The sequence below is a fragment of the Orcinus orca genome, chromosome 10 (assembly GCF_937001465.1).
Source record: "Orcinus orca chromosome 10, mOrcOrc1.1, whole genome shotgun sequence".
NCBI lineage: Eukaryota > Metazoa > Chordata > Mammalia > Artiodactyla > Delphinidae > Orcinus > Orcinus orca.
Window position 1 is genome coordinate 71,810,009 of NC_064568.1, and position 288,358 is coordinate 72,098,366.

A 288,358-nucleotide genomic window follows, 5' to 3' on the forward strand; every position below is an offset into this window, starting at 1 on the left:
TTCCAGAACTGTGAGAAATCAATTCTTAACGCCTATGCCACCCGGTCTACGGTATTTTGTTACATCAGCCACGGCAGACGAAGACAGTTCTCATTGTCTGCTGAAGTGACTGTCCCTGAAGATATACTGATAATGGCTGGTTATTACCCCTCACAGGGACATTTGAATTCTAGGGTCTAAACTAAGCCCCCTAGGAGTGAAGTGCTCACGGTGGGCCTTTGAGCCACATGGCTGTCAGTGGGCAGGGATGTATTTAAGGGAGAAGGGAGATGCTGCCACCTCCTGAGACAGCTTCCCGCCCTCACCAGACTGCAAACAACACTCTCCTCCACCCATGCCTGAAGATGGTCTTGGCTCTAGGTTCTGAGGCCCTGCTCTCTGGGAAGGAGACTGATCCTTCCAGATGCAAGGGTATTAAAGTCCCTGAGGTGGGAGTTTACCATCCCTGGAGCCTCCTTCTGGCTATAAAATTAGACCTGCCTATTTCAGAGAGCCAGCTGGCAGGTGGGAGGAGTAGGGAGTGGGCTCTGACCCCTCCAGGGATGCCTGGCTTAGAGACAATAAGGGAAGTCATCTAGTGTCTTCTACACGTTTCCTTCCCCACAGTTTCTGCTTTAGTATTTTGGGAGGAAAAAAAAGCATTCTGGTGATGAAAGTGGGCCCTGCTAGAACAACATGGCTGCCCTTGGAGGGAATGGATCCCTGGGGAACCCAGGGTCTCCCAAGCTCCACGGGGCTTCCTGGAGGCTGAGCCTCTTCAGTCCCTTGTTCATTTGGCAGCTCCCATGGGTGCCCCAGCGTGTAAGCCGTGGGGAGACATAGATGTACAGCAAAACACCCGCACTCCTGCCAGGAGCCCACAGCCTGCTGTAGGACTCAGGCTTCCAGACAAATCATTACCAAAGGGTGTGAGAAGTCCTGCAGGAGAAATGATGGAACTATGGTGCCGGGGGTATGCACAGGAGGGGAAGAAAGTCCTCCTGACCCCTCAGGAAGGGCTCCCAAAAGGAGGTCATGGGTCAGAGTGCAAAGGCAGAGGATGGTCTGGGAACAGCTGAGGGGCATGGGATGGGTTAGACACCCAGGCAGGGGCAAGGTCCTCGGGGGCCTGTGGGTAGCACTGAGTGGTTCAGATCTTATCCAAAGTAGGTGTTGGAACTATAAGATTTTCAGCAAAGGCAGGAGGTAACTTTCCCAGCGAAGAAAAGCACGTGCTCACCTGAAACCTGGGCTCTCCCAGGAAGGAGCATCCGGGGTCTGAGCCCTTGGACCCTCCTCCCTGGAGCCTGGCTGACGCTGCTAGCCAGGGCCTTGCATGTCCAGCCCAACCCTTGACTGTGTTCCGTGCGGGTTGGCCCACCTGTGCTACCATGACTACATCCCTTCCAGTCATCCTGGAAACCTCCAGTGCAGCTTGTCCAGTCATGGCTCAGGTATGGGGGTTCTTTTGTGATCTTAACACATGGGAGTCCAGGAGTAGGTGAATCTTGAAAGAAGAAATCATTAATTCACCTTGAGAAACTAGCAGAGCTCCCTGCTCCCGACCAGGCTGGGGGTTGGACCAGAACTGGGTCCTGGGAGGGGGCAGAGGTGGAAAACAAGAGGCTGAAGGGTCCCAGCCCTGACTATACCCAGTCAGGCTCTGGAACAAGGCATTCGTGTTCTTCCTTCTCTCCTAAGAATGTCTACATGAAAATATACTTACACAATAGAGCCCAGGCCACACTCAACGTGACTCTCAACCAATGGAACAGGCTGCTGCCTTCCCTGCTCCACGTGAAGGGACCCTGACCTCCCAATAATCCTGCAAACAAATGACCTTGATTTTCACTCCATTACCAGGGCTAATCTGTCAACTCCCGCCTGACTCGCACAGGAAACAGGCTCATTCATTATGGATGGTGTGTGTACTTTGCTGAGTCCTCCTGAGGAATCCGTTATGTGGTGTGTAGTGACACTTTCCTAAGCAAAGGGCAGGGCTGAGACGTGTCTCCCAGGAAAGCGTCAGGTCCAAAGGGCAAAGGGCTAAAGCATAAAGTGATGCCTCTCGCCCCCCTACCCCTACCCAGCAGGCAGCTCTGCGCCCTTCAATCGCTCCTCCACTTGCCGATCCTGTGATGAGCTCAAGGCCACAGCATCATCTCCCTGGGCAGCTCCATGCCCATTTTGTCCTCAGCCCCTCTTGGTTTACAGAGGGGAAGACAGGGAGTCTCAGGGAGGGAGCTTAGATTAGTTCTTCCAGGGCAGCCGTTCTCAACCTTCAGGGCACATCAGAGTCCCCTGGAGGGCTGGGAAAAACTCAGATTGCTGGGCCCCACCCCAGAGCTTCTGTTCGGCAGGTCTGGGTGGGCCTGAGAATCTCCTTTCTAACAGGCTTCCATGTAATGTTGGTGCCGATGCTGGCCTGAGGTCCACACTTTGAAAACCGCTGCTCTAGCTCCTTCCCTGGCACCTTCCTCACAGGTGATGCTGGAAACACTACGTGTGCTTCTTCCTCTCAGTTGCCTTCTTCCAGTCACCACTCTCTACTATTTTATTTTCTTGTCTGTCTGCCTTCCCAGACTGTCCGTCCCTAGAGAGCAGGATCTGTGTCTTAACTACCTGTGGATTCCCAGGAAAAATACTTAGCAGGACTCAAACTGCTTGGAGAGCAGTGGATCTCTCTCCGGGAAGAAGTGGCATTGGGGTGGGATGGGTCCCAAGAGGCACTATTACTTTTTCATCGTATTTACTGCTATACTGTCTGGATTTTTGAAAAGGAGAACAATTTATGTATTATTGTGTGATTAAAAAACTGTGTCAAGAGAATGAGAAGACAAGCCACAGACTGGGAGAAAATAATTATAAAAGACACATCTGATAAAAGACTGCTTCCACAATGTACAAAGAACTCTTAGAACTCAAAAATAAGCAAACAACCCAACTAAACAATGGGCCAAAGACCTTAATAGATGTCTCACCAAAGAAGATATACAGATGGCAAATAAAAATGAAAATATGCTCCGCCTTATATGTCATCAAGGACATACAAATTAAAACAACAAGATACTACTGCACACCTCTTAGGATGGTCCAAATCCAGAGTACTGACAATACTGAATGCTGGAGAGGATGTGGAGCAACAGGAGCTCTCCTTCACGGCTGGTGGGAATGCAAAATGGTACGGCCTCTTTGGAAGACAGCTTGGTAGTTTCTTACAAAACTAAACCTACTCCAACCATACAATGCAGCCATTGTGCTCCTTGGTATTTACCCACAAGAACTGAAAACTTATGTCCGCATAAAAGTCTGCACATGAATGTTTCTAGCTGCTTTATTCATAATTGATGTCCTTCAGTAGCAACCAAGATGTCCTTCAGAAGGTGAATGGATAAGTAAACTGGTACATCTAGACAATGAAATATTATTCAAGGCTAAAGAGAAATGAGCTCTCAAGTCATGAAAAGACATGGAGGAGCCTTAAATGCGTATCACTAAGTGAAAGACGCCAATCTGAAAAGGCTCCCTCCCGTATGATTCCAACTTTATGACATTCTGGAAAAGGCAAAACTATGGACATAATAAAAAGATCAGTGGTTGCCAGGGAGTTAGAGGGGAGGGAGGGATGAATAGGTAGAGCACAGAGGATTTTTAGGGCAGTGAAAATGCTCTGTGTGATTCCATAATGATGGACACGTGTCATCATACATTTGTCCAAACCCATAGAATGTACAACACCAAGCGAGAACCCTAAGATAAACCATGACGTTAGGTGATAATGACGTGTCAGTGTAAGTTCATTGGTTGCAACAAATGCATGACTCAGGTGGGCGATCTTGGTAATGGGGAGGCTGTGCACATGGAGGAGTGGGTATGTGGTAAATCTCCCGTACCTTCCCTTCAATTTGGCTGTGAACCTAAAACTGTTCTTAAAAAATTAAGTTTTTTAAAAAAAGAATGGATAAAGGACCATTTCTTTGACTGAAGCATCCTCTCTAAAGATACTAAAGGTACTAAAGGTACTATCCCACACCCCCACTGAGTCCTAAAATGTATTTAGCTAATAGCATCACTTAGCACCAGGTGCTGCTGAAAGAGTTGTAAACACACAGACTTATTTAGTCCTCAGAACAACCACGTGAGGCGGGTACTACTTATTAGCCCTCTTTCCCATGTAGGGGAACTAAGGTACAGGGATGTTAGGTACCTTATTCAAGGTCACTTGTCTACTTAGCAGTGGGGCTGACATTCACCCGCTGGTAGACTAGCTCTGGGATTGCGTCTTGACCTCTAGGAGGGCTGTATCACTTAAGTTATGAACACCTTGAGGACGGTCAGAAGATGGAGTCGTATTTATTTACACCTAACCCACTTTCTTCTAAAGAATATTTGAGGGAACTACTACCTGATTTTTTATCCAGAGCTTACACTGCCTAGAAATGCTTGCTACCATATATATATATATATATATATATATATATATATATACACACACACACACAAAACTATATACATATACAAAACTATATTTGTGCTAGAAACACAATACAGAAACACGAGCTAAGCACGTGTGCTCACTCCCCACCGAAAAAAGTCATCAAAGTAGATGTGATCGGTGGCTTCTGAGATTTCTTGCTCATACTGGCTTCTCACTGGTTACTGGCAGGCACACAGCATGAAGTGCCGAAAGGAGAGGAAACATCTATGGGGGGTGGGGACCAACCTTAAATACAGAACATTTTCTTCATTAGCCTGACTTTTTTCTGTGCATTGGGAAAACAGCTGCATGATTTGATTGGCTGGCCCCGCTCTCAGAACCCCTGAGTTCCTTGTCAGTGGAGCCTGAAGCTTCCGGACTGGAGGGCAGTTCAGAAGCTCCTCATCTGAGCAGCTCAGGCCCCACCCAGCCTGACTGAGTCAGCATCTTCGGGGGCTGTGGAGGGGAGGAGTCTGGCTTTTCTCTCTCTTTTTTTAAATGCCCTGCAGGTGATCCCAATGTGCAGCTGGGGCTGAGAGCCACCTGGAAGGTCCCCTGCAATTTTAAAGTTCTGATTCTCACTCTAAAATCCCTTGATTTTAAAAAAATATTTTGTGTTCTTATCCCTGTCCCACAGCCCCAGAGTCCTGGCCTTTCTGGGGGACGGTGCTGGGTTCGTTTAGAATTTAATCACCTCCTTGGAAGCGGAGCCCAGCTCCCCAGGGGGCTGCTTGTTCACCTCCGGTGAGGCCAGTGGATTTATTGATGGTTTCTGATTTTATTTATTTCCCCGCCTCAGAGATGTTCTTCTGCATGCAGAGAACTCGGGCTGTCTGCTGCCTGCACCGCCAGGGCCACTGTGAGCTAGACCAGATGGATGGCAGAGTTTGCCCAGCCCACTGGCTGAGAAGTTGGTTGCCTTCCTGGGGGTGATCTATGTGATGCGGCAAGGCCCTGCCTGCACCCGAACGTCTTCCCCACGAGATTTCCCAGCACAGGGCTTCGGGATGGATGGGACAACACAGGCCTTGCCTGCAGGAAGTGCCTGGAAAATTCTGTTCTAACTTGGAGGGTTCGGCTCTGCCTATTTATCCCTTTGCTTCGGCACCAGCCCAGGATGGCATCAGTCGGAGCTTGTTCTAATGCACGTTTACTCCCCTGCCCTACCTTCTATTGCCTGGGACCCGTTTGGAGGACACAGTCTTTGGGAGGGCAAAGGTCTATGCTGGAGACCACAAAGAGGGGATAGGCCCATCATTTGTCCTTGATTTCTATTTTTCATGCTATCTCATTTAACACCCACTCCCTTCCCTCCCCTGCCCCCAACCTAGCCAGGTTCCTGCCAAGTAGATGGAGTATAAGTCAGGATCTAAACAGGAAAACAAATAAATTCAAGTACGCAATGGAGGGAATATAACACAGGCGCCTGGTCACGCAGATATTGGAGGAGTCAGCCAAATAGGGCACCAAAGTAACTTAGAAATTAGCAACCTTGAGAAGCCACTGCCAGTTCTCAGGTTGGAGACAGAGAGAGAGAGAGAGAGAGAGAGAGAGAGAGGGAGAGGGAGAGGGAGAGAGAGAGAGGGAGAGGGAGAGGGAGAGAGGGAGAGGGGGTGCTGGCAAAGCCTGGGAGCTGGAGCCACCGGGACAGCTGGGACCAGATGGCCTTTAGAGCCAGAGCTGGGCCATAGCTGCCCCAGGCAGGGAGAGAGGGACCCAGACCTGGCTGCTTCCTTCCTGATCCTGTGCTCCCTGCTGGGGAGATGAAACTCAGCTGACTCAGAGTCTGCGGAAGGCAGATGAAGGGCAGGGAGAGGACAGAGGACAACAGGCGCGAGACCAACACAGTGGGATCGCCAGACCACCCTGTACCGGCTGAGAGACCACTTAGCCAAGACCCCGCGGCTAGTTCGGGTTTGGGCCAAGGCCTACGCTGACGGCCGCAAGGCTGGGACCCCATCGTGGGCCTTCCCTGGGTGGGACATAGCAGGCCTCTGGCTCCGGCCCTCTTCTTTAGGACCAACCAAGACCTGCTTTGAAGGCAGGTGGCTGACGAGAAAGGGTTGGCTGTGGTGATGCTGACTCACTGAGCTTCTCTTTCTGGGCTCCGGCCACGTGAGTCCCTGCGGGAGAGACAACGCTGTGTGTTCGCCGGTCTGTGTCCTCTGTCTGAGCACTCCTCTGTCTGAGCCAGGCTGTGTCTCCCAGGCTCCCCTGCACCTAAGCTGGGGCCACGTGACCAGAAGCAGCCAATGGCGTGTGGGCAGGAGCCTTGTGGGTCTCTTCCAATCCAAGGCACTTAAAAGCAGGTGTGAGGTTCCCGGTTCTTCTCTTTCTGCCACAGTCACCTGGAAGCTGGCACGTATTGAACACGACACCACAAGACAGAAGCAGCCGTGATGCCTGTAGAGAGGATGGCTGCCCCAGGGAGTCACACAACCTTCAATGGAATGTGTGTGTGAGAAAATCTTTATTGCATTAAGATACTGAGATTTCGAGGGGTTTTTGTTTGTTTTCTGATTTTTTTTTTTAAGCCACAGCATACTTGACATTACTGCAATACAGTTGCTATATGCTATAACAAGTCCTCCCATTATATCAGGCCCCCTCTTACATGCTGCTGCAGGCTTTCCACAAGGGCAGCCCTGGTTCCGTTTCAGTGGTCCTCGTTGAGACTCTGGTCTCCACGGAGGCCAGGGACTGCCTTAGGCATGACATTATCCTCGAGCTAGCAGAGTGGCTGGTGCAAAGGGGAAAAGCAGCTGTAGACTAAATGGATAAGTGAATAAAAAATGAATAAAAGCAAGACCAGAACTAGAACTTGCCTTACACTGGAGCACTAGAAGGAAAACACTCAGTTGAAGGGAGCCAGGATATAACTCAGGAGAAGCTGGATGGATTAGAAAAACAATCCATTCAGGACAGGTGAAATACAAGGCAAGGCTTTCAGAAGTTACGCCCAAGCCCCGGCGATCCAGGAGGAGGCAAGAAGAAAACCCAAGGGGGCCCAGGATCGCAGGGGACCACAAGCCTGATAATATCTTCAGTGAAGGGCCAGCCTCCACCACTGGGACAGGGCCCAGGAAGGAGGAAGCAGCACATGCAAGACAGGGTGCGATCATCCCACTGCACTTGGCCTTCTCCCGGCATCTTATTTTAGCTTCACATTTAAGAAGGATTCGGAGGTTCTGGAGGGGAGCCAGAGCCAATAGGAGAGATGATGGAAAGTTGGGGAAAAAATAGAACTTGTAGGAAAAGCCTAGAGGGTGGGTGGGAGTTAAGTGGGGCTGGGGGAGGAAGGCGGAGGTTAATGGGCACCTCTCTAGCTCAGGGGGGCAGAACTAGGGGACCTGGTTTCATAAAGCAAGAAAGACTCAAGTTAGACTTCAGTCGGCGAACCTCAGTGAAAAGGGAGTGATACGTTGGAGGACGTGGTTGGGCTTCTGGTGAAGTCATCACCTCCCTTGGCGAGCCCTCTTCTCAGTTTGCCTCCGTGGGCCCCTCCCTGGTCCCATAAAGGGCCAGGCACAAAGGACGACCGGGAAACGTGAGGTCCTAGAGGAAAGACGAGAGAGGTCTGATAATACCACTGGTGTCACATGACAAGAAAGAAGAGGAGACTGACCAGCGCCTGCCTACTCTGGTTTATGGATCTGAGGCAGGGGGCTGGACCAGATGACTTCTGTGGGTTTGGAAACTCCTCACATGGCGTGGAGAAAGAGCATTGTTTCAGCAGTTTGGTACTTGACACTTTCCGCCTGGCTTTTATCCTGCATGGCTATGGCCCTAGGAAATGTCTTATATCTGTTGGAGCAGATCACATATTGTAACTAACCATAGCCCTGGGACAGGCTTTAGAGAAAGGGTCACGGAGAAGTGAGGAAGCCCCACGTATCCCTGGATGTCAGGACTGGAAGGGTGCTGGGAGGAGCAAGGAGCTTTCGAACATGATTTTCCTGCAAGAGAAAACGGATCCAGTTCCCCTAGCTGAAGGGCCTCTCTGTTCTTCTCAGGCCTACGGCAACGTCAGAGCAGGAGACACTCAGTCCCTCTCCCAGCAACGCACCGGTGGGATCTTTGCTCCATCTTCCTGCCCTCAGCACTGCCCTGAGGCATCTCCACGTGGCTGCCTCTTTCTCTCCACAGGGGGAGAGTCTCTGGGCTTCCTCTTGCTTTGCTAATGCTTTTAAGCCAAACCACAGGCCCTATTTGGGTCTATGGAGGCAGAAAGGGCTAATACAACGACCCCCCTCCCCCCACTCACTTACTTGCTCCTAGGGACCGTCATTGGTCTTACCGAGAGCCCCAGTCCCACCTGACCCCTACCCTTTCCCCTGCCCTAATGCTGCAGCCGCCCCTGCACATGGCCACAAGAGGGCACCATGCCATCACCACCCTAGCAATCTGGCCCCCTCCTATTCCCCCTTCCTTAGAGGACAGAAGGATTCACATTGGCACAACTAGGAAATATCAGGATATTCTAAGGGGCTTTAATCAAAAGGTGTAAACGGCTGAAAGATAGATCAAAATACGTGCCGGGCCCTGTGCCAGATGCCAGGGATTAAAAAGGGAATGAGACCCACACCTGCCCACTTCTCAGTCCTAAAAAGGAAACAAACAAGGATACTAATTACTATGCAGACGGGTAGCCTAGGGAGATACAGAAATGTAGCCTTTTGAGGGAACACCTAAGAGGGCCCCCTGCCCACCCCCAGCTGCAGCAGGGGGCTCAGGGAAGATTCCTGGAGGAGCCAAGTCTTGAAGGGTATGCAAGAAGTAGCCTGGTGAAGGAGGGGAGGGCAGCCCAGGGAGCCGGGACAGCATGGGCAGAGGCTCAGAGGCATGAAAGTTTTCATACTGGCCTGTAGGGTAATTAGAGCTATGCCATAGTCTGTGCAACACGATCTGTTCCTTTCCTCGCTAGGCAGAGGAAACACCAACTGTGTTGAGCTTAGTGGGGTTCCCAGACCCTTCTCTTCCTCCTGGGGCCGGGGAGTGGTGTCACTCTGTCCTCACTGGTGCTCGGGATGCTGACCTCCTGGTTTAGGTATTATTATCATGTTCAGTTTGCTGAAAATGTAGGAACCTGCCCAAGTCTGACAGCTAGTGAGTGACAAGGCAAAACTCTCATCCAGCCCTTCTAGAAGACCCTAGATCCTATGGTCTGTGCTGGCCAGAAGAAGGGACAGTGCCAAATGTTCTCTCTCCACAGTGGCCTATAAGGATGGCCATTTGTAAGCAGATATTTTTTTTAAATGGGTGTTTTCTGACTATAAAAGTAATGCATGCTCATTTTTTAAAAAATCAAACAATATAGAAATTCACAATATTGACAGTAAAAGCCCCCCCCAATCCCTCCTCTCCCTCCCCAAGATAACTACTGCTTGGGGTATATTTTCTTCTAGACTTTTGCATGAGTTTGCAAATATATATTATTGTCCATTTTTAATGGAATTAAAATTAACAAAATAATTGTTTCTGCAATTTGCTTTCTTCACTTAACCGTCAGTCTTGGACAACTTTTCATACCCGTACACACTGCCCCATAAAGCAGGGGCTCTTGTGGTCCCCACTTATCGCTGAGGAAGACGGGCTCAGGGAAGGTTGGTTGCCCCAGGCACACAGCCCACAAGAGACAGGGTTGTCAGCACCCCAGGATCCAGGCGTCCAGCGGGGACTTGCCCACAGCTACACCTGCCCACTCACCACTTTTCTCCCAGCAGCCTCAGCACCATCGTCAGCTGCTGGGAATTTTTAGGAATGGATTTCTGTGTCATTTGCAATAGATCAGGAATATCCCAGCGAGACAGATTGCCTGAGCTTTTTGGGTGGTTTTCTGTGAGCTGATAAAGTCCTGCCAGTTGAAAATCAAGAGTCATCCCTCATGTATATCGATGATTCCTTCCTTCAGGAAGACAGCTTTCAGGCAGGAGATGGAGGTGGAGCGCAGCAGTGCAGACCTGCTGACCCAACAGCCTCCTGAAATAGCCCTACATCCGGACCTGAGGAGGCGTGAGTCGTGGGGATTCAACTGGGAGCATCCCTTAGCCTCTCGCTACTCAACGTGTGGTCCCAGCTTCCCAGGGCACTAGTTAGAAATGCAGAATCTCAGGCCTCACCGCAGACCTGCTGAATCAGAACCTGCAATTTAACAAGATCCCAAAAGGACTCCTCTGCAGAGCAAAGTATGAGTAGCATGGCTTTGGCAGTGTTCTGGAGCCTGTAAAGCCAGCCCGTGGCTTCTTTTCTAGACGTTTCGTTGATGTGCTCAGTATTAGAAACTTAATAAGAGCTAGCAGTTACAGGGAAGCGTCTACGTGCCAGGCAACACTGCAAGGGTTTTACTTGTATTAACTCATTTAATCCTCACAAGGACACTGCGCAATGAGGTACCATGACTATACTGACCTTACAAGGAAGAAACTGAAGTGCAGAGAAGTTTCCTAACTTGCCTGAGGTCACATGCTAACATGTAGGTGAGCTGGGCCTCCAAGCCAGGCCCCCAGGATCTCAACCACTACACCCCACTGCCGGGAGGAAGGTGAGCCCGTCTGACTCCTCGAAGCTGTTCTGACGGGCGCCTCCTAAGCAGCATTTCCCAGCACTTGCCAACACATCTTGTTCTATCCCTTACTGCCTTCCACCCCCTCAAACACTGACCACCTAAGGGAAACCAGGACGCTCAGCACTGGTGTCATCACGGCCTTCGCAGCGATGCTGGGACCAAGAAGTAATGACAGCACATCACGTTCACAAAACCCTTTGTCCTCCCAAGCACCGAGTGAGAGGAGACAGGTGTCATCTTCTCCATCAGACAGGTGGGCCAAGGAAGTCAGAGACACCAGGTGACTGACTTAGCCAAGGTCACACAAAGCTAAGATGCAGCTGGGCCTCCTGCCTGCCTGAGCACGTTCCTTTCATCTCCCCAGGCTGCCTGCTTTGCTAGAAGACTCCATCCCAGTCCCCCCACCCTGAAGGCAGCCCACATCTCCTCTCCGTGCTTCCACAGCTCTGTGGGGAAACCTGGTCCCTAATGCAGCCACAACCTCTCTCCCAGGCTGCCTCCTGCCTGAAGCAACTATAAATCACGGCCTTTTCCCTTCATTCAGACCTGATGTTTAATTCATCGCTCTTCTGGTGGCTTTAATGTAGAACATTTATTCAGCGGAATAGCTTTGTTTTCCCTCCCAAGCTTTGCTCTGTTTAGAATACCGTTTCCATTGCAGGGGGTGGGGCTTGCTAGTAGCCAGCTCCCAGGATGTCCCTCCTCCCCTTCCTCAAGAATGGCCCAGCTCTGCCTTCTGTGGCGACCCACCCTGGGGCTGAGTCAGCCTCTGTGCCTGTTGAGGAGTCCAGACTTTCCTGTCTTTCATGTCTTTCCTGACATTTCAGAATGTCACCTGACATTTTCAATTTGTCCCCTCTCTCCCAGGCCATGTGCCTGACCTAATGAGCTGCCTCGCTCCCTGTGTCCTGTCTCCCAAACCCCACAGCTGGGGAACTTAGCTCCTGAGGTTTGGGCCTGCCTCAGGCCCAGGGCACAGAAGTTGGAGAGTCCTGGTGGGCAGCACGGCTATCATGTCACATGCTTGGAGCTCCTACCTCATGCCATTGACCACATCTTCCGCTTCCCCCAGTTTAGACAATTCTAGAAACTTGGGTTCCTGTCCTTAGATGCTTATGCCAGGACCCCACCTCCCGGATGGTAATTTCTATCGTCCAGGATATCAGCATATTTAAAGTCAAGAGAAAATGGCAAAGACTGCTAAGTGTCTACAAAATACCCATTTCCCCCCTCTTTTGTAGCAACAAATCCCTTAGTTGAGTACAGGGCTTAAAACTCAGCTTACATATAAAACTGTACTCCCATCCTCCCTAGTAGTCACGTATGTCCATATGACTAGATTCTGACTAATGAAATCTAAGTAGAAGTGTTGTGTGGGTCTTCTGTGAAGCCTTCCTAAAAAAGAGAAGGCACAATTTTCTTAATTCTTTTTCTCTTACTTACTAGTTGGAATACGGATGCAAAGGCTGGAGCTCTAGCAGACGTTTTGGACCATGAGGTGGCACTCACATACAGAGTATAGGAGAAACACCAACTGGAAGGAGCCCAGGTCCCTGACACTGAAGATCCTCCCTGTTTGTGTGGTTGGCTCATCTATGAATTTCTTTTACAATATCAATAAGCTTTTGTCTTGTTTTAGCTACTATTATTTTATATCTTTCAGATATAGGTAGTTGAATTGATTCCTAATTGATGAAGATACAGCCATTTACCTGTTTCTTTTTTTTTTTTTTTTTTGCGGTATGCGGGCCTCTCACTGTTGCGGCCTCTCCCGTTGCGGAGCACAGGCTCCGGATGCACAGGCTCAGCGGCCATGGCTCACGGGCCCAGCCGCTCCGCGGCATGTGGGATCTTCCCAGACTGGGGCACGAACCCGTGTCCCCTGCATCGGCAGGCCGACTCTTAACCACTGCGCCACCAGGGAAGCCCTTACCTGTTTCTTGATCTGGGTGATGGGAACTGCTTGCCTGCCAGGCCCACTGCCTGAACCAGTTTCTGATACGACACTGATGGATGTGATATCTGATACGAATGAAGGACAAGAGAGACACAGTGGAAGGGAAAAGGGGTCTGGGACACAATGAAGAGTGTGTGGATATAATTCAGTCTGCTCACTTTACAGATGAGAAGACTGAGTTTCAAAGAGAATGAATCATTAGTCCACAGTCACAGACTCTGCCACCACTTAGAGACAGCTTGGAAAACATCAGAGAAAAGCTGACATGATTTCCAATCTTGCCATGGGCTGGTCCTGACTCGAAGAATCAGAGCTTGCCTTGGCAAAGCTCCGTTCCTTTCTTCTTCTCTTGTGAGGCGCATTTATGTATAAAGCACCAGACTTCTCCTTATTACCACACAAAGCAGATGCAGAGGACAGAGTCAATCCTCTCTGGGGCGAAGCTGCTTGGTAGGAGGCGAGCTGCTCCCACCTTGCCTGAGGCTGGAGGAGGGTACTTTCTGTTTTTCCACACCAAGCTTCCCAGCCTGTCCGTAGAGGGTGATGGTGAAGCACAGGCTGGGAGACCAGGCTGCTCTGGTTCGAGTCCTGGCTGTACCACTTACGGAATGCACAACCTTGGGAAAATTGCTTAACCTCTCTGTGCCTCAGTTTCCTCACCTATAAAAGAGGTGATAGTTTATACCTGCCTCATAAGGTTACTGTAAAGATTGTGTTAGTCAGTAAGAACCCAGAATAAGGGTTAGTTATTACTATGGTCCATGAATTCCAGATTAAATTCCTCTTGCAGGAGAGACTCTGACATGGTCAACATTTTGCCATTTTGCTCACTTGTCACATTATCATATGATCACTGATGGTTCTTCGATGGCAGGCGGCAACTGTCTTATTAGTCTTTGTTCCTCTGTATTTAGGATGGTATCTGGCAAGTGGAAGATACTCCACTAAGAATGTGTTGAATAGACCTTAGTGGAGCTAAGTTATTTCCTCATTTTTCAGATGAGCTTCTCTTCCATTCTCTCTCCTTCTCCCTCTGTCTCCCTCTGTCTCTCTCTTTGGCTTTCTTTCTGTCTCTGTCTGTCTGTCTCTCTGTCATTCATTCCACCATCCTTCTCTTTCCATCTCGTACACTCTCTCTTGCTCTTTCTTTCTTTATCAGCCTTTCCTGCTCCAGCCTTCCAACTGGCACTGGCACCCTTTTCCTGGGCTTCCCGCCCCAAAGTGCACCCTCTTCCTGCTCCAAACTCCCACAGAGGCTCAGTCTTGTTGTGAAGAGCCTGCCCACTCTCAGCCGTGCGGACACCCAGGCGTCAGGGCTGGATGGGACCCCGCTGCCCCCTCTCTGTTCCAACCTCCTCACTTTTCAGATGAGGACACCAAGGTCCAGAGAACAGAGGACACTGTCTCACGGTCACACGGCCAGTTTGTCCCAGAGCTGGGAATTGAACCCGGGCTTCCCGACTCCCTGCCCAATGTTCTTTTCCCTGTGGCATCCCCAGAGGCAGACTGGTGGACATGCAGTGGGAGACCATGGGGTGTTTGTTGAATGAATAAATGAATGAATGAATGAATGAATTGTATCAGGAGGGAAGGGTTGCTCCAACATCACCACTTCTGGTTTCTCTGGAGACCCTCGTGACCTCTGGCTCCTGCCCCACCAACATAAGAACAGAGGGCGGTGGGGAGGAAGGCTGACCCCTTGTGTCCAGGGGTCCCCAGACAAGGTCTTGTCTCCACCGCTCACGTGGGCAAGGTCACCTCTCCTCCACCCCGTTCTCTCCTCTACTGGCTCCCATGTGCATAAAGGCTGTTTGCATTGTTCTCTCTGGAGTGCTCTTTAGGGGTCCCAGTCCCTTCTCTGAGATTAAGTCTCGTGCCAGGAGTCGTGGACCTGCCCTTTTCTCTGGGGCTCGCTGTCTGCTCAGGGCCACCTGTTCTGGCCTCAGCACTGCCGACAGAAACCAAGTGACTCCTGTTGGAACCCTGTAGCTTGTAGCTGTGGCTCCGCCTGTTTGTTTTTTACTGCAAAGGTGGCACCCCTTTTCCTCTCAAGGAGAAGGGAGGATGGTTGACTGGACACTCCTTCCCCCAAAGCCCAGCCTGGGGCCCTCCCTGCAGGCCCAGCCCGCTCCCTCACGTCCTCCTTGCCTGCACCTCCCCTGCGTTTCCTGAATGCTACCTGGTGCTGCAGTTCCTCCTTTAACTGTTCTTGTCTTAATTCCATCCCCTGCAATCGGAGCCTGAATAATGAGTTATTTTATAGGAAGATGGATATGGGTATTAGGGCATCATTTAGTTTGCCATTACAACAGTCGACTTTGGTTACATGCTCAGCTGTGAAGGGGAAATGGGCCAGAATGCTGGAGCTTTCTAAAGCATGGTGCTTGTGGGTGGGAGGAGGGGGCACTGGGCTGAGAGGCCAGAGGGCATGGAAGTCTGTCTAGCTTTAGCCCATATTCTTTATTCTTAGAATATGAGGCTGGGGAAGAAACTGTAGGACTGAAAAGGGATGGAACCCTTTTTGGAAGGGTAGGAAAGATCAGGGTTTTGAGGCCAGACATGCCAAGAGTGGGAAGGTATTTGTTAAACAACTGAGTGAAGGACCCCAAATTAAAGAACGTTTCAGACTCGTCAATATTTCAAGACAACAGAGTGGCTGATATCCCTACCCACCATGACACCTACTAGACCCAGTGCAGGACTTACAGTGCCTTCCCTTTCGGATCTCCAAGTCTGATGGGGGAGACATAGCATCTCCCCTCAGGGAGCTCCCAGTCTGATGGAGGAGGGAGATTCTCTTTCACGTCACCTACGCAGGGTGGTGGTGGGGGGAACTTCCCCACCTCCCACCCATCTCTCAGTGTCCCCTCATCCTCTATTTCCCTCTTGTCACTTCTCACAACCAAGCAGTGCCCTTTTCTTTATTTTATTTTGACTCACTTGCCTGTCTCCTCTTCAGCTAGAGCAAAGGCCCCATGAGGGCAGAACCGGCATAGGAGCCCCCGGCACGGGCAGAGAACACTGAGTGTGGAGTTGGCAGGCTTGAGGCTTGCCCTTTGGAGAAGTCATCACACGCCTCTGAAGTTCACTGTCCTCGACTGTTTCATGAGCCTTTCGTGCTGTAACGTTTGTGACAATGCGGTTTCCTGCACAGGTTGCCTGAGTGCTGTTATTAGTAACATCATTCATCAGTGTGGCGGCAATCTCAAAACCTGTCTATGACCAATGAGCCCATGGGCCTCGAGGGGAACCAAGGGAAGCCTATCCCGTCAGGAGGCTCAGATCAGCCATCACTGAACAAAGCAATCCCTTTTGACTCTGGTCACAGAGGGGCCATCCTCTGGCCCTCAGAGGACCTCAAGTATCTCAGGGACCTGTGTGCTTCCAGTATGGCCCATTGGGGAGAGAACCAGAAGACCAGGGGATGATTTGCCTGAAGCATTTGGGTACCAGTAACAGCAGAAGTTGAACAGGCTTTAGCTGCATTACCAAAGCTATTAAAGTTAAAAACCACTAAACAACCACAGCTGCTTCCCGTCATCCACCCCACAGCCGTCCAGAACAAAACCAACAAGAACGTGTTAGAAGAAAGCAGACACTGAGGTTTATTAATACCTTGTGTTTGTCCAGAGCTTTAAAAGCAAGCCCCTGGGCCTTGAGAACACCTCCCACCAGGCACCGTTCAGCAGCACTGCGGGTCCCTCCCCTCACACCTCCAGCCCAGAAACTTCAAGGTCTGAAGTTCATTTTTCAGACCCATTATCAGAGAACATTTCTGAGCACAGCTGTAACACAGGGGGATGGTGGGTGAGGGATGCTTTGACATGGGTGGTCCATGGGTCACAGTTGAAGACCCTGGGGGCAGGCAGAGCAGCCAGAGAGAGGGGAGCACGGTGGGAGCTGGGATTTGGGAATCCTCTACGTGGGAGCAGAGGCACTGACTATGAATCCTGGGGCCAGAAGTAAGCCAACAGCATTGGTCTGCAAATAACCTTCATCCTGCAATTGTTGGCAGGCTCTACAAACAGAGGGAGGTTCTGCAAACAGTACAAGTGTGTTAAATAGCTTCAGACTCCCTAAACAGCAGCTTGCTCTATACACAGAGAATGGTGCAGTCATCAGGGACCTAGTGAGCAGACAGTCACAGGATTTATACCCCAGGTGTAAAGCCACAAACCAAAAGACCATCTGCTGGTGCAAGTAGGAGAGAGAGTAGGGGTCAGTTTCAGTGTTTCAATGAGGTTGTCATAAACAAGGTGGTCTGAAGACCTGAGCCTTTTATATTGCTCTGTGGGGCACTCACTGACCGCACCCTGGAAGGATCTGGTGGGGGGCAATGTTCCAATTCTTCTCCACGGCTTCACTTTGGTCCACAGCATAACATGGCGCCTCATGGGGAATCTGGGCATCTGGCTGTGGCAGGCTTGGACCATGCATTATTAAGAGGGTTGCTGGGTTCCTTGCAGAAGGCAGAGGCTGGTGGCAATCGCATCGTGGCATTGTTGAGTCCTTCTGGTTTACAGTCCATTTGCACATCCATTATTTATGACGGTGGAGTGGCTGTGAACGAGCTGAGACTCAATTAAGATAACGTTCTCCTGCACAGAAGCAGCGGTTAATGCTGAGAAGTTATTCCAACTCACCCTCTACACTGCACAGAGCCAGGGATACAAGAGACCAAGGGAGGCTCAGAGACAGAGAGACAGAAGCAGAGACAGAGAGATGGAAAGAGAAAGAGGAAGGCAGACACACCCTGAGTCAAGAGTGGGAGCCTCTCCTCACAGCCCGTCTTGGCCCTTATCCCCCGGCCTCTACACCGGAATCCCTGCTCCCTGTCCTGGAGGAGACGGACCAGGTCTCCTGGAGTTGAATCTCCCAGGGTCCACTGTTCCCCTCTCTTCCTTCCCTTAAACTGTCCACCCTACATTGTCGGGTTCCCCAGCATATGGGAGAGTTTGGTACGTCCCCTGAGGACTGTGATACGTCTCCTGTAAGGAGAAGGGGATGCCAATTCGACCTGCTGTGCCGTCTGCCCTAGAATTCACGGAGCCGGACCACAGGAGAGGCAGGTGAGGCCAGCAGGGCTCCCGGGAAAGGATGGTGGGCGAGGGAAGAGGAGGAGAGGTTGGGGGTCAAGGTGGAGAGAACGTAGGTGGTGGACAAGTGGCTAAGAGAGGTGGGGGAGCGGGAAGGGAGAAAGGGAAGAAAGGGGAGGGAGAAAGGGGGGGCTGGTGTGGGATACGTGCAGGGGAGGCTACAGAGACCGAGGTAAGAGGGGACAGGGAGACAGTGGAGGCGGGGGTGGGAGAGGCAGGGAGGGGCCTCATCAGGCATGTGTTTCAGGGCAGGGAGAGCCCGTGATGGGTAATTATGGTGCTTCACTGAGAGGCCACCAAGGGAACTCTGTCCACTGGGACCCTGAGTTGAGCATGTGGAGGGGAATGGCAGCCACGTTCCCTGAAAGTCCTGGGTCCTACATCCCTGCTCAGCTCCCTGATGAGGGCAAAGGCCTGGCTGAGCACCTGGGGGAGCAGCTCTGTGGGCAGCAGGCACAGCTGCATCCACCAGAGAGTCTGGACCTGGGAGCTGGGAAGGCGTCTTCTGGTGGGACCGAGTCCTGTCTGAGGGAGGCAGCTGGCGGCCCAGTGCCCCGGCTCCTGCTCTAGGTACTACGGCATCTCTGTCCCGATCACTTCCCCTTCCGTTCATTTCCAGATGGGCAGCCCTGCAGGTTGCCCTGCAGAGTTCCGCTGAGTCCTGGTCACAGTCACCCACTTCCTCCTGCTCGGACTGTGCTGCCTTCCTGTCAACACACAGTTTCACTGTCATCACCACCATTACTTTTTAGCTTGTAAGCTTGAGGGCAGGAGCTATATGTCGCCCAGCGCTGTGCATGCACGTGTGTACACACACACCCTCACACACTATTGACACAGACCTCAGACCTACTCCAGGGAGTGCTGTACCAGTCCGGGAGTTTGCAAATCTACTCTGGTTAGTTTAAGCAGAAAAAGAAGATATCAAATCTTTGGGGGAGCCAGACTCAGACTCTGGGGGAAGCCACACAGTCAGGAATGGTGCCCAACCCACCCCTTGGCTATGCTCTCACCAAGACCCCACAGCTGCACGATTGGGCACAGGTATTATGGTGCTGATTCAAGGTGCTGGGTCCTGGACCTCCACCATTGCTTCCCCCAAAGCCAGATGGCTCTGCCTCGGCTCTGACCAGGAAACAGCCACTGTGTGGCACCTGTACCTGCATGCTTCTCTCAAGCCGGAGCCTCCTGCAGGGGCGTCCCTTTGGCAGGGTCCAGGTCCACGCCTGTGTCCTGGATGTCGCAGAGGCTGGGAAGAAAGTCTGGTTTCTCACCCCGAGAGGTAGGACTCCCAGAGTGGGAAATTCCCAAACAGGGCAAGGGTGTTCAAGAGCTGTGGGTGACCAGAAAGCATGCCGAAGTCCTCAAGTGGTGCTGAGGGGTGGCTGAGTGCAGGAGTGGAGAGCAGCAGTGAGCAGAGCGACCACTCACTGAATTAATCCCCGACATGTATTCCGGTGTTCAGCGCATGGAGGGCCAAAGGAGTACAGCACACACGCTTCCTGCACTCAGGAAGGTACTGCCCTGGGGAACAGATGTGAACGTGTCCCATCATCCGTCACCGTGGAAGGTATGTGAAGGTATCGCAGGGGAGCTGAGGCACCTGTGATCAGACAGTCAGTAAGGATGAAGTGGCCGAATCCAGGCACGGCAGAGCCCTGCTGGGAAGCAGGGAAGATGGACCCTTGACGTCTTTCCACCTGTAGCTCACCTGCCTGGGAGCTGTCCAGTCGAGCTGGAGAAGGGCTAATGGATGGGAATGGCAGGGGTGTCCCTTCCCCAGGTGTGTTTGCTGGTGAAACAGGTACCAAGGTGAGGGAGAAGAATCGGACCTGAAGGCATGGAGCAGGGCAGTCTGGCTGTGCACACGTCACATTGCCAACCTGCTCTCAGGATACTCCTGCCCATCAGCTGCCTGTGTTCCCTCCCTGCCTAGCTTGGTGCAGGGCCATAAAGACAAGAACACTCCCCGCTGGCCTCCCCAGAGGTGGAAGATACTTGTGCTGGGATTTCAAGCACCTAATAGGGACCGGGGATTGGAGGGCATGGGACCCCTTGCCTTGCACCAGGGGGTCATTCATTCTACCCAGGCGTCACCCAGGTGGTGGGAGATGTCTTCTGCCCACTCCCCCATGTCTGTACCCCAGACCCTTCACAACGCATCAGCAGGCAACTTCCCGTCATGAATTGCTCCCCATTTCCTTTTATTTTTGGGGCTTTCAGCTAAAGGGATCTGTGAGAAGCAGGCAGGTTCATGGGCCTAATAGGGCCGGAGGCATCTCTAACCAGACAGGGAGTGTGTGTCTGGATTTGTCGCCCGACAGGTACAGATGTTGGAGGCTCTCATCCATGAGACGGAATCACTCCTGGGGATTGAGAAGCTCAGACGGCTCAGTCAGAGGCAGGCTGCGCATCTCAAATGGGGGATGGAGGCTGCTGGCAGAGCCCCTCCAACAGACCAAGGTCAGTAGGCCCAGCACTTCATAAACGGAGTTATGGAAGCTCTGCCTCGCAGCTGAGAATTTCTAAGGATGCCTCCTCTTCTAAGAATTTCTAAGGATGCGTTTCTCATCACCTCCTTCCTATCACCAAGGAGTCCTTCCCAGGTAAAGGTAAAAGGATGAACAAAATCTCTGAGGTATGACACCCAGGGTGAAAACCCAGCTCCACTGCCTGCTTGCTGAGTGACTTGGGCCAGTCACTTACCTGCCCCAGGTCTCCGTTAACTGTCTTGCATGTGGGCCTGCTGTGAGCAGCCAGTGGCTTCTCCGTGTGGTCGTCCAATCTTCTGCACTTCTGCAGCGCTTTATTCCTACTTCTGTCAGGTGATGTCGTGGTAAGAAACCCTGGCCTGTACTCGTTAGCTGGGTGGCACTGGGTCAATTACTTAACCTCTCTGAGACCAGTTAGTTGTCTAAAATGGAGGTGGTGACAGTACCAGTTGGTCGGACTGTTGAGAGGGTTAACACCTGGGAAGCCCTAGGACAGGCTGGTGCCCCATGAGCCCTTGGGAAACGCTGCTGGTTGTTTTGCCGGTGGCAGTGGTGTAGGAGTCTTCCAGTACCCATTCCAAGAGTTAGATGATTCCAACTTGTTCATCTTGCCTCTCCTGTCAGCCTGGGAACTGGCCAGGGGCCTGGAGTGTATGCAGCCTGGATCCTGGTGAGTAGGGGGACGTTCCATGAATCCACCTTTGATGAATCAGTGAAAGGGCCGCTGCCACATGAAGATAACGTGTCACCCCAGTGCCGTGCAGAGCGAGCAAGCCCCTGTGGCTTCCTGTCCACTGTGACTCCTCCTCTCCGATTCTCAGTTTTCCCATCTGTGATGTGGGGATAATTGGCTTGAATAATGTCTCTGAGGCATCCAGCACCATCCTGGCTCATGGTGGGGGCTTCAAAAATGGTGGCTGGAAGCCGTCCCATGAGACCCACCCTGGAAAAATGGTGACGCTTCCCAAGAACCTCCCACCTTCCCCCGCCCTGGCCCACCTCTCCCTTCTGCTGCCTGCTCGAGTCCAGGTCAGTGCCCCAGGCTCCAAAATGCGCCCAGCCCATCCCCAACCCCCAAGAGCCCTAGTCAACTGGTTACTGGAGGATGGCTGTGAAAAAACTAGTTCCCACGAGGTGTAATTCATGGGAATTAGGTTCTCCCTTTCCCAGGGCCACCTGCATTTACAAGAAGTTTGGAAATGGCATCATTCATGAGGTAGCAAGCAGGTAAAGTAAAGGTTTAGAGTAGTAAGTTGGATAACAGGGAGTGATGGGATCCAGAAAGAATTAGCACAGCATTCACATTCAAAATCGTGAAACACTATGTTGGCCAAAGCAAGCACCTGGTTATGGGTCCCCAATTTGCCACCTGTGGCTGCAGTGGTGATCCCGGCTGAGGATGGAGCACGAATGGGGTAGCAGCAAGTACCCCCTCTGCCTTCAGACCAACCCAGGGCGGCTCTCAGTCTCCTCAACCAGTGAAGAAAGTCTCTCCTCCCTTCTCCTCTCAAAGGGAGCCCGAGAGAGGCCCGTGTCCCTCATGCCACTGGGAAGGCCCTCCTCCGTGGCCACCTCCCTGCAGCACAAGCTGGGGTCGATCTTGTCCTTTCCATGTTTAGAAAACGTTGGGACCTAAATGTCAGCAGATGATATCGGAGCAGCATGACAGTTACCAGCTTAAACTGAAAGGAGGGAGGAAAAGCCCACCCAGCACCCATCAAGCCCGGCCAGAGTGGGGAGCAGAGCCCTGTGCTTCCACGTTAACCCTTCACCTGCCCCGCACTGGGGAGGGGGTATCTGGGGACAGGGAAGTGGTGTGCTCGGACGTGGGGCTGGGAGTCACTTGACTCCCTGGGGGCAGCTGCAGCCTCCTCTTCGCCTTGGGTGCAGGCCTCGGTGGGGCAGGCGTGCCAGGCCAGGGGCCTGCCCCCACCCCCGAGCCGCCTGAGCCCCTGCAGCACCTCCTCCTTCCTGGCTGGCCTGCTTCTGGGCTTCCCGGAGGTGGGGAGATGGTGGAGGTGAGCCCTGCAGGGCCAGCGCAGCCTGGGCAACTCCCAGGAAATGTTCCTGCCACGCGTTCGGCCTTCTTGAGGGGGGCTGCTCGCTGGGCGTTACATCCTCTCCAGATGTCCTGGAACTGTCTCCGCAGCCTGCCCCAGCTCGGCCCTCAGGCTCCGGGTAAGCTGTGGTCTGGATTTGCTTCCCCGTTCCTTTCAACCCTCTGGAGGAGGGAAGGACCCTTGGTCTCTGAACAAGGGCAGTGCTAGGTTGTCTTTGAAAGGATCTGCTGGGATTTCTACCATCTTTCCTCCAGCGTCCACAGCAGTTGGGTCACTGAGTCCAGCTGCTGGTCCCCCCGGGCCATGCCAAGAGCCTCTGCTGCTGTTTCTCCATACACCTGCAACTTCTTCTCCACGACGTCACATGCTCGTGACGTCAGCCCATCCATCCCCACCCCACACCCAGCTCCTTGAGCCCAGGTCCCCTTAACCCCAACCTAGGTCCCTGGGCCCTCTTGGGGCTCCCTTGACATGGACCCAAATCCAAAGGCAGACTGTCCCTGGAGAGCACTGGGCTGGGAGTCAGAGTTCAGAAAGCCTGGGCTTTAGCTGTCCACACATCGTGTGCCTTCTCCGAGCCTCAGTCTCAGAATAAATTTATCCTTTACGTCCTGACTGGCTGTGAGACTCTGAGATTTCTAAATATTGTTTTTATAAACAGAGTAGACTTGGCCATACACACACATGCACACACATGCAAGATCCCCAGGGAGCTGGGCACAACTTTGCTGGGTCAACACAGAGGCACTGGCCAACTCCACCCAGAAAGGGGTGGGGGACAAGAGGTGCTGGGGAAGGAGGTGCGGCTGAAGAGAAGGTGGGCAGAAAGCCAGGAACTGCCTCCAGTTAACAACCCATCCCCCCCACCTGACGACACATCCCCCACCTGGCAACCCATCCCCCTCTGACAACCCATCCCCCCACCAATCCATCCCCCCACCTGATAACCCACCCCCCGACAACCCATCCCCCCACCTGATAACCCATCTGCCCACCAATCCATTCCCCTACCTGACAACACATCCCCTTAACCAAGGCCTGTGGTTTGAGGGCCTCTAGGCCAAGACTGGGTTAAGAAAACCTGCTGAGGGCAGGCTGGAGGGAGGGCAGAGGAAGCTGGCAGTGGGGGGAGATTCAGAGCAGGTAAGAGCAGGAGTAAAGAACTTCACCCACATAGTAGGAAATTCTGAGCTGGGCCAGACCTGGGGGCTCAGGGCCCTGCTCCCCTGCCATTGCCACCTTGGCACCAGCCTCAACTAGACCTCCCAGAGCAGCGGCTGCCACAGCCATGCCGATGACCTTGAGGCCGCACGTCCAGCTTAATCCACATCAGCGTCAGAGTGAAGGTCTCACTGTCACCCGGGGATATTTATAACCTGCCTGCCAGGCCCCAGTACCTGGAGGCTGCCTGGAAACTAGGCCACAGGAGCCACAGAGGAGGCAGGCTCTGCCCCTGCCCCAGCTTCGGAAGGCTCCCAGGAAGTGGGGCCCAAGTTAGGGGACAGAGGAGAGAGAGCCTCTCTGCCCAGCTAGAAAACTCGCCCCACCTACTGGGTGAGTGGAGTTTCCAGAAAGGGCTTCCCGTGTCCATAATAAGCTTGCATCTAGGCTGAGTCTCCCACCCACTCCTAACAAGCAGCCCATTAACAAATGACCCAGCTGTGTGCATCCTCCCGGTGATCAAATCACCCAAGGGCTCCCAGTGCTTGGGGGCAAAGCCTTCACCCACGCCACCTCCCCACCCGCTCCATGTGGAGGGGTCATGGGGTCACTAAGGACGCAGATGGCCTGGGGTCCAGTGCGGGCTCCACTGATCTCTGTGTAACCTTGAGTAACCTCATGTGAAACTTTCTGGGTCTCAGTTTTCTCATCTGTAAAATGGGCTCAACAGTGAGGCTTCCATGAATAAAATGCTCAGGATGCTGTCTGGCACATAGTAAGCACTCAGTGTGTGCTAGCTTGTATAGAAAGGCTTACTGATTAGGAGAAGAGCCTCCAGACCAAGGCTACTTGGGTTTAAATCCTGATGCTGTCACTCACTGGCTGAATGTCCTTGTACCCATTACTTAACCTCACTGGGCCTCAGTTTCTTCCTCCCTAAAATGGGAAGAATAGTACCTACTTCATGGGGTCATTGTGAGGATTAAATGAGTTAACATGGAAAGCTCTGAGAATGGTGCCTGGAACATAGCAGGTGTTCAGTTAGTATTAGCTCCATGATGATGATGATTCTGGCAAGATTTTCTTCCAGCCAGGCTCCCTCTCTTCTTCCTGCCCCTGTACTTAGCTGGCACAGCTGCCCTCCCTATTCACCCTCTCCTTCCTCTTCTTTCCCAGTTCAAGTTCTGCACTTCTTTCAAACCCCACCTCCTCCATGCAGCCCTCCCTGACCACTTTGGTGGACTCTGCACTGCCTCCCTTCTCTGATCCCCTAGGTCTGACCCCGGCCACCCCACATTATTCCTCTGAGTAAATCTACTCTGTGGGCCCTGAGGCAGGGGCTCTGCCTGGCCCACCTCTCCTACCCACCTTGGTGCACAGAGCCCAGCCTCGTGCTGGGTGAGCAGCAGTGAAACCAAAGCTTTCCTAAGTCAGACTTGTCCTGTCTGTTCCATGTAGGCATCTAGCTGGGGGACAGTGCGTCCTAGGCCCCAACACACACACACACACACACACACACACACACACACACACACACACACACACTTACGCCCTGTAAGGTGGAATCGAGTTGTTTCCCGAGAAATAATCCCCATTCCCACTAATGACAACGAACGTGCATCTCCCCCAAGCCCAGGCATTCTCTGGAGTTTTCAGTCCTCCCCAACCCTGGGAGATGGGGCACACCCAAGAGCCTAGGTGCGACTCTTGGCAGGGTGACATCTGACAGCACGAGGGGGCACCAAGGCAGGACACCCCAAGAAGCAGGGCCCAGCATGGGGGAGGGGGGCGATGTGGGAGGCTGAGGCACTGCAGTCCCTTCCTGAGGAGGAAAAGGGCACCAGAATGTCATTGTTTTCTCTCCCTTGAAGGCCTGACAGACAGCAGTCAGCCTTTCTGACCCTGAGGCTGTTCACACTTGCTGTCTCCAGGCTACACTCAGCCCCAGGGACATCAGAGGGCTCTGTTGACCAGCTTCCCCTCCCCCCCTCCCCCTGGCTGGGCTCCCAGGAGCTGCCTGTCTCCCTAGGACCTGTCACAATGGAGGGCTGTCCCCCCCCGGCCCCTCCCCTGCCTCTCCCAGTGATCACTTCTCCTGGGGTGCGCCCTGGACAGAGGCAACCTCGCTCATCGCACAGGGGCCACCTTTGGCGGGGGCCCCTCCTTTTCCTATGAGCCGGGGCACAGGGAAGAAGGGGGCTCAGCAGGGCAGGGAGGGAGTGCTGCCGTTGGACTCATTATTCTCTGGGCGACAGAGGGCCGCTGTCGCCAGCCTGAGTGCTCAGCCCTTTCTAGCCTCCATGTCAACCTGCCCCAGAATAGGTGAGGATGGGAAGAGGCCCTCCTGCAGCCCCCTCGGTGGAACCCCGAGCCTGTCTGCTTGGCCCTCACGCCTCTCCCTTGCTCTAGTCTAAGACGGCCTGAAAACGGTCTCACACTAGTATCTGTGATCTATGAATGAGAGCTGGAAATTAACCCCCTCCACTTTGTAAGTTATCCCCAAGGATAATACCTTCCCAAAGGAAGGTCTGTCTAACGGAGGGAGCCCGGGCCAGGGGAGAGGGGGACGAGAGAAGCCTTGTACATCCAGCCAAGCGTTGGTCTGTGTACTCCAGCCCCATGCAAAGGTAAATCCGGGCCCTTCTTCCCCAACAGCAGGGGGTTATGAGCAGTAATACTATTGGGTATTTACAGAGCACATCACAGCTAAAAGATGCCTTCCAACACGCTCCATCAATTTGCTACCCTTCTGCACTACAAGACAGCAATCCTCTTCCACATGGGAGGGTACTGGACCTCAGAGCGGCTGGTCCAAGCCTCAGCATGGAAGGATGTATCAGATGCCCCTGGTGCGCCACCCAGATCTCCTTCACCTGTCAGGCACCTGCCCTAAGCTGCTGCAGTGATGGCTGCTAATGGCTTACAATGTGCCCTTGTCCAGCAGGTTGTCCTTAGCCAACAGGAGACACTTCCCTGGGAGACAGCCAGGAGGAGGTTAAGGCCTCCATCACAGGCCCCCGCCCTGGGAACAGTCCTTGGCTAATGACGCTGGGTAGGGACTAAAGGCAGCCCCCTTGTCTCAAGGTGGGACAACTCCACATGCCATCCGGCTCCAGAGCTCCTCGTGGGTCAAGCCGCGGCTTAGCCTCACCTGAAGTGACTTCTTGGCCCAGATTCTTCTCCTGCTCCCCTCACTCCTTCACAGCTTCTCCTGAGAGCACTCCCTCAACAAATCACACAGACTCGGGGATCCCAAAGAAGACCCCTCTTCTGGGGAACCAGAAGGGCTAGAACACAGGGCTTCTGATCTGAAATCTTCACGCTCTTAAGATAGTTCCTGGGGTGTTTGTTGTAGTGAGAACCTAGCTTTCTCCAGGATCTGTCTCCCTCTCCTCCCAGAGGAGAAGCAGGTTCTTACCACTTTCCCCTGAACCTGAGCCCCGGCCCCGCCCACAGCCCACAGCCTTTCCCCCTCCCTGCCCCCAGGCTGCCTCAGCCAACACCAGCCATCTAGCGTCCTCCTGGGCCTCCAGGATCGCCACCCAGTGGCCTGACTTGTTAAGCAGCACAGATGGCAATTAACTGCATGATACGAAAATATCCAGCCCTAATTATTTCAGGGATGAGGCCAGGGACCATAAATAAATGATGAAGAGGCTTTCCAGAGTCTCCTCAGCTGGCCCCTGCTCTAGCTTGCGGAAGGCTGGGGAGCAAGGGGGACGCTTCTCTGCACAGAGTTCAGCGGTGTGGGGTGGTGAGACAAGGGGCCATGCGGAGGGAGGCGGCGTGAATTTACCAGGGGAAGTCAGGCCACTCTTCCAGGCACGGAAATACACAACCGTTAGGGCCACTGTGCTGGTCTTGCGGACAAACAGGAAGCAAACAGCAGTGGCTCCCTGGATGTCCTCTGATGAATAATTGATTGTAGAATGCAATCTGGTGAACGAATTCCAGGAGGATCCCCAGTCACCCCCTTCTCCCACATCTGCCTCTTCCCTGTCCCATGCCAGGCTAAGGCAGGTTTTTCATGTTTCCCAAATGATTAAGTTCCCTTTGTGCCTCGCCCCGAGGTGGCCACCCTATGGGTATGCCCCTGGGGAGTCGCAGTCAGACGCCAGGAAGGATAGGCTGCAAGCTCAGATAGAGATCTGAGCCACTCAAGGGCTGCCCTTTGCTGGAACAGTGTGTCTTTTTCCAGCAACATATCACAACAAAGCCGTGGAGAGAAAGAAACAATTTGCATTCATGGATCCTTTTATGTGCCAGAGTGAATGCCAACGCGCACACACGCACAAAGGCACACACACACACCCAGGGACATACACACACAGACACATTTGAACAGATGGGGCTCCCATACTTTGAAAGCCTGAATATGAACATTGGTATTTATGGAGGGAGAGCTATTTACTTCACAAGAGGTTTTGCAACAGGGCTGCTTTAAACAGTAAAGCAACCAAACCACATTGAATAGAATTTGATTTACAAAAATTTGACTTACCTGCACATTTTCAGAAGCCCGTGCGTTGTAGGGGTGCGAATGTGTGTTTGTACATAAGTGGAACTTGTCAGGGCCTCTGGTCATCTAGTTGGGGAAGGGGCAGGCACTTCTGATGACCGGCTACGCACCGAGCCGGGTCCACACACCAGTTCCTCCTCCACCTCCAGCTGGAGAGGAAAACAAACCCTGACCCACGGCTCATCTTCAAAGAGGTTCCCCCACTGACCCCACCCCAGTGGTTGAGCCTCCCATGAGTGTTCTGAGGGGGGCAGCTAGAAAAGAGCTTATTGACTGTCTCTACCAACCCCCTCATTTATTTTCTTTCTTTCTTTTTTTTTTTTTTTTTGCAGTACGCGGGCCTCTCACTGTTGTGGCCTCTCCCGTTGCGGAGCACAGGCTCCGGACGCACAGGCTCAGCGGCCATGGCTCACGGGCCCAGCCGCTCTGCAGCATGTGGGATCCTCCCGGACCGGGGCACGAACCCGTGCCCCCTGCATCGGCAGGTGGACCCTCAACCACGGCACCACCAGGGAAGCCCTAACCCCCTCATTTGACAGATGAAAAAAATGAGGCAGTGGCCTGTCGCAAGCCCAGTGCCCACCTGACCTTGGGCCTTTAATGCCGTTATCCCAGCCATCTCCACAGTACCTGGTGAGGCCAAAAGCAATAAAGAAGGCTCCTGGGAAGTAGCCTTGCTGTCCAGTCTCCTCCAGGCTTGGGCCAGCCCCCTCACTTCTCTGCCCTCCTCCCCTCCCTGCTCCAGGTGACAGATGTGTCCTCTGAGTGTGAGCCAGCCTATGACACTCCCTTGATGAGATTAAAACTCACTCCCTGGGTAAAAACCTTACCTTTTTATTAAGACCTCACCCTTCAGAACCAGCTCCTGTGTCAACTGCTTACTGCGGGTCCCTTGTTCTGACTTCCCGTCCCTGGGTGTCCAGTCCCTCTAAGGGGAACCAGACTGTTCTGGTTCCCCTTAGAGGGACTGGACACCCAGGGACGGGAAGTCAGAACAAGGAGTAAGATTCAGTTCTCTCCTAATTTCCAGTCCAGAACTTGTCCCAGCAGAGAAACACACACGCCTCTTAAGATCTAAGCCCCTTGTCTGTAATAACAACGAGGCTGATCATAAGAGCAAACGCTTATTAAAAAGGAATAGCTGACACGTATGCACATGGCGCCTACGTGCCCGGCAGCGTTCTAAGCTCTTTACACATGTTAACTTATTTGATCATCACAACAACTCAGAAGGAAGTTCTGTCATTACCTCCCCAGAGACCCAGAGTGGTTAAGTAATTTGCTCAAGGTCACACAGCTCGTAAGCAGCCCAGGAGGGAACTGGGCCCAGGAAATGTGACTGCAGAGTCCAAGATCTCACTTCTTGAACCCTTCAGACCCGGCCCTTGCTGACATCTCTGACCTCAGATCCTACCATCCCTCCTCACCCCAGCCCTGCTACTGCTGTCCAGCTACAAACACACCATGTTCATTCCCACATAGGGCTTCTGTCTTTGCTGTCCCTTTGCCTGAAATGCTTGGCCTTCAGGCTTTCATGTCTCCTGGGACAGGCTCAGCCCGGTGACACTATCTGAAGCTGCCACCCCACCCCCCTTACCCGTCACTTACTACACATAGATGTGCTGTATTTCCTTTAGCATTTCTCACTACCTGACACGGTCTTACTTCTTGGTTTACTGTTTCTGCCACTGAGATGTAAAGTCCACAGACACAGTGACCTGGCCCTCTACTTCACCACGGTGCACCCTGCACCTGGACCAGCTTGGCCTGGCACGTAGCGGGTGCACACTGCTGCGGACTAGAGTGTGCCCACGAAGGCGTCCACGTGAGGCGCGGCCCACAGATGGCCGTGTGTGTGAGACAGTGCTCTGCAGTGTAGCACCAGCTAGAAGTGGTGAGACCAGCTTAACGTAAACGGGCTTTCTGGCAGCCGATGCTAAGAAACAGAATGCCTGAGGACTGATCTCCAATTACCCGGCCTGGAAGAAGGCAGAACAGGAAAGAGAACCCCTGTGTTAGAGCCCAAGCATCTCCACCACCCGGCCCAGGCCTTTTGTTGGTTGCCTGGAGAAATGGAAGACTTGGTTAAAAGGTGCGAGGAACTGGCCCCTCCAGAGTCCTTTGAAGGGGTGGGGACAGGAGCTGCGGTGGTCCAGTCGCTCTAGTTACTGAGTTGAGCTTCTAAATATAGCCGGGCCAGGCGTTGGGCCCTGAGGAGGAAGGTCTGAGATCAGATAGGATGGAAGGGGCACCCCTCCCCCCAGCTCCCTGCCCCCCACCTGACCACTCCCTGCCCAGGAGCAGTCTGGGGGGAGGGGATGCCATCTCTACTCTGACAAGGAGATAGGGGGAGAGAGGCCAGCAGGGACCTAAGCTTATGAATGTTCTGACCCAGGGCCTGACCCAAGCTGGGGCATTCTATTCTGGACAACAGGTGTTTGGGAAACGTAGGATCACACACCCGTGTGTGGTCTATGGAGGTACCGCCAAACTCAGGCGGATGTGACCCTTGCTCTGTGGCACTCGGGCCTTGCCAACTTCAGCACTGCTCCAAGCCCTCGTCTGTGTGTGTGGTGATTCATACAGTAGGAGAATACCCAACCCCCGTCTACCGTATGGCTGAAGGCCAGTACGTTAAATACGATGCCTTCCCAGAATGGAGGCGTGGATATGGAGGGGGGAGAAAACTCCAAAGCCACCATGAGTGGCATGAGGCAGGAGTAGTCCTCATTGGCCTGGCAGAAAGCCAAAGCCTCTGCTTCCGCAGAGAATGTCCCAGGAGTCCTGTACTGAATGGGAAGGGCTGGGCACAGCTCTCCACAGCAGGGGGCTTGCAGAGCCCAGGGACATTTAGCAAGCCCAGGTGTGCACCTCTGTACCCACCCTGCCCGTGGTGCCAACATGCCCCATGTCCTTGTCTTTCGGTCACTCTGGCCTCTGGGGGTCCTGGTGTCCCTTCCCCCCACGTGATGTTCCCCCCGGACTGTCAGGGAGCCAGGAAGCCTTGGCTGGAAGTAGGTAGCTGGTTGCAGGGACGGTGCAGAGGGCGCCCAGTCTCGTGGCCCAAGATTCTCCCTATCAGAGCGTCAGCATCAATCATCCTGCCCCACACCCACCAGCAAGGGACCTCGTCTATAAAAGGGGACAATAACGCCCTCTTCAGAGAGCTGTTATGAAGGCAAAATGAGAAAGGACAGTGAGGCACCCAGCACAGTGTGTCAATCCAAACAACAAAGAGGCATGTGGGCATCCACCGTGACTCTCTTCTCTGGACTCTCTTTGGAGAGTGTAAGTTGGCCTTTCCCATGAGAAGATGTGGTCAAAGTTTGTTATTGCTTTCTACCATCTTGAACTGCCCAAGACAACTGTCTTCTCCACTCCTACCTCCAGTGGAACTCCCACCACCCCCCGGGCACTCCCCATGCTGGTACCAGCTGCCCCACAGGCCAGGGCTCAGTTGATCAGTGGACATTGGAACTGGGTGCCCTCTCCCTTAACCCCACTGGTTTACGCAGGGCCGGGGGAGCTGGCAAGGAGCCTCCTCCAGGGACCTCCTTCCACTGCCCTCGGCTATTGCCCAAGGCTCCACCTTGGGTCTCCCTACCCAGGCAGGGGATGTGCTGTTTGCAGGCCCGCCCCAAAGCCTCTCTTGAGCCCCTTCTCCTTTCTCAGGTGAGGGTTCTCAGGACTGCTCAGAAGGCAAGACTGGGATGTGAGCTGGAATCCTAGTATGAGGAAAACATGGCCCCTCCCATCATCCCTGCTCCCCGCCTCCCCTCCCTGACCACGGCTCCGCTCTGCCCCTCCACTTACATCCGAGTGAAATCAAGTCTTCACATGGCCAGGTCTCTGCTCCTCGGCCACGTGTCCTGGAGCACCAGTCTGCCTCGAAGCCGACTCCAGGACGTCTGCTTCACCCACGGCCGAGGGGCCCCACCATCACCCAGGCTCCAACAGAGTCCCTCTTGCATCAGGCTGGGATGAACAGGTTCCTTTAAGAGAGTGTTTTATACCTCATTCTTTACTGTTTGAGGTGGTGCATGGAGCGATGAAGTTAGGACAAGAGTCTACCCTTACCTTCTATCCCAACAGGTGGACTGAGTTCGGGAAAGAAGAGAGATGAGAATTACAGGGAAAGGCCCTGGTCCCCGGCTGCCTCACTACCCACTACTCGAGGGACCCCCCCCCTCGAGTAGTGATCACTTCCTGTGGCCTCAACAGCTCTAGAGCAGAGCCCGCATCGCTTGGAGGAGTGGGACCACCTTCCTGCGTGTGGTTACGTTTTGTGGAGGGTGTTCTGTTAACATGAAGGAATGGGCTCCCCACCGGTGCCAGGTACTGGGCAAGGCTGGGGGCAGGGTGGGGCAGTGTTCTTCACCGGTGTGGTTTCTTGGTGATCGCTAAGGAACAACTGTGTGAGACGATGACTCCCAGGTGACAGATGAATGTGGCAGCAGTGCTGACCACATCTGGGGAGACGTGATCCACAGGGAATCAGGGCCCTGTGCTTGTGAGGTGTACTCTGGAGTGATATCAGGAGCTCTTTGGGGACTTTTAGTTGATACTGGGACAGGGGGGCCCATTTCCTCCTGGGTCTGGGGGAGTGGGCCACCATCTCCACCCCCTGTGCCCATCTGCCCTTTTGTCCTTCCCTTCGTGGGGTGAGAGCATGGCAAACACCACAGAAAGTGTTCCAGTCCAGTTCCTCACCCAGAGCCGGTTTTCTTGTTCAGATGGTGATGACAGGCCACCCTGGGTGCCGAATCTGTCTGCGCTCAGGGTCCAAGAGGACAAGAGAATGGATCTGGTTGGCCAGGGCTGCCTGAGGGGGGTCGGCACAGACCTCCTCTCCCGGTCCCTGGGTGGATTCTGAAATTCAACATGCCCATCGTTAGTCAGGATGGTGTCAGTACTCCTTGGCACAAATATGGATCAGAGAATTCTAATATCAGGTAAGGGAGACTAAGCTGGATGGCCTCGGAGGCACTTAGCGTGCCAGTCCAGTGATTCTAGAACCCAGTATACCCAATATTGTCATTGATATGATGTAACTGATCACAGTGTGTTCATGGTACATATTATAAATATGATGGAGGTTGTTAGCCTTCCATTTCTCCAGTTCTGGGTGTTATGGATTTAACTACTCAGTGCTTCTCAGTTTATAAATGCACAGCTGCCTGAGCTCGATCTTCCTCTGAGGCCAATTTACCAATTAAAGAACTGAGGCTGAAAACTAAAGGCTCCCCGCCTTACTCATGAAGAGACGGGAGTCCCCTCACTGTTCTCTCCTGCCCACTGTCCTTTGGCCCACTGTCTGCTCCTCCCACAAGCCCACAGGACCACGTCCCCCCAAACTTTAATGCCAGAGTTTGCTCCCTCAGGCCTCCTCTTCCTCAGAAACAACCATCAGTCTTAACTGACTCCTGGTTGGACTCAGAGCAACTCTCTTCCCCTTCGAAGGCCTCAGTCGCTTTCTCTGATAAGTGAGGCACGCGGGTCTGCAGACCTCGAAGAGTGCCATGAATCCTCAGCTGAGAGCCACCTTGCACCAGGCAGTCCTCTGGCCAGTCCATCCTTTCCCAGGCCGGGCATTCCTGATACAAGGGGACCAGAGAGGGCTGCATGAGAAGCACACCTGTCCTTGTCAACCAGAGACGGTTCCTTAGGGAGACTTGTGAAGACCTCATGGGCCCGGGCCTAAGTGCTTTCACATCTCACCACAAGGGGCAGAGCATCTTGTACTCAGCAAGTCACTGAATGAGAATTGTTCTGATTTCTAGGCTCCTGCACAGGGCTGCTGGCCTCTGTCTTCTTAAAGTTCACGGCCCAGGTGTTAGGAGTCAGGACTTTAGGAATTAAGGAACTGTCTAGGTTTCATATCAATTCCAACACAGGAAAATGTGTTTATTGAAGGCTTCCTCAGCCCTGTCACTCCCCAGGACTGTGACCTTGGACATAGAGGTTTGTTTAACCTCTCTGTGCCTCAGTTTGCTCATCTGGAACATGGATATCCTACCCCACGTCACGGGCTTACTGAGGGTTAACTGGCAGAGCACATGTGCAAAGAAGCACAAGCTTCTCCCTTCTCTACTCACAAAGCCCTTTCTGCATTGTTAAGAACTTTCCTTTTCACGGAGCCTCAGAACAGTCAAGGAAGGTCAGCAGGGGCCCCACCTCTTGGGCTTCTGTCTTTCATCACAGATGCCAGGGCTTGGCCCATCCAAGTGCCCCGGGAGGCTAGACCTTGGCGTTCCTCCTCTGCTCCCCTTTCCCTGACCTCCAGCTTAGCCCCACTCCCCATACGCAGGAGTCACAGCCGACCCAGGGATCGTGACGGTTTTTAAAAGACCGGTGGCTCATTATTTCCTCCCTCTGCACTTTGGTCCCGTGGGCTGGGGTCAGCTCATTTGAGGTCAGGACCTGGGTTGGGGTGATGGGTAGAGCTCCGCCACAGAATATTTATAGCGGAGTCTGGAGCCAGGCTTCTTAACTTGTCCCAGATGTGACAGCTGTTGTGTCCCCAAGAACATGTGTATCTCCACACCCACCGATCCAGGTTAAAAACTGACAGGTAAGAGCGATAGGTATCAGGAGCCCTGAGGTGCCCAACAGGGGGGACACAGCCCCCGAAGCAGGAAGAAAGAGCACCCTGAGGCCAGAGCACAGGCTCCCCTTCCTCAGAGGGCTGGCCGCTGCCTTTGTATGTTGACAGACACATTGGCTGCCACTCCCACTCCTGCCACGGACTCCCTAGTGGCTGGGACATGAGCATGGAGAAAAAAGGAAAAATCGGGGTGCCTCCCCATGTTCTGAGTTTTAGGAGTCCCCTCTTTCACTGGTCTAACCAGAACCAGGGGGTCTCTTCTGCATCTCTCTCTCTGTGTCTCTGCACCTAGCACTCACTTCTGGGTTTCAGGCTGTGCTGAGTTCTGCTCAGGGGAGGCCCAAGGGAAAAACAGGCTCAATTCACCCCCAGTTCAGTGGTACTTGGAATCCTGGTGCCTCTTACCCCCCAATTCACTTGCTGGTACTTACTGTTCAGAGACTTCAAATAGCTGTTCCGTACACCCTGCTCAGGTTTTATAGTCAGTGGGAGACAGAGGCTGCCATGGGTTTACTGCATCTCTCCTGGAACTGGAACACAGTAAGATTTTAAAGCCCCACCAAGCTATAAAACACCTGGTCCTTCTCCTCTCTCCAGGAAGAAGGAGACAAGTCCTGGCTGACTGTCACATTGTCCTCCATCCCCATATGAAAACACAATCACACCTATTCACTTATTCATTCCTCTCACAGATATTTCTTGAGCACCGGTTCTGTGCTGGGCCACTTCTAGACACCGAGAATTCAGCAATTAAGAGACAGACAAAGCCACTGTCAGGCAAGGCAGTCAGAATATAAACAAATAATTAAATATATCCTGTGTAGGCGATAAGTACTATTGTGAAAAATAAAAGAAGGTAAAAGGATGGGAATGCTTCTTTACAAAGGGTGGACAGGCAGAGCCTCTTTGAATAGGTAATGAAATCTAAGGAGAAAGTAGAAAAAAGTGAGTTCTCTAAATATCTGAGACAGAAGTATTCCAGGAAGAAGAAACTGTCAGGGCCCTTTGAAGACAGAGAAAGCACGTCCGTTCGGCAGGCCTGAGGAACAGCAAGGGGGCCTGTGTAAGCGGGGAGCACAGGGCAAGGAGGGACGCTGTTGAGGATGAGGTCAGAGGTTGGTGGGGGGTGGGGCAGATCACATGTAACCATGTAGGTCATTGTTAGGACGCTGGGGAACAGGGAGTTTGACACGGAGAAGTGGCATTGCCTGACTTCTAATTTAAAAGGATGGGACTTCCCTGGTGGTCCAGTGGTTAAGACTCCGCCTTCCAATGCAGGGGGTGCAGGTTTGATCCCTGGTGGGGGAGCTAAGATCCCACATGCCTCACGACCAAAAAACCAAACCATGAAACAGAAGCAATATTGTAACAAATTCAATAAAGACTTTAAAAATGGTCCACATAAAAAAAAGGTCTTTAAAATTTTTTTTTAAAGGATCAGTTGACTGCTCTTTTGAGAATAGACTTGGGCAGGAGAGTGGGGGGCCAAGAGGGAAGCAGAGGAATCATCTAGAAGACCACGAAATAATTCAGGAGAGAGAACACCGTGGATTGGTCCAGGGCGATTCAGATGGAGGAAGTTAGAAATGGTTGGGTTCTTAATATATTGATATGTTGAAGGTAGCGTGGACAAGAGCTACTGACAGTGAGCGTCCAGATGGAGAGAGAAGATGAACGGTCAACTTGGCGTTGCTCTGGAGACCGTTTGGCAATCACCCTGCTGACCCAGGAATCTCCGGCTCAACGTCCCTGACATGATATTCAGCCACTTAATGCACACTCCTGGGGAGAGAGGATCCACCACCTCACACAACGGCCTCACGCAGTGCTTGAAAGTTCTTTCTTTTTTTTTTTTTTTTTGCGGTACTCGGGGCCTCTCACTGTTGTGGCCACTCCCGTTGCAGAGAACTGGCTCCAGACGCGCAGGCTCAGCAGCCATGGCTCACGGGACCAGCCGCTCCGCGGCATGTGGGATCTTCCCGGACTGGGGCACGAACCCGTGTCCCCTGCATCGGCAGGCGGACTCTCAACCACTGCGCCACCAGGGAAGCCTGAAAGTTCTTTCTTATACTCAAAGGCTACATCTGTGCTTTCTCTCACTGCTCCTAAAGCAATATAGGGCAGGTCTCCAACACCTCCCTCACACAGTCCTCCAGATTGTCTGATTTCTCTCTCGGTTCGCATCCCCCATCAATGCCATTTTCAGTTGCTCTGGACATGAACACATTCCAGAAGGAAGTAGCTCTGGGTGCTCCACTTCCTTCCTCGGTAGAAGGGCCAGGGACTGATTGTTCTCTGAGGTCCTTCTAGAACATCATTCACAGATTATGGTAAATGATTTGCATTCAGACCACAAATTTAAATTTGGCAAATTCACTCAACCCTTACCCTTTTTCAGGTGGGAGAAATTAGAGAGTTAGCTTAGATCTTGCTTCTTACCACTGAGAAAGCCAAAGCCATTAGAAGAGCATCTCCTTAGGTACCACCTGTCAGCATCCATGTCCACACCCCCTGCTTTCCTTCCCATTACAAAAATGGACTATCTGTGCTCCTATCTAAATTCAGCCCCTCCACTTTACTGCTATATTCCACCCCTTCTCTCATGTTCAAGAACACTGGTGACCTGAGAGTTGGAGGGAACAATGGAATAGAACTAATATTTTTAAAATAAAATTTAAGAATCCTTTATAGAAATAAAAGAAAGCCTAAATTTATGTAAGAGCTAACCATGTGTCTGGGAAAATTGAGAATGATCAACTCAGAGACACAGCCTAAAAAATGATTAGACTTTAAAGACAAAGAAATCATACTCAAGGACTCCAGGCACAATACTCGTAATACCTACAAGAGTATGAAAATTATATTGGCATCAGGATATTTAAGAACAACCTGCAAAGCAAGGCAAGAATGGAACGTTATTTTCAGGTAACCAAAAGAAAGGAAACAAATTGTGAGCCAAGGACTTTATATGCAACAAAGCCATCATCTAATTACCAAGACTATAGAAAAATAAATTATATACACAACGAGTAGGGCTTCCCTGGTGGCGCAGTGGTTGAGAGTTCGCCTGCCGATGCAGGGGACGCGGGTTCGGGCCCCGGGCTGGGAAGATCCCACATGCCGCGGAGCAGCTGGGCCCGTGAGCCATGGCCGCTGAGCCTGTGCATCTGGAGCCTGTGCTCCGCGATGAGAGAGGCCACAACAGTGAGAGGCCTGCGTACCACAAAAAAAAAAGAAAAAGAGTAAAAGAATCTGTGCAAATGAGCCCTTCATGGATAACCTGCTAGAGGATGAATTCTATCCAATCAAGAGATGATGGGGGAAACTTTGGCAAAAGAATGATGGAGGATGTAATGTATTTAAAGTGTATTTATTTATTATTATTATTTTATTTTGCGGAGGTTCCTTAAAAAACTACAAATAGAACTACCATACGACCCAGCCATCCCACTACTGGGCATATACCCTGATTATACATTTTATATGGTTTGAAATTTAGAATCATGTTAATATTTCACATATTCAAAGAATAAAATGGAATCAACATGAGGGAAAAGATACTTACATCATCTCTAAGTATCTGCCAACAAATTACTTACTAATTCCAAAAGAAAAAAGTAACAACTTTACAATGGTGAAATCTGGCTTAAAAACATTTTGATGAAGTGATGAACATTAGCCTAACCAACAATGAGACAAACCAACATCATGGCCCCCTATTATTTCACTGACAAGGACAAGATTCACTTAGAGTTTTTGCCAAGGATGCACTAGCTGAATCCAATCTACGTGTAATACAATACAAAAGAAGAGGGAACTGTTCCAGATTAAAGAGACATGACAACTAAATGCAGAATGATGCTGAACTGAATTCTGGGCTGGAAAACATAATTGGTACAAAGGACGCTACCTGAATAATAGAAGAAATTAGAATATAAATAGAATATAAATTGATTAAATACTAGTATTGTATAGATGTTAACTTTCCTGATTGTTAATGATACCGAGCTCATAGGACAGAATTTCCTTCTACTTAGAAAAAAAATAACTATGGAAGAGTAAACAGGCATGATGAAATGTAAATTACTAGTAAATGAGAGAGAGAGAGAGAGAGAATGATAAAGCAAATACAGTAAAATGTTAACCATGAATAGATCTAAGTAAGCAAATATAGGAATTCATGTACTATTCTTGGAACTTTTCTATAAATTGGCAACTAAAACAAAATAAATGTTAAAAAATTGTATTCACACCTCTCCTATAGCAGCCCTTATACCCATTAAGTACCCCAATTTCTATATTCCATAACACTTAAGTTCTAATATCAAATATATAGTATGTTTATCATGAATCTCCCTCCATAAAAATACGAGTTCTCAGGGACAGGAACATTTGCAATTTTGTACAACGAGGTAATCCTGTTTCTAGAACTGTACCTAGCATTTCGTAGATGTAACATAGATATTCTTCAGTGAATGAATAAATGTATAATTGGTTAAAATAGGCTCTAGGGTCACATGAGTCAAATCCTTGCTCTTAGTGTTCCTTGATACAACATGGGCAAGTTACTGAACCTCTCAGGAGCTTAGCTCCTAATAAGTATTTACTTCAATACTTATTGAGGAGAGTGACATGAGGATATGAGGAGAATGACATCCGCAAAAATTGTGCAGTAGGAACAAACTCCAAAAGTTTGTTCTCCACAAAAGCAATAAATAAACTGGCAAAAACTGTGAGAATCAACTTTTTTCAGAACTCTGGAATCGAATCAAAATTTACCACAAGCAGAGAAATGATTAAATGATTAAGAAAAAAAAAACAGATGAGTCTAGATAAGAGAGCTTTGTGACATTTTAACTTACCCTGATACCATCTCCCACTTCCCAGCTTGCAGTGGCATGAAGACAACAGCTGGCATTCCTAGTATGTACCTGGAACCAGAGGGAGCAGAACAGACTTTATTCTCAAACAAATGTAGTTTTTTTCTGACCTGTCTGGTGGCTCCTTGAAGAACCCTCTCAAATGGCTTGCTTTACTTCACCTCACTCAGAACATTCCCAGGGTGGAAGCAGCTACCCAGGGAAAATTTGTTCAAAACATTTAAAGGCAAATATATTAGCTTTTGCTTCCTGAGACCGGGAATAACGGTTGGGGAAAACAATAGACTAACCTAAAAGTTTGGGAGGAAAGGCTGGGAAATGAGATGATTTGGGGAATAAGGATTTTGAAATGCAGTCACATATTTCTGGGAATCTAGAAGGCCATGCACCTATTCAGGGCTGGGCGTATGCTAAGAAAAGACCTGAGAAGGCCCTAGGTTCTTACCTCTGGCTGAATCCAGGCTCTGTAGGAGCAGGGAGTGAAGGCTTAGGGGGAGTTGTAGTCTGCTTAGCTGAGTGCTGGAATGCATGTCCCAACACACACACACATACACACGCACATGCACACACAGAGTCCATCTGCAAAGACTTGAGGAATTTTTTCTTTTAGTTCTAAGAGCATAAGGAAACTTCTCTTGAACCACTAACTGAGCATTAATCTAACAGAACAGACTTTAATGACCACACATAACAAAGGATACAAACTTTCCAAAACTAGTTCAGAAAAGTCAAAGAACAAGGGACACGCAAATCAAAACCACAGTGAGATGCCATTCACACCTACTAAGATGGCTATAATTTTTTTTTAATAAAAGTAAAAAGTGTTGATGAAGGTGTAGAGAAACTGGAACTCTCATATATTGCTGGTAAGAATGCAAAATGGTACATCAATTCCATGTTGGCAGTTCCTCAAAAAGTTAACTATAGACTTATCATATGACCCAGCAGTTCCACTCCTAGATATATATCCGAGCGAGAACTGAAAACAGATACTCAAACAAAAAAACACGTGTACACAAATGTTTATAGCAGAATTATTCATAACCGAAAGGTGGAAACAATCCAAATGTCCACCAACATGAATGGATAAAGAAAATATGGTATATATGTGCAGTGGAATATTATTTAGCCTTAAAAAGAATGAAGTACTGATACGTGCTACAACATCGATAAACCCTGAAAACATTAGGCTATAAGAAGCCAGACACAAAAGGTTATATACTGTGTGATTCCACTTACATAGAACGTCTAGAATAGGCAAGTCATCAAAGCAGAAACCTGATTAGTGGTTGCCAGAGGCAAAGGGGAGGGGAGAATGGGGATTAACTGCTTAATGTGTATGGGACTCCCCGGGTTGTAGGAATGGTGTGTGACAAAATGTTCTGGAATACTGGTAATGGTTGCACAACGTTGTGAAGCCAACTGAATCGTACTTTTAAAAATGGTTAAAGTGATAAACTTTATGTTATGTGAATTCTATTTCAATTTTTTTTTTTAATGGGATCTCAGTTCCCCCACCACGGATTGAACTCCGGCCTCTGCAGTGAAAGCTGCAAATCCTAACCACTAGACCACCAGGGAACTCCCTATTTCCATATTTAAAGAAGTAACATGGGATGCTCAAATACAATGATGGATTTTGAACTTTTCAGGACTGACTCTTTCAAAATAAGTGCCCAGTGAATATTCACACATGGGCCTCCTCCAACTGGCCTCTAAGACATTTTCTTATTCTCATTGGTCAGGGGCATCCTCATCTGCTCAGCAACCCTCTCCCATTGGCTGGATCCTTCAACCCTCTCCCATTGGCTGGATCCTCGATGCCAAGGCTCTGAGTGAGAACCCGGGTCCCCCAGGTTCTGTGGCAGGGACACAAGGAAGCATGGGATAATGGTAAACCGTCCTAGAAGGGTCTGGGTCCCCAAGGGCTGGCTGAGACTGGGTAAAGCTTCCTCTATAGTGAGAGGCCTTTGGTTGGTGGGAAAAGGTCGGAAGTTGTCATTAGGGGGCTCTGAATTGCAGCTCAGCCCCTAACTCCTATGAGGCCTCAAGCTATTCACACCTCTCCTGTAGCTCCTATAGCTGGACGGTGCTTTTCTCTGAGGTAAAATGGAAGTGAGGACTCTGGGATCACAGGCATCACATTATCAATGTGGTTTGATGTTCTGCTAAATATAAAGCGAGGGCCACAGCCCTCAGAGGCCAGACTGCAGCCTATCTACATTCTGGACGGTCTACGGGCTCCCATGCCCTCCCACACCCCCAACTCCTACTCACAGTGCTTGGCCCATCCAAGACTCAGAGGTTCCCTAGAAGCCCCCAAACTCCACGGAGTCCAGGCGGCCTCTCCCCCTACTCCTGCCTTGGGACTGCTGGTGTAGGACCAGTCGAAGGCTCTGAAACGTTCTAGAAGGCGCGAGGCCATCCTCCGCTTCCCCCTTACACACCGCAGGGGTGGGGCAGACGGAGGAGGGCCTCTGATTGGAGGAGGCTTGGTGGGAGGGTGGCTTGATGGGCGTGGCCAACGGCTGGAGGAGAAGCAGTTGAGAGCAGTTAATTTCGGGAAGCGCCCTGCGCATTTTTCCTGAGGTGGCGCTGACTTAGTTGAGGAACAGGCTTTTGGGGATTCCCCCCTCCAGGAAGATCAGAACTGCTATAAGGACGCAGGAAAACCCTTGAGGCCCAGGACGTGGAGAACTGGGCACACTCTCCCTCAACCCAGGTTGGTCGCAGAAGTTGCGGCCGGAGGGTCCCCTGGGACCACAGCCCTGCCGTCCTTGGGGCCTGGTGCTCCTGTCCCGCCAGGAGATGGGCGGTGGTTGGCAGGGCCCCGAAGCCCCTCCCAAGCCCCCTCCCCCTGGCCTCTGGCCTCACCAGAACGTTTCTCTGCTCTTTTCTCCGTTTACCTCTTATTGCCTCTCTCATGGAGGAAGGATTCCAGTCTCCCATCCCAAGGAGGAGAGCCACCTGAATGCCATGAAAGACACTGGGACTCCGGGGACAAGTACGTGCCTGGCAGAGTGACCTCCCAGCCCATTCCTGTGTGCCCTGCTCTGCGCTCTGCCGGCTTCTACCAGGCCTCTCCTTCTGGGTCTGAGGGTATTTTTCCTGGCTTTTAGTCTCATTTCTCAACTCCCTTTCTGCTGTGACTTGTGAAGGGTTGGGGTGGACAAACTGGAGACCTGGGGGGTCAGGGATCTCAGTTTCGAGTCCAAAGACGTCCCTCTAAGCTCTGGGTGATCATGGGAAATACGCTAACCCCTTCACGGGTATGTGCTCTCACATGGAATGTGACAAAATCATAATGCTAATTCCGAGTCTTGGTGAGAATGGGAGTGATTTATGTGAATGTCTTTTGAAAATGGATGTGCTACAAATTACTTATTGTGATTTTAACTCTGTTCTTCCCACTCCCCGCCACCCAGCTGCTGCCTTTCTAGGTACCGAGTTTCTTCTGATTGCCTTTTTACTTCCACAGGATGGGTCAATCAAGCCATAACAAAGAGCATGGAGGCAGCCCTTTTGTCCACCCCGCCATCTTCTAGGAACTGGGAAGCACCCTTCAGGAGTCTCCGCTCCAGTGGACCTTCCCAGGCTCCTTCCTTCCCAGCCTTTGCTGTGGCATTAGCCATCTGGAAAAGGAGCTGCTAGTAGGACCCTGACTTTTGTTCCTGGCGCCACTCCCACCCCTTCCCCTCCTGATATCCAGTACTCTACCTTCAGGGAGGAGACGTGAATTTCAGGCAGCAGGAAAAAAACCGAGCCTTCAGGGTTATGGTTCCCTCCGAGGCCAAGGTTCCCATGACCGTCAGTAGAGAGGGCTGGCTGGGCTGGGCCCCTTCCCTTCCTCACTCTTCTTTTCCCTTTTTGTCCAAGAGCTCCGCTCTGACCCCAAGGCTTTTCCATTTACCATCAACATGGAAACTTGACTCTTCACACAAGTATATTCTTCCTCGTTTGTGCATTACGTTGTTCCTCAAAACTGCCCTTCCACGCAGGAGGCCTGTAGGGCTCAAGGGGCCTGGTCAGTCAGCTAGGCCCCCCTTTAGGGCCTCTCAAACCACAGGTCGAGTGGAAAAGTTTAATAAAGGCTGCATGTCCTTCTTGACCACTGGCTTGTGGTCAGTGTGCTGATTTGGAAGTGAAGACTCAGGGATCCTTTCTATCCTTCCCACCCAAACCAGGTGGATGGTGTTTGTGCCGCTGGGAAATGCAAAGAGGGGCAGGTGGGAGGGCTGTTCGGGTGGGCACCCCTGGCCCTCCCACCTCCCCTTTTGAGTGAAGCTCGTCACTGTCTCATCTCGGGACCTGGCCCCAGCTGGTTTACAGACACCTGGCAGAGTGCGCCGAGCATTTGCGTCGTAATAGGGCAGGAACTAAAGGAACAAATTTATCCACCAGAATGTCAGGTCACGGGGAAGGTTGTAGGAGCAGGTAAACAGTGATTCACACTGAGGTCCTGGAATTTGATTAGTTACTATTTTTATAACTTTGCTCTTTTAGTCCTTGATTGAGGATAAAGGGGGAATTGGAACAGATCACACAGGTGGGAGGGCATGGAGGGGGTTGCGTCCTCATTAGAGTGGGAACAGGGGAGTGCAGGTATGCGTCATCGGCCTGTGCTGTGTACCTGAGAGGTGTGGGCAACTTTCCTGGATCCCACAGTTGGGAGTGCAAGTCCCAGAACACAAAACATCGGCTTATTGGGGCCTCAGAGGTTGCCCGGTGCCCCTGCCCCTCTCCCCTACCTGTTTTCCCTGTGTGCCATGGAGACCAGAGCTGATTTGGCAAGAGAACAGACATCCCTCAGACTCCCCATCTGGGGCCCTGGTTCTGTTCTCTTCTACCCCAGTGGTGACCACAGAATATTCTGGGAGTTGTCTTCTGTTGTGACTCTGGGGGCCTTCTAAGGAGCAGTAATGGTGGAGTCTGTACAAACCTGGAGCTCATTGACACACAGGGCACGTGTTCTTCATCTATTCTCTTCCTTGGTGGACTTCGGAATTAAAGGTATAGACCCATTTATAATCATGATACCACCTGGCAGGGATATTGGTGCATGGAGGAGGGCTTATTTGGAGACCTCTGATCTCTCCAGCCCTAAGACTCTGGGCCTGATATGCGTATAATAATCACTAATGTCCTGGAATTTATGACAGTGTTATCATTGATCCGTGTCATTACTCATCATGAATTGGTGACTTCTCGAACCCTATGGGTTATTTGTACTGCGTAGAGCTCTGTGATTTACAAACACAAAAATCGTTGGAGGTAGAGAGGTACTACGCTATTTTACAGATGAGGATACTGAAACGGGAAAAAGACCCAACTCCCTTGAGCGAGGGGGTATGCAGTGCACTTGCCTTGCTGTTGCTATATGACTCCCCCCCTGTCTCCAACCCTCACACTTTGGAAAGCGAAAACAAAAAAGAACAGGCATCTGGGGATTATTTAACGCTCAGTTTGTCAGGACAAAGTTTAAGGACTCTTAGGAGGCACTGGGACAGGCACAGAGAAGTCACTAGATATTTGCTCAGTCTGTTTCTCCATGTCTTCTGCTTTTCAATGTTACATTTGTTCTTAACTCTCATGGCTCACCTTCCAGAGAATCTGCTGAAATTCTAATGTCCTTTGCTGTTCCATAGGTTACCTTGGGGCAACTCCAGTTTTCGAGTGATTACCTAGCCCTCCCCCTAACTAGTTGTATGACTCGGCAGCAAGTCATTAACACCTGTCTGCGTGTCTGTTTTCTCAGTGAGAAAATGGGTGATCTAACCCATTTATGAGGTGCTTACTATACTGTTTGCTAAATAAGACTAGTTCCCTCTCTCCTGCTTGGACAGTCCTTGGTATTCTGTCAAGAGCTTGCCTATTTATGGTGTATCACAACCAAAAGGAAAGAGTCCCAAGTCCTCCCTCCCGTAGCTGGTTCAAGACCAACCCAGATACCATAAAACTTTCTGAAAGACTTCCATCCTTCTGTGCAACAGCACCCCCCCCGCAACCCAGAGACTGGGTGTGACAGGTCAGTGCACCTGGAACAATCTGAAAGGCCTGGGGCTCACTGCCTTCCATCATTCTCCGCTCATTTAGTCTCCAGCCATCCCCTCGTGGAGACCTGGAAGGGACAAGCGGACTTGATGGTGGGGCCGTGCCCCAATGCCTACAGTATTCATGGAGAAGCCAGCCCTTCCTTCCTTCACTAGGCCTCGAAATGCAGGTGTAGACATAGCCACGATTTTCCAATGTGCTTCTCTCTTCCTACACGGGGTCAAGAGTCTTTGCCGGACTAGTTCCTTTGAGGAATTAGAGCCTCAGAGCATACAGCACAGTCACTCGAATCCTGAAAACGACCTCAACTCCCGGATAGCCTTCTGGCTTCACTAGGTAGAGGGCCCTCCAGGACACTCCATGTGGAGCCCGAGCCCTGTCCTCTGCTCCTTCCCCCTTTTCTAGATGTGGACGGCACATGGGCTGGATCCACACCTCGGACCTGCACAGCTGTGTCCTCCCAACAGCTCTTCTGGTCCTGCCCCTCATCCCTGCCCTACTCGACCTTGCCTGGACCCGTCTCACGCCCCTTCTTTTTTGCTTAGCCCCCAGTGGGCAATGGTGTCTTACCCCTGTCCCAGCTGGACTGGCCCTGGAGGGCTGAGAGAGCCTCATGTCCACAGAGGATCCCTGGCAGAGCTGCCCTTCTCAGCCCTATCTCTCAACTTTCCAGGGTCCTATAGCCTTTGTCTGCCTCTCCAAGACCTGCTTGTGGGGCTGCTGTCTTTCCTACCTCTGGCTGCCTTCCTACCTATTGTGGCAGCCAGCACTGTAACGGCTGAGTGTCAGTGGTGTGGCATGAAGAGAACTCCAGTTGTGGGGTCAGAAGATACAAAGTTTGAGACCCACTTCTGCTTTATAAGCTCTATAAGAACTTGGGGGAAAATGGACAACTTTCATCGTCAATTTGGAAAATCTATAAAGCGGGGAAAGCAGTAATGTGTAAATTGGAGTCTTTAGGTAAGGAATGGAAGGAATGATAATCCGTGTGAAGGAATTTATTTGTAACAGTGAGAGGCCGTACAGTCTAACTCTGCTGCTGACCGTGTATCTTAAATGTCTCCAGTTATGTTTCATCCCTCACGATGCTGCAGACATGTTGGAGGTAGGGAAGGAGACTTGGTTGACCACCCCTGGAACTGGATGCTCTTGCCTGGGCCCACTCCGTCTTGTTCTTTACTCCAAACCGAAGATGGGGGGGTTCAGGCAAGAGGATCTTGCTTTTTCACGCCTGGCGCAAAGCCGCGCTTTCCAGAAATCTTAGGGAGGTGGAAGGCCCTAGAGCTCAAGAGAAAAGTCCCAGCCTCTGCTTCCCTAACAAGTCAGGGCTGAACTAAGCTACAGCTGTTTGCAGGATTCCTCAGCAGGTAGAACCTCATCAGAACGCTTAAAAGTGTGAAGATCAAGAATTTGGTCCTTTGATTGCCGTTGAGGCCCTCCCCACCTCCTCCCAGACCTCTGGGGTGATCCACAGTTGTCTCCATTTACTCTCGACATGGAAGCCAAGCTCTTGGTGTGTGGGGGTCACATAATCCCCAGCATCTTGTCCTGCTGCCCTTCCTGAAGCACCTGTGCACCATCAGCTCTCCCAAGGGGCCTGTCCAGCTATGCACACTCTAGCCAGCCCCCTCTGACCTCCAGAGGGAGTGAAATATTTCTCTAACGTTCTTTCGTCATTCAAGTTGGGACTAATGTGCTGCTTCAGAAGTAAAATCCCAACTGGGAGCCAATCTTAATCTTCCCTCCTCAGGCAGGTGGATGTCGTTTGTGCTACAGGAGACCTGGATGTTAAGGAGAGGCTGCCTGGGGTCATCCCATCACCCCTCAGAAAGTGCTCACCGCCTGACTCAAGTGGGGACCCTCTGGCCCACTCTACGTCCTTGAACAGAGCCGGCCTCTCCCTGGATGGCTTACCTGGCACCTGGCAGAGTCTTCCCATGGGTATTTACATTGTAGAAGGGAAAAAGTCTTTTAACCCAAAGGAATAAAGAAAAGCCAATGGGAGATTTTTAGTGGCAGCATTTGTGTCATTCCAGAGCCCTGGCTGTTAGATTTTCGTCACTATGCCAGATGTGAGACAAGGGTGAAGTGTGAGCAGGGATAGGGGAACTGATGAGTGAGGGAACCCAGGGGAGAGGTCTGGAATCTTCCAGGTCCTTCTAGCTCCTGGGACAGTGGATCTCAGAACACAAAGGAGTATCGGGCTGCAGAGGTTACCATGTGCTTTCTGCCCCTTTCCTCCCTCCCTCCTTTTCTCAATGTCATGACCAGCGTTGACTCAACAGGGGAACAGCCCCTCCGCAGATGTTCCCAGGCAGGGCCCTGGCTCTGTACCTGGTTTCCTACCTACCTGTGGTTTGGCCACAGCAGTCTCTGAAAGCTGCTTTCTCTCTGGGCTCTGGATTTCACGTGAAGGCAGGAATAATGGTTCTGCAAGGGCCCACCAGGAATACGGAAACATAACCATCCGGCACTGATCTGATTGGAGTACAGGGAGCCACAGCCTGCCTGGGTAAATTCTGAAATTCCTCCTGCACGATCTTGCCTGTAGTAAGATTAATAACAGTTTTCATGGATATTGAACAGGGGATTCTAATACCCGCTGAGGGAGGCTAGAGCGGATGACCTCTAATAGCTCTGTGAGTCCTGGGATTCGGTGAACTTGAGATACCTATTATCACTAATATGCTGTAATTTATAATAATGTTTTCAATGATGCATACCATTAATAATAATGACTTTTATCACTGCCTTTTCCAACCTGATGTGTGATCTATATAACTAAATGGTAACTCCTCAGGCGTACTTACTGAAGTTGATGCTTACCATCAATACTTTACAGGAAAGGAAACTCAGGCCAAGAAATAGGCTCTGAACCCAGCTCCTCCCACTGGATGGCCCCTCCCCACCAGGAGCAACTGCACCTGCCTTGGGCTACTCAGGACCCTCCAGTTCTTTGCAACTTCCCCTCCTGCCCTCCTCCAGGCCTGCTTTGTTGTCTCATCCCCCCTCCCACCCACCTCAGAAGCTCCTGGGCAGCTAGAATTGTCTCCTTCTGTCCCTGCTTGTCCACTACAGGATTCCAGTCCTGGCTGGGCCCGTCTGACCCAAAGCCAGTCACTTCGCCATGCTGGTCCCTTTGGAGATTAAAATCTAGTGAATTCTTCCAGCCAGAGGTGCCACATGGGCTTCTGGCCAATCCATCCACCCATCTGTCTCCTCCCGGATAGTGGGTTCTTCAGAGCTATAGGTTATCTTAAAACGAGTGAAAACAGGCCATCTTTGTAAAACCAGAGATCTAGAAACCAGCTAATGTCCCTGCCCCTCGGAAGTGTGTAAGGCCCTCCAGTGCATGCCCAGTGTCCTTCACTTTTATTTTGATTTCTCTCGATACCGGGCACAGTGCAGGGCACACAGTAGGTCAGCAAATGCATGCTGAAAACATACAGCAATGATTTCTCCAACTCTCTCACTTTCTCTGCTGGACTGTTTTCTCACATTCAAGGTTTATATACCAGGACTCAGGCCTTTGACCTGAAACCCAGCAAGCTCTGCATTTCTAATGGTCTGTGCAGTTCTGTTAGTAACTTCAGTGTAAATCAATTATTGAGTGTTTACCCAGCTCTGCCACTCACTAGCTGTGTGACCTTGGGCAAGTTATTTAACCCCTCTCTACCTTAGCTTCCCCAGTGGGGATGATAATGATACCCACTTGATTGAATTATTTTGATGATAAAGTGAAATGATCTATAGCAAGCTCTTAGAATAGTGCATGGCACATAGGAAACTCAATGAACAGCTGTTATCAATTAAATTTTGCAGTTCAACATCCACTCGGAAAATGCCAACCTTGTGTCAACCTAATGAAGGGATAAGAACTTTCTCATAATTAGTCAGGGTAGGTAAGGCAACGAGGCCATCCTTGGTAGACAGGCAGAATCATATCCTTGAGAGATTCCCCAAAAGAATGTGTGGGAAAAAGTATGACAGAGAACCCAGGAGGGGAACCTTCAAGATTACTGGATGTAAATGAGGGCTTAATTCTCTTCTTCTCGGTAATATTCCTTCTCAAATGGTGAGCAAGATACTTGCTTGTTACCAGGACATGCCAAGTCAGTGACTGAGGGGACAGGTGTGGGGCTCTGAGGTTTTGTCTCATGAGAAAGTGGGAATGGTCTCAGGAAGGTCAGCTGACAGAGGTAACCACGGTTTGGGGAACAGGGGACATCTGGAGATAGCACTGGCCGTTCAAAGGAAAGAAAACTCACCCTTGCAAAACATATAAATGCTGGAGTCCTTGCTGGGTGTGCCAGGGAGCACCAATGAACACATGTTACAGAGGAGGTGGCAGAAGAAGAGGGGGTATGATAATCATCACCTAAGCAGATGGGCAGCCCGGACGGAGGGGCCCAGGGCTGTGGGAGGCTGGTCAGTAGGCTGACTGGCTGTGGACCAGATGGGCTTGGGGATCCCATGGAGATGGGTGTAATGCCAGGTTCACCCCCTCATCAGTAGGGAACCAAGTGGGTAACTGTGGGAGACACTGACATCTCAGAAAGGGGCTGGATAGTGAGATCTTCCTTGCTGCAGCCCCAGAGAGACTCCAGTACAAAATGGTGGAGAGAATGCTGGCTCTGAGTCACTTGGACTACATTTGACTGTTGGCTAAAGGGATCAGATCAGTTATCCCAACAAAAACAAGAAAATAACCAGACAAGAGCTTGCAATCTGGGCCCATTTCCCCGGAGTCAGCGAGCAGAAGAAAGATGCCAAACGTCCCAAATGAGGACATGGCTGTTGCACCTGTGGGAAGATGCTAAATGGCCAGGATGGGGACCACAGGATAGCTGCAGAGGTAAAGCTCAGCTCCCCTCCTTGGTCTGTCGGGAAGCATATCAATTTCCCCCTGCCAGAGGCTGCAGGAAAGGGAAGCCTGCGAGCCTGTAAACATTCACTGGCTGTGAGTTGGGGGACCTGGAATAAGATAATGCAATAAGCTGAGAAAATAAGATCTTTGGTTTAAAGGCTGAAAGCACAAGTAGATATTTTTAAACGGGGAAGGGGGCAGTGTTCCTCTGAGATGTTTGCAGAGCAACCTGGATGGGTCTGATTCTATTACGCAAAAGTAGAAGCCTCAGGTGTTTACCTGTGAGAAGCCTTCTTGTCACAACGAACTTTTCCTGCTGCCAACTGCATCACACAGAACGTCGCTGGGTTTGGGATCTGGGTGTGCTGTATAAAATTGTGTGTTCAGGTTTTGACTGCTGCCTGCCAACAGTCTTTTTTTTGAATAAGTGTGTCTAATTTACCAGCAGCCGTTTGCAAACCCCCATGGCTGCAAGAACAGAGGAAACCCCACCCAGTTTGCTGAAGCCCTGAGACCTTTACTGCAGACACACTGAGAACAGAGAACAGAAGACACGGAAGTACTCAGGCTGTACTTATGAAAAGTCTATACCCACAGACTCTGGGAGAAAAGTTACTACCCATTTGGGAAGGGGGACATCTGAGACAGTGACCTTCCTCTTACCTGGTTAGAAATGATATCCCTTATAAAAAAAAAAAAGCGAGTCTAAGTTATTTTGGAATTTCAATGCTGTAATCATGGCAAAATGAAAAAAATCTACTTTGAGGGGAATCTGAGGGATGTGTCATTATCAAGAACTTGGGGAGAGGGGGTCGAACACTTGCCAGAAACTCAGTCATTCAGCCAGGCTCAGAGTGTATCAGCTACCTCTCTTCTGTGAGAGATCAGAGAGCTAAAGGCTTCTCTCTGTCAGGAAAGAGGATCTGGGTAGGCAAGCATCTCTCCTGATAGGGACAAAAGTTTTGAATTAGGAAGAGGCGAGAAGATGGGTTTGGGCATTAGAGTGAGCTGGTGTGAGGTTTTCTGTCTTAAGGGTACAAAGTTATAGGTTTTCAGGGCAGAGGGGGCCAGATGAGGCTGGAGGTTGGAAAGCTATTAAACAAGGGACCTCTAGCGGTCACCAGGCCAGGAGAAGGGATGATCAGGGGAATTTTCCTGGGATGGGAATGTGTTACAAGCCAAAAAAGGGCCAGAAAGGCTCGTGCAGGGTCAGAAGAAACCACTTAACCAAGGGGCCCTTGCCTGGAGTCAACACTCTGAGAATTTTAGCAGACCTTTGGGCCAAACCCAGGGTTTCCAGATCAGGCTATAAATTTGAGTACTTCAGTCACTGTAAAATATAGTCTGTAACGAATGAGTTGAAGAGAGGAAGAAAGGATAGGGGAGGCCGTGTGATGTCACGTGAAGAGCTAAGGCTTGCAGCCGTGTGTGACCTTGGGCAAGTTACTTAACCCCTCCGAGCCTCAGCCCCTTCATTTGTAAAACTGGCATAATAATAGTTACCTTGAGAGACTGCAGTGAGGATTCAGCGAGACATGCATGTGAAGCAGCAACACAGGACCTGGAACCATTAGCTTCCTTCCCCTTCCAGAAGCTGTGCTTGCAAGTCAGTGGTTGTGTGTGTAGAGCTGCACTGTACCAGCCCCATGCGGCTCTCAAGCACTTTAAAGGCAGCTAGTCTGAACTGAGATATGCCATGTGAAACACACATCAGATTCCCAACACTTTGCACAAAAAAAAGAGTAAAATATCTTATTAATCATTTTATAGTGATTATACGTTGAAATGAAAATATTTTTATATATTGGGTTAAATAAACTATATTGTTAAATTAATTTCACCTGTTTCTTTATACTTGATTTAATGGGCTACTAGAAAATTTAAAATTACAGTGAGGTTCACACTTTATTCCTCTTGGACAGTGCTGAGCTAGACACTAGAGGAAGATAGGGTCAGGAAGCTGTGTTCCAGAAGCTCATTTGTTTCTCTACCGTGGGTCCGTGCTTTAGTTTGTTGTCCTGGTTCCCCGGTAAAAGAACCTTTTGAAAAAATGCCACCTTGGGCTCAAAGTGGGTGGAAGGTACTCGGGCTCCCCTAGTGGCTACGTGCGGTAGTGGCCATCCAGGGAAAAGGAGGCAGGGCTGGAAGGCGAGGGGATGGAGGGATCAGGTTGTAGCCGGGGATGGACTATTCCTTCTCAGCCTGGAGCTTAATTCCAGACCCTCTACTGACCTTTACTCCAGGAGGCCGGCCCCATTCCCTCTTATTTCAGAAGGCTCCCATCTTATACGTGAACTTGGCAGGAAGCAGGCTCTCACTAGGCGGTAGCAAACACAGGTGTAAGGGAAGATGCCACCTCAAAGCCACCTTCAGAAAACCACAGCGTTTCCAGAGAAATAAACAACAGACATTCACAGACACAGGAATGTTCTTTTTTCGCTCTCTCCCAAGAAGTGTGATCCGTTGTTGTTTTTAAAACTGTACATTTTACTGTACATTTTTTTTTAGCAAAAGAGAAGATTGGCATTTGTATTCTGCCCACAGGGATGTCACTTTCCAAAACTCCAAGTCAGAAACCTGACAAACACAAGCGTGAGTACATACCATGTCACGACAGAGCTCGTAGCCGCTGATGAGGACAGAGAGTTGATCCCCCCCTTCCGATGTCCACCACTTTCCCTCTGGGCATCTGAACCCAAAGGCAAAAAGAGAGGTGGTACTTGGGGTCACTTCCTCAACGGCTACATTTAGAAAGGCTTAGTGAGAAAGTGCAGAGGGAAAAAAGAGTGGAGGAAAATGGGTCCGAGAAAGAGGGAGGATGGGAGAAAGCATGTGCTCTGGCACCGGGGCTGAAAGTCAGCTTGTGGTCTCAGGAAGAGACTGGCCTGGCCTGTTAATGGCCTGGTCTGTTTAATGTCCTGGTCAGGACCAGAAAGGGACTGGGGGAGGCAGAGAGGCACCAGAAGAAAAAGAATGAAGACAGGAGAGTAGAGGGAAGGTGAGGAGAGAAAGGAGGACGGGGAGGAAGGACGAAGGCATGGGATTTGGAGGCTCCTGGGAGGAGCCAGAAGGCAGTCCTGCATAGACAGCTCCCCGCCCTCTCCCCGTGTGTTCTGGGCGGGGTTGGGGGCCACCAGCTCAGCTCCAGGTCTGAGCCCATTAGAACGTTTCAGCCCCAAATGGACTCACCTGTATGCTTTGTAGGCTGTGTAGTGAGCAAGTGGCAGAAGGAGGGAGAACAAGAGACAGAGGCTAGAGATCTATGGCAGATGCTCGGGAGAGGGAAGAATGAGGTGGAGAGAGGTAGTGCGTTGACAATGAGGAGAGACCTGGAACAGACAGGGACCAGGAGAGACAGAGATGCGGGGAAAGACCTTCAGATGCTTCCAAAGCCTTTTCTCCCCCGCCACGTCTCGTCTGCCCCCTCTGGCCACTGTCTGGGAACGTAGGGGTCAATTCCTAGATGGAGAGGAGCCCGTGTGTCCCTCCCATCGCCATCCTGACATTTCCATGATGGATCCTCCTCATGGAAGGCATCCCCCGTGTCCCCATGTCCCACCCTGAGCCACCTTCTTCAGGAACAAACAAGGGACAGACTTTGGACATAGAAACACCCTAGCTACAGTGAAGACAGGGTAATGGATTTCAAGCACCACCCCCAGGAGGTAAGTGGCCTTGGGCCCTGCCCTGACTTGGTCACTAATGCACTATGTGACCTTGGGCAAGTCCTTTAGACCCTTGGGGGACGGGAAGAGAGGGTTAAGGATGAGATGATCGCAAACACCTCTTCAAGCTTCAGAGCCCTACAATTCATTTAGTCATGAAGGTCCTTAGTCCTTCGAGCTGGAAGGGAATTGGAGACTTCGTATGATCGCATTCGTTTACGAATTAGGAGCCCGAGGTCCAAAGAGAGAAAGGGTCTTGCCCACTGTGTTTAGCTGGTTGTTCGGTGGTGGCTCTGGAACCCAAACTCAGAGCTTTGGACCCCGTGTCCAGTGCTCCTCTGCCACCCCACTCTGCTCTCCTTAATTAAGAGAAGCCCTCTTGCCCCCCCCCCCATGTCCATGGGGACTCCCTGTGCCAGCTTCCCCCAAAAGAGGCAAAAATCCCAAAGCAACTCCAAAAGTTAACATCCCTTATGTCCTTGTGTCTCATAAAAACCCTTCTCCCTCTCCCGCACGTAGAGTCCCGGAAGTTACCCTTCTAGTTTAAGCTGATGTGATGGGTGTTTGAGAAGCAAAGGAAGCTGAGCCAGGGATGGGGGAGGTCACTTATCCCTCCCAAGTGTGGGGACTCTTGGGAATAATGAGGCGTCTGGGCAGGGGACTCCAGTCTTCCCCCAAACAAATGTGCAGCCCAAATCATTCCCTGCTCTTCTATTGGCAATGATCGCCCACCACCAGGGCTGCTTTCGTGTGTAGAGTAAACTCTCCGTTATCCGTGTCACTGAAGAGAAGGAGTCGGGGAAGTGGAAGAAATAAATTAAGAAATAAAAACAACACCGGAACCATCAGCAATGCAAAGCCGCTTGCTTATAGGCTACATTTGTGATTAGAAAGGCAGGAGCCCCGCCTTTCCAAACACTCAGGGCTTAGTCTGACATTTGAGCCATCGAGTCTGCTTTCCCTGAGCACAGCCTGATGGGCGGTGGGGGACGGGCCTGGGAAGGTGGTGTGTGTGGTGTGGTGGGGAGGGGAGGCCGTTGACAGGGAGACAAAACTGTCCCTGGATGTAAACATCACCATGGAAACGCCACAAAGACTTGTGGGTAAAGATGCTTTCCTCTTCTCTCACCCTGACAGGGTGGGAGGGAGGATGCCCACCCGCCCACCCAGGCCTACACCGTGCTCTCCATCACCCACTCGGAGCTGCCAAAAGTTCCCCGGGCCCCCGCCAGGTCACTCTCCTCAAAGGGCAAGAGCATGCCGTTGACAGAGAGACTGCGTTTTGTCCAGATGTTCGAGACCCTCCGAGGGGGGCTGTAGCCACCAGGGGCGACCCCTCCCGCAGCCGCAGCTGCAAAGTCCCCCATGTCGAATGAGTGGCTGCGTTTGGCCTTGCCCTCCAGGGGCAAAGGGAGCAGGCTCCTGGCCCGGGCCGCAGGCGGCCCCAGCAGTGGCTCTCGGTCCGAGGGGTGGCCCCTGGCCGATGTCCCAGACCCTCTCCCGCCTGGAGTCCTGGAGTCCAGCAGCTCCTCCTTTCTCTGACTTTTGAGGTCCAAGGAGGCGAAGGCCCCCATCAGGCGATCAAGGTTGGGCTTGGGGCGGGGGGCGGGGGGTGGGAGCCTCCAGGGGCCCCGTCCCAGCCCTGCAGCCTCCCCGAAGCCCAGGGAACTGGAGGAAGAGGAGTCGCTGCCTCGGGCCAGGCCAGCGCTGAAGTCCATGAGCTCGTGGCCCACCACCACCTTGGGTGGCCCGGGTGCGGGGGCCCCGCTGGGTGCGCTGCCCAGCGCGGGGGGCTGGGCCCCATTGGTCTGCGAGTGCATGTTGCTGACGGTGGCCGCCGGCTTCCCGGCGCCCTCCTGGTTGCAGACCTTGTAGCGCACCATGAGGATGACGATGAAGACCAGCAGCGTGGCCACGATGATGCCACCGATGACGAGGATCATGGTGCCACCCAGGATCTGGCTGTGCATGGACTGGCACTGTGGGTAGTCGGCCTTGGTGAAGAACTGGGCACAGCCCACGATGTTGGTGGCCGTGAGCGTGGTGGCCGTGTCATCCCACATGGCCAGCACGCACAGGTCGTAGCCAGTCCCTGACACCAGGTTGTTGACCACGAAGGCCTTGTTGGAGGCTGGGATCATCCTGTGGGGGGTGGGTGGGCATAGAGGGGGAGGGATGGTGAGGGACAGTAGGGTGATGGGGGGACAGAGGAGAAGTAGAAAAAAGAGAGAGGGTGACAGAGACAGGAGAGATGGAGAGGGAGAGGGAGCCACAGATGCAAGGACACAGAATGAGGCAGAGCAGAAGAGGGTGACAGGTGGAGAGACAGGAAAAGGGAGAGACGGGGAGACAGAGGGGAGGGGGAGGAGGGGGACCCAGGTGAGAGAACAGAGACAGGTTGGGGTGGAAAGGGAAACGAGAGAGAAAGATTCCGGGGTGGAGGGTGGAAGTGCCAGAAGCAGGTACACAGAGAAAGACACCGGCGATCAGTTGCAGGGAACAACCCAGAAGATGTGGAAATAAAAGAAGGGAATGAGATGGGGGATAGTTGATGGTAGAGACAGTGGAAATTGGTTAGCGATGGAGGTTCAGGGAAGAAAGGGGAGAGATTCAGCAGAGAGGAGAGAGGAAGCACACGGGGAGGGGCAGAGGGAGGGACAGGAGAGGCAGAGAGATTAAAGGTGTGAAGAAGCAAAAACTGAACAAAAGGGACTCCCCACCTCCCCACTTCTGCCTTGTCTGCTGCAAATGGTCCCTGGGTCTCTGGACAGTGGGGTTGAGAGTAAGGCCGGCCCTGGCCCCTCAGCACCCTCCCAGAGGCCGTGTCCACCCCTTGTCTGTCCTGCGAGATTCCTCAGCACTGACAGCCTTGTTCTGAGCCTGGAGCTGTACTGAGTCACAGACAAGGTCCTGCCCTCAGGGACCAACTCCACCCTCATCTCCACATGGCTTTCTCGTGCCTCGGGAGGGAGAACGCTCGCTGGTGCAGACTGGGGTCTAAGCAGAAGAAAACTGGAGGTGGAAAGAGGGGGTGTTGCGTGGAGGGGAAGGGCACGGTGCAATGTTGAAGAATGGTGGGCAACTGTTTCTCAGAAGGAGGGGCCGGGTCCTCCATCACTGCCATAGCAGGCCAGGCGCATCCAAAGACACCTGGGAAAGGGTATCACTGGTTGGGGAGGCCTTGACTGGCCTCTCACCTTAAGGGAGGGTCTGAGGGGGCAGCAGTCTCCCCTCACTGGGGCCCATCCACCATAGCCTGGGCCCCTTCTGCCTGGACCTTCAGGAAGCGTGGATACAAACTGTGACCTCTAAGGCCTTTGTGCAAGTATCATGCCTTCTGGTGGGGGTCCCTAGAAATGACACCTGTCTCACCCCATAAACACTCCTGCAGAAATACCTCGGCCTGAAGGTGCCACATCTCTCTCTGCAGCCTTCCCCACCTCCCTCCACTCTCAAAGAGCCCTCCGTTTTCCTGTCCCCTACTAATCCAGGGCTCCATCTATACTTGCCAACCCCTCACACCTAGAGCCAGGCAGCTTAATTGAGATCTCAAATATGAAATACTGGAGCCTGAACACTTCCACCTGGGAACCGCGCACGGAGGCTGGGACTGACAGGCAGGTATTGACAACCCGTCAGTGGGCAGCCCTGGAGGCTGCTGCCTCCCTGCTCACTCTTGGCCCACACAGCTGCTGGGGAAGCCACATGGAAGAAATTGAGTACTCTGCCCCCATCCCCATCCCCAACCCATAGCTACAGTGCATGGGGCAGAAGAGGCGGGTGGAGGAGGTCGGAGCCCAGATCCAGCATGCGTCCTGCAAGCCAGCCCTTTAGGTCTATCTATCTCACCTGGGCATCATGGTAATGCTGTGTCCTCATGTCACAAAGGAGGAATGGCCAAGGCTCAGAGAGGCTGAGTGATTTGCCTCAGGTCACACGGCTGGGACTGCCACGATGAGGCAGTTGGGGCTTTAACACTAGCTTCTAGATCCACAGTCTGGTCTTATGCTTTTCCACAAACTCGGACGTTTTTCTTCATCTCAGTGAAAACTGCACCTCCCGCCCCGGGCCTGTGGCAGGTCAGCCACCCCCTTCCCTGGAGCAATATTCAGAGCCCACTGAGGCTCAGTTCTGCTGGGCCAACTGCTGTGCAGAGCCCAGGGCTACACGGGCCCACTTCCTCCCCCCTCAGGGAAGTGATGTGAGTTGGAGGGGCAGGAGCTGTGCACACACAGAACGGTGACAATAGTAGAGCAAACACTTAATGGCAAGTGTGTGCCAGGCTCTATTTTTGGTGTCCTACTTCTATCAACTCACTTAGCCCTACGGCAACTCTCTGAGGCAGCCACTGTCGTGACCCTTGTTCTGCAGAGGTATTAAGCAGATGTAACATGGCAGAGCCGGCATTCAATCCCAGGCAGTCTGGCTCCCGTCCACTCTGACCCACCTTGTTCCGCCACCTCTCTGGGTCGTGAGCGATGGAAGAGCATATCCATGGAGGAGGGGATGGGCTGGCTGCTTTATTGAACACTTGGTATGTGACAAGGGTTTCCACATTCAATATTGCATTTAAACTTCACCACAATTCCAGGACACAGGAGATGGACTCCGAGCCCAGAAATCATCTCAGTGTTTAGCCATCTTATCCTGGGAAGCAGACCCCACTACTACTACTTCTAACAGTTTAACACTAGCAAACAAATCTACAGCTGATTTCTACAGCTGATAACAGAGGTTTAAGAAGAAATCACACGGGAGCATACTGGTTATTCTGCTATTGGCTCTCAGGTCTGTCTTCCCTTTCACCTGCCCTCCCACGGACAACAAGGAACTACATTTCCCAGTCTCCCTTGCCTGTTCCCAGGCTCCTTTGCCTCCCAGATAGAGCTGGCCACTGGAGGCCCCAGAGGAAGACTGGAGGGTGGGAGGAGGGGAGAAGCCAGGTATTTCTACCTTTTTCTGCTTTAAGTGGTGTCTCCCTCTCAGCTCCTGAGCCTCCTCTGTGATCCCAGCTCCAGGGGCTCTACCTCCTGCCAGACAGACCTGGATCTTAGGCTCTGATGAAACCGTCTTCTCCATTACCTCCATCCTTGGGCGGGGTGGGTGGTGGCAGTGGCTTCCTGCTGTAGCTAATCTCTGTGATGCTGACCCCTCAACAATCCCATCACCTGTAACCCAACCCCAGTACTGCATTCCCTCTTCTATCTAGCGTGTTCTTTGTTTTATTTTCTCCTTACAGAATCCTAGGTGACACAAGGACATCTAATTTACACGACAAGAAGGAAAAACTTGTTTTTTCCTTGCACTTTGGGAAAAAACTCTCATTACTTGATGTCAGCAGTAGCACATCTTACCTAGTAGAACCCCAGCTGGAGGAAGCACTTTGCCACCTTCTCGGAATCATTCATCACTCCCCAAATCTACCACCTGACGCCTTTGCGTAGAGCAGCCCCTCGTCCTAGAAACCACTTATCTTTCTCCACATGGTGACCTCATCCTTCGAGGCCTGACTCAACGTCACCTCTGACCCAACCTCTGCTGTCTGCTCCCACAGCCCCCCTGCCTTCCTCTGCTAGAGGCCCTTCTCAGTGGATGCCTGTGTCTCCCCGGAAGAAATGGGCCGTGTCTTCACCTTTGTATCTCTGTTGCCAGTCATCATATCTGGCCCTGCGTCTCTGCTGAGTAAATATTTACCCTATAGTTGAGCAGTGAATGAAAGACTGCTTTGTTAAATACTAAGGCCTGTACAAATGTCAGGGATTCTTAGTTAAATATGACAGCTGGTGACCCTTAGACACTGCCTGGTCCTGAGGATGTCTCGGGAGAGGCGTTTCTACATCTTTGAAGTACACCCCTGACGATCTTGATGGACTTGCATGTAGATATGTGTTGGGGTGTGTGAGTGCAGATGAATGTGTGTGCATGTGTGAGAAACGATGTGTGGGGGGCATGTCTATCATTTGAGAGCCGGCTGCATGGGTATTTGTGAACATGTGTGTGTGTGTGTGTGTGTAGGTGTTCACTTATATATAGTACACAAAGGTTCTAGTTCCAGACAATGTTGGTCACTGCTTTGTCCCTCTTCCACCCAGCCCCCCAGAGGCTCCACATGTCCCCTAACACTTCTGAGGGGACATCCCATGTAACCTCTCCCAGAGACACTTGCAGACCAAGTTTGCTCTTTCCTGACTGCTGCCATTAAAGCTACTATTTGGGGCATCTGGGAACGGAGATGGGAGAGGTTCTTAGAGTCTCCCCCTGAGCCTCAGGGCAAAGCCTATGAGCTGACCACCAAAGTCTACTGTCCCCCTTTCGTGGGCTCAGTCCAGACCACATTCCCCGGCCAACTGTGCACTTAGTGGTGTCCAGGTGGCGAGTTCTGGCCAATGGAATATGGTGGCAGCAGTGTGTGCACCTCTGCGCCAGGCCTTACAAGAGGGGAGTACTTGCCCAACTCGCCTTCCCCTCTGCTGGCTGGACCCTGGGTGCAGTGACCAGCCTTGGCCAGGCAGATGACAACAAGGCCCACCCGAGGGATGCTGGAGACCGGGTGCCTGAGTCTCCACGTGAGGAAGGCCTCCTGATGAAGCCGGTAAACCGCCCTGGACTCTCAGGAGAGCGAGAAATCAAATTCTGCCGTGTTTGAGCCTTTATGCATTTGCATCCATTTGCTGTAGTAGTTGGCCTCTCCTAGCTAATCCAGGCCCCTGCAGATACGATGAGGTGAACTTGAGGAGTCTGTTATGTGCAGGTGTGACAGAGAAAAAGAGGGCGCGAGTGTGTGTGTGGGTGACTGAAGAGGTGCGTGTGTCTTTGTGTAAGAGGGAGAAGTCGGTGCTGGCGTCTACACAAGAAATGCGATTCTTGCCTTCCTGGACTTGTCAGCAAACGGCACCTCTTTTACCTCCAGCTTCCATCCCCCTCAGCTCCCAGCATCACCACTTTTAGGTGCTTTCCTCCTCCCCTCCCCCATCGATGAGGCACCGGCTGCCTGCTGAGCCCCAGCACTAATTTGGAGACACCATGTCAAGCTGCCCTCACTCCACTTCCCTGGCTCTGCACCCTCATTACTGGCTCTTCACAGAATCACCAGCCTGCCAACCTCTCTGGCCGGCCATGACATCTCAGGGCACATGAAAGGGACTCATTAAACCAAGGCAAGCATCCTGGCTCCCCAGCCTCTCCCTCTAGCTGCCAGCCCCAAAGGGGCCTGTTTGCTTTCCTGCACAACTGCAAGGGAGCAGAGGAGACATGGCTGGTTCTATCTAGCGTACGCTTCATTGAGTACGTACTATAAGCCTGGCACTTGACAGGCTGGGTCTCTGATTCTGCACACTGACTCTATGAGGTAGGAATAGTTATCCCCACACTACAGATGAAGAAACTGAGGCTCAGGCAGATCGGTCACCTGCTCAAGGTCACACAGCTGGAAGGCGGCTGAGCCAGCGTTGTTAGCCAGGGCTGCCAGGCCACCAAGCATGGTCTTCCCTATACTGTATTACCGTGAACTGAATTGAGCAGAATCAGATGGTAGCAGGAAGCAAGTCTTAGAGTCAGGGTAACTAACTGACAGCAATTAAAAACCAAAAACAGAAACATATATTACTACAAAGGCAGCTAACATTTATTGAACACACTATATGTCAAGCAGTGTTCTGAGTACTCTACCTGTATTAACTAATTTAATCCTCACAGCAACTCTATGAGGGAGGTACTATTATTATCCCCATTTTACAGAAGAAGAAATCAAGGCTCAGAGAAGTTAAGTGATTTGCCCAAGGTCTCATGGAGAGAACGTTTGTGCCTAGCCAAGATTTGAAGCCAGCACTGTCACATTATTTCAATAAATGCTCTTGATAACCCTGGGAAGTACCTTTTGGAATTATGCTCCCCATTTGAGAGACAGGTATAAACTGAATTACCCCCTATAGCTAATTAGGGGTAGAGATGAGAGTCTCATGAGGGTTGTTTTGCTACTTCTGAATGCTCATGGGAAGTCTGAAGGAAGTGAGGGAGCTATGTGGATGTCTGTGGGCAGTTTTCCCACAGAGGGAGCTGCCAGTGCAATGGCCCTGAGGCAGGAGCCATGAGGAGGCCGGTGTGACAGAAAAAGAGTGAGGGAAAGGGAGAGTGGTAGCAAATGAGGTCACCAAGGTAGCAGCCAGGAGCCAGGTTCCAGAGGCCTTGCAAACACATTGTGTCTTGTGTGCCAGCGCTGAGGATTTGCTGGGTGCCAGTTTTGAGAAGGATTCTGAGGCTGTGTTCAGACTCAGTGGGACACAGTGCTATGGGTCTGGAAGAATCTGTTTTATATTGGTTGCTTCTAGTCTCAGGATCAGCGAGCCATTAGAGAGGAGTACTGGAAACACCGGTACAAGTGGTAGAATCCCCTCTTCTGGTTTCGGTGCCGGACGCTGGCCTTCCCTGAATGCACGGCCCTGAGTGATAACAGGGGAAGGCGCAGGGCTGCTCTTTAGAGCAGGATTACCATAGAGCTGGCGTGACTCAGTGAGGGCTCCGAGAATTAGGAGCCTCCCGTTAACTTCTGAGACAGGCCAGGGGCCGGGGGCCAGGCTCTGTCGCTGCCCTACTGCCTGTGCCCCTGCTGAGAACATGGGGCTCCCCTGGCTGCCCTGAGACACTCTGTCTTATTGGCAATGGCTTTGCCCCATCAGCAAGTAAAGGAGGCACATTCAACATGACTGAGATTCTGAGGCAGGGAACCCCAATATCCATTCCCACAGCCCTCAGAACAGCAGGCAGGTGGGGATCAAAACTCTTGGTTGCATTGGCCTCTGGATGAACTCTCTTGCTCCCCTCCCCTCACCTCTCCTCTACAAGCAGCCAGAGGGATCCTGTTAAAACCCTGATCAGACCAAGTCCTTCCTCTGCTCAATGCCCCCAGTGAGGCCTGTCCCACGTAGTCAAAGTCCTGACGTGGCCCCCAGACCCCTTGTGACCTGCCTCTCACCCCTCCAAGTTCCTCTCCTCCTACTTACCCTGTTCACTCTGCACCAGTCACCTGGCCTCCCTGCTGTTCCTCAGGGTGTTGCCAAGGGTGCTCCTGCCACAGGGCCTTTGCACCGCCTGTTGCCCTTGCCTGGATGCTCTTTCTCCAGATGTCCATATGCTCTCTGCCTCACCTCTTTCAATTCTGCTCCAATGTCACCTCCTCTGACTGTCCCGTTTAACATTGAGGGCTTCCCCCATCTTTACCTTGAGCCCCCAGCCCCTTACTCTGCTCCATCTTTTCCCATTACACTTTTATTGCCTGACAGACACTATCATTTGCTTATTTACTAGGCCTCCTGTTAATCCTCTCTCTCTCTCCTTCCACTCCTGAGAGCAGGCTTTTTTGTCTGCTTTGTTCCCTGACGTTTCCCCAGCCTCTAGAACAACACTCGGCACATAGTAGGCCCTCAAAAATATTCTGTAGGGCAGGTGAATGAAATGAATGTTCTGTACCGGCACTGTCCAATACAGTAGCCATACATGGCCTTTTAAACTGAACTTCGAACTAATTAAATATAAATGAAATTAAAAACTCAGTTCCTCAGTCACGTTAGGCACACTTCAAGGGCTCAGTAGTCACATGTGGCCAGCGGCTGCCACACTGGACAGCGCAGCTGGGCGGCAGCCCACCGTCTCCGAGTTCTACTGGCCGTGGCTCCTGTTATGCCCTCTGGCAGGTGGTAGGAATCCTGCCATTTCCTATGTGAGTCCTGGCGCCCCAAACAGATGGGCCAGGCTGGGGAGGCTTGTCCAGCTCCAGGACAGCTCCCGCACCAGGACAATTGGTCTTGAAGGCTTCAGTCCGGGCCTCTGCACTCTCTGTCTCCCCAGGTGTTCTCTCCACGACGCTGGACAGCTTCATCCCTTCTTTTTGGTTCTTCCAGCTTCCCTCGACTCCTGGGGCCTCCAAGTTCAGTGGGGTCTCTCTGGGGCTCCCCCAGGCCTGACTCAAGCTCGTCTGCCCCCCAGGAGTGCTCTGACTCTCCACCTCCCACTCAGCCTGTGGTCCAGCCCCTTCCCAAGACTCTGTCCCGTGGCAGTACCACCTCCCTTTACCCACGGTCCACAGGCTGGGCCAGCCCTGGGCCAAATGGAGCCTTTGGGCCCCTCTGGTCCTCCACTGCTATACCCTGTTCCTGCTTTTCTACTTCGCATCTACTAGTTACCCTTGTACTTCTGTTGTGTAAGTCTCTATTAAGAAAACTCCCTGATAAATCCAGTCACCATGATGAATGTCACCCCTCTCAGGAACAGTGACCATTAGAAAGAGAGGCGGCAGAGGGCAGTGGTGAGGAGCACAGTCTCGAGCTAGACTGCTAGGGTCAAACGCTGGTTCTGCCTCTTCCTAGCAGTAATCACTTACTGTGGGCCATTCCTTTACCTGTCTGTGCCGTAGTTTCCTAGAAATATCCTATTTCTGGAAAAAATGGGGCATTTATAATCTCTGCTCTGTAGGGTTATTATGAGGTTTGAATGAGTCATGACTCATAAGGAACCCGGGTCAGTGTCTGGCCCACAGTAAACTCCACTGGAGGGTTTGTTATATAAAGGGGGAGTGAAGCTGAACTAAAAGTAATGTATCTCGGATAGTGGAAATCCAGGCCTCGAGGGTTTGTGGCTGGCAAATCTCATGCAAGCTAGACCCTGGGAGATGTGTGCAGCTCCTGGATCCTGGCTGGGCTGATAGGAGACATCGTGGCTTCGACATTCACAGCAGCAGGACATGCTCCCCCCTGCGTGTGGCTCCAAAAGTCTTTTTCAGAAGAAATGTGGTGACAATGTTAGTCCAGCCCTGGCTGAGTGAATGAAGGGATTACTGGAAAGTCAACCAAAGTGAGCCAAGCCCCAGCAGGCTGCCTCTTCACTCATCTCCCCAGAGTAAGTTCCATCCTGTTCCATGGTGCTCCTTCACCAATGGGATAAAGCCGGGAGTGAGAGTGTGAGCCTGGGACTGGACCACCAGGGTTCAAAGCCCAGTGCCATCGCTTACCGGCTGTGTGACCTTGGGCAAGCCACTTAACCTCTCTGTAATGGGGGACAGATGATAGGGCCTCCCTCACAGAGTTGCTCTGAGGACGAAATGAGTCAGTGCCTGTAATTTAAACCATGCCTGGTCCATCGCGAGCTTAGCATATGTAGTGATTCTGACTGAGGGAGTCATCTGGCCCCAACAAGGATGGAGATGAATCCCACAGCATGAGGTTAGATTAAATATGGGCTAGTGAGGCAGGTACACAGCCCAGCTCAGGGGCCAGCCAGCTGAGCTCTGGCGGTCTGTCTCTTCTGCTGGCCTCAGCCTGCCCTCCAGCCTAGCACTTCTCTGGCTGACCCACCAAGATGATGCTGGCTCTTTCTAGTTCCCCCTGTGCCATCTCCACTCACAGACCACAGGAAAGCCGGGTTGAGGGGGCCCATCGACCCCCTGGCTGTCAGCGCTCCACTCACACACTTCCAAGGACATGCCAGGCAGCCCCCCATCCCCCAGCTTCGCGCATCTCTGAGCTGCTCAGAATCCCTGCTCACGTTGCTATGGTCTGACAGCTGCTGCTTGGTCCCACCGGCCCCAACTCAACCCCATAGAGACACCCGGGACAAGATGTTTCTTTCTTGAACACATTTCAGCGCTTCCCAAATTGTGCACCAGCTCCCTCACGCCCCCCCCCCCTTGAGTTTCCACTTCTCCAGAGCGAACATTTCCATTCCTTCCCACCATCTTTTCGGGACACGCTCTCCAGCTTGCCTCGCAGCTGCTCCTCACTGATCACACGCCAATCTGTCTTTGGCCCTCCTCTGAGTGTATGGGGGCGGTGGGCAGGGTCTGAACCGGAGGACAGAGTCACGTTCCCCCAACCAGACGTCCTGCTTCTCCTGAGGCCCCCCACCCAAGACAACACGGAACTTTCTGGAAGCTGCATCGCCTCAGTGGCTCACACTGAGCAGGTGGCTAATGGAAACACCCTGTGATTTCCCCAGAGCTGCAGTTAAGCCACGTTGCTCCCATTCTGTCCCCTAAAGTAAGGTTTCTACCATCATAGGCTGAGCCGACCCAGGCGAGGTCCCCTCCCCTCATCAGGCCTTTTTCTCTCTCTGTATATCTTTATCTCTCTCTCTGTTTCTCCTCATCCAAGTTTCTATGGATGTGGAACTTTTTCCTGCATCTAATTGTCCTTAGCTCCCAACCCCCAAGGATTGGGTGGGCACATCACAGGAAAAAAAAAAAAAAAATGTGGGCTCTGGGATCTGACAGAAATCTCTCTTCGAAGGCTGGTTCTGCCCCTGACCAACGGTGTGACTCGGGGTCAGTTTTTCCTCTCTCTGAACCCAATTTGCTCATGTATGAAATGGGACTAGCGGTCCCAACCTCCTGTGCTGAATGCGAGACATTAAGTGTGCTGGGGAAAACATGACTGCCCTCTCCTCTCCCTTCCCAGGGCCATTCAGTACTCCTGTGACGACGATGATGGCCACGATCTTGCCATTTATCTCCTCAAGGATCTGAGAAAAGCTTGCTCAATAACAATTCATCACTTACAGAAGAAACGCAGAAGGTGTCAGACCAATTATACCTCGTTGTAAACACAGGAGTGAACAAAATGAAGATTCCCCACCAGCCGCCTCCAAACGCACTAGAACCACCGGCAGACGCCCAATCAGTACCATCCAGTGATGTACCTGATCAGACAACTCTGCCCGGTTAGCAGATCCATAGTTTCCCAGGGGCACCACGCAGGGGCAAAGTCACCTGTGGCACCGACTCCTTAAAACGGCTATGATGGTGCCCACTTCAGCTGCACATATACTCAAATTGGAATGATGTAGAAGAGATTAGTATGGTCCTTGCACAAGGATGACATGCAAATTCGTGAAGCGTTCCATGTTTTTATGAAATTCTGACCCACGTTACAGCTTGGATGAATGTTGAGGCCATTATGCTAAGTGAAATAAGCCGGAAGCAAAAGGACAACTATTGTGTGTTTCCCCTTATATGAGGTACCAGAGTGGTCAAATTCATAGACTGAAAGTAGAAGAGTGTTTGCCACGGGGAGGAGGAAATGAGGAGTTAGTATCGGATAGGTACAGAGTTTCAGTTGCGATGATGAAAAAGTGGTGAAGATGGATGGTGGCGACGGTTGCACACAAATGTGAATATACTTATGGCCCCTGCACTGTACACTTAAAAATGGTTAAAATGGTAAATTTTATGTTATGTCTCTTTTAGCACGACAACAAAGTGGCCAAAAAGATGCTATCACAGAGCAAATGCTGCCAGGTGGGCAGGAAGAGGAGAGTTCGTTGGTGTCATTTGTCACTTCAGTGTGGCTGATGCACACTCAGGTGCAGTCACCCCCGGCAGGACCTTGTGGTTCTGTGGTTGCCAGGCTTGGTTGGCCCAGTCAGGTCTGGGGAGGGCACAGGGTGGGGCAGAGTGGCCCCCTGGCCATCCGCTTGCTCTTTTATATCTGTCCTGTTGTTGGAGAACAAGGCAGCTTCAGAGCAGAACTTGGCACACACCAAATGCACGCAAAGAGGTTGCAGAAGATAAAGCATGGTGGTTCCCAGCATACGCTGTGCTGTCAGCTGGATCTGGGTTCAAGTCTCACTCTGCCACTGACTGACTAGTTGTGTGACCTGAGGCAGATTATCTAACCCTCTCTGTTTTAGTTACATAGAATGCTAGTACCTACTTTGCAGGAATAGTGTCAGGATTAAATGAGGTAAAATGTGTCAAATATTTGGCATGACTCCTGGCAATAAATCAGGGAACAGCAAACACAAGGTTTTGTTTGAATGACAATGGTGACGTCAGTGATGACCCTTGATAGAAAAGCTCAAGATGAAATGAAGTCCTCAGTCATCTCATGGATGGGTTTTGGGGCCCTGCCTTTTCCCCCAGTTCTAATCCCCTCCCTCTGTCAGATCAGAAGCTCCTTGAAGAAGGCAACTTTATCACCCCCCAGGTAAGTTTGTACTATGGTGTAAAAAGCTTACTGACTGTGCAATGTAGGTAAGTCACTTCATATCTCTGAGCCTCACTCAGTTTTCTTGCCTGCAAAATGGGTTAATAGTATTGATCCTACGGCATCTTGTGAAACTTAAATACAGTGATACTTGTTCAGTACTGAGTATAGTGCATAGGCTATATTTGTGCAATAAAAAGCGGCCATCAGTAGAAACGAACACAACATTTTAAGTCGACTATACGCCAATAAAAATTTTTTAAAAATAGCAGTAATCAGTATTACCTTTAGTAACTTGGCAATAAGTGATTCTCTGTGCTGTTTCTTTCTTTTTTTTTTTTTTTTTTTTTTTTGCGGTATGCGGGCCTCTCACTGTTGTGGCCTCCCCTGTTGCGGAGCACAGGCTCCGGACCCACAGGCTCAGCGGCCATGGCTCACGGGCCCAGCCGCTCCGTGACATGTGGGATCTTCCCGGACCGGGGCACAAACCCGTGTCCCCTGCATCGGCAGGCGGACTCCCAACCACTGCGCCACCAGGGAAGTCCTGTGCTGTTTCTTAAATAAACCTCAGAATTTATTGAAAAACAAAAGCAGCCATGATGACACTTGGATTAGGTGTCTGAAGATCAAGTTCAAATGCTAGCCCTGAGAGCTGCTAGCTGAGGGATCTTGAACCAGGAGATCGTTGGGAAAACCTACCAAGCTCCTTGGCTGCACTTAGTAAAGTGCTCACAAAGCTGAGGTGTCATTTTTTATAATGGGGACCCTCAGAACCCCTGCATGAATGAGTGACTGAGAAACTGACAGGCACCTCCCTGAGGGCTTCTCCAAGCTGCAAGCCTGGAGGCTGGACTCCACGACTAAGAGGCCTGCCCGACTTCCAGCTCGCTAAGCTGCAGCGCCGGAGTGCCTGCTGCCTCACCCCGAGGAGAGACGCCCTTTCCAGCTGGTGGTCTGGAGGAGCCCGCTTAGCACTTCTCCAGCCTGTGTTTCTGCTGATCCGGCCCTAGACACCTCCGCCTCTAACAAGCAGGCTGGCCGGGATGGGACGAATCAGGTCAGGAGAGAAACAACCTCTGAAGTGAGATCTCATTGGGCAGTGGGGAGGTCACTGTCCAGTCAAGTGGATGGAGGAGCAGAGCTGTCCCCACCCACCAAATAGTCTCAAGTTCAGCTGGATGGACAAGGCTCTAACCCTGACTCTCTCATGGAATTGCTGTGTGACCTTGGGCAAGTCACTTTCCTCCTCTGTGCTTCAATGTCCAATTCTGACATTCTAGAATTCCAAAGAATATCACCAGGAGAGGGGTGACAGGAGCAAGGGAGAGGCAGGAGGAAGGAAGGCAAGGCACAGTCATCAAAGAGCTGTGGGAGTTCGGGCACCAGGTCCCCAATTCTGAGCACACGTGGGATTTGGCAACAGAGTGACCGGGGTTCTGGGCTTAAATCCTGACTCATAACTTATGGGCTGCATAATCTTTACCCCAGTACTTAACTTCCCAGAACTTCAGTCTTGTTTGTAAAAGCAGTCTGCCAACCTAATTTGCAGAGTCATATGAGGATTAGAAGTAAAGTATGGAAAGCACTGGCATACGATATATACTCAATAGACCATATATGTATCTAGTGAATGCTTACCTACTTTATCATCTATCATCTATCTATCATCTGTCCATATCTATCTATCTATCTATCCATCTATCTATCGTCATAGTTTTTATAGAGAATGCTAACACCATCCAACCCACCCATCTCCCAGAAGGACCTCTGGCAGTGGCGAAGGTGAACTATCTGGGGGGAATGGTGGGTTGCCTGGGGGTTGGCCCTTTGTGCTGAGTGGGAAGGTAAGCTTCACTGTGGAATTCCTTCATTTGTCACGAGTTTCCAGGTGAGGCTGGCCTGGCCTAGAGGGGCAGCATCCTGGTTTTAACTGGGAATAACTCAAAGCAGTATTGTTGCCCTCCCCCTCCCCCTCCCCTCCGCAAGCCTGGAGCAGCAGCTCCTGTGGGGACAATGAGCCCCTAAATGTGTTTCAAGGCCCCTGGAGGATGGCCCTGTGGGTGTGTGATCTTAGTATGGAAGTAATCACGTGAGCAAATCTAATGTGAGTAAATCACAGACTTCCATCTGTAACTTTCTGGTGGTCTCCCCAGCACTGTATATTGGGGTGCATGGGTCTGAGGCTCCAGAAATTGGTTTGCTTCCCTCCCTCTTCTGGTCCAGGCTGGGAGGGGTGTCGCTGGGCTGCAGAGGGGGCAAAAGGCGGGTGAGCGGCCTGCCCCTCTCCCACCCACACAGGCGGGATGGAGGCTGGAGCCCTGTGTGTGTGTCCGCTGACTGGTGTGTATGTGTGTAGGTGTGTTGTGTGTGTGTGTGTGTGTGTGTGTCTACTGACCAGACTAGAAGCATCAATGGTGTGTGAGTAGATGAGAGGAGGGTGTTGGCTTGAGGCTGTGAGCCTCTGTGAGCATTTAAAGGAGGTGAGCATTTGAATGAGTCAGAGCCTGGAGAAAACACCCTCCAGGGGCCCGCAAGGCTCCTCGTGGTCTGGCCCCACTACCTCCCTGCCCCGTCTCCTGGACTCTGCCCCTAGCTCTCTCCCGCTGCTGCAGCCACCCTGGCCCCCGTTGCTCCTCAGACATGCTCCAGCCTTGAGGCCTCGCCCTGGCTGGTCCCTCTGCCTGAAATGCCCTTCCCGCAGACCTGTTTGGCTCACCTCCTTCAAGTCTCGGTCCTGACTCACCTTCTCAGTGAGGCCCACCGGGCCACCCTATTTAATATTGCAATTTGCCCACCCCCTGGGTAAGACAGAGCTCCTTACCCTGCTCTGCAGGTTCCTTTTTGCGTAACACTGATTTTCTCCCCTCACCTCTATGATTTGCCCATATATCACGCTTGTTGCCCGTTTCCCCCTCGAGGACGAGGATCTCCAGGTGTTCTGTTCGCTGATGCGTCCCGAGCACCCAGAACAGTAGCATTTATTTGACGGCATATTTGCCTCTAGTTTCTCATCTGTAACACGGGGACAATAAGAGAAGCTATCCACTTCAGAGAGTTGTTGGGCAGACTAAACGAATGACTACCTAAGAGCACCGAGAACAGTGCTCGGCACACAGCTTAATACACGTTAGCTGTTGTTGTCACACTCCGTCACTGCTTGGGAGGTGGGATTGAGTGAGTGAGCCATGTGAGGGATCCAGCACACCGGCCGTCACCCAGGGGCGAAGGTGCTTCCTAAACGCTTCTCGCTTCACTCTCACCCCACCCCTTAAAAATTCCCAGGAAGGGAAATTCCCTGACCTCTTCCAGTCATGGAGCCCGTACTTTTGGGCCCTCTTTGGGTTAGGAAGTTAGTTATCAGTAAATTTACTATCTGTTCGGGTTTTGTTGCTGTTGTTTGTTTTTTATCAAAGGAAGAAGCAAGCAAGAACCCAGCCTGCCCCACCCTGGGCTGCATAGCTCCCAGGTCCTATAGGTAGTTAATAGCATGTGACTAACAAGCACATCCTTTGTTGGGTGTGATAGCAGCTTGGACTACGCGGCACCTGAGCCCAGGAGTCGGGTGCCCAGATTCTTCTCCCAGCTCTGCAACCCCCGATAGGCTGGATGACTGGGGCACGTCCCAACCCCAATCTGAGTCTCTGCTCTTCCCTGGTAAGGGGTTGGGATTAGACCATTGCTAAAGTCTTTCCAGACTCATCTGTTCATCCGATTTTTATGGAGCACCTGTTACGTGCCAGTGCTGCTAGAGGGGATACAGCAGTGAGCAGAGGACACAAGTCCTTGTCCCGTGAAGTTGACGTTCTGGGCGGGGGGAGGGTGAACAGTAAATAATTAACACAATTGGTAAATCATGTACTATGTTAGAAAGTGGAGTGTGCTATGGGCAAGAGAAAAAGCATAGCAGATTAAGAGAAGGTGAAAGGGTTTGGGCGTGGGGAGGGCAGACTCAGCTCCATGTGGGCTGGTCAGGGATAATCTCCTTTAGCGGTGACATCTGAGGTGAAGGACATCTTACATTCCAGGAACCTACGAATCTCTGTGATTCTCTATTCCGTTCGGGGTCCCCTGGAGTCCCCATCTCTTATTTTCTCTCCTTCTCTGAGCACACTGAGCCCCAGCTTGCCCAGTGGGTGACGGGGCCAGAAGACAGGTCAGCCAAGTCCCCAGCGGTGGTGAGTGATCTATCACCGTCTTTATTCACATTCCAATATTTCACGGCTCCTGTGGCTCTGATGGAATCAATATGACCTTTTATTCTTCACCTCGCTTAAGGCTCAAGGTCAACAGCCCAGCTGCGATCTATCGGCTGCTCCCTCCACTGGCTGTCTGTGAGCCAGGGAGCCCCATGGCTGCCAGAGATTCATGGCGCCACCTCCCAGCCCCACGCTCCGCCTGCCCCCAGGCGCTGGGCCTGGGCCTTGCCTGGCTGAGGAAGCAGCAGCCACGGTGGCTCAGGGGACCATGGCTTATTGAGAGCAGAGACCAAGCCATAAACCTCCCCCCTCTCCCCTGAGCACTGCCCATCACTAAGGTTGAACCCATGACCCGGGTTTCATTTCAGTCCTGGGAGGGGGCAGCCACGGGAAGGCCAAGCAGCCACGGTTCAAAGGGCAAGTCATACATTAGAACGCCAAGGGCACGGCCATCAGTTTTCTTAGCATGGAGAAGGGACGAAAAGGCATCGGCCTGCCTGCCTCAGATGGAACCCTCCAGGCCCTTCCGGCAGCCGAGGCCCCTGCTTTCAGAGAAGCCTGGTTTTGCCTGTCAGACACCACCAGCACTCCTGGAGGTTCTTCCACTTGTCTGACGGAGACCCATCCCTGCAGCACCCGCCTCTTTCCTCTCGTTTCCTCCTTATGTGTGGGTGGTGGGTGGGAAGGGATGGTCTGGTTCATACTTCCCCTGCTTCCTCATGGTAGTCTGAGTGACACGGGCTGCTGGTCTGGGTTCACTAATAGATTAGGTGGCTGGGAAGGGGTGGCTAGACAGTCTAGAAAGGAAACGCAGTCACTGGCCTGTATTTTGAACACACCACCTGTGACCCTAAGATACCATCTTGCTCCTCTCCATCCTAACTCATGTCCTGGGAGGAAAAGGAGGGGTCAGGAGCTCTCTGGAGCACAGCCAACCTGGGTTTGAATTCTGGCTCTGCCACTTCCAAGCTGGGAGAACTTGGGCAGCTTACTTACCCTCTCTGATCCCAGAGATTCCTACCCTGCAAAGCACCCATAATAGTCCCAGCTGTCTCCCAGGGGTGGTGCACATGCTCGATGCGGGGTGGGGGGGGTGGGGGGGAAGCACAGAGGAAGCACTCAAATGCTAAATGTGTATTAGCAAGGCCTCGAGGTGCAGGCTCTAGAGCCAGTCCACCTGGGTTCAAATCCCAGGTGGGACACCTTGGGTAAGCTTCTTAACCTCTTCGGGCCTCAGTTTTCTCATCAGGATAATAACATCTCATGGGGATGTTGCAGGAATTAAATGGGCCAATAAATGGAAAGCACTTAGAAGAGCACCTGGCACGTAATCATTTCTCAGAAAGGTCGGCTCCTATTATCATCACCATGACTGGAGGAGAAACCATCTGCGATCACTTGGCACTTTTGACCTAAGCCCCATCAACTGGTTTTGGGATTTATAATCCACCAACCTCCAACCAAGCTTATAAAGGGCCTTGCAACATAAAAACATATATAAAACGAGACGAGTAAATTTTTAAAATGCTTTATGGCAGATCATGAGACGGCAAGAAGGCTTGAACTAGGGGACCCCAGGATGCTTGCTGTGATGGCCAAACAGTAACCTCACTTACAACCCCCGCATACCCACCAGGTTGCCACACAGTGCTGGGCCACTTCATCCTGGGAAGAGCCTCGGGAGGAGGGGGCGTGATGGCCTCAGAACATGTGAGGGCCACCCTTTCAGTGTGGGACTTGGACCAGAGGAGGCCAGTGGGGCTGAGGCAGCCTTCAGATGAGGGGCACCCCCGGCCCAGTCCACTTTGCTCTGGTCAGGCCACATCCAGCATACTGCCCACTGCTGGATCCCACACACGCAGAGGGATGGCACAACCTGGTACACATCTGAGGCAAGAGACCAGGAGATGTGCCACAGGACCCACCCCAGGTCCCTTCCTGCTCCAGGGACAGACATGACAGCCCTTTACCTGTAATCCCTCCCACGTCTCTTCACTGATCGCCCTCCTACTTGACCTTCTGGGTCACCTCCAGGAAGCCTTCCCTGACCGCCCCAGGCTCTCATAGGCTCACACAGCTTATCATACCTGTAGTATCTGAATCAGTGACTACACAAGTACCTAGTCCTTTAATGCCTGTCTCCCTGGGAAATGTGAGCTGCAGGAGGGCAGGGGTGTCCCATTCTCAGCTGTCTTCCCCGTGAGTGGCCCAGACCCAGCATCATAAATACCTCTTGAATGACTAAAAGTAAAAGGTGAAAATGGACGGTGGCAGGGAGGGAAGATGTTGCATCTGAAAAAAATAGCACTAGGTGAACCATGAGAATTATCTGCAAAAATTAAATAGACATATTATGGAAGAAGAATGAGTTTTATTCCTGATGAGAATGAAGACAGAATCTACGGCTAGGAGGTAGAGGGAGATGGAGTTTGGGGCCTGTAAAAAAAACTTCTTAGCTTAAAGGCACCCAGCAGTGGTCTGGCCTCTTGAATAAAAAAGAGGGCAGGTTCCTGGGTCTGGAAGTTATCCCCACGTGGGGCCAGTCAGCATCCCAAGGAGGTGGTAGGCGTGGGGGTGGTCAGTAGGAAGGGTGGTGGGCATCATAAGGATTCATGAACAAAGGAGAGAGCTGGCCTGGATGACTTTGAACTGCCCCCTTTTCACACTGGACTTTTTTCAGTCTATGAGAGTAGCAAGAACTAGGCCCATTTTAAAGATAGAACAACAGAGTCACAGGAGAGTTTTAACAAATGAACAGCTGAATTGGTCCCCAGACCTTGGCTTTTCCTCCCTCTCCCTGAGCTCTCTCAAGCCCTCGGCAATGTGTCCACACAAGGGAACTAGGCTTTGAGGATGCCTGATGACCCCTTCCTGACCCCCTCTCCCTCCTCCTGTTAGAGCCTCCACTGTGCCCTCCATCATGTCTGCATCCTCTGTTGGCCAGTCCCAGAGGAAACCACTTGAGTATCTCCCATGGCAAATGCAAAGAAACACATCTCTAATGGTGGGATTTCAGATCTTCTGATCTTTTGTGAAGGCAGTATTTTTGGATGGGATTCTATTCCTAGGCCCACTCTAGGCAGGACGAGGGAGACTGGAGTTTGGGTCTGGACCTGGGCAATCCTTTCCCGACCTCAGGAAGGTAGGCTCCACCCACTCACTTCTTCTGCAGGACAGAAGCTTCTTTCCAGCCCCCCTACCTGAGGGCAAGGACTGCTGAACACCAGCCTAGCCAACCTGAGAATTTTCAAAGCCTCCCTGTTCCACGCAGACCTTCTTTAGATCGATAGTCAAAGCTTGGCGGAAAAGCAGCCTTGGGAACCAGCCCTTGGCACTGGCTCATAGACGGTGGCATTCTGACGGGTGGTAAAAATATCTCTCTGGTGTTCAGTGCCAGCTGCCGCCACCATCTCAGCTTCTAAGATCCTGTCTCCATGCCCAGGACCTCAGCAACCTCCGCACCTGTCCACACACACACCCCAGGAGACAGAACACAGGTCACCCAGCCCCTGACCACTGGCCACCCTCACACCCACAAATGCCACCCCAATTGTTGCAGCCAGGCACCAGCAGAAAAGGCCCTTAAGAGCCACCAGAGAGGGAGATGTATTCTCAGAAATACTGCAGCACATTCCTAATGAGCTAATTAAACAAGAACATAAATAATTACTCCCTATCAGAGTGAGAGGACTTGGGGGGAGGGGGGGTGATGACTGAGGAGCTGGGACAGTGATGGGTGAGCTGTGATGCTCTGGAGGGGGAGATGGGAAACTCCTGTCCACTGTGGCTGTGGGTTGGGCCTCAGGGAGGTCCCCGGGCCAGGGAGATGGAGACCCAAGGAGTCTGCCAGAAACATCATCACAAAATGCTGCTCTGTTCCCTACCTGAGTGTTTCCTGCTCACTCACGTGCCCACGCCCTGACCTCCCTCCACCGTCATAACAAGCCCAAACGGGAGATTTTGGTGGAAGGGGTCGTTCCCCCCATTTTATGGATGTTGACATTAAGGATCAGGAGGGTCTCAAGACATTGCTAAGACCCCTGAAACCGTCCCCTACCTGGTCTCCCTGCTTCCACCCCTGCCCCGAGAGTCTCTTTTCCACTCAGCTGCCAGAACCTTCTTCCTTAGTCACATCATGCCCCTCTCCAGTGTTCAACCACCCAATGGCTCCCATCCCATTCCAGATAAAGTCCAAGGCCTCGCCATGGCCTACGAGGCCCTACATGGTGCAGCCCCATCCAGTTCTCTAACCTCATTCACTGTCACCCTTCCTCCAGACTCCCTGGAGTCTTGCTGCGTCTCCAGCGTCCTACCCTAAGGGCCTTCGCACTTGCTGCTTCCCCTGCATGGCTCTTCCTCTCACTCCATTCAGGTCTCTGTTCCAAGTTCACTCTTTAGAGAGGCCACCTCTGACCACCCATGTAAAACAGCGGCTCCCCAGTCTCTGTCTCCTTACACTACTTATTTTTCTTCCTAGTGCACATTTAAATTTTTTCCTCCATAAGAATGGAAGCTCCTTGTAGAAAGCACTTTGCCTATCTTGTTCTAACCCTATGGTCTTGACTAGATTCTACCCCAAAGCAGACACAAAATAAGTATTTACTGATTGAATAAATAAAAGTCTAGATACCAAAAGTCGAAGTGTGGTTTGTGCCTAGACTATCCAGTTCCAAATCCAGAGTTTTTCCACCACAGGTCATTTCTCCCCTCAGAACTTGACCATGGTTCCCCACTGCCAACAGGAGAAATCTTGAAGTCAGGAACAGAGCACTGGCTACAAACTCCAGCTCTGCCACCTCCAAGCTGGGGAACCTTGTAAGTCCTGTCACCTCCCTATGGCTCAGGGTCTTCAACTGTCAAATGGCAATGTCATACCTCACAGGGTTAATGTACCAAATAAGAGAATAACTTACACAGCACATCTTTAAAACCATACCTAGAATGTAGTAAGGGCTCAGTAAATATAGCTATTGTGTGTGACACTCAAGGCCACCCTCTGTCTGCCCTCTTCCATCCTCTCTGAACAAACGTCTTATTATTTCCCTAGACCAGAGGGTCTCAAAGAGTGGCCCCCAGGTGGACAGCTCAGCATCACTGCGAGAATGCATTAGAACTGCAGATTCTCCGACCCCACTCCAGACCAAATGAGTCAGAAGCTCAGGGGGGCTGGGCCCTGTATCAGTGTGCTAACAAGTCTGCCAGGTGATTCTGATGCGTGCTCAAGTCTGAGAACCACTGCACTAGAGACAGCCTTTTCACCAGGTAAGCCAGATGTGGTAGACTGAGCTGTTGGACCTGGTTCTTCACTTCTCTTTAATAAGATAAAACCTCCACAGCCTTGCCGTGGCCTGACAGTGGGTGATATGCAGGCCCTGCTTGGCCTTGTAACTTGCTTTGGCCCATGGGATTTAGCAGATGTAATGCCAGCAGAGGCTTGACATTTGCTTCTTCACCTGCCCACTTGCACTTCTGCTATCACCATGAGAAGAACATACTCTGGGGGCCACTACACCCTACCTGGGCTCCAGAACGAGATACACAGAGAAGATCTAAACCAGACCCAGAGCCTGGAGCCCAACCCAGCTGAGACCAGGTGAACTCCAACCAACCTGCAGACCCACAAGTAAGAAGATTCAATAGGTTGTATGTCACGTAGATTTTGAACTTGGTTGTCACGCAGCACTATCCTGGTGACACTGACTAATATACTGGGGCTCTCAGGGGTCCTTGACCAGGCCTGATCATTCCTGCCTCGGCCTCTTTATTGCTTCCACCTAAAAGAGCTAACCCCTCCCCTCTTCCTTCCAAATCCCACCTACTCCCCCGGACACAGCTTATACCTCACTCCACCTGCTCCCAGAAGCTCTGCCCCATCCAGCCACAGAATACACCCCTCCCAACCCAGGCATGTGAATGCACTTCCATTAGCTCATGAAAAAGCTCAAGTGTATCAAGTTCACCAAGCAAATTCATTTACATTTTCACCTTTTGGGTGGCTAATTACTAAGCTGGAATGCCCCTTAACTTAGTATCATCACTAACTAATTACCTGGTTAGAAGGTTAAGGGTCTTATAGTTCCGTGTGATGTTTAATTTCTGAACAAGTACCTTCCTGACGATGCAACAGTAGTTAGTTCCCACCCACAGCATCAGCCCTGCAGCCACAGCACAAGTGGGAGCCCGTCTTTGGAGCCCACCCCAGCTAGAAATAGCTCTCCTTTGTAAATAGTTAATGAGCTTGTTCATGCGTGTTGCGTGTCTCCATTGCCCTGCTTTCACCTTGGGCTGGCACATCACAGTCTGTGGTTTTGTGTGATTCTGCGGGCTCACCACCCCCCACCACCTCTGAGGCTCTGAAGATGATGGGCATTAATCTGACTTCATGTTTGGAACCCTTCTGTCACCTACGGGGTGCCCACTCTCGTCACACACACACATGCCGGACCACAGGCCTAATTGGCAAGGACTCAGACATCCCTCTTGGCTTCTCTCTCTGTCTCAGTGTCTCTAGAGATGAGCAAAGAGCACTCACAGAGTGGCAGAAAATCAGCCCAGATCACCTTCCTTCCCAGGCTGGCCTCAGCTAAACTACACACTGGCTACTGGCTCCCGGGATTTTGTGGGCAGGTGCCAAGAGACGTGGATGACACAGACGCTTTCGCCCATATGGCTCTGTGGCGGTTGCACTCCTGCCCAACACCCATCCTCTTCTAACTCCCCTGCAGAGCCCTGATTTTATTTGGGAAAGCAACATACCTGAGCAAATGACCAACTTTCTCGGGCTCTGACGTGGTCTGAGGAAATACAATGAGATGGAAGCAGGAGTCATCGGGTGGGACTTCTGGGGGACTCTTTAAAGGGGCTGACTCATCCAGAAGGTTGGTACCTGTCTCAGTTGGGCTTTCCCGGGAGCAGACTCTACGATGAAGATTTGAGTGCCAGTAGTTTATTTGGGAGGTGGGCCCAGGATTCTCTAGAATGGGGAAGAAAGGCCAAACAGGCTGTTTCGCTAAGCAACGTACCCTTGTGAGCAGTCTGGGCTCAGTACTACTGGGACCCTCTGGGAGACAGCACAGAACATGCCTCAGCTGTCCTTCTTCTTTCCCCCTGGGGGAGGAAGCTGGGGTATTAATCCTCCAACTCCCTCTGGCATAGGGTGGGGCTGCTCCTGGGGACGTCAACTCTCCTGCACTTCAGCTGCCCTCCCAGTGGGCTGGGCACACCTGAGGAAGTCCCAGAGGGAAGGGTCAGTGAGCCACATGTTGAAGACGGCAACTGACCTAAGAAGGAGCTTCAGTCCCTGAGGTCCATGGAACTCCCATACCAGCCCTGAGCTATATCCCTCTGGAATTCCATTACATGACAGAAACAAACCCCCAATTTTGTCAAACCACTACAGTCAGATCTTCGCTACAAGAAGCACTTCACACTATCTGAAGATGCTCTTCACGTCTTACATCTTTTATCATTTCACAACATCCTTGTGAGTTATTATCACCCCATTCCGCAGATGAGAAGCTTGAGGCTCAGAGAAGGAAAGGGAGGGGGATAAGAGACCCGTCTGGAGCCCTGGATTCCATCCTCCTGGTGTTAATCACTAAGCCTCAGCTGAGGGGTAAGAAAAATGACTCCAGCAACTAAAATGCACAGGATGCTTTTGTTTCCTAAATGTTTCACATACTTTATCTCTTTGGAGATAACCCCATTTGAAGGGGTTTGTATTTCAATGTTATAGACGAAGCAAAGTCTCAGAGTGGTGAGATGACCAGGGCAAGGTAGAGCTGGATGGGAAGCCAGGTCTCCTGACTTCTTCCCTCACCAGAAGTTCAGAGACCAAACCCCAGCTGTGGGATTTACAGCAGCTCTGCCCACCAGTACTGCCCATTCCCTAGGTACGACGGCCCAATGCTGAACACACATCAGAGTCGCCGGGGGAGCTTTAACAACACGGATGCCTGGACCCCACCCCAAGCTGACTCAGGATCCCTTGGAGAGAGGATACAGCTCCCCATGGATTCCGGTGCACAGCTAGGCTTGGGGAACGCTGGGGTGGTGAGAAACCTCAGGCTCCAGGTCAGAACGCCTGGGTTTCACACTTCCCCCACCCACAGTTCTCCTGGAGCTGTTACGAGGCTGAAAGGAGCTGGCTGCTGTGAACGTGTTTGGGGGAAATTCTAGTTGTCAGGTGAGTGTTTGTGTTTGGTGTCATTCTGATGGCTGCCACCACCAGCATGATCCCCAAGTCCCAGACACTCCTCAAGCCTAACCCCTCCCTCTGTAAACCTTCTTTGGTAATTTCCTGGTGAGAAATAAGTAATATCCCCACCCGCACCCCCAAACCAACCAAATGTATATAAAATTAACAAGGAACTGGTTCTCTGGTTCTCACTTGCTAGAGGGGGAAAAGCCACATTCCAAAAGAAAAGTAGACTGGATGCACAATTCTACTCCCTTTACTCCTGCTAATTATTTCTCCCTTCGAAGATGTCTTCAGACAGAACTTTTTGAGAATAAAGAGTGAATGACAAGTAGAGAATTTAGTCACTTCTGAACAGATGCCCTGAAGGTTTTTGAATCTGAGTGGAGTCATCTTCTTGAGCAGAGCAGGAGGGGCAGGATGATAAAATGGTGATATGATTTGAGATGCTCTTGGAAGGCACCCCTGAAAAATGTCTCTCCTATGCACAAACTTGCTGTGGGTTTTGAAATTCCACCATTAGAGATTCACTCCTTTGGGTCTTTCAGAGTTTCCAATTGAACTGCGAAGATTTCTGAAAGGCGTGACACCTTATACTTTGATCTTTTAAAACTCTATCAGATTGTTTTCCTAATTTACAGTTCTCTTAGAGTAAGGTTTTGAAGAATGGAGCCACAAGAAGAAGCCTGGAGAACAGGGACAAAAAGAGGGGGCTAAGAAAGGAAAGTGGACAGGCTCCTAATAACAATAAGTAATGACATGTATCCTGTACTTCACAGTTGACTATGAAAGATGCACTTTCAAATAGGTGATCTCATTCAGTTCATGCCACTGTCTATATAACATATGCAGAAAGGAATCTCTGTTCCCATTTTACAGACAAGAAAACAGAGACTGACAGCGACGCAGTGTTTTGCCCATGATCCCAAGACTAGCAAATGGTAGAGTTAGGGTGCAAACTCAGGTTCTAGAAGTGCTAGCTGCCTCTTTGTCTTCTGTATATTACTGGCAGTGCATTGTGCCTAGTTTTAAAAAAACTACATTTCCCAGCCCCCCTTGCAGACATGTGTGGCCATAAGAGATATAAGCAGAAGTTATTGGGTAGAGTTTCAGAGAACCTCTTCCCCTTTGCCCTCTGGCTCTTCTGCTTTTTATCTTTCCTGCTGTATAGAAAGGAGATGTGAAAGCTAGAGTGCCGGCAGCCATTTTGCACCATGAGGGAACCTTAAGGACAGAAACTGTGTGCTGAGGATGGCAGATCAGAGAGGTAGGAGCTGGGCCCTTGGTGGCCATGCTTCCCAGAAACCCAGGCTAAACTCTCTTCCACTGGACTTCTCTTACACAAGAGACATAAACCCTTATGAACTTAAATCTCATTAGGTTAAGTTTTCTATCCATCCTAATTGCCACGGCTAGGCCTTAGAAATGTGGGGAAAGCAACTAAAGCTGGAAGAGAAAATCTCAGCAGACTCCCAGTGGGTTACCCCATCCTTCCGAGAAAAAGAAGTTATAGTTGGTGCCCCCCAGCCCAAGTCTCCAGCCTTAAGGAAAACTCCTTGAGGTATCAGTGAGATGTGCCCCACAGCATGGTACCTGGCATTGGATGTAGGACACCACATTTCTAGTCTTTGCTTTGTGGAACCTTGGGAAATCCACTCAATTCATTAAAGACTTAGTTTCACCATCTATAAAATGGGTATAATATTTGTCCTGTCCATCTCCACTTGTGGACATCAGATTTCTATTGTCAAGCAATGTAAAAGAAATTTGGAAAAATATAAAACCCAAGGCAGGCTGATCTGGCTCTGACCAGGGAGTTGCCAGGGATCTTTCTACCCCACACACCCCAATTTCCTCCTTCACACCTTTTTTTCCTCTGCCTGTCAGGGTTCAATCCACTGTTTCAGGAGAAGCTGAGATGTCAAAGAAGCAGCTGAGTCAAAGAAACTTCCCCCTGCACAGGTGTCAGGTTTTGCATATGGCATGACCCTTCCTTTAGGGAGCACCTGTCCCTAGCAGTTTCTTCCCATATCCACAAGATCCCAGGTTCATCAGTAAATTTCCCTCCACCCCAAGGTGGGGAGGGCTACATTTTCATGGGGTAGGGGGGACCAACTGAGGTGTTGATTCATAAGATCCTGATGGGGTAGAAACTGGCTGAATCTGCCATTTTATTTTTTCCCCAGAGGGGAAACAGAGCAACAGTTAAAAAAAAAAAAAAAAAACAATGCCCCAACCCCAGCCCTGCAAAACTCTGTGGGGTGGTTCAGTCTCCCCCAAGGTGGGGAGTATGTCTGACAATCATGGAAGAATATGGCATGGAAAGGGGGGTCTGAAGATAATTGGGGGTCGGGGCATGGAATGGTTACTATCTTCTACCACCTTCAGGCCTCTTGCCTCATAACCCCTCACTTTTTCTACACAGAATTGATGACAACAGACTAAGCTGCACAAAGACAAGGCTGCATCCTGGCTAATTCCACAGTGTGCTATAGAAGTATGCTGGCTGTTCCCCTGGCCCTCCTGGGGACTGTTCCAACATCATGCCTGGAGGCAAGTGTTTGTGAATGTCATTTGGGCTGCTAATGACATGCAGGGCACTTAACTTACCATGTCACACGGGGGATGAAGCAGAGCTGGGATGGGCTTCTGCTTTCTCATGCACGAGGGGAGGCCCCCTTCTTTCTGACTCCCCTCTCGCCATCCTTCCTCTTCCCCTCAATGACTCCTCCCCACCTCCCTGACACTGCCCCCATTAATGCCAGCCACTTCCTGAAAGGGCAGGCCCTGGGGCAGACAGATGCGGGAGCTGGCCCTCCCCAGTCACACGGGAAACAGGCCAGGCCCCACTTGTGGACTGTACGTGTCCAGCATGACCCAGGGCTGCCGGCAGGGCTCAGCCGTGTGTACTCAGGGAAGGCAAATGGCTTGGGAAGTCAGCAAAAACCATTAGATAATTAGGGAGCTAATTATCTGATTAAAAAAAATAAAAGCGAGACACTATTTCATAGCCAAATTCAAATCCTGAGTTATCCATGGCTTGGAATTAGCCATGCCTCTGCTCCCCCTTCCTGGTATATAGAATGGAACCTGATGTTTCAGACACAGCTCACAGCCCCCAGGGCTTCTGTAGGCCCATGGTGTTGGTCAATGGTGACCTGTCAATGACGTGTCCAATCTGGCTGGACAACTGAGCCCCCACCAAGGTCCCTGTCTGTGGCCTCAGGCCTCAGGGCTTAAACCCCTATGAGACAGGGCACCCTAATCCTGGGAGGCAAGATGCCATGTGGCCCCAACTGGCAAAGGCAGGTGGATTTAGCAAGTGTGGTAACCATATTATCTTGATCATGGGATAATAAGAAAACAGAGCCATAGACTATCAGGGTAGGCTCACTTAAGTCAAATGTTACAGTTAGGCTGACCACTCAGCATCCCTGGCATGGAGTTAGCCGGGTTCTGCTTGAACCCTTCTGGTACGGGCAGCTCACTACTTTATGGCAGCCCTTGCTTATTCTGCTGTTGGGCAGCTCTGATGTTCATTTCCATTCTGTTCAGTTCACCAGGTGTTGACTCAATAGCTGTTGTGGGCCAGGACTTACTAGGAGCTAGGGATCCACAGATGAGTAGGTATGAATAGCACATGCTAGAGAGGAAGAAAGACACAAGCCAAATCATTTTGCAGCCAGATGGAGAGCAATGAGAGAGGTAGGTACAGACGCTGCTATTGGAAATTTTTTATTGTAATGGGTCAGTGCCTGCTTTCGTGTGTGTGTGTGTGTGTGTGTGTATGTGTGTGTGTGTGTGTGTTCCTCTCTCCTACTCATACATTCTTTGAATAAATTAAGGGATATATGACTCCTTTCCCAAATCCTGTCATCTCCAAGGTAACCTCTGCCCATCTCACAAGATTCTAGAATCCCATTCTCATCAACGGATCTCTGGATATATTGCCATTGGTAAAGATAATCTCTTGAGACTTTGTCATCCTGTATTAAACGTGTTACAGTTCCACTCCGACCAGCTTGAATGATTCAGTGATTAAAATCGTAACCTCCCATGATCTGAGCACTTCACCTCTGTTAACACAACCCAAAACTACAGGAGTCTTTTGGCAGCTCCATCACCTTGCGGCCATGATGTCCTTGAGATCAGCTAAAACTCTGAGCCGATGCCACACAAAATTCCAGTCAACCCAGATGTGCCTCACCTTGAACTCATGCAGTTGAGTTTTTGAACCGAAAGAGAATACATATTTTCTGTGTCATTATCCATGTCAATAAGAAAACATACTGAGCAGTACAGAATGGGGGCAGGTATGGGCACAAGGCAGGGGCTTTCTCCCATGCTCACATCAATTTGTTAAGCAATCTGATTACTTGACCAGTTACAAGTCCACTTCACCAGTTCACACGTCTCCATTTTGGCCCAAACACAGGGTAAGATTTTTGTCGTGTCCTTTACAATTGTGATGTGTTCTGTTTATGGCAGTGAATCACAGCCATAGAAACTCCTAGGATGTTTTCCAACAGCATCTATCACCCCAGAGGTCCTGGCCCACTTCCCCCTTGGAGATGCATAGGGGTGAGGGTCTCGTGGAGAATCCTGTGTCAGGAGGGATGTCACTGAGGAGGGCTGCCCTCGTGAATGACAAGGAGGCAGATTGAAAGAACTACTGGGTCACAAACTAGTGAATATAACAAAAAAGAAACAGACTCACAGATATAGAGAACAAACTAGTGGTTACCAGTGGGTGGGAGGGGCAAGATTGGGGTAGGAGATTAAGAAGTACAAACCATTATGTTTAAAACAAGCTACAATGATATATTGTACAACACAGGGAACATAGCCAGTATTTTGTAGAAACTATAAATGGAATATAACCTTTAAAAATTGTGAATCAGGGCTTCCCCGGTGGCGCAGTGGTTAAGAATCCGCCTGCCAATGCAGGGGACACGGGTTCGAGCCCTGGTCCTGGAAGATCCCACATGCCGCGGAGCAACTGAGCCCATGTGCCACAACTACTGAGCCTGCGCTCTAGAGCCCGTGAGCCACAACTACTGAGCCCATGTGCCACAACTACTGAAGCCCGTGTGCCTAGAGCCCGTGCTCCACAACAAGAGAAGCCACCGCAATGAGAAGCCCGTGCACCGCAACAAAGAGTAGCCCCCGCTCGCCGCAACTAGAGAAAGCCCACGCACAGCAGAGAAGACCCAACGCAGCCAAAAATAAATAAATAAAATAAATTTATTAAAAAGAAAAGTTGTGAATCACTACGTTGTACACCTGTAAATTATGTAATATTGTACATCAACTATACTTCAATTAAAAAAAAAAGAAAGAAATACTGGGTCATAGTGTCCCCTGAAGACAGCTGAATACTTGGGCAGGATTTGTCCCCTGGGAACCCATGCTGGGTCCCGGCAATCAGCATTCTTCGCCAAGGGCTTATAGCCATCTGTTGAGCAATTCTGCCCAGCCTAGCATCCTATGCTCTATGGGGTCTAGTCTTCAAAAGGAGACTATCCACCCTTTTCCCATCTTGGGCACTTCTCTTTCCCTCCATGCTGTCTCAGGCCTACCCCCATGGGCTTGGGAAACTCAGCTAGTGTCCTCTAGTCCTGGGATGTGACCCTGTGGGTACGTGTGATGTGTCTCTGTTGGCCTTGGTTTCCTCCTTGAGTATTGGTCTTGCCTTTCCCATGTTGCCTGGATTCCAGTTCTGTCTCTGCTACTTTCCATGTAACACCTTGGGCGAGTTTCTTATATGGGAAGTGGAATAACAATAGTTCTCACCTCCTGGGGTTTTGAGAAAACTCAATGAGTTAGTACCCATAGGGCCCTCAGAATAGCACCCGGTTCAAGTAAGCTCTCAGCGCAGATGTGTACCATTATTGCTGGCCCTGTTCTTGCCGGGGAAGGTGGAGGCCAATTGGAAACTGTGCAGCTTTCCCTGTGGCTCTTGTGTAGTCCTCCTGCAGCCTCCTTCCTAACCAGCACATTTGTCCTTCCTGCTGTGAACATGGATTAAGAGCCCTGCCCTCTGTACAGTGTGTGCTCCTCTCTAATATTCATCTTTGGATAGAAGCCTTTCTGCCCCTCTTTTGTACACATCCCTGTTGAAGGGATGTTGAAGGCGCAGCGTGTCCCAGAGCCACTGTGCAGCCCACTGGTGTCTCTTCTTTCTTATGGGGACAGTTTGCTTTCTAAAAATCCACTGTATCCTTCTTGGAGTCTCCCATTTGTCCTAACAGCCAGCTTCACTGTTAGGGTGAGGGCAGCACAGCCATGGTGGCTAAGTCTAGGCACTGAAACCAGAGGCCTGTGTTCAGATCAGTCCTGCCTCGTTCTGGCTGCACAACCTTGGGAGAGTTTTAATTCTCTTGGTCTTTTATATGTCTTGGTATGTCCAGGAGATTTAAATGAGATATTTACTTCTTGGAAAGCTACATTGAAACCCACAGTAAGCTGGCAATAATGTTGTCTGGTGATTGCTGTTACTATTATCGGGCTACAGACTCACGCTGTCCTTTTTCTCTAAATTTTGGAAATCCAACTTCTTAAAGACTGAATTGCATATCTAACCATACTCTTCCCGTTTCTCGCCCAGGATGGCAGACAAGATAATGGTCTCAACACTCACCATTACTGTTACTACAACCATCACTACTGCTAATAACAATAATAATAATAATTTGTATTCCTTGAACACTTACTATTACGTGCCTGCATTGTTTGGAGAGCTTTCTGTGCTGCTTCTCTTCTAATCTTCAAGACCACAATAAGGGGAAATCTGCATTGTTATCTGCATTTTTTCCCTAAGATTTCTGATGTTTCCATTTACTTCATTTTATTGCACGTTGCTTTATTGCACTTTGCAAATATTGTTTTTTACAAATTGAAGATTTGGGGCAATGCTGCATTTAGGAATTCTATAGGGGATATTTTTCTAACAGCATTTGCTCACTTCATATCTGTGTCACATTTTGGTAATTCTCGCAAAATTTCAAACATTTTCATTATTGTTATATTTGTTATGGTGTCTGTGATCAGTGATCTTTGACATTACTACTATGACCCACTGAAGGCTCAGATGATGGTTGGCATTTTTTAGCAATAAAGTATTTTTTAATTAAAGTTTGTACTTTTTTTAGACATAATGCTGTTATACACAATAGACTACACTATAGTGTAAGCATGACGTTTATATGCACTGGGAAACCAAAAATAATCATGTGACTCACTTTATTGCAATATTCACTTTATTGGCGTGGTCTGGAACCCAACCCAAAATATCTCTGAGGTGTGCCTATATTTCTACCTATAAAGCTAGTGTCTCCAGGATCTCAATCACCAAATAAAAGCACTTTGAATTCAGCTCTGAGTGACTTCAGAAGTATACCTCCGATCCCTCCCGTGGCCCTCGGAGGGTTTCTGAGACCCCCAGGGAGGGGTACCATCTTGGCAACCTTGGCTTGCTGCCACCTTGATGCCAGTATCTCCCCCTCACAAACTGCATGTCCCTTCATCCTGCGCCTTTGCAAACCTCAGAGCTGGTAGCTTTTTGCCTTTACACTTTATATCAAAGTCGAAACCATATAATAAATTCACAAGTGAAGAAATATACTTATTTTCAAAAGGTCAACCTCACAAGGTATCAAAGAAATGCAAATTAAAGCAAGGTCCATTTTTCACCTATGAGATTGGCAAAAATGAAAGTAATTATATATTCTGTAATTGGCAAAGGTGCAGTCAAAATGGGCACTGTCACCTTCCACCGGTGAGAGGATAAATAAATGTTTATATGCAATGTATAAAGGTTATAATTTACCCGTGAAACCAGTGATTCAACCCTTAAGAAAATATGCTAAGGAAATCACTGAAGTTGCACAAATGTATTTATGTACAAAGATACATCCATTGCTGCATTACTTTTTTTTCTTTGCTGCATTACTTTTAATATTGAAAACTGGAAACAACCTAAATGTCCAACAATAGAAGACTGATTAAATAAATTACGGTATAGCCAAATGAAAAGTACTTTAATACCAGGGGATCTAAGCAAGCTACAATGTTGAGTGGAAAGAATTAAGAAACAAAAGGACACACTAGATTGATCATAAGTATTATTTTGAACTGAAATAAAACTTAGAGGCCAAATGCTCCTGGTGAATTTTGAGTGGTGGGATTACAGGTCATTTTTTTCTCTCTCTTTATCATTTTGTCTATGTTCCAAATTTTCTACAAAGACTATTACTTTTATAAGTAGGAAAAATATATATGCAGATTGTTTAATTTCATATATATATGAATACATAACATATATTGTTTAATTTCATATATATATGTATATATATATACATATGACATGCATATACTTCAGTTAAGTTCTAATGTTGTTTTCTCTACATCCTGAGAATGAAGCTGTTCTACAGACAAGCTACACATATGACGCCAGGTAAGGGAAGTTCCTTGGCTCCTGCAGCTTCCATGGTGTACCCACCCTCCATCTCATGGACTCCGTTTGGTGAATAAATGCCTTCCTTTCCCCACAGCTTCCCATCCAGAGACCGATTCATCAACTGAGAAAGTCAGAGTTGGAAGAAACCTCATTGACAGATCAAGGTTCTTGACCTCTCTTGTACCATGGACGCTTCAACTGTCTGGTGAAGTATATGGGATCCCCTCTCAGAATAACCATTTTTATTGCATACAATAAAACACACAGGATTTCAAAAGAAACCATGCATTCCTTGAGCTGTAAGATTCTAGGCCATGTCTGTCATGTTCAACACAAGCTGAGGCTGGCCAAGAAGGAAACACACCTGTGGTCAGCCCCCGACCCTTTGGCCTGGACCCATCATCTGTGGGCACCTCCCTCCCTCCGAAAAACGTAGGCAATTCTGTTGCAGCTTTTCAGTCTTAATCTCCCTTTCTATCAGCCTAGGAAATGGCCCTTTGATTATCACAGAAGGAGATGAACATCAGTGTCTCCATTTCCAGATGAGGAGACTGACACCCAGAGTGGTCAGGATAGGTGGGCAGGATGGCCCCACCTCTAATATTCAGTAGGCTCACATGACCTGCTCTGGTTAATCAGAGCTCATCCAGGGCTTCTGAGAGACCAAATGGGACATGAACGCTCTTCTCCTTCTAGGGCTGCCTAGAGGAAAGAGGTTGTCTGAGGGTGAAGCCAAACCAGAAGAGAAATGAAACTTAGGGAAGCTAAGAAATTGAGAATGCAGGATGTTTGTGGGGCCTTTGATCTACCCTGAGGCAGGTCCCCAAGTTTTCAATTACATGAGCCAACGCATTACCTCTCCCTTTTTCTTTTTTTCAGCCAGTTTGAATTGAGTTCAATTACCTGCTGACCAAGTCAGGTGCAGATTATCCCCATTTTACAGATGAGGACAACTGAGGCAAGGCAAGAGAGTTAAATGACTACCAAGTGGCAGAGTGATGATCTGAATTTTACACCTCCTGACCTTAACCGTGACTGCCTACAAGTCCAGGTGAAGGTCAGGTTCATCCCTCCTTGAAGGAGTCAGATTCTTTGGCCAAGAGTTCTGCTCATTGTTATTGTATGCCCTCCATCTGAGGCTCAAAACAGAAAGTTCTGAGGCTCACAGCCACGAGCCCACCTACCACAGTCTCGGCCCTGGGAGGTACGGTCCTCCGACATACACCTCTCTTTGGGCTGCCCATGTGGGGTCCCGTCTTCTTAAACTTGTAGGTAATGTTCATTCTACTTCCTCTCACCTGCACAAATGGCGCAGTTTGTCCCCAGAATCCCACAGCCACCTCTGGGGAGGTGGGGCATAGGTGGGAACAGCTCAAAACCCTCCCCATCATTTCCTCCTGGCCCAGCCAGACACCTCCCTGTGTTGCCACAGTCCCGGGCTCACCTGTAAATCAGTACCTCATCGTCGGAGCAGTTGTACTGCAGCTGGTACATCTTCACCCGGGGGGCGGACTTGCTGACCGACCACTTGACCAGGGCCGAGGTGGTGGTCACATCGGACACCAGCACAGCCCGTTCCGGGGGGCTTTTGGGAGGCTCCCCGCCCCCACTACCTCCACCTCCCCGGCTGGTCTTGCTGGAGCCAGTGATGTCCGAGAGGCGGGACTTGGGGGACGCTGTGCGGCCGGTGCTATTGCTGAGGTGTGGCAGCTGGACAATGGAGACCTCCACTGTGGCCGTGGCCTCCCCAGCGGCGTTGGCAGCGATGCAGGTGAAGGCACCGCTGTCCTGAGACGTGGTGATGAGGATGTCCAGGGTGCCATTGTCATACACGGCAGTCCTGGAGGAGTTCCCCACCAGGCGGTCATCGGGGGCCACCCAGTGGATGAGGGGGCTGGGGTCCCCGATGGCCTTGCACTTGAGTGTGGCCGCCTGGCCCTCCAGGACCAGCAGCTTGTGCGTGTGCTGGGTGATGAGAGGCGGTTCGCACACAAACTCCTCCTCACGCACGTGCCAGAAGTAGCGGCCCTTGAGGCCCCCCGGGGAGCCACAAGTCTCCAGGTCATCGTCCCGCTCGAGCCTCCGCAGCCAGAGAAGCTCGCAGTTACAATGCAGTGGGTTTCCCCCAAAACTAAAGGACAGGGGTGGAGCGAAGGGCGTGGCCGTCAGGGCGGAGGCCTGGGAGTGGGCGAAGATGGGGTCCGGGGGCAGCTTCTGCAGCCGGTTGGAGGTGAGGTCCAGGCGGGCCAGTTTCTGCAGGTCGGTGAAGGTGCCCTCGGTGATGTGGTCCAGCAGGTTGTGGTCCAGGCTCAGCTGGTGCAGGTTGACCATGCGCCTCACGGAGCCCCAGGGCAGGCCGTGGAGGTTGTTGTAGGAGAGGTCCAGATCCTCCAGCGTCAGCAGGAAGTCCTCGAAGGCCTCGTCTGCGATGCCTCCCAGCTGGTTGTTGTTCACAATGAGGTGCTGCAGGTTGACCAGGCCCCGCAGCGTGTCCTCCCCGAGGCTGGGCAGCCGGTTGCTGTCGAGGTGCAGGGAGCGCAGGCTCTCGAGGTCCAGGAAGGAGAAGGGCTGGATGTGGCTGATGGTGTTCCTGGACAATGTCAGGTCCACCAGCCCCGTCATGTTGGCGAAGTCCTGGCGGCCGATGTGGATGATAAAGTTGCCGCCCAGACGCAGCTCCACCGTCCGCCGGTCGATGTCAGGGGGTACGAAGAGCAGCCCCTTGGAGGGGCACAGGGTCCCCAGTGACTCAGACAGGTTCTGGCAGACACAGTACTTGGGGCAGGCGTCGACCACAGTAAACGCCATGACAAACGCCAGCAGGCCACCAAGCAGGGTCTCCATGGTCTGGTCACTCAGGCCACGGCGCCTGGAAGGGAGGGACACAAGGTCAGGGTCAGGAGGCAACTTCCTAAAGCCCAGGCCCAGAGCTTCCTCCCTCACACCCACCCCCGCCTTGGGGAGCAGTAGAGTAGCATCTGCTCACGCAGGTGTAATCTCTTCAACCAGTCCCTCCAATACAATTCCACTTTTTCCTTTCTCCTTAGCTCTTATCACCTTGGAACAGACTATTTAATTACTTATTAATTATGTTTCTGGAATATTTTCTATCTCCCTCACTAGAATGTCAGTTCCATGAGGGCAGGTACTTTTGTCTATTTTGTTAATTGCTATAACCTGCACATCTAGCACAGTGCCTGGAACATAGTAGATGCTCAATAAATATTTGTTGGATGGATGCATGGATGGATAATTCCATACCAGTGGTTCGTCGAATAATCATTGGATTTGAAAAGTGTTTTATGGCTGGATTTTGAAGTGGTTTTGCCTTCTTAATTGGATTAGGCTCAGCATGAAATCAAATTGGACCAGCATTCCCTAAGAACAAGAACATGGACAAGGAGAGAGCTGTCAGAGAGCTGTCAGAGAGCTGGGAGATGCCAGTGTTAATGGGGATCTGGCTTTGGGTAAGTTCTTCACCATGGAGAATCCACATAGTGGGTGAATCTCTGGGAGTTCAGGGAGGTGAAGAAGGGGGTGGGGTGGGAAGCCAAGGCATGGACCTCTTCTGAGCACTTAGTATGTGCTGGGTCCCCTGCCCAGACCTTCATATACATCACCTCATCTGGGCTTCAGGAACACACTTCATGGGGAAGGGCTTATCTGTGTATATAGATGAGGACTTGTCCATGGCCTAAGAGCCTTCTTCAGGTCCTTATGCAAAAGTCACCTTCTCACCAAGGCCCTACCCTCTGTGCACATCCCTCTTCCTTGCCCTGCATTTTCTCCTTGGAATTGATCACTATCTAAATTACTATATGTTTCACCTAAGTGTCTTGTTATTGTTTGTGTTCTGCACTGGCAAAAAGGCCCCAAACGGTTGGGACTTGTTTTTATTCACCACTGAATAAAAGGCCTATAGCACTGCCTGTTGCATAGTAGCTGCCTTTGTGAGAATGACTATCCAGGGAAGGAAGGAACAGGGCTTTGGATCAGGTCTTTGAATCTCCAAATCCTACAGTTTCATCATTATTCCATGTGGCTCTATTTATGTAGTACTAAGAACATCAACTGAGCTGGACTTTTGGAAAATCATTGCACGCTGGCCGTGTAGCATCACGCAGACCAACAGCTCTCGATTTGCCTTCTAGGAGTGCTAATTAGGGTTCTGCAAGGAAGGCTCCTAAGGCCACTGCATTGGGAAGCACAGCCCACTCTCGCTCACCCTTTCAAAAGCTCTCGCTGCACTAGCAAGTTCGTAGAAGTGTTGAGAAATTCTGTGGCAGTAAAGAAATATGAATTAATGTTTAATCCTGCACTGCTCCTTTTTTTAAGCTAAATATACTCCTATTTTTTTTGCATAACAACTATTAATGCCTTGAGGAAGTAGAGCTCTATTGCTCCCAGTTTAAGGAGCACAGATGCAGACAAAACAACCAGCTGATAAAAAAAGATACATAGTAAATTTAAAAACCTATTCCAATCAGATATGACTTTATTGTGAAGATTTGAGTTCCATCACTGTGTCTCTTTAAGGGTAAATCTCCGACCTGAAACCCCTCAGGGTGAGATTTACTCTGCATTTTATCTGTAGTGAGTGTTATTCCTGAACAGCACTGTCCGATAGAAACATAATACGAGCCACGAATATAATTTTAAATTACATATTAAATTACATTTAAATTACACGGCCATATTAAAAAAGTGAAAAGAAACAAGTGAAATCAATTTTGATCATGTATTTTACTTAACCCACTATATCCAAAATATTATTTCAACATGTAATCAATACAGTTATGAATGAGATGTTCAACATTCTTTTATTTGTACTAAGTCTTCAAAATCCAAGTGTATTTAACACTTAGAGCACATTTCAAATGCTCAATAGCCTTATGTGACTATAGGCTTCCACAATGGACGGCACCGTTAGAGCAGGTGTTAGCCAACTGTAGCCCAAGGGCCAAATCCAGCCTGCCACCTGTATTTGTAAATAAAGCTTTATTAGAACATGGCCATGCTCATGTTTGCATACGGTCTATGTCTTTTTTCATGCTACAATGGTGGAAGTAAGTAGTTGCAGCAGACAGAATATGGCCAGCAAAAGCCTAAAATATTTGCTGTCTTGCCCTTTACAGAAAAAGTTTGCTACCTCTGTTCCAGAGGATTTTCTTTTCTTTACATCTTCTTCATTATGGTCACCCTCATTAAAAGCCTTTGTCAACGTGCCTATTTCCATGCAGCTCTGCTCTGAGCTCCCATGAGCAAAAGCCCACCCTTCCAGTCCCTGCTTTTGCCCATCTCCTCCTTGAGGGGTACCAGCCTGCCCTGACCCAGGTCCCACCAGGCACGTCCATCCCAGAGGTGTCTACATGTGGAAGCTTTTGTGCCACCTTCTCCATGCCCAAATGCATGGCCTTCTAGGTCCATACTTAGCTGGGTCCTGATAAAGCAAACAGGAATCTTTTCCATCTGCCTTGACCCTCTTACGTTTAGCACAAGGACAAGTCTTTGCAAGAGCTGGTTCTGCCCATTTTTCCACTTTCTTTCTCACGACTCTTTCTTCCTTTGTTCTTCTTGCTTCAACTACACTCAACCGCTCTCACTTATAATTGCCAGGCTTGATCTTCCTCCGGGACTTCTTCCAAGCCCTGCTCTCTTCCCGGCTTCTCCCCCACCTCCACTCCTGCCTGCCCAAGCTCCTAGCCCACCTCCAGGCTCAGCTTAAATGTCACCTGCTCCAGGAAGCCTGTCCAAAACCTAGACCAAAACAGACGTTCCTGCTGTGGACCCCTTAGCAGCCTATACTCGTCCTACGTATTGCTCACCACACTTATACAATTCCTTAATCACTTACATATCTGTCTCCCTAGGCTGGAAACTCCACAAGGCAGGGAATTTATCTACCCTGTCCACCCAGCACCCAGTACCACACCCGACGTGTGGTAAGTGCCCAATCAGTATCGAATGAGTGAATGAATAAAATGTGGTGCTGGGCCAAGGGAGCTTCTGGCATTGTCACTGAGGTTCTGAGTTCTGTATCAGCTCTGCCCAGGGCTCACTTGGCTAATCAGCTGAGAAAACCATCTTCGTGGAGTGGCCTGGTCACGCAGAAGCTTCAGAAGTATCTTCTGCCAGCCATCCGTGTGCTTTCAAGCGTATGGTTCATTGTGGTCAGGGAGGTCAGAGGTCTCTGGCCCCTTCTTCTGCTCAAGGAGAGGTGAGTGGTATCTCCTACACCCACTGGGGACACAGGGATAGCCACACCCAAGGAGGTCCCTTGCTAGTTAAGCTGCAGGTGGCTGTGTGCACACGTGCCTGTGTCCATGTGCATGTGTATGTTTATGGGGTTCTGAAAGCCTCTGGCCCCTTGAGAAGGGCATCCTCCTCATGAGCTCTTGTCAGTAGACACCGCAGTTTCTAAGGCTCAGCAGCACTTTCCAACATCTTCCCATCGCTGCACACACAGGAAATGGTAATAATCATTGTCAAGTGCATCTGAGTCCAGAGCCGAGGCTGTTGGTGGCCTGTGGGGGTATCTTCCACTGTCCCTCCAGATCCTCTTTCTCCTCCCTCTCTGACCCTGCCCTGTGTCCTGGAAGGCTGACCAGCATGGGCGGCATCAGTGAGATATGGACTGACTGCCCTGTCCTACGGCATCCTTGGGCCTTTCCGTCCCTGCCTGTGTCGCCTGCCCTCCAGCAGAGAGCGACGGCAGTGGCAGCAAGCAGGAATGATCCGGACACTTTGGGATGCACTCCCTGCATGGGGCTCATGGTTTCAAACAGTTTTGCCCCTGTAAATTATGCTATGCTAAACAAACCACATTTTAAAAAAGAGTTTGTTGAGGATTAACAAACATCTAATGAATTCAAATCTGTGACATAATAGAGCTGGGTAAATATATTTTAAGTAATCAGCATGGAAGCTTACTGACAGAGAAGTGACTATTGAATCTTAATTAAAATTGTATTCTGAGAACCGTCACTTATTACTCTTACAGCCAACAAAAGGCAGCTTAAACCCCAAGTTGGGAGGGAGGTGAGGGGAACGGGGTAGATAACAGGCAACTAGCGCACACCTGGGGGGGTGGGGAGGATCCCTCTTTTGAGCGGAGATTTGAACAAATGCTAGAAGGAGCAACCCAGGTCCCTCTAAGCATCTTGGAATGGTGTAGGTGGTGGAGGGGACCACGGAGAGGTGGCGGATTAGGAGTAGAAGGCCGGTATCAGGAACAAAGAAGCAGATGAAAGCAGGCAGGAGGGGCCAAAGCTGAGAGAGGTGCGTGGGGATCAGAAGCGAGGCTATGAAATGGATGCTGGTATCAAATGTCAGAATCAGCCTTCATGGGAGGAATCCATCCGCAAAGGAGCAGAAGCTTGTCTGCTCAGAATGTCTATGAGCCAGGACTGGGGGGAGGGGAGGGGCGAGGCAGGGAAGTTGCCAGAGGGACCAGGCGATGAGCTGGAGAGGAAGAGAAACAGTCTCCCCTGGCCCTGCAGTGCCTGAGAGAATCAGCATGTCTCTGGGAGTTTGCCCAGGGTAGGAACAGTCCTCCTCCCTTCCTCCCTAGGTTTCTGGACGCGGTTTTCACAACAACTCTGCAAGGTGAGCGCTGCCACTAGTCCATTAAGATGCTCCGGTGTAATTGCAAAGAGGCGTCCGCACCGGGCGTCTGGAGTCCTCCTTAGCTGAACAGCCTTGTGCAGTGAGCAACCTGATCTACCGTACCTCATGGCCTGAGTATTGCTACCCCTGTTTTAACCACCAGGAAGTGAGGTTCAAAGAGACTTGGACCTGCCCAAACTCTCCCATCTCCCCTGAGAAGAATCATGATTTGAACTCAGGATAGTCTGGCTCCAGGCCGCCCTGAGAGTAGCAGAGGCCCCTCTAGAGGCTTCCTTGGGCCTGGTGTACGTAGAAACCGGCTGCCTCTACCATGAGATTGCTTAGTAACCTGCAACAACCCAGCTGTTCAACTAAATTTGGGCACTTGTGTTTCCTGCTTGGGGATGGGCCTGGAAGGAACGCTGCTGGTGTTCTCAGAAGCTGAGGCCTAATTGGCTCAGAAAGACCCACCCGCCAGGCCCGATGGTAGTGAGTCACACACATACACACGCACGCACGCACGCACACAATTAAATATACTGGCAATGAATATAGAGTTGTGGAACTAGGCTGGTGGTTTGTAATCAGAATCTCCAGATGGGATTTTATATTTAAAACCAAAGGAAAAACAGAACGATGAGGACAGAAAGGGGAAAACTAAGGGACACGGCAGACATGGCAGCACAAAAGGAAAGTTCCTGTTCCTTCACTTGATGTGGAGACCACAGACTTTCCTCGCCCTTTCCCCAGCCCCTGGCCCTGCCTTCCTGCCAGAACCACCTCGAGCTGCTCCAGACAGAAGAGGCAGCATTTAGCAGATGGCTGGCACGATATATGTGATATCTCTCCACCCCATTTCCATTTAAAAGATACCTTAGCAACCAGCCGAGGAGCCACCCGCCCCTGGAGCCTGCAAATCAAGTAAGAGGCCTGTCTCTGCTTCAGGTGAAAAGAGCCCCTCCAGGGTGCTCCAGGCCGACAGGAAAGTGTGAATTAATAAGAGGGGGAGGGGCTCGTATCTGCCGGGAGAGGCAGCCGCCTGCGTCTTCTTTCCAGACTTGCCCTCTCAGAGTACATCGCACCACTCAAGGCGAGACCTGAAGGGACCTGCACGGGAGTCAGGGGACCAGAAAAGGACGCTTGATTTCCAGACATGGGTTTCCTGAAGGGGCTGCTTCTCTGATCTAGGAGTTGTCAGGTGGCGACCCTGCCTCTAGCGCGGTGCGTGGTTCCGGTTTGAGGCTTCCAGCCCCTGTCCTTGCCGCATCGCCAGCACCTCCACCTCTCAGGCCCTTAGGAAGTAACAGTCTGGGGCTTCTTCTAAGGGTAAGAGAAATGAGTTAGCATCAGAGAACTGTTATTCTCCATCCCCCTCCCTGATGCTGCTTTGCACAGGAATCCTTCTAGAATCTCGAGAAAGAGGGGATGGGGGCAAGTTCAACGAATGTGTTGGAGAGGGAGAGAGCTCCTGACCTCCGAGAGCTCCCAGTCTGATGGGGGAGGCCTAGCTTTTGACCACAGGCAGCTTCTATGTCGATGCTGGAGTCACAGACTCTAGTTTGAAGGGAGAGGGAGAGAAGGAGAGAGAGACTGAGAGGCAGAGACAGAGAAAGCCAGAAAGCTGGCCTTGGAAGCTCTTAGCTCCGTGGCTGCAGAAAGACACCCACACGGGATGGGCAAAAACATTCCCTGTGCTGTCCCCAGGCAAAGCCGGGGAGACAGAGGCCACAACCCAAATCCTGGGACTTCTTCATAAACTAGCTACAAAGCCTGGTCTTAGATAGCAGAGGTAACAGGAAAGAAAAGGGAAACGAAGTCTAGAACATGCAAGGGCAGAATGAGCCCACTTAGGCTCTGTTTAAACTTCTATTGTGCAAGGTAAGCAGCTCTTCTCATAAGTAAGTTGCTAAGCTCAGAACTGCTTCCTGTCTGCTCTCAGTGACAGCACGATGCCTCCGTGTTAGCGCATCCACGATAGCTTTGATTCTGTTGCAGTGTAGTTACGTGTTTCCCTGTTTTCTACCCTATTCACCCGGGAACCCCTTCTTGGTATTTTGTTCAGCTCTGAATCCCCGGTAGCAAGCCCAGTACTCAGCACAGAGCAGGCACCAGGGACATGTTTGATGACAGAATGAATGACCGAATGAATGACCGAGAGCTGCAGCATGAAGAGCCGTACACCTTGGCCCCTGCGACCCCGCACACGCCTTCCTACGGCAGGAGCGTGCGCGCCCCCGTCCGGGGCAGGCCAGGCGGGCTGGCGCATTCGCGCCCCGGAGAACAGCCCCCCAGCCGAGGCCAGTGAGGGGGGTGGAAGCTGAGGACCTCAGCTTCCTCCTGGTTGGGCGGACCGACTCCGAAGCACGTTCTGCACCGTCTCCTACGGGTCCCCAGTGAGGCCGGGCCGCAGTGGCCCTTCGCAGTCACCTGCTTCTAACGCGCCCTGTTACTGGCTGCCTCCCCTCCCCTCGTCCCCTCCCATCCCTCTTCCTCTACCCGGGTGGCCTGCGATCACGGGCCAAACAAGCCACTTGCGCTCAAATCCGTGTTTCAAGCCCGCTTCTGGGGAATGCAGCCCAGGGCACACTTCTTACAACTCTCCCGCTATAAGGTACCCGGCGAGCCTGGGCCGTTGTGCAAACGTCAGATACGTGGGCATCAGAAATGATGGGAAAGCCATGCACGTTCTCGTCGATGACCAACGCAAACAGGCCACTTACGGAAGGAAAGAGACCTTCGCCCCCGCACACATGGTAGGTATCGAGAGCTGCCTGGAAAATGGCTTCTACCCAGCACGTGCGAGCCGGCGCGTGGACGCGCGTTCGCGTGTGGATGGCGTGGAGCACGGGCGCAGAGGCGTGTGTGCGCGGGGGCGGGCGCCCGGCCGCACGTGCCGGAGGCGCCTCCGTGGGTGCGCGAGCGGCGCCCCCCGGACGGAGGCGACGACTGAGGGAAGCCGCGGGTCTGGTGAATGGCGGGCTGTGTGGGTGAAGCAGGGCCTGGCTGTGCGTGAGGCGGCCCGTGAGGGGCGGGTGTGTGCGGGAGGGGCGGCCAGCGGATCTGTTCAGCTTTGACGGGAACAAGTGCTGTTTCGTGGCTGCGTTGTCAACCGCAAGCGCGCGCATCTCCATGGCCGCCTGGGATCTGTCCCCGCTTGGGGGACACAGACAGCCTGCGGGGCCGGCGGCTCTCAGCGTCGCTTCAGGCCGCTCCATCCGGCCCTCAGCTGAGGGCGTGTGAGGGCTCAGCTTTCACACAGAGAGGCCTCGGCTTTGATTCAGTCATGACTCTCAGGACTTTTCTCTGCAGTAACCCCGGGCCCGTTTCGAGCATCTTTTAGATTCTATCACCTGCGGCCTCAAGCGAGCGAGGCTCCGGCTCTGGGCACCTGGGCGGGGCACCGCCTTCTTACCTCAGAGGTGGAATGCGGGGAACGTGGATACCCAGGGATGCGTCTGCGGCCCACTCGGCCTTTCCGGTCCTTTCTCCCTCTGCCAGGGTCTTCCCCAGCAGATTCACAGCCGAGGACCCGTCTTCGCCATTTCAGCCCCTTCATGTTCGCCTGCTCTAAACCAAGGGCACCCGCCACCAAGCAGCCCGGCCTCTCTCTGGCCCCCACGCCCAAGGGAGCAAGAGGAGTGCGTGGTCCCCCCTAGGACCCTGGTGACGAAGGGAGAAGCGGCGTGGATAACTCAAAGCGGCAGAGAATCCAAAGCCCATTTCCATTCGGCCGGGAATGTTCACTCTGTGATTTACTCTCCTCATTACGTTTGGCGCAGGCTAAAATTAAAATTGGCTTTTCTTCTTCAAGCCAGCCAGGCTACGGGCTAGGCAATGGCTGGAGAGCACTGAAGTTTAGTCCGGCTAGACAAATTAATTCTGGGTTAACATCTGAGGAGGATATCACACTTGAAGGTCAATAGAGGTAGGGGTTGGAGCTCCCTCAGCAGACTGGGACTCCCTGAGGGCGGGGCCGTGACTCCCCTCAGACCTGGGCTCCCTGAGGCAGGGCCGTGACTCCCCTCAGACTGGGGCTCGCTGAGGCCGGGGCTGTGTCTCCCGCAGACTGGGGCTCCCTGAGGGCGGGGCCGCGTCTCCGCTCAGACCTGGGCTCCCTGGGGGTGGGGCCGTGTCTCCCCTCAGACCTGGGCTCCCTGAGGGCGGGGCCGTGCTCCCCTCAGACTTGGGCTCCCTGAGGGCGGGGCCGCGTCTCCCCTCAGACCGGGGCTCCCTGGGGGCGGGGCCGTGTCTCCCCTCAGACCTGGGCTCCCTGAGGCAGGGCCGTGACTCCCCTTAGACCTGGGCTCCCTGAGGGCGGGGCTGCGTCTCCCCCTCAGACCTGGGCTCCCTGAGGGCGGGGCCGCGTCTCCCCTCGCTGCCTGAGGGCGGGGCCGCGTCTCCCCTCGCTGCCTGAGGGCGGGGCCGCGTCTCCCCTCACACCGGGGCTCCCTGAGGGCGGGGCCGTGGCTAGCATCTGCCCACAGTTCTTCCTCTGGGATCTGAGGCTAATATCAGCAGTGTCCTGCTCCTCACAGACCCCTCTCCTTACCCCACCCTGGCAATCCCAGGTGAGGGCCAGGCCTCCCTGAAGCAGCCCTTCCCCACAAGTCCACAGCTGGGCCTCAGCAGGGGCGGCCCCCAGCGTCGTATCACTGAAGCTCACAGGCTGCTCTGAGCAGGGTGACGTCTCGTTGCACAGGCCTGTGGTTATTACCCTTCCCTGTTGTTATGCATCTGGCGCCACGTCAAGCGTGGCATATTTAATCTTGGACTCCTAGTAACACCTCTGATTATTAAAAGAAAAAGAATTTAGACAATCAGATTGGCTTGATGGGAGTTTATCTGCCTGTTTGTGGGTGGCGGGGAGGGCGCTTCTGCAGTGGGGGACACAGTCACAGACAAAGATTCCCATGTTGCACCTGCAAGGTCAGGTCTTCCTTTGGCCTTGAAACAGAATCCTCATCACCTGTTGGCCAACCTAGACTTGCAAGGTGACACGAAAGCAAGAAGGCTTTTCAGTCGGGGCTGCCTTTGATGTTTTATAGAGTTCCCACAAATTCCCTCAGTAGACGTACGTCATGCGAAAACGTCACACTAGGGAAAAGGCCTATCTGTGGGGTCCTGTGACGCGCTGTCCCGTGTCCCATGCCCCGGCTGAGCAGCACCGAAGGGCCAGGAGGGGTGGTGAGGCAGGGCTGCCCAGCCCCTCGGGGGTGGGGTGCAGGGTGCCAGGCCTGATGCCCGCTCTACGCCCGGGCAAACTCCTCCTCATAGACCAGCTCTAGCTCCAGCGCCCCAGGCTCCCTCCCACTTTGTAAAAAGTATCTTCCTGTGTCCTCCCAATTCTGGACGGAAGGGACAGAGAAACGTCACGAGTCGGGGAGGAACAGATGAAAGAACTGAAGGGATACCTGAAGGGAGTTTAGTGAAGGAAGTTTAGACTATTTACAGAAGTGTGGGCAGGGTTAGGGGAACCCAAGAGGGGTGATGTGGCCGCCAGGGGCTGGCAACAGAGGGAGGCTTTTCAAACCTTTTCATCCCTAGGCCTGAAGGGTTGAAGGCAGAGGGCAGCTCCCAGGATGCACGCAGTGTTACAGACGCGGGAGCGGGATAGGGGTGGACACAACCCGCTGACCAACTACAGCCTGGGAGGGAGCTGGCCAAGGAGACGGTCCCCTCTCTCTCATCCCGCCTCTCACCTCCTCCCGGGCCTCCCAGTCGCCAAACCCAGGAAGCTAGAGGACAAAGGAGCCTGCAGGAAGTGGTCCACACAGGCCAGCCTCCCAGGGCACAGGCAGGGCAGATAAAGGTGGAGAGTGCACCTGCAGGAGCAGCTGGACAGTAATCTGCACACAGAGAGCAGCCTTCTCTCTTGTCAACTTTCCCGGTGAGTTGTTGGGTAATAAAACCACTTGTAGGGCTTCCCTGGTGGCGCAGCGGTTAAGAGTCCGCCTGCCGATGCAGGGGACGCGGGTTCGTGCCCCGGTCCGGGAAGATCCCACATGCCGCGGGGCGGCTGGGCCCGTGAGCCATGGCCGCTGGGCCTGTGCGTCCGGAGCCTGTGCTCCGCAACGGGAGAGGCCGCAACAGTGAGAGGCCCGCGTACCGCCAAAAAAAAAACCCCAAAACAAACAAAAAAACAACCACTTGTAAGTGTAAGAACAGGGAGGAAAAAGAAGGAAGAGGAGAGAGAGGAGAGAGAGATGAATCCACTGGAAACAATAAACCCCACAGAATCAAGGGCAGTAAATATGAATTCAATTTGCTTTTGCCATTTACACAGCCCAGTCTTCAGTAAGCACTGACAGGCTGATCAGATAAAAGTCTCCATTGCCACCAGGACGGCACATTTAAATTTTTATTACAAACATCAGGCTCCATTACCCTGGGATTTGCTCTCTGCATTCCTAATGTGGTCCTTCTTCATGTTGGAATGGGAGCGCCCTGGCTCCCAGGGACTGACTAACACAGCAGGAAGAGCCTGGTGTAGGAGTTCTGTGACCTGGGTCCCATCCTGGCCCTGCCCATGGCCTCAGCAAGCCACCTCTCCTCTGTGAAGCCTCACCTTCAGTCTCTCTTCTTTTCCCAGACTTGACCAAAGCACTGCCGTAGGCACAGCTGCCCCTGTCTGGTAATGCCTTCTTCCACCTGAACTAACTGGGGACCTGGGATGAGAGGGTCTTGAGAAAGTGTGTCCTTAAACCTATATTTTTCTGTGAACTTCTCAGAAGGCCAAAGACTTGAATTTGGCTTCAAGAATTCTTACTCTTTAGCCCTTGAAATGTAGATGACGTCATTATCGTCATCATCGTCTATCACCATCTAACGGTGAACATTTGCTGAGTGTTAATTTCATGCCCATCGTTTCATGGTTTAACCCTCTCATCCTCCCACCCACCCTATGGGTGTGGTGATTATCCCTATTTTACAGATGAGGCAAGGGAGGCTCAGAAAGGTGTTTAGGTGACTTGCCCAGAGTCCCCCTCCTAGTCAGTGACCGCTGGTCCCTCTGGGCTGTCCGAGTGTTTTGTCAATATTGTCAGTCTCAGGACCCTAGCGCTCACCTAGCTCTCCAGGAGAGCCAATCGACAACATGTACAGGGGCTGTAGCCAACCAGTAGGCAGAGTCACTTTATTATCAAACATTCAATGGAGAGAGAATGGGGAGCTCACCCTAGAATTTCGGGGTGAGGTTCTCTGCCCTGATGTGTCAAAGGTCAGAGTGCTCCCAGAGTTAAAGCACAAGCAGGTGAGAGATCAGGGGGCTGGTTGCTCCTGAGTGGTGCCCTTCACACTGGTCCCAGTGGGGGACTGTGAATCGCTTTGCGACTTGCACCATCACTTGGCCTCAGGATTCAGGGGGGTTGCCGACTTGGAGGAAGGGACTCACACCTTCCTGCTATGAATGGGAAAAGCAAATCAGTGCTTAGTCGAGGCAGTGAGTTTTATGTTTCTCCTGCAACCCCCAGGGTTTAGTCCCAGCAAGCAAGTGCTCCCCTTGAGACCCTAACTCCACCAGCCTCAGGTAGGGTGAAAAAAATCATTCTGATAATCAGGAGATCAGAGTGAAGTTAAAGCTGAGAGGAAGCCGCCCCTGCCACAGTGTGGCCACAGCTGTCTACATCTCTCCTACCACCCTCGGTTGCCTCCAACGTACATGGGAAGGGAGTTTGGGAGCAAGGCGATCTCTGGATCCTCTTCCAGACGTAACCTTTCCTAATCCTATTCTTGCTGCCACACTTTCAAAGATCAAATAAACGGTTAAAATATTAATCAATGGTTAAAATATGAATAGCTGATTAGGTTGAGAATTCTGCACTGCTTAACCAAGGAACAGGGTCCCTAATGAAATCTTAGGCCTTATCCCGTGATTTGTGGGAATGGTGTTAGGAGAGACTGCAAGGCTGGGAGAGTCTAATTGTTTCTCCTAATTCACATCACGTAACTGACTCCTGCCTTTTGACATAAAGCAGAGCCAGAAAGGACGAATGCCTCTGGCTTAAGTTCCCACACAGAGACAAGGAGATTGGATGGAGGCCCACTAGACGAGTGAAGGAGGACTCAGTCTACTTTGCTAAAGGAAGGAAACAGAGCAACTTCCTGCTGTTGTTGAGTGGAGGACTAGTGGAGAAGTCAGGTTGGAGAGGTAGGTGGGCAGTCAAATCAGCCAGCCCTTCCTTGACGCCCAGCGTTGTGCACTTCCTCCATGGTGTGACAGTATAGAGTCCCCTGGTTGTCCGCTGATATCCATTCTCCCCTTTTCCCCAGTAAGAAGTCCCAAGTGTTATTTGGCCACAAAGCCATGCAGAATAAAGACTACATTTCCCAGCCTCCCTTGTACCTAGGTGTGGTCATATGACTAAGTTTTAGCCAATGGGCTATAAATAAAACACTAGTATGTGATACCTTAGAGGTGTCCTTTAAGAAAGGATGCACCCTTCTTTGCCCCTCCCTCTTTCCTAAGAACTGGAATGTTGATGCATGGACAGAACTTACACAGCTATCTTGGTCCACAAACTGGTAGCCATGTGTTTGAGGATACAAAGTGACAAAACAGAAGGAACCTGGGCACCTGGTGATCATAGCACCACCATATAGTCCTGGAATCCCTGAAGTTTTTGTTTTTGTTTTAATTATAACTTAAAAAAAATAGTTTAAGACTCATAAGATGTTTCAAAAATAGTAAGAATTCCCATAGACTCTTCACCCCACTTTCCCCCGTGATAACATCTCATATACCTAAAGTACATTATCAAAGCAGGAACTTGACATTGTTACAATGCTGTTCACTTGAATATAGACCTTATTGCCTGTACTTTCTACATGAGAGAGAAAAAAAGTCTTTCTCATTTAGGTTACTTTGTTTTGTTTTTTAACACTCACAATGAAATCAATTTCTGATATAATTTCCAAAAAGTATAAGGTGGCATCCAAGCTCCATCCCTGAGAAAGGTACATGGCAGGCAGGAGCTGGCCCAGATGCAGGGAACAACCAGACAACCTTCAGGGCAATGTGGAGAAGTCCTTTGGAACAGTGAGAGGCATAGGACTATCGAGCCATCTTTCCCTTTGATGGTGCTGGTGAAAGGACTCTCATCCTCGACCTCCTTGCTCTACCACTGGCCCTGGCAGGCATCCCTGCCCTCATGCCTAACTCTGTGCTCACCCTTCTCTTGCTGGACCCACCTCCACACCCACCTCTTACCTACGCAGAGCTCTGCATCCCCTTGCTAATTCAGGAAGACCTGAGATGCTCATTAGTGTTGCTGGATCCTGGCCCTTCAAAGTCACATGTTAGTAGGACAGGGGAACGAAGGCGGGTGACATTTGTTGGTATTTTCAACTCGGGTGAAAACAAACAAATTGAACTGGAGTTAAATGTCAAAGAATCCTGAGACTGCTGCATGGGAAGAAGGGAGGAACGTCTCCTCTCGGGGACAGCCTTCTCCGTATCCCTGAGCGGGTGCATGTGGGAGATGCAACTGTGTTTGAAGCCTGCAAGGAAGGCCAAGTGGGCCGTGTTTGTCAATGTCCAGCTTCATCCTACTGCAGGCAGGCTGGTTAGACATGTAGGCAGTCCCCAAGGGAGGACACGCATTCATCACCCATCCGTGTATCCAGAAAACATATACTGAGAACTGGCTACATAGAGAAAGCTCTACAATAGGTGCTGAGGGGCAACCAAAGATGAAACAAATATGGCTGGTCCCCACCTCCCAGGAACAGGTCTCCCGTAGAGAGGACAGAAGGCGTATAAACATATAGCGTAAGAAGAAAATGGTCATCATCGTTAAGGGTACAATGTTCTCAGACGAAGAAGAAGGAAGGAGAACCAGGGATGAAGTTGAGGCTTTGCCATGAGGCCTGCAAGATGGACAACATTTAGACGTGCACAGATGTGGGATGAAGGTGGCATTCGACTCAAAGAGATCACCGAGGCATCTCCACCCACATTACTATTAGCTTTACTATCATTGTTCCCCCCCAAACTGGAAGGAAGTACACCTGTGGAGCTGGACACATGTGATGTAACCCAGCAGCACAGGAAGGGTTTCTGGGGTCTATGAACTTATTGGAATCGTGTGCTGAATTTTGTGTGGTCAAGCATTTTTCTGGCAGGAGTGTCCACAGCCTCCATCAGACTCTAGAAGGTAGAGGTTATTTGCCCCCAAATTGGACCCCTATTCTAGAAGCTGGCAAGAAGCCCTTGCTGGATGTCAAACCATTACTTGTCTGAATGAATACACTCCATGGAGACAGGCTGGAGATTTCTAGATGCGGCTCTTCCTGCACAAGCTCTAATTCCTGAGACCTGATTTGGAGAGACTAAACCATCCCCAGCCCCAGCTTGAGTGGGTGGGGCAGGAGGTAGAGAAAGGGCGTTGGTGGCGGTCAGTTGGGCAAGCTCTTTCCCAGGGAAGCAGCAACCTCTGCTTATGCCCAGCCCTGCACTGATTGAATTATCAGCCCTTTCACTTAATGAGCATCTCTCTAGGCTGGCCATGAGACCTGTGTTCGGGAGAGCAGACATTTCATTAGCAGAATTCAGTGGCACTGTGTTGATCTCGGTTTCCTGACAATTATAAGAAGGAACCAGAGGGCCAAGTGGCATCCTTCTGTGAGCCTTGCCTTGTTCAAAACATGCAAGCTCTCTTCCACTCCCTAGTCTCACGTGTAGCTCTGTGTGACCAGAGGAGGCAAGAAGCCCCTTCTAAAAGACCCCAAAGTACAAGAGGAAGGCCTTGTGGGGATGAGCCCTTGGGCCTGGACCACTTTGGCTGCAGAGAGATGATTACAGATTAGGAATGAGGAAGAACGCCACAGGCTGCTGGTGGACAATCTTCCAGGAACCATCACTCCTTCATCTTGCTTCCAAGGATATCTCTTTCAATGCAAATGACATTATGGATACTCCAGGTCACCACTGGGATTACCATTATCTTCCTTTCCACACGAGGAGAAACAGAGGCACAGGAAAGAGGACAGGGGCACTGGTGGAAGACTCTGGGAGGACTTCTACAGTGTTCAATCTTACCTCCGCAGTGAAAGTCTTCCAGGAACAATGGGTGAGGCACATACCAGATTTGCTGTGTAATGCGACAATGCAGGTGGGAGTTTCTCTAGGTCAGCCCGCTTCACATCCATGGTATCAGCTGGCCTCAAGGCCAGAGTCATGGCTGGTCAACATCACAAGTCCAAGGCCACGCAATCCTGGGTCCACCATGCCATCAGTCTGCTCCTGTGATACCCTTAGCATCCCAAGCGGACAATGATCCAGAATTAACCACATGAGCTGTCAAAGCCACAACAGCCAGTGGTGTCACCAGTAAGGATTATAATGTCACTGTCCACATTGGTGAGTTCTGAGCCCAGGTGGACTCTTACCCCAGGGCATGCTGAGTGTGGGAGAGAGGAGTGCCCTTCGGTCTACGGGTCTGTGGTGTGTGAGCACAGCCCTTCCTAAATTCTCTACATCAAAACCTAGAAGAACTGAGGGACTAGACCCATCTGACTGTTCCATCAGGTCCAGAAGACCTTACAGATGGTGACAGGGCTCTGAGAGGAGCCACACAGATCCACTAACAGGAGAAAGATGACTGATGACATCAGCAAGTTTCCCTGAAGACAACTGTGTGAACAAATGGAATTTTCCTTCTCCCCCACACCTCCTTATCACATGGGAAGGGAAACACACATAGAGAGAGGGAGGGAGGGAGTGCGAGAGAAAGATGGAGAGAAAGGGAAGGAAGAAGGGAGGAAGGAAGGGAAGAGGGAGGGAAGGAGAGCGGAAGAGGGGGCAGAGAGGGAGAGAATATAAATGAATACATGGAACTTTGGAAACAGACACACCAGCCCCCTAGGGCAAGATGCTGGGTTGTAGCGTAAGTTACTTATGCAGAATAAGAGTGACCTGTTGCCAAGTGTAGGAGATGAAGCAGTAGGTGGTTTCTTCCCCATGGGGGGTGTTCTATGGCCCTGCTCCACTCTGATCACCACTTCAGGTGGAGGCCCCAGCTCGCTCCAGTAAGCAATCAGCAGTGCTTCCCTATGTGTGTCCTGTAAGGAACTCTTACCCTGGGAAAGTCACTGATTGTGTCAAGAGGCTGGAGGGAAAAGGAAGAAGGGAAAAGGAGAGTTGGAGAGTGAGGATGTGGCAATGCTTTTGTGGAGAAAGGGGGATGTGATTGGCTGGCACTGATATTCTCATCGATATCCCACTGTGGAGGATGGATGAAGGAAGTCTCAGCTTTCTCTAGCTTTAAGGATTTAAGAGGGAAGCATCCTCCAAGGAGCATCACCCCAACACTCCGACAGCCACCACCCTTAGCAAAACCACTCCCACCATAACTCCCCCAATGGTGGAAGCCTCCCCCCACCGCTCCCCCCCCCAGACATTCACAGACACACACACAACTCCCTTTGAGTTGGCTTTGATGTCCAGATGTTTCTTCCCTCTGGGTTCAAAACTCCTTCCTTTTTCCCCAAAGGCATTTCCCCAAGGGAAGTGTGGTCAGGACTGGAAGGAAGTCCAGGAAGGTTGCAGGAAGTTGCAGGAAGGTTTGGAGTTTTACTCACAGATCCCTTGCAGGGTCTCTGATTTGCTGGGTGCATGCTTTGTGCCCAGGATCAGAAAGTCACTCATACCGACTATCCTTTACAGCAAACTAATTTCAAGGTTCTCACAGATATGCCAAAGCTCAAAGTCAACAGGCATGTAAAAGTCCAGCCCCATCCATCATGCATTGGGTTCAAACATCTACCAGCCTCTCCCTGATTCAGGTTAACCCTCAGTCCCCATGAGCTTTTGTGCTGGACAATCTCTCTGCTCCATCTCATCCTGTTAGAAGTGACCCCGTTCAGCTGGGATACTCGAGACCAAGAGGATGGACTGCCACATCCAGTGGGCAGGTAAAATGTCAGACCTTCATTACGTTAAAACTCCCTCAGGACTTCCCTGGAGGTCCAGTGGTTAAGACTTTGCCTACCAATGCAGGGGGTGCAGGTTCGATCCCTGGTTAGGGAGCTAAGATCCCACATGCCTAGTGGCCAAAAAACAAAAACGTAAAACAGAAGCAATATTGTAACAAAATTCAATAAAGACTTTAAAAATGGTCCACATCAAAAAAATCTTTAAAACAAAAACTCCCTCAATGTCTAATATACTCAACCTTATTCATAATTAAGGAAATGCAAATGAAAACATCTCAATATTTTTTATTGACAGGGTGGTAAAGACTGTGAATACCCAGTGCTGGTGGGGCTATAGGCAAACAAGTACAACAAAATACTGTTGGGGTAGTGAGGAGAGGGCGTGCAAATTAGGAAGATGCTTTGGCAATACATATAGAAATTCCAATTGCATCCACTAGTCCACATCTAGGAAGTTAATTCTACACAGATACTTGCCCATATGCACAAAGAAGTAGGTACGAGGATTTCATTACAGCATTGTCTACAATAGACAAAGACTGTATATAATTTAAGTATTCACCTGTAGCACATCCATATTTGAAATGCTGAGTTGCCAAAACCTAATGTATCGTCAGATCCTATATGTACCCCCCAAAAGGACACACACTCTATCTATCTATCTATCTATCTCTCATCTATCTTTGAGTTATAAGCCAGACAATATTTGGAAGAACACAGAAAAATTGTGGTTTCTCTGGGAACTGTACCTGGAAATCTGGGCCATGAAAAAGACTTTCATTTCACCATTCACACTTTTTTACTGTTTCCATTCTTTATTGAAAGGCACTACCTCTATAATAAAAAAGTAGTTATAAATACCTTAAATAAATGAAAATGTCTTGATCTCCCCTCCTCGTCCCCGTATTCCTACCGTTCCTGCCTTTGAGCCATTTCTCCCACTTGGACCACAGCAGGAGCTCTCTGTTGCCCTTGTTCTCATTCCTCTATGAGTGGTTGCCTCTGCGTCACCGCGGGATTCGTGTGTGTCACCCTATCAAACACACCATGATCTCCTGGCCTCACCTGGCTCCCAGATCATTAGCCACTTGCCCCATCTCAGTGGCCGCCATGGCAGAACACTTCCATGAAGACAAGCGTGTCCTGGAACAAGACGCCACATTCCAAGGCATGGGATCTGGTTTCTACAGCAGCTCCCCAAAGGGGCCGGTGGAAACAGGAGACAGGAGAAAGCCAGGCAGCTAGCTTCCTCTATTGCCTTTTCCCTCCAAAGTATGGATTCTCCACACAGCCTGTCCCGAGAATTTTTGCTCAACTGAGCAGGTTCATCTGATGCTTCCTTGTGGCTTGTTGTGAAGCAGTGGCCATCGCAATGGCAGTGACCCATCACCATGCCGTGCCTCCCATCCTTCCCTGCCTTCCTCCCCTTCTCCCTCACTCTCACTGCCCTGGGACTGTACCTCCCAAATAAGCATCAGTATTTAATCTCCACCCCAGGATCTCATTTCTAGGAACCCCAGGCTAAGATAACCATGCTGACAATTACTTGTTTCTAGGTCTCTTTGTATCTTTCAAATTTAGGGTACAAAAGGAGACTCAACCTTTATGAGACTAGAATTCACTTGATCTGAGACCTCTTGGATACCGTGGTAGGTAGCATTCCAAGATGGCCTCTAAGAGGCCACCTCTTGTAGAATCCCTTCCCTTTGAGAGTGAGGAAGTGGGATGTGGGGACTTGTGAATATGATGGCATATTACTCCTGTGATTACGTTACATTATATGACAGAAAAGTTTTGTGGATGTTACTACAGAAGGTCCCTCATCAACTGACTTGGAGTTAATCAAAAGGGAGATTATCCTGCATGGGCCTGACTTAATCAGGTGAGCCCTTCAAAGGGACTCAGCCCTTCCTAAGATCAGAGAGATTTCTCCTGCTGCCCTGGAAGGTGCAAACTACCATGGTGTGGAAGCGTCATGTGGCAGGGAACAGTGGGCAGCCTCTAGAAGCTAAGGGAGGCCCCCAGTTGACAACCAAAAAGAGAGCAGGGGCCTCAGTTCTATAACCACAGGGAACTGAATTCTGCCGGCAATCTGAACGAGCTTAGGAGTGGATATCTCCCTAGCTGAGCCTCCAGGTAAGAATGCCTTGATTTCAGCTACGTGAGACCCTGAGCAGAGGACCTACAGACACAGCGAGGCAATACATCTGTGTTGTTTAAGCCACAACATCTGTGGTCATTTGTTATGCAGCGATATAAAACTAATACAGATACCCAGAAGTGTGGTTTCACTTCCGACTAAAAGGAAGAGGCAGCTAACTGCACAGGCGGCCAGAGGAGAAAGACACTGCGCCAGAGGGAAGCGGACTGAGGAAAGAGAGCCTGAGAGAAACCGGATCCAGGCATGCCAATGAGATTTGTTTCCTAAGCCAGAAATAGCCACATTCCGCAGCCACTCTGGGTACTTATAATTGCTGTTATCTTTGTATCTTCTGCTCTCACGTAGGGGAATAAAATAACAATAATGATGTTGATGATTGTGATGATGACGGTGATGAGGGTAATGATGGTGGTGATGATGACAATAGCACAGTGGTAACCCCTTAGTTTGCACAGCCCTTTCTAGTTAACAAAACTGGTATATTTGTTTGCATGTTTGATTCTCCAAGATCCCCGGAGAGAATATTTTCATCTCTATTTTACAAATGAAGAAAATGAAAACAGAGATTGGAAGCCTCTCCATGGTTACACAGTTATTAAACGGCTGTCCAGGACCCAAGGCTCATGGCTCCCTCCCAGAAAGGAGAAGAATGAAGAAAGAGCAGCTGTGTTCCTTGGGTCGAGGCCACACGAACAAGCCTCAAAGGCAGCCCTACTCATACTTACTTAGAGGAATTTCGGCACCTGGGAAAAATGGCACCAGAGTCCCTCTCAGCCTATACGTGCTTTTCTCTAACCAGTAACGGGTTGACCATATAGCTCTTTGGCATTTTACTCAGCGAGAGATTAGGCTGGTCATCATCCCTCCCCTCCAGGCATCCCACACTCTCCCCTCTGCACCTCCTCCCCTTTCCTCTTTCTCCTCCCCCTCCTCCCCTACCTGTTCTTACTCCCAGACTCTGCCCACTAAGAATACCATGGCCATATGGAGGTATGAATGAATAATGTTGGCTGTACGTGCCTGTCTGCAAGCCAAGAGAAAGTGTGCATTTTAAGAGGGTTTTCCCACAGCCCTAACCCAAAAAAAGGGATTGTAATTATGTGGATTTGAGGCCTGGAAGTATAAGTAAGCTGCCTAATTTGCAAGAAAGCTCAGCATCTACAAGGAGTTTCTGGGTATGGGATTAGCATTTCCTCCCCCAGATGACTATCTTATCAGTCACAAAGGTAATTATTTGCAACTATTTGTTGTTATTCCCAGGGAAGAGTAAGTGGAGCTGCCTTATTGTCAGACTAGGGTTACATCAGAAATGAGAAAACTCTTAAAAAAGCTTAAGGGGCCATTATTTGCCATGGGATCTTGAGCAAAACAATTGTGGTCACTATGTCTAGTGTTCGCCAACACCCACCTCTCCCCGCTTCCAGACAACCCTCCTCGACCCGGCCCCCTTGCAGGTCTGTGAGCTCTGGGACCACGTCTGGCTCATGAAATGTAAGCAGACTGTGTGTCGTCATCAGACATGATTCTAGTCTCTCTCTCGCCCTACCATGAGGACCAAGGGGGTTACATGGTCCAGATGATGAAGCTACAAGAAGACGGAGACGTCATCAGCCTGGATCTCTGAGAACCACGTGGAGGACAGTCGCCCTGAAGAGTCACTCAGGCACCTTTTACTTCATGTGGGTGAGAGGTAAACCTTCGTTGTGTTCAGGTACTGAGATTGGGGCTGCTTGTTATTAAAGCATAACTAGATTATCCTGACGAATATATCACATAACTTCACTGAGCCTGTCTTCTCTTTGATGATGTGGAGAAAACCTGCCAGGCTTCATCCTAGGGTAGCCACGAGGAACAGATGAAACCACGGACAACTGCTTTGCAAACGTGAGTCGATGTCAGGACAGGTCAGAGAACGGCCAGTTCACCAGAATGGAGGTTTTGTTGATACTTGGTGCTGTTCTTTCACGTAGCCAGGGGTGGCCCTGGTGCAGGAGGCGGGGAGGGCTGGGTGGTGGACATGCTCGTGAAATGAGGTACTGCTTAAGAGCAGCAGAAGCCCAGAGGGCCCAGGAAACAGCTACACACATTCCTTTTAGTGCTCAGTTCCACAGCTGTCCACTGCTATCTGCATAATTGGGTTCTAAGTCCTAGCTCCATTGGGAGCTGATGGTCCGGAGCAACATGAAATAACTCTCAGCTGCCTCTATTTCCTCAACAGTCAGAGAAGAAACACTAAGCACTCTGATTCCTTATGCTAACAGACCCCATCCCTTCCCCAGGGCTCCACTGGGCACAAAGTAGCAGCCAGAGAGTACTTCCCAGGCCCTCCTAGGGTTGGGTGTGACAGTGTGATCTTGTGTTTTCCAAAGAAAGCATGCAGAAGCGATGAGTGCAACTCCTGCATCCCTTGTCTTAAACAAGAGCCTTTATACTCAGCTTCTCTTTCCAGTTCCCACATGTTGGAAAGCAAATGTGCCAGCCACACAGCTCCAACCATGCAGGTGAACACAACGCCCAGGGGAGAGCTGAGGCACAAGACAAAAGGAACCTGGGTCTGAACGCTCTGTCAATCACAGTGGCCCCACCAGCCTGAACCAGCTAGACTGTTATGTGAGAGTAAAACATACCTTCATCTTTTTTAAGCCACTCTCTCAGGACTCTGTTATAGCAACTTCACATTTATACTAACTGATACGCTGGATAAAAAGAGGCTGCAGCGAACGTTTTGGTTTATTCCACACATGCTTTCCAAGAACCCATAGGACCAACTGCAACAAAAGCAATCTTTCTTATTTATAAGACTGGCTAAAGATCGCTTCCTCCCTAAGAAGAAAAGCCAGGTCCTTCTCCTAGGCAGGCAGGTTGGGGGCTCTGAAGGGTCTAGCAATCTATTACCCCCACCATCTAACACTCCTCACTTTCCCCAATAATCCAAGGAAATTGTCTCTCCAGCTTGGCGGCCACATTCTCAACAAAGTGGACAAACTCTATGATGGGACTGGCATAGGAATAAAGTCTTAGACCAGAGGAGCTGCCATGGAAGGGGATGACAGGTCCCCCTGGTATCCCTGCACAGGGGGTGTTGGAATAGAGTAAGAGTCTTGGGTAGCCTGTGAGTAATGTATAACTCCCTTGTGAATTGCAGTGAAATTGCAAACACTGTCTTTTTATGTAAATAGAGATATTTCAAGTACAGATACAAACATTCGCCCTTTGCCCTGAACGTCCCTTAATCCATAGCCCACCCTTTCCTGCTTCTTAATTGCCTCCACCTCCTCTCTGCAGGTCCTATCTTATCAGTCTTTTAGGGCCCAGAACAAATGCCACCTCTTCCCCTCGGAAAACCTGCATGCTGTCCACACCCAGATCAATCGCTCCCTTCTCCAATCAGCTAAAGCATTTTTATCTGTGCTTCCTTGGGGACACCTGGAACTTTGTACCTTGTAGATGGGTTGGTGAAGATGCATAATGAAGGCTTGTGGAGTAGCTGGAGAGAGGATCTTTTAATGAGAACATCTAATGTCTGTCTCCTGCTTTCTGCGAGGGGATATGATCTTACTTGATTCTTATGTCAACCCTAGAGGCAGGTACTATTGTTACCTCCACTTTAAGGACAAGGAAACTGCAGCGCCACGAGATTAAGGAACGCATGGTCACCCAGCTAACAACTGGTGGAGAAGAGATTTCAAGCCAGGAAGCTAGCTGCAGTGGAGAGCTGACTGTTATGATCACTGCACAACGCTGCCCTCTTTCATGAGAGGGGAAAGCGGGTACCCAAGAAGCTGGCACAGTGGAAATATCCATACCAGAGGAGGTGGCTGCAGACAGGAACAGGCACCCCTGTGTCCAGATGCCCCCTGGGCTTATGTGTGGAGAGCCATCACATGACAGCAGGCTTGAGCTTTGAGTTACTCAGCTGAGACTGCGAAACAATTCTGTCAATTAAGTCAAACATCTGGTCAATGCAGCAAAAAATCAGTCACCAGGGGTCTGGCCACAGACCCAGGGCTCCTTCCAGGCAGTAGATTCTTCCCCAGGCTCCAGATGACGGAAGTGAGGCTTCCCTAATTCCCAGACCTTAATTTGCATGTTCCCCTTTGATTGGCTGGGAAGATTCATACCTAATGCAGCCCTTAGGACATCATGTGAGCAAAGGAGGGACAAATCCTGTGGGCTCTAAAAAGGGCTTCAGAATGGAAAGCCAAATTCAGCGCAGATCCAAAAAGCACATTCCCAAGCCGGGTGGTAAATTCTGTACTGCCTGCTGTAGAAAAATGCAAATTGCCATAATAAATGCTGATTATCCCAATTACCTCTAATTGTCTGGCTTGTGTACCAAGAGCATTACCATAGGAGAGGCTGATAAGGGAGACCGTGTATTTAGCAGAATACCCTATCCTGGGAGTTGGGTTACAAATGAAGTAGGTGAACTGGGCAAGGAGGCCCCCTCTGTGGTCCCTGGGAGGGATGTCACAGAAAGACACGAGGGCTTCACAGCTGCTTGGGGACAGCACTGACGCAGTGACATCTTTATGCAATGGTCATTACATGCTATTTTAAAAATTGGCCGTGTGCTGGAGAGATAAGGGCAGAGAATATATGCTTGTTCTCCATGCCTCCCTCCTTCTGGCCAGCTGGGTCTGCGGAACACCTGGGGGGGAGGGGAGGCTATTGGATGGAACATGACATTATTTTCCATCATTGTAATGTAACATTTGATTCATCCATTTATTTAATCAACCAGCCGGGACAAGCATACGCTATATACCAAGCATCTGGAAACACAGAATTTTAGAGCCAAAAGTGACGTTAGAAATTATGCCCACTGAGTATACAACAATCGTATCAGGTGATTCATTCCTTCCAGTAGCAAATAATTTACAGATTCTACCACGTGCCAAGCACTGTTCTAGGCTCTGAGGACACAGCAATGAATAAATGAGATGAAACAAAAACAACAACAACAGAGGAGAGACAGAGAATAAATGAGATAAACAAATAAAATAAAGAGCATACTAGAAGGTGGTAAGTGCTGAGGAAAAGCAAGCAGGAGAGAGGATGGAGATTACTGATGACCGGGCTTGAGGTTGAAATTTAACGTAATTAGGGTGACATGAAAAAGATGACATAAAAACCTTAAATGGTAGTAGCAATGATAGACTGGCCCTGCCTCTAAAAACCACATGCTTTTAGTCAATATCTGAATAAACTAGAGAGAATTTGATACAAGGCAGAAAAATGTGGTCACCAGTTATCGACAAGTGCATTAGCTAAGGTCTTACGTGTAATTATGTAGGCTCATTCTTTATTAGCTTAGGTAAGATCACAAGGCTTGCTGGGACCTCTTAATTCTGTTACAGCATCGATTAAACTGGGCAAATGCAAAATGCGTGATTTGCATGCACCCTTGTGGAGTTAAAACCTTTCCGTTTACTGATCGAGCAATAATTACTATAAGGAACACCTCAGCTAAACCAAGAAATGATTTAATTTGCCAATGAAGAGAAAAACAGGGCCTCAGCAAGGAATCTTCACTCTGTCTTGGTCCCAGGACAGAAGCTTGGTATAGGCTCAGACTGATGGGGGAGGCCCTGAAGATGGCTGGATTATGAAGGAAACAATCCAGGTGCCTCCATAGGCTCTTGCCCGATTCTAGGTACAACCACTGGGCTTTGGCTGAAGATGTCTCCTTCAGAGATACGTGGACCTCATTCCAGGACACCCCACAGGTGCCCTCAGTACTCGATTCCCAGCCTTCCTGCCCTAAGCCCTCTCTGTCTGGAAGAAGCCCTGCCACCACATGACTCTTTTCCTTCTTCCATCCCAAGCTTTTTTACTGGCATCCTTGTAAAGCAATTCCAACTCATCAATGGGGCCACAATGAATACAACCGCAGGGATACCTCACAAGTGATAGCACTCGACAGTTTATAAAGTTTCTGCGTCTGTTACTTCATCGAATCTTTACAAGAGTCCTAAATCTCTGTTTATGGATGAGGGCACCAAGGAAGGGTCCAAGGTAACAAAGAATGGAAGCCAGGACAGTCTGGCCACAATACACATGTTCACCTTTACCTCATCATGAACAGTTGCCTCCAGGGTCCACTGTGCCCTTCTTTTGTGGCTGGGCATATGGCTTCCAGAAAGAAGACAACATTTCCAAGCTCTTCTTGCAACTAGGTGTGGCCACAGGACTAAGTTCTGGCCAAAGATATGTAAGGGGCAGAGGTATATGCGACTTACAAGAAGTGTCCTTACAGGCAGTTGTGATATACTCGTATTAGAATATAATTTGGTTTTCATCCTAGTCCTGGCACAGAGCTCCTAAAACCCTTTGTAACTTCCTGTGATGAGAGCCATAAAGGTATCCTTTGCTACATTAATGGTGATTTTTGGAAAACACCTAAGGGTAGGGGCTGGTTGCTAGGGGAGTGAACCATTTAGTTAGAGGGTTGGAACTTTCAGTTCCACCCTCCTGACCTCCTGGGAGGGGAGAGAGGCTGAATCAATCATCGATCGCCAAATATTAATCATTCATGCGTCTATGACGAATCCTCATTAAAAATGGTTTGAAGTACTTCTGGGGTGGTGAACACCTGGAGGTGCCAGGAGAGTGGCACACCTGGGCAGGGCATGGATGCTCTCTGCCCCTTCCCACATGCCTTGCCCTGTGCATCTCTTCCAACTGACTGTTCCTGTGTTATATCTTTTCTGTAACAAACCAGTGAGCTAGTAAGTAAAATGTCTCAGTTCTGTGAGCTGCTCTAGCAAATTAATCAAACCCAAGGAGAGGGTCATGGGGAACCTCTGATCTATAGTCAGTTACTCAGAAGCACAGAAGACAAACTGGACTTGCAACTGATGTCTGAAGGGGGGGGTGGGCAGTCTTGTGGGACTGAGTCTTTAACCTGTAGGATCTGACACTGTCTCCAGGTAGATCACATCAGAATTGAGTTGAGCTCTAGGACACACAGCTGGTCTTGGAGAACTGCTTGGTGGAGTGGGGAAACAACACACATGGGAATTAGTGTCAGAATCAGAGAGGGTTTTGACCCTTCCCTCTTCTCCTTCCTGCTGCCTGGAATGTAGATGTGGTGGCTGGAGTTGCACTGGCCATCTTGGACCAGGACGTGAGTTTGGAAATGGAGGCTATAGCCATCAGGGCAACAAGATGGAAGGAGGTCAGACTGCCTAGCTGGGCTTTTATGTAAAATGGAATAAACTTTTGTTGTCCAATTTGGATTTTCTATAAGTCAAAGTCATACTTCATCCTAAATAATATTTTATCTACAAAAAGAGCTGGCCTTGGAATACTAACATATGTCTTTCTACCTCTGTAACCAGAATCCTAATTTGGATGCTCTTCTTCTCTCCCCGGGACCACTGCAATAACTCTTCACTCATCTCCCCTGCTTCCAGTCCCACTACCTCAAACCCATTTTCCACACCAGGTACAGAGGGACCTACCAAGTATGCTCATCTGACTACACCCCTTCCTGCCTCAAAACCTTCAATGGCTTCCCATTTGCTGCAAGATGGTGTTCAAACCTCTTCTTGAGGGGCCTAATGCCCCACGACCACGCCCCCGAGCTCTACAGAGGAATTCTCACAGTTCCCTGCACCGTGTTTTAAGCCAGGCTACTTACTCCACTCCATCCTCCCCGCATGTATCACACCATTGCTTGCCCTGGTGTATTTGCTCGTGCCATCTCCTCCGTCGGGAACAGTGCCCTGCCCCTGTGGTCTGGCCATCTCCTAAATGTCCTTCAGTGTGAACTCAGGCTTTAGCACTGCAGGATGCCTTCTCTGATCTACTTTTTATCCCCCCTCCAGACCATGTAAACTTCCAGCTCATGTCCCTATGCTACACTGACCACATTGCAATATAATCATCTCCTATGTGTCTCTCCCCTCCACTATATTGTGAAACCTTCTATAGCAGGGGTCCGCAACCCCCGGGCCACCAACCGGTAGCGGTCCTCTGCCTATTAGGAACGGGTCGCACAGCAGGAGGTGAGCATCAGGTGAGTGAGCGAAGCTTCATCTGCCACTCCCCATCGCTCCCCATCGCTTGCATTACTGCCTGAACCATCCCCTGCCCCTCATGTCCGTGGAAAAATTGTCTTCCATGAAACAAACATTTTGGTCCCTGGTGCCAAAAATGTTGGGGACCACTGTTCTAGAGTAAGTTCTGGTGTCAATTTCATCATTCTCTCACTGGGACCTGGTAAAGACCTGGCCAAACCAGACATTCACATTATTGATGAAGAAATAGATGAATTAATTGTAGCAGACTCTGTTGGTAAGTGGCCCATATCTCCTCAGGGCTCACCATTCCCATGCATGCAGATGGCTTCACACTCCAAGCATCTGTGACTCTATCTAAAGGCTTTCTCTGGCCATAGGAGCTCACTGGGCTAGGGAAGACAGGCCAGAAATGCTGAGAAATTACTTCCCCCTGCAACCAATCTTGAATGGGAAATGGTGGATAAATACCCTGGCTTTCTCACCCCTTGGGTGGGACAACTCTGAAGTGTGACCTATACGATTTCCTTTGGTAGGCAGAATAATGGCCCCTCAAAGATGTCCATATCCTAACCCTGTGAATATGTTAGGTTATGTGGCAAAGGGGAATTAAGATTGCAGATGTAATTAAGGTGGCTAATCAGCTGACCTTAAAATAGAAATAATCCTGGAATATCCTGGTGGCCCCAATGTAATCAAAATGGCCCTTAACTGTGGAAGAGGGAGGCAGAAGAGGGCAGAGTGATGCAATGTGAAAAAAACCTGCTATGGCTGCCTCTGAAGGATGAGGCCATAAGCCAATGAATGTGGGCAGCCTCTAGAAGCTGCAAAGGGCAAAGAAGTGGATTCTGCCCTCGAGCCTCCAGAAAGGCGGCATTGCCAATACCTTAATTTCAGCTGTGTCTGACCAGTTGTGGACTTCTGAACTATAGAACTATAAGATAATAAATTTGTTCTTTTAAGCCACTAAGTTTGTGGTATTTGTTACAGCAGCAACAGGAAACTAATGCACTCCTAGAGGTCCCCAGTGAGACTGAGTCCCAGTTGTTAAAATCAGTAATTTGCTCATTAACACACCCTGTATCGGCTTCCTGCCCTTCCTCTTCTCATTTCCCTACTTCTCTACTCATGCTTCCTGAGTTCACCCCCAAATATTCTACTTACCCTCAAATCCTCACCTGGGTTTGCTTCTAAGGGGACCCAACATAAGATATTAATTAATTGGAAGAACTAGTGTTACTTGACCAAAAAGGCCTGGGCTCTCCTGACCCAGGATTTGACCCAGATCTGATACCTAACAGCTTTAGGAATTCTGGGCCAATTAAGTTCCCAGGATGATCAAATTTGTGGGAATTTGGAGAGTTAAGAGACATCCCGCAGTTACCAGGGATCAGGGGAAGCCCAGCAGTGGCTCAAAGGGAGAGGTGTGCTGGATGGGATGGAACAGAGGGGAGGGAGGGCAGGTGGAGCAGAAGTGGGCTCAGAAGGGCCACCCAGAGAAGGGTGGCAGTGACCTCCCACTCATCCCCTGCTTCCCTCAGAAAGGTGCCCATGGGAAATAAGAAGCTTTAACCTGAAGAAAAGTCTGGGGAGGACAGACTGGAGAACAGGGTGGTGGTGGAGAAGCGCACTGCTCTAAAGGCCCTACCAGGGGTGTACCAGGGCTCTTACCCAGTGTACAGAAAGGAGGGGAAAATGATGCAGCAGGAGAAGTCAGACTCCAGCTAACTGTCTCTCTTTAGCCACCAAGCACGTGGGATAGAGGGATGTTCTTTGCAGAGAATCCAGGAGATAGAATAAATGGGATGACCTTTGCAGGCCCATTCAAATCTGAAGTTTAGAGCTTTTATGACCTTAAGACAAGATAACAAGATCACCCCAGGGAGCAGGCAATAGCCGGAGACGGGGAAGAGGGGGAGAACCTATAAATGCACTGAGCAGAGATCTTCCCGGTGCAACTACTGCCTCCGCTAGAAGGGCCAGAAGGAGGAAACAGAGCTCTTCCCTGGAGAGCTCCCAGTCTGAGGGCAGAGACTCAGCCCTATCTTCAAGGAGACCCTGATATAATGGGGGTGGGGGGAGGAGATAGGGCACCCACCTGAAAGATACCCGCTGGCCACACATCCAACGAAACCCTGGATGAGTGGGTGTCTTCACCATGAGGTGATATGGACAGAGAGGAGAGGACCCCACTCAAGAATCTACCGGGATCGCTCCTTCTGGAGGGCAAGCCACAGGGTCTTAGGCTGGGCACAGCATGACATTTATAGGGAGAATGTACTCTGACCCACTTCTGCTTCTCTACCCCTACTCAGATCACCCCAGGCAAGCCACTCCTCTCTCTACCTTAATTTTCTCATCTGCAAAATGAAGACAGTGTATGTTTTACTTATCTCAGTATTTGGAAATTTGAATGAGGTGATGTTGATGATGATGACGATGATGATGTGTATGGTCCAAAAATAAGGCCCTCTCCCCTTCCCTTCTGCCCCCTGCCCCGCCTAGGTCCCTGGTGTCCTTTCTTTGATATCAGTCGGTGAGCAGAGGGGAAGAGCTTCCTCTAGATCCCATCTTGGGGCAGGCCCAGCTGCCCACGATCCCAGAGGCTGGACTCAGTGTCTGGGGGACATGGTGAGTGACTCCTCGCAAAGTTCAGTGATGCCACAGGGATTTTTTTAGGTGAGTTATCTCCAGAGTGGGAGGTGAGAAGAGAAAACAAGGTGGTCTCAGAGATGTCTCACACTGCTCAAGGACATCTCAGGGGCAGGAGGCAGGGGCCCGGCTCTGCTCTCTGGAAGCACACAGGGAACGTGTGCCCTCTCTCCTGCACAATGGCAAGGAGACAGCTCTGACAGCAGGAGCTTCTGATGGGAAAAAAGCCACCCCAGCCTCAGGGATGGACCAGTCTGATGGGGGGAGATACAGCCTCTGTCTTCAGGGGACTGCCAGTCAAAGGAGGAAAACCACCTCCGATTTCAGGAAGATCTATCAGATGAAAGACACCTGAAACTCAGGATGCCCTAGTCTGAGAGGGGAGACAGACCTGACTTATGACATCTCCCATCACGATGGAGGAGGCACAGTCCCTGCCGCAGGTGGCCCCAATCTAATGAGACAGCCTCTGCTTTAGGAATCTCCAAATCTGACGCAGGACACTCAGCCCCTGACCTCAAAGCCCCAAACCCTGGCCTGAGGGAACTCCTAGTGAGAGGATTAGAACACACTTAGAGCGCATCTGTCACAAGCCAGTGCAAATGTCACCATGTGGAAAGGGATAGAATGGGCTCATTAGGGAATGATTTCCCTGAATCGGATGTGCGCGGGGCTGCCTTGCAAACCCCTCCACCCATCCAACCCCAAGCCTCGCTCATGACTTTCTTCAGTGGACCACAGGCCCTGCTGACCTAGAATGGGAGGTTTAGCGTCTATTCCAAAAAACATCGTCATTACTTCTATCCGTGTTTAGTGAGCACTTGTTCTCAGCCAGGCAGGGCTTCAGAGACGAACTTTTTCAATCTGGTCTCTGCCTTCCAGCAATTCCCACCCACTGTCAGAAACAGACAAGGGAACAAGTCTTCCTCCCACTGCCCTTCCTCCCTACCCCAAGCAACTAGAGATCCCACAATGCCCTGTTTACATGTCCCAACCTCACCAGCTGTCGGGCTTGCTTTGGCCGTCTCTGTGACCTGTTCCTGGCACGGAGTTCAGCCCCAAAGTTGGTGTTCAACAATTACTGGCTGCATTTAACACACAGCAAGGCAGGTATCAATACACTACTTTCTACACTTTTCTATATGCTTGAAACTATCATAATTTAAGAAAAAAAATGATAAGAAAGACATATAATAAAACTACACAGAAAGGAGAGCGAAGGGAAATGGCCAGCATTCAGAGTGATGGGAGATTCAGATTCGGAGGGATCTGGGGGTGTGGGATGCAGGGACCGGGCCCAGATGTAAGTTATGGTCAAGCTGTTTCTTTGGTGGTGAGTTAGTGCATACTCTCCATTACTAAAGAAAACTAACTCAATAGTCAGATAAAAGTGGTTCATAGAAAACCAGGGAGACATGAGACTCAACTTCAGGTCTGGGCACCTGAAGTCCAAAGAGGAAAAAACTACAGAGTGAAAACCATACTAAGAGGAGAGTGGACAGAGCGCTGAGGAAGCAGGAGGGGGCTGATCTGTGCCTGTTGGGTTGGGGGGTGGGGCGGGAGCACATGGCACAGGAAAGCTACACCCCCGGCTCCCGTCCCGCCTCTCCTTCTAACTAGAATCCTCTCATCTCTTCTCTTCTTTGGCTTCATCTCTAAACTGGAAATAACAACAGCCCTTTCTTCCTTCCTGGCCAGTTTTGAAATGCACTGAGGTGACACGTGTAGGGGACATCGAGAAGGGGCAGGAGCTCACCCGAGATGACCATGAAAGTGGGTTGAATGGTCTACCCTCCCCCGAAAGATAAGCCTACCTCCTAACTCCCGGAACCTTGAGTGCCGCCTTGTTTGGGAAAAAGGTCTTTGAAGATGTAATTCAGTAAAGGTGATGAGGTCATCCTGGACCCCAAATCCAATGACAAGTGTCCTTCTAAGAGACAGTAGAGGAGATAAAAAGACATAGCAAAGAAGGCCATGTGAAGACAGAGGCAGAGACTGGAATGTTCCTGCCACAGCCAAGGGACACCCGGAGCCACCAGAAGCCAAAAGAGGGAGGAAGGATTGTCCGCCAGAGCCACTGGAGGGAGCACCCCACCACAGCCCTCATTTCAGACCTGTGGCCTCCAGAACTGAGAGAGAATACCTTCCCGTTGTTTTAAGCCGCCCGGTTTGCGGTCATTTGTTACAGCAACCAGAGGAAACGAATACAGCCATCACCACTGGTGTTCATGCTGTTTTTTTTTTTTTTTGCGGTACGCGGGCCTCTCACTGCTGTGGCCTCTCCCGTTGCGGAGCACAGGCCTCGGACACGCAGGCTCAGCGGCCATGGCCCACGGGCCCAGCCGCTCCGCGGCATGTGGGATCCTCCCGGACCGGGGCACGAACCCGCGTCCCCTGCATCGGCAGGCGGACTCTCAACCACTGCGCCACCAGGGAAGCCCCATGCTGTTTATTCTCCGTGAATCCACCCCGTCTCCAATCCATTCCCTTCCCCCTCTGACCCCTGGGTCTGGTCCCAACCAACTGCGTTTCTCAGACTTCCCTTTCCTCTGGCTTCCTTGGGTTCGGTCACCGGCGGGTACCAACAGGAGACTGGAGAGTGAGGTGTGGTGTTTCTTCCACCACCCTGCCATGGCGCTGGCTTCGTGGCCGTTCTGGCAGTGGCTGTGTCCTAAGGCTACGGCTCTTGTGGGACAGTCCCTCTCCCCGGCTACAGCTCTCAGTGTTCCCTGTGTTCCCTCCCCTTGCTCTGCAGTCCCCAGGGCTGGTAACCGTTTGTTCCCTGCCTTGTATTGCCGGGAGTGTACCAGCCCTGGTGGGCCCGCTGCCCTGCCCACACCTCTGTAAACCGTCCCTTCACTTAGCCCTCTGGTTAACGCTGGGAGTTAGTCATCCTTGCAGCTGGGTCCCTGCCAGCCGGTGTCCATCTGCCTGGGGCAGAGGGACAGACTTGTAACCTCAGAGCCAGCCCCTTCCGTTTGAATTCTCACTGGCAGAGGTTTCTCTCTAAACAATCACACTGGGGGACAATGGGGCCCTTGGCACCTGAAGCATGTGCCTGGGCCTCAGTGTTCTCACCTGTCATACATCCCCATCTTCCCTGTGGAAGCCCACCTAGGACTTCCCTGCCCCAGCCGCCTTAGTCCCCTGAGGCATGCCCATTTGGGAAAGGGGCGATCATGGGGTGGGTGTGCATCGAAGAAACACAGCACCCCTCCCCGCTGCGCCCCCCATGCAACAGAAACCAACAGTGAAATTGTGCCAAGTGTTTTCCACGTATCCAGTGAGTTAAGAGGCTGTTTGGGGGCTTCCCTGGCGGTCCAGTGGTTAAGACTCCGTGCTCCCACTGCAGGGGGCGTGGGTTCAATCCCTGGTCGGGGAACTAAGAACTCACATGCCTCACAGTGTGGCCACAAAAAATAAATAAATAAATAAAGAGGCTGTTTCTTGCCTGCTCTTAGAGGAATTCCCTGAGAGAGGGAGAGAGAGAGAGAAATTTGGAAGACTGAGCAGCCTGTGTGATGACCCCCAACCCCATCCCATCTCCCCCCATCTCAGGATCTGCAGCCTCCTCCTGCTTTGGCCCTCACATCACCTCCCGTTGCTCTGACTGTTCAGCTCTGACATAGGGGACCTCCAGGCCTGGGCCCCACTTCAGGGACCACCAGGAGGGGGGCGGAACATGAGAGGCAGGAGACAGGACAGGGGGTGGGGCACGCGCCCCGGGTACCACTTGGAGTGTCAGAGCTGGAGATAACATCAGAGCCACCTGATGAGCAGGTCACACCCAGAGTGTCCCTAAGCCTGAGGACAGCGGGCTGAGAAGAATGTGGGCAAACCAGAGCGTGTCCAGCAGAACCGGGCCTGACAAGTGATGGGTGTGGGAGCTGATGGCCAAAAAGGAGGAAGAGCTGAGGGGCCAGGGGACCCTGCTTGTGCAATCCGAGTCTGCAGGGGAAGGCATGGGGCTGGCCTGCAAGTATCCGAGGGCTATCAGGCCAAAGGGATGGACTTCTCAGTGGCTCTAGAACTTCAGCCAGCGCAGGAAGGGACAGCGAGGCAAGTTTGGGGCTCAACAACCCAATGAAGTTTCCCAAAACTCAAACTCCTGGGAGATGGGTCTGGCCTCCTGGCAAAGTAACAAGCAGCCCAGCATTGAATGTGTTCAAACTGGACTGTCGTGATTCAGGGATGCTGCCATGGGGACCTCTGTAAAGGATGTTAGTCTGACTGCTAAAATCTCTTCCTGATACACCTGAGCTGCCCCGTGGAGGTGGCATGGTGTGGAGTCCAGAGGATAGGCTGGAGGCAGCTGGCCCCGATTCAAATCCCTGCTCTGTTCTTAGCAGCCATGTGGCCCGGGGCAGCTCACTAAAGCTCCCTGCTGTAGAAGGGGCATAAAAGTAACAGCACCCCCTTCACAGGACTGCTGATTCATCCTGTATCACATCGAGATGCCCTCTGTGAGATAGCTTGTCACGCACCCACAGCCAGAACAGACTTGCCCGTAGGAAGAAGGTGAACAGGGGACCCCATGCCTGCAAGCAAGGCTGGCAAGAGGGTGCCCGAGTGCCCAGAAGCAGTGAGGCCCACTTATTCACAGTAATTTAGTGAACCTTATGTCCCCAAGTATCCCACATCTGGTGGCATGGTCACAGGGACCCAATAACCCGTCCAAACGCATGCATCCCCACACACATAGGGGTCTTGATGATAAGCTCCCTGTGTGTGCACAAAGGATAAAGACAACGTGGTTATAAAAAAAGCTTGGATCTCCCCCACCTCCCCCCTGCCCTCCCCACCCCCATCTCTGCTCTCCATCTTCCCTCCCCCCTCCCCCCGCCCCTTCAGTTTCTCTCATTTCCTCTCCTCCCAGAGCTGGACAGGTGTCTCTAGGTCAAAACAACTGATCGATTTCACCAAGTCAGGGACCTAGCAGGCAGGGCTTTGTGAAAGCCAGGAATCTGGGAACTTATTCTCACAATGAGAGAGCAACCACTGCCTGCCCTGACTTTTCACTTGTTTGCCAGCTGCCTTGGCATCTGAAGACTGTTCCCCACAGCAGCAACTCAGGGAGGACTTGAGGGCATGGGGAGCGGGGCAGGGGGGTACTGTGGTCTTTTTTAGTCCAGTAAGGATTCCCAGGGGTCCTGCCAAATGACCTTGGGAGATGGTCGGCTGAGTACCCCCTCTGTCCCCATAACGCTCCAGATTTCCCTGCTCTGAACCCGTAGCCTCATTCCAGAAAGCCTGGCAGCGCAACGCATCTCCCTCCTCCTGATGCGGACGTTGGTACGAATCCCTCAAGAAACTGCATCCTGTGGCTCCAGGGAGGTCCTAGGAGGAGCCCTGGATGCGTCATGACTCCGAGCATCACTGAAGACAGCGATATTGTATTTTCCCCCCTGGCCTCTCCTCTGCCTGTGGCTGTCATCCCCACCTTCAGTTACCTTGGTGGACTGACAGCCCAGAACCACATCATTCATTCCCCAAACCTCATTTTCATTGACTCTCAACTTCCTACGACTGTGATTCTCCTTGGCCTGGAATCTCCTGTCTCTTTCCACCCTGGTGTTCACACCCTTCACTCACGCTGGGCAGCATCCCCCCAGCAGTTCTTAAGCACCTGTTTCTCAGGCTGTTATGGAAACAGGTCTCATTGGGTAAGATGCTGGGGCAGAGGCCCTCCTGTGCCATCAGAGGAACACAACGCGTGCCTGGCCCATCCCTGCCCCTCTGCGTCTGGCTCCCGCTGTCTCCCCAAGGCCAGCTCACACCTTGTCTTCCCAGTTCCATGTCTCCAGTCTAGCTTCGTTCTCCTCAAAAAAGGTGGCCTCCTGGGCCCAGCCCAGCTCCAAGGCTCTGCTCTCTGCCACGTGTTGGCCAGGAGTGATGGTTCTAAAGTGACAGGCACCCCCAGCTGCCAGCCCTTGACAAGAAGTCCTGTTAAGCATCCCAGGTAACACTATGCCTCCCCTCAGCTTCAATGTCAAGTCTCCGGGAAGCTCCTGACAAGGAGACACGTCTGTCAGACTAGAAAGCACCTCTGCTTCAAAGGCACAAAAGCCTGAGCTTAAACCCCAGCCTGGCCATCTGCTCAGCTGGGTTAGGGGAGTGGCATAACCCACCTGGGCTTCCATTTCCTCACCTGAGCCATGGGGAGATGACAGATAGTGGCCGAGACTTGCTGAGTCCCGGGCATGGTTTCAGAGGTGTTATATATGGCTGATTCATCGAATCCTCCTGACAGCCCCAAAGTTGGGCATTGCTGTTATCACCCCCATTTAATTAATGAGGAGACTGAGGCACCAGGCGGTTAAATCACCTGCCCAAGTGATTATATGACTATAAAGCGGTCCCTCAGACCCACTGTGGCCTTAATCAATACCACACACATGTCTTTCTCGCTCGTTGGGATGCAACACCCAGATACTCCCTGGCACACAGCAGGCACTCAATAAATGCAAGATGGTCTTATGGTTGTTGGTAATCTAGACATGGGGGCTTCAGGCAGGCCAGTGGGACGGGATCGGTGTAATGAGGGAGACTGGAAAAGGGAGAGCAGGGCACATGCAGGTAAATCATGACTCTTCTGCACTAGTTTCCTGGGGCGGCCTTAACAAATGGCCACAAACTGGGTGTTTTAAAACAGAAATTGATTCTCTCTCAGTTCCGGAGACCGGAAGTCTGCAATCAACGTGTCGGCAGCACCCTGCACCCTCTGAAGGCTCCTGGGAAGAATCCTACCTTGTCTCTGCCAGCTTCTGGGAGCTCCTCAAAATCCTTGGCCTTCCTTAGCTGTGGCTGCGTCGCTCCAGTCTCTGCCTGTCTTCACGTGGAGGTCTTCTCTGTGCCCCTTTGTGTCGTATGAAGCGTGGTGAGATGATGCCTTTCTTGTCTCTTATGAGGGCGCCCATCTGAGGACTAGGGCCCACCTTAATCCAGGATGATTTCATTTCAAGATACTGATCATCTCTGAGGTCCTGGGTGCACTTATTTTTGGCGGGCCACTATTCAATCCACTACGCATTCTTCATATTCTTTACGTAGAGAAGGTGATGCTAGAAGACCCTGTGCTCTCCTGGATCTTGGAGGGAGATGAGTATTGACCCCCATCAACCACTGAGACAGGATGGCGGCTAGTGGGGACAGCCAGGGCTGCACCCACTCTCATGGTTGCTGGAGACTGGGGTTGCCACTTGCATCCCATACACAGAGGAGGGGCCGCCAGAGGTCGGCAGAACCCCCAGAGTTTGCCAGAAGACAGGGACTGGGCTGGGCTGCGCTGGGCTGGGGATCCCAGCACCTGCTCTGAGACTGTAAGACTGCATTTGACTGACTGCTGTAGCTGTACTGCTCTGAGAGGTCAGCTGGACCAAAAGAGCATCACAGGGAAGAGACCAGGATATGAGCCCAGCGGGTCCCCGGAGGGAAAGTGGAGAAGAAGGATTTGGGGATTCCACTCAGTATCAGAGACAAGCACTGACTGCCTGCCCGCAGTGCTGACTCTGGCATGACGCAGAGCTGTGTGCAGGGGATGAGGGGTAGGGATGGACAGAGCCGGGTCCCAGGCCTTGGGGCTCGCGGGCTGCCACAAGGGGGCGAAGAGCGGGCACAGATGGGGTACACAGAGAGCTCTGTAGGTTGTGCAGAGAAAGGGTATCATCAGCACTGACAACCGAGTGGTTCTCTTTGTTTCAGTGGGAAGATTTGATGGTACGTGTAGGGAATGGGGATAGTGAGGCCGAGAGAGGGGCCCTTGATCCCTTCCCCAAGTGCCAAAACTAAGGCTGTCCTCAGAGACGCTTTTTAAAAAGCGGTTTCACGCCTCTTATTTCAAGTCTTCACTCCTGCGGCCCCTTCCATCCTGTCGCACATTCCAGGGGCACTTTTTTCTGTGGGTCCCAGGTCGATGGCACCCCCGGGAGGGTGCTGCCTGTGAGATGGGTCTATTGCTCCTGGGTTACAGAAGGGAAAACTGAGCTTCAAAGAGGATTGGTGATTTGCCCCAGAACACACAGCTTATCAAAGGCAGGGCTCGAGGGCTTCCCTGGTGGCGCAGTGGTTGGGAGTCCGCCTGCCGATGTAGGGGACGCGGGTTCGTGCCCCGGTCCAGGAAGATCCCACATGCCGCGGAGCGGCTGGGCCCGTGAGCCATGGCCGCTGAGCCTGCGCGTTCGGAGCCTGTGCTCCGCAGCGGGAGAGGCCACAACAGTGAGAGGCCTGCGTACCACAAAATAAATAAATAAATAAATAAATAAATAATAAAAAAAATAAAATGTAGGGCTCAGAAGAGGATCTAGGGATGTAGAATTCCAGCCAAGCAGGCTGCCCCAAGGCAGCATTGTGACCTTTCTGAACCCTAGGCATGTTTGCCTTCCTGGGCTCCTTCCTTCACAAAAAGATATTAAAAATTATATTTTATGATTGCATTGGTATGACGAGGAATATAATCCAGACTTGATTAAACATTAAAATATTTTCTTCTTTCCTAAATTTGAGAATGGGTCTAATCGGCCCAACATGGCTTCTGGGACCACTTACTGCCCTGTCCCAGCCTGGCCTGATGTGGCTCCACCCAGGCCACCTCCCTGGACCTCAATCACGGGGGCTTCCCTGCCCCATCCATACCTCAGGCCATGTCAGGGGCTGGATCATCAAACATGCAAGCCTTTACCCCCCCCCCATAGCTACTGCAGTCCCCTGAGATATTACCTGCCTCCTGTGCGCTGTACATTTCTCCAGACTCACCTCCTCCAAGCAGCCTTCCTTGATAACCCAAACCTATTAGGAGCCCCCACTAGGAATTCTCTTTGTATGGAACCATCTTGAAATTCCCTTTGAACTTTGTGTCTCCCAGCCTCACTGTAAGTATTAAGGGTGGACCCATGTTCTCCTGTGGGAACCACCCCCCAGCTACACCAGCAAAGCCTGGTACAGAGGTGGGCACACAGGGAGCCCCATGAACAGGAGCAGCCCCTGGGCCAGATGTGCCGAAGTACTTGCTGTTTCCCATTCCCTACTGGGGAATGTTGCTACCTCCCCTGCTTTCCACCTGGCAAACTTGTATACATCCTTCAAAGCCTCAACTCAAGTCTCCTGCCTCCAGAAGCCCTCCTTTACCTTCCCAGAGAGAATCCATTTCTCCCCTTTCCCACTCTCCCTCGTTTCCAGTGCATAACCCACTAGAGGACAGATCGTACCACTCCCTCGTCATCCTTTATGGGGCTGTTTTCCCACCACTCTGGGGCTCTCCTGAGAGCAGGGCTCAGCCCAGGCCTCAGGAGTCGTCGGTGACCTGATGGATGTTTTCCACCCTGGCCCCAGCCCATGATCAGTGGGAAGCAGAGTCAGGACAGCATCCTGTTTCCAGCCTACCTGGGCTGGACCCCGAGGAATGTCTCAGGTCTGGAGGCCAAAAGACCTAGACATCTGGTTCCCCAAAATCTCTTCCCATCTTCTTCATTAATTAAAATCACCTTCAACTCTTGATCATTAGGGAATGGATTATCTAGGTCATATCTACAGTTCTCAGCCCTGGTTGCACATCAGACGTATGTGAAGCTTTTATAAAATTCCAATGCCTGGGCTTCCAGCAGATCAATTGCATCAAAAATCCCGGTAATGGAACCCACCCAGCATCAGTGTTTTTGGTATTTTTTAAGACTTTTCAGGTGATTCCAATTATCAGTGGGTTGAATAGCACTCATCTTGCTGGTGGATTTTCTCATCAAAAGGGTCCCGTTCTGTTCTTACAATGTCTATCTTTTGGCTCATATCCTAAACCAAGGGGATCTGCTTGAAGGCTGGCTGGGAAGAGTTTACGCTGGACAGTGTGCTTCGGCTGCCTGCCTTCAACACGGTTTTCTCCATTGGCTGTGGTCCAGAGAGGTTGAGCGTCTTTCACAAGGTCACTCAGCTAGAGGATGGCACAGCTGAGTTGATAAGTAGGTCCTTTCAACAAATGATTCAGTGGTGAGCCTGGCAGAAGGACTCTCACTAGGGGACCAGTGAGTCTTGGGGATGGTGTGCAGCGTGCCTTTTCCCAGCACCCGCGCTGCAGAGGTGCTCCTGCACCGTCTCCCTGGGTAACATCTCCCCAGCCTCTAAGTGGCCAGTTTTGGGCACGTCCTGTCATGTCCTCCCAGTAAACAGACCCCCAAGCTGTAGCTGCACACTCTTCGTTCCCCATCCCCTCCGGAGCACTTGCTCTAAGAGGCCCAGGAGATGACACCCACACCCCACTTTGGGGACCCGACGCTTCTCTCCAAGCCCAGGAAGGAGAGATGTTTAATTTCTCAGACAATGCCACAAGAAGTAGTTTACATGCACATGGAATGTAACAGACGCAGCAAACCGTGAATATCGTAAACCTGTGTGCGGCTTCTCCTCCTCCACATGACAATTAAAGAGATAGCTTGGGTCACACATGCGAAGCAGCAGCATCAGGGCAGGAAGCCACAGGCATAAGCTGACACGAGGGGACAAAGTGTCCTGCCCGCTGCCATGCTAGGCTCCAGGCTAGGGTCCACCCTGCCCCCTCCTCTTCCTCCTGGGTGGAGGGACAGGGTGTCCTGGTACCCTGTACACCCTTCCTTCTCCTGTCCCTGATCCGAGACATGAGTGGGGGGGCTGAACCCATACTTTGTGGTTCCTCATACTCCTACTTGGTCCACAGAATAACCCTAGGAGGCAAATGCTATTATTGGCCAGTTTTATAGGCAAAAAGTAATAAATCGTATTGTCACCATTATCACCACGATCGAGGTTAACATTTGTGCATATTTACTGTTTGCCAAGCTCTATGTCCTTTACCCATATCAATTCATTTAATCCTTGCAAAAGTCCTATGAGTAGGTACAATTATTATCCTTATTTTACAGATGGGAGAAACAGAGGAACAGAGAGGTTGAGTAACTTGCCAATGGTCACACAGCTAGAAAGCAGAAGTGAGGAAATAATCTAATCATCTGTTGAGTGAGAACAACGGAAATTCAGGAGCAAATGATATAGACACAGCCCCATCTCTCACAGTTTGGGCAAATCAACTTGCTGAGTATCCCTCGACTGGACAGCATGGGGCCAGGACTTGAACTAGGAGCTCTGGTTCTCTGAATTCAGTATACTTTCTGCTTGCCCAAGCTCTCAGCCTTTTCTAATGCACGCGTGTGTGTATGTGTGGTGTATGTGGTGTGTATGTGTATGTGTGTACATGCACCTGTGCAGTATGTGAGAGGCCAGATCTGAAGTTTATTTTATATGGATACACTTAATTAAGAACCAGTCAGTGTTTTTGGCTCTCCTTCTGATCATAGAGTAGGTCTCAACAAATACACTGATGAGTTAGACTGCATCAAATCCAGCACCATCCCCTTCCCCGAGCATCTACAGACTGGAGATGTAGAAATATTACATTCCAAGAAGTCGGTAGAGACAAACAGTTGAAGGGCAGACTCTAGAATTTTGCCTGGCTCAAGACCAAGTTCCTACACGGACCAGCTGGGAAACCTCCGGCAAACTGCTTACCTTCTCTGGGCCTCAGCTTTCTCATTGTAAAGGGGGATGAGGATGGTTCCCCCCCTCCCAGGATTAGATACATACAAAGTACTTAGAACAATGCCAAGCATGAGCACTCAGTAAATTACAGCTATCATCGTCATCATCGCCATCATTACACTTAATAGCACATGTGTCTCTATCTTTGTGCTAAAGCGCACTTGAGAAGATTCTCTTTCCTCAAGCTGACAAGTGGTAAAAACCCAGAGAAGGGGGGTCAGGCTTCACACTCTTGAGCTGACAGTGGCTACAGTGTCAAGGGGCGCTGGGCCTGCAAGACAGGACACACGGGTTCTCTCGTCCCAGCTCTGACATCACACAAGGCACTTCCCCACACTTGCGCCTCAGTTTTCTCACTGGCAAAATGGGAAGTGTACTAAGTAACTTTTAAAGATCCCCTCCAGCTCTCACTCTGTGGAATTTCTAGGAGCTCTCTCCTGACTCCTTCCTGCTATGAGCATCTGGTGCTGCCACCCAGGATTCTGAGAGGCACCCTGGGTTGGGGGGACATAAATCTGAGTATGTGTTGTTAAAATCATACAGAGCAAGGTCCTCGATTCACAGGTAAGGAAGCTGAGACGCACAGCAGGAACCCAGCCAAGTTAGTGGCAGGCCCGGCCCCGGGTAGGGGCTGCTGGCTCTCTGTCCTCGCCACAGAGCCCCCCTAGAAAGCCCTGGGCGCCTGGGAGGATGAAGAATGTGCCAGAATCCCACTTTTGTGAAGGGCAGAGCCAGAATGCCAACTCAAGTGCATCTGGTTCCATAGTCCTTTCCTCCACTAGGTGAGGCCCTGCCAGCCCTAAGAATCTGTGCTGCTGTGAAATTAGTCTGGGAAAATAGTTTGAGCGTAAAACCTGTGAATTTTTTTTAAAGGCCTGCTTCTAGGAAAGCCTCATGGACTCTTGAAAATCGACGTTTGGGTAGAGACACGCATCTCCTCCCCTTTTGCAGGTCCATATACGGAAGCCTCAGGGGCTAGTAGAAAGGATAAAAGTAAACACTAGATTACTGCTTACTGTGTACCGGCCTTTGTTTTAAGAGCTTTGCATATATGAACTCATTTACTTTTTTTTTTTTTCCTAGAATTCCAGACTGATGTTTATTTTCCCTTAAGACTTTACATACAATTCCAATGTGTGTGTTTGGGGTACTTTTGGAGTATAATTGCCTTTACAATGTTGTGTTAATTTCTGCTGTACAATGAAGTGAACCGGCTATACGTTGGCTCGCCTATATCCCCTCCCCCTTGGGCCTCCCGGCCCCACCGCATCCCACCCATCTAGGTCGTCACAGAGCACAGAGCTGGGCTTCCTGTACTTTATATCATGTTCCCGCTAGCTATCTATTTTACGCACGGTAGTGTATATATGTCAGTCCTAATCTCCCAATTCATCCCCCCTCCCCTTCCCCCACTGTGTCCACCTGCCTGTTCTCTACATCTATGTCTCTACTCCTGCCCTGAAAATAGGTTCATCTGTACCATTTCTCTAGGTTCCACATACATGCGTTAATATACGATATTTGTTTTTCTCTTTCTGACTTACTTCACTCTGTACGACAGACTATAGGTCCATCCACATCTCTACAAATGACCCAATTTCGTTCCTTTTTGTGGCTGAGTAATATTCCATTGTCTATATGTACCACATCTTCTTCATCCATTCATCTGTGGTTGGACATTTAGGTTGCTTCCATGTCCTGGATGTTGTAAATAGTGCTTTTAACAGCACCAGATTAGCAGTATGATCTCTGTTTTTCAGATGAGGAAATGGAGGCCTGAAAAGTGATTTCACACAGCCAGATACTGGGAAAGCTGGGATTCGGTCCCTCTTGTCTTGTGGGTGATCAGTTCTAATCACCATCTAGGCTGCCTGTAAGTCAGGGATCACGTCCTAGGGCCTGAACATCTTAGAGCTGAGTGTTCGTAGATTTGAAACCTAACTCTTTGACCAGGTCACAGTGTGGCCTTGAGTGAATCCATGACCTCTGGGCCCTCACGTTCCACCCCTGGAAATAAGGATAAGACAGTCCACCCTGCAGAGTTGTGATTGGGAATTATTGATAATGTATATCACCAAGTCTCAGAAGGGGCCTAGTGGGACATAAACACTCACCAACTGTCATCATTTGTGGTTTATAGGAATATCAGACTGCTGACTGGGCACTTACTGCAAAGCCTAATTACTCTGAAATTCATAGTAACTGAGATGGAGCTTAAAAGAACGTCACCTATACATCTGGAGAGAAGGTTAAAAAAAAGTTCTGCGGAAAACATCCATAAAGAACTTTCTAGAGCACGTTTGTGTTATTGGCAACTGCCATGCTAATTTGAGTGAGTCACCAATAGCTAACAGGCCCCTGATAAGTGTCTAGGTCTGTTCAAGCTTGGGTTTGGAAGGGAGGAAACTACTTATTGAAAAGCAGTATCTGATTCAGACGCTTGTCAATGCAGACAGGTCCTCTCCGAGGATCAAAATCAGCTTGTTTTGGGTTTCCTTATTTTTCTTGCTTAGAATTCTAGAAATGGCAGGGATGGCAAGCAGCTTGGAGAAACTGAGGTCCAGGGAATCTGGGTGCAGAGCCAGGCCCAGGGTAACTAGAGAAGCAGGCCTGAGAAGAGGGGGCTCTGCTCTTCTACCTTCCACATACCTGGGGAGTAGGCTGGGGGCTCCCTGGGCCCAGGTCTGAGAGGTCCCTATGCCCGGGGGCAGGAGATGGGGGTGGCTAGGAGCTCAGTCCCACAACCCAGCCATTCAAAGCCTCAGTTCCACAGCCCAAAGGCTGAAGACTACAGACACCCTGCAGCACCAGGCCAGACCCATGACACTCTTCTAAGTGTTTTACTTACACTAACTCATTGAGTCCTTCCAACAACCCAGTGAGGTGGATATTATCATTGTCTCTGCTTCACAGTGGGGAAACTGAGGCACCGCAGTTAACCAGCTTGCCCAAGCAGCTAGAAGGGACACTGGGGCTGTGGAGCCAGGCAGTATGACTCTGGGGTCTGAACTTTTATTCCCTGTGCCTCTCGGATGCATGTCAAGCGCCGTGTAGATGAAGGACATACTTTTAGGCAGGAATGGGGAGAACAGGACAGGGCAAATCTAGGTTTCTGAAATTCCTTCTTTCTAGTGGGCCCAAGTCTGAAGAGGGTTACTCTGTGGGTCACTTGGCCAGACCCGGATGACAAGCCCCATGGAGTCCCCAGTTCTCAAAACAGCATCTGGGAGGCAGATTTAGCCGGACCAGCATCAGGAGAGGATGGCAAGGCCTGGGGTGCTGAGGCCCACATGCAGGACCCTTTCTCAGGGATCAAATCACATTCTCTCCTCAGAGGGATCTTACCGCTGACACTCACCCACCCACCTGCTCAGCCTTCTCCAGCGCTCCCCAAGGTCCCCACTTCTCCTCCTGCCGAAGGATGCGAAGACAGCAAATAAAATCTCCAAACTTGTTGTCTTTTTTCTTTTTCAAAGATGTCGCCTGTCTGTGGTTGCCATGGTGACACCTGCCGGCTTCTCTGAAGTCAGGGCTCAGCTCCCTCCAACGGCCTCCCCTACTGAACCCCCCTTTTGCCCCCGCTCACCCTGCCCACTTCTGCCCTCAGGCAGAGGGTCCCCAGGCCCAGCCTCCTATTCCTCCTGGCCAGGCTGGCTCAGATGCCACGGGTGGAGTGGGAGATGGCTCAGGCTGGGGTGGAGAGGACTTCAGAAGAACCAAGTGCACAGGCAGGTAAGTGACAGTGATGAGCTCCCGGGTGGCAGAGGCCTGCCAGGGACGCCCAGACATGACTGAGCTGCCCGAGGGGCCGGGTGCACTCCGCTGCCAGCTCCCTGTCCCTGCCGCAGCCTCTGTGCCCTCTGTTCCCCCGGCCTTTCCTCTGTCCTTTGGGCTCTCTCGTCTTCCACCAAAGCCCAGATGGCTCCAGCGTAGTCAAGAAGAAAGAACCTGTGAAAACTGATTGGCTTGATCCCAGCCAAGGTATTTCGCCTCTCAGAGCCTCATTTTCTCCATCCACAAAGGGTGGTTAAGATGTACCTTAAGGGTTGCTGTGGGGCGTAAATGAGAAATGTGTGCAAATCCCAGAGACACAACAGATGCTACGGCAATGCTCCTTCCCTCCTCTGCTTCCCGCTGTTTCCATCCCTCCCGCCCCTGCCCCTGCATCTTCTGTCTCCATGAACCCACTTTGCTTTTCGCTCTTCTCCATTGCCCTCCTTGCTCTGCCTCCTCTCCACCACTTCCTCCCCAGGCGTTATAGCTAATGCAGTCAGCTTCCAGCCTGGAGGTCATCCATTCTTCCTGGGGTCATAGGGCTTCTTGGGGAAGGTGGGGGTGGGAGATGCTCAGCCTCCAGAAGGGACAGCCTTGACCTCTGATGGGAAGCCAGTGAGAACACAAGAACAATAACGGTGGACACCGTGTATCGAGCACTCACAATGTGCCAGACTCTATTTGAGGAGTTTTCCATGAATCAGCTCATGTAATTGTCACACCGCCCTATGTGCGCTTACTATTGCCATCCCCACTTCATGCCTAGAGAAAACAAGCAGTGGCAGGAAACGAGGAAGGAGCTGCAATTCTACAGTGCAGGACACGAGAGGGAAGAAGGAAGAGGGGATCCGGCAGCTCAGAGGCACAAGCAGCATCTTCTTGCCCTTCCTTTTGTCAGGTCGAAGTTAGGTCCTGCCATTATATCAGATACTCCCAAGGAGCATCTGAATCCCTGAAAGTATCCTTGGCTCAAGTTCAAGGTCACCCACAGAGTCTATCCCACCACCCTCCTCCAGAGCCTGTCAGCGTGCCCCACGCAGAGAGCGTGGCCATCTCCGTCCACTCTCCCGCCAGGAGCGAGGCCATCTCTGCATGCACAGCGGGCAGAATTCTCAGTCTCCTTTGGCAAAACCTTTACCATCCTGCCAGCCCGTGGCAGCTCTGTAGGGCCGGGGGCCGGCTACCTGCTGCTCACCACCTCTTCTCAGCAGCGAGGCTGCGCCAGCTGCCTCCCCACTGTCAAGGAAATGATCTCATTCCAGGAGCAAGGCAGGCAGACAGCAGGCCCTGACAGGGACAGAGTGTGGTGACAGGTCGAGAAACAGGGCTGGCTGAGAGCTCTCATCTCCGGAGGCCTCTGTCCAGTTACTGCTCATCACTTTTTTCTTAGCTTTCTGGCTATTGGCCACTTCTAATTCCCACCTGCTCCACTGCAGGCCCAAACTGGGGAGGGAGAGCTCTCCTTGCCAGATCCTCTCCCCCACCTTCTGAGTCCCAGCCGCCTCTCGAGACGGCTGGGCCAGAGCTGCACACAATTAAATGCACACACTGACCACCTGGGGTCTCCAGAAAAGAGCAGATCTTGATTCAGAAGCTCCAGGTGGGGTCTGAGATGCTGTATTTCTATCTGTCTGGAAATTACTTGGGAGTGGTGAGGGCCTAGATGACTCAGGATTGCATCCTAAGAGCAGACTTTGAGAGCCAAGGGTCTAGGGCTCCCCAGAGCCTCACATGGCCCTCCCAGGGCCTTCTTCTGGGATCTCTCCTTCAGGAAATAGACATCACACAATTGTTCTTAGCTGCCGCCTACCAGTCATACAGGCCTGCCCATGAGCAACTTCAAACCAAGACCATGAGCTCTGAGCCATGGAGTGCAACACCTCTGAGCGACAAAGTGTGACACCTGGTCCCTTCCTTGGAGGAATGCTGTCCTTAGACCCCTCCAACCCTCACACATTGACAAGCACGGCCAAGGGAGAGCTGTGCAGAAGGGCCCTGCCGTCTACACTCACTCCACAGTCTGATCCCATAGAAGACGGCAAAGTTCAGGAGACGTGAGAAAGCTCAGGCAAGACACGGTGCAAGTCCAGATGTCGTCTCAGCTAGCAGAAAAGCCCCCAGATGGAGATCGGAGAGTCACCGTCAAACACGCACAGAAGAGGCTAAGAATAGGCAAGAACCCCACATCTTTCCGTATCGCACTCCAACCTTGGGCAGGAAAGATCATCATCAACTTACTTCCTCTTGGGTTCACTCTTCTAGCTATAAAAGGGGTATTTCTCAGACAGGTCATTTCTAGAAAAGATCTCATGCCTCAGCCCAAGAGGGTCTGTGTGCATTCAGACGCAGGAGGATGAACCAGGTGACATTTCAAGGTCACTGCCAAGTTGGAGGAATCTATGAACTCCCTACCAACTGCTGGGCATCACGGAGAGAAAAAGCCCCTTCCCTACTGCAGTTTGTGGTTTGGGATTTGATTAAATCTCGAGATTAATTTTTCCCAGTGACAGGGTGGCCAGCCTGGAAGCCATAATCCCTTCAGTAGTTCAACATGTTTATGAGGGTGAGAGGAAGCTTAATGCTGCAGTTAAAACGCTAAGCTGAGTAATCAGTTCATTAGGAATTTACTCAGTATGTTTGCTGTCTGCAGCTGGGCCTCCTCCCCTAGACAGAGATAAATCCGCAGACAATGCAGATGGTGACAAGATACACTCTTCCAGCATCGACATCCATGCTCGCCATGCCCCGACCCAGAGGAGAAGTTTCTGGCCCAGCGCCCTGCAAGGTCGTGGACCAGGCCAGGCTGCTGACCAATGCTGGGGAGACCTCTTGATGTGGAGTACACCCAGGGGCTGGACTTCCAAACCCCAACAGAATACAGGGTGAATCAGGCCAGCTGCAGCCCAAGGACTCTTGGTAATCATGGGCCGATGAGCCCAAGTGTCTTGGTTTAAGTTCCCCCGGGAGACCCTGAGACAAGGATTCGAGGGCACGTAGTTTACTTGGGAGGTGGTCCCTGAAAACACTGGGAGGGTTGCCGGGGAAATGAGATGGAGAACAGAAGGCAGTCAAAGAAAGTGTGTTATCAAACATGTTACAAGGGTAAGCAATGGAGCTCAGTCCCCCTGGGATCTCTGGGCAACTCAGAGGACCCAAGTCAGAGTTCTCCCTGCTGCGGGGTGAGGGTGCTGGGATAGGAGTGCCCAAAAGTCAGTGTTTGAGAACAGCTCTAGCAGTGAAATCCCCTAGACACTTGACGGGCAGAGCGTGCTCCAGCAGCCAGAGAAGGCCCTTATGCCAAAGATGCAGGTGGAGGCGGCGGGAGCTGGTGTGAACAGAGATGTTGGGGTCGGTGGGGTGGATTGTGCCGGCTACACAGACAGTGAGTAGAACCCACTGAGGGTAGGACTATAACCCCCACAAGAGTAATCTTAGAAGAGACTGGGGACCCATGGACTAAAGAGTTTCACTTTCTGACCCTGTAAGAAGAACTGGATGCATCTCTATAAACGGCAGGACCCCTGAGCCCCAAAGCACAGGGGCTCCTTGGGGAATTAGCAGGTAGCGAGCCCTTGTGGTGGATTGATTCGGGCTTACAGAGGGGGTCCCCCGGGATGGCGGGAGGGCATCTCAGAGGCACTGTTCCTGGGGTAGAAATGGGCAGGAAGTTGGAAGATGTGCTGGGCTCTTCTCTGAGGGGAGAATGGCCAACAGAGGCACCCTGCCGTTAGGACAGTGAGTCTCATTTGAAATTTTAATTTATCATCTGGAAGAAGGAGTACACAGTGAGAGCTAGAGATCTGCAAATGGCACTAAGTTTTTTGGGGGAAGTGAAATGTCAAGCCAATGGGGATACACTACAGAATCCCACAAGGGTGTGTGTGAGTGGGCGGAAAAGCGACAGATGAGCTTCGGTGTGGGCAAGTGTAAGATAGTGTATTTAAAGACCAATATCTCAAATTCTACAGGACTTCCTTCTGAGACGATGCACACTATGGTGGTTTTATTTTAGGAAGAGTAAGGAGGGGCAGGAGAATTGACATTTAAGGAGTGGCTATTAGGTGCCAGGTAAATAAGACACATCGGTCTTACTGAATTTTCTGCATGCAGAGTGAAGTATGATTCAGAGCGGGGCAAAGCAAGTTTGCCCAAGGCCACATAGCTGGGAAGGGCTGGGACTGGGAATCTGATTCAATCTTTGTTCTTTCTGGCCTGTTCCCTAAGGACACGAGCCCACTATGTGAAGTGGCCTGAGGACCACCAGGGTGCAGCCACGATAGGAAGACCCTGGAAAAGGATGCCACACGCTCCTGGTTTCCCCTTCCTCTCTGGCCTGTCCTGCTCGGTCTCTTGCTGGCTGTTTCAGCAAAACACTGAAGTGCTCCAGGCCCTTCCTGGCCCTTTCTTTTCCTTCTTCCTTTTCCCTTGGGGAAATATCATTGTATGCTGATGAGTCCCCCTGAGTCCCCACCTTGAGCTCTAGACTCACAATTTGACTCTCAGGACATCTCCACTGGGGTGTCTGACAGGCATCTCAGACCTAACAGGGCCACAGACAAGCTCTTCCTGCTTCCCCTGGAGCCCACCGTTCCTGCAGCCTACCTCATCTCAGGAAACGGCAACCCCGTGGAGCCTGTCCCTCCATCTGGGCACCATGAACGTATCCCAAGAAAGTCAACAGAAAGGAGGGGAGGTAGGCAGATCACTGTGAAAGCTGCAGGACCTCTTACTTTTGGAAAGATGGAGGTGAGAGGATGGCTGGGAGCCCAAGGAACCAAGACATAGATGGTGAGAAGTCACCGGGTTTTACCAGCAAATCCAAGGGTGGTGGATTAGGGGATGGCTAGGATTAGAGACTCTCCTCAGAAATGTGGAAAGATACATGATAGGAGCAAACCAAAGGAAGCCCCCAGGCCCACCGTCCACTGCCATGCTGGGAGCCCTACTCTGCGCTCCCAACTCCCTGCTTCTCTGACCTCGGCTCCTCTCTCCCCTCAACCTACCTGCACTACTTCTTTACGCCCGTCCCCCGGGCTACAAGCCAATGGGAGCCGCCCACCTTCTGCACCCCTCACCCCACAGCAGCAGCTCTGATGTGAGCATCAATGCCAGCCTGGAATGGCCTGGAGCGGAGGGTGGTGCACGGTTAAGGGCTCTGCAGAGCAGGCCCCAGGCCCCCAGTCACAGCAGTTGTCCCCAGTTCCTCCCCAGCCGGGGATCAAGAAGCAGAGGGAATGGCTCCTCTTGTTGTTGGAAGGATGAAACCAAATGATAAAAAGCCGTACAGTCACTGGATTGGAAAATGAGAAAGCAGAATACACAGGCTCCTGGGAGGGAAATAGGTCTTCCCGCTCTTTGAACAGGAATAAACAGGGAGAGCGCCTGTCAGGAGGGGATGTACACCAGGAAATAGATGGCTTGGTCCTGTCAGGAGCCCCTAAGGAGAGGTTTCCAGGGAGCCTAAACCTTCTCTCCTGCCCAGACTTTCTTCCTCCTGGACCATCAGGCAGCAGGGGCCCACTGTGCTGGCCGCTGGCCTGTCCCCTCCCCATCCACACCTGTCCTCCATTCCGTCTGCCTTGCTCCTCCCTGACACCTCTGCCAGGACATCCTCTCCTCCACTGAAACAAACCCACCTCTCCTCTAAGCTTCAATTCCTGTAGAAGTCTTCCTCACCTCTCTCTTCGCAGACCCGCTGAGTCACAGCCATACAACAGACAAACCCTCCACCTTTCCCCACACACCCTGGGCACCCGCCCACCACTCTATCCCTTGACTGAGCCATTTGCCCAGCCTCCCATGGCCCTTAGAGTATAACTGATGTTGCGATGTCTCCTCCTCCAGGAAGCCCTCCCTGATCGCTACAACAATCAGGTAGATTTAATGCCTCCTCCCTGTACCCACTGCACATTGGGGTAGTTCTAGTTATGGCACAAGTCCCCAGGTCTGGTCGGAAGGTGCATCACTCCTGGTATGAAGGAGCCTCGCCTTCTCTGCCTCCTTGAGGGCAGGTCCACTCTGTATCCCCCCCCACCCCAGGGCTTCAGGGTGGTGGGTTAGGGATGACTAGGATTAGGGATCACCCTGCAAAGTGTGAAATGTTAGGAGCAAACCCAAGGAGGGGAACTGACTCAGCCATACAAAAAGCACCTGCTGGAGGAGCGCTGAATTAGTTATGGTCACTTTTATTTTGTCCTCAAGGTGTTGGGGTAAACGCTACACACAGCATGGAGCACACAGCCTGATGTAAACTTGCACTTTGTACAGATACAAGCAGGACCCAAGCCCTAACCGCCCCCCACACAGACATGCCTCACAGCACAGCCAGAGACAGACACCCCACACAACCTGCCTCCACCCCACTGCCCTCTTTGGGCCCTGCTGGTCCACTTTATTGTACTTGAAAACCACTGACGATCTCCTGCCAAAATGAAGCCTTAATACAACAAGGCAGTGGAGCAAACCCCTTTCCTCAGGACTCCAGTCAAATAATCTCCACACTGCAGAGCTGGAAGGGGGTCTGGAATAAGCTTGCCCAACCTCTTAACTTCGCAGATGTGGAAACTGAGGCCCAGAGCGGGGCCGTGCCTGTCTGAGATGGCTCAGCTGGGGTGGCATCAGCGGGTCTGCATTGTGTCCCCGGCTCTGCCACTCCTTAGCTGCGCCATCTCAGACAGGCACTGCCTGGGACCCATGGACCCCTCTTCACTCGTGTAACAATGCTTACTGGGTGCCCATCTCAGAATGTGCCTGGACGGCAGGGAAGGAGAAGGATGTGCCCAGCCCTTGTCAAGGCCAACACCTTGTGGAAGAGAGAAGATTCTCTCCCCAGCAGTGCCTAGAAAGAATACCAGGTGGGCCTCTGGTGTCCCAGGCCCTGACCCTACTCTGCCACTATTTTGCTGTGTGACTTTGGGTAAGCAACTTACCCTCTCTGAGTCTCTCTTCTCCTCTCTGGAAAATCCAGGGTTTAGACCCTGTGGTCTGAGGTCCCTTCCAGCCAGGCCACTAATTCTCTTGCATCAGAGAAGGAGGAGGACAATTAGGGCAGGATTTCTCACAGGAGCCCCCACCTGAGTCCCAAAGGTGGGTGAAGCTGGGAGGTGAGGTTCCCCCCACCCCCCCTTGTCTGTTCTAGACCCTCCTCTTCTTCCTGCTGGTGAGACAGTGGGGAGACGGATGAGGGCTGCCCCGCGGAGGCAATGAGCAGACGTGGGAGGAGGGACTCACGTGACACTTAGAGCTGGAGAAACACTCCTCCCCCCTTCTCCTCGCCTCCTGTTGAGGTAAATGCCTTCCCTCAGGGGTCTGTCCTCTGCCTGATTTAGGGAAAAATAACAATGAAAAGGTGCAAAATAGAGACCAGAGAGAGCGCCAGCCCACCAGCTCCTCCCTCGCGTCTGTCATTCTGTCTCCATTCACTTCCTCTCTCTGACTCACCCATCCTGCCCACTCCATACATATGCCTGGGGCCCCGCTCCAGTCCCCACTTGTACCCCCATCTGCTCCTCCTGCACGCCGCCCTCCGAGCCCGCTTCCCCACGGTCTCTCCAGATCTCCTCTCCCATCCCGCCTGCCACTCCGTCTGCCAGGACTTCCCAGACAAGCTGTGGATCGGCCCGCTGGACTTTATGCCAGCCCCTTGGTCCCGGATGGCGTGGGCCGCAGAGGAAGGGCCACTGCTTGCCCCAAGCCTGGACAGGGAGGTCAGCCAGCTCCAGAGGGAAGGAGGGCCCAGCGTCTGCTGCTTCCGGCAAGCCTGCAGGGGACGTCAGGCCCTGGCGGAAGCAAACATCTTGTCGGGGCTCCACGGAGGCCTGGGAGGAAATGGGCCCAATTAATCCACATTTTCCTCTCCAGATTGGAGTACAAGTGGGAAGATAGAAGAATTAACCTTTTCAAAAATGTAATTTCATAAAATCATCTTGCTTGGAACAGACTCTCTCGTTATTACTATTATTTATCGTCCGTGCCCCAGGCCACCGCCGGCGTGGAGGGACGGAGGAGGGGCAGAGCGGCCGCAGCTGCCCCGTGGAGAGAGGAGCGCCTGCCTGGTCTACAAACCCAGACTCAGGGTTCAATCACAGACACCCCTGGAGTCCCCATGCTCCCACAGGTCACTGGCGGCTCCTCTTAGAAGTGCCCCTCATTGGGCCTGAGTCCCAAGTCACTCTCAAGACAGTCACATGAAAAAATTGCTACTGTGGCCCCTCTCAGCCTGCCGACCCCTGTCCACACTGCCTGCTCCCCGCTGTCCTTCTGGAGCTCGCCCTTGCTGGTGCTGTGGGGTCCCTCAGCAGCCACCCCTCAGGTCAGCCCTGCCAGGACAGGGACACCAGAGGATCCCACTGCCGGAGACCTGCTCCCTGGCTCGGAGAACAGGTGTTAGGCCCTGTCTGCCGCCCACCTGCCTGCCCTGGCATCCTGCCTGACCTCCCACCCTCCCTGGCTGCCATCTCGCTCAGCCTTAAGTGATGCCTCACGGCCTTGACTCCTTCAGAGTCTGTGGCTCTCACCTGTAAAATGGGCAGGCAGGAGGGACAGGAAGGAGACCAATGCGGCCATAGGGTGGTGAGAGGGGAGAGGAGTAGCAACAGTGTCAGCACAGGATCACATAGGGCCTTGTGGGCCATTGGAACGACTTTGGCTTTTACTCTGACTGAACTGGGGAACCATGGCAGGATCTGGAGCAGGGGAGGGCATGATCTGCCTTACGTGGTCAAAGATTGCTGCTCACCGTTTCTCTGGGGCCTCGTCTATTCAATCTGGTCTAGTCCGTCCCCAAAATATCCCCTCTCCCTCCCTGGGACCCCATGGACTCCTCTTCACTCATTTAACAGTGTTCACTGGGGGCCCATCTCAGAGTGTGCTTAGAAGGCAGGGAAGGAGAAGGATGTGCCCAGCCCTTGTCAAGGCCAACACCTTGTGGAAGAGAGAAGATTCCCTCCCCAGCAGTGCCTAGAAAGAATACCAGGTGGGCCTCTGGTGTCCCAGGCCCTGACCCTACTCTGCCACTATTTTGCTGTGTGACTTTGGGTAAGCAACTTACCCTCTCTGAGTCTCTATTTTCCTCTCTGGAAAATCCAGGGTTCCAACCCTGTGGTTTGAAGTCCCTTCCAGCCAGGCCACTAATTCTCCTGGATCAGAGAAGGAGGACGACAATTAGGGCAGGATTTCTCACAGGAGCCCCCACCTGAGTCTCAAAGGTGGGTGAAGCTGGGAGGTGAGGTCCCCCCCCGGCCTTGTCTGTTCTAGAGCCTCCTCTCCTTCCTGCTCAGCTGCCCACCCCCAGTCCGCAGCTCCCCTCTGCTCCATCGGTCCCGGCCCAGCTCCCCTCCCAGCCCCATCTCTGGCACTGAGCAGGAAGCACGTGGAAGCTGCCAGGACAAATCAGATCAGCGTGAGCAACAATTTAACAGAAGATGGATCTAGCGTGTGTGTGCGGTTTTTAAATAGAGGTTCCTTGCAGCCAGTTGTTTCACTCCGAATGAAAACAATTGATTATCTTCAGAGCCACTTACTGAGGCTTATCGGCCTTGATACAACCAGCCTGGGGTTTCCAGGGGCCCAGCGCGGCTCACCCGCCCTCAGGTAAGAGTCTGTTCCCAGGGAGGGGGTGACCATCACAGCATGGCAGCCAGGGCCTCCTCCTCTGCTGGGAGGGGCTGGATGGGCCTGGACAGTGAGGTCAGCCTCCCTGCAGACCTAGACCCAGACACAGCTCTACAGGGCAGTGAGGCATTTAGAGCAGGGAGGCCCACAACTCAACTGTGCCCTTGTGGGTGGAGAAGCAGGAGAGGGGCCACAGGGCCACCCCTCCCAGCTCACTGCTGAGCCAGCCCCTTGTCCTGGGATATGGGTGGCAGGGAAGCCCAGTTCCAGCCTTGGGGGCTTCCAGTCCACTGCCCGTGTGCAAGGTAGACAGTAACAGTAAATACGTACATTCTAAGAGGTCAGGGCGTAGTATGTGCTTCCGGGAACAGAGAGCAGGTTATAGGCTGGGAGGGGAAAGAGGAATGAGGCCTGGGGACAGTCAGGGAAGTCCTCTCTTAGGAGGGGACATGTGAGGGAGCTGGGTCTTGCTGACATTGAGGGAAGGGCTTCAGGGCACAGGGGACACCCTAAGGTCCTCTGTGCACTGGGCCTGAACTAAGGCCAGGGTCACGGGAAAGAGTGCCCCCTGCTCCTGGACTCCCGCCAGGGCCTTCTGCATGTTTCTCTGGTGGGTGCTCTGCTGTATTTGGAGTCCTGACTTGTACCCTGACTCATTTGGGGCACAGACACTATTTCCTACATCCGAGGCTGGGTGGGTCGACTGTGCCTGGACAGATGGCTCAAAATCATGAAGCGATGCCCAGCTGGACTTGAGTACTGCCCTCGGCCTCGAGTACTGCCCTCGGCCTCCATGTCCCTCATGACATACGGGGCTGGACATGCTCCCTGATATACAGTTCCTATCCAGCACCTCACTTACCAGTAAGCCCCATGGGACCTATGGAAAGCCCCTGTGCTCTCCAGCGTCTCTGAAAGCCCTCCACCTTTGTCTCTTCCCCTCCTCCAGACCCTCCTCCATCTCTTGGGGTCTGGTTTCTGTCCCACTGCCTTGCTGCTGGCTTCCACCTCTCAGCCACGCTGATGTCTAACTTGGTCAGTCCACTCAGCTGGGTCCCGACTTCACCCATGTCCAGCCAAGGTTCTAAGAGGCCAGAAGTGGTCAAGTCCCAGGTTGCAGTTAATCTCTGGACCCTGATCTGGGCCCCCAAGGGCAGACCCTGTAGCTGGGTGAGTCCCTCAGCCATCCCAGCCTGGCTTTCACCTAAGCCTAGCCTCCTACTGTGATAGGACAGTGTTGTCCTATAGTTCTGGAAAAGGCCAGACAAAATGAAATGGACCTCTCTAGGGACAGGCTAGGGAGCTTCCTGCTAGTGCTGTTGTCAGTCTTGTGTTTACAGCACAGACTGTTTAGGAACCTCAGGGAAAAACAACACAGAATAGGAAAACAGGTTTGGAGTAGTTATGGAACCCAGGTCCAGTGGGAGACGGGAAGCCTGGACTCCATTCTTGCCTCCGTTCCTAACTACCAGGGTGACCTTGGATAACGCTCGTTCCTCAAACGAAACATCAGCGGCATTGGATTAAATCAGTGGTTTTCTAACCGTGTGCCCTGGAAGGTTCCATGGAGCCCGCCCAAAGGCCCCTCAGAGTGGAGATGGGAATAAGGGGCTCAGTTTCCCCCACCCCCTTCCCAATAGTAGATATGCTTTTACTTCTCCTAGTTGTTTCAAGCTGCCTCAAAATGCTTCCTGTAAACAAGAGTTGAGAGTTTGACAAATTGTTTTAAAACCGCTTCACTAGATGACTTTGAAATTCCAAGAATTAAGGATTAGTCATCAGTTGATGACCTCAGCACTTAGCTCTCCGTCTCTCTCCTTCCCTCTCCACCACCGTTCCTGCCGTCATTCTCGACGCCTTTAGTATCCCTCAGATGATCTGTTCCACACCCTGGCCTCTCGGTTCATTGACCACCCTGCTCCCCCCGCCCCCGGTACCAAAGATCTTTTCCTGCCCTTTCCACACACATGGTCACACTCTAGACCTCATCATCACCAATAACTCCCTCACTCTTGAATGCCTGACTTCAAGGATCCCCTGTCTAACTTTGTCCCCTGTAATACTCCACGACCCCTGCGCTGACAATACTCCCACCTACTGAGACCTCCCAATCCATCATCACTCAGCCCAGATTTCAGCCCCCAAACCATCCCCTTCCTAGCACTCTTGATGTCCTTGGCCCCCCCCCCCCTCCTTCATACTCATCTGGAGAAACCCCTACCCTAGCTTGTTCCCGCACCATCCACTTGTTCAGCACCTGCACCCCATCGTTCAACTGTTCTCTAGGAATTCTCTCTATAGAACATTGAACTCTGCCACATAACGTTTCTATACTTTCCTAGTAAATGTACTTTCCAACTCTCCAAGAAAATTATTTCAAAAATTTCTCTCATCTCTCAAATGATCATCTCTGCTTGACCCCCCTCTCCAGATGATGGCTTTGATGTGTACTTCACAGAGAAATCAATGACATCAAAGACCTGTCTCTTCTTGCTACCCATACATCACCCACCTGCCTACATCTGTCCTCACATTCCCTGCTTCCCGTTTTGTTAAAATGAAAAAATATATATCCCATTGATTTCTAGGACCAAGCCCTCCACCTATGAACAGGATCCCATCTGGTTTCATCTTCTCAAAGATTCTCCTGCAATGATACCCTCTGTCCCCTGCATCAGCACTGTCTCTATTTAGATCAACCCAGTCAACAACCGTGTCTCACTAGTTCGCATCTTTAAAGAAAAAAATCATTCCCTTGACTCCACATTGCTTTTTAGCCCCTCTATTTCCTTGTCCTGTTCCCCACCCCCAGATAAAGGTTTACTCGCTAACTGTCCCCACTGCTTCACCCCCACTTCTCAACTTGGGCTTTCAATCCCACATCTCCATGGAAGAGGCTTTGGTCAAGGTCACCAATGACTTCCCAATGTCACAAAGCCAACAGCCTATCCTCTGTTTTCTCCTTACCCCATCTCTCCTTGGCATTTGATGACCCCATCCCATCTTCCCTTGCTTTACCCCCAAACTCACACGTTGCAACTTCTCAGTCTTCTCTGCCAGCTCCCAAGCCTCTAGTCATCATATTGCCCCAACTCCGTCCTTCAGCCCTCTTCTCTCCTAAGTCTACACTCTCTTCCCATGTCATCATATCCAGTTGTACAACTTCCAACACCTTCTATTTGATGAAGACTCTTGAAATTTTACCTCCAGCCTAGACCTTTCCCCTGGAATCTGCCAGAATTGCACATCCTGCTACTAACTTGCCATCTCCACTTGGATGTCTATGTGGCAACTTGAACAAAAACAGAACAGTAAACTCCCTCTTCCCACTCCAAACCTGCCCCCCTCAGAGACTTCCCCATCTCTAAAATGCCCCACCATACACTCACCTAGCTTCTCTTGATTCCCCCTTCCCTTACACCTGATATCCCATCCATCACTGGATCTTGTTGGTGGAACTTCCAAAATGTATCCTGAATCTGATCCTTTCTTACCACCTCCACTGCTGCTTCCTGGACCAAGTCACCATCATCTCTCGCCTGGATCACTACATTTCTCCTCTAATTTATCTCCATCCTGTAGTTCTGGCCCACCTCCAATCTGTCCTCCACAGAGCAGCTGGAAGGATCTATCTAAACCAGAATCAGGTCAGGTCAGCCCACTGTTTGAAAACCTTTCAGACGTTCCTGCTATACAGGAGATAAAAGCCACGGACCTCACTGCAGCCTACCGGGCCCTGTGTGGTCCGGCTCCTGCCTACCCCTGCAGCCGCATCTTCCCCCAGCCCTGCTCTTGGACAGGAAGCTGCAGACTCCCTGGCTGCAGCTCAACCCAGTCTTGAGATCTTTACACTTATCCCTTCTGCTCGGATCCTTCTCCCCACCCCAGTCTTCACACACCCTCTCCTCATTATTCAGATCTCATTTCATGCGCCACCTCCTCTGAGAGGCCACCCCTGATCACCCTGGTCACAGGGCCCCAACCCCAAGCCCACTGTACTGCCACTCTCCCTTACACTAACCTATTTTATCTTGTTCAGAGGTACTCAAAAGCATCTTACTGATGAGTTTGTGTGTGACTCTCTGCTTCCTCCCTCTGGAATATAAGATCCTTGAGGGCGGGGATTCCATCTATGTGGTTCCTGGCTCTAATCCCAGTACCTAAGAAGCCTCTGGCACACAGTAGGTGCTTACTAATTGACCTAATAGCCCCAGATCTTCAATTCCTTGCTGAATGTCCTTAAAACACCAGCCAATCACTCTGTGCCTTCTCAATTTATAACGTAAGAGTTCTATACACCTGATGTGCCTCCAGGGGCTGGTATAAGGTTATTGGACATGACAGAGCTTTACAATCTGTGAGGCACCACGCAAAGGCCTCAGTCCCCTACCCGACTCGGCAGAAAGGGGCTTGCCACAGAGAAGAGTTTATAGCACCCCAAAGTGAGACCCCTCTGGGCCCAAGCCCACCTGCCTGTCTAGCTCAGAAGTCTGTGCTTTTGTTTTCACCTTTGCTTCTGTTCCTTGTCCCAGCCTGAGAGCCCCCTCGGCAGTTCCTCTGGATGTCCCTAACCAGATGAGCAGACCGCTCCCCAGTTCCCACCTACTGAGGACCTTAGCACCTCTCTGTTCCAGCATCTCCTCCAAGCCCGCTGGACTGTACCTGCTGTCCTCATCAATCCCTGATCGTCCCCAGCACTTTCCTGGTCTTTCCTGTCCCGCCCCCGACCCAGACACCTGCTTTCAAACCTGTCTGGTGGCTTTATTTTCTCCCTTTCCGGGAGTCACTCGTTACCACATTAGCATTTGTGAAGTCCTTTGTGCTACACAGAATGCACAGTGAAACAGAAAAGAATGCACTTACACTAGGACAAGGAAGGGGAGAGAAGAGGGAGCTGAGCGTCTGACAATGCCTCAGTTTCCACGTCTACGTGGAGGAGACTGCAGAGCAGATGCCCTAGATTTTCTGTAACACACTCCCACCTCCACCCTGCCTTCCTCAGGATTGATGCATGGCCTTTGCAGAGAAGGCCTTGGGCTCCCCAGGAAGCTAGGATGATCAAAAAAAAAAAAAAAAAAAAAACAAGATCGGGACAGCAACAGTGGGCACACAGGGAATTCTTGGAAGGCTAGAGAAATGTCACCTCGCCAGTCTTGGACCACAACAGCCATTTATCATCCTTACTGTTGGGGGTGAATCCTGAGACGGAGCTGACCTTGAGGAAGGAGATAATCGCTTATCGGAGTGTCCACCGGGGTGCCGAGGTACCAGGGGCCTGGGAGGGTGTGGTGGAGACCGGAGGAGCAAAGGCAAGGGGGACAAAGTCCAGACTGTCCAGAGGGGACACAGACCAGATGACAGTGTGTGTACAGAGCTGAGTCCACACTAAAGACTCCTCCAGAGCGTCAGGGAAGCCTGGAGAGACTGAACAGGGAAACAAAGTGTAAATGGGAGAAAAGAAAGAGCTGGAAGCGCGGTCACGGCCAGAGGTAAGTAACGAGTGTCTGTGCTGAGCAGTCCAGTTTCCTGCCGTCAGGTCCTTCATCACAATTGAATCTAAGCTGCATTTGTGGCTGAAGGGTCTACAGTTAAGATCTGAATCCAGACACGCGAAGGGCCGTGGGCAAAGAGGCCAGAGCCTGTGAGAGAGGAGCCTGACATATTTGTAAAGATATTTCTAGATATTTCTCTGGTGTTTCTGCTTCTAGTCACCATGTCGCTATCTACACTTACGTCTTTTCCCATAACAAACAAGCATGTACACTTGCTCCCAGATGCAGATCCGTCCCACCCGGATACTCCCAGGCACCTCGATATCCAAAGATACTCATTCTCACACATCTCTTTCGCTCATCGGCCAACTGAGAACCCCACACAGACATGCAGATGCACACAGCACTGCGGTATTGCTGGACATAGCACAGCACTGGGGTGTGTCGGTGAATGGAGCCGACCAAGATCCCTGTCCTTGGGGAGGTGACTTTCTGGGGCACCATCCACAGAGATGCACAGACATATCCCCTCGAACCCTGCACGCGGACTATTCACATACATGTAGGTGCTCAAAGCTACTCCAAACAAACATGTATTGAGTACCTGCTTCGTTCCAGGACGCATGCTTGGCGCTGAAGAGATACAGGTGGGCAAAACCAATATGGTACCCGCCCTCATGACACTCCCAGAAAGGCATACTCACAAACACGGGCCCAGCAACTTCACACGGACCCTGCACGCACGCACGTATGTGCACACACGCATGGTTCTTGGTGACTTTAAATACAAATCCAGAGTCAAGGCATTTTTAGGATGCCCCGGGAGGCAGCTCACTTAGAATGAGGAGTGGGGCCCTTGCACGTCCAAAGTCAGATCAGTAAATCGTCCATTCCTCTCCCTGGCTGTGTGTTCCTGTCCTCCAACCTCACGTCATCTTCTCCGCTTCTCCCTCTCACGTGCCTGAAATGATAGCACCAGGGGCTGCCTGCAGCCTTGAGCTCTCCCTTTGCTGCTCAAGACGTCTCTCAGCCTCACCGTCAGGACAGGAGCCGAGCGCGGGCCCAGAGGCCGGGGGTTTTTGCTGAGATGTTGCATTACAACACAGTCTGCTCCTTCCAGACATTTTTTTTTTTTTGCTTCTGCTTTTGCTTTTAAAGAATCAGAAATAACTTGGCAGTAAAAATGTGCTCTGGGCTGAAAGCTGACTCCCAGGGTCAGAGCCCAGGAGAAGATTTCTGCTACAAAGTTTCAAGGAAAATAGCAGGCGCTCAGCAGTTTTTATTTTCCAAGGCATAGAGAGAAAATAGAATCGGAGTGGATTCAGGGCTTTGCGGGGCTCCTCTCCGGGTTGCAGCGTACGTGTGGTCTCTCTTGATCCGCCTGCTGGAGAGAGCGGCCACAGAAAGAGTAAGCAGAGAGATGGTCGGAAAGCTGGGTCTGCAGCCAGTTTCACCTGAGATCAGTGACCCGCTGGCCCCATCGTGGGTCCGGGGCGGTGGATTCGGAGCCACTGACCCAGATTTTGTTCCCAGCTCTGCCTTCTCATAGCTGTACGATCAAGACCTTTTTTAAACCTCTCTGTGCCTCAGGGCTTTTGTGAGGATGATAATGATGAAGTGTATCTTGTAGAATAGTTTAATGTATGATACGTAGCCTTGTTTAACCCTCACTATGGGAACAGTCTGCGTGTAGGGGTGCAGAGGAGGCCCCGGTGAGCCCTCAGAGGATGTCGGCTCTTGTCGTCCCCCCATTCTCATCCTTATCCCTTCTCTCCAGACTGTGGCATCTAGCTCCCAGCCTTTGGGTTGGATGGAGGGTGGAGCCCTCCCCTCCTGGGGCCTAGAGGCCACTGCTGAGCTGACTGTTCTGCTTGCCACCGCATCCTCTCTGCAGACTTCCTCACCCAGCTTTGTGCTCCAGGACCCTGGCCTCTATAGACTGTGTCCCCCAGACCCCTTTCCCTCTATTTCCACTTGGGCTTGGCCAATGAGAGGATAGGAGGAGAGCGAGGCTGGATACTTCTACTCACACTCTCTCTGGCTTCAGCCCCTCACTTCAGTTTCCTCTCCTGATCACGTCCAGCTGGGGGTAGGTAACTAAAGGCCTCCTATCACTGCTAGTCTTTGGGTGCCTGACATCCTTGTTGATCTGTCAAGTCTGCCCACACCTTTGTGAAAAATCCCTTCCTTAAATACTTTGAAGGAGAGTGAAATCAGCAATGTACAAGGAGGAAACCATGGCTGCACACAAGGGTTTTCACACAAGGATGTTCATCACAGTGTTGTTTATAATGACAAAAAAAATGGAAGGAGCTTAGAGGTCCAAGCATCAGGCATCGAGTGAATAATCCAGACAGTGCACTGGACTGCAGCTATTGAGAACAATGAGTGCAAAAGTATTCACCAACACTGGGGAATAATCACTACACCTCTCAGGAAAACAGTAGGCCACCAATGGACAGCCTGATAGCAACAAAAATAGTCTCTACAGGTTTGGAAAGAGAATGTATGTGAAGGACATATACAAAAATATCAACTGCGTTACCCTTGAAAATGTGAATTATGGGCAGTGGTGTTTTTTTTTCCTTTGTACTTTTCTGTGAGGGTTTTTGCCTTTTCTGCACTGAGCAAAAATTACTCTACTGACTAGAAGTTACTAATAATATAGGCGCAACTATTTTTTTTTGGTGCAACTATTAGAAATGATATTTTAAAAAACATTTAGAGTCACGGGAAAATAAACATCATAAAATGTTAAGTGAAAAAAGCAAAATCTCACACACACACACACACTAGACATTAAACCAGGGTCCCAAACCTTACTCAGGACTACAGTTGCTGTCCCTACACACTGCCCTCCTGACCTGGTTGGGGGAGCCCCTCACTGACCGCCAAAGGGATTTCACACTGTACTGTTTCCAGGGTATGTGACATCATGGTGGCCCAGGGTGGAGGGGGAGGATGTACGTGCAGAAAATGCCCCTGGATCTTTGAGGACAGTCCCAGAGCTCTCTGGTGGCTGCAGTGAAGCGGCCAGCAGGCTCCTTCTGCAAGGGACGGGAGTCTCTCCTTCTTCAGGCATGTCTGTGGTTGTTTATAACCTATCAGCAGAGCCTCCCAGGGCTCTGTGGGGCAGGGGGCAGGGCAAGGGCTGGTCAGTGAGCTCCCTGACAACATGAGAAAATAGCCTCACGGTGAGTCTAATCACCACTTTCCACAAGGAATTTCACCGCGTGTGCTCATTTGCCTTTTAATCATCCTCTGAATATGCATTTTCACGTTATACCCTAATGGCACCTACGGAATCATTAGGATCTGTTGGGACCTTAATCCATGGCTTTGGAAGTCTCTAAATATGTAATTTCGCTCCATGACGCGGGTTTCTAAAAGTCCACAAATAACCATTTGCATGATAAAGTCACAACTCCAAAGTCAATTACCGCTATGTCTGGAGAGAATTTATTTCCTTTTTGAAAATTAAAATGTGAAACCAGGAAGTTGCCACACAAAAGCCTCCCCTCGCCTGGGTGGGAAGAAGGAAGAGAACGTAGCACGCCCTGGGGTCCTGATTGACAGGGTGCTGTTATGGAATCACTGGGCTAGCGGCCTGGGCTGGTGGCCTCCAGGGTGGCCCTCAGTGGGGCTGGCTGTGGGTTTCATCTTGCACAGGGATCATTCATCTTCCCCGCCCCCCGCCCGCCCCGTCTTAACTTCATGCATCCTAACGAGGATTAGGGGTCCCAGCTGTGACTCTCCAGGGAGCCCCAAGACACATAGATATGTGAGGGGGCCCAAGTGACCCAGACCTTAAAGGGTGTAGCCAAACGGCCACTGGAGCAAATGGCCCCAAGTCATTCCCCATGTCAACATCCAGGATCCTGCGTGCTGGGCCTGAGCTCTGAGGGGCCCCCTACGAAGGGTCCACATCCTTCCAGGGGCCTGGATGCTGCTTAGAACTGTGTCCATTTCTACAACACCAGGGCCACAGGGAACCTTGGAGGGCATCCTGTGCAGAGACGGGATGAAGGTAAGATGCCTGACTCAAGGTCACACACGTATTCGGCTGCAGAATGGGCTTGGAAACCCAGCCTCCTCTCTCCGAGGATAAGATTGTTCCATGGACACTGTCGGTCCACCACGGTTTTATCCAGCCAATTGCCAAGTAGAATAAAAGCCATCCAGATCCATTTTTGTTCTCTTTTCACACAGGTATTTACACCGGAACTTGAACTGAAGGCAGAGTTCTGACCAGAATGAATCTGCTGGCTGTCTGAAGCATGAATGGAACCATTTTTTAAAAAAAAAAGATACCCCCAGAAACAGTGTGCACTGGAGCCTAAACCTGCAGCCCCTATATTCTAAAATTATGAGGCTAAGACAAGAGGAGAGGCCAGAGCTGTTCTTCAGGCTTAGCGGGCATTTCATTCAGTTGGTGTTCGGGATTGCAAGCAAGGTGTGCCTGGTCTCTGGGAAGGTACCTGCACGCTAGCGGACCCCCAGGCCAGTTCCTAAATGTCCTGCAAAAAAGACAGCTTGCAGCGAATGGTTGAGTCATGCTGTCCCAGCCCTACTAGAAGATGCCTCTTCTGAGATGTCACTGACCCCAAAGCTGGGGTCAGCCATGCCTCCCTTTGAGAAGGAGACCAGGTTGGGGCAGTGAGGAGTCTTTGATCCGGAAATCAGAGTGCTTGCCCCCCACACTCCCAGCGACAGGCCCCAAGAATTTGGGAGACTCACTTCTACTCTCTCAGCCTCAGCTGTCTCAGATGCCAGATAGGACCAACTGTCCCTACTCTGCCTGGTGCGGATGTAAATCTGAAAGGAAAAGACCACAGAACTTTTAAGTTTTATACTTTGAAGGGGTACATTGTTTTCCAAGTATAAAACACTCAACAGATAAGGTACCACTATTAATTTAGAAAGGCTGGCATCGACAAGACAGTCGATGGTCCCTAAACGGTAATGATTCGTGTCGGCTCCCTGTGTTGGAGGGACACCCTGATGCCTGGATTTGGAGTCAGTAGCCAGGGTTTGATGCCTGCTTGGTTCGGCTCAGCAGCTCTGCTAGACCCAAAGAGCATGGACTCATCCCACACACGGTAGGCTCTTAATAATTGCTTCCCAATGTGTCCAACGATTCCCTGAGTCAGACTCACATTACTTGGTTTAGTTCATTATCTAAAGAGGGATTTCTCCACCCCCCTGTCTTCTGTACCCTAATGTAACATGGATGAGATTTTGATGACTACCGTTTACTGAGTACTTGCTCTGTGTCAGACGCGTACTAAACCCTGAGCACACGGTATCTCCTTTAATCTTCACGGTGGCTTGCTGAGACTGGCTCCACCTTAGAGAAGGTAAGTGACACAGCCAGCTGGGGGAGGGGTCCTCAAAGAGTTCCCGCTCTTGGCCTTAACACCAAACGGCCTCTCTTAGGGATGAGCCGTTTCTTGAGACCCTCTAAACCTTAGTTTTCTCATCTGAAAATCGGGCAGAACGATGCTTCTCACTTATTGCTCTGAAGAGGAAATGAGGACTTACAGGAGAAAGTACCCCACCCGGTGGCTGGCACGTTGCACCTGCCGAGGAACGCTGGGGCCATCTTGTTTTGTTCTGACTTGTCTTTTTGGTCTTGCCTCTACTGGATGCTTAATGATCTACTCAGGAAACGCGCAGGCCCTGAAAACTTCCAGATTCTATCTGCATCTGATTAAACCTCGAGCCACAACTCAGAGCCAGGCAGGCTGATTCTGATGCCATGACGACAGTAAGGCGAATAAGGGCCTTTTACAAGCCAGACACCTGATGGCTATCATACCAGCGTTCAAGGTGGGAGCCTTTCTCCCCACTGGAAAGATGAGGAAGCTGGGGTGCGGATCAGGCCACTCAACTGCAGGACAGAGCCTCAGGAGGTGGGTCGAGTTGGTGCCCAAACCTGGCTCTGTCCCTTCCGCAGCTGTCACCTGGGGCTAGCTTCCCACCCTCTGAGTCCCCATTTCCTCCTAGTCTTGGATCCGATAATGCGTGCGCAGTGCTGGCACTCTATAAATGTTAACAGCTATTGTTTCTCCTGCCCAAGGACGCACCACAGGGGAAGGGGTGGCGCCAGGCTTGGGTCTTCCGCCCCGCCGTCCTGCCCCGCCCCACTCGAGGGCCCCCTCTCTGCTGCCCCACAGCCTCCTACTTTTAGCTGCACCATCAGCCGTGCACCCTCTCCCTTTGCAGCTAGTACATGCGGTAGGAATGGAGGTTTCTGGAGGGGTCTGACCTATGGTGTGGGAGGGGGATCCACTCCAGAGGACCCGGGTATTTTTCCTGTGCCCGAGAGGCTCTGCTCGCCCCACCAAGCCTCCAGCAGCAGGAGCTTAAATCCCTACCTCACCACGAACTAGTGGGCAACCTTGAGCAAGCTGCTTTACTCCTCTGTGCCTCAGTTTCCTCTCTGGAAAACACGCTTTATAAGGGCACCTAGCTTCTGGGGTTGGCCTGAGGAGTAAAGGGCTTAATGTATGTAAGGCATTTAAAGCCGTACTTGGCATGAAGTTAGTGCCCCACAAATGCTCAAAGATGACGCTATAATAGGAGGAGTAATGGCAGAAGCACCGTGCTCCAGACCCTAAAGTCTGGACTCTCCCCATTCACCACACCGTCTCGGCACCAGCCTGAGAGCTAGCACACGGTAGCTCCCAGCTCCGGCTCTGCTAGTGACCCGAGCATGATCTGGGATAGGCCACGGCTCCTCTCCGGACCTCAGTTCCCACAGCCGCGAAATGATGGGTGATCAAGATGATTTCCAGTCTCCTTCCACCCCAGGACTTTGAAATGCCCTCCTTCTAAGGACCACGGCAACCAGTGTGCCACATTCTCCCTCCACCTGCAGGGTCTGCACTGGAGGCGTGTAGAGGGTTATTCACTCACTCATTCAGTCAACAAACATTTTAGAGCGCCTACCACAGGCAAAGCAGGCTCTCTGCTCTTGAATGACACAGACAGGAACGTTACACCCACAGAACTTCCTTCCCAGCTCTGATGGAACATCCCCCTTCCTTTCTAAGAATAATCTTGCTCTCTTAATAAGCGTGAGTTTCTGTCCCTCCTCTCCCAGGCGGGACTGCCCACTAGAAAGAGCACAGGCTTTGTGTCCAGCAAGCCTGAGTTGACGGTCACCCTCCACACGAGGTAGCTCAGGGACACTGGGCCAGAGTGTGGGTCATGACCTATTTGTGCGTCATAAACTCAGTGTAGGGGGTTGTGTCTGGCATTAAAACATAATGAAAGAGCAGAGGGAGGAATAAAATGGCACAGAGAATAAAGCGTGCTACACGGAGTAGGCGGTGAGTGTACATGTGAGATGTGAATTGCACGCATTACCGTGGGACGTGGTCAAAGAAGTTTGGAAGCCGCATACCTAGAGCACATGTTTTGACTTCCCAGCCCTCAGTTTCCTTATCTAGCAGGAAGGGATTTTATGAAGATAAAATGAGAATAGCATCAAGCCAGGCGAAGCTGGAGATCCCAACGGTTGCCAGGAGCCCCCCGTCTCTGTCCTGACACATGAGCCTCAGTCCTCGAGAAGCTGAGTCACCCGTCCTACCCCTGCCCCCAAACCCTCTCCCCTCAGGTGATCAACAAACCAGTCAGAAGATAAGAATATGCATATCAATTCTGCAAACATTTGCAATCCCCCGTCAGTAAGTTAAGAAGTGCTTACGGATCCCACGAACATTTATTGAGCAACTGCACCACACCAGGCCTCGGGCTGGGTGCTGAGACACAATGATGAGAAGACAGGCCACTGCCGCAGGGAGTTCAGAGTCTAGCATGAGAAGCCAATAATAAACCCACAGACAATGCCCAGAATGCCAGGCAGCTCAACGTGCTGGAGGAAATGAAAGCAAGGTCAAGGGCAGACAGAGATTCTCTTTCAGATTTGGCAGCCGCGCTGATGGTCTGTTCATGCCCGGCCTGGTGGCAGGCAGAGCTCGGGAGTAAGTGTATGACGATGACAAGGCTCTCAGCTCCAAGGAGCATCAGGAAGATGAGATTCACACAGCAGAAATAGGGGAAAGCCTTCCAAACACCTAGGTTAACACTGGACGGGATGGGGCCAACTACAGATCAGAGAAGGCCAGCCCACGTGCAGCCAGGATTCCCTTTTTGCAAGAAGGAAGGGCGGAGCTAATTAATATAAGTGAGCGTGAGGCGACTGGGCATCCCAGGGCACGGGAGAAGAGGTGAGACCGGGGGGAGATGGGCAAAGGGGACCTGGTGCAGGAGGGCACAGAGAGCAGAGTCATCGTGCCCACTAGTGGGGACGATAAGAGGAGACCTTGAAGAAAACACGAACGTCAGATGGCGTTTACTCTTGTGCCAGTAATAATAACAGCAACATTTGGGGGGTACGTACCATGTGCCAGGGACTGTGCTAAGAATTTTTCACGTGTTAGCTAATTTAATCCTCACGACCTTTGAAGCAGACATTACAACATTTCATCAAATCTAAGACTATTTAGATTAGAAAGTGGACTGTTAATTTTGGTATCCCCAAAAAAGAAATCTCGCTGCTATTTAAACTTTGACATGTCATGGATTGTAGGAGGTGTTCCAGTTTCAAAGATGTTAAAATAAAGATCTTAGCCTTGATGGAATGTGGCCTTGTTAACCACAGGAAGTAGGGGCGGCGGGACGGTTGGTAACTTGACCCGAGTTATACAACTCATAAGGGGCGAGGGGACTCGAACCCAGGCCATGCAGCTTGCGTCCTGCCCCGAGCCTCCTTCCTGTCTGTGAGATGCTAGGGCAGCAGGGAGGTGCTGCGGGGTTTCAAGAAAAGGAATGATGGGTGTTCCAGGAAGCACATGGGGCAGATGGGAGAGGAAGAGGCCACTGAGAGAGTGACTGTGAGAACCAGGCGTGGGGCAGTGGTGATGCGGCCAGCTCCTGGCAGAGGAGAAGGGGGATGAGGGGATGCAAGGACGGCTGATACCGTGATCCAAGGTTTTAATACGATGATCCTTTCTAGCCAGAGGCAGGGGTTTCTATAAAGGAGAAATACAAGTGTATAGGTTTCAAATAATTATAACTGTCACGGGCAGGAAGGAAGGACAAGTGGAGACAGAGAGAAAGGAGGAGGAATGAAGGGAAAAGAAGGGCAAGGGAGGGACGAGGAGGGTGGCTACACAGGAGATGGGCAGAGTGGGTGGGTGAGGGGCCTTTAAGAGTCACTTTGGAACCCCTGAGTCAACTGGACCCTAAAGGGAAGAGGACCCTGGCTGATGTCAGACTTCTAGACCCTTAGGAGCCACATCGTCAAGGCACAGGGCTCCCCCACCCCTCCCAGCGTCCTGTGAGCACTGACCGAAGTCTCCAGTCCCCTGTCAGCAGACGTGATCTCTCCTGTCTACTTTTCTTTCAGGAAGATTGGGAAGATTAGAACAAACTCTCTGGCTCCTGCAAAACCCAAGACCTCGAGCCTTCCTCCTCTTATGCCCAGGTGGGCACTTAACCTCCTGCCGCCCCCATTTCCTGTGGACAGCAGTGCCACATTTCATCAATCCTGAGATGTTTATTTTAACATCTCTGAAATTGGAATGCATCTTACAATCAATGTCATGTCCAAGTTTAATCAGCAGCGACGTGACTTTCTTAGTCATACGAAAAATAACAGTCCTTCTTCTAATCAAAGGAGTCTTAGATTCCATGAAATACTGTCGTGTCTCCTTCAATATCTTGGACACACCTGGTGGCAGAGACTGTCTGCACCCCCAGGCCGGGTCCCTACTCCTGGTTCTGGGCCCAGTTCAGCCCTGTTGGATTCTCCCCCTTGGTGCACTGAAAATGCACAGAACAGACCCTGGATCCCTCCTGAGACCTCATCATTGCTCCACAGCTTCCTGGATCCACTTTCCGAGCCACACTGGGACAGGAAAGACCCACCTGGCGTATGCCAGGACCCCACCCTTTACGCAGAGCCCATAGGGAGAGAAAATTCCTGCAGTTTTCTGCCCAGGAAGAAGTCAACTGTAGCAGCATGCTCACGGGGTGGGACGACAGTCAGCCAGGGAGACGAGAGAGAAACAAAGAGAGGCCCTGGGCTGAACAAGGTCAGGGCTCACAAGATCCAGTCCCCTGTCTCCCAGCTCAGCCCGGAGGAGAGCTGGCTTCTCTGTTTATAAGAATCAAGACTGATGCTTATAACAGCCACTGTTCAGCATGTCAGTAGTGGCAGGGACTTATTAACTGCTGGGATGCAGCGGCGGGGCTCAAAGCAGGTGCCCCGGAGAAGCCAGGGAGCTGGGCAAATATTTGTTTGCAAGCCCGAGTATTGTATAACAACCGCGCATTGAAGTGATTAAGGCAGAACAGCTGAGGAAGTGCTTACCATATCCTGTCATTTAACAAATATTTCTGAGCATCTGCTACGTGCGAGGCCCTGTGGATGGAGAACAGTCTGGACAGTGATCCATGACTCCTGAAGCCAATATCCTGGAGGTGAGAGATAGATCACAAATGATAAACGAAACAAATAAGGTAATGGCACAGTCTGTGCAAAGGTGATAAGAGTCAAGGAGGGAAATAAAGTGGGGGAGGGGAATAGATCACTCTGGGGGCAGGGGCTGTGGTTTTAAGAATGATCAGGAAGGCCTCATTAGCTGGTGACAAGATCAAGGAAAACTTCCCCAAAGTGATGGCTGGGCTGAGTCTCGAGACATGAACAGGAGCTCACCAAGCAGACGGGGGTTAGAGGGAAGACCCTCCCAACAGAGGGCGCAGTATGTGCAAAGGCCTGGGAGTCTGCAAGCTCAGAGCCAGAGCCACCCTGAGGAGTTACCGGGAGTAGAGGGCCTGGCCAGAGAGGATACGGGAGAGGTAAACAGTGACCAGGTCATGAGGGTCCAGGATTCCAGGCTAAGATAGTCTGAGCATCGCCCAACAGGCTTGGGGAAACTTGAGGATCTGAAGCTGAGAAGTGATGCAGTCCTGTGTCCTGTTTTTAATAGGATTTGACGAGAATGGGGTATGAAAAAGCTCTGGAAAGATGCCAAATGGCATTCCCAAAGAACGTTCCGCAGGGCACTCACACAAGTCCTAAGAACTCTACATGAAAGAAAGGGTTTCATGATCCATAGTGTTTTGGCAAAAACAAACAAACAAAATATATAGAAACATTTATATTTATATATACCACGTTCCTTTTTTGGAAGATCACAGTGCTGATTTGGATTGTAAAGGATCGGAGAAGGTCTGCAGTCAATAAACTTTCAACCTTGTCAATTCCAGCATTTTCAAACTAACTTGACCACACAACTCCTTTTCATCTGTCTCTCCCCACACCATCATAATACCCATGAACCTCCTGGAGAACCAGCAGACTGGGGCAAATGCTGTCAAACAGTTCCCATTTCTCAGAGCATGTGTGTTTCCTCATGTAGTCCGCCCCCATCCTGCCCCTGGCTGAAGGTCCCATTTCTAGAACTCTTCAATGGCAGCCCCACTCTGGTGGCCATCCGGGCAGCCTCCAGCCTGCTCGCCTGCAGCAGATGAACCCAGCAGTCATGGTCACTCTCTACAGAGATAGCATAGTCCAAAACAGCAGATAATCCCAAAGCCATTTATTTTTGGCATGCTTAAGTGAGTTTATTTTTACTTCAGCCTTACCTTCCTAATTTGGCCTCCCTCAGACACATGCTAAAACGAGCTTGCTTTTTTGGAACACACACTGAGTGAAGAGGGGGAGGGGACCCAGGGAGATGCTTGGGGAAGCCACTGGGGAATTTCATACACATTGAGCGAGTGTCTCCTTCCTCACCTGCCTGTTGAAAAGACCTCCAGATTGGAAACTGTGTGCTGATCTGGTCTCTGCAAACACCAGCTCCAGGGAAAAAAAAAAAGAGCAGAACATGTGGTTCAGTGAGATTTGTTGCAAAAAGCACTAGTTGAGGGTGGTGGGGCAGGGGTGTGGGTCTCACTCAATGAGATCTGAAGCTCCGTGCTGCAGACATCACGCTGCCCTGACCTTGCCCTTGCCACAGTGCCCAACTGCATCTTTCTCCCTGAGGGCTTCTCTTGTACCAAAGCCAATTAGCCTGCCCACATGGTAGGCCCAGAGTGCCAGGGAATTAACACTCCCCATCCCCAATGCAAGAGGTCCTCAACCAATGCCTGCTGGAGTAGGGTATAAATACCCCAGCTCACTCACCACCCAGCTGGTGCAACTCTGAGGCTTATGTTTTTGCTGGATTCCTGGATTCCCCAGCAGGATTAAGCTGCAGTTGGCACCAGGGGTAAGTGACTTAAAAACCCACCCCTTCTTGTATGTATTCCCTACCCTGTCTCGCCATCCTCCACCCTCACCACCCATCAGTGTTTCCTGAGCCAACCTCCCAAATAAACTGCTTACACGCAGATCCTTGTCTCAGGGTCTGCTTCTGGGGAACGCGAACTAAGAAACCCAGCTCTTCCTGGCAGGGGTAGCTGGATGCAGCCTGGTGTGAGTCTGGTTTTCCCAAGCATCGGAGGAGATGCATGGCCTTGCTCCATCCACTTCTTCTGAGGGTTCTGGAGGTCCCCACAGATGCTGTATAATCCTGAGCCCTTGTCAGTATTTGCACCAAAATCATGTATACCAAGTCAGGCCTGGAAGGGTCACCAAACAGGGACCAAAATATTCACAGAGAAACAGGAACGAGGGTGCTTGGTGAACAAAAGGATGCGGTTTTCTTCCATCTGGAGGCACAGGGGAAGCTCGGCACACACGACGCTGTGGGACGGCGAGAAGGGGTCACACGATTTAACGGGTGGAAATCACTGGCTGATGCCACTTGTTTTCCTAATTAGGAAATTACCCACTAAAGGGCTTCTTCCCCAGCATCTGCCTACCATCTTGCTGATACGTGCCGGTCCAGGCCTCCCTGACCTCTCCCACCCACAGCTGTCTCTCACACACCCTCCATGCTGGTCATAGGCTGTTCCCACTCAAATCTCCAGGTTCCTGGAAGACTAAGGGGTGGCCAGGAGAGGAACAGTCACTCCCGAGCGGCCAGGGACGGGTGAGACCCCAGTCTGAGCTTTGGGAAGACAACTCTATCCCTCTGGGTCTCGTCATTGAGGAAAGGGCAGGGAAAGGGCGCTTTCGTGCTCTTCTGTGATGGGCTCTTCGCTCCTTCCTCAGCTATTTGTAATTGTGCAGCCGCTGCACACCAGGCCCTATTCTGGGCACTCGGGGTATACACTGTGAATAAGCCAGAAAGAAGTGTCTGCTTGCACAGGGCTTATATTCTAGCTCTAGAAATCATCACTTGCTGGGAAGGACAGCCCGCCTGTGACAAAAGGACTTGGTCACCCAGGTGTTCTGATAAGAGAACTGGCCCCACTCCTCTCGTCCCCCTCCCTCCAGACCCCCTGACTACCGAGTGCCCAAAGTCCCAACCTAAACCTATTCAATTGAATTGACAGGTGGTCTCCAAGACCTCGGTAGCAGGTAGAAGGACCATTTTATCCCCACCTTGTGATGTAGGGGGAATGAAGGTTTGGTTCTGAGGTAGAGGACCCAGATCCTTCAAGACACGGAAATCTCAGGATGGGGAGGCCAATGCCTCCTGAAGTACCCACCTTCCCACTGACCCCAATCTCAGATTCTTAAGCCAAAGCTCACACTGTCCCATCTGAGTTTCAGTCGGGGCAGAGTGTCGGGCCCCGCTCTCTGCTGCAGACCCTGGACGTGGGCAGAGAAGGTTCTTGAACTCCCTTCTACCCGAAGGGCCAGCTCTCCACGTGGATCTCCCTGCTCATCTTGGGCACCATTATCCCAACCAGGATCCCCTGCCACGGATGCCTCCCCACCACCTGTGCAGGTGCGCTTGAAAGAAGGAGGCTCGTTCAACATCACTCTGTGCAAAGCCTAAGTAGGGGGTCAGTACGCGCCTTCCCCTCGCACACACACATCCAGCAGCAGTACACACACAATGGCACAGTGTCACAGGGCTGGGGAGAATGGTTTATGGGATTCGCTGTACTTGGGGATTCTCCCTGCTCCATCAGTGCACACAGTTGTGTGATAACAACAGAAATTGCCTCACTCAATCGAGTGCCGAGAGGAGAGCAAGGGTGGATCAGGCTGGTCCTTCCCCCACCTCCCACCCCCTCTGTGCCAACTCTTCATCTCCCAGCTGATCCCTTTCCAAGTAGAAGTGGGTGGTGAAATACAAAGAGCCCTGCCTGGGCATCAGGCAACCTGGTTTCTAGTTCCAATCCTGTCTTCGCTGTGTGACTTGGGTTAATGCCTCACCCTCTCTGGGCCTCGGTTTCTTCAACAGTCAAATGACAGAACTGGACTAGATGGCAACAGGAACAATCGTGAACAGTTAGTGTGTGCTATGAACTCAGTCTTGTGCTAAGCATTTTCATGTAGTCCCTTATTTGATCCTGTGCTGATCTTATTTTTTCCCCTGCTCTCTCTTCAGTGCCTGGCACATAGTTGATGACCAATAAATACTTGTTTATTTGATGAATTCTTCCCATACCTCTATGAAGCAAGTGTTATTATAATCCCACTTTCCAGAGGGAGAAACTGATGCCCAGCAAATTAAGTAACTTGCCAAGCTCACTTTCCTATTCTTCTGGCCTCTCTAGGTGATCTACTGAGTGCAGACGTCAAATGGGGGCAGACACCTGGCCCAATACAACCCGAGCCCACTCTAGGGTAAGCACTTAGTAAATGCTCAATGAAAGGCAGTGGGCATCATTTTCTAAAGTCTTTCACTGACAACCCCACAGTACTTAGAACAGTGCCTGACACACAGTAGGTGCTTAATAAATATGTACTGAGTAAATGAATGAATGAATTCTTCTAATTCTCATAACAACCCATGAAAACTGAGATTCAGACAGGTGACATGACGTGTCTATACTGATAAGAAGGGGGACAGGGATTCAAACACTGATGGGGGCCCAAATCTGCCCACCCGATGTCCTGTACTCATGTTCTTTGCTATAAGACTTTGAAGTGCTTCCCACAAAGGGCTAAGTGTATTGCCCCACGCTTGAGTTCAATCGGGCTATTCGACTTGCTTTGGCCAGTAGAACAGGGTGGCGTGATACTGTTTCAGTTCCAAGCCTAGGCTTCAAGAGGGCTTACAGTTCCTCTTGCCTTCTTGCACTTCTGCCACTGCCATGCTGAGAATATGCCTGAGCTAGGTGCTGGTCCCAGGAAAAGGATGAGAGACATGGGAGCAGAGCTACTCCAGCCCAGCTTAACATTGCTGCTTTTAGCCACTGGCTTTGAGTGTGGCTTGTTACTCAGCAACAGCCGACAGATACAACAGGTCTGCTTTCATTTCTGGTAGGAAAAGGGATACATAAAAGTTGTCCTAATAACACACAGGAGATGCAGATAAGTCTAGGGCAGGTAGAGAAGGCTTCCCGGAGAAGGAGACATTTGAACTGGGGCTAGATGATGAGTAAGGTCTATCAGTCATTCACAAATACTAATCGAGCACATACTGTGTGCCAAGTACTGCTCTAGGCACTGGAATTTTTCAGATGAGAAGAGATGGGGAAGGGCATTCCAGGCAGAGGGAACAGCATACACAAATGTATGTGGTCCTGGGAACAGACTGGCGTGTCTGGAGTATAAAGGGCGTGTGGGACAGAGTAGGAGATGAGGCTGCAAAGGCAGGAGGGCCAGGTGGAGGAGTTGGGTCTTATGCTGAGGTGACGGAGACCCCTTAAAGGATCTTAAGTAGTGTGACAATGAGACCCGCCTGTGTTTTTAGACAGCAACTTCTGGCAGTCGTGAGGAGAACTGCTTAGCAGGAAGCAGGAAGGCCAGCCAAGAGGAGACACTGCAGCAGTTGTGACTTAGAGCAGTGATGGAGGGGGTGGAGCGGGGAGCACAGAGGGACAACAGGCAGCTTTTGGAAATGGACTAAAGAGGGTAGGGCAGGGGGGAGGAGTCAAGGATGATGCCCTGATCTCCAGCTTGGGCAACTGGGTTGGGAGGTTGTGGGAAAATGGGAGGAGGGTCAGTTCCGGGGGGTGGGGGGAAGAAGAGACAGCTGGGGTATGCTTCCATTGCAGGAGGGACCCCTTCTTGTGCCTTGGATCCTACCCCACCACCCGGCCGTCTATCTGACCCATCAAGAGGCGGCTTGGCCTTCCCGTCCTTCCCCCCGCCCCCCCGACCAAGAAGGTCTCTCTAATGGCCATGCTGCCCATGCACTGCGACGTCAGGCAGCTGGCTCTGTGCTGACACAGAAGTGCCCACCAGGAGAGGGGCCTCCGGAGGCGGGGGGAGCAGCAGGGGGAGGGAGGGGCAGGCAGCCACCACACCTGAGCCCGGCCCCTTCTGCCCGCAGCCAGCATGGAAACAACAGAGACCAGGAGGGAGAAGCAATTAGAAAGGCAGTGAGGAGCGGAGGGAGGTGGGGACAGACAGACAGTGAGGCCTTCGAGCCGCTGTGGCCCCAGCTGTCCAGCTGGGGAGAGACAGAACTTGAATCAGGGAGGACCTCGGAGCCAGAGGGAAAGGAGTAGGAGGGAAAGTGCATGGGGGGATGTGGAGTAGAGGGGAGAAGAGAGGAAGAAGGGAAGAAGTCTGATGAGAAGGGCTGGGATTCTCACTTCTACTCTGTCAGCAGCTGAAATCTTGGTGCACCCTGAGGGGATGGGGGTGGGTGGGAGGTGCTTAGAAGGGCCTGGACGGCAGACACCAATAAGACACCCTTCTTAGGGGGCGTCAGGGCTCCCAACCAGGATCTCAGAGCCCAAGGCACCTGCGATCAGAGGCAGGGGCACCAGAAGGAGGGGGCTTCTCTGACAATTTGAAATAAAATGGGCACAGCGTTCTAATACTAACAGCCTGTTATTAAAATCAAGCGCTATTTTACAAATTGCATTTGCCAGGGAATGGCTAATTACAGGCAAGGCACATTTCTGTGTGTTGGTGTCGATTAATCCTGAACGGTTTAAGCAGTCGAATTTTATACATATAATTATCACTCGAAATTTGCAAAACAGCAACAAGATGCTCTGGGGCTCTGCCCTTGAGGCACGTCGAGGCTGAGGGATGTCTTGGCAGGGAGGGCCGGGGGAGGAAGGTGCTGGACAGGGAGGTTCGGCTGTGCCAAATCACAGACGGGCATCTCTTCCTATCAATCTCTTACTTCCCCCGGTTGGAAAGGAATAAAGCCACTGATGAAGAGGGGAGGGGCCTCCTGGGCTGGGGAAGCTGGAAACAGCTTCCAGAAGGGCCGCTAGCAAAGTTCCACCCCTTGCCAAGCGTGGTACCTTCGTGAGACTGAACTCGCTGTGGGGTTTGAGACAAGGCGTGTTCCACTGTCCCACAGCCCAGGTTTTTTCATGTGTGAAATGGGCAGGCTGGGGAGAGTGTCAGGGATGGAGGCCACACCCCCAAGACCGTAAAGAAGGGAGGGAGTTTTTAATGGGGCTCTACCGTGCTCCTCAGCCAGTCCCGCAGCCTCCAGGAGCGGATGGGGCCTCACGGCAGAGCGAGATGTAGTGGGTGGTGGGTGCTGCCAGCTGCAAGGCATGCTGGGAGACCCTGGGGGGAGGGTGCGGCAGGGAGCTGGGGCAGCCCACCCTGGTGCAGGGAGAGACGTGGAAAAACTAACTGGCAACTGCGGCCCGGCTGCCCACTCTGGGAGGAGGGGTGCGCCCAGGTACAAGTCAGGCTGGGTCTAGAGGGCGCCCAGGGAGGTGGAGTCACGGGGGCATGGGGGCCACAACCAAGGGAATGTGGTGCTCAGAGAGGGTGCGGTAGAGCCAGAGGGCTGGCAGTCCAGCCTGTTTTGCTGGAAGATAAGGCCAAGAGCCCAGCCCACCACCTGAGGCACCTGAGACCTTGCCCCGAATCTCACGGGGAGCTGAGAAGGGATGTGTGGGGAGCGAGGAGGTGAAACAGGGAGGTCCTGGCTGCATGTGTCCCTAAGAAGACAACCGCCCTCCCTGCCTCCCCTGCTCACCAGCTAAAGCTACAGGCGACCCACTTCACGGCTGCTATTGGAGTGAAACCCAAGCAAGTGGGGCCGGCAAGGGGACTATGTGAAGGTCATCGTCTACCTGCATGAGGACTCCTGGGCCCCTGTCCTTCACTACTGCAGAGCTCCTGAGGGCGAGGCCCAGGAGTCCTATGAGCACTACAGTTTGAAAACCACTGGCTTAGAAAGGCAGCAGCGTCCACATGGGAACCCAGAGTGTTTAAAGGAAAAGGAGAGAGGAGGGGACCGAAGCATCTGATGCTTTCTCTGCCTCCTGCCTCCTGTTCGCTTCTCTGTGCTTCGTGTGATGCGCTGGGAGCTGGAGCTGAGTGTCAGGGTGGGCGTCCCATCGGATGCTTGCAAGGGGAGAGTGGGCACAGGACTGGCTAACGAAGCTGCTGTCAGAGTGACACTGGAGAGACCAAGCGCGTCAAGGTGCACAAGGACCTAGCAGGTCTCCACAAGTGTGAGTTTTTACACACCTGTTACCACTTTCGTCACAGTGGGCCTTGTGGCTTCAGAGGCTCAGGGGACCCTTTGAAGGCCAGGGTGACAAGTGTGCAAATGCCCAGCACACCGTAGGCACTCAATAAATGCTCAGTATTGGTGAATTTGAACCCCTCCTCATCCTCCATCTGAATGCCCACTGAGGACTCTGACCTCCAGTTCTGCCCCTTCAGACGGATCCTTGATGGCATTATCCCTGAACTCACAAGAGCGGGTTTTACAAGGGCTCAGCCCGAGCCCCGACCAGAGGCCTCAGCCCTGCTGCTCTAAGCAGAGAAGGACAATCACAGAGTCATTAAACCGAAGCCCTGCCCCACTCCCCTCGCTTTCAGCGCTGCAGCGGCTTCAGGGGCTGCATGACCAAAAATCTTTGAAAGTTGGCACAAGACTTTCTTTCACCAGAGGCACCACCTACTGTGTGCCAGCCCGGGACCAGGTGCTGAGAGCTAAGCTCTTTGTCAGCCCTGCTTCCCAGGGAGCCGAGGAAGCTTGCTGGCGAGGCCGAGTAGGACACCCAGGGCCACGGCGCTCACGTGACCGCCCCCAGTAGGGCAGGGAGGCAAAACCTGTGGCCTTGTCTGAGCTCCGGCACTTGCTGTCTCTAGGACAGCGTGGAAAGGTGAGTTGCCTGGCCCCAGGTCACAGAGCTGGTTAGACACAAACTGGGGCTCAAAAAGGGTCTTCCCACTGTTACTGTAGGATGAAGGAGAGGAAGAGGATGAAGCAGGAAGAGGGGCTGGGAAGGCCAGCCCAGGCTTCGTGTCATTTCCCACAGTTCCGGAAAACCACACATTGTTTTACGTACAATCATGAACAATAAATAGGGGTACAGGAAACCTGGGGATGATGTCCCCTTTGCCTGTTTTCTTAGCACACGAGAGAAAGAAAATTAAAAAATATATATCCTCCCAACATTGGTACCCTAACCTGCCAAAAACACATGCAGATTTCAAAACAAAGAAAAATCCCACTGGGGTCAACTCAGCTGTCCCCCTGTCCATAGCAGGACAGATCGGCTGGATACCTGCTCTGGTCCTGGTAACTCATATCATGGGTCAGCCACCTCCCTCTGCCCTGAATCACATCTCCAAACCCTACCATATGTGCACACACCTGCAGCCCTCTTCTCTCTTCGACTGTGAAGTAGCTGGAGCTTGGCCTCTGGTATTCCCCCCTTTGGCACCTTTTCCATCCTTCCTGGGGCCCGGCTTACCCAGGCAGGGGACCAAGGCTCTCCTGCTCACCGTCTCCCCCCAACCCAGCCAGCCTTTAGACTGTGTCTTTTCTTATGAAATGAAAACGCTTTCTGTCCTTAAAGGAGTTTGGGGAGTCAGAGGGATGGTGGAGGAGATATTCCCAGGGGTGAGGGGCCCCCAGGCACCCTGAAATCAGGCTATGATATAGGCTTCTGAACAAGTCCATCCTGATAGTAGCAGCTCCAGCTCATCCTCATCCTGAATCCCGACACCTAAGCCCTGCTCCGGGAGATGGAGTCAGGGGCCAATGGTTCCAGAAGCTCCAGACCCTGTTCCTTTCTTTCCTATTAGAAAGAACCATTGTGGCATCAGAGATAAAGTACTGTACTTGGGGTAGGGAGAACTGGGTTCTAGTCTTGCACTGCACCCACCTGGCTGTGTGACCTTAGGCAAGTCACTTTCCTTCTCTGGACTTCAGTTCATTATCTATGAAACACAGCGCTGGTGTAGATGGACTTCAAGATGTCCTCCAGTTTTGGCCACTGGACTCTGTGACAAGGCAAATGGCCCCGCCTCTGCTCCACTGACCCCAGTGGGGCCATGCTGGTGACTGGGAACGGGAAGCTGAAGACAGGAGCAGTCCCCAGGCCACTGGTCCCACCCTGTCTGGCACTGTGCTTCTTTTCCAGACTCAGAAATCACCGGAGCGTAGGGGCAGCCCTGCTTCAGGCTGGCTCCACAAGGCAAATTACAGCCTCTCGAGGGTGCCCATGACGACTAAATGGTTTGCTTTCCGTATGTAAATGAAGCCGCCAATTTACATTCATTTGCACCTGATGGGTGTCTGAAATGGACGGATTTGATTTGTGCCTGATCTGTAAGTGTCTAATTTATTAATCAATAAAACGTCATGTACAGGCACAAGGATCCCCAGTTCCAGCCGGCCTCCATATATATGTAAATAATGCAATCTCTCAATCTACTTGTTATGTAAATGTTAATATAAAACTGACAGAAATACACATCTGCAGAACTGTATGAGCAGAGGGAACTGAGATTTACACCGGCTCCTGCCCACCCTCTGCCCCTTGGCTCTTTCTTCCTCTTGCCACACCTTCCTCTCACTTTTCCCTTATGCCAGTTGACCCATCTCATCTCCTCCAGGAAGCCCACCTGCTCCTCTAGCCTTTGGACACTGCCAGGCCTCCAGCCAGAGGCCCTTGCTCTTACTTCCTGCACAATCTTGCCTTTCTCTGGCCCTGGAACTTGGCCCGCAAGACCACACCTTACACAGTCTCCCCACCCACGCATTTCTCCCCTCTCCATCTCTGTGTGTTGAAATTTACCCCCTCCAAGGACCAGCTAAAAGTCACCATCTTTAGCCAACGCGGACACTGAGTATGCAGGCACGGACCCATTCTGGGAAGAGGGAGGGATCAAAGGTCCCAGCCCTCAATAGGCTCCTGATTTAATAACAGCAATGTTTCCGTTCTCTGTGTGCCAGGCGCTGCTCTGAGCACGGCTTGCAGGGCATGCTCTGCGGTGAGGGGCTGCTGTTGTCCTGCTGTGCAGATGCTGAAAACGATGCTTCTTCAGAGAGGTTACCTACTAGACAGGTGCAAACAGGCAGGGCCAGGGTTTGACTCCAGGTAGCGCCATCAAGAGTTAGTCTCAAAGCCACAGCATGGCCTTTTCCCAGTGAGCAGAAAGGTCATTCCAAGCCACGGAAGCCAAATTAAACCCCTTTTATAATAGTCCTCAAAGGGGCCAGAAAACAAACCTTAGCAAAGCCAGAAAATGATAGCTTTCTCCAGCCTGTCCCTTCAGGAAAGCATCATGCCTGGATTGCATGACCACCCGTCTTTTTTTTTTTTTAATTGAATTTTATTTTATTTTATATTTTGATACAGCAGGTTCTTATTAGTTATCTATTTTATACATATTAGTGTATATATGTCAATATCAATCTCCCAATTCATCCCACACCCCCCCCTTGGTGTCCACACGTTTGTTCTCTACATCTGTGTCTCTACTTCTGCCTTGCAAATCAGTTCATCTGTACCGTTTTTCTAGAACATCGTATATTAACGCATATATGTGGACCGCCCATCTTTAGCACATCAGTTCTTCACGTTGGCTAGATGTTCTCTCTTCATTTATGTTTCTCCATGTCTGACCTCTCCTGTCCATTGTGAGGGCAAGGTCAGCTCTTCCCATGCCATCAGATGTGGCAGAAGGATCCCTCCCCACTCACCCTTCTCCTGCCCCTCTTCTCCCTGTACATTCGCCGCCTCCTCAATTCCAAGCTTCAAGAACCACTCTCAGCTGATGCTTTATAGATGAAATCTATAAAATTTGGTAGAAAGGGACAAGAAAGAGATGCACGTCCACTGATGTTTATTCTACACTGGGGGCTTGGCAGATTGAGACCGGGAGGTGAAGCAGTGTTCGCAGCATCACATACCCAGGTAAGGGCACAGCCAGGTTCAAAGCCAGGTCTGTCTAGTGCCAGGTCCATCCTTAGGCGGGGTCGGTAAGGGCCTAAGCTGGATGACCTGAAAAGGGCTGAGAAAGACACCCCCATATATCTTCCCTGTCCATCATCCTCCCTGCCTTTTATCCTGCCATTAAAGATTCAGGGCTCCTCTCCCACAGGAATCATCTTTGAGAGCTTACAGATCCCCACAGCAGTAACCAAAGGTGACAATCCAGCCCGAGTGGTCTGCAGATCTACCAGATCCCATTTCCTTCAACGTCAGCATTGAGTGATGTGTTCCCGGCGAGGAGAGGCTGCAGGAAGGTAGGGCGAGCAGGGTTTTGATGAAACACATTATATCTCCATCAAGAGGAAAAACCAAACGTTTTGTATTAAGAGGCGCCACTGAGGGCGGAAACTGGATTTGCAAATGCAAGTTCATTAGTGGCTGTATGACCAATGGAGACTAAGGGAAGTGGCCCTGAATGCAGGACCAGTTATAGCTTGCCTGCAGTGCTTCTAGAAATTCTTCTGGAAGATGGGTATTTCATTCGCCCTTAAAAGTGAAATGGAAATTGACCTTCTCTGCACTGGACAGCAGTTCTCCAGAAGCTTTCTAAAGGAAGAGCCTAGAGCCACAGTCAGATTAAACCTCCTCTTCTGGTCTCCTCTCCAACAAGGCAATGTTCCAGGACAGCCAAAAGCATGAAGGTGAAAGAACGGAAAGGGACAAGAAGGAGACTAATATCCACTGATATTTATTCTAAACCAGAGGCTTGCAGATTTTATTTTATTCCATTGGGCCCATCACACATTATACACATGGAGATAGTGAGGCTCAGAGAAGTTAAGAGATTCATCAAAAGCCACACAGCTACCAACTGGCAGAGCCAGAACTAGAAAGTAGGTCTGTCTAACCACAAGGCCTGGACTCTTTCCAGTGCCCTGAGACTCCAGTTACAGAAGGAAAAGGCCTGAGCCACTACACATGATATGTCAATCTGAAAGAAGGTTAGGAAGCCAGGCTCTGGATCATTTAGAAAGAGAATGGATATATGCCTGGCTAGAGATATAGTGAAGTATGTAAGTGATTAAGGAAAAAGGTACCATATTGAACTTGAGAAGAGTTTGAAAATGATATAAATTATTCTACCCATTCGTGGTTGCTTAATAATGCTGTTTTTAAATTAATTAAAACAAAAACATACTAAGGCATTTGAAACTACATGGTTATAGCCTAGATTTGGGGCCAAGTTCAGTTTGTAGTTTGGGTCATATAAAGGAGATGGAGGAACCTCCTTCCACCAGACATAATAATTGGAACTCTAATAGCTACAATGTGAAGTTACTAACTGCAAGTGCTTTAAACACACAAAATCATATAATCCTACGAAGTGGCTGTTGTTATTCTGAACAATAGAGGAGACTATGGAGTCTCAGAGAGGTTAAGAAACTTGCCTAAGGTCACACAGCTTGTTAGGGCCAGAGCCGGGATTCAAACCCAGTTTTATCTGGAGCCAGAGCTCAAATAGCCCCTATAGCAGATCCTAGTTTTTTTTTTTTTAAGGGGTATCTTAAAGGAAACCTTTAATTTTCTATTGCCAACCTGCGATCCCATCTTCCCCCTGGCAGCTTGCTGGGGTGGAGCTGCATAGCTGTGCCAAGGAGACAAGGCTGAAGGCAGGAATTCCTGGACGTGCAGGCACTCCAGGTACCCTTGTGGGTACATGAGCCCAACAGAGGGACCCAGTGGGAAGGCACACCTTTCCAAGCTCTTAAAGACAGACCTGTTCTTTTTTTTTTTTTTTTTTTTTTGCAGTACGCGGGCCTCTCACTGTCGTGGCCTCTCCCGTTGCGGAGCACAGGCTCCGGACGCTCAGGCTCAGCGGCCATGGCTCACGGGCCCAGCTGCTCCGCGGCATGTGGGATCTTCCCGGACCGGGGCACGAACCCGTGTTCCCTGCATCAGCAGGCTGACTCTCACACACTGCGCCACCAGGGAAGCCCCAGACCTGTTCTTTATCATGAGGAGGCTGACCTAGCTGACCCTAAAGCCCTCTAGCGCTCAGATGTTGGGAGCCCATGCTTCTGTCTTCCATACTTTTCTCTGGGATCCCCTCTGTGGGGGAAATAGATGCCTCCTGCCTGCTCTGCTGCTGCTCTAGTGGGGGTTCCAAGGTGGAGCCCCATCAAAGCCAGGAGGCATGGCTCATTCCGGAGGCTGGGGGCCCCGGGCTCAGGCTAATACACCTTCCTTCACTCTTCCAAGGGGCCGTCTTCTGGGCTGTCTGATCCTCACCCCAGGTCCCCTCGGATTCTCTAAGGAAGCCTCCTAGAATGGTCACTCCAACTAGTCACACCGGCACCCCTATTCCCACCACCCCAGGACATCAACTGGGCTCAGTTCGTTTGCCTGTCTGGGTCAGTCAGTGCGTGGACAGCTCCCACTCCTCCAGCAGGCAGGGACCTCCCCACTGACACACATGTTCTAATTTGTCCTGACTCTCCCTATCTCCTTCTTATTCTTCCAGGCCTCAAGGATGTTCTCAGGATGGAAAATAAAAGATGCTTGAGGTCATGGCCCCTTTTGTCTTTTTTAGAAAAAGAAAAGTGTAAATTTGGTGAGGAAATTATTTGAGGTGTTCTAAAGGGGAGCAGGAAAATCAGAGCAGCTGTGAAGGTGCTGAGATGGGAGGTCAGCCAGCATTTCAAAGGACCCCAGGACCTTTGCACAACCCTGGGCTGAGTGGGAATGAGAAGTCCCCATCATGATAGAAACTGAAATTCCACATCAATAGAAGGTGTGAGGTGAGGACTCAGGGTCAGTTTTACGGCAGTGGAAATAAAATCAAGAAAGTGTGATATTTAGTGCTCACCTAAATTTGTAGACCCAGCTGCCTACCCTACTATCCACATTGTTTCCTGCAGTTACTCAACGTGGGCTTAAGGGAAATGTAACTCACCTTAATATTTGCTTAAACCAAATGGAATATAGAAAGGAAATAAATGTGTTGCTAAGCCTTCAAGCACTGCATTTTAAACCCCAAATAAAGGGCCTGAGGATTCTCTACGGATTTAGATTATGCATAGCTTCTGCCGCAGCTCCCTGTGTTCTCATCACTAGAAGTATTTCATGAAATACGGTGGAGGGTATGAGTTGCCTGGATTCGAACCCCAGCTCTGTCACTTACTAGCTGAGTGACTCTGGGCAAGGTAGCGAACCTCTCTGTGCCTCAATCTCCCCAGCCATAAAGTGGGAGTAATCATTGTACACACCCCACAGGGTAAATCTGACAATTCAATCAGATCACATATGTGCGTGCTGACACACAGTAAGATTCAAAAGATGGTAGCTGTTATTATTATTGAAATTTGAGGGCTCTTGGGGTTGTTCTTTTGAACTACCTAATTTCATCTTGCAGACACCCAGATAGAAGCACAAGGTTTTACCTGCTTGCATACCTTCCCCTTTTCCCTGGTGAGAAGTTACACGTGGCCCCTATGGGGGAATGAATTAGGCAACATGCCTGCTGTGACATGGGGAAATGGCAGGCCCAGGCAGGCGATCCAGAGGGAACTGAAGCACAGACAGCCTCTCTCTTTGGGATGTCAGCTGCCTGCTCCACGCAGACCCTGGACTCTGGGCCACCCAACATCCAAGCCTCACCCTCCTCCACTCTCCTCTGCGGCTTAGACAGACAGATGAAGTCTAAGAGAGATACATGGAAATTTCCACCTTTGGGCTGGAACCATCGATTGCACAGGCAGAGGATAGGGGAGCTCTGGCTCAGAAGCAGTTCCAGGAATGCAAAAGGGCCCGTGTTAAGTCGGTGGGGGTGGGCAGTGATGTTCAGAACAGGGGAGGGTAACTGACTCAGTAGCTCACCATGAGAGAAAAGACTTGGGGGCAGGTAGTAGGGGTGGAGGAAACAGCAGGCGGTGGTGGCAGCGGGGATGGTCAGAACGACCAGGCTTGACCTCTCTGCCAACATGTGACCCTACTGACCATGTTCTGCATGAATCCCACCCCCCTTCTGGGTTTCAGCCTCTCCTTCTGGCCACCCCTTCCCAGCTGCCTTTGAAAATCTCCCCTCTACTTGTCCCTGAACCCTGGTGTTCCCAGCACCCGATTCTCTGCAGGCTTCTCTCCTCACTGTCTGTGCTCCACCCGGGGGTGACCTGCCCTTGCTTCCACACGCCCCAGACTGCCAGCTGTCCACGTCCTCTCCCGGCCTGGGTCCCAGTTCACGGCTTCCCCCTACTGCCCCTCAGGTGCCCTAAAGTCAACCGAATCCAAACCAAAGTGTCTTCTGCTGCAGCCCTGCTGCTACCTGTTCCCGGCCTTGGTTACTCTCATCATTGCTTTCCTGGTTGCTCCAAACCTCAATCCTTTTGGGGGAGATGGGGAAAGGGAAGTTTTTAAAAAGTTGTTTGTGGTGAGAATTCCCCAGGGGTCCGGTGGTTAGGGCCCCACACGTTCACTGCCCGCTGGGCTTCCAGGTTTGATCCTGGTTGGGGAACTGAGATCCCGCAAGCCGTGCGGCACGGCCAAAAAAAAAAAAAAAAAGTGTTGTTTGTGGAAATATAAGATGCATACAGAAAAGTTCCATATTATAAGCTCAATGAATTTCCACGAAATAAACACACACGTGGAAGCAGCCCTCAGATCAAGAAAGGAAACAAACCCAGCCCCCCAGAATCCCCACCCCGACACGAGTGACTATCGTCCGGATTTGTATCACCACAGATACATCACGTGTTTTGTAATTTATATCAACGGGGCCGTGCAGTCTGTATTCTTTTATGTCTGGCTTTTTCACATGTTCAAGAGGCTTTGTTCGTGAGATGGTCACGCAGAGTGTGATGTGATTTTAGACTCTCATGCTTTACCGGGCAGTGTTCTTTGAGTCACGGTCTCTTCTCCTCTGCTGGTGAGACTTTGGACAGCGTCCTGCTGGGGCTCTTGTGTATATAGGGCGCTGCTGTGAACACCCAAGAACACATCTTTCGGGGGCATATGTGTGCGTTTCTGCTGCGTGTACATCTAGGAGGGAGTTCCCAGGTCCCAGACTCTGCATCGAGGCAGCTGGAGTCAATCCCGCCCAGTGGTTTTCTAAGCATTTGTCCTGACATGGCCTCCTTCCTTCCAGCAGCACAGAAGAATTTCAGTTGCCCTTGGGGCTGTTTTGGACTCCTTCCTCCTTCTCCCTTGTCTCCAAGGAGCATTTACAGCTGTCTTATCTGTGTGCCGGTTTTTTGTTTCTGAGGCTGCTTCCCATGGGCTCCAGCCCCACTGGTTCTTCTTATGCAATAGCTTTTTAATCCCTACTGTCCCCTCCAGCCCCACTGTCATCCCCTTAATTCTGTCCTCCTTCTCTCCTGGCTGGGCTATTCCCCTATTCCAGTCCTGACCTGGGCCCTCCTCCCCCACCCCATCCTCCACGTCTCAGCAGGATGTCCTCCACACCCATCACGGCTACCTTCTGCTCAAGAACCCAACAGTCCCCAGGGCCTAAAGCAAAGTGGCCACGCCGGAACTTGTGGACACCTTGTGGTCAAGTGCCGCGTCTCTGCACAGCATCCACACAGCTCCTGGGGCATCTCTGTGCTCAGTGCACATGTGATGATCCACTTCTCATTCCGGCCCCACCTACCTTTCCAATCTCATCCCCTGAAGCTTCCCTAGTGACCCCCACGACCAGAGACTGCCCACCGCATAGCCATGGAGTCGCCCACCATGTTCCAGGTAGGTACTCTTCCCTTGGCCTGAAATTCTTTCCCACTTTGGGGATAGTTTTAGGCAGGCAGCAGTCTAGTCCTACTTGGGGGTCATCAGATCCCAGAGATGTCAGGGATGGACCTCCAGTTCATGGCAGCTCACTTCACCCACCCAAGAAGGAACTGACTGCCTTGTTCATTCCCAAGTGGCTAAGAGGGGTGGACGCGGCCATTGCCAGGGCAAGGGGCATCCATCCTGATATGTATGTAGTTTGTGCCCAGCTGCAACAGGACAGAAGCCGACACACTTCTCAAACCATCCAAGCTGCCATAGGTACATAAAGTTCTCCATCTCCTACAAAAGGGCCAGTTTTGGCTTTTCAAAGGCCAAAGAGAATCCCCACCCTGCTCAGGCGGTCTCCTAGCCAGCTCTACATCCTCCTGTACCCAAGGGCCAGGAAACCTGGACTGCTGTGGGCCAAGGCTGCCCAGCCTCCAGCTCTATGCAGCCACCAGGCTTGCAGTCTTACATCAGGGTAATGCACCTTGTGGTCACAGTCACCTTATGACAACCAGGCCCCCGCAGTGTTATTTTTCACTTTTGTTCAACAGTGGACATTTCATAAGACAGTGTCACAGACTTTATCTCTTACTGCAATAGCCCTATGAGATACAGACTGTTATTCTCACTTCGTAGATGAAGAAACGGGCACAGAGAAGTTAAGTCACCCGCCCAAAAGCACACAGCTAGGAAGTGGCACAGTTAGACATTAAATCTAAGTTGCGTGATGCAAAATCCATCCCACCCCCGCTGCCTCCGCCCTACAGAAACCCCGCTCCTCCTCCAAGATGCCTCATCAGTTATTCCTTACAAAGCAGTTCTGGATTTCCCAGTTAGAATTAATTAATCTCCCCTCTGTGCAGTTTATCTGAACTTTTATTAGAGTAATTATAGCAGCCTGACTTTTATTATAATCATTATTTACCTGGGCTGGGAGCTCATGAAGGGCGGAACCCTGTCAATTTTGTACCTTGAGCCCCGGCAGGTAGGTATTGAGCACAACGCGAGAATAATAACAGCACCATTATTATTATTTTTTGGAATAAAGACACAGACGTAGAGAATGGACTTGAGGACACGGGGAGTGGGAAGGGTAAGCTGGGATGAAGTGAGAGAGTGGCATGGACATATATACACGACCAAACGTAAAACAGATAGCTAGTGGGAAGCAGCCGCGTAGCACAGGGAGATCAGCTCGGTGCTTTGTGACCACCTAGAGGGGTGGGATAGGGAGGATGGGAGGGAGACGCAAGAGGGAAGAGATATGGGGATATATGTATACGTATAGCTAATTCATTTTGTTATACAGCAGAAACTAACACACCATTGTAAAGCAATTATACTCCAATAAAGATGCTTTAAAAAAAAGACTAAAAATAAATCTACCATATGAAGGAACAACAACAATAAAGAATGATAACATCAAGACAGTAATGAAGGCCTCCAGCCTTCAGGCTTAATCAAGTCCTCAGCTTAATTCACCAGGACCGTGGGTCAAGTACCGAGAGGTGACAGGCTGCCTATGGTTGTAAAAATGCAACAGAACCTTTAGAGGTCTTTGGTGGCAGGGTCTTAAGCTCCCACAAGAGGAGGATGTTTCTCAGAACATCTTGGGATGTCTCAGTGACCATTTTCTTAGTTCACCCACTGGGTCTCTATTTTGTTTTCCTCTCTCTCTCTCTCTCTCTCTCCTTCTCTCCTCCCCCTTCTCTTTCTCCCTTTCTCTGTATCCTTGTCTTTTCTTTCTCCTTCCTTTCTCTTTCTCTACAAAATACAGAACCAAAATATATTTTTTATTACTTGTTGTACCAACTGTTTTTTTCTGTTTCCTGCTCTAAAAAGTACTATGAGTGGGATGTTTGCTACTTTACTGCTCTATTGCTCAACACACACACACACACACACACACACACACACACACACACACACCAAGTTGTACTTTGGTTTGGTCACTCCAACCGAACCAAAGTACAACTTCCTAGATGGCATCAGGTCAGCCAGCCTGCACCAAATGCCCCAGAAGCAAAGGACAAAGCATCCCTTCTTTGGACAAGAAATAAAGGGGAGACGCATCCCCTGGGTGTAGGGACCTGATGTCCTAATGAAGGAGACAAGCCCTGCACCCACAGAAAAGGGGGCGGGGTTGCTAAATCATAAGCAGCATGTTGTGGAGGAAAGGGGGATTTGGAAGCCAAGGTGTGGACCTCAGGATGGCCTGTACTGAGGAAGGAGTGAAAAGGAGCGAGAAGGCAAGGTAGATGCAGGATCGGCACAGGATCATTGTGCTAATGTTATTACACGAATATGATGCTAATGTTATTACACTAATATGACGAATAGCCACATTCACTGAGCACTTAGAACCCATCAGGCACTGTTTTAACTTCCTTCCAAGCTCGTTTAAGTTTCACATCATAAGTATTCTTACAACTATCATCCCCATTTTCCAGATGAGAAAACTGAGGCACAGAGGGACTAAGGAGCTTGCCCATGGTTACACAACTGGTAAGTGGCATGGACCAGGCAGTCTGAGCTGCAGAGCCTCTGCCCTGAACCACTTTCTAAACGGTCGAGGGGGTTGAGAGGCCCAAGGCCCAGTGTTAGCTCTGTCACCTTGTCCCCGTGGACCCTGGGTGAGGCATTGTGAGACGGGCAGGCTCTGAAGTCAACTGTGTAACTTCCCTGTGCCTCAGTCCCCCCTCCTGGAAAGTGAGCTTCATAACAGTAGATACTTCATAAAGACGTTACGAGAATTTACTGAGAAGGTGCACGTAAAGAGCTTAGGGCATTGCCTGGCGCAGAATAAGCCTGATATGCATAGGGAATGCTATTGCCAGCATCTGGACTCATTGTCTTCCTCTCCTCTGTGGTCACTGTCCTTGGGACCCTGGGTACAGGCTATGGGCCACCTTTCCGGGAGGGAGAGGAAGGGGCAATGGAGCTCTCAGACAAGACCAGGACAGATGCCACTTACTGAGCACTTCCTAAGTGTCTGGCACCCTGCATGCTGCTTCTAAAATTCCTGGGCGAGAGGCCCACTAGCCCATTTCACAGATGAGGTGCCCGAGGCTCAGGGCAATGAAGCAATTTACCCAAGGCCCACGACGGAGAATGGCAGGGCTGGGATTTGGACCGAGGTTTGTCTGACTCCAAAGCCCAGGCTTCCAATCATCTCCCTGGGGCTACCAAGGGTCAGGCCTTGGGTCTCAGTCACCCCAGAAAGCAAAATGGGGCCGAAGGGAGAGGGGCCTTGTTGCTGCCACCATGCCGCGTGATCATAAAACAAACCTCTCCACATCACTGAGCCTCAGCCCTGCCTGTCAGATGCGATGGTGACAGGGAGGGCCCTTGGGCAGGCATGAGGGCATTTACAGCTAGACGGCGCGATTAGTACCATTATCAGGATGATCATGATGGTTCACCCCAAGTTAGCAGATGGACAGCTGTGTCCTGGACGCTCGGGGAGAGCTTAGGGCAGCCAGAAAGCAAGGCTGTGACCTGGACGCAAAGTTCCAAAGAGGAGGGAGGAGTGGGGTCTGGACTGTCCCTGCCACTGCTCTGGTGTCCTGGGGACGGACAGGAACCATCTGGGGTGGGGAGACATCCCCACTGAGCCACTCAGACATCAGCTTTGACGCGACTCCGTTAGCCACCTGGACCTGTCCTGCCCCATCCGGTCACCCCCGTAGCAAGTGGCAGCCTTGTGAGCCAGGGCCCTACCCCGGCTCGCCTGCAGCCCCGCGTTCGAGAACTGATAGCACACGTGAAGCCCCGCAGCCAGCAGCGGCAGCGGTGCAGGCAGGGAGGAGGGGGCAGGAAGGTGCAAAGGCCCTGCGCTTTGCTGATTACGCATCAAAGCTCTCATGCCCATCATATCACTGCGCTCAGGGCTTCCAGCGAGTGTAGAGAACCTGCGTCTGTTGATGCTCCATCTGACACGCAAAATGCAGAGGAAAAATAATTCGATTAGGGAACAGGGACAAGAAAGACAAGGAGAGGGAGGGTGACCTGGTTTTGCAGCTGGCTCAGCGATATACAGGCAGATGGTCTGACCCGAGTTGGGATGTTAGGAAGATACTATACAGGCCCAGGATCCGGGAGCAGGGGAGAGATGGAAACAAATGAGGCTGAGGTCAGGTGCCAGCTGCGTGTGACCAGTCACCAGAAGCAACTCTTCAAGAAGAAGCAGCACAGAAAAGAGACCTGGAAAGTATCATGTGAAGGGGGGAGAAGGCTGAAAAAGAGTCTCACACAGACAGGCACAGCCTGCCTTCAGGGAGCCCCAGTCTGGGGGGAGACACAGCCCCGTCCTCAGGGAGCCCCAGTCTGGGGGGAGACACAGCCCTGTCCTCCGGGAACCTCAGATGTAGCTTGAAGGAGAAGGAATAACCTATACTTTCATAAAGCTTCTAGTATGAGAAGAGTCAAAGTATTGCCTTTCCCAAAGTGATACCCAGGGAATTTACATAGATATTAACAATACCCCCCGAGGTCAGAATGTGACTTTCCACCTGTCCAGAACTAAACAGAATGATGAGATGGGTACATGGAGTTTTCCTCAGCAGCACTGAATCATGTAAATGAAGAGAACTGGAGTGATGAAACTGAAGGGCCTGTGTCTATGTGTAGATAAACAGAGGTACAGGGAAGATGAAGGGGAGCTTGTTCTCACCTGGGGACCACAGGGAGGTAGGGCGTACCTGGGGAAATGCAGACCTGTCCCACAGAGCAGGAGGGGCTCTGTCCAGGATGCAGCCTCCGCTACAAAACTAGAAGCCCGTCATCTCAGGGCGTAGGTGTCCGGGCGAAGCCCTGCCAGGTGGAGGACAGTTAAGAAGCCAGGGACCCAGATCTGATGGAGGCTCTGAGGCCTTGAATCTCATCCTCTGTCCCCAGGGAAAGAGAACCCCCTAGAGGATAATCATACCAGTAATTGCCACTATTAGTATAAAGGCACCGTTTATTGAGTACTTAACTTGTATCAGGCACTGTTTTCATGACCTTCCATGTATAAACTTTCTTAAACATCACAATATTAGGAGGTAAGTATTATTATTATTCCTATTCCTCAGATGACGAAACTGAGGCACAGAGAATATAAGTTACCGCCAAAAATTATACAGCTAGCACCTGGCACAGCTGGAATTTGGACAGAGGGGATCTGACAGCGTGGTTATTCATTTTTTGCTTAATTACTTCCAGGGACTGGGAGCTCACTACCTTGAAGACTGCTATCGCTAGGGCACCTCCTGGCATTATCTGAAGCACAGAGCAGAGGCTCATCACCCTAGACCTATAAGGTCCAATACGACAGTAACCTAAACACTGAGAACAGAGCCTGGTACACAGTCCTCAGAAATATTTGTGAAATGCATCTTCCAGTAGAAACATCCCCTGGGTACACATCCCATCACTCCTGGGGCCACAACCAGGGCAAAACCATGGGTTCTATGTCATACCCCTCACCATGTCACACATAATGTGGCCAGAAAAAGCCCCAAGAATGGAAACCCAAACAAGGAAATTCCCAAGGAAAAAGTGCCATGGGAATTGAGGGGCAGAGCTGAAAGCAAGGCCCATCTCAAATGCCCCCTCCTCCAGGAAGTGTCCCTGACTGTCCAGCCCCACTTCCACTCCCATCATCTTCACCTCCCCCCTGGTCCTGAGCCACACCTGATGGGGTTGGTTCCCATCTATGTGGGGGACCCACTTCCCCACTTGACCCACGAGCTCCATTACAGGGGCAGGGCCTTGGTTTCATGTGCCATCCAGTGCCCCAGTGCCTGGGCGTAGAGTTAGGAACAAAGGGGGACTCCCTCAGTGTTAAAGATGGACAGCCATCTGAGGTCATGGGGAGGGGCCGGGCCACACTACCCATCCCAACTCCTACAGCCCTCCGGCTGCAAATACGAGACCCTAGGACCTCCCAGAGTCTGATGGGGGCCTGCAGGCCCATGGAGCCCCCTCTCCTGTGCCTCATCTCATCATCATCTTCCCTGTGGCTCCAACTTCACCTTGGTCAGGCTTGAGGATTAGGAGGGGAGGGAACCCCCAGGAGCCCTCTCACCACCACCCGTCTCTCCACTCTGTGGGTGCTAAGAGAAGGAGCTGCCTTTTCCAGTTCTCTCTTTGCTACTTTGTTACTCTTTGAGAAAGGGTAACAGGAGAAACAATTATGTGAGCCCTGGGCATCCGATGCTCTAGGGAGGGGCAGGAAGTGAGGGTCGGCCATAGAAGGAAGGAGAGTGGGTTGGGGCTGGATGGGGTGATGGGAAGCCCATCACTTCCAGATTTCTGCTCCGCACTCCCCCCTGCGTGGCCCCCAGCTACCCACTGCCTTCCGCTGACAGCTCATTCCAGAGGAGAAGGCGGCCCCCACGCCAGCTCAGGATTCCTGCACCCCAATGGGAATTACCATAAACACAATGGGTCCAATTAGAGAATGGCTGGCTTAAGAGAAACATTCACACCCACGGCCCTCTTCCCCTCCTTTCCAGCACCAGGCAAATCAGCCACTATATTCTCTTCGCCGCTCACAACCTCTCAGGATGACACCCCATTCGCCACAAACCCCAATCACCTCCCCCCTCAAATCACAGCTCTCTATTGACAGCTCCCAAGACACATCCTACCCCATCCCCATCCACACCCATCTCTGACCCAGGTGACAACCCTACCCCCACCCTAGCCCCCCCATTCCGTGACACCCATTCTGAGTCAGGCCGGGGACAGGGGCTAGTGGGAAGGGAGTGAGCGAGGAAAGTCGTGCATAGTATCAGATCCCGTCTTTTTTTGTTTGTCATAAATGTCTGCATTCATTCTTTTTTTTAGAAATATTGCATTAAAAGATTTTTCATCTGTTACCTGCAGCATCCCCTTAAATTTTGCGGCCAAGGTGTGCACTTCACCCTGTTCCTGCCCGGCACACACTCCCTGTGGTTGGGGGGAGTCTGAGGCTCTTTCCAGTCTCTTCCATCATCTCTAGTGACACAGGGCAGCTGACAGCCTGATACTCACCCCACCCTCTACCCCTCCCCAGCCCCACGCCCATCACCCGTCCTGTAGAGTTAGACATCTTTCCCTCCCCCTTCCCCCTCCCGGGGCCAGACCTGCTGAACAGAAGGCAGAAACTGATAAACAGCTGTTAGCACAGATATCTCAAGCCTTCCTCAACAGAGCTGAGGTTGCCTTCCCTTCTTGGAGGGTCACTGACCCCCATCCTGTCAACACTGCCCCAGAGGTACCATTTCCCCAACTTTAATCATTTTGAAATTTCTTCCCTGACAGCCACTGACGAGGGTTCAGTGTAAGCCACTACTAACAGTTTGGTGAACAGAGGAATGAATAAAGACGGGGCGTTCTCACTGATGGAGGCAACAGCCGCTCTCAGCAGCTCCGGGAAGCTTCAGGTTCGATTCGTTCATTTACTCAATAAATACAGCGTGGGCACACCCATTCTGTAGCAGGTGCAGTTCTAGGAGCCGAGGATACAGTAGGGAACGAAACAGAATCGCTGCCCTCCGGAGCTGCGGTTTAGGGTTCCACGGGGAGGCACAACCCCACCCGCACAGACTCCCCACACACAGACTGTACCTGACTTCACTGGCACAGGATTCGCGGGCCCTGTGGCACTGGGGAGCCCAAGATGATCGGTTGGTGTGTCTTTGTGTCTTGAGCAAAGAATAAAGGCAGCTCTAAACTCCTGTGTAGGGTAGAGAGGCTTAAATGGGTGGGAGGCTGGGGTCTTCGTTTTTGATTGTGGCCCCTGCCCTATTCACTGTGGGTACAGCAATTCCTGACTCAGTTTCGCCACCTGTGGCCAGGACTGGCTAATCCTCACTCTTCCTCTCCCTTCTCCATCACCCTCTCTGGGATATTGTGAGATAACAGGAGAGGACAGACACTAACACTTGAAATCGGGCGCATCTCCCCCAGTGCAGAAAGAGTGTTAGACCAGGAAGAGTCAGGGTCATGTTCCCAGCGTGGCCACAGACCGTGGAGCACAGCAACTGAGTGAACAGACGCTGAATTTGACTTGGTTCAATACCAAGTCTATACTCTCCTAGTAGTAGATACTCTACCCTGTAGGTAGTCAATACTCTACCCTGCCTAGCCGCGCGAGCTTGGGAAGGCCTCTGTGCCTCAGTTTCCTCATCAGGTACATGGGGAAAACACTACCCCACGCCTGATAGTGTTACTACAAACCAAACGTTCAGAAGAGTCCCTGGCACTTAATGAGTTCTGTATACGTGTGGGTGCTCGTGAGCTTGCTGGGTGACCTTGGGCCAGCCCAGCCCTCCTCTGGACTGCAGGTGTTCCATCTGCAGAATGAACAGGTTGGACCTAAGCTCCCCCCTGGATCACAAGCTTTTGTAAAGCATCAGAGCCTCTTCCCTCTGGGCCCCCAGCACCAGACCCTTAGTTGGGGTCTGCCTACTTCCTCCCCAACAGCACAGAGGCCTGGAGCATCTCCAGGTGCCCTGGCCAGGGAGGAGGAGAGAGCCAGAGCGGTCCGGGATGCTGTGGTTTTCTTTGTGGATCTGCTGTGAGTGGCAGTGTGGGGGAGGAGGATGTCGCCCGAGGGGCTGCCAGCTACCTCTGCCAAGATATTGCTGGGAGCAGAAAACCACAGTGGTATTTTCATTATGAAAGGGAAGCGCAGAGCGAGGCTGCACCTTCTGCAGAGACGTATGTTTCTTTCCTCCCTCCCTCGAGGGCAGATCGGCCTGGTGGTGGAGATGGCGTGCTGTCCTGGGGACACATAAACAACTGGACCTCCAGAGGCCTGAGGGGCACAGCAGGGGTCTGTGGTGCCCAGGAAGGCAAACCTCTCCGTGATGGAAGAGGGCAGTTGGCAAATAAAATCCTTCTCCAGCTTCCTCTTGGGGCCAGAAGGGGCCTGTCTGGAGCTGCAGGAGGCTACTGGGATCAGAAGGGATAGAGATTGCTCCCCAGGAAAGGAGGGTGGGTGCCTTTGAGCCTGGTGCCTAAGCTGTGTCCTGAAGGCTTCCTCCCCCACCCCACCCCATCCTGCAGCAGCAGGACTCTGTGCACCCAGACCTGCCACAGACACAGGATGCATGCGCCCTAACTCTGCCACCAGCGACCCGCGTTGCTGGTAGAAGCATCAGGTCCTGGCCCTTCCCCGGCCGGCCAGCGGCAGGCTCCAAGCTTCCCGTGATGAGTGGCCACTTCAGCCTGGGATGGTTCTGTCCAGCGTGGACTCTCCGCATTAATGCCACTACACAGAGGGGTACCCCAAATAATCTCCCAGCTCAACCTCTGCCAGATGACACCTCCCTGAGCACCTGTGTGTGTCTGTAACACCTGTCCATTCATTCATTTACCTCATGTTCCCCCAAAGGACCTATCTGTGCCGGGCCCTGCCCTCGAGGAGCACATAGCTGAACCCCGAGGCAGAATGTGTCCCCTGGGGGACAGCTGGGGACTCGCTGAGGTCTTTGTTCACCATACCTCCCCCTTCCACTGAGGTGTCAAGAAGTGATAGGGTCCCTGAGAATGTGGTGAGGTGGGGGCAATGACAGGGGCAGACACTTGGTGCAGATGGCATGGGGGAGCCCTGAGGAGCCACCCCTGCCCAAGCAGAGAGTGAAGGGGGCAGAGAGAAAGCTCCAGCTGCAGGGCAGAGACCAGGCAGACACTGAGCTCACTGGCAAAGTCCCAGACACGCGGACCACAGATGTAGGTGACAGGTCTCAGCTGCTGCGAACAGGGATGGTCTCACTTGCAGAGGATACTAGGAAACAGGGCTCGTCTGGACATGGGCCTCGGCCAGGGCAGGCACGGCCCCCCAGTCCTCCAGCGCCACCCCCCATAGACACACGCCCAACAGTGGGCTTCCGGCCCATAGAGAGATTCTCATAATGTTATTCAAACATGGGCACCCATCAGACACCACAGCAGTATGCAGAGTGCCACACGGGCACCCAGAAGCTCACCCCCACCTGTACATGGAACCCAGAGAGGCACACGTATCCACAGAGACACAAACACGCGGCCGAGAGTGCCCGCGTGCCCACACACAGAGCAGTGCTACGCGCAGGTACACACCACCACGCCCGGGGCCTCTGTCATCCCAGCCACCTGCGGGGCCTTCAACACACAGACTTTTGCTCATGTGGAGAGACTTGGTCCTTCAAACACACGCATGCACACGTGTACACACACACACACACACACACACACTCCATCTCCAGGCAGGCTGCTGCTTCGGGCTGGATGCTTGCTGCAGGCGTGCTCCCATCAATTCTAACACGAGGAGAGAGAGCAGTGGACCAGGAGGAAGCCCACACCCTCCACCATGAACTTCCTGGGCCCCTGGGTGATGGCCTTTTCCCGAGATGCAGGCTGTGAGTTTCCCAATTAGGAAACCTGAGCCCTGAGAGGCTCGGCCGCAGCGGAGGGTCATTAAGGATGTGGCCCGGGCGGTGCTGGCTGGGAGGAGGAAGGAACGGGGCAGGCAGGCGGATGGGTGGGCAGGAGGCACCGCATATCACGACCCAGCAGCCGGGGAGGGACTTTCAGAGGCTCTGCAGACAGGTGCGGAGCACCTCCAGCCCCTGCGCCCCGGCCTCAGCCAGCAGCCTTCCTCACTCTCTGCCCAGGACACCTGCACCACCTGGCCCCTGAGCCTGGCTGGGGGCAGAGAAGTAAGATGTTAAAAAGACCCCTTCATCGTCTCCTCTGTATCCAGCTCTGCCCCCAACTCTGACTACGCCTTGTCTCTTCCCACAGGTGACACTCGCCTTGGTACCCCTGGCCCTCCTAGCTCCAGACAGAACTCGGATCCCTCAGGCACCTACCTTGAGCCTGTCCCCAGAGGGCTGGGCACCCCCAGCTGCTCTTCCTGCTTGGGAGGTGTCCCCTAGGTCTCTGTGGATGCAGCAGGAGCTGACTCCCCAAAGCCACATATCCACATTTTCCCCAAGGGCACCTAACACCAAAGCACCCTATAGACAAAGGCAGGCTTGCAAAGTGAACGCGGGCTACGGAGCAGGGTGCTAATTCCCGGTCCCCCATCCAGTCACCTACATGACTTACCCACAAAACGGGCAGCAAACCATTTCCAAAGTAAGTGGTTGGGTCTGATGACTTGTGGAGCCCCTGCCAGCCCCCAAAAGCTGGGACAGTCTGAATTAATCTTGAATGATCAACCTTCAGACCTCATGAGCACATTGAAAAGATGATACATCTGTTTCCCCTCCAACAGGTGGACATCTCCCTGGCTTACGCAGTCCCTCCTTGTCAGCACGGAGTCCAGAGGGACAATCATCCCTGTTATTCTGGCTTCTCTGGTTACACCAGTCCCATAAAGCCTTCAGATTGAAGCCTGGGGCACCTGCATATTATACGTACACACCTATGTGTGTATGTACCTTTCTCGCTGCCGCCAGAGACGACTGGCTAGGTTTTTGGGAGCTGAGTCCTATTCCTGGCTTCCATTCAGCTCTGGTCCATGCACACCCAGGTGTCCTGCACATCTGTATCCTCCCCACTCCTACTCCTGCCTCCCCCCATCCTAGCCTTGCTGTCCCCTCTCCCCTCCTCCCTCCACTCACCTAGGGAAACAAGCTGTGGGAAAACAAGACTGATTTTTCGCCATGTTTATAAGTCTCTTAAGCTCTGCAGGGTGCTTTTTTTTAGCTCAAAGTCTAGCTGGAATGTTGCTGTTTTCACAGAGGAAATCAAAGAAGAGGGATTATAATTATGGGTCAAGTCCTCAGCAGGAAACAGCTGCAAGCACTGGGGGCTTCCCTTGCTTGGGCATCTTTTATATCAGCAAAGAGCCTGGGCATCCTAGAGGTGAGCTGAATAGGGATACGACCTGGGCTTTCATCTCTTCCCATTCTCTCCATTTCTTGCTCTCATGAAATGTCACGCTCCCATCACCTCCTGAACTTGTCCTCGGTGAGGAAAATGCCTGTGGCCGGTCCTAAATTCCCAGCTTATCAGCCACAGAGGCCCTTGGGCCTGGCCTGCTCACCCTGTCCTCGTCCCATCCCGGGGAGGCACCCTGCTGGCCCCCAGCTTCCTTCCAATGGCTGGCGTGGACCATCCCCACCTGCCACTACAATCCCCACCCCGAGGCTGTGGGCCATCCAGAGGCTCTCACAGGAGGTCACAATTCGCCAGTCCTACCCAAGCCTGGAAGTGCTTTTCCAACCGGCCTGCAGGCACAGCGACCTGCCCAACCCACAAGAGTATTCAGAGTGTCTCATCCGCCCCCACTAACGCCAGACCTGAAAGCCCCACGTGAGGCTGATGTTTTCAGACCTCTTGCTTTTTTTTTTATTTAGCACAAACTTTCAGCATCAACTTGAAGCTGCCATAAAACCCCAGGCCTGGCAGTCCTGCGGCTGAGCATTTCCACAGGGATTTGAGTCAACAGCCATGTATAACCCAGTGTTTCCTGCAGGGCCGCACGCCCTTGTCCCCAGAGGTCTGGGAGCCCAGACCTCCCTGTCTCAAACCCTTGATGCAGAGCGTGTGAGCTGGAGAACACTGTGGCCCCCGTGCCCTCCTGTGATGGAGGAGAAGGAAGAAAACCAGCCCAAGCTCAAAGGACGGTGAGCAACAACCACCTGCCCCCTCCCTACTCTTCACAAAACAGCCCGGCAGGTTTAGGGATGGCCCAGCGCCCCAGTTCCTGCAGAACTGAGGGTACCCTGCATGTTCACAGTACTGGCCAGGAACAGCAAGTCCCGGCTCAGCACTGGCCCCATGGCAAACCGCCTTCCCTCTCGGACCCCAAAGCTGCATCTTTCTAAGGAGGAGGAAAGAGCAAATGGGTGGCAGGGCCTTTTGCAGCAGTGACAAGTTAGGACGTGGAGGGGGCAGCCTGGGACGGTGGTTGGAAGCACAGCGTTGCCCAGGGTCAGTCACTCCTCTTCTCTGAGCCAGGGTTTCTGCCTTGTAAATCGAGGGTAACAAGGGGGCCTGTCTTATGGAATTGTTGTGGGATGCAGAGCAAGGTACATGGTGAGTGCTTAATACGTGGTATTATTTTCTCCTCTTGGAAACTGACCAGATAACAAGGCACCTGGCAAGCCCACTCACTCATTCCTACTGCAGAGCCAGGCTCCGCAGGCTCGCGAGGCTGCAACAACGTGCTGTTGGTCGACAAGGCGCAGGGCACAAGCCACTGTCGTTGAAAACACGGTCATTGATTGAATGATTTGCATTCCCCCATCTCCCACACCCAGGCACTGAGGCCAATGGCGGGAGCATGTTACGTGGGTGACCATCTGTGCTGATGGAGACAGGAGGGGGTGGGGCAGGGGAGGAGGAGACACAGGAGGCCCCTGGGGGAGGAGAGGGAGGAGGGAGGGGGAGGAGACTGAGAAGGTGGAAGAGGGGAAGAGGGAGGTGGGGGGGAGAGGAGGCAAGAGGTAAACGGGGAGAAAGGGGAAAGATGCACAGGGAGGAGCAGAGGGCTAGCAGGGAGGCGGGAAGGCCCAGGGCCTGGTGTCTTGAGCTGCAATGGTGACTACAGCACAATTCCGAAGGCCACAGACATCCTTTGGCCTGTGAGTAGAAAGTTATTTTCAAACGGAAGCTCCATGAGGCAGGGACTATTTTTAACGTTTTTTTTTTTTTTTTTTTTTTTTGCGGTACGCGGGCCCCTCACTGTTGTGGCCTCTCCTGTTGCGGAGCACAGGCTCCGGACGCGCAGGCTCAGCGGCCATGGCTCACGGGCCCAGCCGCTCCGCGGCATGTGGGATCTTCCCGGACCGGGGCACGAACCCATGTCCCCTGCATCGGCAGGCGGACTCTCAACCCCTTCGCCACCAGGGAAGCCCTGTTTCTTTTTTAACTGTTCTTTCAGTGTTGTATCTTCAGGTCCTAAACACATGCCTGTCCAGGAAAGCATGCAATAACCACTTAGGGAATGAGAATATTTCCATGCAGGCTATCAACTAACAGGTTGTATTCAAGCTGCTTCTGTGGGTTCTGCCCTGCACTAAGGAACAGACAGGGTAGGGGCTCCAGGGAACCCCAGTGGCTGATTTTGAGGACTGCAGCTTGGCTGGGGCAGGGGACTGAGAGACAGCAGGCGAAGAGAGTTCAGCTCAGCAGCTCACAGGCAGTGGGTGACAGGTGGTTTTGCGGGCAGACAGCACAGGACAGACAGTGCAGAGACGGCCTGGAACGCAGCTGAAAATACGGATCAGGTGTGTCTACCTGGGCTTAAAGGTATGACACGTTCCAGAGGGTTTGGGCCAAACCCTGTGCATTGTGACTCTTCCTTTCTGGGAAGAAGGTGCAGTGATCAACCCCAGTGACCTGCTGATACGGACCCCGAGTCTCCCCGCAGCCTCTGTAAACCCCCTGACTGCTAGACCCTGATTCAGTAGGAGCAGAAATGAGTAGCCAAGCCCAAGTGTGTAAACCACCTCCTGGCCAGTGCTGGTGGGGAGCCCATGGGAGCCACTTATGACATGCCCTCATTGGCTTGACCAACTCTGTGATATGGACCAGATGACGAAGTGGCACTCACTGGCTTTAGAGTCTGGATTCAAACCCCACCTCTGCAGCTTCCAAATCACGCAACGTGAGGCACCGGGTGTATAGTACAAGCTCATGTTTATTGAGCATGTACTCTGTTCCAGGCACTGTTCCAAGTGTTTTGCATATACTTTCACTACCCTGTGTGGCAGGTAGTACTGTTATCCCATTTTTCAGATGAGAAAACTGAGGCACAGAGTCACAGAGTGAGTAAGTGGTAGAGTTAAGATTTGAACTCAGGCAGTCAGCCTCCCCAGCCCTTGCTCTTACCTTCTACAACACCTATTTAACCTCTCCGAGCCTTCGCTTCCTTATTTGTCAAACGAGGCTCATAACTGTATCTTCTTTTCAGAGTTACTGAGGAGATTTGAAATAACATATATAAAGTACTTGGTAAAGTAGGTGTTCAATAAACTGCAGCTCTTATATTTTACTGATTTAAGAGTGTATTTCTGTTGTAAAACTGGCGATAAAGTAAATCTTGATTCATGTCAGTAAATGGCCCAAAACTACGGTGACTCTCCCGCCCCATAATGCCTCTTCTTCAGTTTGTTATGCCTCAGTGCTCCTGTGCTGAGAATCGTTTGTTTCGCCTCCAGATCCACTGTCCAGGCTTCTTCACCCTGATCACTGCCCAGGAAGCTGGTCTGTGGGTCCAAAATCAATGCCCATCATGCTTTCTGCTTCTGCTTGGGGCAGGTCAATCGGGAGGACCAGCAGGAGATGGGAGAGGAAAGGGAGAGTGGATCTGGGCTATTTATCCCTACCCCAACCCCTCCAGTGAGTCTGGTTGTGACCTTCAAGCAAAGGTCACACACTCTCTGGGTTTCAGGAGCTACCCCGACCCTTTATCCCTTCAAGTTTAGGGGTGCTAACAGCTCCCCACTGTAACTAGCCCTACGATACTGCGTTATCACTGTGGCTCCCCGATGCCATGCCTGCATCTTTAGAAATAGTTCCTTTTTGAATAACCCATGAGAGTGTGCCATCTGTTTCCTGATAGGACCTGACCGACAGAAGGCTTCAACTAGATGCAGCCGGAAAGCATCATTTTCACCGATGTCTGGCAGACTTTAGAGCAAATCTTCTTCTAATACCTACCCATCATGTGACTTAGGTAAGAACTTCAGTTTGCTCATCTATTTTTACATGGGAGTAAAATTAGGGATAAAAATACTACCCACTTTATAGGTTATTTTGATCCAGTGCACAGGGCAGAACAATAAATGATAGCCATCAGCATTATTAGTGTTATATTTATATCAGGAGCATGTATGGCTATCTTCCCCCAAGCCCTTGATTTCAGTTTGGGGAGCTATGTGGTTCTGTGAAGTAGATTCCACCCCCTCCCAGTGCCAATCGGTACATTTAATTCCAGAGGCCACAGTGACTGGTTATGAGAGGAACATATGGCTCCAGCAGGTGCAGTCAGAGTGGGACTCAGAACTCCTCCCAAGGAAACAAAGGCAAAAATAAATGCAACTACATCAAACGAAAAAGCTTTGCACAGTGAAGGAAGCTATCAACAAAATGAAAAGGCAGCCTATTGAATGGGAGAAGATATGTGCAAATGGTATACCTATAAGGGGGTAATATCCAAAATATACAAAGAACTCATACAATTCAACATCAAAAAAACAAAAAAAAACCTGATTAAAAGATGGCCAGAAGACCTGCATAGACATTTTTGCAAAGAAGACATACAGATGACTAACAGACACATTAAAAGATGCTCAACATCACTAATCATCAGGGACATGCAAGGTAAAATCGCAGTGAGAGAACACCTCACTCCTGTTAGAATGGCTGTCATCAAAAGACAAGAAAGAAGAAGCGGTGTTAAGGACATGGAGGAATGGGAACCCTTTTGTATGGCTGGTGGGAATGTAAATTGGTGCAGCCACTATGGAAAAGAGTATGGAGGTTCCTCAAAAAATGCTTTTAAAAATAGAACTAACAGGGGCTTCCCTGGTGGCGCAGTGGTTGAGAGTCCGCCTGCCGATGCAGGGGACACGGGTTCGTGCCCCGATCTGGGAAGATCCCACATGCCGCGGAGCGGCTGGGCCCGTGAGCCATGGCCGCTGAGCCTGCACGATCGGAGACTGTGCTCCGCAACGGGAGCCACGTGAGAGGCCCGCGTACCACCAAAAAAAAATAAATAAATAAATAGAACTAACATATCATCCAGCAATTCTACTTCTGTATTTATCTGAAGAAAAGGAAATTACTAACTCAGAACAATGTACGCATCCCTATGTTCACTGCAGCGTTATTTACAATAACGCAGACATGGAAACAACCTAAGTGTCCATTGAGAGATAAATGGATAAAGAAAATGTGGTATATATACATCCTGGAATATTATTCAGCCATAAAAAAGAAAAGAAATCCTGCCTTTTGTAACAACATGCAGGGACCTTGAGGGCGTTGTGCTAAGTGAAATAAATCAGAGAAAGACAATTACTGTGTGATCTCACTTATATGTGGAATCTATTTTTGAAAAAAAAAAGAACTAATTATACAGAGAACAGATTGGTGGTTGCCAGAGGTGGGGAGTGGGGAGTGGGTGCAATATTTAAAGGTGGTCAAAAGGTATGAACATCCAGTATAAGGTAAGCCCTGGGGATGGTATGTATAGCATGATGACTATATTTAACAGTATTATATATTTGAAAGTTAAGAGAGTAAATATTTAAAGTTATCACAAGAAAAAAAATTATATAACTGCGTGATGATAGATGTTCACTAAACTTATTGTGGTAATCATTTCATGATATATACATATAGCCAATCATTAGGTTGTACAATGTTTTAGGTCAATTAGATCTAGATTAAAATAAGGTAAAATAAGGAAAAAAAAAAAGAATTCCTCCCAAGATTGTGGGGAGAATGTGTTCTCTCTCCTTCTAGATGGCCTGACCTGTGGACATGCAGACTACACGTGCTGCAGCCATCTTCCCACCACAAGGAAGGCAACCTGAGGATAAAGCTAACTCAGAGATTGAGGAAATGAGCCAAACTCTGGTGACTCCAGCTTTCTTGTTACACAAGCCAATAACCTTCATTTTCAGAAGTCAGATCAAATTGGGTTTTTGTCTACTTGTAATCAATTGCATCTAGTGGATTGAGACTTTGCTACCGGAAGTGGGATGTGGACATAATTGATCCTACCGTGTCAGGCAGGGTGTTTATACCATGCCAAATAGATGTGCTGGCAAGCAACAAAGATGTGGTCATCCCAGGACCACCATGGACAAAGCCCTTCACGACCCTGGGGCATCGCTGACCTTCACAGCCGTCATAGATCTGTATCTTCACAAGACGTCTTTCTAGCAGATGGCAGTAGAATGACTTGAGAAGAAGGGAGAGGTTTTAAAATTGGCACAATGATGTCAACTGGGGAAGCAGTGGGGCTCTCATCCCCCAATCTGGCAAATTGTCAGCACTTGATCTGTAACAGCAAGGAGGGTGGTTAAAGCCTTGCCTCGGTCTCCTGGGGTCGCAGACTGTGTGCCTGATAAGGCTATGGCGGGTGAGAAAAATGTAGTATTCTGGAATACACTGACTGCTTCCTGTGGCCCTTCAATAAAAAGTGGAGTCCCACAGTACAAAGACCAACTTTGGTTCCAGGTGACCCTCTGAGAGCAGAGAAGAGAGAAAACATGGCTTTGCTAAGAGAAGCTATCATTGCCACCTGTGGTTTATGATCCAAAGTTTCTTGAGATTATGGGAATCTGGAGGCTGCCAGGGACGGAAGAGTGATGCTGTTGTGTGTGAGCAAACGTAAGTGTAGGAACCATAGTGGAACATAAGATTGGGATCCACAGGAGGTCTGAATCCCTGAACCACACACAACATCTTTTGAAATAAACTCCCCTCCTGGCAATGAGGACGATCTCTTCTGCTGTAAGGATGCAGCTGAGGTGTAGGCAGTGAGCAAAGGGCAGATCAGTAGCGCCTTCCTCTCCCAAGGAAGAGGCCCCCGGGAGGTACAGTGTGGAGGCAGAAGCTATGAAATTAAGGGCTAGGGAATGAGCAGAGCAAGGAGGTCTGTTGCTAGGAGACAATGCTCAGACTTAAGACTTACTCAGCAATATCTCTTGGCTGTTGTTATTGGCACATGGCATTGATTGGGAAGTAAACAGACTGGAAATCTATAGTCTTTAGAGAGAGTTACATTGTCAAGTCTGGCTGACAGTGGCCTTCGATTGGTTAAACCCTAGGGCAGTGCCCAAGTTCCCAGCCTCATCCAATAGGAGGCAACCGCTAAAATAGTAGGAAAGAGAGGTCCTCTGCAATGTCCACCTCAGAGGGGTCTAGAGAGGACAATACACCAGGGAAAGCCTCCCACCCATGACTGGCTAAGCAAGGAAGGCGCACACTGCCAGAAGAAGGTGCTGTGGACCACATACCAATGACAGCAATGTAGCTTTCCAATTTCACTGTTTTCCAAATGGAAGGGGTATGTTTTTATTTGCTTAATTTGTTGATTTTTGCAATTCTCATAATCTGTCTCCACTAGTGCATACTGGGTGTGTTGAGACATAGATAGCTTTCCATTTAACAAATCGGGGCCTGAAACAGCAGCAGTCTTCTCTGGACTAAATGCAGAAGACTGTGAACACTGAAAGATGGTTGACCAGGAGCTGTAAGCAGCAGCTGGCTGAAATCTCACAACGCCTTGCTCTGGGCACAGGTGAGTGCATTGCATGTAGGTGGGTGTTTTGGAAAGTGTACAGGTAGTACAAGAGTATATGTCGCAGCCAAAGAGGTGGACTGCCGTGGACATTCACGGTTGCCTTCCAAGCATCCATCATTAAAGCTCCCAAATTCTATTAGGACCTCCTGTGGGTCTGGGGAGACTGACTCAGTTTCCAGCTCCAGGGTGGGGCATGTACGTGACTAGGACACTTAGTGATGGTTCATGACCGGAGCCGCAGAGACGAGTTCCTGAGGAAAGTGTGATCCAGATCTGTCCATTTAGAGTAACTCTCAGGGACACAGCACTCAGTAACAGGTAATCACGGAGGCCATCTGCATGCCAGACACTGGTCTAGGCAATGGCAGATCCTACAGTGAACAACAGAGGCATGGTCTTTGCCCTCCAGAAACCTGCGTTCTTCAAGAAAGCACAGGATGCAGATGTGAGGCCAGGAAGGAAGTCGGTGAAGAAAACAAGGCCAGCACACAGAGGACAAGACACAGACACACAATGAGAAACTGAGCCCACAGCCTGCTCCTGAAGTCCACAAACACATGAACAAATAAACACTCTCGATGGCTTTACCTACTTTGATTTGGGTTTTCCATTACTTATATTTAAAGGATATGCTGTGCATGGATCTGTTGAGCTTAATTCACTTCTCTGGATTCCATCACAGCACCTAACCCACTGGCAGGAGCCTAGATCGTGATTGATAAATACATGTTGAATGAATCAACAAATACGACAACCTTTAAACATGGGAGGAGGAGTGGCCGTTGAGGGCTGATTCCGAGACGGAACTATAGAGGCCATGATGCCAAGATTGTACACAAGCAGTCAACCTAGCAATTCAGGAGGGTGGCTGAAGAATTAGCAGAGCATTCTGCATACGAACAGCAGAATGCCTTATAAAAATAATCATTCTGTCCAACTTCTACATGCCAATGGGATAGAATCAAATATTAGGAGAGATCAGAGGTGGAAGGAAGATTCTAGTCCAACACGTCCAATTCGCCCACTTAACTGATGAGGAAATTGAAGCCAAAAGAAAAGACGCATCCAGGTCCCACACATATGACAATCCGTTGCCACAGGTGAAGGGCACATATCTTCTTTCTCCCCATTACTATTTCTGCATCCTACTTCTGTCAGAAAGAGGAAGGATTGTGGCAAAGAAAAATGTATTCTTCATTAAGACTTTAAGTACAATCGTACTATTTCATTGGTTTAACCAAATTGAGACTGTCAGTGCTCTGGACATGCCTCAGGGTTTGTCAATGGCTCAGCAGGCTCTGCCTTACTGACTCTGAGAAGAAAGGAACTTGGTCAAAGAATGTGAGATCCATTTGCAGATGTAGCTAAATTTTTCCTGTTATCCCTGTGCTCCTATAATTGAAATAAATATGACGACTAATGGTTAAAAAAAAAAAAAAAAAAAAAGAAATGCAACTTCTCTTGGGTTCCACCCCAGACCTACTGAATCAGAAGCTCTGAAGTGGGCCCCGCAGTCCTGGTCTTACCAAGCTCTGCAGGTGATCTTGATGTATGCTCAAGCTTGAGAACCGCTCTTCTAGAACAGTGGTTCTCAAATCTGAAGGTGCATGCAAGTTACCTGAGGATCTTGTTAAAATGCCAATTCAAATTTAGTAGGTCTGGGGTAGGACCCAAGAATTATCCCTTCTAACTAGCTCCCAGGTGACGCCAGTGCTCCGTGGACCACAGTTTGAGTAGCAAAGGTCTCTGTAATAAAATATTGTCTTGCATCCGCTCCCCATTGCCTGTGGAAATTGGAACTTCTTACAGAGGTAGCTGAGCAGACACAATCACGCTGGACTTGAAAAAGTAAAATTCCAGAGAAGTACCACACCATGTAAAAGAAGATCTATTTATAGCTAAAGACGTAGATAATTCAAATTTAAAACATAGGTCGCTAAAGTCCCAAAACCTATTTTTCTTGTCTTTCTCACTTAAAAACAAAAAACTTTCATTATAACAGCAATATCATTAAAAGATTTCTAGAAAAGGAAAGGAAGAAAAATACTCATACTCTAATCACCCCAGCCCAGCAACTATTTTTTTTATATTTGCATAATTCTTCTAATCTTTGTTCATAAATACCCTTTAAAAATAAACTAAAACCAGCTCTTATCATGTACTCTGGAGTTTTCTTGACTAGGATAATTCTGTGCTGGAATGCTCTTATGCAGTTCTCATTTATCTTAATCAGTAAAAACCCCATACTTAATCAGTCCATTAATATACTCAGCTATTCAACAAGTTAGTTAATTCTCTGGGCCATGGAGGTCCATCCACCCTTGTGTTGTTCAAGGACACAGGTGTCCTTTGTCTCTCCCATGGCTTCTAGCAGGGCTCTCCTCTCTTAGCTGACTTTTCAAAGTCTTCAGAAAAGGAATCACCGTTCAACGCCCCCTCTTCTTCCCTCCTACCTACCCACCTGGGTCCCTCCACTGACTGGTCCCTCCATTCCCACCACCTGAGAGCCAGGGCTTCCTTACTGGGTACAGGCTCCTTGCGCTTATCCCCATCTCCTCCTAAGAGGGAGAAGAATGGTCTATGGGAAACATGAAAGCAAAGCAGAGAGTCTGTAGAAGAACGGGCTGCCCAGAGGCTGCCCAGAGGTCTGGGTAGGAACATGTGAGTGGACCGGGATTCAGTTTATGAGATCACCTCACTCCTGGAGGCTTCTGTATAATGCACTAATTTCACACCTTCCTCGGGGTCTTTCTTCTTGGGCCTTCTAAAACGCTGTCTTCCCTACCTTTGTTCCATCTAGGAGTAAGCTAGAATTCAAGACAGAGAGAGAGAGATGGGTGGACTGACAGATGGATGAATGAGGTAGACAGATGGGTGGGTGGATGAATGGGGCAGAGGGAGGGTGTGAATGGATGGAGAGATACAGAGATGATGGGTGGAGAGACAAGATGATAGGAGGTAGCTTGGATGGACAAACTGACAGGAGGCAGAAAGGTCCCAAAGAAACATAGGTAGTTATTTTTACTATTTTCCTTGCCTGCTTCCCAAGAGCAATCATGAATTCAAGGTAAAGTGGACCCAACAAATGGTTGTCAAATCATAATCACAGCTTCACAGAACCACTGACTAAGCTAAAATGGGGCCCCCTTTTACAGATGAGCAAACTGAGGCCCAAAGAGGTCAGATGATTGGCCCAAAGTCTCAAACACTGCCTGCTTTGTATACTTTTGTTTTTCAATCTCTCAATCTCAATCTCTCTCTCTCCTCCTCCCTCCTTCCCTCCTTCTCTCTGAAAAAAAAAAATCACTCTTGCCCTTTCACCTACATATCTTCCATCTATCTTTTATCTCTGCCCCCGGCCAGTTTCTTGGTTCAAAGTCACCCCACAGTAAATCAACCTACGAGCACAGTGGTTTCCACAGCAGAAGCAGGAGGTGAGGCCGACATTCTGTTTCTAACAAAGCCATTTTCAATAACGTATAATTAATTATGACGTATAAGAAAGGCCTTTTCCTTGCCTGCTGGTGGAAAGTTCTTCCTGACATCTAACATAACTCCATCCTTCTCTTTACAGTTGATTAAATAATTTCCCCCATTCTCTTTTCCCCAGGAGTGTAAGGCATTGTCTTTGCCAGCCTTAGAAAGGCCAGGACAATGGAAGGCACTCTGCGGGGGGGCCCCCTCCTGCCTGCTCTTCCACCTGGGGCAGCGGGTGAGGGGAGGCTGGCGGAGATGAGCTCACCGCTGGTTAGGAGAGGAGACCCTCCCTGCTCTCTCTCCCCTCCGCACGTGAAGCTGAGCTGGCAGGATGCAGGAAATCTTTCTCAGAGTATTGATCACAGAGGGACAGGTGGCAGCCAACTGATGCAGTGATGCACTGTCGGGGCCCCATCCGGGAGATAAGAGCTGCATGCAGAGCCCCTTCCTCACAGCCCTGCTCCAGGGGGCAGGGGAAGCAGTCTGTACTCCTGGCTTTGTGAGAGACATCCTTCACTTGTACTCACAGCCCCACATCCTTGTACTTACCCATTTTCCCCGGCCAGTTTCTCTCCCTCCTCCAAAGGGCTTCAGAAACCTCCCCTCCCACAGGAAGCCTTCTTGCATGGAATAGATAGAGGCAGTGGTGATTCTGGTCCAACCCCCTCTACACTGACTTGGAGTGCAGTGGGTGGAAAGCCCACCACTGAGCACCCACCCCACCTGTACATATCCCTGACGTCCATCTTGCCCATATAGTTTCCTACCTAGAAACTACAATTGTTTTACTGTGCTACATCTTTCTTCTTTGCCTACATCTGTGTCACCTTAGACTGGGAGCACCCTAAGAACAAGACAGGTAATAAAACCAGGGTAACCTTAACAAAAATAATACACTGAGAACATACTCTGTTCCAGGCTCTGCACCAAGCATGTTCTGGGCACCATGACCCTCGCTGTCAGCAGACCAGCCCCTCCTCAAGCTCCACGCACCCCGCCCACCTGAGCCACCAGGGAAGGGCCCCAATAGCTGGTGGGTTTAGAATTTGCCCAGTGGCTGTAACCTGGGGTCTGGAGAGCCTGGGAGGAGCCACAGCCATCAGAGGGCCCTCCGAGGCTGGATGCTGACACCCTAGCAGGCTCTTCTCACCCCAGGGCAAGAGCTGTTCTGCCTGAAAGGATGAATGTGATCTGAAGTTGCCCTGAAGGTGCAGAGCAGTGAGGATGGAAGGAGGGAGGCCACGTGCTCTTCTGAAAGGGCAGAGGGAGGGGAGGGGAGAGATACCTGGAGTGTGATCCTTCTCCCAGGACACTCCCATCCACACCCTGACTCTGCAGGACATTTCACCATCACAGCCTTCAGAAAGCACACCTCTCATCCTCAGGATGGCTTTCCAGCTGCGAGTGCAGGTGGTGGGCACAAGGTCACACAGATGGTTAGTGGCAAGAGAGGGAGCTAGGACACAGTGGCTCTCTCTCTCTTTCACACACACACATGCACACACACACAAACACACTCCCCTACTAATGCCCTGGGCCCTCTTCTGAATGGCTGATTTCTTGGACTCCCGTCTCCCTGTCTGAGTCGTCCCAAGGTTGGCCCACTCCCAGAATTCCTGAGGCCATGGCCACCGATGCTGAGCGCCTAAGATACAAATCCAGCTCAAGGAATTCAATTTTGTCTCATCTATGTCCCCTCTGACAAGAGCTCCTTAAGACAAAGGGACATAATAATAACCAGGATCATAATCAACACTCAACTGCCAGGTGCCCCCTGGGTGCCCCCCCCATTGGCATGCCTCACAACCTTTCTGCCATCATGCTACCACTTCATTCTGTGCGGGCCCCCCAGCCTAGCACCCCTGGAGGATTTGAGATGGGATGGCTGTGAGCTCACACAGAGGATGGCCATGATTCCTCAGACTCTCCTTCACTCAGGGTCCAGCACATGTCTGACCTTTGGAGAACACAAGCCTGCCCTCAAAGCACTGACATCTGCCCGATGGAAGTGATGTCCTGACTATCTCACAGAAATAACAGGGAAAGGGCAGAAAAGGGCAGGAAGCAGAGGTGCAGTGGTTCAGAGAAGGGGCGAGGATGGTGGAGACGGTGGTGGGGCCAAAGCTGCCACTACTGGCCTTCACCCCGGAGAGCCACAAAGAGACAAGATCCAGAGGCAGGAGTCCATGGAGGCCTTGGGGTCAGGGACAGGGCTCGGCCTTGAGGGTCCAGCACGACATCTACAAGTAAAGATGAGAGTGAGGTATGCCCAGGGAAAGAAACTGGGCAGCAGAGGTGCTACACACCCATGATTAAGTATGCAGATCCTGGCTCTGCTGTGTGACCTCGGGCAAGTTACTTACCCTTTCTGTGCTGCATCTATAAAATTGCAATGAGAGCAGCACCTACTTCATAAGATCCCTGAGAGATTTAAATGAGTATTTACAAAGTGTTTACAACAGAACTTGGCATGTAATAAGTGCTATATGAGTGATAATTACTATTGGTGTTGATAATAACGATGTTATTTCATTGCATGGAAGCCTTTTCTAAATGAATGCCCAGTGGTTTTGCTGTTACCTGGTTTCTATACTTTGGGTAAGGATTTGCTTGCCCATTTTCCTGAAAGAAGTAACAGATTCCAGTACTGAGCGGTGGGGATCCCTGATGGGGTGCCCCGTGCCTGCTGACTCCCCACGAGAAGAGGAAAAGGGGAGGAGAAGAGGTGCCTTCTGGCTAATGGGTGGTTTCTTGTGCTCCCCAGCCTGAGCCAGTGGAAGTCCCCAGGGAAGCTGTTCTGATGACCCAGAGGGATCCTCCAACACCACACCTCCTTCAGCCCAGCTTGTCCATGGATCCGGGCAGGAGCGGCATGCCCGGGGGAGCCTGGGAACAGGAGGAAATTCCCAGCCCACACCCTCTGCACCACCAAGTGGACGGTGCGTGGATTCTCGTCCGGCCACTGGCTCATGGCCAGTGGAGGAACAGCCAGGAATTCCTTCACCTGGATAGTTGCAGGGCTCGGCCAGTGCTGTCTGTGAAGGATCTGCCACTCTATTCTCCAGCCCCACAGCCAGAGTCTGCAAGGATGGCACTGCACAGGGGGTGGAAAAGGGTGTGGCCACATGGCTCCTAGGGGCTTAGACCATCAGTGAGCTGAATGCGAGAGGCCAGTGGGTCACAGGAAGGCGGGGGCGGGGGGGGGGGCGGGCAGAGTGGGAGGAGATGCCTTCCATCTGATAGGAAAGAGGGTTCCTGACTTTGTGGAGTTTGGGGTTTAGTGGGGAAGGCGAGGACTATACTTATGCTAGAATCATTCAATAATAATAATTATTATTATTGTTATTATTATCAGCTCCTATTCCTATTACTCAGAGCTCCCCCTCTGCTCTTCCAAGCACTTTCCTTGCATCCTGTCATTTAATCCCCACAGAACGCACTATGAGGCGGGTGATGTCATGCAGGTGAGGAAACAGAAGCATGGGGAAGCTATGTAACCTGCCCAAGGTCCACAGCGGTCAGAGGCGGCTCAGGGTCTGCAGGCCGGGCTTCCCCCTGACCCTGAACTGTGGGGGGAGACAGAGGGTGCAAGCAGCATGCCCGATAGGTGTGCCAGCATAGCATGGGGGAAGGCACCCACAGGAGTGATTTCTGACGACAATGAGGATTAACGGGGGGCTGGGCAAGGAGCACATGCTGGGGTGCGGACCCCAGCAGAGAAGCATGTCAGGATGGTGAGACGAAGCTGCTGATTGTGTTGGGGGTGAGCGGGGGTGAGGCAGCGCTGCTCTGCTCTCCTGCCTTTATCCTGTGCAGAATGGGAGCCTGGCGGCCAGTGGGGAGGGGTCAGCCTCTAGATGCTCCTCTGGCAAAGAGCGGGGCCTCGAGGCTTCCTGATGATGCTGTAAATCAGGGCTCCTGAGTAAAGCCATTACTCTGCCTCCATCGCTCAGTCTATTGCCCGATGTCACTGTTTGAGACGTTACTTGAATTTAGTTTATGACTCCCACTTTTGTAAATCCTGCCTAGAGCACAGCCAGCCACTGGATGCAAGACTCCAGCACCCTGGGAATCCCCGGTCTGGGTCTGGCTGGGACGGTCCCAGGCCTGAGCAGGGGAGCCTGGCCGAGCCTGGCACTGGCTGGGGGTGGGGTGGAGGGAGGGGAGGGTGGGAGGGAGTAACCCCTGGGGGGGTTACTTGGTCCCACCTGTAATTACCTGCCTTTTGACCCTGAGAAGTCATCCAGGCTCTGAGATCAGCAAGGGATCAGAGATGCGACAAGGGCCAGGAGGGGTGTGACTCAAACCTACCCCTCCACCCCTGCCCAGCACCCTCCCCAATTTGAGCCGCATTGACTCCGCCTCTCCCACCCTGCAGACCCCCACCTCCCCATCCTGGATAGTCTCCCCCAGTCCTGTTCACAAATTCTCATTTCTCCTTCTCTGCCATTCTCCCACATCCCACTCATGTGGGAGCAGCTGGTACACAAGGGCCGGCCTTCCTCTTCCACTTCGCAGGCTCAGTCCTGAGTTGGCCATCCCAAAGCCAAGGACAGTTTTAACCATCTGTCCACACACGCCTCCCCCAGATACGAGCTCCTGGAAAGCAGGACTGCATCTCCTTCATTTCGGCACTGTCTCCATTAGCCCTGGGCCAAGTGCTCAGAGGAAGCTCAGTAAACATTTGTTGAGAGATCTCTTCATTTCTGTGGCCTTAATGTATTACAGTGCGGGGGACACGGAAAATACTAAATGAGTGTTTGTGGACTGAATGGAATCCAGTCCAGGAGGCCTCCCCTCCCACTGAGTCTGGGACAAGTCTCCAGCCTTCGCCACCTCCCACCTTTCAGAGATCACGTACTCCAGGCTCTACAGACTCTTCCCATGACCAGGCCAGGATGCTGTGCTGCGTCAGGCACTATCCCTGCAGGGGAGCCCTTGTGAGGCCAGGGACCCTCACATATTCAGAAATACCTCAGCAGCACCAGGGAAATATAGGGGCAGGGATGGCAGGCAGAGGGCATGCTTCACTCCCACAGGGAAAGGGTCTGCGGTTGCTGGCATGCTGCTGAGGGAAAGTTCTCCGCGTCAGCCAGCCGGAAGGTGCTCCAGGAGGAGAGCTGCTCTTACTAACACTGGAACAGACAGAAGCTCCCTATATCCATCACAGAAGATCTGCCCAATCACTCTAGATCAGCGTTTATCAAATTGCAGTTCATGACCCCATTGGTGGGTGATGGAATCAAAGCAATAGACGACCAGCATGCTTAGTAGAACAGAAGAGAACAGGATAAGGTAGGATTAGATGGAAGAGAAGAGAGAGGAGAGAAGAGAGAAAGAGAAGAGGAGAGGAGAGGAGAGGATAGAAGAGAAGAGAAGAGAAGAGAGAAGAGAAGAGAAGAGGAGAGGAGAGAAGAGAATAGGAGTACTGTACTTTGTAATGATATTGTTTCACAATATCTTTGTTTCCATTATAATTTCCATTATACACACATTGGGTATTTGTATTTGTCAAATGTACCTACTAGGTTGTGATGTAAAATATATTTCTTCCTGTGGGTTCCAGTCAAAAAAAGTTTGAAAGCCACTAACGTAGGTGACCTAGACCACCCCCAAATCTACCTAATTGACTTCTGCCTCCCTCCCTATAATTTGATTCAGCAATTATGTGGTGTGTCTGTCTGTGGAAGGGATGTTTTGAACAGACTCTTTTATTTTTCTTTAAAAATACTTTTAATAGTTTTCTAAGTCTTCTATCTTGTTTCCATCCATAATACATCCTTTCCCCTATTCTTGGACACTTCCATTCTCATTTTTACAAATAACGTGTTTTTCTAAAAATTTTTATTGGGGTATAACTGATTAGACTCAGTGTGGAGCTATCCTCTACCTGGGTGTCACAGCTGGGCATGTTCAGCAGGGAGGCATGTTCAACGGAACCCCGGGGACACACAGCCACCAGACCATGAGGTGGTGCTGGGAGCTCAGGTCCTAGGGAAAGGGCAGCTGGGACAGCCCCCTTGAAGCTCTCTGCAGTCAGCCCCCCCTGCCTTCAGAGGAACAGAAAGTAAAGGCTGCAGGAGAGCTGGCCTGCAGGAAGGGGCCCCAGGGAGCTGTAGCAGCGACCCTCATTTTGTTGTTGGGAAACCTGACGCCCCTGCAGAGGGAGGCCGATGGCTGGCTTGGGGCTGCCCCGGGGTAGAACCCATGTCTCCTACAGCCTTCCCATGAGCACTGCTCCCACTGTTGCCCAGGCCTGCCCAGGGCGGCTGGCACGTTACGCCGTAGGCAGTGTCCTCTCCCCTGCTGGGGGCTGCCTGCTGTAGACACTGCCGGCTCAGGGGGCTCCCGGGAGCAGCTGGATCCACTGTTAATTCTCTCCTTGGACCTCCACAAGAAGGCACCTTCGCTCAAGGGGTTGACAAGAAGCTGCTCAGAAATGAGGGAAAGGGAGAGGCACGGCCATTTCAGATACTAGAAAAACAAGAGCCCCGCCTTTCCCACACTTGGCCCTGATGGGAGGGTGGGATGAGGAGGGAATTCCAACGAGGACAAGCTCCAGAGGGGCTGGAGGAAGGGGGTGGGCTGTGGCAGGCCAGGGTGGCCCACCCAGGCTGCTCACTTTCCCAGGTTCCAAGTGACACCCCGTCCCCAGTTAGGCCTCCCCATGCTGTCCTGCAACCTCAGGTTTCAGGGAACCCCGGATATCCCCACTCCTCCACCTGCTGGCCTGGAGTCAAGGAGTCCCAAAGCAGAAAACCGTTACTCTTCCTCACCTCCATGGCCCCAGGGCCTAGTCCAGTGTCTGGCTCATAGCAGACAAGAAGTTCAATGAGTATCTGAAGAATGAATGAATGAATGAGGATGACAGCCCAGCTAGAGCATGAGGACAGTGACAAAGAGAAAGAGCATTTAAAAATGACCATACGATGAGAGGCGGAGGAGGGTACACATGGTGAATGAGGCGGGTGCTGTGGGCAAGGCGGAGCTAGAGCAATCTCAGAAGGCTTCCTGGAGGTGGGAATTAAGGGAAGGCAGAAGGAGGCATGGCAGCATCGTAGTGCTGGGATTGGGGAAGCACAGGGCACCAGAGGGGACACAGGAGGGATGTTGATCTCATATTCAGAACTGGAGAGTGCTGGGGGGCTTCCTGACGTTGGAAGAGTGGAAAAAACTAGGAACTGGCCCAGCGAGTGCCAGGGAAGGGGTACAAAGTCAGGAGGGAAAAAGGGCCTGAGAAGAGACAAGATTTCCAATTTCACATCCCCAGCAGGAAACGGGGTCCGCCTGGAGAGCGGGCCACTCTGCCAGGACCCTGCGGTTCCAGCCAGAGGCAGGGCTTCCTGGAGTCTCCCTCTGCTGCCCCCACGTTGAAGGACCTTAGCCACTGGAGAAGCAGCGGGAATGGGGCCTCCTGGTCCTGCCATCACACACATATTGTCTTAACCAGCTAGAGAAAGCTCTCAAAAGAAAGCCAGTCTATTTCTGTCACCACTTGGAAGTGAAGACTTCCTTAGAAATCGACTGTTGAGGCTCCATTGTACATGTAAAGACACTTGCGTGCACGTGGGTGTATACACACACACACACACACACACACACACACACACACACACTGCATTATTCTAAGAGGCCCAATTTGGGGCTTGCCCATGGCTGTGCCCCTCAAGGGGCTGCAGGTGAGTCTGAGGGCAGGGCTGGCCACACAGGATGTGAAGGTCAGGACCTATGCCTCTGTCTGTGCAGGAGTGTGTCACATGGGTGTCTCCCTAAGGCCCGAGTCCAGATTTTGACCGAGTGCGGCTTCTGGTCCCACCCACATCTTCCTGAGGGTTGACTCTAAGCTGACAGATGGCTCAAAGGGCGCCACGTGCAGAAACCCCTCCCTAAACACATACACAGTACCCACAGACGACCCAGGTGTGGATGCGTGCCTCTCTGTCCTGCTCTCAAAATATTTGCCTCTCTGCATCCAGCCAGCAGCTCAGTGTCTGTGACTCATATCTCGCTCTCTCTCCAGTGTGGACGCACGAGGACGGCAGCAGGGGCAGCTGCTGGGTCAGTGAGCTCCCTCCCCCTCCTTCTCTGGGAGGCCCTCCAGGGTCCTCAGGCTTGCTGAGACCTCCCTTTCCCATCAAAGGGAGGAAAGGCACAGACAGCAGCAGCTGCTGGGGGCTCCCCGTCAATCCACAGTCATGGAGCAAAGACCCTTAGGGAGCAGTGGTTTTTAGGGGCTTCCATCTGGAGGAACATCACCTGTTGCTATTTTTAAAACACACTTCTTTGTGACTAAGCTGGAATTCAGCTGAAGCAAAGGTAGATGTGGGAGCAGCTGAGTCCCCAGACATTCTGCTTTCCCCGTCGGCACCAAGGGCCTGCCATGAGCCTTGGGGACTACGTCGCAGTCCCATCTCCTGGACTGCTGAGAAGCAAGAATGGAAGTGAGGGTGGAAGTGACAGGATGCATGTGGAAGGAGCATCAGTCTCCCATTCTCCCCAGCCCTCTCCCCGAAGTCCTCAATAGCTTCCCGGCCTCCACTCCTTTCTTCACCGTCACCCTGCATACACGCCCTCTGTGTGCTGGCACGGCGCTGGATGCGAGACACAGATGATTCATTTTTCTTAAATGACTACCACCAACAACCATGGTCCAGGAACTGGGCTTAGTGCTTTACAGCATTATATTACCTCGTGTCATCAGTATAACAACCTTGTGAGATAAGCACTCTTTTTATCCCCATCTTAGAGGTTAACTCGGGGAAGTTAAGTAACTTTCCCCAAATCATTCAGCCAGTAAAGGAAGGTCCTAGGATTTAAATTCGGGTTCATCAGAGTCTGAGGTTCAGCTCTGTAACTATTAACCATTTGTGGGCCAGCTCCCAGACTGTTTGGTGTCCAGTGGAGGACATGGGCATGGGAACCAAAAATTGTAATATACTGTGTCCATCGTGATCGGACCCAAGAGTCAACAGCAACAGTCATCCAACCAACATACCCGAAGGGTCTACCATGTGCCAGCTGCTGCTTGAGAGCCTGGGCATACAGGTGGACACAACAAAGTCCCTGCCCTCATGCAGCTTACATTCTAATGATCCATCCAGTTGCCCAAGCCAGAAACTTAAGGTTCACCTTCAATAAGATGAACTCTTCTCACCCTTTGCACTCACGGCTCCCCCACTCTGATCAAGGTATTATCTAATCATCACCAAGTCCCATTGATTTTACCACCTAAATAGCTCCAGCTTCTGCCCACTTCTCTCCATCCCACCTCTATCACCCCAATCCAAGCCACCATTCTCTCTCTCCTGGAGTATTCCAATAGCCTCTTAACTGGTCTACATCCATTCAGTCTTGTCATCTTCCAAGTAGCTTTCCACCATGAGATTAAAGTAAGCTTTTCAAAACATAAATCTGGTTCCCCTTCCTTTAAATTATAATCCATCAATATATATCCTTCCTATTAAATATAGAATGGATAAACAACAAGGTCCTACTGTATAGCACAGAGAACTATATTCAAAATCCTATGATAAACCATAATGGAAAAGAATATGAAAAAGACTGTATATATATGTATAACTGAATCACTTTGCTGTACAGCAGAAATTAACACAACGTTGTAAATCAACGATACTTCAATAAAAATAATAATAGTCCTTCAATGCCCTTCCATTGTCACTAGCAAAAATACTTCTTACCTGCCTATGATGCCCTGTCTCCCCAGCCTTTCCCTACACCATGGCCTCGACAACCATCTCCACCATCATTGTAGTCATACCCTGCATCCCCACAATCAGCCCAACCTCCTCCACCACCATCCCCACCACCACTGCGGTCCTCACCATCACAGAAGCATGAATCTTCATAAAGCATCCCCTCCTCGTGTGTGGCTGAGCGGGTGCTGTGTGCAATGATGGAGGCAGACAGCCCTGCCATCAAAGCTCTGATGATTTGAGGCACAGACTCAGAAACACATCATCATGGCACGTGTCCGTTCAAATAAAAGCCTTATGACTGATGCGGAGTTTCTAGCCTTCCCACATCTCTAAAACAAAAGTTCTCAGCCCCTAGTAGAGGGCGCACTGCTCCTCCTGCCCTGAGGCAGGATGTGTAACAGCCAGGACCATCTGGAAGAGGATTGGGACCCCAAGACACATCACTGTAGGACCCCTAACACTTATATTCCAGCCAAACCCTGGGATGATGACCTTTGAGAGCAGCCTTAAAAAGAAACACAGGGCTTCCCTCGTGGCGCAGTGGTTGAGAGTCCGCCTGCCAATGCAGGGGACACGGGTTCGTGCCCCGGTCCGGGAAGATCCCACATGCCGCAGAGCGGCTGGGCCCGTGAGCCATGGCGTACCGCCAAAAAAAAAAAAGAAACACAAAGAGTAGGCTTAAAGTTGAAAGAGGCAGGACCATTTCCCTAGAGTCCTTAGGATATTATGTCTGTAGCTCTTCCATCTCCCAGTGTTAAAGATGAGGAAACAGAGGAGGGCCAGAGAGGAGACCCTCTTGATCATACTGCAAGTCCCTGGGACAGCCAGGATCCAAGTCAGCCTCTGAGACTCCGTCCCTCAGCCCACTTAGCTTCCTGGAGAAAAAGAAGTAGAGACGGAAGCCACTCAGGAAGGGAACAGCCTCCTGCTACCAGGGTCCTTATGGATGACAGGACAAGACATGCTTTCTCTGGGCTTCTACTTATCTTTCGCAGCTGAGAAAAAACCAGACTGGTGGACACAGCTGGCTCCCAACCAGTAGGGTGGAATTATGAATGATGGGGGCGTTTCTGATTGATACTGCTTTGGCTAAAAGAAGAAACAAGATACCCCCCTCAACCCCAGACCCTAAAGGGCCCGAGGGGAGCAACCTCACCACTTTATCGCTTAAACCCAATTATTCCAAAGCCGTCTTGGTTCTTGGCTTCCTCTCCGGGTCCCCATGTTCCTCCTCTCCCCTTCCTAATCTCAGTTCCAGAAGAGAGATGGGACACGAGGCAATGCCAGCTGGAGAGGCCAACAGATGGAACCCAGAGAAGGAAAGCGCTAGTAGTTAGAACTTACTAGACATTCACTGTGAACTTATTTCCATATGAACACTTACTCTTCACTTTTGGGAGGAATTTGCATGCACTGACTCATTTAACCCCACAGCAGCCCCTTGCTGAGGAATTCTGAGGGGGAAGGTGCAGACCTGGCCTAGCTAAGGCAGAGGTGCCGGTGAGGTGGCCCTGGCAGGCATCCTGCTGTGGAAAGTTCCTAACAACTCCATTGTGTTCTTTGATGCCCCTAGACAGCCACTCAAGAACAGAAATGCCCAGACCAGCGGCCAGCTGATCTAGTTCACCCCCTCCCCAAAACGTAAAAACAAGATTCACTGTTCCCAGATGGTCTGCAGCTTCTCCCACTCTTCTCCTCTCTCTCATAAATCCGGTCTTAGCCTTTGTTAGTTGACAGCAGTCTACTGACGGTCCCCTCATATGAGAAACATTATATGCAGATAACTGAGTCAAGGCTTGACGCAGCCTGGGCTGGCCTAGGACACCCTGGGGAAATGGCCCAGGCTGGCCCCCCACAGAACTGTTAAGGCACATGTGCTCGGCGCTGTCTGCCCTGTGTGCCGTGAAACCCCTATCTGTGGGGAACCGTGAGCTGGCAGGAAGGCCTTGGGTCTCTAAAACGGTGTACAGATGGCAGGAAATTGAGGCTTTAGCTTCTCTGTACCAAGGAGACACACATGCATCTCAGCTCTTATCCACAGCAGCCGATGTGCCCCGTGCGAGCAAGGGGTCAAAAAGTTGTTTAGGTGAGCAGGTGCTGGACCTCCCCATGAGATGAAAATGAAGATGCTCTGTGTGCTTTATTTCCTGTCCTGTCCTGAATGCTCCCCTAATGCTAAGAAACAAGGTGTGAAATAAAGCCCACTGTATCCTCGGAATTAGATGGCCAATCCAAACCCATGGCCATCACTGGTGGCACTGGACTAAGTAAATGTCTCTGAGTTTTCACCCCCATTTTACAGATAAGGAAACGAAGGCACAAGGAGGTCAAATGACTTGCCCAAGACCACACAGCCCGTAAGCAGCAGAGGCAGGTTGAAGCATGCATCTATACTGCCTCTAAGGAGTAGCGTGCAGTACAGTACGGTGGGAAGGACATGGGGCACTTTGTTAACAGCCCTGCCATTCAGAGGCAGCACTTGGACCCACATCCACATCTAGGACGACTGAACAATGAGATGGAAACAGCTTGGTGGCTGGGGACCTGGGAGTCAGAAAGTGCGACTCTCACCTACAAACCAGGCACAGGGGAAGATGAAGAAAACACTCCAGCTATTGCTGGGAGAGAAGGGCTTGGGGATGGGAGCCTGTTGCTTCAGGGGTGGACCGGCCTGGAACCTGGGGAAAATCGGTACATTTAGATCACAAGCTGGCGGACATCATAGGTGAGGAAGTGGACCTGGGAGGGATTTCCAGCTTGAAACCACCAGCTCAAGGGCCAGAGGGCTGTGGAATAGAGAATTTTTGCTGCAACTTGGGAACCTGGCTTAGAACTCAGACAGAAAAGCCCTTCTGTGGTCAGGACAAGATAGGGTTTACATCAGCCTAGAGTGACAGGGGTTTCAAATGCGGCTGGGGATAGGGTGGCAAGGAGGAATCCTACACTGCCCAGATTTCACTGATCAGACATGCCAAGGAGGATTAAGTAATTAAACAGGGACCAAGCCAGTCGCCTTCTCTGTATGAACCGGGCCCTGAGCTGCTCTTGTGGTAGCAGAAGGGCTTCTGTCCTCTGATCTCCGAGCCTTCAATTTCATTCACGGTAATCCTTCCTCCAAACAGCCACCCAGGCCAATTTCCTTAAAGGCAAATCGGACCATGTCATTCCCAGCTTAAAAGCCTTCCAGGCTCCCCACGGACTTCCCCACGAAGCCTAGGCACGTAGGGGCCCTTCTTGGCTTGGCCCTTCCTTTCTGTGCTACCATTCAAGTCCCCTGCCCTGGCCTCACTCTCTCTGCTCCCTCTTCAAGGACATCCTTCATCGAGGCCTTCCAGCTGCATGATTTTCTTGGTGTTGTGAGTGTCATCTCCATGGTTCTCGACGCTGGAATCAGAATCCCAGGAGAGCTTTAAAAACTGCAATGCCCAGGCCACACCCAGAATAATTAAATCAGACTCTCCTGGGATTGCGCCCCAGGCATCACTGGTTTTTAAAGCCCCAGCCCCGCCCAGGTGACCTCAGTGTGCATCTAGGACCCAGAAGCAACCCTAACCTACTCCCTTGAAGATTCAGCCCAGGTGTCTCATTTAATCATCGAATACTTATTAAGTTGAGCACTATTTTAAGCACTGGATATAAAAATAATAATGATATCTAATATTTATTGAGCACCTGACACATGCCAGACATTGTCCCAAGTGCTTTATGTATATTAACTCATTAAACCGGAACAATACCTCGATGGGGTAGATACTATTATTACCCCCCTGGGGCACAGAGAGGGGAAATGACTTTCCCAGGGTCACACAGCTGGTGAGCATTGCTGCAGGACTTGCAGGCAGGCAGAATGAGCAACAGTCTGTGCTTTTAATTCCTGTCCTCACATCGTTCACAGGCTGCAAGACTGAAGCGATAAACAAATGAGCAAATAGAGTAGAAAGAGGGATATGGGGGAAAAAAGCTGTCTGAGTGACAGCAGCGAGGGGCTGACTTTAGACTAGGTGGTCAGGCCATCCCCAAGAGCAATATTTAAGCTGAGCCCTGAAGGATGAGAAGGACCCGGCAGAGTGTGGGACACGGTGTTCCAGGCAGGGGGCCAGTGAACATGATGTCTTCTAGGAACTGTGGAAGTCCAGTGGGGGGGTGGGGAGAGGGCACAGTCAAGTAAAGAAGCTGCAGGGGCAGTGCCTCTGCAAGCCACCTAAGAAGAGGAATGAGGTCTTCAGCAGGGCACACAGTGTCCACCTGAGGGTGGGCCGTAGGCGCCCAATGCAGCCATTTAGCGAGAGGCACCTGCTGTGGAGCTGGAGAGAATCAACTCCTCCACGAGCCTCTCTCAGTTCCTCACCTCCAACTGTAGCACCCTCACAGTGTGTTGTAATTGGCTGTTTACCTCTCGGCCTCCCCTCCCAGACTGGGAGCACCTTGAGGGCCGAGACCAATCTAATTGGCCTCTGAAACCCAGCCACTGACCAATACTAGGTGCTTGGTAAACATCTGTCATCCACAAGAAAGTTGAATGAAAGCCTGGCAGACTGGCAGCTTCCTGAAGAATTTCAGAGGGAGGAAACTAGGAGAGGTCCCTCTGCCTGCTTTCTCCTCCGTTGATCTGGGGGTTTCACAGACCTTGGCCAGAAGAAAGGGATGTGGCACCCGCTCTGTCCCCAGCAGAGCCCCTCAGCCCACCCTCATGGCTGAGTACCCGCCTCTGATGGGAAAGCAGTGGTAGAGCTGTAACAGTTTTCAGCAGCCAAGCCCCATCCCTTCCCCCACCCCCAGCAAACCCCATTAGGCAGGGCAATGGGGAGGGAGGTGACCATAGCCCAGTGCCCAACTGAAACGGTGGAACCTCGAGATTCCAGGTGGTGACTGACGCTTTCAATAGCTCAGGCATTTAGCTGCAAGTCTGGGCACCCACTGCTGCTCTGGGTTTCTGACAGTGAAGGTAGGGCCAGGCCTGGTGTTGGAGCTTCTGGGGTCCTACTTCTGCTGCCATTGCCACCACCAGGTGGGCCCCCAAACCCGAGATGCTCTGTCAACTCAGAGGAGGGCAGAGGCAAAGGGCAGGAGGCTCCGAGGGGTCACCTAGGTCACATGGCCAGTTGGTGGCTAAGCTGGCCAGGACTCAGGTTTCCGGGCCCCCAGCCCAGGGTTTTCTCCACCGGCTGCTTCTCCACCAGCCTTCACAGCCCCTGCCTGCCCTCACTGCTCCTTTAGGAATGTCTCGATCTGGCTGTGCTGAAGCTGCGTAGAGCACGGAGCACCTGGAACAGAGGGGCCCACCTGGCTCCTGAGCAGAGGCAGCCAGCTGGGTCGCCCAGGGACGGCAGTAGCCCCTGCTCACCGCCACAGGCCATTCCGCCTTGATGTTTTGCTAATGGCGTGATGGTTAAGCATGCAGGCTCAAATCACAGTCCTGCAACTTCCCAGCTCTGTGGTCCTTGGCAAGTGACTTAAACTCTCTCTGCCTAGTCTCCTCACTATAAAATAGAAATGACAGTGACAACACTAATCCTGTGTCCTAGGGTTGTGGCGAGATGAAATGAGTTAACAAGTGTAAAGTGCTTAGAACAATTCCTGGCAGGTAGTAAGTGCCTAATCAGTAGAAACGTTAGTGAGAACTTCCCAGGACAGACTCAAGGGACTTGGGTCCCTATGCGAACCCGGGCTATTCATCAACACACTCTATGCCTCAGTTTCCCCATCTGTGAAATGGGGAGTAATTCATCTCTATGAGTGGCTTGAGGACAACCGTGAAATGCCAAGAACCCTCAAAAGAGTTTGGAGGTTAAAAAGAAAAGACCTTACAAGCGGGAAGCGTGATGGGTAGGTGACCCTGTGGCAGACACAGGGGCCCATAAATCACCCTCGACCCAGCAGCTGCCTGGGTTTTATGGGCCCTGGTAGCCAGGCTACTTTCCTGAACATCATTCAGAATTTATAGACTCTTGTCACTGTCCTTCCCAACTCTTTTATTTCGTTGCCTGAGAAGGAAGCCTGGCATTAAGAGAGGCTTTGCTGCCCTCCCAGGAAAATGCAGCCCGTTCTGCATTCAGTCCCCAGCCAGTGGGAGGAGAGGAGCTGTGAGGCCAGCAGGTGTATCCGCTGCAGCCAGGTCCCTCCTCTACCTGCTGAGGGAGGATCAGAGGATGACAACCAGGAGCCCAAGCCCAGAAACCAGCCTCTGCACAGGGGACCCCGTGATGCCTGAGACCTCAGGCCTCTAGGAGTTTGAACAGGACTGGGCCAGGCTGGGCCGGGGGCCTCCTCGCAGTTAACGAACACGGAAAGCACAGTGGGAGGTACCAGCTGGGAACCCTGGCAAAACCTTTCCTGCTTTTGTCATTTATGAGCTCTGTGCCATCAGCTAAGTAACTTGGCTTCTCTGAGCTCCCATTTTCTGACCTGTACTCAGGGTTACAAGTACCTGTCCTGTCTACTCCACAAGCTACTAGGATGAGGAAATGTGACCATGAAGGTGGAGGGAAGTGGGAAGGGATACAACGGGAGCCGTAGCAAAGTGACCAGGAGTGTGGGGCACTGGTGCTACATAGCCAGGTACAAATCCCCATCTCCTGTCTGGGTGACCCCAAGCGAGTTACTTCACCTCTCTGTGTCTCAGTTTCCTCTTTGGTCAACTCTGGATAAGAATGTTTAATTCAGAAGGTTCTGTGAGGATGAGGTCAGCATGTCTAAAGCCAGCCAGGGCTCAGCAAACGTGGGCAGCTAAGAGAGGCAGCAACCCCGAGGGAGTCGAGTGGTGGGTAAGGGCATGGAGTGGGAATCAGACATGACTGGGGTCAAATCCTGGCTCAGTCATGCAGTGTCTGTATGACCTGGGACTCAACCCAGTTGGCCTGGGACTTCCCTGGTTTCAAAACGGAAAGTCCTGCATCCCAGGAATCCCCTCAGACCCAAACAGGGTCAGTTGGTCAACTTAGACCCAGAGCAAATCCCACCGCTATTCTGAGCTTCAGTTTTCACATCAGCACAAAGGGAGGTAATACCTACTTTGCAAAGGTAGTAGGGGAACGAAATGGGAGAATGCATGTAAATTACGCCAGACGCTGCAGCACTACATAGATGTTCACTCATTTCATACTCACCACGACCCCAGGGAGGCAATGCTCAGCAGGGGTCCCCCAGGGAGGGAAGAGGCTGCACCCAGCAGAAGACATGGGGCCCCCAGGCACCGCCAGCTCCTCCTCTGATGCCTGCTGACCTGCTGGGCCCCTGGGAGCCAGGCTCAGCTCCAAGCAGCTTTGCCTGTGATTAGAGCTTAAACCCCACTCTAGGGGCATGTCCAGCTGCCACGAGGTCCCCCAAGCCTTTCTCTTGGGTGAAGGAAAACTATTCTAGAAATTGAAGGAGTACAAGAGTAAGAAAGACTCTCGTATACCAGGAAGCCATCCCACCTCTATCCCTACCCTCCCACCCCTACTACCTGTCATGGCATGTGACAGATTGAATCTGTAGATAAGAGTGTGGGCTCAGGAGCTGGGCTCCCTGGGTTCACATGTAAGCTCTGCCCTCTTACTTGCTGTGTGACCTCAGGCAAGCAACTTAACTTCTCTGGGCCTTTTTCCTCACCTGTAAAATGAACTAATAAGTACCCACCCCACAGAACTAACGTGGGGATAAAATGAGTACAAAAAGCTTACATTAGAACAGCGCTGGGACCATTATAAGCATTCAATACCCAGTAGCTATTATTCTGATGGTATAATATAATATAATTCAATCCAACATGACCTGGTCATTCCATTAGCCTCTTTGAGCCCATTTCCTCACCTTTAAATGGAGACAACTCTGCTTGCCCTACTTCCTCACTGTCATGGGATCCAAAGTAGATAAACATGGCTGTGAGTCGAGTTTTAAAAACCATCAAGCGCTGTATATGTGAAAGGGATGAAAATAATGCATACTCTAATAAATATAAGATAATAGAAACACAGTACTACGGGGTAACATGACACAATGTAAGATAATACTCTGCATTAAAAACTGAATTGAGAGAGAGACAGGACAGATGGAGAAAGAGGAGGAGAGGCAGAGAAAGGCCAAGCGAGACAGGGACAGCGAGTGAGGGCTGAACTTCAAGAGCAGGGAATTGTTGCTGTACTGTAATTTAAAAACCAATATACAGTAAATATCAGCCCGGCCCCACAGAGCAGCAGCGTGGCAGGGTGGCCCGACCCGAGATAACTCACACCCCAAGCTGGGCCAGCCACCAGCGCCCTGCCGGCCTGCCCTGTAACTCACGTGCCATTGCTCTCTCCCCCTGCCCGGGGCCACTTGTACCTGCAGGGCCTCCCATTATGTGCCATATTCACTCGGTCCGAGATTTACGGAACAGGCTGATCTCAAAGTCCCGGAAATGAGCTTGGAGCCCAGACCCCGCCCCTCGAGAGAGGAGGTGTGGGATGGGGCTCGGCTTCCAAGCAGCCTGGCTTTGTGCTAGGAGTGGCCCGGAGGTCCAGGCCCCAGTTAGCTCCCATCCCAGCTCTCCTCCTGTGGCTCCACCACCTCCCTGACTCCTGTCCCCTCCCTGTGGTTACACACCCCCACCTCCATCATCACCCCATGTCACACTGACTCCGTAATCCCCTCCTGGACCCGATGCCCCCAGTTCCTGAAACCCTGCCTCCCAGCATTCCTCTGGATCTGCACTCTTCTGTGTCCTGGCCCAAGGCCCATATTTTTGCCCCAGATGCTTTTCCATCTTCTTCAAACCAAAAAAGCCAGGAGGTCCCTCTTCCCACCACCAGAATCAGCCCTGGGGAATGGGTGTTTGGGGATAGGCAGGAATCATGACCCAGGGAGATATTTCTTTCTGGCCTTGTCTCCACATAGAGACCAGGCTGAATCAGATGCCTCCTTCCCTGACAGAAGGTTCCCCAATCCAGGTTCCACACCCACCTCCTTAGGGCCCCCAGCACCTTCCCGCCCCCACCCCCATCCAGGGCATGCACAATGGTTTCAGAAGGACCCAAAGCAACATGTTCTGTGGCCCTGCCACTAACTCCCATCCCCTGAGATACCGTGTCGCGCTTTCCCCTGTGACGCGCCCTGTAGATCCAGCCTAGGCACGCTGACCTGGAACATTCCATGAACGCCCTCCCACACTGTGGCGTATTTCTCCAATGATCCGACCCCTACATGAATGAGGCCCACGTGGGAGGTCCAGTCCCAAACCCATTAGCCATGTTCACCTAACCCCTCCTCTACAAAATTCCCCCAACCCCTCAGCTGAACACAGTGTAGTTGTAAGGTGTAATAAGAACCCAACTGGACCAGGAACCACTTAGTGACCTCTAAGTGCCTCAGTTTCCTCTCATGTATAATGGGTATAATCATAACATCTGTCCTTCCTGCCTGCCTGGTAGGATTGTCCAAAGGGTCCAATGAGATCATGTGGAGAGTACTGTGAAATTCCCCAAGGCGCTGTACGATTTAGGGGGTGGTTGTTGGAAAGGACCATCCGTTAAGCCGGTCCACGGTCATTCCTCTCCTCGCTTAGGAAAATGCCACTGGTCTATCTACCACGAAAAATAACAGCACCCATTACACAGCATTCACCATGTGCCAGCCATTGCTCCCAGCACCTCGCTTATAGCAATTCACTGAATTCTCCTAACAATCCTATGCCATGGGTACTATTATTATCCCCATTTTGCAGATGAGGAAACCAAGGCAGAGAGAGAGTAATCTGCTCACATGACCAGGAAAAGAGAACACAGTGTAAGCCCTAGGAATGAGGGTCCAGTGCACACACACTCCCTACAATAAGAAGGATCTGCATCCACATATTTCAGTGCCTAACCTTCCTGGTTAATGTGCATGTTTCTCTCCTCCATCCTCCTCTTAGACCTAAACTTCCCAAGGACAAAAAGCAGGCCTTTCCCCATCCGAGGAAGGTTTCTCAAGAGTAAGGAGCCTACCTTGCTCACTTGCGACCTCTCTGTGCCAGCAGCCCCCTGCCCAGATTATTGCCCATCTAAGGCCTGGGAAACCGTCCTGCCCCCAGTGTGACGGCCCTCATGTGACATGTGCTTAGAAGCTGTGACTAGACAGAGGGGCTGGGATTTATGTCCATTCTAGACTCTCCCCTTAGTTCCCCTTCTCCCAGCTCAGCCCCCGTGACGCACGTTACCAGGCCAGGAGGAAGATTAAGCGGTTCCTTTAGGGTCAGCTGCCCCTAAACTGGGACCACAACCCCCAAATCTCTTCATCCAGTCAGTTTGCATTTGGGTGAGATGGTAAGATGTCAGCTAAGTAGTGGGGCAGGGAGGGAACTGGGAAAGCAGCTTGAGAGTGCATTTCTTAAGTGGTCCTCATCACCCTTCCACCACCACCATCATCACCACTACATCATGTAGCTAATTGTGTGTGAGCTTTAGCTGAGTCCTGAGCAAACACACACACACACACACACACACACACGCACGCACACACACACACACACACACGCATGCGAATGCAGGTGAGGGAAGGCACTAGAAACAAGCCAGAGCTGGGTATCCCCACCCCAACTCCCACCTCCACCAAGTCCTGGAGTCCACAGGCAGGGCTGGAAAAAATACAGGAGTAGAAATCAAATGATCGCTGTGGTGGAGGGCCGTGTGCACACACAGACTGGAGAGATGATTCATCTTTGTAGCAACTGGCCTGCGGGGTGGTGCACAGTAGGCGCTCAATAAATGCTTGTTGAATTAAACTGAATTGGTGAGGACTGCTGACCAGCTAGTCACGAAAGAGTTGGATGAAGGACCATGGGCTTGATCACCAAATCCTAAACACACAGGCTCTCCCGACTTGAAAGCTTGATGGGGTGGAGGGAACACTTTAGAACAAGTAAAAGGACACCTCACTCCCACACTGGCAGCAAAGTACAGAACTTACGGCCTCAAGAGGTGGAGTGGACTGAGACCATGAAAATGGTGCCAGGAAATCGTGATGACCATGCTTTGATCCTTAACAAGCATCATGAAAAGTGGCCATGACAGGGCTTCCTCCGCCCTGTGAGGACAGAAACGGTCCAATCCTGTCCCGCACCTAGGTGGAGGCCTCGGTGGAAACGAGGCAGAATTGGGGCTGGAACATCCGGGAGAGGGCTGACCTAGGGTGGAATTTCTCAGCTGCAGGAGGTTTGCTGTGAATCAAAGCTCCTGAGAGCAGACCGAGAGCCAGGAAGGAATGATCACCAAACAGCCACACGAGTGCACACATGTCCCAACAGAGAAGGACAGAGGGCTCCAGTGCGGCTCCACCACCTAGCGCGTGGATCACTTGGTGAGTTCCAGACAAAGCTGAAAGAGAACTTATTCCAGGTTCCCCTGCACCCCAGTGAGTCCCCCAGGACCTGTTGCCTTGTGCTGTACGACGACCTCTAACTTTTTACCTCCTTGACTCCAAGTTGCCATCCATCCTCCCTGCCTTCTGCCCCAGGAGGATTTATCTGGGTATTATAGTGGCTTCATTAAAGGGCAACACTGAATCAACGGATCAACTTGCCCACCCAGGAATCTTAAATACCTTTTTAGAATGACCGGGCCTCATCTTATGGCCCTTGTTGGGCATTTCCAGGAGCTCAGAAAGCCAAGCATGCCTTCACCTCCATTGCCATCACCCAGGAGGGGCTCCCACATCTCTTTCTCATCAGGTACTGAGACCCAAGCTGGAGCCTGAGCCCAGCTCACTCCCTAAGCTCCTCCAAGGCCTGCAGGCTGAGTGACCATATGTCACTCATTTGGGTGACCAGAGAGAGTCAGGTAACAGCAAGACCTAGTTTACTACTAGTCTGAGGTAGCGGCCTGCGCAGACTCCCAATATTAGCTGGGGACCATAGTAAATCCCCACCCCCAGCTTATTTGACTAAACCTGCCTTAACAGGAGAATAGACCAGGAAGGGTAACGAGGAAGGAGAGTGCTAGCTTTGGGGAAAAAGAGTAGAAAGTAAGTCTTAGGGAGGGGAGATGGGAGGACCAAATAGATTTTGCATCCCTGTGAAGTTTTATTAGAGACCTGAGTTAAGGCGAAAGGGAAGACCTCCCTGTGTTGGCCTAGACCGAAGTGGGGTGTTGAGGGGAGATGGCCCAGGAGGGAAATACAGAGGGAAAATGAGTTAAGAGAGACTCAGCGTTTTGCTTCCCATGCTGTGTCTGCTGTGAGTGAGTTAACGTATGGCGTGCACAGCTGGCCCCCCAGTACCCAGGACCCCCATAGATACCAAAATCCACGGATGTTCTAATCTCTTTATAAAACGGCACAGTATTTGCACCTAACCTATGCACATCCTCCCATATACTTTACAATCACCCCTAGATTACTTATAATACCTACGACAATGTGAATCATTGTAAATGCTTGGTAAACAGTTGTCAACACATGGCAAATTCAAGCTTGGCTGTTTGGAACTTTCTGAGATTTGTTTTTCCCTGAAAAATTTTGATTGAATCCACAGATGCGGAATCCACAGATAAGGAGGGTTATCTGTGCACAGAGTTGCACAGAGTTCTAAAGAGCCCAACTTTGGGATTTTGCAGTCTCTCATGTTTCGGGGCTGCCCTGTTAATACAGGACTGCGGCAAGGAGACCGAGACTCCATGCAGACAACCCCAAGCAGGTTGATATAGTACAAGAGCTCAGTTTTGCTATTTAATCCAGCTTGACACAGTTTAACACCTAAGTCTTGTGTCTACGGTTCTAGTCTGTCTCCCGGGTTGGTCTGGTCCCCATTAGCCTTGGTTCTTGGGGATATTCAAGAAAGCAGACCCAGATCTGTCCAAATTACATGCCTGCTCAGAAGCAAGGCCATACACAGCCTCGCGCCCCCTCCACAGGACCTCCACACCTTCTACACAACTTGCAGCTACAAGGCAAGGAATCACCGGGAAAAAAATAAAGAGCGCGAGATCACAACACAGGTAGATAGCATCATTGCTTAAACGTGCTCGGTGCACCAGCACGCAGCTTAACAAGCTGGCTTCTCATGCCTTTTCCTTTGACCTTCTGTTCACAGACTAGCCTTGTATTCCAGGACCATGCCTCAACCCTTCCCCTACCTCCCATCTTGATGAAATGGAGACGCCTATACAGGAGGTCTGGAGTGGGAGCCTGCTTCCAGGTGCTGCTGCTGCTGCTATAGTTCATGGACCACACTCTTGGCAGCGACATGCCAAGGTGAATCTGTCCTCACCGTCTCCTGGATTCTCCCTGCCTCACATCTACCTCTTTTTCTAATCCTAGTCCGTTAGCCCTAAAACCTGCATTCGCAATGGTGGCAACAGCGCCCCCAAGGGGACAAAACTTTGTTATTGGGAGGGGTGAGAAAGCGGCTTACTCTTTTTTTTTTTTATACAAAGCACAGCTGTACCTACAGTACATAAACAGATACACAGCATATCTGTGGTATTAAAATTTCATGGGCGTGCAATGATAAAAAATTGTGTCTAAAAAGTTTCCTGCGAGAGGGCAATCCTGAAAGAAGGATTTGAGAAATACTGGCTGAAGGCTAACGCCCTCCACCCTCTCTGGTGCCAAAGCTTCAATAATGGCACATGATTACAAAAGTGAATGATACATGTATCCGTGTGTCCCTTCCTAGCTGCCTGCCACCAATCCCTCCCAATTATCTGAACCAAAGACCCCTCTTCTGCAGGCTCTGTAGCATCCCTTTTCCCGGAAGGCACAGTGTCCATCTGCCTGGCCTTTTATCTTATTGGGGAATTCCGGTCCCACGTGAAACTGATACATTAAAGCCCACATGTAATGCCCTCATATCTGGGCACTATTGCCGTTGACACTTTAGTTGCTCAGTCTAAATTAGGAAGGGGTCACAATTAGGAAGGGGGTGAGTGCAAAAGGGCTTGCTCAGTGCAGGAAGCGCATTCACACAGGCCTGCCCTTATATCAATGTTGGAAAGTCAACATTTGCATCCTGACTTATCAGTAAAGAAACCAGGCCTCAGGGGCTCCCAACCCGTCACACATGATAGAGTCGGGTCTCCTGACTCACGGTCCAGTTCAGCCACCTGTCCCGGCTCCCATCCTGTCCAGGAGGACAATGCTGACTGTCTGATGGGAACTTTTAAAGAGTCGGGTGTGAGCGAGAAACGCAGGCAGGGACGCCCATGAGAACACTGAGCTCCTCAGGCCTCTGTGATGGAGGCTGTGAAGTCTCCTCCTCAGTCAGGCCAGGAGGACAGCGGGGCTTACAGATGTGCTGACCCATGGTACCTACTGAGCCTCGCTTTGGGACACAGGCAGTACAGAGGAGTTAAGAGTGTGGGCTTTGAATTCACACAGACATGAGAATTGAGTGACAGCTCTGCCGCTTACTAGCTAACTGGCAGGTACCCAACTTCTCTGAACCTCGGTTTTCCCATCTGTAAAGTGGAGGTAACAACAGTGGCCATTTCACAGGATTGGGAGAATTCAATGAGATAATAATGTGAAGCTCTTAGCACTGTGCCTGGTGCATAATAAGCAAACAAGAAATTGTTTGAAGGAGCTGGTCCTGATAGCCTAAGAAATTTCTCAGAGCATTCATTCTACTTGTTCAGTACCCCATGCCTGAAACTCCCCAAATTCCCAGTGACCTCTGAATTTACAAGAAGGCAAAATGTGCCTTCTATGGACTTCAATGGGCTTTTGTTGTTCCTGAAGTCCTCACCTCCTCCAAGAAGCCATCCTGATTGCCCTCACCCTGAAGCATACTGGACATGGCTATTCTCCCTGGTCCCTATCTCCAGACTTGACTTCCTGCTCCCTGAATATACCTTTTCTTAGGCCTGCCCATGATGGTTAGACTACCTCTCCACTCCTGTTCCAGTGATTCATTAGTCAGATCCCAATTAAATACATGTCTGGGTTCGAGCCCCTCTTCCCGACTGGATGTGCCACCCAACTCCACAGACGGGACCCAGGTCCAATCACAGGCCCTGCACAGACCCCAGCAGGAGCTGTGTCCACTCACTTAGCCTGGGCCTGACACCAGCCCTGTGCGGCCACTCTTGGGACAGCAAGAGGCAGAGGCAGAGAAGGAAAGGCAGGGGTTGGATTCTGGAAGATAGTTCACACTCAAGCTTGAGGTAGCAAAGCGTGATAGATGACACTTGTAAAACACAGAGTCCGAGCCTCCTGAGTAAATGTGCGTGGCTGTAAAACTCCAAAGCAAACAAAAGGGAGGGAGGGAAGCAGGTGCCACAGCCCCAGAGGTGAAATCTGCTTCTCGAATATCAATTCCTCAAGTTTTCTTGGAGGGCTTCCTGGAGTCTTTTAATGATCAGCTTACATGGGATGGCATCAAACCCTCCTGGCAGTTATGTGGCAGGGGAGGCTGGGGACACTATCCTCCATGTCTCTGAAGGCCCCTCCCTCTCTCCAAACCTTCCGCCTCCACCCAAACACTCCTCCAGATCTACAAAGGAGTTTGGGGAGCACTGAGTCAAATATGGGGTCATACACATCTGCAAGGCATATACTATTCTTTTCTGTCAAGGGAGGAGAGAGCACAGAGGCTCCAGTGCTTAACCAACAAAGATGTGGCAGAGCCAGAATTTGAACCCAGGCCTTCCAAGTGTAGGTTCCATTCCATTCCAGGCATACCTTGTTTTATCGTGCTGCATTTTATTGCCCTTCATAGATATTGTGCTTTTCACCAGTTGAAGGTTTGTGGCAACCTTGCATCGAGCAAGTATATTGGCAACAGTATTTTTCCAACAGCATTCGCTCACTTCGTGTCTCTGTGTCACATTTTGGTAACTCTGCAGTATTTCAAACATTTTCATTTTTATTGTGTTTGTTATGGTCATCTGTGATCAGTGATCTCTGATGTTACTACTATGACTTTCTGAAGGCTCAGAGGATGGTTACGAATTTTTACCAATAAAGTATTTTTAAATTAAGGTATTACATTGGGTTTTTTTAAGATATAATGCTCTTGTACACTCAATAGACTACAATGTAATGTAAATATAAGTTTTATATGTACTGGGAAACCAAAAGATTCATGTCACTCACTGTATCGTGATACACGCTTTATTGCAGTGGTCCGGAACTGAACCTGCAATATCTCCAAGGTATGCCTGTATATGACAACTCTATCCCTTCAAATAAGTTGGACCCTAACACTCTAACTGCACTCAAAATAAAATTGCAACACACCCAGATGGTTCTTGCTTTCGTCCAGGGTCCCGTTCCCTTCGGCTGTCTCTGGTTGTTTTCTGCTCCACGTCTCTGCTCTCAGTCTAGAAGCCTCCCCCATCAGAGTGGAAAGCCGCCAGACGCCAATATTGTACTCAACTCCACTCCAAGACAGGGGACTTTCTGAAAGGGAACTGCTCCACCCCACAGGCTAGACAGACTTGACATTCCTGACACTTGGAGGCCAAACCCCCCCTGGATCTTTGATTTTACGTCAGGGCTGCAGCCAGGACACAAAAGCGATTTCCACTGTAGCCAGACCAGGGCTCGGGTGGCCAAAAGGCTGCTCTATTCTCCCAGTGGCCCCACCTACCTCGTCTGCATCTCCCACCCCTTCCACCCTCCATCTCCTCCTCAGTCTCGCCTCCTGGAAGCTCCCTGCTCACCCTCTCTCAGGCCACACTCCCCAGCTTCTCAGATTTCAGGGCCTGGGAAAAGAACTGGCATCTCATAGAAGCTGGGAGCCTGAGCCCCAGAGGAGGCAGCCAGGTACCCGGTCCAGCCCGACAGGGGATGGAGCTGGGAGCCCACCACCCAGAGAAGCACCGCCAGAGGGTGAAACGGAAATGCCAAGTTGGCTGTTTGTACTCCCCAGGGCAAGGGCAGGGAGATAAGTAATTACATTCCCGGGCAGGAATTAGACCAGAAGCTCTGAGGGCTGGGCAGGGAGCCTGAACAGAAGCATGTGAGGAGACATAGGAGAGAGACGGAACTCCGCACCCCTAGCCAGAGTCAGAGGGAGAGACGACATTCCAGTGTCAGCCGAAGGACCCAGGCAGCTGGCGTGGTCTGCAGAGGCTGCCGGCTCTAAGTGCAGGCCCTCGTGAGCTCCCGAGTCCCCCCTGCAGGATCCTGATCCCCTTCAGCCCCCAAGGTACCCCACAAGCGAGTCCCGCAGCCAGCCGGGCTCCACTGCAAGCGGCTGGGCAGCGAGCAGCCCAGCACACGACCCCAAGATCTGTGCTCCCAGCCTCCCCACAATCTCCCCACCTGGGTCTCCCCACCGTGAGTTCCAAGCTGGCCCCCATCCACGTACAACAACCCGACAAGAACCTCTCAGTCTGGTCCCTGGGAACTTCACAGCGGGCAGCTCCCTGCCTCGCTTTGCTCCTCCCCAGCCACGGGGGGTCAATTTCCTGAAGCCGCCCCCTCCCCCAGCCCCACAAGACCAATCAGCCCATGGCAGCCACAGAGGCCCCCCTCCCTGACACATGCATGCACACACATACAATCACACGAACACGTACACACACTCCACAGTGGCGGGGCAGAGGGCCAGCATCTACCGTCATGCCTGTAACTCCCGCTCGGAGTGCGGGCTCTGGCGAGCGCCCTCTCCCCGAGGGCTTCTGACTGTCTGAGGACATCTCAGCAGGCACTTGGTGTTGGCCTGGCTCAGTCCCTTTGCGGTCTCTGCTCAGGCTCCCTCCTATTTCTCTTTCAGTTTCTGGCTTTCAGGGGCTCTGTCTCCCTCGAACTCGCTGCCTATGTCCTTTGTACTGGGGTGAAGGAAAGATGGGCAGGACACCTCCCCGTCGTCCCCTAGGGTCTGTGCAGAGCAAGGCACTGCCGGCCTCCAAGCAGCTGTCCACCGCTTTCCCTCCTCCCTGCCCAGGCCAACCTTAGAACCAGGGCAGGGCTGGGTGGGAGACAGACCTACCAGCTAGGCACGGCTAATGCCAGTTTCCATATTGCTTCATCATGCCATTCTGATGCCCCGAGCTGCACACGCACAGTCTCCCTGATCTCCCTGCCTTCTACCTGAAGACAGGACAGGGTCCCCGAGGTTGCCCTACCTGCCTGCCTCCCTAAACTGCAATGATTCCTTCCTTCCCTCCATCAGCACGGAGTCAACCTTCCACACCGGGCTCTACCCCACCCCACCCAGCCCATGGAGCGCAGGGAGCCCTGGCGTCCGACCCAGCCCCCAGCAATCGCTCTAGCCAGGCTTCGCATGTGGAGAGATGCAACAGAGTGGTCTGGTGGCAAAGTTCTCCTGCTGTTTCAACGTTTCCGTATACCTGCGGCTCCTGTCTCTCCCTCTTGCTCTCTGGCCTCACACTGACCCGCTCTCCCCGCTCCTCGCCCCACTATCGGGAAAAAAAAAGGAAATAAAGAAAAGGAAACCTCCCGCGACAAGGATGGGCGAAAAGAGAAGAGGGTATTCGCATGACTGCCCAGGTGAGGGAGTCCTCAACTGAAAAAGAAAGGGATGCAAAGTTCCCGGCTCCCCCGGTGCTTTCAGCCCAGCGCCGAGCTCCCGCGGACACCCAGATCGCTGAGACGCAGCGGCGGCGACCACTCACCTGGGCGAGGCAGCATCTACCCCCTGCTGGGAGGCACCGAGGCCGGCTCCGCGGGGCGCCCGGGCTCCCTGGCTCGGCCACGCATCCTTCCCTGCCCAAGACCGGCTCGAGCTAAGCCCTCCGGCTCCGGCGAACGTAGGCAGATGGTGGCCTCGGACGTCCACGCGGGGAGAGCCCTGAGCGGTTTATTCAGTTATATCCACGGCATTTAGCAAGAAGGGAGGAAAAAGCACAACTTGTTCTCTTCCAGATTTAAAAAAGCAAAAAAAAAAAAAAAAAAAACCAGATAATCCCTCCCTAGGAGGACGCCGGTAGGATTTTCCAGATCGAAGAACCCCGGGCATCCCCAGGAACCTCAGGCATCTTGGAATGTGGGGCGTCTTCAAGTTCAGACGAGCCAGCCGGTTTGTGCGTGAGAGACAGAGAGACAGAGAGACAGTGACAGAGAGAGAGGGAGAGAGAGAGGGGGAGAGAGAGAGAGGGAGAGAGAGAGAGAGGGAGAGGGAGAGGGAGAGTGTGTGTCTCAGCGAGAACGAGCCAGGCACTCACACCCACACGCATACAAACACACTCCCCCCGCACGCCCTGCAAGCACACTGCCCCACGCGCGCGCGCGCGCGCGCCCCCGTCACACACACACACACACGCACGGCGATCGCACGCATGGAGCCGGGAGGGAGCCGGACCGGCTGCCGCGGCCGCGCGAGGCCAGCGGCACAGAGAGCCCAGCGGCCGGAGGCGCCCGGGACCCCGGGCCGTGCGCACCGTCTCCGCCGAGATCCCCGGCGAGGCCGCCCCCAGAGGCGGTCGGCGGAGCTGCAGGAGCCAGGAGCCAGCCTCGGGCCAGCCGCGCGTCGCACCCCCTTCCGCGCCGACCCACCCGGCCGCCGGAACCTGAGGGCTCGGGGGCCCCGTGGGGGTGGCGCGAGGTCAGCCGCTGGCCAGCCGGGCCCGCACGAAGGGGCGGCGCGGGGCCGGGGAGGGCGGCAGGCGGGCCTTGCGCTCCGGGAGCCGACAGGGCGGACTCCGTGGCCGAGCGGCGCGGGCAGCCCCTGCGCCAGGCGAGCCGGGTGGCCCGGGCTGCGCGCTGCGGCCGGAGCCGGTGCTGCCGCCTCACGTGCAGAGCGCACCGTGCAGCCTTCAGCCCGCCGCCTGCCGGAGAAAAACCCAACAGCGCCGGCCCTGGGCTGGGGATGGGGGCTGGGAGGATAGCGTCCACCCAGCCCTGGCCCGGTTCTGATTCCGACACCCTACCGAGGCGACCCAGGACAAATCACCGCCCGGCGCATGCACACGCATGCTTAGACTTTTCGTGAGTATCGCCAGAATCTGTGAAGTGTGCAGTGGCGCCAACTGTTTGCACGTCGCCTTCCCTTGTTCGATCCTCCCAGCGACCCTCATTTGACGTGTGAGGAAACTGAGGCTCCGAAGAGTAAAGCAATTTGTCCGAGGCACGTGGCACATAGTTGAGTCCCCACTCCAACACTACTGTGGACTTAGCATCAGAAGCTCTGGGTCTGGCAGGGGTCTCATCTAACTTTGGTTTTCCTCTCTGCCCGCTGGGATCAGCAACCAGTTCTCGGGAAGAGAGGACCAGGCTCTGCCTTACTGGGCTTCCCAAGAGGTACGGGTACCTTTTCTGCTGAAGGAACTGAAAGTTTGAGATTCCTGCTTGTACTCCAGCTGCTAAATCCAGGGAGAATGTCTCAATCCATCTCTTCTCTCCTACTGGCTACACCTCCCATGCACCTGTCCCAGATACCCACAGGGAGGCACATGTGGCATATGGATGTGTCTCTGCAGCCCAGGATTGGCTCAGCTGCATAAATCTGTAATATAAAACCCTGCCTCCTCTCTGTGTGCATCTAAGTGGGTGAAAATCTGCTGAAGCCCAGGCACCTAGACCCCCATGTGGTGGCCACCCTCCCCATGTACACTCAGGGAAACTGCTAGATCAGTGTTCTGCAGACCCTGAAAGACAAGTCCTTCCCTGGGGGGACGCTAGAAAGCCAGAGGGGAAAAGGGCATGGCCAGGATGAAATTCAAGGTACATCAGAGTGGGTTGACACAAGAAAAGAGAGGCTGAAACAGGGGGTGGGGATAGAGGAAGGGAGGAGAAATGAGGAAAGGAAGAAGGAAGGAGGAGGTGAGTAGAAGGAGGTGGGGGTAGAAACAGGAGGATGTGAAGGTAGGGGAAGGGGAAGGTCAGCAGGAAAAGGGTTTTCTTCCTCGCTTACCCTTTGGTTTTGCATTCCATAGGTGAGGACTCCAAGGGGAGGGGTCAAGAATGGAAGGAGGAGCTATAGCCCAGATTCAAGTCTCTGAGTTGCCCCCAAGGGTCAGGGGCATCAGGCTAGATTATCTCCTTACACCAGAGTCACCCATGAGAGGACCAGAATCTAGTGGCAGGGATAGGATGAACCTGGCACCAGAGCAGAGACGGATCTCCACTCAGAAACCAATAAGGCGTTAGGATGGCATGAAGGCCAGGGATGCTGGAGGGATAGCCCCATCCCTCCTCCAAAGGGAACCCAATACCCCATCAAGAAGTTGTCCCAGCTCAGAGAAGGGAATGGATATCCCAGGAAGAGCCAGGACCGGGATCATTTCTTGCACTTTGGGTAATTCTGAGGACAACTGGCTTATTTTATGAATAATATTTACCTCACCTGAGCACTCAGCACTGGGCTAGGAGTCAGGTGGCCTGGATGTTCACCGTGGCTTTGTACTAACAAATGTGACAATTCCCGTCCCCTCAAAGGAGCTGGCCTGTGTGCTTTAAGGGCCTGTCCAGCTCTAGGAACCCCTGAGTGACTTTGGCAGATGGAGAAAGGTGGGGACCCAGACGCTCCTCGAGAGGCCAAGAGAAAACCAGTCTGCAGTCACCATTCACGGTGGAAAATCCCCGGAAGAAAATCCACACTTCGGTAACGGAAAGGGGAAGGATGGTGGATTGCCTGTTTCCTTGAGCAAGCCCAGGAGGCCTGGGTAGGGCCAATGCTGTGCTAGCTGTCTGTCTGCTTTTACTGACTGCTGACCACAGAGGTGGGCCGGGGCTTCCCAAAGAGGTGCTACTATCATCCTGTATGAGAGAGAGAGAGAGGTGGGGTTGGGGGGAGAGGGAGAGAGAGAGGGAGGTACAGCAAGGAGAGAAAGCTCGTATACAATCCATTCTAATGGTGGGCATTGGGATGCTTCTGGATTTCACAAGTTCACTTTTCTAAATAACGCTGTGATGAACATCTTCATACCTAAGTCTTTGCCTGCATTCTCACTTCTTTGCTTGGGCTAGATTCCCTGAAGTAGAATCACTGGGCAGAAGGGTATGAACATTGTCAAGGCTTTCTATACATACTTCTTTGTTTCAGTTTTAGAGCCAAGGCACTAAAGTGCAGGGCAGATAAATGATTTCCCAGAGAGCTCCCAGCAGGCGCTTAAGAATGTTTTCACGCACCTTTTCCTGTCTCTATGGGGCAGAGAATGATTGTGCCTGTGCCTCGCACTGCACATCAGGGCAACGCTGCATCCTTGGGGTACTGGGATGACTCCAATGCCCCAATGTGGAGAACGCTCAAGCTCCCCTTGCCCCCGTCATGGCTTATCTTCCCCTGCTCTCCTGGGCACTCCTGACCAGCTTCACCCTGCTGTCTAGCTTTCTGGCTGAACTATAGTTACCAATCCCCCTCCCCCTACTTGTGGTTGGCTCCCAATACCCGCTGGCTCAAGGGGATGGCAGTGCATGATAAGAGGAGTTCTCGGGAGGGTCTGGAGGTGGAGGGGCATTCAGCCTGAGGAAGACAAGGCTGAGTTGGCCTGGGCCTTCATAACCAATAGAAGGACCCCTGTGCAAAAGGCAATGAGGGGCCTCTCTGTATCCACTGAGTATGAAAAAGAGAGAGAATGGGTGTAAAAAGCAGTGAGGGGTTCAGGTAGCTGACAGGACAGAGCCAGGTGCCTGAGGATATGGAATCACAGGGCGGAGGCTGTTGAGCCCGCTCCAGAAAAGAACAGTCTACAATCCCAGGAATGCACTAGACGCTTCTTAGATTCCCCCTTGGCACATCGTGGCCTGAAGACTGATTCTATGGGCCACGGGAATCGGAGAGATCCTAGGGCACGGTCTCATAAGGCCTTGGGCCCTCCCTCCACTGAGTCTACTGCATGGCTAGAAGCTAGGGGCCATTCCTAAATCCTTAGCCCCATTCTCTCGCTTCCAACAGGACTAACAGCCAGCCTGATCCCACTTTATCCCACAGGCCTTGTAGAACTTGCAAAGTTTCCTCAGGAGCCTAGCCCCAGAGTGTACCTTCTAGAGATACAGGTCCAGTGTCTTTTAATCCTGCAGTGCCCTCTACCCCTCCTCCCTTCCCAAATGCTGGAGTAAGAAGCAGCAGAATAAGTTCCTATTAGTATGCACATGTATTCCCAAATTCCTTAACAGAACGGCTCACACCACCTACAGCCATTAGCTGGAGTTTGTTTTCTAAATCCAGTTTGCTTTTCATCATCAAGTCCTCTGTTTGGCTCCTCCCCCTCCCCCAGGCCCCTTGGGTTCCCCTCACGGCTTCACTCTCTCGCCCCAGTCCCAGGTCTGGGGTTGGGTTCCTGATGCATCGAAATGTCAGACAATCCTGGAAGATCACACTCAATCAACAAGGAAGTCTTTACCATGCATCTTCTGCATACCACCCAGCACTCTGCAGGGGAGAAAACGGGGAGGAAGAAGGCGGAGTCTCTTTCTGGAGAGAAAGGACACGAACTGACATCAGCACTGCGCCTTGCAGTCTATAAAGAACATTTGCAAATGCCGCCCCACTAATTTGTCCTAACAGTCGCAGGCAATAGATCGTTACCCCTGTTTCACAAACAAGGACATGGTGGCTTCAAGAGTTTGGAGCTCTTGTTGGATGGCACTGGATTTCAAACCCAGTCTTCGGACTCCACGTCCCAGTCTCCTCTCTGTGTACAAGGCAGCCTCTCTAATACTAGCCTGGATGCCACTAAGTGGTGAGTTCCCAAGTACGCCTGAAGTGCAGTAGACAGCCAGGGAAGAGAAGGCCAAGGCAACGAGGGCCAACTTGGTGATATTTCACAGCTTGAGAGAAGCACCCTGGCAAATGCAGAGAGTTGGGAGACCCTGGATTTGTGGGGTTGAAAGAGCACCAGAGGGGAAGATAGAGGATCTGGATTCTGGCTCTTTAATGTGACCTTGGGCAACTCTTCCTCTCTCTGGACCTTAGCTTCTCCATCTTTAAAGACAGAGAGTTGGAGCTAAATGGTCTCTAGGATCCCAGTGAAGAGCAGTAAAGGAATCAGGCCTCAGGAGCAGGACTTAAGGCAACAGATGCCAGTGACTTCCCTGGCTTTTGCCTCCTGCCAGGGAATCCCCAAATCTTGAGGGTGGTACTGAAGCAGAAAACATTGTGGGCTGGGGTAGGTGCCCAGGAGGATCTGGGAAGGACCATAGCTCTTAGCTCTACCCAGTCACCTGTCGCAGCACCCCCAGTGCTTCACCAGACCACCTTGGCGGTCCCAGTCTCCTCTCTTGCCATCAGGTACCTACCAGTAAGGGTGCTAGGCAACATTTAGGGCACACGTGTGTCAGCCACTCCTCTGCACCCTGGACAATGGCCATTTTATTTAATTCCCACAAGACCCTCTGAGGCAGGTACTATTACTGCCTTCATTTTACACACATGGAAACCAAGGCATAGAGAGTTTGAGTCACTTGCTAGGTCAGAGAGTTGGTGAGTAACAGAGCCAGAATCCCAACCCCGGCACTCTAACTCCAGAGCTCGTGCTCGAAGTGACTGGTTGTGAAGTAAACGTGTTTAAGGAGAATCAAGGCGGGGATTCATTTTGTCATTCATTCATTTTGTCACTCTCAAAACGGATAGGCAAATTCCCTCCTTTCATACCAACTCTTACTGCCTTCCTTCACCTCTCCCCGCCTTTTTTTATATATTGTTTGGATCGTATAGTCATAAGTATGCAGTTTGTTTTATAATCCAGTCGACCTGGAAGCACAGCTATAGTCATTTATGTCCCTGCCTCACCATCCTTCACCCAAGAGATTTATCACAGCAGGAATGGACTGACTACAAAATTCTTTCCATTCCTTAATCAAGTCTTTGGCTTTTCTTTCAAAGGGACTTGGAGAGCGGAGCAGAAACCAACCCATTCTTGGTCCCAGGCAGGACAATAATTCAATTTCATCTCATAAAACTGCCTTTGTAAGCGTCATGTGAAAAATGCAGAGAAGGATTAAGGGAAACATCAGCTGTGGCCCCATCTTACACTCTAGAATATAAAGGAATTAGGTAAAAATTAAAAGTTTGGGAAATGTTTGTATTTACAGAATAGAGAGATCACTTCCAAGCAAGAAAATCAGACAAGACTTCAAGGAGGCATTAAAGTTTGAATGACACTTGAAGGATGGACGGCGTTTTGGTGAGTAAAGAGATGAGAGAAACTGGCAGTCCAGGTGGGGTTAAAAGTACAGGTGACAGCAAGGAGGCAGGACCGTAAAGTGGGTGCGCAGGCGTGGGGAGTTTCCTCATGTCACCAAAGCAAGGACAGAAGAAGGAATGGTGGTTAGAGATGTAGGCTTTGGATACAGACTCTCGATTTAAATTCAAGTCCCCCACCTGTAAGAGAAGTTACCTTAGGCTAGTTGCTGGGCTTCTCTGCAGTGCCATCTCTTCATCAGCAAAGTGAGATTAATAATAGTGACAGTAACACCGTCTGGATGAGAGGCTTAAATGACATAAACGACTTTAGAATATTAGATAAAGAGGCACATAGTAAATTTTCAAGAAATGTTAGTTGTCATTACTATTATTATTCAAGAGCATAGTGAGAAATAGAAGGGCTTTCCTGGTGGCGCAGTGGTTGAGAGTCGGCCTGCCGATGCAGGGGACACGGGTTCGTGCCCCAGTCCGGGAGGATCCCACATGCCGCGGAGCGGCTGGGCCCGTGAGCCATGGCCGCTGAGCCTGCGCGTCCGGAGCCTGTGCTCCACAACGGGAGAGGCCACAACAGTGAGAGGCCCGCGTACCGCAAAAAAAAAAAAAAAAAAAAAGAGCATAGTGAGAAATAAAAGAGCAGAATAGGTTGGCACTGCCTTGGGTCCAGGTTCCTTTGTGCAAATAACTGTGTAACACTGAAGTGCTTTGAATAGATCTATGTAGGGGTTTGGTGGTTAAACTGCTGGGAGAAGTACTTGAATAAAAGAAAAGCATGTATAAATGTATTGAAATAGTCCAGGTGGGGGGAAAAAACCATCACAATGAAGGCTATAGTAGTGACAATAAAAGGGGGTGGATGTAAGAAGTAGAATGGACCAGACCTCGGAGATGCCTAGCTGTGAGGTCTGAGGAAGAAGATGATTGGGGTCAAAGCCCACTTCATGTTACAAAGCCTACTTGGCTAGAAGGATGGTCGGTGTCCTTGAGAGATACTGGGAAGATGGGAGAAAGTGGGAGGGGAGATGGGGAATGATGAGTTCCACATTGCATGTCTGGAGATTGAGAGCTTGGGGATACCCAGGTCCTCTTGTTCAGGACGTAATTGAATAAGTGGGTCAGGAAGAAATAAGGGTAGAGTGGAGGTGGAAGGTCACGGGAATGGAGGAAGTCCTCAGGGGAGAAAGCATAGAGTGAGAGGGAGGTGGAGGTTAGGAACCTACACTTATTGGGCTTTACTCCACCTGTGGTCCTGCACTAGCCATTTTACACATATTACCCATGATCCTCCCTGCAAAGCAGAGATGAGTTGGCCCCATTTTATGGATAAGGAGACTGAGGCTCAACAAGATTAAGTAGCTTGTCCAGGGTCACCTTGTGAGAGAAGCCAGACAAGGAGACAGAGAAGCAGCCCACAGAGGGGTAGAAGAACAGGCTCTTATCATGGGAATCAAGGAAGGGGAGGGGGCTTGGAGCTTTGCTACCCAATTTCCCCATGCCAGGGCTCACATAGAAAATATCTCTATACAACATGGAGGGTCAGTAGAGAGGCTGATTTTCCCCGGGAGACAACTTGCCCTCCAGACTCCCCTGACTCTACATGGCTAGTCCCAGTCTGAAGTAATCAATATTTCAGCACAGCATTAAACAGGGATGACATCGAAAAAGATCTAACAACCGTTATACCCAGGTACCCACTAATACAAGCAGAAGCCCCCTACCACACAAACATCATTCTGTTACATAATGAGAGGTTCATCTTGGGGTCCTAGAGCAGGGGCTTGGGCAGCCAGGTGGTGGAAAGGGACACATGGGGGACTCTGGCAGTGGTTTGAAAATATTTCTATATTTTCATTACCCATATGGCTGAATGGTACATCCCAGGCCTGCCTGTGACCAATCTCCAGCACACCCCTGTGCCGTGACACACCAGCGGGACCACTGGCTTAGAATTTGGTTAAATAGTGTATTTGACCTGGCAGAGGAGTAGGTCTAGGAGGATGGTGACTGGTAAAGCAGAGCTATCCGGCTTGGTGATTCGGAGGTCATTGTGGCCTTTAAGAGAGCAATTTCTGCAGTGTTATGGGTGTGGAAACCAGATTGCTAGTGGTTGGGACTGAGTGGGAGGTGAGGAAGTAGAGGCGGTGAGCGTATAATACTTTTTCGAGAAGTTTAGCTGTGAAAGGAGGGTGGAAGGTGGGATGGAAGCTCAGGAGAAATCAGAGTGGAGGAAAGAGTTTATTGGGGGTGGGAAACACTTGGGTGTAAGCCAGAGTGAAGCAGCCAGCGTAGAAAGAAAACAAGAAGAGATCTTCCAGGGGAGGGGAGGGGAGGGGAAGGGAGGGGAGGGAAGGGGAGGGGAGGGGAAGGAAGGGGAGGGGCAGGAAGTGTTAAGGCATGAACCCTAGGAAGAGGAAGGGGTCCTTCTTCTGCAGAGACCAGAGGAAAGGAACAAAGGAAAGGAGATGACAGATATTATGAGGTGGAAGGAAGTGATATGTGGTCTGGAAGGAAGTGGTATGTGGTCTGGATCTTGCAAGTTGAGTGGTACAGAGAGAGGAAGTGGGATTGGGGGGAGAGGAAGGTTGGAGCAGGCCCCTGGGGATGAGACTGGCAGTCTGCCAGGGGATGAATATGAGTATTTCAGGCAGAAGCAATGCCCATTGTTTTCATTAAGCTGTGATGAAAACTCAGGCAGGTCACGGGACTTTGTCCTGCCATTTGTCAACCTGAGAACAACAGAAAGAACCAGGATGTTTGTGCTCTAGGATTTCGGGTAGTCGGGAGGGAGTGGGGACATACTGAGTGTGCAGTGAACTTGGAGTCCTTGTGAAAGATGGATTCTGAGGTCCTAGGTAAGCAGGATAGTGAAGCTAGTCAGGGGTTATTGGTGGGGAGTGAGATGAGCTTGCTCTGAAGGGGATCTGGGGTTCAATAGGCATAAAATGAAAGATGGATAATAACATGTGGCCAAGAACAAAGGAAAAAATGAAGTTCCAGATCTGGGGGACTGTGTTGAATGGTGCCTGCTGGCAGGAGACCCATACCTGCTCTTTCATACTCTCCCCTGTACCACAGGGGTTTGGACACCTGAAAAACTCATTTCCAAGACTCCTTCGCCAGTTAGATCCTGCATCGGATCCACTGATGGGAAGCACTCCAGTGAGGTTAGAATGCACAAAGAAGGTGGAAGCTCTTTTCTGCTTGTGGTAACAGCGTTAGCAGGGATGTGAGATACTAGTTTTCAGCAGTGGTTCCACTCATGTCAGGGAGTGCAGGATCCTGGGATCTGGGCACTTTCCCCTTTTCATTCTTTCAGCTCTACGAGCAGTAATGGCTTCATGAAGTTACCAACCTCTGGGTAATAGCATCTTCTCTTTTTTGCTTTGAACATCCAACCAACCCCTTTGACACACATTCCCTGTATTGAATTCCCCTCTGTTTAAAATACCTAGGGTGCTTTCTGTTTTCCAGATGAGACAGTTTTACCTGTTGGAAAGCCCAGGATGTAACTGGGCATATGATATGGGTGGCTGAAGTAAAGAGGAGATGAAGGGCTTGGGATGGGGAGTTCTGAGGTCAAATAACTGAGAAATCAGGGAGTGAACAGCTCAGCATAAGAGTCCATAGTTGAGGCTAGAGAGGAACTCTCACACCCTCCTCGGGGCTCTGAGTTCTATTGGGATCATGGGCTATTCCCCCAAATATTCCTTCCCAACTTTCACTCAGGCAGAGCACTATGCTTACCCCCACCTCCCCAAGTTAACATCTTCTGTACCCCATGGGTTCCACGGACTCATCAAACTGTGATATGTTTGTTATCCATTCTCCCCACTACTTCCTCCTAAACTATATCCTCTTCATAGTTTTCCCACCTCCCCAAATCCCCAGGAATGTACTTTGTCCCATTTTTGAAAGTCTTATTCCTTAATATAATTTCTTAATATAATTTATTATAATAATAATAAATTATAATTTATTCTAATAAAAACAATAAATTATAATTTATTATAATATAATAAAAATAATAAATTATATTATTATATATAATATAATTTATATTTATAAATTATATAAATTATATTTAATTTATATAAATTATATAAATTATAATTTATTAAATTATAAATTATATAAATTATAATTATATTTAATAATATGTTTATTATTTATTAATAATATATTATTTATTAATAATATATTGTTTATTAATAATATTATTATTTAATATTATTTAATAATTATTTAATGATAATAATAATTTAATATTATTTAATATTATTATTTAATAATAATATATGTCAATAATATATTATTTATTAATAATATATTATTATTATTTATATTTAATAATATATAATTATTTAATCATATAATTATAATTATATTAAATTATATAAATTATAATTAATTTATATAAATTATATTTATATTTATAAATTATATATAATATAATAAAAATAATAAATTATAATTTATTATAATAATATAATATATTATAATTCCTTAATATAATTTCTTAATCTGGAGCCCATGGGGATTCTAAGGGTTAGAATTTGCACAGTTAATTTCACATGTATGTGCATGTGGCTTTTTTGTCCCCCCGCCCCCCGAGAGAGAGACTATCATATTTATCACACTTTCAAAGGGATCCTTGTTCCCTTCACCTTGGGTGTGGTTCTAGGAAGAAAGAGAACAATCACTGATGAGTCTTAGAACTTGATTTGCTCAAGGTCTCTAGCTTTTTCTGTGACCTTGAAAAAGCCATTTTTCACCCCTTGGGACTCAGTTTCTTCATCTGTAAAGTGGAAACAATAATTCTTACTTTTCAGGATTATTATAAGGATTAGAAATAGCATAAAAGCCAGCACAGTGCTGGGCATGGGTGACTTTTAATAAAAGTCAGCCATTGGAATTGAGCTAGTTTGGGTTCCTCCAGAAACAGACCTTTAGTGGGAATTTCAGTACGAGTATTTTATTTGGGAGGTGACCTAGAAAATGTCAGTGGGGGGCGGGGTGAGAAATGAAGAAAGAAAGGGGAGTAACCCAATAAAGCAAGTATTTTCAGTTGGAGCTCATTCCACTGGGGATCCCTGGGATACAGTGTGAAGCACACTCTGAATTATCCCCTCCAGGGGTGAGGAAGTGGGGTATTTATCCACCTACTTGCTGCATATCATTGCCTGAGGGCTTCCAGGGACATTAACTCTCCAGCACAACTGGTTCCCTTGGCCAGGAAAAACCCTCAGGCATAAATTTTCAGTCATTTATAGTAGCAATTTAGTTGTATAAAGGTAAATGCTCAAGAGATAACAGCAGGGCAATGATAGCAACTGCACAGTGACTACTAGGAAGTCTTCCCCTGTCCTCTCAATGAGCATTGATAGAGTCCCCACTCCCTGCCCCATGACCCCTTAGCTTGTCCTCTTTGCTGTGTGCAGGGCTAGCACTATAGTATCCTGTGCACACACATGTGTCTCTCCAAGAGGACTCGAACCTCTTTGAAGGCAGGGGTTGTATCTCACCCTAGGTCTCTGACACTAGGATTTGACATAATGGCTGATACAAAATGGAAATATCTGGTACGTGTCTATAATGAATTAACTGCCCTCAGAGTGGCTGTTCGGAGGTTTCTGATGACCCCACTCTGCCCGAGGTGTGGCACCATTAGGCATTCCACACACACGGTAGGAGATTTATGCCCCCTCCTGTTTCTGTGGCAGGTGCGTTTATCACAGCGTGTATGGTTCCTGAATCATTTGCCAAGGGATTCATGTCCCACTATTTTAATCTCCAAAGGGATGATATTAGAAATTCCGTTTTAAAAAGGAGCTGTTTAGGGTGTCAGTATGCTATGATAATTATCTGGGAGGATTTTTCCCCTCTGCTTCTCCTTGAACTGTACTAGTAAGCTCTTTTTCACCTCAAATACAAAGAATGGGAAGAATATGGACTATTTATGTGTGTCCCCCACCCCACCCTCATCCTCAACTCTCATCCCCATATTGCCAACTCATGGGGAGTGTACCCTGTTCCCCGGAGCACACGCCTGAATAAGCCTGATTGCTTTCCTGTATTTCTTTATAAAACTTTAAATATTCATCATGCCATCAAATCAAATGGGATTCTTTGGCTGTCATTCTTTTCAACACACTGAGTTCTTTTCTCCAGTACCTGTCCTATCACCATTTGAAGCCTCAGGAGACTTGGCATTTATCTAACATTCCCCCCTATAAGCTTGGCTCCCAATCAAGTGAGAGGGATGCTAATAGAAACAGAAGGCTGGGGCTTGTTACTGAGGCCGGGAAATCAGTTGGAGGTTTGAGGGACAGCAGAGAAAGACCAGCCATTTCTCCTAGCTCAAAGAAGGAGATTTGAGGATGAAAGGCCACCATCTCTGCACTATAGCCATTTATAACCAGCCTGAAGTTGGACGAAGCACCGCGCAGGAGAAAGCCCCGCGCTGCGGCTGCAGCAGGATTGGCGCGCCGCCGGGTGCAGGGAACGGGACGCGGGGTGGGGGGGCACTGCAGGCGGGCACTGCAGCAGGTTGCACTGCAGGCCGCCCGCCGTCGCTGAATTCACCGCAGTGCCGGACACGGCAGCTCGCCCAGACGCAGGCGGCGTGCTTCAAGAGCACGAGGTGCTGGACAGCGCACTTCGCGCTTCGGGAAGCATAAGGACGTCTCTGAGGAATAGCATCATCTGGACCACGAAGACTGCACGCGCAATGGAGAAGTGACACCTGTGGAGGGAGATTAAAAATGCACATTCTCAGACCCAACTGTGGAGTTCCGATTCTGTAGGCTTGGGATAGGATGAGAAGAATGTTTATTTTTAACATGCGTCTTGGAAGCCTCTTCCGCAGGCATTAGCACAGAGGAGTTTGCAAAATACTGCTTTTGGAGTACCTCTCTGATGTTTTGATTTTCCCATCTCCCCACCACGACTTCTCTGCCCTCACATCCCCCACCCTCACATCTGTGCAACATACACACACACACCCCCAGGAATCCGGTGCACAAATAACGTATTTATTACCCAAACTTTTAAAGTACTCATTCTGTTCCGGGGAAACCTTAGTTTTCTCAAAGAAAGATAAACAATCTGTAAGACAAAGCAGTTTCTCTCAAAGAGGTCCTACTGTCGCAGGGAAGACAGACAGGCAGACAGCTAACTGTAATACAGAGTTAAAAGGGCCCCCCTCAGGGTGTGCAGCTGAGTGTGGTAGCAGCATAGGGGTGCAGGCTCAGGCTGTGTGCTCATACAGGGGGGAAGATGGCTGTCACCTTTGGGCGGTGTGTCACTCTCACGGGCCTGCTGCATGAGTTTTTCATGCACAGTTTCCTCCGTGTTATGGACAGCTCTCCATCTGTGTGGTGCATAGCACGCCGCCAAGTAAAGTGATAATTGCTTTGCTCGTTCATCGTGGAATCTCAGGGGACACCTGACTTGCTGAAAGAGCTTCCTCCACTGAGTCTTCTGCATCACAGTCTTCTTGTCTTCCTCTTTTTCCAAGGTTCTCCCTCACTCCTTTCTTAGCCACATGTCTCGATTTTGATGCCCCCCACCCCCAAAAAAAGAGCCTCTTTTTTCCCTAACTCCATTCCTTGTCCCTAGCTGCCAGATGCCATCTGTGCTGAGGGAGGTTTTGTAGTTGCTGCTAATGAGGGAGGTCCTTGAAGAGATGGAGTTGGATTGTTCGTCACAACAAATTATGGTGAGGGTGGAATGAGGTTTGACCCCAGCACAATGACACTTGGGCTAGCTCGGTGCTGAGGAGGTAGGATTGGCAAAGCAGGACTCAAGTAACAATCAAAGACCTTAACAGTAACTGCAACCAAACTGGCTCAGCATTGGTCACAGCGCCCTCTTGTCCAGAGGTCTATGCACAAGACTCCTTCACTCCTCGGCAAATACTGAGTCCTTCCATCCTCCACCCCATCGTCTGTCTCGAGTTTTCTCTTTTGCTAACCTACCACTTGGTATCCCATTACTGTTCTTCTCTTCTCTCTTCTCATGGACCTGATGCTTTGGACATCGTTATCAGTACTGTGCATTCTATAGACATATCCATTTCCAAATACCCAAACCATTCCCTTTCATCCAAGACATGATAGAGACCCTCTTCTAGGCCCTTCCATGCAAGCCACCCGTTTCTCAAGTCCACGCATGTGATTAGAAGGCACAAGAAACCCTTATCCCTATTCTGACAGGATTTGTTTTCAAACAAAGTCATTGTGTTACTCCCTTGAATGAACCTGATTTTTAAGTCATGCCAGTTTTCACCAGTGATGGCTGTGTTTTTAACGCCACATTCCTGCTTCCAAAAAGTAAGGTTTGGAATGAATATTTCTGTGGCTGCCCAGTTATAAGCAAAGTTTCCGATGTGTGCCTTACACACATAGCAGAGGGGCTTCCCCAGTTCTTTTCCCCAGACCATGTCTTATGTGTGGCTTTCTTGCCAGGACTGTCCTGGAACATGCTTCTCAACTTGCATGGTTCTTTCTGCCTCAGTCTAAACCCTGTTTCCCATATCAGCCTATCTGGTCTGATGTCTGATACTCCAAAGCAGGAGTCTCATCTAGAGCCAAGAGTATGCACCCCACAGAACTCAGTGACCCCCATTACCACAAACGCCCACTGTCATGTCCCACTATCACATTGGTCTCCTTAGATATAGTAGCTGGTTCAGATCCAGCTGCAGTTTCCTAGACCACTCCCTATGCTGTAACATGGACTAATGGACAACCTACTGGAGGAATTGGACGTGTTCCCATCAGTTCCCTCAGCTCCAGCCCAACCCAGCCATTCTCTTGCCCAGTTGCCCCTTGCATTTAATTATCATAACAACCCATCAAGGTATGAGTGTTCCTTCTTTGCAGGTATGGAAGTTGAAGTTCACAAAGGCTGAATAATTTGCCCATAGTAACTGGTTGGCCTGTGACTATAACGCAGGTGATCAGCCTTCTTCATCCAGGACAGAGTCTCAGGCTGTGTGAGCTTTTAGCTTTCATCTTTAGAGGCATTCCAGGTGAAAAGAAGAACACTTTCCCTACTAGTTCTTCCAAGATGGTTGGTTCTTCTCACTCTTGGTTTGGCCAAAGGAAGTCATAGAATTTTAAGGACGTTAAATATGCATGGCAAATGCTGGCAGTGTCCTGCTCATATCCCCTTAGCACTCAGTGGTTCTGTGCTGAGAGCCTCTTATTGCAAACATCTGCATCTCCTTGCCTGAGGACTTTCTCTAGCAGTGAGAACATGCTTCCCCCCACCCCACCCCACCTGCCCTGCAGAGAAGGCTGTAAATGCTAAGGAGTTAACACCCTGAGAGAGGCGTCCAATCAATGACAAATTTGAATTTTGTGATCAATTACCTTGTCACCTCTCATGAGGGACAGCACTGGAACATGTGTCCTACACCATCTCCCAAAAGTTCCCAGTGGGATTGAGCCCCAGTTACCCACAGCAATAAACTGTCCACACAGACCTTGTGTTGGCTTCCTTCCCTGTCTCACTTCCTGATTCTGCTACTGGTACTTCCTGGGCTCACCTCCCAAATACACTACTTGCTCTTGAATCCGAGACTCAATGTCTGCTTCTCGGGGAAGCCAAGCTAAGACACTCAGCTTGGAATCTTAGAGGTCATCTGGCTCAGCCATCTCATGACTGAATTAAATCCCAGAGAGGGAGGTGACCTGCACAGGGCACACCTGGTAGAGGTGGGCTGTAGCCACAGATGTCTCCAACTCTTAGTCCAGCTCCCATTCCATTCTGGGATTCTCCTCCTGCAACCCCTGGCAGCCACATACCGGGCAGTCATATATCACTGTGAATACACCACCAGGAATTGGCAGAACTGGCTGGGAAGTGGAGTAAGGATGGTAGGGAAAGAGCGAATGAGTGCAGAAAAACCTGCAGTCCATAAGTCTCATTATGATTCACCCCTGAACTTTGTCAACAATTCACACCATTCTGCCTCTCTGGCTAGCTCTGTGCAGCAGGAATCTGCAGCCTCGACCCAGGTTAATTACACAGTTGTCCTGAGACTTTAGAACCACAGAGGTTAAAACAAGCTTTGTGTCTGTGTCCTGGCAGGCTGCTGTATGCCCTTTTCAAGCCGCCACTGGCGCTGCTGAACGCTGGCCTTGGTGCTGGAAGCTGGGTTGAGCTGAACTGGGTTGCTGGAGGTTAGAGGCTCAGAACATCATCAGAGGTGAACGGGAGCTTTGTGATCACTTATTTTACCTCCCTTGTGGTACACAGGGAGATGTGAGACCCAGAGGGTGGATGGGAGCGCTCCAATGGCATGATTACGCCTGCTCTTTAAGAAGATCAAATATAACTCGGCTTTGATTACCTCTGTCAATGGGAGGGAAGAGGAAGCTCATAGAATTCCAAATAGCATGTAATACAAAATAATTTCTATTTTGAGTGTAGATTGAATTCAAAGCCATTTGGGTGGGGAAAGGGGTTGCAGGTGTGCTTTTGTAATCGCGTTGAGCCCTGCTGAATGAGGCAAGAGGCAGAAAGGTGGAGAACGTAGGGAGAAAAGTCAGGAGGTAGCCAGCCTAGGATTAAGGATGCCCTGTGGACAGTCTACATGGGGATAAACAACAAGCCACTCCACAGATATGAACGTATTTCCTTCACCAGTCTTGCAACATTGCCCTGCACACACACACACACACACACACACACACACACACACACACTCACACACACATACACACACACACACACACTCACATATGCACTGCATGGTTTTAAGAGCATCCTATCCACCACCTCTTTCCAGAATCTCCAGCATCCTCCTCTCCTTGTCAGTCTGCCAGATGCATTCTGAAATCCTTCATCTTTGGTCCATCCAGCCATCTTCCCCTATACCTCTGCTGCTGAGCCCTGGGGAGAAAATGTGGACATTGAACTTGGGCCAGAGTTCGGATCTCGTGTCTCAATCTAGCCCCTTCTCCCCCTTGGGACTTGGGCTTGGGTGATCTTTTTTCACTCTCTATGGTGGCTGTTCTAACCTTCAACTTTTCTGAAGACCTTTAAACTTCCCCAGTTTCCTCTCAGTAGATGACAACACTTCCCTGTTAACAATGAACAATCGGACTGTTAGGAATGGGTTCCCTCAACCCCATTAAAAATCCATCTGCTCTCCAAATTATCCGTTCCTTCTTTCTTTCTCTCATAAAGGAGGACGTTTCCTTCTTCTGCCCAAGGAAAACCCTTCTATCCGTGATGTAGGGCCTTTCTCCTTCAATCTCTCTGAGGAACTCTTCCCATCGCTAAGGCACTCTCCCCATCTACCTCTCCCTTCTACTGAGTCTTACCTCTCAGCACAGAAGCAGGTTCAAGTTTCTGTCATTTTATAAAGTCTCCTTCTAACTAATCATCTCCTCTCTCAACTTACTTTAAATGCCAAATTTTCTTTAAAAAGTAACATACATTTCTCTCACTCCAATCATCCCACAACGCATTGCACTATGGGCTTTAGCTAAGTCACTTCACTGAAACCACCTTTGTTTAGGACAAAAATGACCTCATAATTGCGATGTCCAGTAGACCCCTCCCCTGCAATCCTTTTCTTACTTAGTTTTTCCTTACCACTTCACATTTTTGAGTACCTTAAAAATCATTTTTCTTCCTTGAAATTTGTGACCGCAGTGGTTTTTCCCCTCCCTCTTGCATCACACCTTCTCAATCTCTTGAGCATTTTTTAAAGATTTTGGTGTTCTACAGGATCCTATTCTTGATCCTCTCCTCTTCTCACTTTATGCATTCTCCCTGGGTAAACCTGCCCATGCTCCTGGGCTTCTCCCTCACAAGTTCATTGCTCCCAGATGCATGGCACAGCACAGCCCTGTCCTCTGAGCCAGACACGAATATCCCAAGTCCTATGAACACCTTCATTGGATGCTCACAAGCACCTCAAACTCATCCTATCCTCCACAGAAATTATCACCCTTACCCCCAAAGGTAGCTTTTTTTTCTCTTATTTTCTATAGCAAAGAATTTGAGTTACCCTTAACTCCATTCCCCACCTTCCTCTTACCTTTCTATACTAACATTCCATACATTATGCATCTGTAGTTACCTAATATCTAGTCTTATGGCCATTCAACACACACTTGTTTATTTGCCAGTTAAGCTTTTTCATTTGCTTTTTAGGTGCTTGTATGTGTATTTTTCTGTCTGCCCTTGTTTTATTCTTTGTAAAATACAATTCCAGGCAGGGAAAAGGCAAGTTATCATTAGTCATTTATACTTTAGTGTCAATGAGTTCTCTGATAGGAGAATATGATAAGGGACACAGGGGGAAAGCCTGAGTGCCTTAGAAGGTAGCTAAATGGAGAAGAAAGAGGCAACCCCCAGGCACAGAACCAGTAGCTGGAGCACTTGAGCCAACTCTGCCAACTTCCCAATTTTCTCCCAGCCTCGGCATGCAGTGCTCACTAGCCTCAGATTACAAGAAGCTTGTCATTGCTTCACTTCTATCTCAGGACTGACCCATCTGTGTCTGGCTCTCATGGACTGTTGCACTTGAGATTTAAAGATTTAGGATCAAGTTGTCTGGTCTATAAACATAAGCTATATTTTCCCTCCTCTCTCGCTTTCTCTCTTGCTTTCTCTCTTGCTTTTACTTAGCTAGAATGTAATTAAATTTGAATTGCAGCCAAAGCTGATTTGTGAGACAAGCATTTGGTTAGTGATATCAAGCCAACCAGGTAAAAAGAAACTCAGCAACATTTCAAAAAGGCCAATAATCACATTGTGATTGAAATTCAGGCCTTCTCTTCTCATCCCCTCTCCTATTAGCTCGGACAAGAGCTGGAGTTCCTCTTGGGACCTTTGGCTCGTTGCATTTTGCAGATGGGTCTAGGTGTATAACTAGGCACATAGCACAGAGGGGAGGGCCACAGCATCCTGCCCCCCACCCCAGCCATAGCTGAGAAGCAGTAGTTTGACTAACAGATTCCAGGATATTAGAGGAGGACTAGATTTAGCAGAATTAAGGGGTTAGGACATTGGGGTAGGGACAATGATGGAGGGACAGTGAAGGAGCGGGAAAGGACCGGATGGTTCGAACATCAAATCCTGGAACGTGAGGATGGAATATAAGACGAAAAATGAGATTAAGAGTCAGAGGGAAGGTCTTTGAGGATCATTCATTCATAAAACAACAGATTCTTAAGGTTGGAAATGAACTCAAATGGCATCTATTTTTAACACCCCTTCTCTATCCTACTGATGTGGAAACTGAGGCCCAAGAAGGAAATGGACTTACCCAAGGTCACCCAGTGGTATCCATTCAATCATTGACACATAGTAATGTGTCCTATGCTGTGCCTGATGCTCTGGGAGTTTCCAAGCTGTGTTTAGGTACAGTTTCTGCCTTCCTGGGAAATGACGCCAGAGTAACAATGAACACAACCCTCCCAGCAGCCTGCACCCTCAACTTTCTGTGACCTGCAGCACACCTGTTCCAGGTAAGCTGTGACCCTGGCCCTTCCTTTTCCAGCTCTTAGCAGGATCATATTTGGGGGAGCTCATTGAGGGGAGCCGAGTACAGGCAGGAGTGTGTGTGTGTCTATGTGTGTGTTCACGTGAGTGTGCTGGGCAAGCAGGAGACCGCTGGCCACTCTCATTCCCTCTCAATACCAGAAAGAAAGGGTCCATAGGCTGTTTATTACTTTGGGTCCTCCATGCCTCTGTATCCTTCCTTAATGTGACGAGCTCTTCATAACTCTCCTCTGTGGACATGTCAGGTAGATCTCCACTACCTACCAGTGGTTGTATGTAAGCCCCGGAAGACAGGAATGATGCTAGCACTTCCCCAGTTGAGCATGTGGATTTTCTATATACACTTATTGGATGGATGGGTGGATGGATACATGGATGGATGGCTAAACAGTGGGCATTGAATGAGGAAACAGGATCCCAGAAAAGTGAAATAACCTACCCAAACCCACACAGTTAGTGTTGGGCAGAGTTGAGATGAAATTTCAGGTCTTCTGACTCCTAGCCCGGTGGTCCCTGTGGCCCCCACAGCCCTGAGAGAAGGCCTTGAAAGGCAGAGGAAAATATAGGGATGAACCCAAGAATAACCAGCTTCTTGGTTAAAGCCAGCTCAACACCCTTGCATGAAGTCCCTTAGAATTTAAGAGCATCATATATAGAGTCCAAAGATCTGGGCTCTAGTCCAGGCTCTGAGGTTGGGTGTACAAGTTGCATTGCCTCTTTCAGTCTCAGTTTCCTTATTTGTAGAATGGGTTATATCTGACTATATGGCATTCAAAGGGCTCTGAGCCCTGGTATTTTAAGACCCCATCATTCTAGATGCCAATGGATACCCAAGTCCTATTAATTCATTTAGTCAACAAATAATAATAGCAATAATAAAAATAATCATTATGATTATTACATTTTCCAGCTGGATGGGAGGTGTTTGGCTGGGAGGCTCTTCCTCCCTGTTGCTATTTGGGGAATTCAGAGCTAAATATAGCCCAGTGCCAGGCATTCCAAACACCATCATCTCAAATTAGGAAATACATTTGCACCTCCTATCAACAGTCCTGTGGCAGACATGCTGACAACTCTGGCAAAGATGCAAGAAGGCTGTTTCCTCCCATGAAAAAATCCATGTCTGCCTCCTGGAAAAAACAGTCTAGAGATTCTGTGGAAAAAACTGATGGCAGGGTAAGGGAGAGTCGTAGGTAAGGATCGACCCTATCACTCAGGAGGACTGGCATATAATCACTATGGTTTATTGAACACCTACTATGTGCCAGGTTGTGTGATGAGTAATTTGTGTATGTTACTTCTATCCTTACGGCAACCTTGAAAAATAATCTTTCAAGGCCACATAGCTTGGAAGTAACAGAGGAGAGATATGCGTCTTTGTCTCAACCCAAGGTTCATGCATCGTCCACTGATGGTACATACAGTCTCTCTGCAGTTCCTTCCTCTCCTCCTTCCTTGAACACTAGTGGATACTTAACCGTATTTCTGACCCTGTGCTAAACATACAAAGGTAAATAAGACTGTTCTTACTCCCAAAGGCCTCCCAGTTAATGCTCCATGGATAACATTAACTGATCATCAAAATACAATGTGACACAAACAATGACAAGGATAAATACAGGGTGAGGTGGGAACATAGACTTGGGGTGGCAGGAAACACTTCAGAAAGGAAGTAAAGTTTGAGCCAAAACATAAAGGGTGACCCGCAGTTGACAAGCCATCGAGGCAAGAGACGGCCCTCAGCAGAAGGCGCGTAGGGACGAAGAAACGGCACACTGGGTTTGGGGGGGCAGCACCCGGTGTATGGTGGTCTTGTCCCCTCTGTACCAAACCATCTCCACTGCCAGCATTAAGTGGACCGATGCGTGCACAGAAGGAGCAGAGCCAGTTCAGGTCACCCCAAACTGGAGCTCTCCTTCCTGCTTCACAAAATGAGAGAAGCATTGAGTCCTATCCCTGGGAGACCTCAAATCCTAGATTCAGGCACTAAAAAAATAACATACAGGAACCTGGATGGTGGCCTGGAGCCAGAATAACCCGAGAAAATCCCGCCCCCTCCCTTGGCCTCCAAGCCTTGCTCTGCAACCCTGGCATCTGAGCCGGACAGCATCTCCAGGGAGTGGAAGCTTTTCCAATTGATACTGACTGCTGCCTTTGGCTCTGATGCCTTTCCACGGGTGGGCGGGCAGCACTTGGGAGATGGACGAAAGGTCTCACTGAACGGCATCAATTCCTTCCTCCTCCCTCCTCGGCCACCATCGTCCTCTGCCTTCCCTCCTCAGCCTCCCATCGCACCCTGTCACTTCTGTTCGCCCCTCTACCCCATTATTTCCTCCTCCTTCTGCCTGACCACTCCCTGTGTCCCGCTCCCCTCCGTCCCACTTCTCACCTCCATCCCTCCTCATTCTCTCCCAGCACTGCTCTCTACAGCCTTAGTTTTGTGATGTTGGAAAATAAAAACAAGGCACTTTTTATGCTTTGTTCCTAATCCCAAACCAATAAAATGCTCCTTTCATTTGAGGAGAAGGGAAAGCAATAACTCAGGCCTTAGCAGGGAGCACAACACACTTACGTGTAGTCTTCCTGGAGCTCTGCGGGGGGCTGGCTCCTCCCACATCAAGGCCTGCTCCCAGAGCAGGGAGCACGGGGTATAAGATGCAGGAAACAACCCAGAGGGGAGTGCAAGCAACAGGCTTGACAGGGCTGGGACCGGACACCACATCCCCTGCCTGTCACACCTGGCCCCTCCCCTTGGGATGTGGCTGAGTCCCACCCTTTGGCCAGGACCCTAGGACAATCTCCATCATCCCTGTACAATGAGGCTTCAAGGAGCCTGAGCCCAGCTCAGGGGTGGCTCTCATGGCAGTGCAGCCCTGCCTTCTACCCAAAATGTAACAAGCTGCCATGAGCTGAGAATTCCCAGTCTGAGGGGTAGACCCCATTCCTGGCCTCAGAGATTCCCAGTTTGACGGAGCAGCTAAAGTTCATAATCTCAGAGCTTCCAGTCTGATAGGATCAGCACAACCCCTCCCCCCAAGGAGTTCCCAAGTGAATAGCTTACTTCCCCCAGTACTTGAAGAATACTAGAGGGGTGATGCAATAAAAGGAGAAAGAATGCACACGGTCTTTGGAGCACGGGGTGCTGCTGACTATAAATAAATCCCAGCTCCAAGCTTAACTGATGTCTTCATCTGTAAACTGGGGCTTCTCTTCCTCTTTTCCTAGCAACCTGCATTCCAGAGAAGGACCATGGAAACCTTTAACTGTCACGCCCTCTAACATGCCGGTGGGCAGGACTGTGGAATGGTCACCTATGACCCCTTGCGGTTCCCGTCTCTGTGGCCATTCCTGCCAGTCCCTCTTTCCTCCCTGCCTCTGTGATGCTCGTGCCAATCTCTGCCCCTCAGACTCTCTCTAGAGTAACAATAGTCACATCCTTTTATAGCGGGCCTGCTTGGTACCAGGCACTGGAGTAGTTGTTTAACAAAATCTCAATCCCTGCCTCTTGATTTTGATCCATTTCCCTTCCTGGGAACTCCTGTGTTGATTGCTAAAGGTAAATTCCACTTCCCTGCCGTTTGCTGCACGTTCTGTGTGCCCGGTGACTGGGATGTCAGTTGAGTGACCATCTGTAACCAAATGCTACCATTTGTAAACCCGCCCAGAACCATCAGCCAGCACGGTCTCCCTGGGCCTGTTACATAGCTTCACATCTCAACTCCCACAGCCGGAAGTTCCCCTCAATGAGTTCATTTATTTTCTTAAAAAATTTTTTGATTGAAGTATAGTTGATTTACAATGTTATGTTCATCTCTGCTGTACAGCAAAGTGACTCAGTTATACACATAGATACATTCTTTTTTAAAATATTCTTTTCCATTATAGTTTATCCCAGGAGATTGGATATAGTTCCCTGTGCTATACAGTAGGACCTTGTTTATCCATTCTCAATGTAATAGTTTACATCTACCTTGAGCCCTTTATTATGAGGCGACAAATCCATTTTCCAGATGGTGTTGCTGGCAAAAGGCAAGCCTGGGACACTGGCTCAAGGCCACCCACTGTCCTGCACCGAGAAACATGGTGAGTGTCTGGAGGTGACGGAAGCCGTGATGGAAAGGGCTGGGGCCCCACCCCGCCAGTCTGCAGGTAGAGGGTCTGCGAGCTGTGCCTGTCAGAGAGCGTGCAAGCGCTCCCTCCTGCACGCCAGCCACAAGGTAGGCTGTGCCTTGTAGCTCTGATCCAGGCTGCTGCAGTGGTCAGACTAGAAGCCAGAGAGGCGGGCCCAACGTGGAGCTAACGGGACTGTCACACTCCTGCCAGGGACCCTGAGGAGCTATGGGGCTGGCTGCTGGGCACTTAGGGCCAGTCTATGAGGCTGGCTGCAATGGCAGCACCCTTTCACTGAACAACTGCCCAGCGTGCTGAGCAACCCAGGCTCGGGTGGCACTGTGGCTTCTCACATTCCTCTGCTGCAGGGCTAGCAGAGAGGGGACAGTGTCCATCATCACCTCTTCCTCAGTCTCCAGAACAGCCTGGGGGGTGGGAAGGGAGTAGGAGCAAAGCAGCTCTTAGCTAGAGATTTCTGGCTCCTTCAGACAGGCTCCCACCCGTCCTGGGAGAGAGAATGTCAGCTCTACCACCCCTGCTTCGTCCGGGATTCCTCAGGCTGGGGGCCTGTCTGCCTCATCTCGGAGGTAAGGGATCAGTAATGTCCTAGCCCACCGGAGGACTCAGGAGAGCTGTAGGGTGACCGATTATCCCAATTGACTTGGGACTGAGGTAGGGGAGAGAGCTTCCTGGGATGTGGTACTTTCCGGGCTAAAACTGGCAAAGCCTAGGCAAACGAGGATGAGCTGGTCACCCTAAAGAATCCTAAAGAACTGTCTTTTCCTGCCCATTATGGGCCCCTGCCTCCTGGTTCCCATCTTCCTTCTCGTTCTTTAAACATCTCTCTGGATTAAAAGTTCCTTGTTCAGAATTTATCCAGGCATAAAGGACAAAGGGAGCATATTAGAGAAATGGGTGAACAGATACTATCCCCACGGCCACAGCCTACAGACACTGAAACTGAGCAATGCTGGCTTGCAGAGCACCCGCGAGGGAGGTGTGATGCAAAAGAGAGGGAGTTGGCTGTCTTCCAGGGAAGCAGGTGCTCTGACCAAGGAGCTGGCACCTGTGGCCTTGACCATATAGCTTTATTAAGGTTGCCCGCTGCTCACTCCAGAGGCCCCCAATGTGAAGACCTGGCTGTGAAGAAGGACGTCACGGAATTGGGAACTTGCAGTGAGCTGGAGTGCATGGTAGTCCGCAAGGTGTGTCCTCTCCCTCCACTCTTGTTCACCCACTACTCCTGGAACACTTTCTTTCTCTGTCATCCTCAGCTAATCTCGGAGCTCACCTCTTCCAGGAAGTCCGCCGAGAAGAGGGGTTTCAGCGAGTTTTCACTAGTCTTTATTCCACTTTAGGTGAGATGCATGGACATCTTTGATTAGGGGTCCCCATTCCAGTTACAAGGTTGGTGAAGGACATGTGTCTTCTAACTTGGACTTGGAGGGACAGAGCTCCTGAGGACAGGGCCCAGGCACAGCTGAATGTATGCATCAAATCCTCAAATGCGGTTGGGCATCCCTTTCACCACTTGGCATGGCTGTAGCATGCCTATTGTGACTTTTATTTTAATATGCATTTGAAGGCCTTGGGTTGTAATTTAAACTATAATATTTGCACTAAAGTAAAATGCCTCCCCTCTTCCCATTAACGTGTGTGTGTGTGTGTGTGTGTGTGTGTGTGTGTGTGTGTAAAATAACCATTACATGTTTCTTTTAATTGGGCATTTACAAACCAGGTGGGGAGTCAAATGAAGTTCCCAGACCAATCTTCCAGGAAAGGGTAAATGTTCTACATGTTTGGGGAGAAAAACAGAATAACCGGCTAATGTTCATAAGAACTAATAATTAGCAAATTAGGACTCAAGGTATTTCTTCCCCAAAGAATAATCATTTGTTTGTCTTAAGTGAACAAATGGGTTGATTACAATTATTAGCACGTGAAAGTGTTGACTGAGCCTGACTAGCAGCTGTGAAATGCAAACAGACGTGTGAGGACATAATCACATTCTCAATCCCACTAATGACTTGAGGAAGACAGAACATCATACTAAAAACTGGAAAGCTTAGCCTTGAGGTTATATGTTCATATGAAAGTTCTTTAATTAATGCATGCCATCTCTGTTCTTTGGGGCAGACTTTTGCTGCAAAACTGTCACTTAAAACCTAAGCATGCTGGTATTTATTTATCATTATAAGGAAAAATCTTATTTCTCATAAATTTTGGGGTGTATACAAATACTTTCCAACAATATTTTCTTTATAATTTTCCAACAGTTTTTCTTTTTTTTTTTTTTTTTTGCGGTACGCGGGCCTCTCACTGTTGCGGCCTCTTCCGTTGCGGAGCACAGGCTCCAGACGCGCAGGCTCAGCGGCCATGGCTCACGGGCCCAGCCGCTCCGCGGCATGTGGGATCCTCCCGGACCGGGGCACGAACCCATGTCCCCTGCATCGGCAGGCGGACTCTCAACCACTGCGCCACCAGGGAAGGCCCCAACAGTTTTTAATGAAAATTTTCAAACAGACCAAAAAGAAAAAAGATAATTTTTTTTTTTTTGGCCGCATTGGGTCTTCGTTGCTGCGAACGGGCTTTCTCTAGTTAAAGCGAGTGGAGTCTACTCTTCATTGAGGTGCATGTGTTCTCATTGCGGTGGCTTCTCTTGCTGCGGAGCACAGGCTCTAGGTGTGCTGGCTTCAGTAGTTGTGGCTCGCAGGCTCTAGAGCGCAGGCTCAGTAGTTGTGGCGCATGGGCTTCGTTGCTCTGCGGCATGTGGGATCTTCCCGGACCGGGGCTCAAACCCTTGTCCCCTGCACTGGCAGGCAGATTCTCAACCACTGCGCCACCAGGGAAATCCAAATAAATATTTTTTCAGTGAATACTGTATAATTATCACCTATATGATACAATCAACATTTTAGAATATTTGCTTTGTCATAGATCTATCATCTATCCAGCCATTAATAAATCTTATTTTTGATGCATTTTAAAGTCTATTACAGATATCAGTGTAAGTCACCTTTAATTACTTTAGTAAACATATCATTAACTAGAGTTTAGTATTTGTTTACAGTTCTTTTTTGGGGGTGATATTTACATATAATGAATGCATTGATGTTAAATATACCATTTGATGAGTTTTGACAAATGCACACGTCTGTATAACCCAAACCATCACTCCAGAAAGTTCACTCATATCTCTTCCAGTCAGTCTCTGCACCACCCCCATTCCCTGCAAAAAGTAAGCACTGCTCTGATTTTTTTTTTTTTTTTTTACCACAGAATCATCTTCCAGTTCTAAGATTTTACATATGGAAGCATGAGCATACAGTACATACTTTCTTGCACAACGCTTCTTTCACATAGCATGTTTTAAAGCTTCACCATGCTGTGTGAGTCAGTAAATTATTCCTTTTCATGACTGAGTTGTAGTTCATGGAATGAGTATCTCAGGTTTTGATTACCCATTCTCCTGCTGAGGGGCACCTAGTCTGTTTTCAGTTTTGGGAAATTATTAACAAACTTATATGAACATCCTATACAATACTTCTTGTGAACAGATGCTTTCATTTCATTTGGGTAAATATCCAGGGATGAAATTACTGAGTCATGGGTTAGATGTATGTTTAGTTTTGTGAAAAACTGCCGGAACTTTCCAAAGTAATTTTACCTTTTTACATTCCCATCAGCAACATCTGAGAATCCCAGTTCCACATCCTCATCAACAGTGGTGCTGTCAGTCATTTTAATTTTAGCCATTCAAATGGGTGTGCAGTAGTAGATCATGTAGCTCTAATTTACATTTCCTGAATGACTAATGAGGTTGAGCATCTTTTTTCATATGATTATTGGCCATTCATTAACCTTCCTTTGTTAAATACCTGTGCAAATCTTTGCCCATTTTCATTGAATTGTCGTCTTTTTATTATTGAGTTGCTGGAGTAATGTATATATTCTGGACACTAGTCCTTTGTCAGATATATGTTTTGCAGATCTTTTTCTCAATCTGTGACTTGCCTGTTTTCTCAATAGTGCTTTTTGATGAGCAGAAGTTTAAATGTTTATGAAGTCTGATTTAACCATGTTTTCTTTTATGGTTATTGTCTTCCTTAATTCTGTCTAGGACATCCTGGCTACCCACAAGTCACAAAGATATTTTCCCAGTTTCTTCTAGAAGCTTCTAGAATTTATGATCCATATCAGATTAATTTTTGTATATGTGTAAGGCAAGGGCCTAAATTCGATTTTCCATGTTAGTATCCAGTTCTTCCAGCGCCATTTGCTGGAAAGACTTTCCTTTTCTCCATTACAATGACTTGGTGCCTTTGGGGAAAATCAAATGTTTATAGATATATGAGTCTATTTGCAGACTCTCTATTCTGTCCCACTGATCTATTGGGAGATCCTTAGGTCAGTTCATACAGTTTGGATTAATGTAGCTTTTATAATAAGTCTTGGAGACAAATAGCATAAGCCCTCCAACTTTATTCTTTTTTAAAGGGTTGCTTTGGATATTCTAAGTCCTTTGCATTTTCATATAAAATTCAAAATTAGCATGTCAATTTCTTTTAAAAAAATCTGTTGGAATTATGATTGGGATTTCAGTGAATCTAAGAGGAGAATGTAATTTGGGAAGATTTGTCATCAGTTTTGAGTCTCCCAATTCATGAACATGGGCTATCACTCCAGTTATTTAGATCTTCTTTTTTTTTTTTTTAAATGGTTTAACTCATTTATTTCACCATCTTTACACCAATGTAGTGGAAGAATTGTACCTCCCCTTTATAAATCTTCCCATTTATTCTGACTCAGGTTTTTTTTTACATAGATTTTTTGTATATATAGCAGGTTTTTATTAGTCATCCATTTTATACATATTAGTGTATATATGTCAGTCCCAATCTCCCAATTCATCACACCACCACCACCACCACCCTCCCTAGATCTTCTTTATTTTCTTTCAACATGTTTTATATTTTTAGTCTTGCATTTATTTTCTTAAATTTATTCCTAAGCATTTTATGATTTGCTGCTATTGTAAGTAGAATTTCAAGAATTGCTTGTCACTAGTATGTAGAAATCCAATTGCTTTTTTTATTTGACCTTATATCCTATGATCTTCCTAAATTCACTCATTAGTTCTCGTAGTTGTTTCATTGCAAAAGCCCTAATTCCTTAGCATGTTCTATGTAAACAATCAGCTCATCTACAAATACAATTTTACTTCTTCTTTTGCAGTCTCTGCTTTCCTTGCACTACTGTATTGGCCGTCATGTCCAGTACATTGTTGAATTAAATTGGTGAGAGTGGACATCCTTGCCTTGTTCTCCATCTTAGGAATGTTGGGAAATAATTCTCCATGGATCTCTCGAATTCATGCAAGAGATTTCTCTTCTGTAAGAGAAATGCTTATGGCAGAGGCACTAGCCTCTGGATTATCTTTTCAAGAATGTGGGTACAGCAAACAGCCTAGGAAGACAGAGATAGTGTATCCCTCTGGAGAAGAGGGACAATTTATTTGCTGTCCAATTTGTTTGATAGTCACTCCAGGGCAAAGGCTGGGCAGGTTTTCTTGCAGCCACTTATGAAAGATTGAGGTTCCCTAGGTTTGGGGTTCCTCCTCCTTGACACAAACCCACTTGGTGTGGAGCATCAATTTAAGCCCAATAGGACTTGGGGAGGAATGATGAGAACATGAAGCTTATGCTACCTGCTGGGCTTTGAGTAACTGTCTTTTGTCTCTGACCCAGGAGTCTCATGTCTCCTGTCAGCATCTGCTATGGACGGAATAGTGTCCCTGCTGCCAAAATTTGTATGTTGAAGCACTAACCCCCCAATGTGACTATATTTAGAGATAGAGTCTATAAGGAGATAATCAAGGTTAAATGAAATCGTAAGGATAGGGACCTGATTCAATAAAACTGGAGTCCTTACAAGAAGAAACACCAGAAAGCCTGCTCTCTCTCTCTGTCTCTCTCTGTCTGTGTGTGTCTCTCTCTCTGTCTCTCCCTGTCTCTCTATCTCTGTCTCTGTATCTCTGCCATGCTCAAAGGAAAGGCCACGTAAGGACGAAACACTGTCTATAAGCCAGGAAGACAGCTCTCACCGGAAACTGAATCCTGATGGAAACTTGAGCTTACACTTTCCAGCCTTCAGAACTATGAGAAAATAACTTTCTGTTTATTTATGAATAAAATACCAATCTGGTATTTTTCTAGGGCACCGAGTCGACTAATACAATATCCATGAAGCTACAGTAGGCTACCTTGTTAGCTTGCAAGAAGGGTAAAATTCAGACTCTTCTTAACAGGAGAGAAAACTTTAAATCTTTAATTAAGTATGATGTTTGCTCTTAGATTTTTGTAGACAGTTTTAGTCAAATTGAGAAAGTTCCCCTCTACTGTTAATTCGCTGAGTTTTTTATAAATTGGGCTTTGCATTTTCTCAAATGCTTTGTCTGCCTCTGCCAATACCTCCTTTATTCTATTAATATATGAATTACATTGATTGACTTTTTAAATAAATTGATTTATTTATTTGTTGCTGCACACAGGCTTTCTCTAGTTGCGGTGAGCAGAGGCTACCTCTTCCATGCGGTACACGGGCTTCTCATTGCAGTGGCTTCTCTTGTTGTGCATTGTGCAGAATGGGGAATCCGGGGGGAGAACACCGGTGGTGGTACCAGAGGGCTGCAGTCTGCTCAGCTCTGACAACACAGGAAACAGGCACAGCCAATGTGGTCAACTGCCCAGGCTCGAACCCTGAGGTCCTCAACCTTGGCCACCTAGAGAATCACCTGGGGACGAATGAAATCTCTTCAGATGGGACAAGCAGCAGTGTTTATGAAAGCTCCCCAGGTGAGTCCCATGTTCACCCTTGGACTAGAGTCCAGGCATCTCCACAGACTGGCTTTGCTGCCCGGGTATATGGCCAAATCACTTAACTTCTCCAAGCCTTGCTTTCCTCGTTGGGTAAAGAGAATACCCACCTGGGTGCCCAGAAAGATGTTAAGTATCACAGATACTAACCCCAAGTATCTGTGAACGTGACTTTATTTATTGATGAGGTCTTTGCAGATGTGGTCAAGTTAAGATGAGGCCATTAGGGTGGGCCCTAATCCAGTATAATAAGTGTCCTTGTAAAAAGGGGAAATTTGGACACAGAGAGCTGTACACAGGGAGGACATCATGTGAAGACTGGAGTCATATGCTGCATAAGGTAAGGAACCACCAGATGCTAGGAGAGAGGCCTGGACCATACCCTTCTCTAGCCCCTTCCGAGGGAGCATGGCCCTGCCGACACCTTGACCTCCGACTTCTGGCCTCCAGAATGGTAAGACAATACGTTTTTCTTGTTTAAGCTGCCCAGTTTGTGGTACTTTGTTACGGCAGACTAATACACCACTTGACAGGGGTTTTATAAGACTTAAGAATAAAATCTGTAAAGCCTCTGACACAACATGTACACTCAATAAATTATGGTGGGAATATTATTTTACTTTTCTGAGTCTCAATTTATTTATAATAAATAAAGAAATATAATGTAGTGGCGCTGTGCGACCATTGACAAATTTCGTAATCTCTCTGCCTCAGTTTTCTTACCTGCATAAGGGCAGTGATGAGAGCACCTGTTTCATTGGATTGTTGTGAGAATAAAATAAGCTCAAACATGGAGCGCACTTAGAACAGTGCCTGGCACATAGTAAGTTCTCAATAAATAGGATGATAATGATGATGGTGGTGGTGGTATATAAAATGAGAGGGAAGAACAAGATGGTCCTTAACATTTCTAGCTAGACAACCAGATACAACAACTGCTTTTAAAATGGTCAAAGTAAAGAAGTCCTCTGCTTTTACTGCAGTTTGGCTACAGAGAGAAACTAGGGAGAAAATGCAGGTTTTTCTAGGGAGTGCAGGAAGAGAAGGCAGTGTCTAGGGAGCCCTTAGGTGCCTCTGACCCTGGGTCCTGGGGTTCATCTCTAAACTGGCAACTACTACCCGGCCTGGAGTTTGTCCCTTGATGGTTCCTTACCCAAGTGTGTCTTAGCATTAGGAACCAAAGGGTGCCTGAGCAGAGACAGATGGCCTTGAGAAGCTGCTGCCTCAGTAGGACCCTCAAGCTCCCAGGTGAGCCAAGGAGTGCGGGGGTCTGGGGAGGTACCACCTGACCCACTGTGCTGAACAACGCAAGGGGGCACTGGGGATGGTGAAGGTGATGGTGACAATGTCTGGGTCTCGCTGTGATTGGAGGACCAGCCCAGCCCACGCTAAGCTCAGGATGCCGGGAGGATAAATCTGCCCTTTTTATTGATGCCTCTGCCTCGTCCTCCCAGAGAAATCTGATTATCTGGGCTCTGCTGGCAGATGTCAAAATGAAATGTTTGCTCCCAGGTCTCCACGTGGTGGGGGAGGGTGTCTGGGGCCAGCTCCTGCCTTCCTGTCAACAAACCATCATTAATCCCCCTCTCTTACAGTCGATACCTGATGTCACTTTTTCTGGCTTATGTGGCTCGGTGACCTTCCCTTATTTTGTTCCTAATAAAGACGGCTCCAGTGGGGCTGGGCCTGCTGTGAGCCCTTTAATTCAAAGGGTGTTAAGTCAGAGGGAGCCTTCCAGACAGCAGGCAGCTCCTGGGGTCAGCTCCTTGGGTCTCTGGCCACCTGCTGCCCTGGCCACTGCTGCAGCACATTCCTGTGGCTGTGATGTGATGCTCCTTTCACGAGAGTTTCTTACTTTGTCTTGATAAGTGTGCCTTCCAGAAGATTCCAGCTCAGTTGCTCCGGGGGGCACCCTGGACTCCAGGGTAATGGCTCCTGTAGGTGCCTTTGTTGCACCTACACACACACACACACACACACACACACACACACACACACACACACAGAGTCTACCCTGGCTTCCCCAACTCTGTCTCCCAAATCTACTGTCATGGCTCAGCCACAGAAGTTCTCAACCCTGGTTATGTACTCGTATCACCAGGGGAGCTTTAAAAACTACAAAGCACTTCACAAAAGGGGCTACCTAAGTGGCCAGTAAACACGTCCAGGGGCTCAGATGCACTGGCCATCACAGCTGGCTAAAATGAAGCTTACAGATGATACCAAGCCCTGGCTGGGCTGTGGAGAAACCAAAATGCTCATGCATTGCTGGCGGGAGTGTAAATTGCACAATCACACAGCAGAAAACTGCTCGGCAGTATCTAAACTAAATACACACATACCCCCGCTCCAGCATTTTCCTAGGCATGTATACACGGAAAGGCATGCACATAGCTACCAAAACACACACATGAGTGTTCATAGCAGCCTTCTTCATAGTAAACCAAACCAGAAGCGATTTGTATGCTCATCAACCAGAGAACTGAGAAGTAAAGGGTGGCGTGTTCATACGATGAGATTCTAGAGCACTTTGAGGATAAACAGACACCATTACAAGCAAACATAATGTACATAAATGAGGCCAGACACACAAGAAGTACCTACTTTTCAATTTCCATTTGTACGAAGTTCACATACAGGCAAAACTAACCTAAACTAAATAACTAACTAACCTAAAACTAACCTGAGTGGGGATGTTGGTTGACTTTAGGTGGAGACTGGGAGCGGGTGTGAGAGGGGTTCCAGGTGGCCGGCAAGGCTCTGCTTCCCGAGTTGGACATTAGTTACACGTGTGCATTATTTGTGGACACCCATCGCATGTGTACATTTAGCATTTGCACACTTTTCTAGAAGAATATTCTTTTCTAGAAGAATTTTATATTTCAATAAATAGACTTAAAAAAGTTACCAAGACCCAGACTCCACCTTCAGAGAGTCTGACTTAATGAGTCTGGGATTCAGTACCCTGGCATGGGTACTTTTAAGTTCTAAAGTGCAGCCAGAGATTTAGAGAGTGAGGGTTTGGAGTCAGAGATAGAAAGCCTAGAAGACTAGTTCTCCCACGAACTTGCTTGCGTAAGTTTCTGAATCTCTCTGGATCTGTTTCTTTTTCTTCTTTTTTTTTTTGGTCACACTGTGTGGCCTATGGGATCTTAGTTCCCCGACCTGGGATGGAACCCATGACTCCTGTATTGGGAGCGCAGAGTCTCAACCCCTGGACGGTGAGGGAAGTCCACTGTTTTTTCTTTTTACTTCAGGCCTGTTTCCCTCAGGGTAACATGAGAGGGTTGGACAAAAGACCCAATGGCATTAAGGAGACGCCACTGGGGACCTCTGAGAACGAGTTATAGCTACAGAGACCAGGATCCTTTGGCTTGTCCCCTCCCCCCTCCCCATGTCTGGGAGTCCTGTATGTAATGTATATCAAGGCAGAACCATTTTGGCCGATGGAACCAGAGTGGATCCCCTGACCCTGGAGGACTCTGTGCTACACGGAGACCAAACAGTGCCTCCACTTAAGCTCAACTGAGAGAGGGGAGCTTCCACCGAGTTTCTAAGCCCAACTTCCTCACCTGTCCCTTTCCAACCCTCCCACATGAGAAAAGGGGGGAGGGAAGGAAAGCAAGAGAGGAGTCGCCCACTTTCCCCTTTGTTCAGGGAGCTTTCTCAACCTTCGGTATTCCTAACTCTTGAGCACCCCAGCCAAATCCCTAAGACCTTCAAATCTCGATTTGCTCTGCCAGCCAGGGAGAAGTGTGCTTTCGTCACTTCCCACTCACTTCCAGGTGTCAGTGACTGTCCCCAGGTACAGAGCCTGGAACTCCACGGGTTCAGCAGAAATATTCCAGCTCGATTAAGCAAGCAGAAACGGAGCCGAGGAAAGCCAGGATGCAGATGTTGGCAAGCTCTTCTGCCTTGAGAAAATGTCATCCCCCTGGCAGGGAACGGGGAGGGGGCCAAGCTCAAAAGTTTCCTGCCCCCTCTGAGTTCACTGAGAATTCTCTTCCCACATTAGTCATCGGAATGTTTAAGAAGATGACAGCTGGGCTCCCAGATGGGAAAGTGGAGGCAAATGGATGTGGGGGACGACTGCCAATCAGGCGATGGGGCGGCTGTCTGAGGACGTGAGCCCTTCCTCATTTACCTTCTCCCAGGAAGCGTAGGTGGGAGCCAGATACCTCAGCACTCTGTCCCAGGCCTGGCCCCTGGGGGGGGGGGTGCTGGGAAGGGCTGGGAAGTGGAGGTAGGGTCTTCCCTTTAGTGACCAGGCAATGCATAGTTTTCCAAAGTCTTCACGCAGCCCACAAGCAAACGTAGAGTTTGTCGAAGTTAAGGAAGATGACGTCGCACAATTTCAACCTCTGCCACAACTGAGAAAAACGTTACTCTGAAAGAGAAGAGGATCTGTGTTTTGCAATGTTCAGTGGAGCAGAAGTACTGATAGGCTATGAGAAAAAAATTCCATCTGCTTCAAAGGCCGTTTGCAGTTGTTTATCACCCCTGGACCTAAAATGTTTGAGTTTAAAAACTGAAGGAGGACTTTCTGAAGACCTGGTATAGACCAACACGTACTCCCAGAACATCAGCGAATATCTGGCTCGTGTTCACTGAGCATTCTGTGCACGTGGAAGAAAATGACCAAGAAGGACGAGGCACTGAGAGAGCCACACACGGCGGCAGCCACTAAGGGAAAGATGGACAGACGGACAGGTACCCACAGAGGTGAAGACAGAGAGAGACAGGCACCTACAAGCGGAGAGAGAGTGACAGTGTTTCATGCCTACAAGACATAAATGCACAGAGAAGGACAGAAAATCCATTGGCACCACAGGTAAACAGGGGACGCTTGTTTTGGTCACTTCTTCTCCTCCAGCACTAGGGATCCCCTGCAGAGTCCAAGAGTCCAAAGCCTTTGACCTCTCCTCCCCCTTGCTCCACACCCCTGTCCCCATAGCTACACTATGATGAGTAATTCCCCGAATCCCTGGGTATTTTGCATGTAAACCCATTTGGCCGAAATTGAGGCTTCTTAACCTTAGGAGCCGAGGCGTATGCCTGCCTGTGGAGGGAGATCAGAACAGCAGGGCCAACTGGCTTGTTGGTTTCCTGAGGGCTAGAGAGCAGAACCATGATCCTCCCTGGATCCCTGAATCAGACAGCCCTGCAGGATTTGGGACAGGGGACACTGGTGGAACTACAGGTCCTGAGTGTGGGGACAGACATGCAAGCCAAAGTAAGAGAGGATCTGAGGCTATTCTAGTTGGTTGGAGATGGAAATGGAGTCGGGGAGGGGGGGAGCCACTTAAGGACTGGTAGTGACAGAAAAGAACGATTTCTACTAGATCCACAGTTTGGCCTGTGGAAGCACATGGGGCCCTGAGGGAAAGATGCCACCACTAGCTAAAAGTCTCTCTCTGGTGTTGGATGTGATTTGAGGCACCTTTGCATCCATTAGGATGCTCTGAGCTGTCAGTAACAGAGTATCTAATTAAAACAATATTTATGGGCTTCCCTGGTGGCGCAGTGGTTGAGAGTCCGCCTGCCGATGCAGGGGACAGGGGTTCGTGCCCCGGTCTGGGAGGATGCCACATGCCGCGGAGCGGCTGGGCCCGTGAGCCATGGCCGCTGAGCCTGCGCATCCGGAGCCTGTGCTCCGCAACGGGAGAGGCCACAACAGTGAGAGGCCTGCGTACCGCAAAAACAAACAAACAACAATATTTATTATTTACATAACAAAAGTCTAGAGATAGAGCATTTCAGAGTTGATTATAGGCTAGTCACCGAGTTCAGCTCAAATTTGAGGGGAGAGGACATAGACCCCATATCTCGATGGGAGTGGTGTGACAGACTTTGAGAAGCAAAAAACTAAATGTGAAAATAAACAAGCGTTGTTTCAGGCAACTACATTTTGGGGTGGCTTGTCCATAGTATCACTGCGGCAGTGACTGACTGATACATTTTAAACTCATACCCTGCTGGGAGTCAGCCACTACTGTAAAGTTGGCCTAGTCTGGAGGAAATAGAACTGCAGAAAGGGCATCCAAGGGGGCCTCCCTGCTCCTGTGGTTGCTCCCCTCCCCTCCTTCCACCTTCTTTCCCCGCCGTCAATCTCCCGCTAGACTAAAGGCCGCAGAAAGCCCTCTGCCCTTCACCTCCCATCCCCTTCACGTTGTGCAGTCCTTCTGCTGCGTTCACAGACTCCATATAACAGCTAAAGCTGCACGATCCCTGCCGGGGCTCCTCATTTGTTGCTCACAAAGCCTCCTCTGTGGACCATTTTCCCCTTAAAAATTCCTTTCTTTGTATCACATGTTCCATGGAAGCTTTCTCAAGCTAGAGGCCTTGGAGATCCCGCAGGCCAGCCAATTTGCCGAGGCAATGAGACATTAACTTCTGGCTTTTCTCCGGGTGGCTTTGACACGTTTAATCTTTATCTATCAGCTTTCTCCGGACGGCTCTCCACGGCTCCCCCCTCCCCACTCCAGCCTCTGCTCGTGCAGTGATGTGGCTTCTGGTTTCTACTCCTTACTCAAGATGGAGCTCTATTATGCCCTGGGTTCCAGGAAGGCTCTGGCGCCATGCTAGGAACAAGGGCTGCTTGGTTCTGGGCCTGGCCTAGAGGGCTGTGCCCGTGTACTGAGAGGCATAGAAGAGAAGTGAAATGTGCCGTGAAAAGCTATTACAGGGGCCTTCATGTTCCAAGAGATGTTTCTTGAGCACCTCCTGTGTGCAGCGTGAGGTGCTGGGCACTGGAGAGACAGCAGTGGCCCAAACAGATGGAATCCCTGCCAATGAGAGCTTCAGCTCGAAGTTCTTATAGGATTCTGTCCAGAGGACGGCGGTAACCAGTAAGGAGGAGGACATTTCCCTGGGGGGCAGATGTGGTCAACGGCCCCCCGACCCACTGTCCCAGCTCATGATCACGGGGACCCACTCAAGCAGCCCTGACTTGGCTCAGAGCTTTCTCCTCTCCGTGCACAGGAAGGGCCCCATCCGCCAGGGGGTTAATGGGCCCAGCGGTGTCCAGGGATGTGTGGGAACTGGAAGATGAGTATCCTGGGGTCCTCACCCGCAGGTGGGACTCCTGTGAGGCTGTTCTCCACGGTGGCCAGGAGGACCCCAGTGGGATGGGGGTCCCACAGTGGGAGCTGCTCATTAACATACACAGTGGTGGCTCCCGCCCCCTCCCCACCTCACTTCCCCACAGCCCTGCTGGCGCCTCCAGGGCTCACATCTCAAATAAACTGCTTGCGTACAACCCCCAATTAACATAATAACAATGATAATTAGTAGTAGTAGTAGTAGCAGTAGATTGAAAACTCATAATGTGCTCGGCCCCTCTTTTTTTTTTTTTTTTGCGGTACACGGGCCTCTCACTGTTGTGGCCTCTCCCGTTGCGGAGCACAGGCTCCGGACGCGCAGGCTCAGCGGCCATGGCTCACGGGCCCAGCCGCTCCGCGGCATGTGGGATCTTCCTGGACCGGGGCACGAACCCGTGTCCCCTGCATCAGCAGGCGGACTCTCAACCACTGCGCCACCAGGGAAGCCCTCGGCCTCTGTTAAATTGCAGTGCCTCTGTGTGTAGGTACTGCAATTATCTCCATTTTGAAAAGGAGAAAACAGGCACTAGAGGCACTAGAGAAAACAGGCATAAGGGAAGACCTTTGGCTAAAATCCAGGATCCCAGTCAGAGCTCTGAGCAAGCAGCTCAGGATACTGGGGTATCCGTGTTACTCCTAAACTTCAGTTTCCCCTCCTTTCATAATGAGAATGATACTCCCAGCCTGCCCTCCTCATAGGGATTGGAAAGCTACTGTAAAGTGAGGAGTTTTAAGCTCTAACAACATAAAGGGCATGAAAAGCTTTTGGAGAGCATGAAGCTCAGTGTGAAAACGAAGGTTGAAGGATGTGTGGAGTTCTCCTTCCTGGACAGCTGCTGTTAGCACTGACGACTCCCTCTAGGAGGGGTGAGATCCTTGAAGGAGGAACTTTGGAGTCTCAGCCATAGGAGGTTCTTATTATCCAGCAATCCTTATTCTCTTCTCCAGTGTCTTAGTCCTGTGTTTGTTTGCTTGTTTAAATTCTCTCCCTCAGACTGGGGATCCCTGAGGGCAGGGCTGTGTCTCCCCTTCCCACCAGTGGTCCCAAATGTGGGAAACTGTTGTAGAAATCCTTAGGTTGGGGATTCCCAGATCAGGTCCAGGGCTCTTTGAGCAGTTGTGGGAACTGGGCAGTGGGGATCCTGACCTGGACTGACATGGAGCAGAGAGCCTGTGTTAACTGAGGTTGTCCTAATTCTGTTTGTGGAGCTTTCCAATTGACTTATTTATAGGTGTCCACACCCGGTGAGTTTACTGGCGCTGGTTCTGCCGCCTTTAGGGATCTCTGTGCTAGATGAGGTGGAGCGGAAGCGCGGGTAGTAAGAGGAGTGAGAGGTGAGAGGGGGAAAGAGGGGGCCACTTCAGGGCAGAGCCAGAAAGGAGGATGTGCCCTGGACCCCATGCTCCCAGACTCCCACAAGAAACTATATGCGCCAATCTGTGCTATTTTGCATAAAGTTTTTTCAGAGGTTTCAGTACAGGATATGTTCCTGGAGGATGAAATTCAATTCTGCCTGGAGACCTGGCCTGGCCCAAATCAGAAGTGGGTAAGACACGTTTTTAGCTGCAGGCCTTACCTCTCTAGGCCTTCCATCTTGCAGGGTCCCACCTGCCTGAGCTCCTTCATGCCCTGCTTCTCAACCTACCTGCCCTGTGTCCCCCAACCTCAGGGCCCTATTCTGTTCATCTCTGCCATCTTAAGCTAATGCTATGTCCTCCAGATAACAACCACCTTGTAAGGACAACCCCTGAATCGGATCAATCCTGGTGGGAAACCAGCGCTGAGCACTTCCCCTCCACCAGGGCCTGCTCTGAGCGGTTCACATACATTAACTTGGCTCCCCTCATAACCTCCTTATGAGGAGCAACTGGTGTTATAACTCATTTTACAGATGAGGAACAGGGAAATTAAGCCCAAGGTCCCACCATCAGTGGCAGAGGTGGCTTGAACCCAGTCTGTCTGCCCAGTGGTAAGCAGCTCCCAGATTTGGGGACTCAGAAGCCCTTCCTACCACCTGCCCAGCCCCCCAACAGCACTCCCTTTACTTTCTCCCAAGCAATCGGCGTCTTTGCTCATGATATAATCTCCCCTTGTTTATTGTTTGCCCATGACTGTCTGTGTTCCCTGCCAGCCCACAGGCTCCCTGAGGGCAGGTACTTGCCGGCTCCCGGAACAGGACCTGTCACATAGGAGCCACTCTACATGCTTGTGGAATGAATGAAGAAATGATTGGCAGCAGAGGCAGAGGTGGTCACCCAAGGGATGGGCTCCAGTCACCCAGTGAGGCCACAGACCCAGACTCAGAAGACTGTGTGTGCATGAGTGTGCGTGTGCACGCGTGTGCATGCGTGTGTGCACATCTGTGTGAATGTGTGTGCACGTGTGTAAGTGCATTGTGTGCACACATGTGCATGTGTGCTTGAGTGTGTGTGTGTGTGTGTGTGTGCACCTGCCCAGGCGGTGCTGGAAGCTGTCAGCCTGTTGGGCAGGCTGGGCTGTGCGTGGCCTGAGTCTCACTGCAGCCTAATCATGCCTGACAGATTGATTAGGGGAGCAAGTTGCTGCGTCTCTATCATGACAGACAAGGCGAGCATGCCTCCACTTAACCTTTCCCTTCACACAGGGACGGAGGGGCTGCAGGCCGGCGCTGGGGAGGAGGGGCCGGGCATGGAGGGTGAGTAGGTCTGTGGAGAGACAGAGGCAGCAAGAACAAGCACAGCGGTGTGGAGGGAGTGTGGAGGGAGCAGGAGGTGGGGAGCAGTTGACAGAGGCTGGAAGACAAGGGAAGCGGATGTCCAGCTGGTGTGGCAAGGCCAGGGCTTGTCTCCATGATGTCATCCAAGGAGCCCCAGGGCCATGGATGTCCTCCTTGGGACTAAGCACTGCCCTCTGTTTCCCTGAGGGATGGGCAAGCGGGGCGCTCCCACTGCAGGTCTAGAGGCCCTAAAGCCTGGCTCTGCGCACGCTCAGGAGGGGCGTGAAGGCGCGTGGTCAGGGGCCTTCAGAGCAGAGCCCGGCCAGCAGCAGGGGAGGTGCTGAGGGTCACTCCGCCTTCAGTTGCAGGCAAAGAGGTGTGCTAGGTTGATAAGAATGCAGAGGACCTTGGAAAGGAAAGCAGCCGTCTGCCCTGCCCCATTCTATGGAAGAGGAAACAGTCCAGTGCAAGGAAGGAGCCCTCCCAGGTCGGTTACCCACCATCGTGGGTAAACCATCCATCCGTGGCACCTACTGCCTGCGAGGGGCCGAACCAGGTAGGCACTTCCAGGAGACGGGTGAGATGGGCTCTGTGGCAGGCATCGTTGAGGGCAGCCCTGGATCTGTCCCTTCCGTCCTGGAGGCCTCACAGGAGGGGACTGGAAGGGCCTATGGTAGCAGAGCAGACCCTGGAGAAGGAAGCACCTGACTCCACCTGGGCCTGGGGTCTTCCCCACAACCCACTCAGAATCACAGGATGCAAAAGAGATCTCAGTCCACTCTGCGTGGGTGAAGAGGCCCCGTTGCTTCTAGCAACCGGAGCACTAATGTTCCGAATCATTATACTTCTTAAATTAGGAAAATCTAGCGGCAGATTTTATGTACCACCAAGCCACTCTTTATATTATCTTTGTGTAGAACTTGTAAATGTTACTGATTAACCAGGGTGAAAAAAATCTGTATATGTAGTAGTTTAACCTGAAATCTTTTATTTTAGAATGCTTAGGGAGGAAAAATAAAACGGGACAGATTCAACAGAGTGATAACGATGGTTGTTATTGGGGAATTAGATCGGAGTACCTTTTATTTACAATTTTCTGCATTCCTTCAATTGTATCGTTAGAACAATAGGCATTGCTCTCCTAAAAGCAGCATGCCTGGTTTTGAATATACATGGTATCCTGATTTGGTAAACAAAACACACATAGCATAACGTCTGAAAAATAAAAATAAATTAAAAAAAAAAAGGTAGTGGTGGCTGTTTTGAAGCTCTAAGTGATTTCTTTTTCTTTTCTCCTACTTTCCTTCCCCTGAAATCATCTACATTACTAAAACTGACGGTGCCAGATGGGCATGGGCATCGTGGGGAAGGGGAGAACAGTATTTCAAACAAATAATGAAATCATTCCTGCCATTCTTTTTCTCTGCCATCGTGAGGAAGAGAGGAAGATAACTGTCACTCTGGTTCTGGTTCGGAGGCCCTTGGAATAACACGTGCAATGACATCAGTGCAACAGTGAACAGACGTTGCTAATGGCCTCCCCTAATATATTCCCCTCTTTGTGTCTCTGCCAGAGCTCTGGTTTGGCTCTGTTTACACTCCTCTCAGAGGCCACATGTGCCATGCCCTGGATTAGTCCTCAGCGTTTCTCAATGGGGCACTATTGGCCTTTGCATTATAGGATGTGTAGCTTTTCTCTCCCCCACCCAAGGGACTGTGTGCTCAGAGGGACCCCCTGATGTCAGGACTTCTAAAAACTCTTCCCCCACATGTCCTCCAGTGAAGCTGTCACACCCTGGTTGAGGACCACTGACTGCCAACAGCAATGACTTCATTTCCCCTGCCAGTGACTCAAGAAAGGGCAGGTGCTATGGGTTGAATTGTGTCCCTCTCCCCCGCAAAAGATATGTTAAAGTCCTAACACCTAGTACGTGTGAATGTGGCACCCGGAAATAGGGTCTTAGCAGATGATCAAGTTCAGATGAGGTCATTATGGTGGGCCCTAGTCCAATGTGACTGGCGTCCTTATGAAAAGGTGGAAATTTGGACCCAGGCACAGACAAGCACAGAGGGAAGACAGCGTAAACCGACCCAGGGAGAACACCATGTGAAGATTGGAGTGATACTGCCAGAAGCCAAGGAAGGACTGGGGCTGTCAGAAGCTGGAGGAGCAAGGAAGGCTCCTTCCCCTGCACGTTTCAGGGGGAGCAGAGTTCTGCTGAAACCTTGGTTTCTGACTTTCAGCTCCAGAACCATGAGAAAGTAAATTTCTGTTGTTCTGAGGCACCTGGTTTGTGGTACTTTGTTACAGCAGCCCTAGGAAACTAATACAGCATGTGACCTCCTTTTGGCCAATAATAGTCAAAGGAAAGTTGTCTGGGAGAAATGTTTCCCCCGATACAAAGAGACGCAAAGGAAACAATGATTTTTCTGGTAACGATGTTGTTGTAGCTGCAGGTGATGGAGGAAATGGCTGCAGCCATCTTATGAATGTGAGAGACAAAGCTGACATAATCAGTCTGTAGAGGAAAGAGACGGAAAGAACCTGGGCCATTGATGATTACTGTTGAGCCTCTGAAACAACCAACTCTGTAACTTCTCAACCTTGGGACTTCTTGTCATGTGAGATGGTAAATTCGCTGATGCTCGAAATCATTTTTGATCTTGGTTTTCAGTTCCTTACATTGAAGTGCATTCTCAGTGACACGACATATGGTGTCTACCAATCAACAGTCTCTCAATCTAAGACCAATGGTGGATGCCATTGAAGAGGCTGGTAACTATGGATGGCTCAGCTTAGAAGTAGCCAAAGCTTAGTTTATCAATGTTAGGTCCATGAGCGTATGTCCCTAGGGAGAAATCTGAGGAAGTAATTGGCTACTTTTGTCATAGTCAATCTTAATTTCTCAGATATATTCACAGAGATGTAGAGAATCACCACTTGCCTGGACGGGAGGGAGCTTAAAGTTCATCTCTGGGCTTCCCTCGTGGCGCAGTGGTTGAGAGTCCGCCTGCCGATGCAGGGGACACGGGTTCGTGCCCCGGTCCGGGAAGATCCCACATGCTGTGGAGCGGCTGGGCCCGTGAGCCATGGCTGCTGAGCCTGCGCGTCCAGAGCCTGTGCTCCGCAACGGGAGAGGCCACAACAGTGAGAGGCCCGCATACCACACAAAAAAAAATGTTCATCTCACATGGGGGTTCTCAAAGCATGGTCTGTGACCTCTGGGGGACCATAAGGTTATTATCATTTTTATAATAATACTAAGATGTTAACTGCCTTTTTCACTTTCATTCTCTCATGAATGTGCGGTGGAGTTTTCCAGAGGCTGCCTGACATGTGATATCACAACAGATTGAATGCAGAAAATGAGAATTCAGCTGTCTTCAAATAAGGCAGATATTAAAGAGATTTCCAAAAATGTAAAAGAAGGCCACTCTTCTTACAAATTTATTTGGTCAAATACAGTTATTTTACCTAAAAATATTATTTATGTTCATTGTAATGGGTTTGTTATCATTATTTTAGTATTTTAAAAATTTCTCAGTAGGTAAAAACAGATGTAACTTACATAAATAGAAGCTCTCTGGAGTCCTCAAAAATATTTAATACTGTAAAGGGGTCCTGTGAGCAAAACGTTATAGTGATACTGATCAAGTGACACCACGGTTGACCCAGAGAAAGGAGAGGGGCTCTCATATTGCTGGGACAGCAAACAGGGTGATGGAAACTGGACCAACTGATAATAACAAAAGCAAACATTTATAGGTGCCTGCAATGGGCCAGACACGGTGTGGAACGTTCACGCATATTACCTGTATCATTCTCACATCAACCATTTATCCTTTACCATCTCCCCATGAGATAGGCAGGGAGACAATCCCCATTTTGCAGGTGAGAAAATCATGAATATGGCAAGATAATTCCCTGCTTAAAACCTGGTAGCTAGTAAGTGCGGAAGTCAGGATTCAAATCTGACATCGCCGCTAATGTTTGTGAATCTGGTGTCTTTAGCCTCTGTGCTTTATAGAGTCAGGAACTCAAACTGGGCACTTAGCAGTATTTGAACTTCAGTCCATCCTCTGGGCTCTCTGCAACCCAGTATGCACATTTGTAAAATGGGCATGAAAATAGCTAAGTGGTGGGGATTAACAGAGATAATGGATATAAGAGCAATTTGTAAACGGTAAACCTGATGTGATCGTTATGACCAATCATTCCAGCTGTCCTCTCCTTTGTGGGAACCATTTTGGGGACTATTAAAAACATGGACCCACTCTCATGATGGAACACACGTATGTATACGCACCTACATGCTCACCGCAAGGTGATTTGTGACACATACATTTTTATATTAATACTCACTCAAAGGTTTGCTTTAATCTGTAAATATTTAAGCTCTTCTCTGTCTCTGTCTCTCTCTGTCTCACACACACACACACACGCACACACACACTCATTATCTCAGCAGCTTTTGTGAAGGAGAAGCTGGCTGAAACAAGTTAAAAAAACACACCAATGTCCCCACATCTAGAATAAGGATCGGTCGCAGGTGCTGGTCGGTGGGCCACCCTCCTCTCTGGACCACAGCCAACAGCACTTGCGATGTGACAGTTGTTTACAGACCTCTTCTGAGTCTTTATCTCACAGCACCAAGCTAAATAAGCACCATTTCCAGGCACTATTTTGTGAGGCAAGTTACAGAGTCCGAAATGATTATTAGATATTTACTGTAGCAAAAGCACTGACCTGAGATGCACTTTAACAACACTAAACAGTAAACCAGGGAGGGGAGGCAAACCCCTGGAGCCCAAGTGGCCGGGACTGACTCTGGAAGAAGCAGGCCGTGTCTCAGGCTATGGGCCTGCTGGTCTGTCCCTGGTGGTGCCAGTGTCCTCCTGGCTCTGCATTTGCAATGGGGCAAGAGTCTTGCTTGGGTCAGGAGACCAGTATGCCAGCACCCCACTCCAACTCTTCACCAGTAGGTGTCCTTGGGCAAACCACACACACTCCCTGGGTCTGTTTCCTCTACTGGGTCCTAAGGGTTGACCAGATGACCCATAGAATTCTGTGGTCCTTGCAGATGAGGTCCCCTGTGGTCACACCACAGTTGGGCTGGAGTCCAGAGGAGCAGGAGTGAGTGACGGGAGAAAGAGTGAGTTCTGGGGCCAGAGCCTTTGACCAGGTATTTTCATGCCTCTTGGGAGCTTCCCAGCTCCCTAGTAAGCCTCCTAAAGTGTGTGTATAAGGGGTGGGAAGGGCTCAGGACCAGGTCTCAGAGGGACAGATGACAGAAATGGAGGCAGAGACAGAGGGAGAGAGGCACAAGGAGGGAGCAGATGAGGGCATCTCTCTGGCCCTTTTCTCTCCAAGATGCTCTTTCCTGGCAGCCCCCTTGGATCTGCACACCTTTGTCCCTGAAGCCCCTGTACTCCTCATGTCCATCTCCCCCCCAGCTACCCCTGCCTCTCCACCCTCTTTAACTGTCCTGCTCCCTCCCCATCTTCTCGAGCTATTGGTCTGTGCCCTTGGGAACCCCAGAGCTATATTCCTGCCTCACTCATGGTAGCCTTCTAGTCCCAGTGTTCTCTGCTCTTGCCAACTCTGTGTGTGGCAAAAAGATCTTCTGCTTTGCAGTCAGAAGAACCTCTGTCACTCACCAGTGGTGGAACTTCAAGCAAGTGGTTTGTCTTATCTGATCCTCAGTTTCCTTATTTGTAATTCAGGACTAACAAGGATACTTGATAGAATGTTTTGGTAATTAAACATGAAGGCATTTTGTCAGCCAATATGGCATCTACATGCTATAATTTAGCTACCTTTTGCTCCATTTAATTTAATGTCATTATTCCCCTCACAGCCCTGTGGTTTGCACACACGGGCATGTCTTGGGGAGAATGACTGTTTATCTTCCAGGGAACCCTTTGCTTTTACACACACACAATTGAGGTTCCATAAGTGGAACTTGGGAGAAGACAGGTGAGGGGGAAAGGGTGGTGCACCTCACAGGGAGGAAGGAAGGACAGGGTGGAGGAGACAGAGAGAGGAAGGGACAAGGGGGTTTCTCCTGATTCTGTCCCTGGGTTCTCCCACCTGAATATCCACTATTGGGTTGGAAGAGACTCGTTATTGCCTGGATTGCATGAAAAGACTCCCGGAAGTACCCTCTTCCCACTTCCTTCTCCTGGTGCTTTTTACTTCCTCTGTGGAATCATAACCCTGACCAGAATAAAACATGAGAAAGAATGAGTGGGCCCAGAGCTGTGTGAACCCCAATTCTTCCAGCTTCTCCACCCAAGCTTACCTTTGGGGGAAGAGGGCTTTGTAATTCACAAAGATGGAGGGAAAATATTCCCCTCCACTCGGCCCCTTGCCACTCCATGTGACAAATGCTCATGTTCTCACTGCCCGAGTAACACACGCCAGTAAATAGTATAAGCATTGATCCACATATCTCACATTTATAGCTGCTGTTCTACCAGACTCCTTAAGCAGTTCCTTGAGTCCATTTCTTTGTCAACAGGTGGAGTGGCCAAGGGAAGTGTCAGCACCGTGTAGCCACCCTGGGTGTATGCTCTGGGGACCCTGGACCATTAGCCAATGTCAGTAGGATCTCAACAAGTTGACACAATACACCAAAGTGCTGGGAGTGAGGCTGGTGGTAATTGTCTATGTGGGGTCTAGGCTCCAAGGAGAAAGGATGAAATCTTTGTTTTGATCTGTACAACATCCAGGTTGGGGCAGGAGAGAGGCATCAAGAAATTCAAGAGGACACTTGGCGAGGGCCTAGGCTAGAAAGAGTTGGAACAGAAGATGGATAAAGAGGAAGAAAAATGGTAAGACTGAAAGTAAGGATGGAAAGGAAAGAGGTAAGAGGACAGCAAGTCCAGGTGGTCTTCTTTCTCTCCTCCTTCCCAAGCTCAGGTAGAAAGGGAAAGTCCCTGTTGAGAGCCACAAAGTCATGAATATGACTCCTACAGATGACCTTGGAGAGCGAGTTTGTGGTCCCAGCAGACACATCAGTACATGCAGTGCCCTTGAAAAATGAGTCCTCTCTTTAGAAAAGTCATCCTGGCAGACGAGCAGAGAGGGAGGGGGGCACAGCCAGAGGGACAGGATCTGTCTCCATGATCAGCTGCAGGACCCAGCCCTTCCAGATGTCTCCCACCTCACCCCCAGTGACTCCACCCTCTGACCTGGTGGGACCTGTGTCTACACAGGCAAAACAATGAACAGTTCCACACTAAAGTGTGAGCTGCGTAGACGGAAGGTGAACAAGGTCACTCTCTCTAGGGGAGGGTTTCTCAACCTCAGCGCGGTTGGCATTCTGGGCAGGATGATTTTTTGGTTGTGGGGCTGATCCTGCATCATAGAATGTTTAGCGTCATCACTTGTTCCCTACCCACTAGATGCCAGGAGAACCCCTGGACCAAAAATGTCTCCAGATATTACCACAATTGCCCCCCGATGAGAACTTCTGTAGGGGCCATTTGCTTCCTGGAGTGAGTTTTCAGAAATGGGTCACTCTACCTTCCTGGGTCTCTGGATGACCCACCTCACAAGCTGGCCTCAACGTGGAACCTCCACCCTGCCCTATGTCTGATGGTGCATTTCCAGAAGCACAAAAGAGGAGACAGTGGGTATAAACATCAGAGATGGATTTTTTTCTTCTACCTCTGGGTCCACTCTCCAGACATTCCTACAAAGTCTGGTAGAGACTAGAGATAAAAAATGAGAGGCAGAATCAGAGAGGAGGATGCTGACTTGGCAAAGCCTGGCCATGGGGACCACCCCAGCCCTGGGGACGTGGGCACTTCCATCTGGTCCCTTGTGCAGGTAGAAGCAGAAGGCACCTGGCGGGCTGCCTCTACAGGTGTGCCCTTGCTCTTGATCGGGCCCCTCCCTGCCTCTGTCTTTCCATCTATACAATGGAAAGGGCAGAACTACAGAACATCTAGGGTCTCTGCCCAACTCTGATGAACCAAGTTCCAAGATTCTCTGAGATTATAATTAGAAAAAGCCTGATCTTGTGAGGCATCAGGGATGTGCAGAGCGTGCTATGAGTTCCCCCAGGTTACCTCTTAATTACCTGAACGGATATAGGCAAGCATTGCCGATGCTAAAGGAAAAGATAAATCCAGACTTAATCTGGCTGGCCATGATCAATGAAACACGATTCGCCCGCTCGCCCCTCTCTCTCTCTCTCTCTCTCTCTCTCTCCCCCTCCCCTCCTCCCTCTCCCACCAATCACAAGAAATCGACTTGGAGCAGAGGCCCCGTCAGGAACATGTTCTGCCTGTTCAGACCAAAGGGGTTTTCTTTGTGCGTCTCGCTGGGATTCATCTTCAGAAGGGATTGATTCCTGGGCATCCATCTTTGAATCTGCAGAAAAACTCTCTAAAGCGGCCGCATCCTCACTCTGCCTGGGCCTCTGGCTCTCACTGGGCGGCAACAGCTCTGCGGTTTGCTTGCTTCCGCCCCTCCGGGAGAAAAATTACCCAGGGGTGGGAGGAGAGCTGACACTACCAAGGCCAAGCTATACGCAGCTCCTCGAAGGAAACGATGCCAGGACAATGGGCCCTGGGACAAGAACCCCAGCCAGCGCCCAGCTCCCTCCACCCAGTCGAAGGGTGAGACTCCCACCTTGTGTGCTCCATTGTGACGATTTAGGAACTTGTAAAGTGTTCTTCAAGCAGCTCATTCTTCTCAACAAGCTGTAAGGCCAGAGATGGAAGGAACCAGACCAAAATGGGCTGCTCAGGGAGAAATTGGAGGGGCTGGGGGGCTGGGAGAGACTCCTTCATCCTCCCCTGATCACTCAACTCGCCTTTCAGGCTGACCTTGAAGAGTGGAAGCTGGCTCGGATTTCCTGTGCTGTGTGCTCACATCCCCAGACCTGAGGGCTGTGTGCTCCAGAACAAGGGAAGGCAGGTGGGGCCTGCTGGGAGGGGTGGGAGGGGGTCCAGGGTCTGGGCCAAGGCCGAAGGGAGGTGTCAGCTGGTCTCCTGCCACCTCCAGTCCCTGGAAATCCTCTGCAGGGTCCCTACCTCTCCTATCTTGAGGAATAGGGTTGGACCTCAGCGCATCGTCTGAACAGAGTAGCAATAACATGACACAGATTTCAGACCCTGCATGACAAGCCCCTCAGTGTCTCTGTCACCCCCTGGACCCTCAGGTGGAAGGGCAGACCCTTGCCCTGCAGGCAGACTGGGCAAAGCCTCAACACACCCATTCCCAGGGCTGGGTAAGCAGAGATCACTGGTCAAGCCACTGGGATGGGGATGAAGCTCTCTGGACGCCCCTCTGGCTGAGGTCAAGCATGGGGCTGTGGGGTTCCCCTGGGCCATACCAAAGGTGTCGGGGATTTCCTAAGCATTTCTGAAAATAATGATGGTGGCCCCCTGATGCCCCTCAGTCTGAGATGGGGCAAGGCTGAGACTTCAGGAAAGGGTTTCTCAGTAGCGTGGCATACTGACATCTGGGTCAGATTGATCATATCCCTGGCTATGGTTTTGTAGGAGAACACATCACTCATCAAAGGTCGGGATGGGAGTGGACTGAGAGGTGTGGCACATAAGCTGACAGTTAATAACTAACAACGCACAGCGACCTAGGGGGAGAGGTACCTTTGTTCCTGGTACTAGTGATTAAGTGGTTGTTAATAGAGAATTGGATCCCCCATGACTTGGAGCAACAGGTATTCCAGGCTTGGAGGGGAGCATGGTGTTTAAGCACCTGATCTCTGACATGAGATGCCCTGGGTTTGAATCCTGGCTCGAGAACCAACAAGCTGTGCAACCCTGGGCGGCCCACTTAACCTCTCTGTGCCTCAGTTTCCTCGACTGTAAAATGGGGCGAACAGTAGCAACCTACCTCCTAGGTTTGCTGTGAGAATTTAATGAGATAATAGAACAGTATCTGGCATATATTGAATAGTACATAGGTGTGACATTATTTTTATAGTTATTACTGGACTCAGAAGACTTGAATTTGATTTCCACCTGATTCCAAGTCCAGCCGTTGACCCAGGGACTTAATTTCTTCAGGCTTCAGTCTCTTGTATAAACTGGTTCCTACCTCACAGGGTGGCTCTACCTGTCGAAGACATCAGACGCTGCTGTGACCAGACCCTCTTCCACCCCCGCCTCTGCTCCCCAGCCCCACCCCCAAGGTCCCGTCCATCATTTAAGACCAGCTCTTTCCTGGCTACTTCAGAAGTGGACGCTGACCTCTCGAGGAACATCTTGTGGCAACACGGCAGCTGCTGCCTTCTCCCTTCTGACACATCACCTATTTTGGAAGGGACTGTGCCAGGCCCCAGGGGAGAAGCCAAGCCCTGTTTGGTCTAAATCAGTCGTGATAATACCATTTCCTCTTGCCAGTGATTGGTCTAGGACTGGGCATGTAACCCTGCTCTGGCCAGTGAGATGACAAGGAAGCCTGGGCAGAGGGGAGGGCCCTGGGAAAAATTTTCCCCCAAGGAGGAATGCTCTTCCCCCTCAGCTGCTTAGGAGCTGGGCAGTCATCTTGCAAACTTAAGGGACAGCCTGGCCCCCTGGCAGAGTGGATAGACAGAAAAAGCCTGGGCTTTGATGACATCTCTGCACTGCCCTAAACCTGGAATTACCTCCTGTGGACCTCTGTTAATGTGTCTGAATAGACCCCTACAACTGAAACCCTTGGCCAGATATTTGGTTACTTGCTGCCTAAGAGATTTACCAAAACCAATTCTCACTGCCTTATTTCTTCCTAAGGCCCTATGAGGCAGGAATCCCAACAGCACTGAAGCAACCACATTCCCACGCTCAGAAAGGCCACGTTGGTAACACTTGAGGAATGAAAGCATTCTTTGGGCCAGGTCTTAATGGCCAACACACAATTAACTGTGACTCACTGCATATTTCAAATCAAAATATATTCACTATCTAACCCTAAATACCATCGTGTGATTTTTGTTTTCCAGAGAGATGAAATTCCAATAACATCCTATAGAAAACTCCCCCATACACAGATTGACACTTGCTTTCTTTTCTTTAGTTCCAAACGGAGATAATAACAGATGGGACTTTAAGGAACCTCCCCTGCAGTGCCCTGGAGTATGTGGTGTTGAGGTATGTGGAAGGAATGGAACTTTATACCTGGGAGACTACCTTGAAAAGGATGCATTGACTATGAGCCGTCTTTCTGGGAAGGGGGCAGCCCCCCAAAAGCCTGACAGTAGGAATAGAAGGCAGCACTGTTCAGGCCTTCCAAGACGGACAGATATGGGTTTTCAATTCCAGGTCCACATTAGCTGTGTGACCCTGGACACTTCACTAGTCTGAGCTTCAGCGTACCTAAGAGGATAGTGGTATCACCCAGATTCGTTGTGAGAATGAGAGGTGCTTGGAAAAGGGGTTAGAGAAATCGCAGCTGCCGCTAGTACTCTGACACCACTGAGGCTTTGGATAAGGTGATCTCCAGAAGAACTGCAGATCCCCCCAGGGGGCAGGCAGAGGTCACCTGAGGCAGCTCAAAGGCAGGGGAGTGGCTGTGTCCACACACTGAGGCGTCCAGGCTGAGCACTGGGGGCTCTGGGTGGCACTAGCCGTCCAGGGAAGCCCCTGTGTGCTTTTGGGAGGCAGACTCTGCAGCTGGAGCTGAGTCTGCATCTGCCTTTCTTGGACCAGCAGGAGGAAGCTTAGGTTTCCGTGGAGCGAGATCCTAAAGGATCAGGGTGGACATTCCTCAAGGCAGCACGGAGAAGTAGGTTGTGTTTGGGAGCCAGAGGCGCTAGACTTTTTATTTCAGCTCTGCCCTTGACCAGCTGTGCTGCCTTGGGAAATGTGCTTAACTGGTATATGCCTCAGTTTCCCCATTTGGAAGATGGAACTCATAGTTCCTCCCTCACAGGAGTGGGTGGGATTTGGTGGAGACCGGTGCCGGGGCTCCTCTCCCTGACATCTGTCAGCATCCCAGGCCTGCACTACCCTGTGGAAGGGCGCAGTGTGTGTGGGAAGGGAGGAAATGTTCTGAGTTAAGGAGTGAGCAAAGTGGCTCATTTTCAAGTCCGATTCCCCACTTTAATTGAGTTTTGCTGAAAAGCCCCGTGCAAGCACTTTTCCTGCCATTTTGCCAGATGTGATTCTCGCTGATGACACAAACGCGAGTGGCTGCTGAAGATAGATTACTGCTGTTGGCAGTGGGACGAGATGGTGTGGATGACCTACTGGGCACAGGGCAGAGCAGAATGGACTTCGTTCTGATTGGGACCCCATTTGATGAGCTTCTCCTCCACCAGCCCCTGCTCTCACCCACGCTGTCCAGGCACCCCCAGTCAACAGGTAAATGTAATCCTTAACTGGGGTGGGGGGTCACCCTAGCAGAGGAGGGGAGGTGAGACCCCTGTGTCTGGCCACTATACTCCCTTTGAGACCACATTGGGTCTTTGGAAAGGTATCATCATAAGGTCTAGGATCAGTTTACTGGGTTACTTGGCAACCAGCAGGACGCTGATGAAACAGGACACTGAACTGGTGAGCTTTAATGAGGGAGGGACATGGGAAAGGGGGGCTCGAATAGTGGTGGCGGCTGGGGCCTGGATCGCGTTGCAGGTTTCTGCAACTCTGTATGATGGAGCGAGGCTCTCAGACTTGGAAAAGACCTTGGTAGCTTCAGTTTCAAAGAGGGCTGACCCCCCCCTCCTCAGCAGCCGAGAAACCACAAGCAAAGTTTTCTCCCACATCGCTCTTCCCCACTGCACGCATCCCACACACTTCAACAGGACAAGAAAACGGGGGCTGTTGGAGCCATCAGCGCCGGGTTAGCAACGTAAAGTAAACGAAAAACCAAATGGGGGTAAAAACATCCAGCCGCCTTGCAGACAAGCACTGCCATTTTCCACAAGAAACTCCAGGCGTTTTCTTTAAATGGAAGATTCTTATATGAAAAAACCTTACATGCAACTTGGAAGGCAAATCAGATGAAGAAATAAAGGCTCTAACATAACTCTAACTCTGGCCCCAGAGGAATTCCGGATGAACAGACATCTTAGGTTTCTCTTTTGATATTATATCATTGAAAATATTTTAGACATAAAATATATAATGGATAACATCATGCATCCAGTAACAGCTTTATGAAATAAACACGATCGTTTCAATTGAAGCCCTTATTAAACTCTGCCCCATCTTGACCCCTGTCCCTGTGCCCAGTGCCCCCCACCCCCGATCTGGTGTCTGTCTGTCATGCCCCTTCCTGTACGGGTTTGTGTCCTCTTACCACGATATACGTATACATAAACAATACATAGCATTGGCTTATATGTTTTTCAATCTTTACCAATGATAGGATTAATGGCACCCTTCTACACTTGCTTTTCTTTACAGATGTTACATGTTTGAAGTTAAGTCATGCTGACCCGTGCGGCTCTGATTCAGTCCTTTCTCTGCCATACGGATGGACCTTTTGGTTTTCTCCGATTGTTGCTATTGCAAACAAAGCTGAATGAGCGTCCGAGTTCATAACTCCTTGTGCACACGTGAGAGGGATCCCAGGTGCATACCTAGGACGGGAGTGGTTGGGGGGAGTGGGTACCCAGTTATTCTGTAAGGGGGTAAGTGGAGCAAGTGAGGGGGTGTCACAGAGACCCACGAGTTGAGAACCTCCAAGGTCTACATGGCAGGGGACACTTCGCCCAGGGGCAGTGGCAACCATGCAAACAAGATCAGACCACGGTCAACGTATCCAGAAGCTTTGTCGCAAGGAAAGGATATACAGAGAAGGGTGCTGTGGTGGTGCTGGGGGTGGGGGGCGGTATATGTGTGTCCCAAGGAAAGGATATACAGAGAAGGGTGCTGTGGTGGTGCTGGGGGGGGGCGGTATATGTGTGAGTGGTTTGTGTGTGTGGATCTGTGTCTGTGTGGTGTGTATATGCATGTGCACGTGTATATATGCGCGCATGTGTGTATAGTATCCATGGGAGCCGTGTCCTTGTCTTTTTGGCCAGCACATCCCGGCACCTAGAACAATGCCTGGCCTGAGTGATCATTCAATAAACATTCACTGGCTGAAGATACACCATGTGTGGATATGTGTGTGTGCACCCTGCGTATGTGCCATGCATAGGTGTGCATCCCCAGTCGGGGGGCCTGAGAGCTGGGACGCTGTGGCTGGGAGCAGGGACATGGCCTGCACCCCCTGCCCCTCAGTGCAAACAGGACAGCAGACCATGGAGTCATGAAGAAAAGCCAAAAGTTCTGAAACTTGAAACAAAAGGTACACACCATCTACATTTCTGGGAAAGGACCTCAGAGGATGGTTCTTGGAAATCAGACAATAGGACAAAGCCAGGAGAAAACTCGGAGGATGGCGTCTGGTCATCTTCCCCACAACAGCAAAATTCCTCCTCAGCAAGTTTGAAGAAACAGCACAACTGAAGCCAAAGAATTAACAGATGGAAGCAAAAAGGAATGAAACAAACAGACAAGACAGAAAAACCAGTGCATACGAATGACACACAGCAGTCAAGTCTTGAGTAACCACTGAATTGGAGGGAGGGTCAGATGCCTGGACTTTTGTTGCCCTTGACCTTAGGTTGTCACCCTTGCCTTCGCAGGCCACAGCAGTTTGGGGGACAACAAAGAAGAAATCATCATCTCCACTGTTTCTGACTTTTTGTCTCCATGATAGGAATATACGGCAGGGATTCCTCCAGGAAGGATGGCGAGGTCCATGGGCAGAAGGGGGACCAGAATACGTAGGCGACTCGGGAATCTAGGCGAGCAGGCAGCTGACGGGCAGTATCAGGGGTCGGCTGCCAGCACCGCAGGGAGAAGGCTCAGCCCACTGGGAGGAGTAAAAAAGTAGGGTTCTGGTCTCTGGGCCAGTTCCTGGCAAGGAGAGCAAATGCAAGCACTGTTTGGAGGGAGGATGCAGGCTTTGGAGCCAGAGGCCCACGATCAAATCCTGGGGCTGCCGCCTACTACCCATGCACCCTTGGCAAGTTGCTTGCTCTCTCCATGCCTAAATGTTATCTGTGAGATGGGAATGTATTAACAGGTAACAGTGATTTAGTGCCTACCACAGGCCACTCGTGCTCTAAGAGCTGTTTACACATCGCATAGGCAGGTTTGCTAGCTCAGCCTACTTCATAGATGAGGAAAGCAGGGCTCAGACAGATGCCTCCTGGAACCGTTGTGAGGACCTCGAACGTACAGCATGTGTAAAATGCTTCACACAGCTATCTGCGCTTAGACTGTGGCTACCATGGTGGGGCTGGGGCACCAGGCCAGTTGCCCAGACGGAGCCTGAGCGCAGGAACGGGTCAGGGCATCTCTCATACCTGGGGATTGAGAAGGGCAGGTGTCAAGTCTCAGAACCGAGGCAGGACCTGCTTTTGAGACGTCAGCCCATCCATTTATTTCTCCAACACTCTCTCATCAAGGGCCTCCCGTGGACCAGCCACTGCCTCGAGCAGTGGATGTGTGCTGTCTCCCGTGCTCTCCCAGGTAGCCTACCACAGAGCTATGATTCACTCACTCTGGGAGTGATGCCACCTGCCCAGATGACTCAGTGGCAGAGCTGGGGTTCCAACCCCAACAATGCTACCCTCTCAACCCTCGGCTCTCTCCCTGGTCCCTTGTACCCCCTTCCATCTTCTCTGCCCGGTTTACTGATACCTCAACTTCAGGTTGTATCTGCCAACAACTCTACCACTGTCCGCC

At 50.7% G+C, this 288,358-nt stretch overlaps 1 protein-coding gene, 2 long non-coding RNA genes and 1 other non-coding gene across 4 annotated transcripts; 2 read left to right on the plus strand and 2 right to left on the minus strand.

Annotated features, from left to right (window-relative positions):
- Positions 1-28,000: 28,000 nt before the first annotated feature.
- LOC125965587 (uncharacterized) lies at positions 28,001-40,029 on the minus strand. Its single transcript, XR_007479649.1, has 4 exons — positions 39,773-40,029; positions 35,342-35,440; positions 33,017-33,175; positions 28,001-28,455 (listed from the first exon to the last, which is right to left on the minus strand). It is a non-coding gene; the product is annotated as an uncharacterized LOC125965587 (long non-coding RNA).
- Positions 40,030-42,268: 2,239 nt separating this feature from the next.
- Positions 42,269-43,660, plus strand: LOC125965585 (uncharacterized). Its single transcript, XR_007479646.1, has 3 exons — positions 42,269-42,512; positions 42,724-42,794; positions 43,269-43,660. It is a non-coding gene; the product is annotated as an uncharacterized LOC125965585 (long non-coding RNA).
- Positions 43,661-55,173: 11,513 nt separating this feature from the next.
- LRFN2 (leucine rich repeat and fibronectin type III domain containing 2) lies at positions 55,174-232,636 on the minus strand. Its single transcript, XM_049715772.1, has 3 exons — positions 231,885-232,636; positions 90,639-92,063; positions 55,174-56,515 (listed from the first exon to the last, which is right to left on the minus strand). The coding sequence occupies exons 2-3, from the start codon at positions 92,036-92,038 to the stop codon at positions 55,546-55,548; spliced, it is 2,370 nt and encodes a 789-aa protein (XP_049571729.1). The 5' UTR covers positions 92,039-92,063; positions 231,885-232,636; the 3' UTR covers positions 55,174-55,545.
- Positions 67,161-67,267, plus strand: LOC117200650 (U6 spliceosomal RNA). Its single transcript, XR_004482270.1, has one exon. It is a non-coding gene; the product is annotated as a U6 spliceosomal RNA (small nuclear RNA).
- Positions 232,637-288,358: the final 55,722 nt, after the last annotated feature.

Coding starts and splice junctions, on each gene's coding strand:
- LRFN2 (XM_049715772.1), bottom strand. CDS start 92,038: ATGGAGACCCTGCTTGGTGGCCTGCTGGCGTTTGTCATGGCGTTTACT. Junction 56,516..90,638: donor GATGAGGTACTGATTTACAG/GTGAGCCCGGGA, acceptor CACCCCCCACAG/GATGATCCCAGCCTCCAACA.